Here is a 214651-nt window from a genome sequence, read left to right on the forward strand (position 1 = left end):
GAGAGGGAGTCGGTGTGTGTGTGTGAGGGAGTCGGTGTGTGTGTGTGTGAGGGAGTCGGTGTGAGGGAGTCGGGTGTGTGTGTGAGGGAGTCGGTGTGTGTGTGTGAGGGAGTCGGTGTGTGTGTGTGAGGGAGTCGGTGTGTGTGTGTGAGGGAGTCGGTGTGTGTGTGTGAGGGAGTCAGTGTGTGTGTGTGTGTGGGAGTCGGTGTGTGTGTGAGGGAGTCGGTGTGTGTGAGGGAGGCGGTGTGTGTGTGTGAGGGAGTCGGTGTGTGTGTGTGAGGGAGTCGGTGTGTGTGTGTGAGGGAGTCGGTGTGTGTGAGGGAGGCGGTGTGTGTGTGTGAGGGAGGCGGTGTGTGTGTGAGGGAGTCGGTGTGTGTGTGTGAGGGAGTCGGTGTGTGTGTGTGTGAGGGAGTCGGTGTGTGTGTGTGAGGGAGTCGGTGTGTGTGTGTGAGGGAGTCGGTGTGTGTGTGTGAGGGAGTCGGTGTGTGTGTGTGAGGGAGTCGGTGTGTGTGTGTGAGGGAGGCGGTGTGTGTGTGTGAGGGAGGCGGTGTGTGTGTGTGAGGGAGGCGGTGTGTGTGAGGGAGTCGGTGTGTGTGTGTGTGAGGGAGGCGGTGTGTGTGTGTGTGTGAGGGAGTCGGTGTGTGTGTGTGTGAGGGAGGCGGTGTGTGTGTGTGTGAGGGAGTCGGGTGTGTGTGTGTCAGGGAGTCGGTGTGTGTGTGTGTGAGGGAGGCGGTGTGTGAGGGAGGCGGTGTGTGTGTGTGTGAGGGAGTCGGTGTGTGTGTGTGTGAGGGAGTCGGTGTGTGTGAGGGAGTCGGTGTGTGTGTGTGTGAGGGAGGCGGTGTGTGTGTGTGTGAGGGAGTCGGTGTGTGTGTGTCAGGGAGTCGGTGTGTGTGTGTGTGAGGGAGGCGGTGTGTGAGGGAGTCGGTGTGTGTGTGTGTGAGGGAGGCGGTGTGTGTGTGTGTGAGGGAGTCGGGTGTGTGTGTGTCAGGGAGTCGGTGTGTGTGTGTGTGAGGGAGTCGGTGTGTGTGAGGGAGTCGGTGTGTGTGAGGGAGTCGGTGTGTGTGTGTGTGAGGGAGGCGGTGTGTGTGAGGGAGTCGGTGTGTGTGTGTGAGGGAGGCGGTGTGTGTGTGTGAGGGAGGCGGTGTGTGTGAGGGAGTCGGTGTGTGTGTGTGTGAGGGAGGCGGTGTGTGTGTGCGTGAGGGAGTCGGGTGTGTGCGTGAGGGAGTCGGTGTGTGTGTGTGAGGGAGTCGGGTGTGTGTGTGTGAGGGAGTCGGGTGTGTGTGTGTCAGGGAGTCGGTGTGTGTGTGTGTGAGGGAGTCGGTGTGAGGGAGTCGGGTGTGTGTGTGAGGGAGGCGGTGTGTGTGTGTGAGGGAGGCGGTGTGTGTGAGAGGGAGTCGGTGTGTGAGGGAGTCGGTGTGAGGGAGTCGGGTGTGTGTGTGAGGGAGGCGGTGTGTGTGTGTGAGGGAGGCGGTGTGTGTGTGTGAGGGAGACGGTGTGTGTGAGTGAGGGAGGCTGTGTGTATGTGAGGGAGGCGGTGTGTGTGTGTGTGTGAGGGAGGCGGTGTGTGTGAGGGAGTCGGTGTGTGTGAGGGAGGCGGTGTGTGTGTGTGTGAGGGAGTCGGTGTGTGTGTGTGAGGGAGTCGGTGTGTGTGTGTGTGGGAGTCGGTGTGTGAGGGAGTCGGTGTGTGAGGGAGTCGGTGTGTGTGTGAGAGGGAGTCGGTGTGTGTGTGAGGGAGTCGGTGTGTGTGCGTGAGGGAGGCGGTGTGTGTGTGTGAGGGAGGCGGTGTGTGTGTGTGAGGGAGGCGGTGTGTGTGTGTGAGGGAGGCGGTGTGTGTGTGTGAGGGAGTCGGTGTGTGTGTGTGAGGGAGTCGGTGTGTGTGTGTGTGAGGGAGTCGGTGTGTGTGTGAGAGGGAGTCGGTGTGTGTGTGTGAGGGAGTCGGTGTGTGTGTGTGAGGGAGTCGGTGTGTGTGAGGGAGTCGGTGTGTGAGGGAGTCGGTGTGTGTGTGAGGGAGTCGGGTGTGTGTGTGTCAGGGAGTCGGGTGTGTGTGTGTGAGGGAGTCGGTGTGTGTGAGGGAGTCGGTGTGTGAGGGAGTCGGTGTGTGTGTGAGGGAGGCGGTGTGTGTGTGTGAGGGAGTCGGTGTGTGTGTGTGAGTCGGGTGTGTGTGTGTCAGGGAGTCGGTGTGTGTGTGTGAGGGAGGCGGTGTGTGTGTGAGGGAGGCGGTGTGTGTGTGTGAGGGAGTCGGTGTGTGTGTGTGTGTGAGGGAGGCGGTGTGTGTGTGTGAGGGAGGCGGTGTGTGTGTGTGAGGGAGGCGGTGTGTGTGTGTGAGGGAGTCGGTGTGTGTGTGTGAGGGAGGCGGTGTGTGTGTGTGAGGGAGTCGGTGTGTGTGTGAGGGAGGCGGTGTGTGTGAGGGAGGCGGTGTGTGTGAGGGAGGCGGTGTGTGTGAGGGAGGCGGTGTGTGTGTGTGAGGGAGGCGGTGTGTGTGTGTGAGGGAGGCGGTGTGTGTGTGTGAGGGAGGCGGTGTGTGTGTGTGAGGGAGTCGGTGTGTGTGTGTGAGGGAGTCGGTGTGTGTGTGTGTGAGGGAGTCGGTGTGTGTGTGAGAGGGAGGCGGTGTGTGTGTGTGAGGGAGGCGGTGTGTGTGTGTGAGGGAGGCGGTGTGTGTGTGTGAGGGAGGCGGTGTGTGTGTGTGAGGGAGTCGGTGTGTGTGTGTGAGGGAGTCGGTGTGTGTGTGTGTGAGGGAGTCGGTGTGTGTGTGAGAGGGAGTCGGTGTGTGTGTGTGAGGGAGGCGGTGTGTGTGTGAGAGGGAGTCAGTGTGTGTGTGTGTGGGAGTCGGTGTGTGTGTGAGGAAGGCGGTGTGTGTGTGTGAGGGAGGCGGTGTGTGTGTGAGGGAGTCGGTGTGTGTGTGTGAGGGAGTCGGTGTGTGTGTGTGAGGGAGGCGGTGTGTGTGTGTGTGGGAGTCGGTGTGTGTGTGAGAGGGAGTCAGTGTGTGTGTGTGTGTGTGGGAGTCGGTGTGTGTGTGAGGAAGGCGGTGTGTGTGTGTGAGGGAGTCGGTGTGTGTGTGTGAGGGAGTCGGGTGTGTGTGTGTGTGTGAGGGAGTCGGGTGTGTGTGTGAGGGAGTCGGTGTGTGTGTGAGGGAGACGGTGTGTGTGTGAGGGAGTCGGTGTGTGTGTGTGAGGGAGTCGGTGTGTGTGTGTGAGGGAGTCGGTGTGTGTGTGTGTGAGGGAGTCGGTGTGTGTGTGAGGGAGTCGGTGTGTGTGTGTGAGGGAGGCGGTGTGTGTGGTTGGGGGGGGAAGCGGTGTGTCTCTGGGGGGGGGGGGGAGGCGGTCTGTGTCTGGGGGAGGTGTGGAGGCGGTGTGTGTGAGGGAGGCGGTGTGTGTGTGAGAGGGAGTCAGTGTGTGTGTGTGTGTGGGAGTCGGTGTGTGTGTGTGGGAGTCGGTGTGTGTGTGAGGGAGGCAGTGTGTGTGTGTGTGGGAGTCGGTGTGTGTGTGAGGAAGGCGGTGTGTGTGTGTGAGGGAGTCGGTGTGTGTGTGTGAGGGAGTCGGTGTGTGTGTGTGAGGGAGGCGGTGTGTGTGTGAGGGAGTCGGTGTGTGTGTGTGAGGGAGTCTGTGTGTGTGTGTGAGGGAGTCGGTGTGTGTGTGTGTGAGTCGGTGTGTGTGTGGGAGTCGGTGTGTGTGTGTGTGAGGGAGTCGGTGTGTGTGAGGGAGTCGGTGTGTGTGTGTGTGTGGGAGTCGGTGTGTGTGTGGGAGTCGGTGTGTGTGTGTGTGAGGGAGTCGGTGTGTGTGTGTGTGTGGGAGTCGGTGTGTGTGTGTGTGGGAGTCAGTGTGTGTGTGTGAGGGAGTCGGTGTGTGTGAGGGAGTCGGTGTGTGTGTGTGAGGGAGTCGGTGTGTGTGTGTGTGTGGGAGTCGGTGTGTGTGTGTGTGAGGGAGGCGGTGTGTGTGGTTGGGGGGGGAAGCGGTGTGTCTCTGGGGGGGGGGGGGAGGCGGTCTGTGTCTGGGGGAGGTGTGGAGGCGGTGTGTGTGAGGGAGGCGGAGTGTGTGTGAGGGAGGCGGTGTGTGTCTGGGGGAGGTGGTGAGGCGGTGTGTATGGTTGGGGTGGGTGGAAGCGGTGTGTCTCCTGGGGGGGGGAAGCGGTGTGTCTCTGGTGGGGGGGGAGGCGGTGTGTGTCTGGGGGAGGTGTGGAGGCGGTGTGTGTGAGGGAGGCGGAGTGTGTGTGAGGGAGGCGGTGTGTGTCTGGGGGAGGTGGGGAGGCGGTGTGTGTGTCTGGGGGAGGCGGTGTGTATGGTTGGGGTGGGTGGAAGCGGTGTGTCTCCTGGGGGGGGGGAGCGGTGTGTATGGTTGGGGGGGAGGCGGGGAGCGGTGTGTATGGTTGGGGGGGGGGAAGCGGTGTGTATGGTTGGGGGGGGGGGAAGCGGTGTGTATGGTTGGGGGGGTGGGGAGGCGGTGTGTATGGTTGGGGGGGGAAGCGGTGTGTCTCTGGGGGGGGCGGGGAGCGGTGTGTATGGTTGGGGGGGGAGGCGGTGTGTCTCTGGGGGGGGCGGGGAGCGGTGTGTATGGTTGGGGGAGGCGGGGAGCGGTGTGTATGGTTGGGGGGGGGGGAGAAGCGGTGTGTATGGTTGGGGGGGTGGGGAGGCGGTGTGTATGGTTGGGGGGGGGAGGCGGTGTGTTTCTGGGGGGGGGGGAGCGCTGTGTATGGTTGGGGGGGGAGGCGGTGTGTCTCTGGGGGGGGCGGGGAGCGGTGTGTATGGTTGGGGGGGGGAGCGCTGTGTATGGTTGGGGGGGGGGAAGCGGTGTGTGTGGTTGGGGGGGTGGGGAGGCGGTGTGTATGGTTGGGGGGGGAGGCGGTGTGTCTCTGGGGGGGGCGGGGAGCGGTGTGTATGGTTGGGGGGGTGGGGAGGCGGTGTGTATGGTTGGGGGGGGGAGGCGGTGTGTCTCTGGGGGGGGGGGGGAGCGGTGTGTCTCTGGGGGGGAGCGGTGTGTCTCTTGGGGGGGGGGCGGGGAGCGGTGTGTATGGTTGGGGGGGGGAGCGGTGTGTATGGTTGGGGGGGGGAGGCGGTGTGTATGGTTGGGGGGGGGAGCGGTGTGTATGGTTGGGGGGGGAGGCGGTGTGTGTGTGTGTGTGGGAGTCGGTGTGTGTGTGGGAGTCGGTGTGTGTGTGTGTGAGGGAGTCGGTGTGTGTGTGTGTGTGGGAGTCGGTGTGTGTGTGTGTGGGAGTCAGTGTGTGTGAGGGAGTCGGTGTGTGTGTGTGAGGGAGTCGGTGTGTGTGTGTGTGTGGGAGTCGGTGTGTGTGTGTGTGAGGGAGGCGGTCTGGGGGAGGTGGTGAGGCGGTGTGTATGGTTGGGGTGGGTGGAAGCGGTGTGTCTCCTGGGGGGGGGAAGCGGTGTGTCTCTGGTGGGGGGGGAGGCGGTGTGTGTCTGGGGGAGGTGTGGAGGCGGTGTGTGTGAGGGAGGCGGAGTGTGTGTGAGGGAGTCAGTGTGTGTGTGTGAGGGAGTCGGTGTGTGTGAGGGAGTCGGTGTGTGTGTGTGAGGGAGTCGGTGTGTGTGTGTGTGTGGGAGTCGGTGTGTGTGTGTGTGAGGGAGGCGGTGTGTGTGGTTGGGGGGGGAAGCGGTGTGTCTCTGGGGGGGGGGGGGAGGCGGTCTGTGTCTGGGGGAGGTGTGGAGGCGGTGTGTGTGAGGGAGGCGGAGTGTGTGTGAGGGAGGCGGTGTGTGTCTGGGGGAGGTGGTGAGGCGGTGTGTATGGTTGGGGTGGGTGGAAGCGGTGTGTCTCCTGGGGGGGGGAAGCGGTGTGTCTCTGGTGGGGGGGGAGGCGGTGTGTGTCTGGGGGAGGTGTGGAGGCGGTGTGTGTGAGGGAGGCGGAGTGTGTGTGAGGGAGGCGGTGTGTGTCTGGGGGAGGTGGGGAGGCGGTGTGTGTGTCTGGGGGAGGCGGTGTGTATGGTTGGGGTGGGTGGAAGCGGTGTGTCTCCTGGGGGGGGGGAGCGGTGTGTATGGTTGGGGGGGAGGCGGGGAGCGGTGTGTATGGTTGGGGGGGGGGAAGCGGTGTGTATGGTTGGGGGGGGGGGAAGCGGTGTGTATGGTTGGGGGGGTGGGGAGGCGGTGTGTATGGTTGGGGGGGGAGGCGGTGTGTATGGTTGGGGGGGGGAGCGGTGTGTCTCTGGGGGGGGCGGGGAGCGGTGTGTATGGTTGGGGGGGGAGGCGGTGTGTCTCTGGGGGGGGCGGGGAGCGGTGTGTATGGTTGGGGGAGGCGGGGAGCGGTGTGTATGGTTGGGGGGGGGGAGAAGCGGTGTGTATGGTTGGGGGGGTGGGGAGGCGGTGTGTATGGTTGGGGGGGGGAGGCGGTGTGTTTCTGGGGGGGGGGAGCGCTGTGTATGGTTGGGGGGGGAGGCGGTGTGTCTCTGGGGGGGGCGGGGAGCGGTGTGTATGGTTGGGGGGGGGAGGCGGTGTGTCTCTGGGGGGGGGGGAGCGCTGTGTATGGTTGGGGGGGGGGAAGCGGTGTGTGTGGTTGGGGGGGTGGGGAGGCGGTGTGTATGGTTGGGGGGGGAGGCGGTGTGTCTCTGGGGGGGGCGGGGAGCGGTGTGTATGGTTGGGGGGGTGGGGAGGCGGTGTGTATGGTTGGGGGGGGGGAGGCGGTGTGTCTCTGGGGGGGGGGGGAGCGGTGTGTCTCTGGGGGGGAGCGGTGTGTCTCTTGGGGGGGGGGGCGGGGAGCGGTGTGTATGGTTGGGGGGTGGGGAGGCGGTGTGTATGGTTGGGGGGGGGAGCGGTGTGTATGGTTGGGGGGGGAGGCGGTGTGTATGGTTGGGGGGGGGAGCGGTGTGTATGGTTGGGGGGGGAGGCGGTGTGTCTCTGGGGGGGGCGGGGAGCGGTGTGTATGGTTGGGTGGGGAGCGGTGTGTATGGTTGGGGGGGGGGGAGCGGTGTGTATGGTTGGGGGGGGAGGCGGTGTGTATGGTTGGGGGGGGGGGGAGCGGTGTGTATGGTTGGGGGGGGGGAGCGGTGTGTATGGTTGGGGGGGGGAGCGGTGTGTATGGTTGGGGGGGGTGGGGAGGCGGTGTGTATGGTTGGGGGGGGGAGCGGTGTGTATGGTTGGGGGGGGGGAGGCGGTGTGTCTCTGGGGGGGGCGGGGAGCGGTGTGTATGGTTGGGGGGGGAGGCGGTGTGTATGGTTGGGGGGGTGGGGAGGCGGTGTGTATGGTTGGGGGGGGAGGCGGTGTGTATGGTTGGGGGGGGAGGCGGTGTGTCTCTGGGGGGGTGGGGAGGCGGTGTGTATGGTTGGGGGGGGAGGCGGTGTGTCTCTGGGGGCGGGGAGCGCTGTGTATGGTTGGGGGGGGGGAGGCGGTGTGTCTCTGGGGGGGGCGGGGAGCGGTGTGTATGGTTGGGGGGGGGGGGGAGCGGTGTGTGTGGTTGGGGTGGGTGGAAGCGGTGTCTCCTGGGGGGGGGAAGCGGTGTGTATGGTTGGGGGGGGGGGAAGCGGTGTGTATGGTTGGGGGGGTGGGGAGGCGGTGTGTATGGTTGGGGGGGGAGGCGGTGTGTCTCTGGGGGGGGGGGGGAGCGGTGTGTATGGTTGGGGGGGTGGGGAGGCGGTATGTCTCTGGGGGGGGGGGGAGCGGTGTGTCTCTGGGGGGGGAGCGGTGTGTCTCTGGGGGGGGGGCGGGGAGCGGTGTGTATGGTTGGGGGGGGGGAGCGGTGTGTATGGTTGGGGGGGGTGGGGAGGCGGTGTGTATGGTTGGGGGGGGAGGCGGTGTGTCTCTGGGGGGGGCGGGGAGCGGTGTGTATGGTTGGGTGGGGAGGCGGTGTGTATGGTTGGGGGGGTGGGGAGGTGGTGTGTATGGTTGGGGGGGGAGCGGTGTGTATGGTTGGGGGGGTGGGGAGGCGGTGTGTCTCTGGGGGGGGCGGGGAGCGGTGTGTATGGTTGGGGGGGGTAGCGGTGTGTATGGTTGGGGGGGGTGGGGAGGCGGTGTGTATGGTTGGGGGGGGGAAGCGGTGTGTGTGGTTGGGGGGGGTAGCGGTGTGTATGGTTGGGGGGGGAGCGGTGTGTATGGTTGGGGGGGGTAGCGGTGTGTATGGTTGGGGGGGGTGGGGAGGCGGTGTGTATGGTTGGGGGGGGGAAGCGGTGTGTGTGGTTGGGGGGGGAAGCGGTGTGTGTCGTTGGGGGGGAAGCGGTGTGTCTCTGGGGGGGGGGGGAAGCGGTGTGTCTCTGGGGGGGAGAGAAGCGGTGTGTGTCTGGGGGGGGGGGGGGGGGGAAGCGGTGTGTCTCTGGGGGTGGGGGGAGGTTGCTGCTGCAAGTCCTTCCCCGGTCTCCCTGATGTTTTCTCTCTCTGCAGTTGCCCGGGTCTGTAACGGTTTGGCCGCTGATGAGCAAATGGACGGCTCGATGAGTCGCGAGGTGGTGGAGGAGTCTAGGATCCCAGGCTCGGCAAACGGTGTTGGTGCCAAGTATCGGCGCCCACTGGACGTCGGCGGTGGGAGCGGCTACTACCGTCCTTCGGGCCGTGCCCTTGGGGGAGAGGGCAGCTACCACCGGCCCATGGGGAGGGCCCTGGGAGGCGATGGCGGATACTATCGGCCCATGGGGCGGCTGTCGGGGGCAGACGGCAGGATCAGAAACAGCGGTCACCTGCACCGGGGCGACAGGAGGAGCTTTGGCCGTCGATTCGAGAGGAAGCCCATGGAAGGATCAGTGAATGGCTTTGCCCGTCGGTGGAAACCCAGGCCCATGGGGAGGGAGGGCCCAGGTGGACGGGTGCCCAGGGCCCGGGACGGTGATGGGGAAGAGTCACCGACCTCTCCGGATGAGGGGAGCGGCGGGGCTGGGGAAGAGGAGGAGGAGGTGGACGAACAGCAGCAGCAGCGTTGGACGCTGTTCAAACCCCCCGCCACGTTCCCCGTGGACAGCAGCAGTGCCAGAACGGTTCCGCGCATCAGCTACGCCAGCAAGGTGAAGGAGAATCTGAGCCTGGAGACAGCAGCAGCAGGGGGAGGCAGCGACGACAGCACTGGCAGCGAATCGGCCCCCAGGCTGGGCCAGGGCCTGGGGGCAATCTTTCACAACCAATGGGGCCTGTCGTTCATCACGGAGCCTGGCCCTGGCGGCGAGAGCTCCAAGGCCCAGCATCAGGCCGAACTGAACTCGGGGCAGCCACCGGATCCCGGCCGCCTGGCGGGCCCAGGTCCCGACTGCCCCCCTGTAAACAGACTGAACCCCGGCTGTGAGCGGTGGAGGGGGCCTGCCCCACTCGAGCTCCAGGACGTCGTCCTCTATTTCTCCACAGGTAGGAGTGGTGCTGGGGGTTGGGGGGGGGGTAGAGACAACCGACAAATTAGCCACTTTAACCCAGAGGCTGCAGCAGTCCAACACCACGCAGACAAGTGGCAGGAAAGGGCCAGGCTTCAACACGGGCCTGCGCTTGGGTCTGGGCTGAGGTGGGTTGGACTCCTCGAAGGGGTGGGTGGGGGGTGCAGCTAGTCAAATAAGACCAGGGTGGGGGAGGGGGGGGGGGGGGAGACGGGGGAGGGGACGTCGGGGGAGGGGAATGGGGGTGGGTGTCAGGGAGGGGGGAGTTTTGGGGGGGGTGAATGCTGTTGATCGGAGTGTGAATTGTCCCCGTTTGTTTTTCTAGAATGGGATCGGATTTGGGAGAGACACAAACGAGGTGAGGACATTTGGAGCCCCTCGTTCACTCGACATTCGGAGCCCCTCGTTCACTCGACATTCGGAGCCCCTCGTTCACTCGACATTCGATCCGATCATGGCGAACCTCCCTCGGCTCCCCCTCACCTCGGCTTCTCCGCTTCTCCTCCCCCGCGTCCCGGACACTGAGCCCCTCCCCAACACCATGTATGATTGTGGTGAGCCTTCCTCGTTGCAACACCCCGATCCCTGTGTGAAAGCGGCCAATTGTCTTCCTCATGACTCGCTGTCTGCGGATGTTAGCTTTGGGCGTTCCAATTGGGAATCCATACCATCAGCCCTTTGAGCCTGCTGCACGATTCAACATGGTCACAGATGATTGTCTGCCTTAATGTCGCACTTTCTTCGTTCCCCTTCACGCCTTGAGTCTAGAAATCTGTTTCCTCAAATTAAACCAGTGACTTGGCCTCCCTGAGGTTCGGTGATTGAGAATTCCACAGCTTTCGCACCCAGTGAAGACGTTCCTCCTCGGTCCCAAATTACCCAGCCTGTACCCTGAGACAGTCACCCCCTCATTATTGACGATTTCTTCTTCCTCCCACCCCCTCCTGGCCTTTTACTCCATTTTCTGCTCTGCAGCCAGTTCTTGATCCATGCTGATATATCTCCCCCCTCTGGGCGGGGTGGCACCCTATTTTAAAATCACCACCTGACAGTAAAGATGGATTTACAGTCACTGTTATTGTGATGGAAGTGCCCTCTTGGCCCGTCTCTGATCGATTCCAGTCCCTGTCCCCGTCCCCACTCCGGCCAGTGGCTGATGGGGGATTCTACCCTCTACGGCTGTCATGCTAATGGGTAACTCTCATTTATGGTGGGTAGTCCCAGGGATCAGGCCTGACCCCCCTCGGTCCGAAAGAGCCCAGGATACATGACCAGAGCTATGGTCATGTATCCTGGGCTTGCACTGACAAGCCCAAGCTCCTGCCCTCATTTCTCAGGGGCAGTCAGGGGGATGGTCAGTACGGTGGGGACGGGGTGAATATGCTGTTAACGCTTTGCCCTCCCCGTTCTAGAGCCCTCCGCAGTCGTGCTGTATGAAGAATCACTGGACACAGCTGGTCTGAAAGACTGACCCCAGTCTCGTGCTGAGGGAACGTGGTTTCCGAGGCTTCACTCAGTGAGGAAGAGTCCCAGCTCTGCCGTCTCCGCCCTGTGCTCCAGCGCTCCTGCTCGAGGCAGGAAAAACGGTCAAACCCCCAAGACGCAGGACATCCAATTGAGCAGCAGATTTTGAAATATTGCAGACAAATGATTAAAGCCTGTTGTTTTTTTCCAATGGTGTCTCCTCGTTAATGGGTTGGTGGGAGGGAGGTTGCAATTTCTTCAGTAATCACAACCACATGGTTCAATCGTTAACCTGGACCCAGTGAGACCCGTACCCCCAAACCTTATTCAATGGAGAGGTGGTTGTGCATGACCGAGTATTTCTGATGTTGAGTCAGCCCCCCCCCGACACGACAGAAATGTGCTGTACTCTGATCAATGGGCAAAATTACCCCGGTATAAAGAGCAGGGCAAATGCAAACAAGGCAGTGATCACCCCACCAGTCTGCTCTCGTTCACCAGAGGGAAGGTGTTGGCAATGTTGTGGAGCAGCACTCAGTGAGCAGATTGGGTCTGCCAGGGTCACTCAGCTCCTGACCTCATTACAGCCTGGGACCACACACACTGAGAAAAGAACTAGACTCCAGCGGCGGCTCTTGAACTCCTGCAGTGATGTTGCAGTAACTCAGGCTAGTACCTTCGGCCCAAAATTCTTCAACTGCTTCATCAACGCAGTGGGGATTGTGCAGTCACCCGCAAACATGTTCAGCACCATTCGTTACTCCTCAGATAATACAGCAAGACCTGGACAATATCCAGGCTTGGGCTGACTAGCACTAGTCGGCCATCTGGCCCCTCGAGCCTGCTCCACCATTCAATGAGATCATTGCTGATCTTTTGTGGACTCAGCTCCACTTTCCGGCCCGAACACCATAACCCTTAATGCCTTTATTCTCCAAAAAAACAATATCTTAAAAACATTTAATGAAGGAGCATCAACTGCTTCACTGGGCAAGGAATTCCATAGATTCACAACCCTTTGGGTGAAGGCATTGACCAAGAGAGAATCTAATGATCGCCCCTTGACATTCAATAGCATTCCCACCGCTGAATCCCCCACTATCAACATCCTGGGGGTTACCATTGATCAGAAACTGAACTAGACCCAGCCACATTAATACTGTGGCTCCCAGAGCAGGTCAGCGTCTGGGACTCCGGCCACAAGTCAGGAGTGTGGTGGAATCCTCTCCACTTCCTGGATGAGTGCGGCTCCCAACAACACAAGCAGCTGAACAGCATCCAGGACACAGCAGCCCCGGGTGGTTCACATCCCATCCACTACTTTAAATAGTCACCTCCCTCCCAGCGGCAGCCGTGTGTACCATCTACAATATTCACTGCAGTAACTTAGCAAGCCTCTTTTGACCACCTTCTAAATGCCCTCTACCACCTGGAAGACGAGGGGCAGCAGATGTCTGGGAACCGCTCCCCTGGCAGTTCCCCTCCAAGCCCCACACGTGGTTAGCACTGTTGCTTCACAGCACCAGGGTCCCAGGTTCAATTCCCAGCTGGGTCACTGTCTGTGTCGAGTGCTGGGTGTGCTCCGGTTTCCAACCGTTAGGTGAATTGGACGTTCTGAATTCTCCCTCTGTGTACCCGAACAGGTGCTGGAATGTGGCGACGAGGGGATTTTCACAGTAGCTTCATTGCAGTAATGTCAGCCTACTTGTGACAATAATAAAGATTATTATTACTCCACCATCCTGACTTGGAACAACCTCACTGTTCCCAGGTCAAATCCTGGCATTGCATTCCAGCTGTTGGTGTATCTCCTGCAGTTCAGAATAGTGGGTAGAGGGGCTGAAAATGCAGGCCTTCCTCAGAGATGGTCAGGCCCCATCACGGAGCTCAGCTAGGAGTGTATAATAATGTAACATGGATTATTTGTCCCAGTAATAGGCAGCTTGAAACAGTACTCACAAACTGCTGTAGATTGCACATTGTAGAGATGGTCTAATGTGGCCTGGACAGCTGGAGCGAGGAGTGCAAGAGCTGCAGACAGAAAGTTTGCTGCATATTTATTCTACCACACTGTACCAAAACACAGCTTTTATTAAAATACATCACACAGACAAGTGATACTTAAAACTCCGGCAGTCACATGTTACAATGTGGGCCGAGATGGGAATCCAAACAGGGCCAGCAGGATTTGTTACAACGGAAAGCTGCCTTCAAGCACAGTCGTTGAAATGGGAACAAATAAAAAGTTGGTTCTGAAACACTGATTGCAATGGGATGGTGGGAGGTTTTCAATTCCCAATCACGGTCGAATCCCAGAGCCAGTGTGTGGATAGAGCAGAGACTGAGGGAAGTCCAGACGGGACACGTCCCTCAGGAGGCCTGTCTTATTTGGAGCGATGAGTCACTGTGCTCCCCCACCCCTGACTCATGCAAATTCAGCACCCGCAGCCTCTCAGTCTGTGCCCATATCTACAATCGTCCCAGTCGGATGAAGGAGCAAGAGGAGGAAATACAGACTGACATTTCAAAGACAGTAAGGGGTCTATTTCCATATCACACTCAGCCAGGGAGAGTGCAGGGAAGAAACCTTGAGACAACTTGTTGAGAGTTTGGACACCAGCGCAGGGAGATGATTTGATCCGTCCTCACAAAAAGACTTCACTTCGCCATACAGCTCACCACGTTAGCCTAGAGAGGTTACAAACACAAGTATTGTTACTCAGCAGCGATAACCCAGACTCAAGTATTGATCAATACAGTCACTGTTTATTCAGCAGGGTGAGGCTCACTCACTGTGTAACTGTACAGAGTCACTGTTTATTCAGCAGGGTGAGGCTCACTCACTGTGTAACTGTACAGAGTCACTGTTTATTCAGGGTGAGGACCACTCACTGTGTAACTGTACAGAGTCACTGTTTATTCAGCAGGGTGAGGATCACTCACTGTGTAACTGTACAGAGTCACTGTTTATTCAGCAGGGTGAGGATCACTCACTGTGTAACTGTACAGAGTCACTGTTTATTCAGGGTGAGGATCACTCACTGTGTAACTGTACAGAGTCTCTGTTTATTCAGCAGGGTGAGGATCACTCACTGTGTAACTGTACAGAGTCACTGTTTATTCAGGGTGAGGATCACTCACTGTAACTGTACAGAGTCTCTGTTTATTCAGCAGGGTGAGGATCACTCACTGTGTAACTGTACAGAGTCACTGTTTATTCAGGGTGAGGCTCACTCACTGTGTAACTGTACAGAGTCACTGTTTATTCAGGGTGAGGATCACTCACTGTGTAACTGTACAGAGTCACTGTTTATTCAGGGTGAGGATCACTCACTGTGCAACTGTACAGAGTCACTGTTTATTCAGCAGGGTGAGGATCACTCACTGTTACTGTAACAGAGTCACTGTTTATTCAGCAGGGTGAGGATCACTCACTGTGTAACTGTACAGAGTTACTGTTTATTCAGCAGGGTGAGGATCACTCACTGTGTAACTGTACAGAGTCACTGTTTATTCAGGGTGAGGATTGCTCAATGTGTAACTGTACAGAGTCACTGTTTATTCAGGGTGAGGATCACTCACTGTGTAACTGTACAGAGTCACTGTTTATTCAGGGTGAGGATCACTCACTGTGTAACTGTACAGAGTCACTGTTTATTCAGCAGGGTGAGGATCACTCACTGTTACTGTAACAGAGTCACTGTTTATTCAGCAGGGTGAGGATCACTCACTGTGTAACTGTACAGAGTCACTGTTTATTCAGCAGGGTGAGGATCACTCACTGTGTAACTGTACAGAGTCACTGTTTATTCAGCAGGGTGAGGATCACTCACTGTGTAACTGTACAGAATCACTGTTTATTCAGGGTGAGGATCACTCACTGTGTAACTAACTGTACATAGTCACTGTTTATTCAGCAGGGTGAGGATCACTCACTAACTGTACAGTGTCACTGTTTATTCAGCAGGGTGAGGATCGCTCACTGTTACTGTAACAGAGTCACTGTTTATTCAGCAGGGTGAGGATCACTCACTGTAACTGTACAGAGTCACAGTTTATTCAGCAGGATGAGGATCACTCACTGTGTAGCTGTACAGAGTCACTGTTTATTCAGCAAGGTGAGGATCACTCACTTTGTAACTGTACAGAGTCACTGTTTATTCAGCAGGGTGAGGATCACTCACTGTGTAACTGTAGAGAGTCACTGTTTATTCAGCAGGGTGAGGATCACTCACTGTATAACAGAGACAGAAAATACAGGAGGAGGCCATTCGGCCCCTCGAGCCTGCTCCGCCATTCATTATCATCCAATTCAATAGCCTAATCCCACTATCCCCCTTCGCCCCAGGTGCGAGTGCTTCTCGAAAACACACAACATTTTGGACTCAACTACTTCCTGTGGGAATGAATTCCACAGGCCGACCACTCTCTGGGTGAAGAAATGTCTCCTTATCTTGGTCCTAAATGGTCTCCCCCATATCCTCAGACTGCGACCCCTCGTTCTGGACACACCCACCATCAGGAACATCCTTCCTGCATCGACCCTGTCCTGTCAGAATTTTAGAGGTTTCTGTGAGATCCCCCCCTCATTCTTCTGAACTCCAGCGAGAACAATCCCAACCTCGTCAATCTCTCCTCGTACGTCAGCCCCGCCATCCCTGGAATCAGTCTGGTAAACCTTCGCTGCTCTCCCTCTAGGGCAAGCATCCTTCCTCAGAGAAGGAGACCAAAACTGCCCACAATACTCCAGGTGTGGCCTCACCAAGGCCCTGTACAATTGCAGCAACACATCCCTGCTTCTATACTCGAAACCTCTCGCAATGAAGGCCAACATACCATTAGCCTTCTTTACCGCCTGCTGCACCTGCAGCTTACCTTCAGTGCCGTCAGATTTACTGGTCTATAAATCCCTGTTTTCTCTCAAACCTCTCTTCAAATATTGGAGTTACATTAGCCACCCTCCAATCTGCAGGAACTGTTCCAGAGTCTATAGAATGCCGGAAGAAGACCACCAATGTATCCACTATTTCCAGATACACCTCCTTCAATACTCTGGGATGTAGATTATCAGGCCCTGGGGATTCATCTGCCTTCAATCCCATCAATTTCCCCAACACCATTTCTCTACTGATATTGATCTCCTTCAGTTCCTCTCCTTCACTAAACCCTGCTTTCCCCAACATTTCTGGTATCGTATTTGTGTCCTCATTTGTGAAGACAGAACCAAAGTATGTGTTTAGTTGTTCAGCCAATCCTTCGTCACACATAATATATTCCCCTGTTTCTGACTGTAAGGGACCTACATTTGCCTTCACCGATCTTGTTCTCTTCATGTACCAAAAGGAACTTTTGCAGCCAGATTTTATGTTCTCCGCAAGCTTACTCTCGTACTCTATTTTCTCTTTCTTCATCAATCCTTGGTCCTTCTTTGCTGAATTCTAAACTGTTTCCAATCCTCAGACCTGTTGTTTATCTTTGACCAATTTGCATGCTACTTCCTTGACTTTTGTGCCAGACAGGAATAAAGAATTGTTCCTCCATGTGCCCTTTGGATGTTTGCCTGGCCACTGTCATCTCGAAGTAACGATCAAAGCCAACTCACGCCTCATATCATCGAGGTTTCCTTTATTAAGATTCAGAACCCTAGTCTCAGAACCAACTACTTCACTCTCCATCTTGATAAAAAAATTCTATCATGTTGTCGCTCATCCCCAAGGGGTCTCGCACAACTAGATTGTCAATGATTCCGCAGAATCCAGTCTAGGACGGCCTGTTCTTTAGTTGGTTGCTCGATGTATTGGTTCAGAAAACCATCCCGTCTACACTCCAGGAATTCCTCCTCTGCGGTATTGTGGCTAATTTGCCCAATCTATATGCAGATTTAAATCATCCATAAATAGAGATGCTCCAAGAGCAGCACAGTGGTTAGCACTGCTGTCTCATGGTGCTGAGGACCCGGGTTCGATCCCGGCCCCGGGTCACTGTCCGTGTGGAGTTTGCACATTCCCCCCAGTGTCTGCGAGGGTCTCACCCCACAACCCAAAGATGTGCAGGGTAGGTGGATTGGCCACGCTAAATTGCCCCTTAATTGGAAAAAAAAAATCATTGGGTCCTCTAAATTTATTTTTAAAAAGTAGATGTTCCTATATTGCGTGCGCCTCTAATTTCCTGTTGTATGCAATTACAGTTTGGGACAAAAACAGGAAATGCTGGATAATCCCAGCATGCCTGACAGCAGCCCGCCTAGTGCTGGATAATCCCAGCATGCCTGACAGCAGCCCGCCTAATGCTGGATAATCCCAGCCTGCCTGACAGCATCCCGCCTAGTGCTGGATAATCCCAGCATGCCTGACAGCATCCCGCCTAGTGCTGGATAATCCCAGCATGCCTGACAGCAGCCCGCCTAGTGCTGGATAATCCCAGCATGCCTGACAGCATCCCGCCTAATGCTGGATAATCCCAGCATGCCTGACAGCAGCCCGCCTAGTGCTGGATAATCCCAGCATGCCTGACAGCACCCGCCTAGTGCTGGATAATCCCAGCATGCCTGACAGCATCCCGCCTAATGCTGGATAATCCCAGCATGCCTGACAGCATCCCGCCTAATGCTGGATAATCCCAGCATGCCTGACAGCATCCCGCCTAATGCTGGATAATCCCAGCATGCCTGACAGCATCCCGCCTAATGCTGGATAATCCCAGCCTGCCTGACAGCATCCCGCCTAATGCTGGATAATCCCAGCATGCCTGACAGCATCCCGCCTAATGCTGGATAATCCCAGCATGCCTGACAGCATCCCGCCTAATGCTGGATAATCCCAGCCTGCCTGACAGCATCCCGCCTAATGCTGGATAATCCCAGCATGCCTGACAGCATCCCGCCTAATGCTGGATAATCCCAGCCTGCCTGACAGCATCCCGCCTAATGCTGGATAATCCCAGCATGCCTGACAGCATCCCGCCTAATGCTGGATAATCCCAGCATGCCTGACAGCATCCCGTCTAATGCTGGATAATCCCAGCATGCCTGACAGCATCCCGCCTAATGCTGGATAATACCAGCATGCCTGACAGCATCCCGCCTAATGCTGGATAATCCCAGCATGCCTGACAGCATCCCGCCTAATGCTGGATAATCCCAGCATGCCTGACAGCTACCGCCTAATGCTGGATAATCCCAGCATGCCTGACAGCAGCCCGCCTAGTGCTGGATAATCCCAGCATGCCTGACAGCATCCCGCCGAATGCTGGATAATCCCAGCCTGCCTGACAGCATCCCGCCTAGTGCTGGATAATCCCAGCATGCCTGACAGCATCCCGCCTAATGCTGGATAATCCCAGCATGCCTGACAGCATCCCGCCTAGTGCTGGATAATCCCAGCCTGCCTGACAGCATCCCGCCTAATGCTGGATAATCCCAGCATGCCTGACAGCATCCCGCCTAATGCTGGATAATCCCAGCATGCCTGACAGCAGCCCGACTAATGCTGGATAATCCCAGCATGCCTGACAGCATCCCGCCTAATGCTGGATAATCCCAGCATGCCTGACAGCATCCCGCATAATGCTGGATAATCCCAGCATGCCTGACAGCATCCCGCCTAATGCTGGATAATCCCAGCATGCCTGACAGCATCCCGCCTAGTTTCCTTTATTATCCGCAGTAATTTACTTTTACGACAGTTTTGATGTCCAAGTACAAGCCTCACTAATGTTTTGTGCCCCAAGTGTTTCTCAGCTCTCCCCATACAGATTGGGAGCTAATATTCTCCTTCACTATTGTGTTAATTTACCCTTTGACCAGCAATGCACTCTTTGCATCGGTTCCCATCCCCTTGCCATATTAGTTTAAATCCCCCCCAACCACTCTAGCAAATAGCCCCCCTTGGACATCAGTCCCGGTCCTGCCCAGGTATAACCCGTCCAGTTTGTACTGGTCCCACCTCCCCCCAGAACCGGTTCCAATGCCCCAGGAATCCGAAACCCTCCCCCTGACACCATCTCTTCAGCCGCATATTTATCCGATACATCCTGCTATTTCTACTCTGACTAGCACGTGGCACTGGGAGTAATCCTGCAATCACTGCCTTTGAGGTCCGACTTCTCAACATTCTTCCTAACTCCCGATATTCTGCTTTGAGGACTTCATCTCTTTTTTTAACCTATGTCGTTGGTACTAATGTGCACCATGACCACTGGCTGTTCACACTCCCCCTCCAGAATGTCCTGTAACCGCTCAGAGACATCCTTGACACTAGCACCAGGGAGGCAATACGCCATCTTGTTTGTGGCCACAGAAACATCCATCTATTCCCCCTACAATTGTATCCCCAATAGCTATTGCATTCCCACATGTTTATTCTTCTGTGCAGCAGAGCCGGACACAAGAACATAAGAACTAGGAGCAGGAGTCGGCCATCTGGCCCCTCGAGCCTGCTCCACCATTCAATGAGATCATGGCTGATCTTTTGTGGACTCAGCTCCACTCTCCGGCCTGAACACCAGAACCCTTAATCCCTTTATTCTATCTATCTATCTTTATCTTAAAAACATTTAATGAAGGAGCCTCTACTGCTTCACTGGGCAAGGAATTCCATAGATTCACAACCCTTTGGGTGAAGAAGTTCCTCCTAAACTCAGTCCTAAATCTACTTCCCCTTATTTTGAGGCTATGCCCCCTAGTTCTGCTTTCACCCGCCAGTGGAAACAACCTGCCTGCATCTATTCTATCTATTCCCTTCATAATTTTATATGTTTCTATAAGATCCCCGTATAAGATGCCCCAGTTATGTGAGTGGGTGGGGCAGCCCTTGTTAACCTACACTGCACAATTCTAGATTAATTTAAACTCCTGAAATTTAAAAGGAGCTGACTTACTGATTTGATTTGATTCAATTCCCACCTAGATTCAAATTCCCAAACTCACTCTTTGCTGTCTCACTCTGGCTGTGTCTTCTCTGGCTCACTGAACATGAAAGAAATTTGGCTGTTGCTGTTTTCCCCTGGGAGGTAATTGCCCTCAACAGTATCCAAAGTGGTATAACCAGGGGAAAGGCCACAGGAGATTCCTGCAGAGATAACTGTTGTCACTTTATTCAGCATTAACGAAAAGTCACTGTAACTGTACAGGGTCACCAACTGGCCTTGCACACGCTCTCATTCACACACTCACCTTCATGAATGTAGACAGGGTTTTTGATGACATCCCAATCTTCTCCAGATCTTCGATCTGAAAACACACACTGGACTGGTTAAACCGTCAGCCCCAGGCCATTCTCTCTCAACACCAAGTTCCCTGTCAAGTATCTTTTCTCTGCAAGGTGGATTTGCTCCACTCAGCAATCCCCTATGATCTCCTCTCTCTCTAACCCAGGGATCACTGGACAGTGATCAGGAGCAGGAACCCTGGCTGATTTCCCCTCTCTCTCTCTAACCCAGGGATCACTGGACAGTGATCAGGAGCAGGAACCCTGGCTGATTTCCCCCCTCTCTCTAACCCAGGGATCACTGGACAGTGATCAGGAGCAGGAACCCTGGCTGATTTCCCCTCTCTCTCTAACGCAGGGATCACTGGACAGTGATCAGGAGCAGGAACCCTGGCTGATTTCCCCTCTCTCTCTAACCCAGGGATCACTGGGCAGTGATCAGGAGCAGGAACCCTGGCTGATTTCCCCTCTCTCTCTGTCTAACCCAGGGATCACTGGACAGTGATCAGGAGCAGGAACCCTGGCTGATTTCCTCTCTCTCTCTAACCCAGGGATCACTGGAAGTGATCAGGAGCAGGAACCCTGGCTGATTTCCCCTCTCTCTCTCTAACCCAGGGATCACTGGACAGTGATCAGGAGCAGGAACCCTGGCTGATTTCCCCTCTCTCTCTAACCCAGGGATCACTGGACAGTGATCAGGAGCAGGAACCCTGGCTGATTTCCCCTCTCTCTCTCTGACCCAGGGATCACTGGACAGTGATCAGGAGCAGGAACCCTGGCTGATTTCCCCTCTCTCTCTAACCCAGGGATCACTGGACAGTGATCAGGAGCAGGAACCCTGGCTGATTTCCCCTCTCTCTCTCTCTAACCCAGGGATCACTGGACAGTGATCAGGAGCAGGAACCCTGGCTGATTTCCCCTCTCTCTCTCTCTAACCCAGGGATCACTGGACAGTGATCAGGAGCAGGAACCCTGGCTGATTTCCTCTCTCTCTCTAACCCAGGATCACTGGACAGTTATCGGGAGCAGGAACTCTGGCTGACGTCCGCTACCGTGAAGGCCTATCTGATGTTTGGGGAGGGTCGTGCAAGTAGAAGGAACATGTACCTGTGCGTAGGGGCCATTGTGCTCTCTCCAGCCCATGATCAGCTTGGCAGTCTTGTCTCCAATCCTCTGGAGTGTCTTTAGCTCCCTCAGGGATCCATTGTTGAGGATGTTCAGGATGTAATCCTTGTGTTTCTGTGCCAGTTCCACATCCACTGTCAGCTCAAACTGGTTCTCCACATCACTCCCATCCTGCATGTAAGGCAGGTCACACATTACAGCTCAACACCGACCATCCGCACGGATTCCCCATCTCACTGCCCCACATGGGACCCGATAGCAGCGGGGATATTACTGCATCGACAAAGCAGAGTCAAAAGCCTTGGTCGTCTCTCTTAGAAGTTCAATTCCGTTTGCATGCTCTGGCCACAGGAACGGCGACCAACAAACCTCTGGATCCTGGCAAGAAATCAGACCCGTTTCCTCACCTTGTACAAGGAAAGTACCTGATCGGGGCCTGTGCTTGACAAGTCCTCCAGTTGCGTTAAAATATTACAAGGGACCAAAGGCAGAGACAATGAAAGCAGCAGCCAGCACCTTCTCAGAGGGAGTTAGACGAGATGGGAAATGTCAGCCTTACCCATGGTGCCCAGAGCCCACACTCACCTGCTTCACTTTCCTCTTCACCACAATCACATTTCCCGCTTTAAGCAGTTCACTGTTATCCAGCCCTGCAATGAGAATGGAGGAGCAGTCAACACAGGCAGTAACTCAGCTCCGAGGGGAGGGGACGGGACGGGACGGGACGGAATGGGAGGGGAGGGGAGGGGAGGGGAGGGGACGGGACGGGACGGGACGGGACGGGACGGGAGGGGAGGAGAGGGGAGGGGAGGGGACGGGAGCGGAGGAGGGGAGGGGAGCGGAGGAGGGGAGGGGAGCGGAGGAGGGGAGGGAGCGGAGGAGGGGAGGGGAGGATGGTCACAAGCTCCCAGTAGTGGTCTTGGTTGACCAGTTACCCAGGGGGGTGGTGGGGGGGGGGGGATTGATGCACGGTGGGGGGGGGGGGGGGGGGGAGAAGAGATTGATGCACGGTGGGGGGGGGGGGGAGATGATGCATGGTGGGGGGGGGGGGGGGGGAGATTGATGCACAGTGGGGTGGGGGTGGGGAGATTGATGCACAGTGGGGGGGGGGGAATTGATGCACAGTGGGGGGGGGATTGATGCACGGTGGGGGGGGGGGGGGGAGGGATTGATGCACGGTGGGGTGGGGGTGGGGAGAGATTGATGCACGGTGGGGGGGGGGGGATTGATGCACGGTGGGGGGGGGGGATTGATGCACGGTGGGTTGGGGGATTGATGCACGGTGGGTTTGGGGGATTGATGCACGGTGGGTTGGGGGGGGGGGATTGATGCACGGTGGGTTGGGGGGGGATTGATGCACGGTGGGGGGGGGGGGGATTGATGCACGGTGGGGGGGGGGGGGATTGATGCACGGTGGGGGGGGGATTGATGCACGGTGGGGGGGGGGATTGATGCACGGTGGGGGGGGGGGGAGATTGATGCACGGTGGGGGGGGGGGGAAGATTGATGCACGGTGGGGGGATTGATGCACGGGGGGGGGGGGGGGGGGGGGGGGGGAAGATTGATGCACGGTGGGGGGGGGGATTGATGCACGGTGGGGGGGGGATTGATGCACGGTGGTGGGGGGGGGGAGAAAGATTGATGCACGGTGGGGTGGGGGTGGGGAGATTGATGCACAGTGGGGGGGGTATTGATGCACGGTGGGGGGGGGGGGGGGGGAGAGATTGATGCACGGTGGGGGGGGGGGCATTGATGCACGGTGGGGGGGGGTACCACGGGAGACTGCAGGTGAATGAGAGAGGGAGAACGAGCACTGAGTGAGTTAGAGCTGAACACAGAGGGAGGTGGTGAGTGAGTGTGACTGACATTGAAAAAAACGAGCATGTCGGGCTCTCTGTCCCCTCTCCCGGCTGTGAGACCCCAGTGACCGAGGTCTCGTGTCTGTCTGTGTCTGTCCTCCCCGTCCCCCCGTCTCCCGGTGTCTCTCTCTCTCGGTGTCTGTCTCTCTCTCACGGTCTCTCTCTCTCTCTCTGTCCCAGTCCCGGCTTTTACAGACTACTGTCTAAGATCCTCAGTGTTTCAGTCACTTTACTTACGCTGCAGTGGTGTCACAATGGCCTGTTTCCTCTGTTTGGACAAGGCCGATGACCGAGTGTTCTTCAATAGCGAGTCGCTACTCACAGACTCATCGGCTACAGTGTCCTGGGCAATGATCGCTTTCTCCAGCTCCTTCTGCCTCTGCTCCAGTTTCTAAACAAACACAGAGGTTACACTGCTGTTCAACCTACACTACACACATATGCAACTAAACAGATCAGGAGCAGGAGCCCGGTTTATCAGCACCCCCTCCCAGCTGACTACCGCACCCCCACCCCAGCACGAAGGCAGGCTGATTATGAGTGCCCGCTCCCCTAGCCCACAGGAAGCTGCAGCAGCAGCAGTCCCCCCGGGACCCAGCCCTTCTCCAGGGACCTGGTCGGAAACAGGAAGAAGGATTCACTCAGTCCGGGGGCTGTCGAGCCGAATCCGTGTTGAATAACAGCCCAGCCATGGTACCTGTATTTGCAGGCGACTTTCGTCCAGCTTTTTGAGGAGTTGCAGGCGCTCCTCCTTGGGAGTTCCCAGCACTGGGAGACCATTCTTGCCGTACGTTCTGAACAAGTTCTCCAGATGGGAAAGGCGTTCCATCACATGTGAGTCACAAACCTCTGGGTCATATTCGCCGGGTTTCAGCAGAGGGCTGGAAACAAGAGAAAACACTGAATCAGGATGCACCATCTCACCGCGCACAGAGAGAGCCAGCACCCCGGGGAACACACCAACCACAGAGCCAGCACCCCGGGGAACACACCAACCACAGAGAGAGCACCCCGGGGAACACACCAACCACAGAGCGAGCACCCCGGGGAACACACCAACCAGAGAGAGCACCCCGGGGAACACACCAACCACAGAGAGAGCACCCCGGGGAACACACCAACCAGAGAGAGCACCCCGGGGAACACACCAACCACAGAGCCAGCACCCCGGGGAACACACCAACCACAGAGCCAGCACCCCGGGGAACACACCAACCAGAGAGAGCACCCCGGGGAACACACCAACCACAGAGAGAGCACCCCGGGGAACACACCAACCACAGAGCCAGCACCCCGGGGAACACACCAACCAGAGAGAGCACCCCGGGGAACACACCAACCACAGAGAGAGCACCCCGGGGAACACACCAACCACAGAGCCAGCATCCCGGGGAACACACCAACCACAGAGCCAGCACCCCGGGGAACACACCAACCACAGAGCCAGCACCCCGGGGAACACACCAACCACAGAGAGAGCACCCCGGGGAACACACCAACCACAGAGAGAGCACCCCGGGGAACACACCAACCACAGAGCCAGCACCCCGGGGAACACACCAACCACAGAGCCAGCACCCCGGGGAACACACCACCCACAGAGCCAGCACCCCAGAGAACACACCAACCAGAGAGAGCACCCCGGGGAACACACCAACCACAGAGCCAGCATCCCGGGGAACACACCAACCACAGAGCCAGCACCCCGGGGAACACACCAACCACAGAGCCAGCACCCCGGGGAACACACCAACCACAGAGAGAGCACCCCGGGGAGCACACCAACCACAGAGCGAGCGTCCCGGGGAACACACCAACCACAGGGAGAGCACCCCGGGGAACACACCAACCACAGAGCCAGCACCCCGGGGAACACACCAACCACAGAGGGAGCACCCCGGGGAACACACCAACCACAGAGAGAGCTCCCCGGGGAACACACCAGCCACAGAGCCAGCACTCCGGGGAACACACCAACCACAGAGCCAGCACCCCGGGGAACACACCAACCACAGAGAGAGCACCCCGGGGAACACACCAACCAGAGAGAGAGCACCCCGGGGAACACACCAACCACAGAGCCAGCACCCCGGGGAACACACCAACCACAGAGAGAGCACCCCAGGGAACACACCAACCACAGAGCCAGCACCCCGGGGAACACACCAACCACAGAGAGAGCACCCCGGGAACACATCAACCACAGAGAGAACACCCCGGGGAACTCACCAACCACAGAGAGAGCATCCCGGGGAACACACCAACCACAGAGAGAGCACCCCGGGGAACACACCAACCACAGAGAGAACACCCCGGGGAACTCACCAACCACAGAGAGAACATCCCGGGGAACACACCAACCACAGAGCCAGCACCCCGGGGAACACACCAACCACAGAGCCAGCACCCCGGGGAACACACCAACCACAGAGAGAGCACCCCGGGGAACACACCAACCACAGAGCCAGCACCCCGGGGAACACACCAACCACAGAGAGAGCACCCCGGGGAACACACCAACCACAGAGAGAGCACCCCGGGGAACACACCAACCACAGAGAGAGCACCCCGGGGAACACACCAACCACAGAGCCAGCACCCCGGGGAACACACCAACCACAGAGCCAGCACCCCGGGGAACACACCAACCACAGAGCCAGCACCCCGGGGAACACACCAACCAGAGAGAGAGCATCCCGGGGAACACACCAACCACAGAGCCAGCACCCCGGGGAACACACCAACCACAGAGAGAGCACCCCGGGGAACACACCAACCACAGAGAGAGCACCCCGGGGAACACACCAACCACAGAGAGAGCACCCCGGGGAACACACCAACCACAGAGAGAGCACCCCGGGGAACACACCAACCACAGAGCCAGCACCCCGGGGAACTCACCAACCACAGAGAGCACCCCGGGGAACACACCAACCGCAGAGCCAGCGCCCCGGGGAACACACCAACCGCAGAGAGAGCACCCCTTGGGAACACACCAACCACAGAGCCAGCATCCCGGGGAACACACCAACCACAGAGCCAGCACCCCGGGGAACACACCAACTACAGAGAGAGCACCCCGGGGAACTCACAAACCACAGAGAGCACCCCGGGGAACACACCAACCACAGAGAGAGCACCCCGGGGAACACACCAACCACAGAGAGAGCACCCCGGGGAACACACCAACCACAGAGAGAGCATCCCGGGGAACACACCAACCAGAGAGAGCACCCCGGGGAACACACCAACCACAGAGCCAGCACCCCGGGGAACACACCAACCACAGAGAGAGCACCCCGGGGAACACACCAACCACAGAGCCAGCACCCCGGGGAACACACCAACCACAGAGCCAGCACCCCGGGGAACACATCAACCACAGAGCCAGCATCCCGGGGAACACACCAACCACAGAGAGAGCACCCCGGGGAACACACCAACCACAGAGCCAGCACCCCGGGGAACACACCAACCACAGAGCGAGCACCCCGGGGAACACACCAACCACAGAGCCAGCACCCCGGGGAACACACCAACCACAGAGAGAGCACCCCGGGGAACACACCAACCACAGAGCCAGCACCCCGGGGAACACACCAACCACAGAGCCAGCACCCCGGGGAACACACCAACCACAGAGAGAGCACCCCGGGGAACACACCAACCACAGAGCCAGCACCCCGGGGACCACACCAACCACAGAGAGAGCACCCCGGGGAACACACCAACCACAGAGAGAGCACCCCGGGGAACACACCAACCACAGAGCCAGCACCCCGGGGAACACACCAACCACAGAGCCAGCACCCCGGGGAACACACCAACCACAGAGAGAGCACCCCGGGGAACACACCAACCACAGAGCCAGCACCCCGGGGAACACACCAACCACAGAGCCAGCATCCCGGGGAACACACCAACCACAGAGAGAGCACCCCGGGGAACACACCAACCACAGAGAGAGCACCCCGGGGAACACACCAACCACAGAGAGAGCACCCCGGGGAACACACCAACCACAGAGAGAGCACCCCGGGGAACACACCAACCACAGAGCCAGCACCCCGGGGAACACACCAACCACAGAGCCAGCATCCCGGGGAACACACCAACCACAGAGAGAGCACCCCGGGGAACACACCAACCACAGAGCCAGCACCCCGGGGAACTCACCAACCACAGAGAGCACCCCGGGGAACACACCAACCGCAGAGCCAGCATCCCGGGGAACACACCAACCACAGAGCCAGCACCCCGGGGAACACACCAACCACAGAGAGAGCACCCCGGGGAACACACCAACCACAGAGCCAGCACCCCGGGGAACACATCAACCACAGAGAGAGCAACCCGGGGAACACACCAACCACAGAGAGAGCACCCCGGGGAACACACCAACCACAGAGCCAGCACCCCGGGGAGCACACCAACCAGAGAGAGAGCACCCCGGGGAACACACCAACCACAGAGCCAGCACCCCGGGGAACTCACCAACCACAGAGCCAGCATCCCGGGGAACACACCAACCACAGAGAGAGCACCCCGGGGAACACACCAACCACAGAGCCAGCACCCCGGGGAACACACCAACCACAGAGAGAGCAACCCGGGGAACACACCAACCACAGAGCCAGCACCCCGGGGAACACACCAACCACAGAGAGAGCACCCCGGGGAACACACCAACCACAGAGCCAGCACCCCGGGGAACACACCAACCACAGAGAGAGCAACCCGGGGAACACACCAACCACAGAGAGAGCACCCCAGGGAACACACCAACCACAGAGCCCGCACCCCGGGGAACACACCAACCACAGAGAGAGCACCCCGGGGAACACACCAACTACAGAGAGAGCACCCCGGGGAACACACCAACCACAGAGCCAGCACCCCGGGGAACACACCAACCACAGAGAGAGCAACCCGGGGAACACACCAACCACAGAGCCAGCACCCCGGGGAACACACCAACTACAGAGAGAGCACCCCGGGGAACACACCAACCACAGAGAGAGCACCCCGGGGAACTCACCAACCACTGTAAACCCAGCCCCCCCCACTGTAAACCCAGCCCCCCAACTGTAACCCCAGCCCCCCGGGGAGCCCCCCCACTGTAACCCTAGCCCCCTGGGGAGCTCCCTCCCCACTGTAACCCCAGCCCCCCCCACTGTAACCCCAGACCCCCCCGCTGTAACCCCCCCTACTGTAAACCCAGCCCCCCACTGTAACCCCCCCCTACTGTAAACCCAGCCCGCCACTGTAAACCCCCCCCACTGTAACCCCAGCCCCCCACTGTAACCCCCCCCACTGTAACCCCGCCCCCCCCACTGTAACCCCAGCCCCCCCCCACTGTAACCCCAGCCCCCCCCACTGTAACCCCAGCCCCCCCCCACTGTAACCCCAGCCCCCCCCCACTGTAACCCCAGCCCCCCCCACTGTAACCCCAGCCCCCCCCCCCACTGTAAACCCAGCCCCCCCCCCCACTGTAAACCGAGCCCCCCCCACCACTGTAAACCCAGGCCCCCCACCACTGTAACCCCAGCCCCCCCACTATAACCCCAGCCCCCCGGGGAGCCCCCCCCCACTGTAACCCCAGCCCCCGCACTATAACCCCAGCCCCCCGGGGAGCCCCTGCCCCACTGTAAACCCCCCCCCCCCCCCGTGCCTGTACCAGACCGCTCTCGCCCCGCTATTTTCTCCTTGTCCCGTCAAATATATTGGCGTTCTGGTGATTAGGAGTTGGGTGATTCAGCCCCTCAAGCCCCCACCCACCCGAAACATTCATTGCACAACTCTCCGGCAAGAATATCCGTCCTTGCGAAACCTTTCACAATCCTCCAGGTGTGGTCTCAGCAATGCTTTCGGCAATTGCAGCAAGCTATCTTTACGCAAAATTGTGGGAGATGGAATTCAATGTAAGAAAGCAAGGGCGGCACGCGGTGGCACAGTGGTTAGCACGGTTGCCTCACAGCGCCAGTGACCCAGGTTCAATTCCAGCTTCGGGTGACTGTGTGGAGTTTCTCCCCGTGTCTGCGTGGGTTTCCTCCGGGTGCTCCGGTTTCCTCCCACAGTCCAACGATGTGCAGGTTAGGTGGATTGGCCATGATAAATTGCCCTTAGTGTCCAAAGGTTAGATGGGGTTATTGGGTTACGGGGATAGGGTGGAGGCGTGGGCTTGGGTAGGGTGCTCTTTCCAAGGGCCGGTTCCGACTTGATGGGCCGCATGAACTCCTTTTGCACTGTAAATTCTATGATTCTGCGATTCTACGTGTGAGCTTGTCCATTTTGGACCAAAAAGGATCGAGCAGAGCACTTTCTAAATGGGAAGAGGTTAGGTACAGTGGGTGTCCAAAGAGACTTGTGGAGGTTCAGGCGCTGAGATCCGCAAAATGCCTGGGAAACGTGCAGAAACTAATCAAAAAGGCTAATGGAATGTTAGGCTTTCTATCTGGAGGACTGAAGTATAAAGTCAAAGGGGTTATGCTACAGCTTTGCAAAACCCCTGTGGGCAGCGTGGTAGCACAGTGGGTTAACACTGTGGCTTCACAGCGCCAGGGTCCCAGGTTCGATTCCCCGCTAGGTCACTGTCTGTGCGGAGTCTGCACGTTCTCCCCGTGTCTGCGTGGGTTTCCTCCGGGTGCTCCGGTTTCCTCCCACAAATCCCGAAAGATGTGCTGTTAGGTGAATTGGAAATTCTGAATTCTCCCTCTGTGTACCCGAACAGGCTCTGGAATGTGGCGACTAGGGGCTTTTCACAGTAACTTCATTGCAGTGATAATGTCAGCCTACTTGTGACAATAATAAAGATTATTATAATATAACCCTGGTTAGGTCCCACTTGGAGTCACTAGGAGCAATTCTGAGCACCACGTAAGTGCGACATAAAAAATGATACCTGGATTACAGAGGTTGAGTTATGAGGATTCAGCAAAACTGTGCCGCACCTGGACCGATCCAGTGACCGTTGAGGGGCGAGCCGACCGGCGCCACGTGGAACACGGCCGATTGCGATGGAAAACAGCGTCAGATTCGCCAGGGTCGGGATTGATACTCAAGAAGCTGACAAGCTGCAGCGCAGATTCGCACGGCTGCCTTGCAGGCTGCAGCCTGTCCACCCGCCACCTGCCACCACAATCCCGCCCACAACGTTTTGCCCTCCACTACTTCCTGTGGGAATGAATTCCACAGGCCGACCACTCTCTGGGTGAAGAAATTTCTCCCCATCTCTGTCCTAAATGGTCTCCCCCGTATCCTGACTGTGACCCCTGGATCGGGACACTCCCACCATCGGGAACATCCTTCCTCCAACTACCCTGTCCGGTCATCCACAAACTTGGAAACATTACACGTGGTCCTGCCATTGGGCAAGAGTTTCACCGTATTTACATTGTTTGTAAATTCTTTTTACCGATTTGCAGGAAGTGGATAAACACAGCACCATACAAGTGCCAGAAAGCAGCCCCCCCCCACCCCCAATAAACAGACACCATACCAAAAAAAACACACAAATTAACAGTCAATACGAATTCACTCTGACGAAACAAACCAATGTTCGCCATACACAAAATCAATCCCAGTTATGGCACACTTAATCTGCTCCAAATATAGAAAAGATATGAAATCTTCATATCTAACCCCACCAACCTGCACGTCTTTGGACTGTGGGAGGAAACCGGAGCACCCGCAGGAAACCCACGCACACACGGGGAGGATGTGCAGACTCCGCACAGACAGGAATTGTCACCGAGGCAGGAATTGACTCGGGTGCCTGGTGCTGTGAGGCAGCAGTGCTAACCACTGTGTCACCGTGCTGACCCGGGTCCCTGGCGCTGTGAGGCAGCAGTGCTAACTACTGTGACACCGTGCTGACCCGGGTCCCTGGCACTGTGAGGCAGCAGTGCTAACCACTGTGTCACCGTGCTGACCCGGGTCCCTGGCACTGTGAGGCAGCAGTGCTAACCACTGTGTCACCGTGCTGACCCGGGTCCCTGGCACTGTGAGGCAGCAGTGCTAACTACTGTGACACCGTGCTGACCCGGGTCCCTGGCACTGTGAGGCAGCAGTGCTAACCACTGTGTCACCGTGCTGACCCGGGTCCCTGGCGCTGTGAGGCAGCAGTGCTAACCACTGTGATACCGTGCTGACCCGGGTCCCTGGCGCTGTGAGGCAGCAGTGCTAACCACTGTGTCACCGTGCTGACCCGGGTCCCTGGCGCTGTGAGGCAGCATTGCTAACCACTGTGTCACCGTGCTGACCCGGGTCCCTGGTGCTGTGAGGCAGCAGTGCTAACCACTGTGTCACCGTGCTGACCCGGGTCCCTGGCACTGTGAGGCAGCAGTGCTAACCACTGTGTCACCGTGCTGACCCGGGTCCCTGGTGCTGTGAGGCACCAGTGCTAACCACTGTGTCACCGTGCTGACCCGGGTCCATGGCACTGTGAGGCAGCAGTGCTAACCACTGTGCCACCGTGCAGTCCCGGGTCCCTGGCGCTGTGAGGCAACAGTGCTAACCACTGTGACACCGTGCTGACCCGGGTCCCTGGCACTGTGAGGCAGCAGTGCTAACCACTGTGCCACCGTGCAGTCCCGGGTCCCTGGCGCTGTGAGGCAACAGTGCTAACCACTGTGACACCGTGCTGACCCGGGTCCCTGGCGCTGTGAGGCAGCAGTGCTAACCACTGTGTCACCGCGCTGACCCGGGTCCCTGGCGCTGTCAGGCAGCAGTGCTAACCACTGTGACACCGTGCCAACCTGGGTCCCTGGCGCTGTCAGGCAGCAGTGCTAACCACTGTGACACCGTGCCAACCTGGGTCCCTGGTGCTGTCAGGCAGCAGTGCTAACCACTGTGACACCGTGCTGATCTGGGTCCCTGGCACTGTGAGGCAGCAGTGCTAGCCACTGTGCCACCGTGCTGACCCGGGTCCCTGGCGCTGTGAGGCAGCAGTGCTAACCACTGTGACACCGTGCTGACCCGGGTCCCTGGCGCTGTGAGGCAGCAGTGCTAACCACTGTGACACCGTGCTGACCCAGGTCACTGGCGCTGTGAGGCAGCAGTGCTAACCACTGTGCCACCGTGCTGACCCGGGTCCCTGGCACTGTGAGGCAGCAGTGCTAACCACTGTGTCACCGTGCTGACCCGGGTCCCTGGCACTGTGAGGCAGCAGTGCTAACCACTGTGTCACCGTGCTGACCCGGGTCCCTGGCACTGTGAGGCAGCAGTGCTAACCACTGTGTCACCGTGCTGACCCGGGTCCCTGGCACTGTGAGGCAGCAGTGCTAACCACTGTGTCACCGTGCTGACCCGGGTCCCTGGCACTGTGAGGCAGCAGTGCTAACCACTGTGCCACCGTGCAGTCCCGGGTCCCTGGTGCTGTGAGGCAGCAGTGCTAACCACTGTGTCACCGTGCTGACCCGGGTCCCTGGCACTGTGAGGCAGCAGTGCTAACCACTGTGTCACCGTGCTGACCCGGGTCCCTGGCACTGTGAGGCAGCAGTGCTAACCACTGTGCCACCGTGCAGTCCCGGGTCCCTGGCGCTGTGAGGCAACAATGCTAACCACAGTGTCACCGTGCTGACCCGGGTCCCTGGCACTGTGAGGCAGCAGTGCTAACCACTGTGCCACCGTGCAGTCCCGGGTCCCTGGCGCTGTGAGGCAACAGTGCTAACCACTGTGACACCGTGCTGACCCGGGTCCCTGGCTCTGTGAGACAGCAGTGCTAACCACTGTGTCACCGCGCTGACCCGGGTCCCTGGCGCTGTCAGGCAGCAGTGCTAACCACTGTGACACCGTGCCAACCTTGGTCCCTGGCGCTGTCAGGCAGCAGTGCTAACCACTGTGACACCGTGCCAACCTGGGTCCCTGGCGCTGTGAGGCAGCAGTGCTAACCACTGTGACACCGTGCTGATCTGGGTCCCTGGCACTGTGAGGCAGCAGTGCTAGCCACTGTGACACCGTGCTGACCCAGGTCCCTGGCGCTGTGAGGCAGCAGAGCTAACCACTGTGACACCGTGCTGATCTGGGTCCCTGGCACTGTGAGGCAGCAGTGCTAGCCACTGTGCCACCGTGCTGACCCGGGTCCCTGGCGCTGTGAGGCAGCAGTGCTAACCACAGTGACACCGTGCTGACCCGGGTCCCTGGCGCTGTGAGGCAGCAGTGCTAACCACTGTGACACCGTGCTGACCCGGGTCCCTGGCGCTGTGAGGCAGCAGTGCTAACCACTGTGACACCGTGCTGACCCGGGTCCCTGGCGCTGTGAGGCAGCAGTGCTAACCACTGTGACACCGTGCTGCCCCGGGTCCGTGGCACTGTGAGGCAGCACTGCTAACCACTGTGTCACCGTGCTGCCCCGGGTCCCTGGTACTGTGAGGCAGCAGTGCTAACCACTGTGACACCGTGCTGACCCGGGTCCCTGGCACTGTGAGGCAGCAGTGCTAACCACTGTGACACCGTGCCGTCCCGGGTCCCTGGCGCTGTGAGGCAGCAGTGCTAACCACTGTGACACCGTGCCGTCCCTGGTCCCTGACGCTGTGAGGCAGCAGTGCTAATCACTGTGTCTCCGTGCTGACTCGGGTCCCTGGCGCTGTGAGGCAGCAGTGCTAACCACTGTGACACCGTGTCCTGGTAGGAAAAAGGTGGCGGATGCCAGGGTTGTAGGCGGGTGGTTAGTGAGGGGGGGGGGGGCGGTTTGCGCTGTGGGATGGAGGCTGGGGGTTTGTATTCCCATTGCCCTTTTGGTTTTGCTGTTGTGGTTGTAAATATTTAAAAATGCCTTCATTGAAATGTTTTTTTTAAAAAAGCATCAGGGACCAGATCCCAACATCTGTTAGGATACCGGAGCAGACCCCAACATCTGTTAGGATCAGGGATCAGACCCCAACATCTGTTAGGATCAGGGATCAGACCCCAACATCTGTTAGGATCAGGGATCAGACCCCAACATCTGTTAGGATCAGGGATCAGACCCCAACATCTGTTAGGATCAGGGATCAGACCCCAACACCTGTTAGGATCAGGGATCAGACCCCAACACCTGTTAGGATCAGGGATCAGACCTCAACATCTGTTAGGATCAGGGATCAGACCCCAACATCTGTTAGGATCAGACTCCAACACCTGTTAGGATCAGGGATCAGACCCCAACACCTGTTAGGATCAGGGATCAGACCCCAACATCTGTTAGGATCAGGGATCAGACCCCAACATCTGCTAGGATCCCGGAGCAGACCCCAACATCTGTTAGAATCCCAGCACAGACCCCAACTGGACGAGAATCCCAAACAATTTTGTTAAATGAGTGAAACTGTTGGGAAAGGAGACTTCACCCCAGGGGTGATGACTCTATCCAATGGGTATAGTTTATGTTCAAACAATCTCATTTAAACACAGAATTAACCACATTAACATCAAAGAAATGGCTTTATAATTATCAGTTAAAATGTTATTTTTTAAAAAATAAATTTATACCCAATTTGTTTTTTCCAATTAAGGGGCAATTTAGCATGGCCAATCCACCTACCCTGCACATCTTTGGGTTGTGGGGGTGAAACCCACACAGACACGGGGAGAATGTGCAAACTCCACACGGACAGTGACCCGGGGCCAGGATCGAACCCAGGTCCTTGATGCAGTGAGACTGCAGTGCTAACCACTGCGCCACCGTGCTGCCAGTTAAACAGTTCTTAAACACAAGCAAAAACTTGAATTTACTATCTACACTTGCTACTAACTCCAATTAAGCAAATCAGTACAGTTCAACTACCACTGATAAATAAAGTTAACAGATGACCTACTCAGCTGTGTAGAGATGTTTGGAGAGAGATCCTTTCAAGAACAGAACCAGTACACTTCTGACTTGTCAGACACAAATCCTATTGCAAACTGCTGTTCAAATTAAAATCTTATAACAGACTGCAAACTACACACAGACTTGGCTCCCTCCATTAATTATATAATTTGTAACCCACTAAGTTCCACGACCTGCTTCGCTCGGACTAACCACCACTCTCCCTCCCCACCCGCCCATAAATTATCTACACCCCAGGGAATCTCTAGCAATCAAAACATGATTCAATGAGCCCTTTATTGGTAACCAAGTGGTTAAAATCAATAATTACCTCACTCTTTTACGCCTCCTTAATTACAGACACACAGTCTGGGTACCTTAACCTAGGTTAATGTTACTGCAACAGATATAGAATATAACATACAATTGTTACATTCATCGCACTGTCAAAGTACAAAGCTGCAGGTCAATGTCTCGAACTTAGGAAAAGTGTGTCAAAGAAGAAGGCCCAAAAAGCAGCCAGCTTCAGGCACGGCCAGAACATGTGGGGCCTAGTCTTCAGGGCGAGTCAGTACCTGTTGCATTTAGTTGCTAGTTAGAGAAAAGGTCTGTACAGAACGTTAAACTGAACTAATCTTAACCGAGCACAGGAGGATGTGGAGTTGACCCTAAAGAGGGCCTCCTCCCACCAGAGAGGCCAATTGGGCTCGACTCTCTGTCGAGTCGAGCCCAATCATCTTATGGAGAGGGGAGGGTCCAGATGATATCATAAGATCGTAGAACCCTGAAACAGAACCACAGCTGGTTTGAGGCAATGACAAAATCCCTTCCAACAATATAATTGGAGAGAATTGTGGAAAGGATGGACAGTGCAAGCAAACAAAACCACTGGCTTGAAAATAGCAGGAAAGACTAGATTCGGGTAAATTAAATTTGGCTGCAAGCTTGCTCAAGCTGGTAAAGTTCCCATCCACAAAGAGGTCAGTGAAACATTTCAGTGCCTTCTTGCTCCACGACGTGTATTTGGAGGGGGAAAGGGTTGCGGGGCACAAACTAAGGCAGGAAGAGAGGCTGAAAAGCAGGGATGCACTTCCATCAGACACCAGTTTAAACTTGGATCGTGAGACCGTGATAAAAACTTTCGAATATTGTCCGCCCAATAATAGTACAGTAGGTCAGGAAGAGCTATCACACCAGCCTGTCTCTCTCTTTGAACTATTGCTCTACGGACTCCAGGAGTCCTGCCTGCCCAGATACACGTTCATATCAGCGTGTTAACCAGAACAAAAAATGTTTTTGGTGGAAAAATAGGGAGACATTGGAAAGAGACAAGAATCTGGGCAGAACATTGATTTTTATGGATAGTTAAGAGGTAAACTATCCCAGCGTTGCAAATCCACTCTAATTTTGCTGCCCAGCTTGGTAAGATTTGGTCTGTGAAGAGTGACAGGAGATGCATTATGTTCACAGCTAAGCAGCAAAATCCAGCACCAGAGATAGAAAATGGCAAAAGTGATATATAAACAGGTCATACACGGTCACTCCACACCAGCTCGAACGATACCCCCCTTTAGCAATGTGGGTGACTAAGGCAATTGACAGGGGTTCTATCAAGAGGGCAAAATGTAGTGGGTTCCCCTTTACAAGGGGAATACTCAGTGTCGAGAGTTAGTGTGCACACTCGTGGCAGGGGAGGTAGAAAAAAGGTAAATTTTGGACCTAACTCAAATTTACAAAGAGGTAAACGCAGTCCACCCGGTCAAAAGCCTTCTCCGCATCCAGAGGGACTTCAGGAACTGTCGAGGAAATTGGGCAAAGTATAATGTCAAGATGACAAAGTACATTTGAGGATAATTGCCGTCCCTTTAATAATAATCATCTTTATTCGTCTCACAAGTAAGCTTATATCAATAAAAGCAAATTACTGCAGATGCTGGAATTCCCGTACCAGCCTCCCCGAACAGGTGCCGGAATGTGGCGACTAGGGGCTTTTCACAGTAACTTCATTTGAAGCCTACTTGTGACAATAAGCGATTTTCATTTAATCTGAAACCAAAGAGAAAACGCTGGACAATCTCAGCAGGTCTGGCAGCGTCTGTAGGGAGAGACAAGAGCGAACGTTTCCAGTCCAGGTGACCCTTTGTCAAAGCCCCAGGCTTATATTAATCATAGAATTTACAGTGCAGGAGGCCATTCGGCCCATCGAGTCTGCACCGGCTCTTGCAAAGAGCACCCAACCCAAGGTCAACACCTCCACCCTATCCCCATAACCCAGTAACCCCACCCAACACTACGGGCAATTTTGGACACTAAGGGCAATTTATCATGGCCAATCCACCTAACCCGCACATCTTTGGACTGTGGGAGGAAACCGGAGCACCCGGAGGAAACCCACGCACACACGGGGAGGATGTGCAGACTCCACACAGACAGTGACGCAGCCGGGAATCGAACCTGGGACCCTGGAGCTGTGAAGCCACAGTGCTAACCACTGTGCTACCGTGCTGCCCGTTTGGTCACAGATGTTGTGTCAGGGAGAATGGCTCCAAGCTGCAAACAGCACCATTGATAACAGCTTTATGACCATGTTTAAGAGAGAGAGAGAGAGAGAGAGAGAAAGAGGCCAACATCAGCCACGTTCTCCAGAGTCCCGGACTTCGTGTGAGTACAAGCGAAATGGAAGCTTCAGTCAATGTAGGAGGCAGACATGAGATAATGATTCATTAAACATAGCCGGCAATAAGGCCACATAGCCGGCAATAAGGTCACACAGCCGGCAATAAGGCCACATAGCCGGCAATTAGGTCACACAACCGGCAATAAGGCCACACAGCCGGCAATAAGGCCACACAGCCGGCAATAAGGTCACACAGCCGGCAATAAGGCCACACAGCCGGCAATAAGGTCACACAGCCGGCAATAAGGCCACACAGCCGGCAATAAGGCCACACAGCCGGCAATAAGGCCACACAGCCGGCAATAAGGTCACACAGCCGGCAATAAGGCCACACAGCCGGCAATAAGGTCACACAGCCGGCAATAAGGTGCCACACAGCCGGCAATAAGGTGCCACACAGCCGGCAATAAGGTGCCACACAGCCGGCAATAAGGTGCCACACAGCCGGCAATAAGGTGCCACACAGCCGGCAATAAGGTGCCACACAGCCGGCAATAAGGTCACACAGCCGGCAATAAGGTCACACAGCCGGCAATAAGGTCACACAGCCGGCAATAAGGCCACACAGCCGGCAATAAGGCCACACAGCCGGCAATAAGGCCACACAGCCGGCAATAAGGTGCCACACAGCCGGCAATAAGGCCACACAGCCGGCAATAAGGCCACACAGCCGGCAATAAGGCCACATAGCCGGCAATAAGGTCACACAGCCGGCAATAAGGCCACACAGCCGGCAATAAGGCCACACAGCCGGCAATAAGGTCACACAGCCGGCAATAAGGCCACACAGCCGGCAATAAGGTCACACAGCCGGCAATAAGGTCACACAGCCGGCAATAAGGTCACACAGCCGGCAATAAGGTCACACAGCCGGCAATAAGGTGCCACACAGCCGGCAATAAGGCCACACAGCCGGCAATAAGGCCACACAGCCGGCAATAAGGTCACACAGCCGGCAATAAGGTCACACAGCCGGCAATAAGGTCACACAGCCGGCAATAAGGCCACACAGCCGGCAATAAGGTCACACAGCCGGCAATAAGGTGCCACACAGCCGGCAATAAGGCCACACAGCCGGCAATAAGGTGCCACACAGCCGGCAATAAGGCCACACAGCCGGCAATAAGGTGCCACACAGCCGGCAATAAGGTCACACAGCCGGCAATAAGGTCACACAGCCGGCAATAAGGTCACACAGCCGGCAATAAGGTCACACAGCCGGCAATAAGGTGCCACACAGCCGGCAATAAGGCCACACAGCCGGCAATAATGTCACACAGCCGGCAATAAGGTCACACAGCCGGCAATAAGGTGCCACACAGCCGGCAATAAGGCCACACAGCCGGCAATAAGGCCACACAGCCGGCAATAAGGCCACACAGCCGGCAATAAGGCCACACAGCCGGCAATAAGGCCACACAGCCGGCAATAAGGTCACACAACCGGCAATAAGGTCACACAGCCGGCAATAAGGTCACACAGCCGGCAATAAGGTCACACAGCCGGCAATAAGGCCACATAGCCGGCAATAAGGCCACACAGCCGGCAATAAGGCCACATAGCCGGCAATAAGGTCACACAGCCGGCAATAAGGCCACACAGCCGGCAATAAGGCCACACAGCCGGCAATAAGGCCACACAGCCGGCAATAAGGCCACACAGCCGGCAATAAGGCCACACAGCCGGCAATAAGGTCACACAGCCGGCAATAAGGTCACACAGCCGGCAATAAGGTCACACAGCCGGCAATAAGGTCACACAGCCGGCAATAAGGTCACACAGCCGGCAATAAGGCCACATAGCCGGCAATAAGGCCACACAGCCGGCAATAAGGCCACACAGCCGGCAATAAGGCCACACAGCCGGCAATAAGGCCACACAGCCGGCAATAAGGCCACACAGCCGGCAATAAGGTCACACAGCCGGCAATAAGGCCACACAGCCGGCAATAAGGTCACACAGCCGGCAATAAGGCCACACAGCCGGCAATAAGGCCACACAGCCGGCAATAAGGCCACACAGCCGGCAATAAGGTCACACAACCGGCAATAAGGCCACACAGCCGGCAATAAGGTCACACAGCCGGCAATAAGGTCACACAGCCGGCAATAAGGCCACACAGCCGGCAATAAGGTCACACAGCCGGCAATAAGGTCACACAGCCGGCAATAAGGCCACACAGCCGGCAATAAGGTCACACAGCCGGCAATAAGGTCACACAGCCGGCAATAAGGTCACACAGCCGGCAATAAGGTCACACAGCCGGCAATAAGGTGCCACACAGCCGGCAATAAGGCCACACAGCCGGCAATAAGGTCACACAGCCGGCAATAAGGTCACACAGCCGGCAATAAGGCCACACAGCCGGCAATAAGGCCACACAGCCGGCAATAAGGTCACACAGCCGGCAATAAGGCCACACAGCCGGCAATAAGGCCACACAGCCGGCAATAAGGCCACACAGCCGGCAATAAGGTCACACAGCCGGCAATAAGGCCACACAGCCGGCAATAAGGCCACACAGCCGGCAATAAGGCCACACAGCCGGCAATAAGGTCACACAGCCGGCAATAAGGTCACACAGCCGGCAATAAGGCCACACAGCCGGCAATAAGGCCACACAGCCGGCAATAAGGTCACACAGCCGGCAATAAGGTCACACAGCCGGCAATAAGGCCACACAGCCGGCAATAAGGTCACACAGCCGGCAATAAGGCCACACAGCCGGCAATAAGGCCACACAGCCGGCAATAAGGCCACACAGCCGGCAATAAGGCCACACAGCCGGCAATAAGGTCACACAGCCGGCAATAAGGCCACACAGCCGGCAATAAGGTCACACAGCCGGCAATAAGGCCACACAGCCGGCAATAAGGCCACACAGCCGGCAATAAGGTCACACAGCCGGCAATAAGGTCACACAGCCGGCAATAAGGCCACACAGCCGGCAATAAGGCCACACAGCCGGCAATAAGGTCACACAGCCGGCAATAAGGTCACACAGCCGGCAATAAGGCCACACAGCCGGCAATAAGGTCACACAGCCGGCAATAAGGTCACACAGCCGGCAATAAGGTCACACAGCCGGCAATAAGGTCACACAGCCGGCAATAAGGCCACACAGCCGGCAATAAGGCCACACAGCCGGCAATAAGGTCACACAGCCGGCAATAAGGTCACACAGCCGGCAATAAGGTCACACAGCCGGCAATAAGGTCACACAGCCGGCAATAAGGTCACACAGCCGGCAATAAGGCCACACAGCCGGCAATAAGGCCACACAGCCGGCAATAAGGTCACACAGCCGGCAATAAGGCCACACAGCCGGCAATAAGGTCACACAGCCGGCAATAAGGCCACACAGCCGGCAATAAGGCCACACAGCCGGCAATAAGGTCACACAGCCGGCAATAAGGTCACACAGCCGGCAATAAGGCCACACAGCCGGCAATAAGGCCACACAGCCGGCAATAAGGTCACACAACCGGCAATAAGGCCACACAGCCGGCAATAAGGTCACACAGCCGGCAATAAGGCCACACAGCCGGCAATAAGGCCACATAGCCGGCAATAAGGCCACACAGCCGGCAATAAGGTGCCACACAGCCGTCAATAAGGTCACACAGCCGGCAATAAGGCCACACAGCCGGCAATAAGGCCACACAGCCGTCAATAAGGTCACACAGCCGGTAATAAGGTCACACAGCCGGCAATAAGGTCACACAGCCGGCAATAAGGTCACACAGCCGGCAATAAGGTCACACAGCCGGCAATAAGGTCACACAGCCGGCAATAAGGTCACACAGCCGGCAATAAGGCCACACAGCCGGCAATAAGGCCACATAGCCGGCAATAAGGTCACACAGCCGGCAATAAGGTCACACAGCCGGCAATAAGGTCACACAGCCGGCAATAAGGCCACATAGCCGGCAATAAGGTCACACAGCCGGCAATAAGGCCACACAGCCGGCAATAAGGTCACACAGCCGGCAATAAGGTCACACAGCCGGCAATAAGGCCACACAGCCGGCAATAAGGCCACACAGCCGGCAATAAGGTCACACAGCCGGCAATAAGGCCACACAGCCGGCAATAAGGTCACACAGCCGGCAATAAGGTCACACAGCCGGCAATAAGGTCACACAGCCGGCAATAAGGCCACACAGCCGTCAATAAGGTCACACAGCCGGCAATAAGGCCACACAGCCGGCAATAAGGCCACATAGCCGGCAATAAGGTCACACAGCCGGCAATAAGGCCACACAGCCGGCAATAAGGCCACACAGCCGGCAATAAGGTCACACAGCCGGCAATAAGGCCACACAGCCGGCAATAAGGCCACAAGTTGAGTGGAGAACTTTTTATAAAAGTCCATTGGGTATCAGTCAGGGTCTGGGGCCTTACCACTTTACATCAACTTAATGCAGTTTGTTATCGCATCCAGAATCTGCTCCTGCTCACATCTACAGATGGAATGTCCAAATGATTTAGGAAGTCGGCCATTGTCACGCCGTCTGACAGGAGATCAGATTTATGGAGGTGGCAATAAAAGGAAGCGATGGTTACATTAATATCAGGTCAGCAGAGATTATGGGAGGAGACATGGATATGGCAAATAAACGGAGAAGCAGACTGCTGCCCGGTGGGCGAGTAGACAGCCCGCTTTGTCCCTGTATTCCTAAAAACGTCCCGCTTGTACGCTCAACATGTGCACAGCGTTATTTGTGGAAATTAAGTCAAATTGAGTCTGAAGCTTTAGCCTGTCTGCAAACAACGGAGGGGCCGGGTAATGCAATATTTACAGTCTATTTCTAAAATTCAATCCATCAATTCTGGTTGTTTCAATTTTCTTTGATAATACTTGCATTGTAAGAAATGACGTTTACCTGGAGAACTATGGGCTGGTGGAATCAGATTTGCTGCTTTTAATAAAAACATCTGTACTGGTGGATATAGATTGACAAAAATCCTGGTCAGATAGTCGGGTTGTGTCAAATCTCCATGAAGGCCGCAAGGGTCAGGTCGAGGGAGTGGGGCGCGAGGTCGGATATAACTCAGGCAGAATACTCGGCATGTTTAACTGTGAGGAGAGCTCTGTTCAAAAACAAACAGCCGACGTGAGTAAGCAGGGTGAACATGAGAGGTAGGAAAAGGCCACTGTCACCAAGTGGAGGAAAGGCCAAGGGTCCACACAACCCATTTGAGTCATAAAGATGAGATGAGAAGAGCCTTGGAAAGGGAGAGTGTGGTTTTGATGTTGTTGAATGCTGCCATCTCCTTGCCAGGTCTGCACTGCTGTCTGGGCAGCTGCTGATTGACTGGCCCGGCTCAGTTACAGGGCGTTGCTCCATTGCCCACCACGAAACAAGCTCCTCACCTTTCTAACTTTGGCACTGGATCACAATGGCTCCTGGGGAGTGACCGGGGCGAGGTTTTGGCTGAAGAGTACAGTCTGGAGCAATATCATGGCTGTGGTGCAATTCACCGACTGACCACTCGGAGTCTCACTAGTATATAAGTGAATGTTAGAGTCAGGCGGCCTCAGACTGTCTGGAGAAAGTATATAGTTCACCCACAGTTAATGTTAAATCATTTATAACTTTAGCTTTAAGTGTTGTTGTAATAAATCAGGACATCCGACAAGAACATTACACGGTGGACTTGGTCTACCTCCGGACGTTTAGAGAATGTATATTTGCCCACCACCTTTTTGAATAATTCCAATATAAACTGTGTTGGGGCTCAGCCCTCAGCCCGTTCTGGCGAACCAACAATTGCAGTCACCTTGACCGGTTTTCCAGGTCATGGACTTTGCCCTGTGACAACACGCCCTCCTTAATCGCCGCAGCCAGCCTGGACCTGACTCTGGTGCTGTGATCTGAAAGGGCCATCTCGATGTCGATAAGGGTGCTCGCGGGAGCGCAGCTAAACGGATGGCGTCAATGGAGGACCAAATAGGACCCAGCGATTCCTCCAATGATCTTTCAGTTCCAGAGCCAAACCTCGTTGGGATTTCGTGACCAGGATTTCGCTCAGATTCTCGGTTGCGAGGTGCGTGCGGGAGCTGGCCGCCATCTTAGCTGCAGCCTTTTCAGTACAGCCATCTTTATCAATGAATATTTTCTGACCCTGTATGGTTTAAATTCTTGAATATATTTAGTTAAAACTTGCTCCTCAAATGTTTCAATGAATTTTCACGGCTGAAAATGACAATATGCCAGCGCGTTGAGAGATCTTGTAAAATGGATGGTTTGAGAAACACCACAGGCCCTTTCCCTATATCCGCAAACAGAACTCCTCCTTACTGACTCAATCCCAACGCCTTCCTGCTTTTGAACATCTCCATGAAATCCCCACCTTAAGCGTCTCTGCTCCGAGGAGAACAATCTCACTTCCTCCACGTGGATGGAGAGCTCCCAGCCCAAGTACTATTCTGGTAGGTTCCCCCACTCCCTCCCTCCCCATCCACCACTAACTGTGCTAACGTAACACACATTTAAAACAGATTTCCGTATGTGATCGCAGGGCGGGGGAACAAGTGGGAACACTTCACCAAAAGGCGTCTCATCTGTCTGGTCTCTTCCTGTGCACACACTGGGCCATTCGCTGCTATGTTAGATCATTATACCAGGACAGAAGTCAACCTTGAAACACCTCACACACACACACACACACACACACACACACACACACACACACACACACACACACAGCGTTCCCTATAGTCACCTGATCGCCAATTCCTCAGATCCACTGTTGTTCTCCAAAATGTCTGATTTCAACATCTTGGCTGGCTGTTGTGAACAGGATGGATGGTCAGGATTGACACGTTTTGGAGGGCGCACACCTGAATCAGAAAGGGGTTCAGGTACATATTTAACATCACAGACTGCGTTTGTGTGTATAACAGTCACAATACACACAATCTCTCTCTGTCCCAGCGTTATACAGTGTGTGTAATCACAGTCACATTACACACAATCTCTCTCTCTGTCCCAGTGTTATAGTGTGTATATAATCACAGTCACATTACACACAACCTCTCTCTCTGTCCGAGTGTTATACAGTGTGTATATAATCACAGTCACAATACACACAATCTCTCTCTGTCCCAGTGTTATACAGTGTGTATATAATCACAGTCACATTACACACAACCTCTCTCTCTGTCCGAGTGTTATACAGTGTGTGTATAATCACAGTCACATTACACACAACCCCTCTCTCTGTCCGAGTGTTATACAGTGTGTATATAATCACAGTCACAATACACACAATCTCTCTCTGTCCCAGTGTTATACAGTGTGTATATAATCACAGTCACATTACACACAACCTCTCTCTCTGTCCCAGTGTTATACAGTGTGTGTATAATCACAGTCACATTACACACAATCTCTCTCTGTCCCAGTGTTATACAGTGTGTGTAATCACAGTCACATTACACACAATCTCTCTCGCTCTGTCCCAGTGTTAATCAGTGTGTGTATAATCAGTCATATTACACACAATCTCTCTCTGTCCCAGTGTTATACAGTGTGTATAATCACAGTCACATTACACACAATCTCTCGCTCTGTCCCAGTGTTATACAGTGTGTATATAATCAGTCACATGACACACAATCTCTCGCTCTGTCCCAGTGTTACACTGTGTGTGTAATCACAGTCACATTACAGATAATCTCAGTCTAGCATAGTTGATGTGCAGTTAGCTGCTGGTCTATGAGTGGGGTACAGCTAGCTGCTGGTCCGTCAGTGGGGTACAGTTAGCTGCTGGGCTGTCAGTGGGGTTACCATTAGCTGCTGGTCTATCAGTGGGGGTACAGTTAGCTGCTGGTCTGTCAGTGGGGGTACAGCTAGCTGCTGGGCTGTCAGTGGGGTACAGCTAGCTGCTGGTCTGTCAGTGGGGTACAGCTAGCTGGGCTGTCAGTGGGGTACAGCTAGCTGCTGGTCTGTCAGTGGGGTTACAGTTAGCTGCTGGTCTATCAGTGGGGTACAGCTAGCTGCTGGTCCGTCAGTGGGGTACAGCTAGCTGATGGTCTGTCAGTGGGGTTACAGTTAGCTGCTGGTCTGTCAGTGGGGATACAGTTAGCTGCTGGTCTGTCAGTGGGGGTACTGCTAGCTGCTGGTCTGTCAATGGGGTACAGTTAGCTGCTGGTCTGTCAATGGGGTACAGTTAGCTGCTGGTCTGTCAGTGGGGTACAGCTAGCTGCTGGTCTGTCAGTGGGGTACAGCTAGCTGCTGGTCTGTCAGTGGGGTACAGTTAGCTGCTGGTCTGTCAGTGGGGTACAGCTAGCTGGTCTGTCAGTGGGGTACAGTTAGCTGCTGGTCTGTCAGTGGGGTACAGTTAGCTGCTGGTCTGTCAGTGGGGTACAGCTAGCTGGTCTGTCAGTGGGGTACAGTTAGCTGCTGGTCTGTCAGTGGGGTACAGCTAGCTGGTCTGTCAGTGGGGTACAGTTAGCTGCTGGGCTGTCAGTGGGGTACAGCTAGCTGCTGGTCTGTCAGTGGGGGTACAGATAGCTGCTGGTCTGTCAGTGGGGTACAGCTAGCTGCTGGTCCGTCAGTGGGGTACAGCTAGCTGGTCTGTCAGTGGGGTACAGCTAGCTGCTGGTCTGTCAGTGGGGTACAGTTAGCTGCTGGTCTGTCAGTGGGGTACAGTTAGCTGCTGGTCTGTCAGTGGGGTACAGCTAGCTGCTGGGCTGTCAGTGGGGTACAGTTAGCTGCTGGTCTGTCAGTGGGGTACAGTTAGCTGCTGGTCTGTCAGTGGGGATACAGTTAGCTGCTGGTCTGTCAGTGGGGGTACTGCTAGCTGCTGGTCTGTCAATGGGGTACAGTTAGCTGCTGGTCTGTCAATGGGGTACAGTTAGCTGCTGGTCTGTCAGTGGGGTACAGCTAGCTGCTGGTCTGTCAGTGGGGTACAGCTAGCTGCTGGTCTGTCAGTGGGGTACAGTTAGCTGCTGGTCTGTCAGTGGGGTACAGCTAGCTGGTCTGTCAGTGGGGTACAGTTAGCTGCTGGTCTGTCAGTGGGGTACAGTTAGCTGCTGGTCTGTCAGTGGGGTACAGCTAGCTGGTCTGTCAGTGGGGTACAGTTAGCTGCTGGTCTGTCAGTGGGGTACAGCTAGCTGGTCTGTCAGTGGGGTACAGTTAGCTGCTGGGCTGTCAGTGGGGTACAGTTAGCTGCTGGGCTGTCAGTGGGGTACAGCTAGCTGCTGGTCTGTCAGTGGGGGTACAGATAGCTGCTGGTCTGTCAGTGGGGTACAGCTAGCTGCTGGTCCGTCAGTGGGGTACAGCTAGCTGGTCTGTCAGTGGGGTACAGCTAGCTGCTGGTCTGTCAGTGGGGTACAGTTAGCTGCTGGTCTGTCAGTGGGGTACAGCTAGCTGCTGGTCTGTCAGTGGGGTACAGTTAGCTGCTGGTCTGTCAGTGGGGTACAGCTAGCTGCTGGTCTGTCAGTGGGGTACAGCTAGCTGCTGGTCTGTCAGTGGGGTACAGCTAGCTGCTGGTCTGTCAGTGGGGTACAGTTAGCTGCTGGGCTGTCAGTGGGGGTACAGCTAGCTGCTGGTCTGTCAGTGGGGTACAGTTAGCTGCTGGGCTGTCAGTGGGGTACAGTTAGCTGCTGGGCTGTCAGTGGGGGTACAGCTAGCTGCTGGTCTGTCAGTGGGGTACAGCTAGCTGCTGGTCTGTCAGTGGGGCACAGCTAGCTGCTGGGCTGTCAGTGGGGCACAGCTAGCTGCTGGTCTGTCAGTGGGGTACAGTTAGCTGCTGGGCTGTCAGTGGGGCACAGCTAGCTGCTGGGCTGTCAGTGGGGCACAGCTAGCTGCTGGGCTGTCAGTGGGGCACAGCTAGCTGCTGGGCTGTCAGTGGGGCACAGCTAGCTGCTGGGCTGTCAGTGGGGTACAGCTAGCTGCTGGTCTGTCAGTGGGGTACAGCTAGCTGGTCTGTCAGTGGGGTACAGCTAGCTGGTCTGTCAGTGGGGTACAGCTAGCTGGTCTGTCAGTGGGGTACAGTTAGCTGCTGGGCTGTCAGTGGGTTACAGTTAGCTGCTGGGCTGTCAGTGGGTTACAGTTAGCTGCTGGGCTGTCAGTGGGGTACAGCTAGCTGCTGGTCTGTCAGTGGGGTACAGCTAGCTGCTGGTCTGTCAGTGGGTTACAGCTAGCTGCTGGGCTGTCAGTGGGTTACAGTTAGCTGCTGGGCTGTCAGTGGGTTACAGTTAGCTGCTGGGCTGTCAGTGGGTTACAGTTAGCTGCTGGGCTGTCAGTGGGGTACAGCTAGCTGCTGGTCTGTCAGTGGGGTACAGCTAGCTGCTGGTCTGTCAGTGGGGTACAGCTAGCTGCTGGGCTGTCAGTGGGGTACAGCTAGATGCTGGGCTGTCAGTGGGGTACAGTTAGCTGGGCTGTCAGTGGGGTACAGCTAGCTGCTGGTCTGTCAGTGGAGTACAGTTAGCTGCTGGTCTGTCAGTGGGGTACAGCTAGCTGGGCTGTCAGTGGGTTACAGTTAGCTGCTGGGCTGTCAGTGGGGTACAGCTAGCTGCTGGTCTATCAGTGGGGTACAGCTAGCTGCTGGTCTGTCAGTGGGGTACAGTTAGCTGCTGGGCTGTCAGTGGGGTTACCATTAGCTGCTGGTCTATCAGTGGGGGTACAGTTAGCTGCTGGTCTGTCAGTGGGGGTACAGCTAGCTGCTGGTCTGTCAGTGGGGTACAGCTAGCTGCTGGTCTGTCAGTGGGGTACAGCTAGCTGGGCTGTCAGTGGGGTACAGCTAGCTGCTGGTCTGTCAGTGGGGTTACAGTTAGCTGCTGGTCTGTCAGTGGGGTACAGCTAGCTGCTGGTCCGTCAGTGGGGTACAGCTAGCTGCTGGTCTGTCAGTGGGGTACAGCTAGCTGGGCTGTCAGTGGGTTACAGTTAGCTGCTGGTCTGTCAGTGGGGCACAGCTAGCTGGGCTGTCAGTGGGGTACAGCTAGCTGCTGGTCTGTCAGTGGGGTACAGCTAGCTGCTGGTCTGTCAGTGGGGTACAGCTAGCTGCTGGTCCGTCAGTGGGGTACAGCTAGCTGGGCTGTCAGTGGGGTACAGCTAGCTGCTGGTCTGTCAGTGGGGTACAGCTAGCTGGGCTGTCAGTGGGGTACAGCTAGCTGCTGGTCTGTCAGTGGGGTTACAGTTAGCTGCTGGTCTATCAGTGGGGTACAGCTAGCTGCTGGTCCGTCAGTGGGGTACAGTTAGCTGCTGGTCTATCAGTGGGGTACAGTTAGCTGCTGGTCTGTCAGTGGGGTACAGCTAGCTGCTGGTCTATCAGTGGGGTACAGTTAGCTGCTGGGCTGTCAGTGGGGTACAGCTAGCTGATGGTCTGTCAGTGGGGTTACAGTTAGCTGCTGGTCTATCAGTGGGGTACAGCTAGCTGCTGGTCCGTCAGTGGGGTACAGCTAGCTGCTGGTCTGTCAGTGGGGTACAGCTAGCTGGGCTGTCAGTGGGGTACAGCTAGCTGATGGTCTGTCAGTGGGGTTACAGCTAGCTGCTGGTCTGTCAGTGGGGTTACAGTTAGCTGCTGGTCTGTCAGTGGGGGTACTGCTAGCTGCTGGTCTGTCAATGGGGTACAGTTAGCTGCTGGTCTGTCAATGGGGTACAGTTAGCTGCTGGTCTGTCAGTGGGGATACAGTTAGCTGCTGGTCTGTCAGTGGGGTACAGCTAGCTGCTGGTCTGTCAGTGGGGTACAGCTAGCTGGTCTGTCAGTGGGGTACAGTTAGCTGCTGGTCTGTCAGTGGGGTACAGCTAGCTGCTGGTCTGTCAGTGGGGTACAGTTAGCTGCTGGTCTGTCAGTGGGGTACAGCTAGCTGGTCTGTCAGTGGGGTACAGTTAGCTGCTGGTCTGTCAGTGGGGTACAGCTAGCTGCTGGGCTGTCAGTGGGGTACAGCTAGCTGCTGGTCTGTCAGTGGGGGTACAGCTAGCTGCTGGTCCGTCAGTGGGGTACAGCTAGCTGGTCTGTCAGTGGGGTACAGCTAGCTGCTGGGCTGTCAGTGGGGTACAGTTAGCTGCTGGTCTGTCAGTGGGGTACAGCTAGCTGCTGGTCTGTCAGTGGGGTACAGCTAGCTGCTGGTCTGTCAGTGGGGTACAGCTAGCTGCTGGGCTGTCAGTGGGGTACAGTTAGCTGCTGGGCTGTCAGTGGGGGTACAGCTAGCTGCTGGTCTATCAGTGGGGTACAGCTAGCTGCTGGTCCGTCAGTGGGGTACAGTTAGCTGCTGGTCTGTCAGTGGGGTACAGCTAGCTGCTGGTCTGTCAGTGGGGTACAGTTAGCTGCTGGTCTGTCAGTGGGGTACAGCTAGCTGCTGGTCTGTCAGTGGGGTACAGCTAGCTGCTGGTCTATCAGTGGGGTACAACGAGCTGTGCTGGCAGTGGGGTACAGCTAGCTGCTGGTCTGTCAGTGGGGTACAGCTAGCTGCTGGTCTGTCAGTGGGGTACAGTTAGCTGCTGGTCTATCAGTGGGGGACAGCTAGCTGCTGGTCTGTCAGTGGGGTACAGTTAGCTGCTGGTCTATCAGTGGGGGACAGCTAGCTAGCTGGGCTGTCAGTGGGGTACAACGAGCTGCTGGTCTGTCAGTGGGGTACAGTTAGCTGCTGGTCTATCAGTGGGGGTACAGCTAGCTGGACTGTCAGTGGGGTACAGCTAGCTGGGCTGTCAGTGGGGTACAGTTAGCTGCTGGTCTATCAGTGAGGGTACAGTTAGCTGCTGGTCTATCAGTGGGGTACAGCTAGCTGCTGGTCTGTCAGTGGGGTAAAGCTAGCTGCTGGTCTGTCAGTGGGTTACAGTTAGCTGCTGGGCTGTCAGTGGGGTACAGCTAGCTGCTGGTCTGTCAGTGGGTTACAGTTAGCTGCTGGGCTGTCAGTGGGGTACAGCTAGCTGCTGGGCTGTCAGTGGGGTAAAGCTAGCTGCTGGTCTGTCAGTGGGTTACAGTTAGCTGCTGGGCTGTCAGTGGGGTACAGCTAGCTGCTGGTCTGTCAGTGGGGTACAGCTAGCTGCTGGTCTGTCAGTGGGGTACAGCTAGCTGCTGGGCTGTCAGTGGGGTACAGCTAGATGCTGGGCTGTCAGTGGGGTACAGTTAGCTGGGCTGTCAGTGGGGTACAGCTAGCTGCTGGTCTGTCAGTGGAGTACAGTTAGCTGCTGGTCTGTCAGTGGGGTACAGCTAGCTGGTCTGTCAGTGGGGTACAGCTAGCTGGGCTGTCAGTGGGTTACAGTTAGCTGCTGGGCTGTCAGTGGGGTACAGTTAGCTGCTGGGCTGTCAGTGGGGTACAGCTAGCTGGTCTGTCAGTGGGGTACAGCTAGCTGGGCTGTCAGTGGGTTACAGTTAGCTGCTGGGCTGTCAGTGGGGTACAGTTAGCTGCTGGGCTGTCAGTGGGGTACAGCTAGCTGGGCTGTCAGTGGGGTACAGCTAGCTGCTGGGCTGTCAGTGGGGTACAGCTAGCTGCTGGGCTGTCAGTGGGGTGCAGTTAGCTGGGCTGTCAGTGGGGTACAGCTAGCTGCTGGTGTGTCAGTGGGTTACAGTTAGCTGCTGGGCTGTCAGTGGGGTACAGCTAGCTGCTGGTCTGTCAGTGGGGTACAGCTAGCTGCTGGTCTGTCAGTGGGGTACAGCTAGCTGCTGGTCTGTCAGTGGGGTACAGCTAGCTGGTCTGTCAGTGGGGTACAGTTAGCTGCTGGTCTGTCAGTGGGGTACAGCTAGCTGCTGGTCTGTCAGTGGGGTACAGTTAGCTGCTGGTCTGTCAGTGGGGTACAGTTAGCTGCTGGTCTGTCAGTGGGGTACAGCTAGCTGCTGGTCTGTCAGTGAGGGTACAGCTAGCTGCTGGTCTGTCAGTGGGGGTACAGCTAGCTGCTGGTCTGTCAGTGGGGGTACAGCTAGCTGCTGGTCTGTCAGTGGGTTACAGTTAGCTGCTGGTCTGTCAGTGGGGTACAGCTAGCTGCTGGTCTGTCAGTGGGGTACAGCTAGCTGCTGGTCTGTCAGTGAGGGTACAGCTAGCTGCTGGTCTGTCAGTGGGGGTACAGTTAGCTGCTGGTCTGTCAGTGGGGTACAGTTAGCTGCTGGTCTGTCAGTGGGGTACAACTAGCTGCTGGTCTGTCAGTGGGGTACAGTTAACTGCTGGTCTGTCAGTGGGGTACAGCTAGCTGCTGGTCTGTCAGTGGGGTACAGTTAGCTGCTGGTCTGTCAGTGGGGTACAGTTAGCTGCTGGTCTGTCAGTGGGGGTACAGCTAGCTGCTGGGCTGTCAGTGGGGTACAGCTAGCTGCTGGTATGTCAATGGGGTACAGCTAGCTGCTGGTCTGTCAGTGGGGTACAGCTAGCTGCTGGGCTGTCAGTGGGGGTACAGCTAGCTGCTGGTCTGTCAGTGGGGTACAGTTAGCTGCTGGGCTGTCAGTGGGGTACAGCTAGCTGCTGGTATGTCAATGGGGTACAGCTAGCTGCTGGTCTGTCAGTGGGGTACAGCTAGCTGCTGGGCTGTCAGTGGGGGTACAGCTAGCTGCTGGTCTGTCAGTGGGGTACAGTTAGCTGCTGGGCTGTCAGTGGGGGTACAGCTAGCTGCTGGTCTGTCAGTGGGGTACAGTTAGCTGCTGGTCTGTCAGTGGGGTACAGCTAGCTGCTGGTCTGTCAGTGGGGTACAGCTAGCTGCTGGGCTGTCAGTGGGGTACAGTTAGCTGCTGGTCTGTCAGTGGGGTGCAGCTAGCTGGGCTGTCAGTGGGGTACAGTTAGCTGCTGGGCTGTCAGTGGGGCACAGCTAGCTGCTGGTCTGTCAGTGGGGTACAGCTAGCTGCTGGTCTGTCAGTGGGGCACAGCTAGCTGCTGGTCTGTCAGTGGGGTACAGTTAGCTGCTGGGCTGTCAGTGGGGTACAGTTAGCTGCTGGTCTGTCAGTGGGGTGCAGCTAGCTGGGCTGTCAGTGGGGTACAGTTAGCTGCTGGGCTGTCAGTGGGGCACAGCTAGCTGCTGGTCTGTCAGTGGGGTACAGCTAGCTGCTGGTCTGTCAGTGGGGTACAGCTAGCTGCTGGTCTGTCAGTGGGGTACAGCTAGCTGCTGGTCTGTCAGTGGGGTACAGCTAGCTGCTGGTCTGTCAGTGGGGTACAGCTAGCTGCTGGTCTGTCAGTGGGGTACAGCTAGCTGCTGGTCTGTCAGTGGGGTACAGCTAGCAGCTGGTCTGTCAGTGGGGTACAGTTAGCTGCTGGTCTGTCAGTGGGGTACAGCTAGCTGCTGGTCTGTCAGTGGGGTACAGCTAGCAGCTGGTCTGTCAGTGGGGTACAGTTAGCTGCTGGGCTGTCAGTGGGGGTACAGCTAGTTGGTCTGTCAGTGGGGGTACAGCTAGCTGCTGGGCTGTCAGTGGGGTACAGTTAGCTGCTGGGCTGTCAGTGGGGTACAGCTAGCTGGGCTGTCAGTGGGGCACAGCTAGTTGGTCTGTCAGTGGGGGTACAGCTAGCTGCTGGTCTGTCAGTGGGGTACAGTTAGCTGCTGGTCTGTCAGTGGGGTACAGCTAGCTGCTGGTCTGTCAGTGGGGTACAGTTAGCTGCTGGGCTGTCAGTGGGGTACAGTTAGCTGCTGGTCTGTCAGTGGGGTACAGTTAGCTGCTGGTCTGTCAGTGGGGTACAGCTAGCTGCTGGGCTGTCAGTGGGGTACAGTTAGCTGCTGGTCTGTCAGTGGGGTACAGTTAGCTGCTGGGCTGTCAGTGGGGTACAGTTAGCTGCTGGTCTGTCAGTGGGGTACAGTTAGCTGCTGGGCTGTCAGTGGGGTACAGTTAGCTGCTGGTCTATCAGTGGGGGTACAGTTAGCTGCTGGTCTGTCAGTGGGGTACAGTTAGCTGCTGGTCTGTCAGTGGGGTACAGCTAGCTGCTGGTCTGTCAGTGGGGTACAGCTAGCTGGTCTGTCAGTGGGGTACAGCTAGCTGCTGGTCTGTCAGTGGGGTACAGCTAGCTGCTGGTCTGTCAGTGGGGTACAGCTAGCTGCTGGTCTGTCAGTGGGGTACAGTTAGCTGCTGGGCTGTCAGTGGGGTACAGCTAGCTGGTCTGTCAGTGGGGTACAGCTAGCTGCTGGTCTGTCAGTGGGGTACAGCTAGCTGCTGGTCTGTCAGTGGGGTACAGCTAGCTGGGCTGTCAGTGGGGTACAGCTAGCTGCTGGTCTGTCAGTGGGGTACAGCTAGCTGCTGGTCTGTCAGTGGGGTACAGTTAGCTGCTGGTCTGTCAGTGGGGTACAGTTAGCTGCTGGGCTGTCAGTGGGGTACAGTTAGCTGCTTGGCTGTCAGTGGGGTACAGTTAGCTGCTGGGCTGTCAGTGGGGTACAGTTAGCTGCTTGGCTGTCAGTGGGGTACAGTTAGCTGCTGGGCTGTCAGTGGGGTACAGTTAGCTGCTTGGCTGTCAGTGGGGTACAGTTAGCTGCTGGGCTGTCAGTGGGGTACAGTTAGCTGCTTGGCTGTCAGTGGGGTACAGTTAGCTGCTGGGCTGTCAGTGGGGTACAGTTAGCTGCTTGGCTGTCAGTGGGGTACAGTTAGCTGCTTGGCTGTCAGTGGGTTACAGTTAGCTGCTTGGCTGTCAGTGGGGTACAGTTAGCTGGGCTGTCAGTGGGGTACAGCTAGCTGCTGGGCTGTCAGTGGGGTACAGCTAGCTGCTTGGCTGTCAGTGGGGTACAGCTAGCTGCTGGGCTGTCAGTGGGGTACAGCTAGCTGCTGGGCTGTCAGTGTGGGACAGTTAGCTGGGCTGTCAGTGGGGTACAGCTAGCTGCTGGGCTGTCAGTGGGGTACAGCTAGCTGCTGGTCTGTCAGTGGGGTACAGCTAGCTGCTGGGCTGTCAGTGGGGTACAGTTAGCTGCTGGTCTGTCAGTGGGGTACAGCTAGCTGCTGGTCTGTCAGTGGGGTACAGTTAGCTGCTGGGCTGTCAGTGGGGTACAGCTAGCTGCTGGTCTGTCAGTGGGGTACAGCTAGCTGGGCTGTCAGTGGGGTACAGCTAGCTGCTGGTCTGTCAGTGGGGTACAGTTAGCTGCTGGTCTGTCAGTGGGGTACAGCTAGCTGCTGGGCTGTCAGTGGGGTACAGTTAGCTGTTGGTCTGTCAGTGGGGTACAGTTAGCTGCTGGTCTGTCAGTGGGGTACAGCTAGCTGGGCTGTCAGTGGGGTACAGCTAGCTGCTGGTCTGTCAGTGGGGTACAGCTAGCTGGGCTGTCAGTGGGGAACAGTTAGCTGCTGGGCTGTCAGTGGGGTACAGCTAGCTGGGCTGTCAGTGGGGAACAGTTAGCTGCTGGGCTGTCAGTGGGGAACAGTTAGCTGCTGGGCTGTCAGTGGGGTGCAGCTAGCTGGGCTGTCAGTGGGGTGCAGCTAGCTGGGCTGTCAGTGGGGTACAGCTAGCTGGGCTGTCAGTGGGGTACAGTTAGCTGGGCTGTCAGTGGGGTACAGCTAGCTGCTGGGCTGTCAGTGGGGTACAGCTAGCTGGGCTGTCAGTGGGGGACAGTTAGCTGGGCTGTCAGTGGGGTACAGCTAGCTGGGCTGTCAGTGGGGGACAGTTAGCTGGGCTGTCAGTGGGGTACAGCTAGCTGGGCTGTCAGTGGGGTACAGCTAGCTGGGCTGTCAGTGGGGTGCAGCTAGCTGGGCTGTCAGTGGGGTGCAGCTAGCTGGGCTGTCAGTGGGGTGCAGCTAGCTGGGCTGTCAGTGGGGTGCAGCTAGCTGGGCTGTCAGTGGGGTACAGCTAGCTGGGCTGTCAGTGGGGGACAGCTAGCTGGGCTGTCAGTGGGGTGCAGCTAGCTGGGCTGTCAGTGGGGGACAGTTAGCTGGGCTGTCAGCAGGCAGAGATAGACACTTACCTATGGGCTGGATCGTCTCCTGTGTGAAAGGACGATTGACGACTAGCTTGGATTTTGCTGCAAAATTGAGAGCGGTGAGTGTATTGAAGTAGTGCTTGTATTCGGGGGCGATGTTGGTGATCATTACGCTGTGTGCCGTCCCCCCGAGAGAATCCTAGCAGTAAACAGAATGCATATCATTGGAAGCACAGGACTCCATCTCGACAGTGGAAAGAATTGATGCCTCCCCAAAGGTTGTGCTTTTGAGTGAGATGCTCTGACCTGATGCAGAGAATGCTCCCCTGTCAGGAGGGTCAATGTCTGTCAGTGGGGTACAGCTAGCTGCTGGGCTGTCAGTGGGGTACAGTTAGCTGCTGGGCTGTCAGTGAGGGTACAGCTAGCTGCTGGTCTGTCAGTGGGGTACAGTTAGCTGCTGGGCTGTCAGTGGGGTACAGTTAGCTGCTGGTCTGTCAGTGGGGTACAGTTAGCTGCTGGTCTGTCAGTGGGGTACAGCGAGCTGCTGTTCTGTCAGTGGGGTACAGTTAGCTGCTGGTCTGTCAGTGGGTTACAGTTAGCTGCTGGGCTGTCAGTGGGGGTACAGCTAGCTGCTGGGCTGTCAGTGAGGGTACAGCTAGCTGCTGGTCTGTCAGTGGGGTACAGTTAGCTGCTGGGCTGTCAGTGGGGTACAGTTAGCTGCTGGTCTGTCAGTGGGTTACAGTTAGCTGCTGGGCTGTCAGTGAGGGTACAGCTAGCTGCTGGTCTGTCAGTGGGGTACAGTTAGCTGCTGGTCTGTCAGTGGGGTACAGTTAGCTGCTGGGCTGTCAGTGGGGTACAGTTAGCTGCTGGTCTGTCAGTGAGGGTACAGTTAGCTGCTGGGCTGTCAGTGGGGTACAGTTAGCTGCTGGGCTGTCAGTGGGGTACAGTTAGCTGCTGGGCTGTCAGTGGGGTACAGTTAGCTGCTGGTCTGTCAGTGAGGGTACAGTTAGCTGCTGGACTGTCAGTGGGGTACAGTTAGCTGCTGGTCTGTCAGTGGGGTACAGTTAGCTGCTGGGCTGTCAGTGGGGTACAGTTAGCTGCTGGTCTGTCAGTGGGGTACAGTTAGCTGCTGGTCTGTCAGTGAGGGTACAGTTAGCTGCTGGGCTGTCAGTGGGGTACAGCTAGCTGGGCTGTCAGTGGGGTACAGTTAGCTGCTGGGCTGTCAGTGAGGGTACAGCTAGCTGCTGGTCTGTCAGTGGGGTACAGTTAGCTGCTGGTCTGTCATGGGGTACAGTTAGCTGCTGGTCTGTCAGTGAGGGTACAGTTAGCTGCTGGGCTGTCAGTGGGGTACAGTTAGCTGCTGGTCTGTCAGTGGGGTACAGTTAGCTGCTGGGCTGTCAGTGAGGGTACAGCTAGCTGCTGGTCTGTCAGTGGGGTACAGTTAGCTGCTGGTCTGTCATGGGGTACAGGTAGCTGCTGGTCTGTCAGTGGGGTACAGTTAGCTGCTGGGCTGTCAGTGGGGTACAGCTAGCTGGTCTGTCAGTGGGGTACAGTTAGCTGCTGGGCTGTCAGTGAGGGTACAGCTAGCTGCTGGTCTGTCAGTGGGGTACAGTTAGCTGCTGGTCTGTCATGGGGTACAGGTAGCTGCTGGTCTGTCAGTGGGGTACAGCTAGCTGCTGGTCTGTCAGTGGGGTACAGCTAGCTGGTCTGTCAGTGGGGTACAGTTAGCTGCTGGGCTGTCAGTGAGGGTACAGCTAGCTGCTGGTCTGTCAGTGGGGTACAGTTAGCTGCTGGGCTGTCAGTGGGGTACAGCTAGCTGCTGGTCTGTCAGTGGGGTACAGCTAGCTGCTGGTCTGTCAGTGGGGTACAGTTAGCTGCTGGGCTGTCAGTGGGGTACAGTTAGCTGCTGGGCTGTCAGTGGGGTGCAGTTAGCTGGTCTGTCAGTGGGGTACAGCTAGCTGCTGGTCTGTCAGTGGGGTACAGTTAGCTGGTCTGTCAGTGGGGTACAGCTAGCTGCTGGTCTGTCAGTGGGGTACAGTTAGCTGGTCTGTCAGTGGGGTACAGTTAGCTGGTCTGTCAGTGGGGTACAGCTAGCTGCTGGTCTGTCAGTGGGGTACAGTTAGCTGGTCTGTCAGTGGGGTACAGTTAGCTGGTCTGTCAGTGGGGTACAGCTAGCTGCTGGTCTGTCAGTGGGGTACAGTTAGCTGGTCTGTCAGTGGGGTACAGCTAGCTGCTGGTCTATCAGTGGGGTACAGCTAGCTGCTGGTCTGTCAGTGGGGTACAGTTAGCTGGTCTGTCAGTGGGGTACAGTTAGCTGGTCTGTCAGTGGGGTACAGCTAGCTGCTGGTCTGTCAGTGGGGTACAGTTAGCTGGTCTGTCAGTGGGGTACAGCTAGCTGCTGGTCTGTCAGTGGGGTACAGCTAGCTGCTGGGCTGTCAGTGGGGTACAGCTAGCTGCTGGGCTGTCAGTGGGGTACAGCTAGCTGCTGGTCTGTCAGTGGGGTACAGCTAGCTGCTGGTCTGTCAGTGGGGTACAGTTAGCTGCTGGTCTGTCAGTGGGGTACAGCTAGCTGCTGGTCTGTCAGTGGGGGTACAGCTAGCTGCTGGTCTGTCAGTGGGGGTACAGCTAGCTGCTGGGCTGTCAGTGGGGAACAGTTAGCTGCTGGTCTGTCAGTGGGGAACAGTTAGCTGCTGGTCTGTCAGTGGGGTACAGCTAGCTGCTGGTCTTTCAGTGGGGTACAGCTAGCTGCTGGTCTGTCAGTGGGGTACAGCTAGCTGCTGGTCTGTCAGTGGGGAACAGTTAGCTGCTGGTCTGTCAGTGGGGAACAGTTAGCTGCTGGTCTTTCAGTGGGGGTACAGCTAGCTGCTGGTCTTTCAGTGGGGTACAGCTAGCTGCTGGTCTGTCAGTGGGGGTACAGCTAGCTGCTGGTCTGTCAGTGGGGTACAGCTAGCTGCTGGTCTGTCAGTGGGGAACAGTTAGCTGCTGGTCTGTCAGTGGGGTACAGCTAGCTGCTGGTCTATCAGTGGGGAACAGTTAGCTGCTGGTCTGTCAGTGGGGTACAGCTAGCTGCTGGTCTGTCAGTGGGGAACAGTTAGCTGCTGGTCTGTCAGTGGGGTACAGCTAGCTGCTGGTCTGTCAGTGGGGTACAGCTAGCTGCTGGTCTGTCAGTGGGGTACAGTTAGCTGCTTGGCTGTCAGTGGGTTACAGTTAGCTGCTGGTCTGTCAGTGGGGTACAGCTAGCTGCTGGTCTTTCAGTGGGGGTACAGCTAGCTGCTGGTCTTTCAGTGGGGTACAGCTAGCTGCTGGTCTGTCAGTGGGGTACAGCTAGCTGCTGGTCTGTCAGTGGGGAACAGTTAGCTGCTGGTCTGTCAGTGGGGTACAGCTAGCTGCTTGGCTGTCAGTGGGTTACAGTTAGCTGCTGGTCTGTCAGTGGGGTACAGCTAGCTGCTGGTCTTTCAGTGGGGTACAGCTAGCTGCTGGTCTGTCAGTGGGGGTACAGCTAGCTGCTGGTCTGTCAGTGGGGTACAGCTAGCTGCTGGGCTGTCAGTGGGGTACAGTTAGCTGCTGGGCTGTCAGTGGGGTACAGTTAGCTGCTGGGCTGTCAGTGGGGTACAGTTAGCTGCTGGTCTGTCAGTGGGGTACAGTTAGCTGCTGGTCTGTCAGTGGGGTACAGTTAACTGCTGGTCTGTCAGTGGGGTAGAGCTAGCTGCTGGTCTGTCAGTGGGGTACAGTTAGCTGCTGGTCTGTCAGTGGGGTACAGCTAGCAGCTGGTCTGTCAGTGGGGTACAGTTAGCTGCTGGTCTGTCAGTGGGGGTACAGTTAGCTGCTGGTCTGTCAGTGGGGTACAGTTAGCTGGGCTGTCAGTGGGGTACAGCTAGCTGCTGGTCTGTCAGTGGGGTACAGCTAGCTGCTGGTCTGTCAGTGGGGTACAGCTAGCTGCTGGTCTGTCAGTGGGGTACAGCTAGCTGCTGGTCTGTCAGTGGGGTACAGCTAGCTGCTGGTCTGTCAGTGGGGGTACAGCTAGCTGCTGGTCAGTGGGGTACAGTTCGCTGCTGGTCTGTCAGTGGGATACAGCTAGCTGCTGGTCTGTCAGTGGGATACAGCTAGCTGGTCTGTCAGTGGGGTACAGTTAGCTGCTGGTCTGTCAGTGGGGTACAGTTAGCTGCTGGTCTGTCAGTGGGGTACAGCTAGCTGCTGGTCTGTCAGTGGAGTACAGCTAGCTGGTCTGTCAGTGGGGTACAGTTAGCTGCTGGTCTGTCAGTGGGGGTACAGCTAGCTGCTGGTCTGTCAGTGGGGGTACAGCTAGCTGCTGGTCTGTCAGTGGGGGTACAGCTAGCTGCTGGGCTGTCAGTGGGGTACAGCTAGCTGCTGGTCTGTCAGTGGGGTACAGCTAGCTGCTGGTCTGTCAGTGGGGTACAGTTAGCTGCTGGTCTGTCAGTGGGGTACAGCTAGCTGGTCTGTCAGTGGGGGTACAGCTAGCTGCTGGTCTGTCAGTGGGGTACAGTTAGCTGCTGGGCTGTCAGTGGGGTACAGTTAGCTGCTGGTCTGTCAGTGGGGTACAGCTAGCTGGTCTGTCAGTGGGGGTACAGCTAGCTGCTGGTCTGTCAGTGGGGCACAGCTAGCTGGGCTGTCAGTGGGGTACAGTTAGCTGCTGGTCTGTCAGTGGGGTGCAGCTAGCTGGGCTGTCAGTGGGGTACAGCTAGCTGCTGGTCTGTCAGTGGGGCACAGCTAGCTGGGCTGTCAGTGGGTTACAGTTAGCTGCTGGTCTGTCAGTGGGGTACAGCTAGCTGGTCTGTCAGTGGGGTACAGTTAGCTGCTGGGCTGTCAGTGGGGTACAGTTAGCTGCTGGTCTGTCAGTGGGGTACAGTTAACTGCTGGTCTGTCAGTGGGGGTACAGCTAGCTGCTGGTCTGTCAGTGGGGTACAGTTAGCTGCTGGTCTGTCAGTGGGGTACAGCTAGCTGCTGGGCTGTCAGTGGGGTACAGCAAGCTGCTGGTCTGTCAGTGGGGTACAGTTAGCTGCTGGTCTGTCAGTGGGGTACAGTTAGCTGCTGGGCTGTCAGTGGGGTACAGCTAGCTGCTGGTCTGTCAGTGGGGTACAGCTAGCTGCTGGTCAGTGGGGTACAGTTAGCTGCTGGTCTGTCAGTGGGGTACAGTTAGCTGCTGGTCTGTCAGTGGGGTACAGTTAGCTGCTAGGCTGTCAGTGGGGTACAGTTAACTGCTGGTCTGTCAGTGGGGTACAGCTAGCTGCTAGGCTGTCAGTGGGGTACAGCTAGCTGCTAGGCTGTCAGTGGGGTACAGTTAACTGCTGGTCTGTCAGTGGGGTACAGTTAACTGCTGGTCTGTCAGTGGGGTACAGCTAGCTGCTGGTCTGTCAGTGGGGGTACAGCTAGCTGCTGGTCTGTCAGTGGGGTACAGTTAGCTGCTGGGCTGTCAGTGGGGTACAGCTAGCTGCTGGTCTGTCAGTGGGGTACAGTTAGCTGCTGGGCTGTCAGTGGGGTACAGTTAACTGCTGGTCTGTCAGTGGGGTACAGTTCGCTGGTCTGTCAGTGGGGTACAGTTAGCTGCTGCTCTGTCAGTGGGGTACAGCTAGCTGCTGGGCGGTCAGTGGGGTACAGTTAGCTGCTGGTGTCAGTGGGGTACAGCTAGCTGCTGGGCTGTCAGTGGGGTACAGCTAGCTGCTGGGCTGTCAGTGGGGTACAGCTAGCTGGGCTGTCAGTGGGGTACAGCTAGCTGCTGGTGTCAGTGGGGTACAGCTAGCTGCTGGGCTGTCAGTGGGGTACAGTTAGCTGCTGGGCTGTCAGTGGGGTACAGCTAGCTGCTGGGCTGTCAGTGGGGGTACAGCTAGCTGCTGGTCTGTCAGTGGGGTACAGCTAGCTGCTGGTCTGTCAGTGGGGTACAGCTAGCTGCTGGGCTGTCAGTGGGGATACAGCTAGCTGCTGGTCTGTCAGTGGGGTACAGCTAGCTGCTGGTCTGTCAGTGGGGATACAGCTAGCTGCTGGTCTGTCAGTGGGGGTACAGCTAGCTGCTGGGCTGTCAGTGGGGTACAGTTAGCTGCTGGGCTGTCAGTGGGGTACAGCTAGCTGCTGGGCTGTCAGTGGGGGTACAGCTAGCTGCTGGTCTGTCAGTGGGGTACAGCTAGCTGCTGGTCTGTCAGTGGGGTACAGCTAGCTGCTGGGCTGTCAGTGGGGATACAGCTAGCTGCTGGTCTGTCAGTGGGGTACAGCTAGCTGCTGGTCTGTCAGTGGGGATACAGCTAGCTGCTGGTCTGTCAGTGGGGGTACAGCTAGCTGCTGGGCTGTCAGTGGGGTACAGCTAGCTGCTGGTCTGTCAGTGGGGTACAGCTAGCTGCTGGGCTGTCAGTGGGGATACAGCTAGCTGCTGGTCTGTCAGTGGGGATACAGCTAGCTGCTGGTCTGTCAGTGGGGGTACAGCTAGCTGCTGGGCTGTCAGTGGGGTACAGCTAGCTGCTGGTCTGTCAGTGGGGGTACAGCTAGCTGCTGGTCTGTCAGTGGGGGTACAGCTAGCTGCTGGTCTGTCAGTGGGGGTACAGTTAGCTGCTGGTCTGTCAGTGGGGTACAGCTAGCTGCTGGTCTGTCAGTGGGGTACAGCTAGCTGGGCTGTCAGTGGGGTACAGTTAGCTGCTGGTCTATCAGTGGGGTACAGCTAGCTGCTGGTCTGTCAGTGGGGTACAGTTAGCTGCTGGGCTGTCAGTGGGTTACAGTTAGCTGCTGGTCAGTGGGGTACAGTTAGCTGCTGGTCTGTCAGTGGGGGTACAGCTAGCTGCTTGGCTGTCAGTGGGTTACAGTTAGCTGCTGGTCAGTGGGGTACAGTTAGCTGCTGGTCTGTCAGTGGGGGTACAGCTAGCTGCTGGGCTGTCAGTGGGTTACAGCTAGCTGCTGGTCAGTGGGGTACAGTTAGCTGCTGGTCTGTCAGTGGGGGTACAGCTAGCTGCTGGTCTGTCAGTGGGTTACAGTTAGCTGCTGGTCTGTCAGTGGGGTACAGCTAGCTGCTGGGCTGTCAGTGGGGTACAGCTAGCTGCTTGGCTGTCAGTGGGTTACAGTTAGCTGCTGGTCTGTCAGTGGGGTACAGCTAGCTGCTGGGCTGTCAGTGGGGTACAGCTAGCTGCTGGTCTGTCAGTGGGTTACAGTTAGCTGCTGGGCTGTCAGTGGGGTACAGCTAGCTGGTGGGCTGTCAGTGGGGGTACAGCTAGCTGCTGGTCTGTCAGTGGGGTACAGTTAGCTGCTGGGCTGTCAGTGGGTTACAGTTAGCTGCTGGGCTGTCAGTGGGTTACAGTTAGCTGCTGGTCTGTCAGTGGGGTACAGTTAGCTGCTGGTCTGTCAGTGGGGTACAGTTAGCTGCTGGTCTGTCAGTGGGGTACAGTTAGCTGCTGGTCTGTCAGTGGGGTACAGTTAGCTGCTGGTCTGTCAGTGGGGTACAGTTAGCTGCTGGTCTGTCAGTGGGGTACAGCTAGCTGCTGGTCTGTCAGTGGGGTACAGCTAGCTGCTGGGCTGTCAGTGGGGTACAGCTAGCTGCTGGTCTGTCAGTGGGGTACAGTTAGCTGCTGGTCTGTCAGTGGGGTACAGTTAGCTGCTGGTCTGTCAGTGGGGTACAGTTAGCTGCTGGTCTGTCAGTGGGGTACAGTTAGCTGCTGGTCTGTCAGTGGGGTACAGTTAGCTGCTGGTCTATCAGTGGGGTACAGTTAGCTGCTGGGCTGTCAGTGAGGGTACAGCTAGCTGCTGGGCTGTCAGTGGGGTACAGCTAGCTGCTGGTCTGTCAGTGGGGTACAGCTAGCTGCTGGGCTGTCAGTGGGGTACAGCTAGCTGCTGGTCTGTCAGTGGGTTACAGCTAGCTGCTGGGCTGTCAGTGGGGTACAGCTAGCTGCTGGTCTGTCAGTGGGGTACAGCTAGCTGCTGGTCTGTCAGTGGGGTACAGCTAGCTGCTGGTCTGTCAGTGGGTTACAGCTAGCTGCTGGGCTGTCAGTGGGATACAGCTAGCTGCTGGTCTGTCAGTGGGGTACAGTTAGCTGCTGGTCTGTCAGTGGGTTACAGTTAGCTGCTGGTCTGTCAGTGGGGTACAGTTAGCTGCTGGTCTGTCAGTGGGGTACAGTTAGCTGCTGGTCTATCAGTGGGGTACAGTTAGCTGCTGGGCTGTCAGTGAGGGTACAGCTAGCTGCTGGGCTGTCAGTGGGGTACAGCTAGCTGCTGGTCTGTCAGTGGGGTACAGCTAGCTGCTGGGCTGTCAGTGGGGTACAGCTAGCTGCTGGTCTGTCAGTGGGGTACAGCTAGCTGCTGGTCTGTCAGTGGGTTACAGCTAGCTGCTGGTCTGTCAGTGGGGTACAGCTAGCTGCTGGTCTGTCAGTGGGGTACAGCTAGCTGCTGGTCTGTCAGTGGGGTACAGCTAGCTGCTGGGCTGTCAGTGGGGTACAGCTAGCTGCTGGTCTGTCAGTGGGGTACAGCTAGCTGCTGGTCTGTCAATGGGGTACAGCTAGCTGCTGGTCTGTCAGTGGGGGTACAGTTAGCTGCTGGTCTGTCAGTGGGGTACAGCTAGCTGGGCTGTCAGTGGGGTACAGTTAGCTGCTGGTCTGTCAGTGGGGTACAGCTAGCTGCTGGGCTGTCAGTGGGGTACAGCTAGCTGCTGGGCTGTCAGTGGGGGTACAGCTAGCTGCTGGTCTGTCAGTGGGGTACAGCTAGCTGCTGGGCTGTCAGTGAGGGTACAGCTAGCTGCTGGGCTGTCAGTGGGGGTACAGCTAGCTGCTGGTCTGTCAGTGGGGTACAGTTAGCTGCTGGTCTGTCAGTGGGGTACAGTTAGCTGCTGGGCTGTCAGTGGGGTACAGTTAGCTGCTGGTCTGTCAGTGGGTTACAGTTAGCTGCTGGGCTGTCAGTGAGGGTACAGCTAGCTGCTGGTCTGTCAGTGGGGTACAGTTAGCTGCTGGTCTGTCAGTGGGGTACAGTTAGCTGCTGGGCTGTCAGTGGGGTACAGTTAGCTGCTGGTCTGTCAGTGAGGGTACAGTTAGCTGCTGGTCTGTCAGTGGGTTACAGCTAGCTGCTGGGCTGTCAGTGGGATACAGCTAGCTGCTGGTCTGTCAGTGGGGTACAGTTAGCTGCTGGTCTGTCAGTGGGTTACAGTTAGCTGCTGGTCTGTCAGTGGGGTACAGTTAGCTGCTGGTCTGTCAGTGGGGTACAGTTAGCTGCTGGTCTATCAGTGGGGTACAGTTAGCTGCTGGGCTGTCAGTGAGGGTACAGCTAGCTGCTGGGCTGTCAGTGGGGTACAGCTAGCTGCTGGTCTGTCAGTGGGGTACAGCTAGCTGCTGGGCTGTCAGTGGGGTACAGCTAGCTGCTGGTCTGTCAGTGGGGTACAGCTAGCTGCTGGTCTGTCAGTGGGTTACAGCTAGCTGCTGGTCTGTCAGTGGGGTACAGCTAGCTGCTGGTCTGTCAGTGGGGTACAGCTAGCTGCTGGTCTGTCAGTGGGGTACAGCTAGCTGCTGGGCTGTCAGTGGGGTACAGCTAGCTGCTGGTCTGTCAGTGGGGTACAGCTAGCTGCTGGTCTGTCAATGGGGTACAGCTAGCTGCTGGTCTGTCAGTGGGGGTACAGTTAGCTGCTGGTCTGTCAGTGGGGTACAGCTAGCTGGGCTGTCAGTGGGGTACAGTTAGCTGCTGGTCTGTCAGTGGGGTACAGCTAGCTGCTGGGCTGTCAGTGGGGTACAGCTAGCTGCTGGGCTGTCAGTGGGGGTACAGCTAGCTGCTGGTCTGTCAGTGGGGTACAGCTAGCTGCTGGGCTGTCAGTGAGGGTACAGCTAGCTGCTGGGCTGTCAGTGGGGGTACAGCTAGCTGCTGGTCTGTCAGTGGGGTACAGTTAGCTGCTGGTCTGTCAGTGGGGTACAGTTAGCTGCTGGGCTGTCAGTGGGGTACAGTTAGCTGCTGGTCTGTCAGTGGGTTACAGTTAGCTGCTGGGCTGTCAGTGAGGGTACAGCTAGCTGCTGGTCTGTCAGTGGGGTACAGTTAGCTGCTGGTCTGTCAGTGGGGTACAGTTAGCTGCTGGGCTGTCAGTGGGGTACAGTTAGCTGCTGGTCTGTCAGTGAGGGTACAGTTAGCTGCTGGGCTGTCAGTGGGGTACAGTTAGCTGCTGGTCTGTCAGTGGGGTACAGTTAGCTGCTGGGCTGTCAGTGGGGTACAGTTAGCTGCTGGTCTGTCAGTGAGGGTACAGTTAGCTGCTGGACTGTCAGTGGGGTACAGTTAGCTGCTGGTCTGTCAGTGGGGTACAGTTAGCTGCTGGGCTGTCAGTGGGGTACAGTTAGCTGCTGGTCTGTCAGTGGGGTACAGTTAGCTGCTGGTCTGTCAGTGAGGGTACAGTTAGCTGCTGGGCTGTCAGTGGGGTACAGCTAGCTGCTGGGCTGTCAGTGAGGGTACAGCTAGCTGCTGGTCTGTCAGTGGGGTACAGTTAGCTGCTGGTCTGTCATGGGGTACAGGTAGCTGCTGGTCTGTCAGTGGGGTACAGTTAGCTGCTGGGCTGTCAGTGGGGTACAGTTAGCTGCTGGGCTGTCAGTGAGGGTACAGCTAGCTGCTGGTCTGTCAGTGGGGTACAGCTAGCTGGTCTGTCAGTGGGGTACAGTTAGCTGCTGGGCTGTCAGTGAGGGTACAGCTAGCTGCTGGTCTGTCAGTGGGGTACAGTTAGCTGCTGGGCTGTCAGTGGGGTACAGCTAGCTGCTGGTCTGTCAGTGGGGTACAGCTAGCTGCTGGTCTGTCAGTGGGGTACAGCTAGCTGCTGGGCTGTCAGTGGGGTACAGTTAGCTGCTGGGCTGTCAGTGGGGTGCAGTTAGCTGGTCTGTCAGTGGGGTACAGCTAGCTGCTGGTCTGTCAGTGGGGTACAGTTAGCTGGTCTGTCAGTGGGGTACAGCTAGCTGCTGGTCTGTCAGTGGGGTACAGTTAGCTGGTCTGTCAGTGGGGTACAGCTAGCTGCTGGTCTATCAGTGGGGTACAGTTAGCTGGTCTGTCAGTGGGGTACAGCTAGCTGCTGGTCTGTCAGTGGGGTACAGTTAGCTGGTCTGTCAGTGGGGTACAGTTAGCTGGTCTGTCAGTGGGGTACAGCTAGCTGCTGGTCTGTCAGTGGGGTACAGTTAGCTGGTCTGTCAGTGGGGTACAGCTAGCTGCTGGTCTATCAGTGGGGTACAGTTAGCTGCTGGGCTGTCAGTGGGGTACAGCTAGCTGCTGGTCTGTCAGTGGGGTACAGCTAGCTGCTGGGCTGTCAGTGGGGTACAGTTAGCTGGGCTGTCAGTGGGGTACAGCTAGCTGCTGGTCTGTCAGTGGGGTACAGCTAGCTGCTGGTCTGTCAGTGGGGTACAGTTAGCTGCTGGTCTGTCAGTGGGGTACAGCTAGCTGCTGGTCTGTCAGTGGGGGTACAGCTAGCTGCTGGTCTGTCAGTGGGGGTACAGCTAGCTGCTGGGCTGTCAGTGGGGAACAGTTAGCTGCTGGTCTGTCAGTGGGGTACAGCTAGCTGCTGGTCTATCAGTGGGGAACAGTTAGCTGCTGGTCTGTCAGTGGGGTACAGCTAGCTGCTGGTCTGTCAGTGGGGAACAGTTAGCTGCTGGTCTGTCAGTGGGGTACAACTAGCTGCTGGTCTTTCAGTGGGGGTACAGCTAGCTGCTGGTCTTTCAGTGGGGTACAGCTAGCTGCTGGTCTGTCAGTGGGGGTACAGCTAGCTGCTGGTCTGTCAGTGGGGTACAGCTAGCTGCTGGTCTGTCAGTGGGGAACAGTTAGCTGCTGGTCTGTCAGTGGGGTACAGTTAGCTGCTGGTCTGTCAGTGGGGAACAGTTAGCTGCTGGTCTGTCAGTGGGGAACAGTTAGCTGCTGGTCTGTCAGTGGGGTACAGTTAGCTGCTGGTCTGTCAGTGGGGTAAAGCTAGCTGCTGGTCTATCAGTGGGGAACAGTTAGCTGCTGGTCTGTCAGTGGGGTACAGCTAGCTGCTGGTCTGTCAGTGGGGAACAGTTAGCTGCTGGTCTGTCAGTGGGGTACAGCTAGCTGCTTGGCTGTCAGTGGGTTACAGTTAGCTGCTGGTCTGTCAGTGGGGTACAGTTAGCTGCTGGGCTGTCAGTGGGTTACAGCTAGCTGCTTGGCTGTCAGTGGGGTACAGTTAGCTGCTGGTCTGTCAGTGGGGTACAGCTAGCTGCTGGTCTTTCAGTGGGGGTACAGCTAGCTGCTGGTCTTTCAGTGGGGTACAGCTAGCTGCTGGTCTGTCAGTGGGGTACAGCTAGCTGCTGGTCTGTCAGTGGGGAACAGTTAGCTGCTGGTCTGTCAGTGGGGTACAGCTAGCTGCTTGGCTGTCAGTGGGTTACAGTTAGCTGCTGGTCTGTCAGTGGGGTACAGCTAGCTGCTGGTCTTTCAGTGGGGTACAGCTAGCTGCTGGTCTGTCAGTGGGGGTACAGCTAGCTGCTGGTCTGTCAGTGGGGGTACAGCTAGCTGCTGGGCTGTCAGTGGGTTACAGTTAGCTGCTGGTCTGTCAGTGGGGGTACAGCTAGCTGCTGGGCTGTCAGTGGGGTACAGTTAGCTGCTGGGCTGTCAGTGGGGTACAGTTAGCTGCTGGGCTGTCAGTGGGGTACAGTTAGCTGCTGGTCTGTCAGTGGGGTACAGTTAGCTGCTGGTCTGTCAGTGGGGTACAGTTAACTGCTGGTCTGTCAGTGGGGTAGAGCTAGCTGCTGGTCTGTCAGTGGGGTACAGTTAGCTGCTGGTCTGTCAGTGGGGTACAGCTAGCAGCTGGTCTGTCAGTGGGGTACAGTTAGCTGCTGGTCTGTCAGTGGGGGTACAGTTAGCTGCTGGTCTGTCAGTGGGGTACAGTTAGCTGGGCTGTCAGTGGGGTACAGCTAGCTGCTGGTCTGTCAGTGGGGTACAGCTAGCTGCTGGTCTGTCAGTGGGGTACAGCTAGCTGCTGGTCTGTCAGTGGGGTACAGCTAGCTGCTGGTCTGTCAGTGGGGTACAGCTAGCTGCTGGGCTGTCAGTGGGGGTACAGCTAGCTGCTGGTCAGTGGGGTACAGTTCGCTGCTGGTCTGTCAGTGGGATACAGCTAGCTGCTGGTCTGTCAGTGGGATACAGCTAGCTGGTCTGTCAGTGGGGTACAGTTAGCTGCTGGTCTGTCAGTGGGGTACAGTTAGCTGCTGGTCTGTCAGTGGGGTACAGCTAGCTGCTGGTCTGTCAGTGGAGTACAGCTAGCTGGTCTGTCAGTGGGGTACAGTTAGCTGCTGGTCTGTCAGTGGGGGTACAGCTAGCTGCTGGTCTGTCAGTGGGGGTACAGCTAGCTGCTGGTCTGTCAGTGGGGGTACAGCTAGCTGCTGGGCTGTCAGTGGGGTACAGCTAGCTGCTGGGCTGTCAGTGGGGATACAGCTAGCTGCTGGTCTGTCAGTGGGGTACAGCTAGCTGCTGGTCTGTCAGTGGGGGTACACCTAGCTGCTGGTCTGTCAGTGGGGTACAGCTAGCTGCTGGGCTGTCAGTGGGGATACAGCTAGCTGCTGGTCTGTCAGTGGGGGTACACCTAGCTGCTGGTCTGTCAGTGGGGTACAGCTAGCTGCTGGGCTGTCAGTGGGGATACAGCTAGCTGCTGGTCTGTCAGTGGGGTACAGCTAGCTGCTGGTCTGTCAGTGGGGCACAGTTAGCTGCTGGTCTGTCAGTGGGGTACAGCTAGCTGCTGGGCTGTCAGTGGGGATACAGCTAGCTGCTGGTCAGTGGGGTACAGTTAGCTGCTGGGCTGTCAGTGGGGTACAGTTAGCTGCTGGTCTGTCAGTGGGGTACAGCTAGCTGGTCTGTCAGTGGGGGTACAGCTAGCTGCTGGTCTGTCAGTGGGGTACAGTTAGCTGCTGGGCTGTCAGTGGGGTACAGTTAGCTGCTGGTCTGTCAGTGGGGTGCAGCTAGCTGGGCTGTCAGTGGGGTACAGCTAGCTGCTGGTCTGTCAGTGGGGCACAGCTAGCTGGGCTGTCAGTGGGTTACAGTTAGCTGCTGGTCTGTCAGTGGGGTACAGTTAGCTGCTGGGCTGTCAGTGGGGTACAGTTAGCTGCTGGTCTGTCAGTGGGGTACAGTTAACTGCTGGTCTGTCAGTGGGGGTACAGCTAGCTGCTGGTCTGTCAGTGGGGTACAGTTAGCTGCTGGTCTGTCAGTGGGGTACAGCTAGCTGCTGGGCTGTCAGTGGGGTACAGCAAGCTGCTGGTCTGTCAGTGGGGTACAGTTAGCTGCTGGTCTGTCAGTGGGGTACAGTTAGCTGCTGGGCTGTCAGTGGGGTACAGCTAGCTGCTGGTCTGTCAGTGGGGTACAGCTAGCTGCTGGGCTGTCAGTGGGGTACAGCTAGCTGCTGGTCTGTCAGTGGGGTACAGTTAGCTGCTGGTCTGTCAGTGGGGTACAGTTAGCTGCTGGGCTGTCAGTGGGGTACAGTTAGCTGCTGGGCTGTCAGTGGGGTACAGCTAGCTGCTGGTCTGTCAGTGGGGTACAGCTAGCTGCTGGTCAGTGGGGTACAGTTAGCTGCTGGTCTGTCAGTGGGGTACAGTTAGCTGCTGGTCTGTCAGTGGGGTACAGTTAGCTGCTAGGCTGTCAGTGGGGTACAGTTAACTGCTGGTCTGTCAGTGGGGTACAGTTAACTGCTGGTCTGTCAGTGGGGTACAGCTAGCTGCTGGTCTGTCAGTGGGGGTACAGCTAGCTGCTGGTCTGTCAGTGGGGTACAGCTAGCTGCTGGTGTCAGTGGGGTACAGCTAGCTGTTGGTCTGTCAGTGGGGTACAGTTAGCTGCTGGGCTGTCAGTGGGTTACAGTTCGCTGGGCTGTCAGTGGGGGTACAGCTAGCTGCTGGTCTGTCAGTGGGGTACAGTTAGCTGCTGGGCTGTCAGTGGGGTACAGCTAGCTGCTGGTCTGTCAGTGGGGTACAGTTAGCTGCTGGGCTGTCAGTGGGGTACAGTTAACTGCTGGTCTGTCAGTGGGGTACAGTTAGCTGCTGGGCTGTCAGTGGGGTACAGTTAACTGCTGGTCTGTCAGTGGGGTACAGTTAGCTGCTGGTCTGTCAGTGGGGTACAGTTAGCTGCTGCTCTGTCAGTGAGGGTACAGCTAGCTGCTGGGCTGTCAGTGGGGTACAGTTAGCTGCTGGGCTGTCAGTGGGGTACAGTTAGCTGCTGGGCTGCCAGTGGGTTACAGTTCGCTGGTCTGTCAGTGGGGTACAGTTAGCTGCTGGTCTGTCAGTGGGGTACAGTTAGCTGCTGCTCTGTCAGTGGGGTACAGCTAGCTGCTGGGCGGTCAGTGGGGTACAGTTAGCTGCTGGTGTCAGTGGGGTACAGCTAGCTGCTGGGCTGTCAGTGGGGTACAGCTAGCTGCTGGGCTGTCAGTGGGGTACAGCTAGCTGGGCTGTCAGTGGGGTACAGCTAGCTGCTGGTGTCAGTGGGGTACAGCTAGCTGCTGGGCTGTCAGTGGGGTACAGTTAGCTGCTGGGCTGTCAGTGAGGGTACAGCTAGCTGCTGGGCTGTCAGTGGGGGTACAGCTAGCTGCTGGTCTGTCAGTGGGGTACAGCTAGCTGCTGGGCTGTCAGTGGGGATACAGCTAGCTGCTGGGCTGTCAGTGGGGATACAGCTAGCTGCTGGTCTGTCAGTGGGGTACAGCTAGCTGCTGGTCTGTCAGTGGGGTACAGCTAGCTGCTGGTCTGTCAGTGGGGTACAGCTAGCTGGTCTGTCAGTGGGGTACAGTTAGCTGCTGGGCTGTCAGTGGGTTACAGTTAGCTGCTGGTCAGTGGGGTACAGTTAGCTGCTGGTCTGTCAGTGGGGGTACAGCTAGCTGCTTGGCTGTCAGTGGGTTACAGTTAGCTGCTGGTCAGTGGGGTACAGTTAGCTGCTGGGCTGTCAGTGGGGGTACAGCTAGCTGCTGGTCTGTCAGTGGGGTACAGCTAGCTGCTGGTCTGTCAGTGGGGGTACAGCTAGCTGCTGGGCTGTCAGTGGGTTACAGCTAGCTGCTGGTCAGTGGGGTACAGTTAGCTGCTGGTCTGTCAGTGGGGGTACAGCTAGCTGCTTGGCTGTCAGTGGGTTACAGTTAGCTGCTGGTCTGTCAGTGGGGTACAGCTAGCTGCTGGGCTGTCAGTGGGGTACAGCTAGCTGCTTGGCTGTCAGTGGGTTACAGTTAGCTGCTGGTCTGTCAGTGGGGTACAGCTAGCTGCTGGGCTGTCAGTGGGGGTACAGCTAGCTGCTGGTCTGTCAGTGGGGTACAGTTAGCTGCTGGGCTGTCAGTGGGGGTACAGTTAGCTGCTGGTCTGTCAGTGGGGTACAGCTAGCTGCTGGGCTGTCAGTGGGGGTACAGCTAGCTGCTGGTCTGTTAGTGGGGTACAGTTAGCTGCTGGGCTGTCAGTGGGGGTACAGTTAGCTGCTGGTCTGTCAGTGGGGGTACAGTTAGCTGCTGGTCTGTCAGTGGGGTACAGTTAGCTGCTGGGCTGTCAGTGGGTTACAGTTAGCTGCTGGTCTGTCAGTGGGGTACAGTTAGCTGCTGGTCTGTCAGTGGGGTACAGTTAGCTGCTGGTCTGTCAGTGGGGTACAGTTAGCTGCTGGTCTGTCAGTGGGGTACAGTTAGCTGCTGGTCTGTCAGTGGGGTACAGTTAGCTGCTGGTCTGTCAGTGGGGTACAGTTAGCTGCTGGTCTGTCAGTGGGGTACAGTTAGCTGCTGGTCTGTCAGTGGGGTACAGTTAGCTGCTGGTCTATCAGTGGGGTACAGTTAGCTGCTGGGCTGTCAGTGAGGGTACAGCTAGCTGCTGGGCTGTCAGTGGGGTACAGCTAGCTGCTGGTCTGTCAGTGGGGTACAGTTAGCTGCTGGGCTGTCAGTGAGGGTACAGCTAGCTGCTGGGCTGTCAGTGGGGTACAGTTAGCTGCTGGTCTGTCAGTGGGGTACAGTTAGCTGCTGGTCTGTCAGTGGGGTACAGTTAGCTGCTGGTCTGTCAGTGGGGTACAGTTAGCTGCTGGTCTATCAGTGGGGTACAGTTAGCTGCTGGGCTGTCAGTGAGGGTACAGCTAGCTGCTGGGCTGTCAGTGGGGTACAGCTAGCTGCTGGGCTGTCAGTGGGGTACAGTTAGCTGCTGGTCTGTCAGTGGGGTACAGCTAGCTGCTGGTCTGTCAGTGGGTTACAGCTAGCTGCTGGTCTGTCAGTGGGGTACAGCTAGCTGCTGGTCTGTCAGTGGGTTACAGCTAGCTGCTGGTCTGTCAGTGGGGTACAGCTAGCTGCTGGTCTGTCAGTGGGGTACAGCTAGCTGCTGGTCTGTCAATGGGGTACAGCTAGCTGCTGGTCTGTCAATGGGGTACAGCTAGCTGCTGGTCTGTCAGTGGGGTACAGTTAGCTGCTGGTCTGTCAGTGGGGTACAGCTAGCTGCTGGGCTGTCAGTGGGGTACAGCTAGCTGCTGGTCTGTCAGTGGGGTACAGCTAGCTGCTGGGCTGTCAGTGGGGGTACAGCTAGCTGCTGGTCTGTCAGTGGGGTACAGCTAGCTGCTGGGCTGTCAGTGAGGGTACAGCTAGCTGCTGGGCTGTCAGTGGGGGTACAGCTAGCTGCTGGTCTGTCAGTGGGGTACAGCTAGCTGCTGGTCTGTCAGTGGGGTACAGCTAGCTGCTGGTCTGTCAGTGGGTTACAGTTAGCTGCTGGTCTGTCAGTGGGGTACAGCTAGCTGCTGGTCTGTCAGTGGGGTACAGCTAGCTGCTGGTCTGTCAGTGGGGTACAGTTAGCTGCTGGCCTGTCAGTGGGGTACAGCTAGCTGCTGGTCTGTCAGTGGGGTACAGCTAGCTGGGCTGTCAGTGGGGTACAGTTAGCTGCTGGTCTGTCAGTGGGGTACAGTTAGCTGCTGGTCTGTCAGTGGGGTACAGTTAGCTGCTGGTCTGTCAGTGGGGTACAGCTAGCTGGTCTGTCAGTGGGGTACAGTTAGCTGCTGGTCTGTCAGTGGGGTACAGCTAGCTGGTCTGTCAGTGGGGTACAGCTAGCTGCTGGGCTGTCAGTGAGGGTACAGCTAGCTGCTGGTCTGTCAGTGGGGGTACAGCTAGCTGCTGGTCTGTCAGTGGGGTACAGCTAGCTGCTGGTCTGTCAGTGGGGTACAGCTAGCTGCTGGTCTGTCAGTGGGTTACAGTTAGCTGCTGGTCTGTCAGTGGGGTACAGCTAGCTGCTGGTCTGTCAGTGGGGTACAGCTAGCTGCTGGTCTGTCAGTGGGGTACAGTTAGCTGCTGGCCTGTCAGTGGGGTACAGCTAGCTGCTGGTCTGTCAGTGGGGTACAGCTAGCTGGGCTGTCAGTGGGGTACAGTTAGCTGCTGGTCTGTCAGTGGGGTACAGTTAGCTGCTGGTCTGTCAGTGGGGTACAGTTAGCTGCTGGTCTGTCAGTGGGGTACAGCTAGCTGGTCTGTCAGTGGAGTACAGTTAGCTGCTGGTCTGTCAGTGGGGTACAGCTAGCTGGTCTATCAGTGGGGGTACAGTTAGCTGCTGGGCTGTCAGTGGGGTACAGCTAGCTGCTGGTCTGTCAGTGGGGTACAGTTAGCTGCTGGTCTGTCAGTGGGGTACAGCTAGCTGGGCTGTCAGTGGGGTACAGTTAGCTGCTGGTCTGTCAGTGGGGTACAGCTAGCTGGTCTGTCAGTGGAGTACAGCTAGCTGCTGGTCTGTCAGTGGGGTACAGCTAGCTGGTCTGTCAGTGGGGTACAGCTAGCTGCTGGTCTGTCAGTGGGCTACAGCTAGCTGCTGGTCTGTCAGTGGGGTACAGCTAGCTGCTGGACTGTCAGTGGGGGTACAGCTAGCTGCTGGGCTGTCAGTGGGGGTATAGTTAGCTGCTGGTCTAACAGTGGGGTACAGTTAGCTGCTGGTCTGTCAGTGGGGTACAGCTAGCTGCTGGTCTGTCAGTGGGGTACAGTTAGCTGCTGATCTGTCAGTGGGGTACAGCTAGCTGGTCTGTCAGTGGGGTACAGTTAGCTGCTGGTCTGTTAGTGGGTTACAGCTAGCTGCTGGGCTGTCAGTGGGGTACAGTTAGCTGGTCTGTCAGTGCGGTACAGTTAGCTGCTGATCTGTCAGTGGGGTACAGTTAGCTGGGCTGTCAGTGGGGTACAGTTAGCTGCTGGTCTGTCAGTGGGGTACAGCTAGCTGGGCTGTCAGTGGGGTACAGTTAGCTGCTGGTCTGTCAGTGGGGTACAGCTAGCTGCTGGTCTGTTAGTGGGGTACAGCTAGCTGCTGGTCTGTCAGTGGGGTACAGTTAGCTGCTGGGCTGTCAGTGGGGTACAGTTAGCTGCTGGTCTGTCAGTGGGGTACAGATAGCTGCTGGGCTGTTAGTGGGGTACAGCTAGCTGCTGGTCTGTCAGTGGGGTACAGTTAGCTGCTGGTCTGTCAGTGGGGTACAGATAGCTGCTGGGCTGTCAGTGGGGGTACAGCTAGCTGCTGGGCTGTCAGTGGGGTACAGCTAGCTGCTGGTCTGTCAGTGGGGTACAGCTAGCTGCTGGTCTGTCAGTGGGGTACAGGTAGCTGCTGGTCTGTCAGTGGGGTACAGTTAGCTGCTGGTCTGTCAGTGGGGTACAGTTAGCTGCTGGTCTGTCAGTGGGGTACAGGTAGCTGCTGGTCTGTCAGTGGGGTACAGTTAGCTGGGCTGTCAGTGGGGTACAGTTAGCTGCTGGTCTGTCAGTGGGGTACAGATAGCTGCTGGGCTGTCAGTGGGGTACAGTTAGCTGCTGGTCTGTCAGTGGGGTACAGCTAGCTGGTCTGTCAGTGGGGTACAGCTAGCTGCTGGTCTGTCAGTGGGGTACAGTTAGCTGGGCTGTCAGTGGGGTACAGCTAGCTGCTGGTCTGTCAGTGGGGTACAGTTAGCTGCTGGGCTGTCAGTGGGGTACAGCCAGCTGCTGGTCTGTCAGTGGGGTACAGTTAGCTGCTGGTCTGTCAGTGGGGTACAGCTAGCTGGGCTGTCAGTGGGGTACAGTTAGCTGCTGGTCTGTCAGTGGGGGTACAGCTAGCTGGTCTGTCAGTGGGGTACAGCTAGCTGCTGGTCTGTCAGTGGGGTACAGCTAGCTGCTGGTCTGTCAGTGGGGTACAGTTAGCTGCTGGTCTGTCAGTGGGTTACAGCTAGCTGCTGGTCTGTCAGTGGGGTACAGTTAGCTGCTGGGCTGTCAGTGGGGTACAGCTAGCTGCTGGTCTGTCAGTGGGTTACAGTTAGCTGCTGGTCTGTCAGTGGGGTACAGCTAGCTGCTGGTCTGTCAGTGGAGTACAGCTAGCTGCTGGACTGTCAGTGGGGGTATAGTTAGCTGCTGGTCTAACAGTGGGGTACAGTTAGCTGCTGGTCTGTCAGTGGGGTACAGCTAGCTGCTGGTCTGTCAGTGGGGTACAGTTAGCTGCTGATCTGTCAGTGGGGTACAGCTAGCTGGTCTGTCAGTGGGGTACAGCTAGCTGCTGGGCTGTCAGTGGGGTACAGTTAGCTGCTGGGCTGTCAGTGGGGTACAGTTAGCTGCTGGTCTGTCAGTGGGGTACAGATAGCTGCTGGTCTGTCAGTGGGGTACAGCTAGCTGGGCTGTCAGTGGGGTCCAGTTAGCTGCTGGTCTGTTAGTGGGGTACAGCTAGTTGCTGGGCTGTCAGTGGGGTACAGTTAGCTGGTCTGTCAGTGGGGTACAGTTAGCTGCTGGTCTGTCAGTGGGGTACAGATAGCTGCTGGGCTGTCAGTGGGGGTACAGCTAGCTGCTGGTCTGTCAGTGGGGTACAGCTAGCTGGTCTGTCAGTGGGGTACAGCTAGCTGCTGGTCTGTCAGTGGGGTACAGTTAGCTGCTGGTCTGTTAGTGGGGTACAGCTAGTTGCTGGGCTGTCAGTGGGGTACAGTTAGCTGCTGGGCTGTCAGTGGGGTACAGTTAGCTGCTGGTCTGTCAGTGGAGTACAGATAGCTGCTGGGCTGTCAGTGGGGTACAGCTAGCTGCTGGTCTGTCAGTGGGGTACAGCTAGCTGGTCTGTCAGTGGGGTACAGCTAGCTGCTGGTCTGTCAGTGGGGTACAGTTAGCTGCTGGTCTGTCAGTGGGGTACAGATAGCTGCTGGGCTGTCAGTGGGGTACAGCTAGCTGCTGGTCTGTCAGTGGGGTACAGCTAGCTGGTCTGTCAGTGGGGTACAGATAGCTGCTGGGCTGTCAGTGGGGTACAGCTAGCTGCTGGTCTGTCAGTGGGGTACAGCTAGCTGGTCTGTCAGTGGGGTACAGTTAGCTGCTGGGCTGTCAGTGGGGTACAGCTAGCTGCTGGTCTGTCAGTGGGGTACAGCTAGCTGCTGGTCTGTCAGTGGGGTACAGCTAGCTGCTGGTCTGTCAGTGGGGTACAGTTAGCTGCTGGTCTGTCAGTGGGGTACAGCTAGCTGGTCTGTCAGTGGGGTACAGCTAGCTGCTGGTCTGTCAGTGGGGTACAGCTAGCTGCTGGGCTGTCAGTGGGGGTACAGCTAGCTGCTGGTCTGTCAGTGGGGTACAGCTCACTGCTGGTCTATCAGTGGGGGTACAGCTAGCTGCTGGTCTGTCAGTGGGGTACAGTTAGCTGCTGGTCTGTCAGTGGGGTACAGTTAGCTGCTGGTCTGTCAGTGGGGTACAGTTAGCTGCTGGTCTGTCAGTGGGGTACAGTTAGCTGCTGGTCTGTCATGGGGTACAGGTAGCTGCTCGTCTGTCAGTGGGGTACAGTTAGCTGGGCTGTCAGTGGGGTACAGTTAGCTGCTGGTCTGTCAGTGGGGTACAGCTAGCTGCTGGTCTGTCAGTGGGGTACAGTTAGCTGGGCTGTCAGTGGGGTACAGCTAGCTGCTGGTCTGTTAGTGGGGTACAGCTAGCTGGTCTGTCAGTGGGGTACAGCTAGCTGCTGGTCTGTTAGTGGGGTACAGCTAGCTGCTGGTCTGTCAGTGGGGTACAGTTAGCTGCTGGGCTGTCAGTGGGGTACAGTTAGCTGCTGGGCTGTCAGTGGGGTACAGTTAGCTGCTGGGCTGTCAGTGGGTTACAGTTAGCTGCTGGGCTGTCAGTGGGGTACAGCTAGCTGGGCTGTCAGTGGGGTCCAGTTAGCTGCTGGTCTGTTAGTGGGGTACAGCTAGTTGCTGGGCTGTCAGTGGGGTACAGTTAGCGGCTGGGCTGTCAGTGGGGTACAGTTAGCTGCTGGTCTGTCAGTGGGGTACAGATAGCTGCTGGGCTGTCAGTGGGGTACAGCTAGCTGGTCTGTCAGTGGGGTACAGTTAGCTGCTGGTCTGTCAGTGGGGTACAGCTAGCTGGTCTGTCAGTGGGGTACAGCTAGCTGCTGGTCTGTCAGTGGGGTACAGCTAGCTGCTGGGCTGTCAGTGGGGGGACAGCTAGCTGCTGGGCTGTCAGTGGGGTACAGTTAGCTGCTGGCCTGTCAGTGGGGGTACAGCTAGCTGCTGGTCTGTCAGTGGGGTACAGTTAGCTGCTGGTCTGTCAGTGGGGTACAGTTAGCTGCTGGGCTGTCAGTGGGGTACAGCTAGCTGCTGGTCTGTCAGTGGGGTACAGTTAGCTGCTGGGCTGTCAGTGGGGTACAGCTAGCTGCTGGGCTGTCAGTGGGGTACAGCCAGCTGCTGGTCTGTCAGTGGGGTACAGTTAGATGTGCTGTCAGTGGGGGTACAGCTAGCTGCTGGTCTGTCAGTGGGGTACAGCTAGCTGCTGGTCTGTCAGTGGGGTACAGTTAGCTGCTGGTCTGTCAGTGGGGTACAGTTAGCTGCTGGTCTGTCAGTGGGGTACAGTTAGCTGCTGGTCTGTCAGTGGGGTACAGCTAGCTGGGCTGTCAGTGGGGTACAGTTAGCTGCTGATCTGTCAGTGGGGTACAGCTAGCTGCTGGTCTGTCAGTGGGGTACAGTTAGCTGCTGGTCTGTCAGTGGGGTACAGCTAGCTGCTGGGCTGTCAGTGGGGTACAGTTAGCTGCTGATCTGTCAGTGGGGTACAGCTAGCTGCTGGTCTGTCAGTGGGGTACAGCTAGCTGCTGGTCTGTCAGTGGGGTACAGTTAGCTGCTGGTCTGTCAGTGGGGGTACAGCTAGCTGCTGGTCTGTCAGTGGGGTACAGTTAGCTGCTGGTCTGTCAGTGGGGTACAGTTAGCTGCTGGTCTGTCAGTGGGGTACAGTTAGCTGCTGGGCTGTCAGTGGGGTACAGTTAGCTGCTGGTCTGTCAGTGGGGTACAGTTAGCTGCTGGGCTGTCAGTGGGGTACAGTTAGCTGCTGGTCTGTCAGTGGGGTACAGTTAGCAGCTGGTCTGTCAGTGGGGTACAGCTAGCTGCTGGTCTGTCAGTGGGGTACAGTTAGCTGCTGGTCTGTCAGTGGGGGTACAGTTAGCTGCTGGTCTGTCAGTGGGGTACAGTTAGCTGCTGGGCTGTCAGTGGGGTACAGTTAGCTGCTGGTCTGTCAGTGGGGTACAGTTAGCTGCTGGGCTGTCAGTGGGGTACAGTTAGCTGCTGGTCTGTCAGTGGGGTACAGTTAGCTGCTGGTCTGTCAGTGGGGTACAGCTAGCTGGTCTGTCAGTGGGGTACACCTAGCTGCTGGTCTGTCAGTGGGGTACAGCTAGCTGGTCTGTCAGTGGGGTACACCTAGCTGCTGGTCTGTCAGTGGGGTACAGTTAGCTGCTGGGCTGTCAGTGGGGTACAGCTAGCTGCTGGTCTGGCAGTGGGGTACAGTTAGCTGCTGGTCTGTCAGTGGGGTACAGCTAGCTGCTGATCTGTCAGTGGGGTACAGCTAGCAGCTGGGCTGTGGCCAGCAAACAGGCCACCAGGCAGCGGATTTGTAACAGTGTCAGTAACTGACCAGAAAAAAGCTCGGTCCAGTGCAGGGTGGTGCAGTGCACATACAGACACACACGTACACTGACTCGGCAATGAAGGGCGACAAGCTGGGCCATACCGCGTTTTGACATGCTATGGGATGAGGCTGTGCAGACGACACAGGGCGAGGAGGACCTTCTCTGCTGCTGATTGGCCTGAGCAGACTGGTGCTGAATGTTTAATGAAGGAAGCGGAGTGCTGGTCACGCGTGTGTCAGTGGTTAGTCAGGGTTACCTGCAGCAGGCGGGTTAGCTTGCTGTCCCTGTAGGGTATCCTGCACAGTCCCTGGTTTAAGGCATCCACCACTTTACTGAGTACGAAGAGTGAGGTGTTAATGGCTCCGCTCTCCTTTAACCTGAGAAAGGCAAAGCAAAGCAGTGTCAAGACAGCTCCGGAGAGGGGGGACAGGCCAGCAGCCAATGACACAGTCCCCAGCCCCCCCCCCCCCCAATGACACAGTCCCCAGCCCCCCCCCAATGACCACAGTCCCCAGCCCCCCCCCAATGACCACAGTCCCCAGCCCCCCCCCCAATGACCACAGTCCAAGCCCCCCCCTCCAATGACCACAGTCCCCAGCCCCCCCCTCCAATGACAACAGTCCAAGCCCCCCCCTCCAATGACAACAGTCCCCAGCCCCCCCCCCCCAATGACAACAGTCCCCAGCCCCCCCCCAATGACAGTCCCCAGCCCCCCCCCAATGACAACACAGTCCCCAGCCCCCCACCAATTACACAGCCCCCAGCCCCCCCCCAGTAACACCGCTGAACTCACCGGATGCCCTGGTTCCCAGTCCTGCGGTTATCCTCGGAACCTGCCAGGTCAATGAGGTAGAGCTTCCCAGTCAGCTGTCGGAACGGAGAGACTGTCTCCAACTTCACCACCTGGAACGGACAGAGCGTTAGGAACACAATCACGGGGGCGTCTCACTTCACCAGCCACGGGGACGGGGGCGTCTCACTTCACCAGCCACGGGGACGGGGGCGTCTCACTTCACCAGCCACGGGGACGGGGGCGTCTCACTTCACCAGCCACGGGGACGGGGACGGGGACGGGGGCGTCTCACTTCACCAGCCACGGGGACGGGGGCGTCTCACTTCACCAGCCACGGGGACGGGGACGGGGGCGTCTCACTTCACCAGCCACGGGGACGGGGACGTCTCACTTCACCAGCCACGGGGACGTCTCACTTCACCAGCCACGGGGACGGGGACGGGGGCGTCTCACTTCACCAGCCACGGGGACAGGGGCGTCTCACTTCACCAGCCACGGGGACGGGTACGGGGACGTCTCACTTCACCAGCCACGGGGACGGGGACGTCTCACTTCACCAGCCACGGGGACGTCTCACTTCAGCAGCCACGGGGATGGGGGCGTCTCACTTCACCAGCCACGGGGACGGGGGAAGGGGGCGTCTCACTTCACCAGCCACGGGGACGGGGGCGTCTCACTTCACCAGCCACGGGGACGGGGACGGGGGCGTCTCACTTCACCAGCCACGGGGACGGGGGTAGGGGGCGTCTCACTTCACCAGCCACGGGGACGGGGGCGTCTCACTTCACCAGCCACGGGGACGGGGGCGTCTCACTTCACCAGCCACGGGGACGGGGGCGTCTCACTTCACCAGCCACGGGGACGGGGACGGGGGCGTCTCACTTCACCAGCCACGGGGAAGGGGGCGTCTCACTTCACCAGCCACGGGGACGGGGGCGTCTCACTTCACCAGCCACGGGGACGTCTCACTTCACCAGCCACGGGGACGGGGGTAGGGGGCGTCTCACTTCACCAGCCACGGGGACGGGGGCGTCTCACTTCACCAGCCACGGGGACGGGGGCGTCTCACTTCACCAGCCACGGGGACGGGGGACGGGGGCGTCTCACTTCACCAGCCACGGGGACGGGGGCGTCTCACTTCACCAGCCACGGGGACGGGGGCGTCTCACTTCACCAGCCACGGGGACGGGGGTAGGGGGCGTCTCACTTCACCAGCCACGGGGAAGGGGGAAGGGGGCGTCTCACTTCACCAGCCACGGGGAAGGGGGAAGGGGGCGTCTCACTTCACCAGCCACGGGGACGGGGGACGGGGGCGTCTCACTTCACCAGCCACGGGGACGGGGGCGTCTCACTTCACCAGCCACGGGGACGGGGGCGTCTCACTTCACCAGCCACGGGGACGGGGGCGTCTCACTTCACCAGCCACGGGGACGGGGGACGGGGGCGTCTCACTTCACCAGCCACGGGGACGGGGGCGTCTCACTTCACCAGCCACGGGGACGGGGGCGTCTCACTTCACCAGCCACGGGGACGGGGGTAGGGGGCGTCTCACTTCACCAGCCACGGGGACGGGGGTAGGGGGCGTCTCACTTCACCAGCCACGGGGAAGGGGGAAGGGGGCGTCTCACTTCACCAGCCACGGGGACGGGGGCGTCTCACTTCACCAGCCACGGGGACGGGGGAAGGGGGCGTCTCACTTCACCAGCCACGGGGACGGGGGCGTCTCACTTCACCAGCCACGGGGACGGGGGAAGGGGGCGTCTCACTTCACCAGCCACGGGGAAGGGGGCGTCTCACTTCACCAGACACGGGGACGGGGGCGTCTTACTTCACCAGCCACGGGGATGGGGGCGTCTCACTTCACCAGCCACGGGGACGGGGACGGGGGCGTCTCACTTCACCAGCCACGGGGACGGGGGCGTCTCACTTCAACAGCCACGGGGACGGGGGAAGGGGGCGTCTCACTTCACCAGCCACGGGGACGGGGACGTCTCACTTCACCAGCCACGGGGACGTCTCACTTCACCAGCCACGGGGACGGGGGCGTCTCACTTCACCAGCCACGGGGACGGGGGCGTCTCACTTCACCAGCCACAGGGACGGGGGCGTCTCACTTCACCAGCCACGGGGACGGGGGCGTCTCACTTCACCAGCCACGGGGACGGGGACGTCTCACTTCACCAGCCACGGGGACGGGGGCGTCTCACTTCACCAGCCACGGGGACGGGGACGGGGGCGTCTCACTTCACCAGCCACGGGGACGGGGACGTCTCACTTCACCAGCCACGGGGACGGGGGCGTCTCACTTCACCAGCCACGGGGACGGGGGCGTCTCACTTCACCAGCCACGGGGACGGGGGCGTCTCACTTCACCAGCCACGGGGACGGGGGCGTCTCACTTCACCAGCCACGGGGACGGGGGTAGGGGGCGTCTCACTTCACCAGCCACGGGGACGGGGGCGTCTCACTTCACCAGCCACGGGGACGGGGGCGTCTCACTTCACCAGCCACGGGGACGGGGGCGTCTCACTTCACCAGCCACGGGGACGGGGACGTCTCACTTCACCAGCCACGGGGACGGGGGCGTCTCACTTCACCAGCCACGGGGACGGGGGCGTCTCACTTCACCAGCCACGGGGACGGGGGCGTCTCACTTCACCAGCCACGGGGATGGGGGCGTCTCACTTCACCAGCCACGGGGACGGGGGCGTCTCACTTCACCAGCCACGGGGACGGGGGCGTCTCACTTCACCAGCCACAGGGACGGGGGTGTCTCACTTCACCAGCCACGGGGACGGGGGCGTCTCACTTCACCAGCCACGGGGACGGGGGCGTCTCACTTCACCAGCCACGGGGACGGGGGCGTCTCACTTCACCAGCCACGGGGACGGGGACGGGGACGTCTCACTTCACCAGCCACGGGGACGGGGACGGGGGCGTCTCACTTCACCAGCCACGGGGACGGGGGCGTCTCACTTCACCAGCCACGGGGACGGGGGCGTCTCACTTCACCAGCCACGGGGACGGGGGCGTCTCACTTCACCAGCCACGGGGACGGGGACGGGGACGTCTCACTTCACCAGCCACGGGGACGGGGACGGGGGCGTCTCACTTCACCAGCCACGGGGACGGGGGCGTCTCACTTCACCAGCCACGGGGACGGGGACGTCTCACTTCACCAGCCACGGGGACGGGGACGTCTCACTTCACCAGCCACGGGGACGGGGGCGTCTCACTTCACCAGCCACGGGGACGGGGGCGTCTCACTTCACCAGCCACGGGGACGTCTCACTTCACCAGCCACGGGGACGGGGACGGGGGCGTCTCACTTCACCAGCCACGGGGACGGGGGCGTCTCACTTCACCAGCCACGGGGACGGGGGCGTCTCACTTCACCAGCCACGGGGACGGGGGCGTCTCACTTCACCAGCCACGGGGAAGGGGGCGTCTCACTTCACCAGCCACGGGGACGGGGACGTCTCACTTCACCAGCCACGGGGACGGGGTAGGGGGCGTCTCACTTCACCAGCCACGGGGACGGGGGCGTCTCACTTCACCAGCCACGGGGACGGGGGTAGGGGGCGTCTCACTTCACCAGCCACGGGGACGGGGGTAGGGGGCGTCTCACTTCACCAGCCACGGGGACGGGGGTAGGGGGCGTCTCACTTCACCAGCCACGGGGACGGGGGTAGGGGGCGTCTCACTTCACCAGCCACGGGGACGGGGGTAGGGGGCGTCTCACTTCACCAGCCACGGGGACGGGGGTAGGGGGCGTCTCACTTCACCAGCCACGGGGACGGGGGTAGGGGGCGTCTCACTTCACCAGCCACGGGGACGGGGGTAGGGGGCGTCTCACTTCACCAGCCACGGGGACGGGGGTAGGGGGCGTCTCACTTCACCAGCCACGGGGACGGGGGTAGGGGGCGTCTCACTTCACCAGCCACGGGGATGGGGGCGTCTCACTTCACCAGCCACGGGGACGGGGGTAGGGGGCGTCTCACTTCACCAGCCACGGGGACGGGGGCGTCTCACTTCACCAGCCACGGGGACGGGGGCGTCTCACTTCACCAGCCACGGGGACGGGGGACGGGGACGTCTCACTTCACCAGCCACGGGGACGGGGGACGGGGACGTCTCACTTCACCAGCCACGGGGACGGGGGCGTCTCACTTCACCAGCCACGGGGACGGGGGCGTCTCACTTCACCAGCCACGGGGACGGGGGCGTCTCACTTCACCAGCCACGGGGACGGGGGAAGGGGGCGTCTCACTTCACCAGCCACGGGGAAGGGGGCGTCTCACTTCACCAGCCACGGGGACGGGGGCGTCTCACTTCACCAGCCACGGGGACGGGGGCGTCTCACTTCACCAGCCACGGGGATGGGGGCGTCTCACTTCACCAGCCACGGGGACGGGGGCGTCTCACTTCACCAGCCACGGGGACGGGGGCGTCTCACTTCACCAGCCACGGGGACGGGGGCGTCTCACTTCACCAGACACGGGGACGGGGGCGTCTCACTTCACCAGCCACGGGGACGGGGGCGTCTCACTTCACCAGCCACGGGGACGGGGGCGTCTCACTTCACCAGCCACGGGGACGGGGGACGGGGGCGTCTCACTTCACCAGCCACGGGGACGGGGGCGTCTCACTTCACCAGCCACGGGGACGGGGACGGGGACGTCTCACTTCACCAGCCACGGGGACGGGGGCGTCTCACTTCACCAGCCACGGGGACGGGGGCGTCTCACTTCACCAGCCACGGGGACGTCTCACTTCACCAGCCACGGGGACGGGGGACGGGGACGTCTCACTTCACCAGCCACGGGGACGGGGGCGTCTCACTTCACCAGCCACGGGGACGGGGGCGTCTCACTTCACCAGCCACGGGGACGTCTCACTTCACCAGCCACGGGGACGGGGGCGTCTCACTTCACCAGCCACGGGGACGGGGGCGTCTCACTTCACCAGCCACGGGGAAGGGGGCGTCTCACTTCACCAGCCACGGGGACGGGGACGTCTCACTTCACCAGCCACGGGGACGGGGTAGGGGGCGTCTCACTTCACCAGCCACGGGGACGGGGGCGTCTCACTTCACCAGCCACGGGGACGGGGGTAGGGGGCGTCTCACTTCACCAGCCACGGGGACGGGGGTAGGGGGCGTCTCACTTCACCAGCCATGGGGACGGGGGTAGGGGGCGTCTCACTTCACCAGCCACGGGGACGGGGGTAGGGGGCGTCTCACTTCACCAGCCACGGGGACGGGGGTAGGGGGCGTCTCACTTCACCAGCCACGGGGACGGGGGTAGGGGGCGTCTCACTTCACCAGCCACGGGGATGGGGGCGTCTCACTTCACCAGCCACGGGGACGGGGGTAGGGGGCGTCTCACTTCACCAGCCACGGGGACGGGGGCGTCTCACTTCACCAGCCACGGGGACGGGGGCGTCTCACTTCACCAGCCACGGGGACGGGGGCGTCTCACTTCACCAGCCACGGGGACGGGGGACGGGGACGTCTCACTTCACCAGCCACGGGGACGGGGGCGTCTCACTTCACCAGCCACGGGGACGGGGGCGTCTCACTTCACCAGCCACGGGGACGGGGGCGTCTCACTTCACCAGCCACGGGGACGGGGGAAGGGAGCGTCTCACTTCACCAGCCACGGTGATGGGGGCGTCTCACTTCACCAGCCATGGGGACGGGGACGTCTCACTTCACCAGCCACGGGGACGTCTCACTTCACCAGCCACGGGGACGGGGACGTCTCACTTCACCAGCCACGGGGACGGGGGCGTCTCACTTCACCAGCCACGGGGGCGGGGGCGTCTCACTTCACCAGCCACGGGGACGGGGGCGTCTCACTTCACCAGCCACGGGGACGGGGAAGGGGGCGTCTCACTTCACCAGCCACGGGGACGGGGACGTCTCACTTCACCAGCCACGGGGGCGTCTCACTTCACCAGCCACGGGGACGGGGGAAGGGGGCGTCTCACTTCACCAGCCACGGGGATGGGGGCGTCTCACTTCACCAGCCACCCTCATCCCAAACTCAGCAAGGCAGAACGTTACTCAGAGCACTGGCAGAGAGGGCAGGGAGGGGTCTCACATGGTCCAAACTCTGCCAGAAAGGGGGGGGGGGCAGCTCCCAGGGAGGGGGGAACCACATGCGTCAGCGCAAGGCGGGCCAGAGCAAGAGGGGTGCGCAGAGATTTGTCCAGTTAAAGCTGTACCTTTATCAGCAGGACGGAGTGACTGCGGCTGGAACGACAGTTCAGTTTGGTGCTGGCTGTGGTGCGTTTCTCTGTCGCTGGCAGGAAGAACTGTTCAAATTCCACAAAGCTGGTGATGGGCTGCTGCGTCAGGTTGGGGATGAAGATGTTTTTCTCTCTGTCCTCTCGGATTGGCAGGTCCTGGTGCCCGTTCTCCAGCAGATCCAGCACCTGACACAAGCCGGCTACGTTAGTACATTTCCAATTGGTGCCGGAGACGCAAAGATGATAGAATCACTACAGTGCAGGAGGCTATTCGACCTATCGAGTCTGCACCGGCACCGAGGCCCAAACGCCCACCCTATCTCCGGAATCCCATCCAAGGGCAATTTATCACGGCCAATCCACCCTAACCCGCACATCTCTAGACTGTGGGAGGAAACCGGAGCACCCAGAGGAAACCCACGCACACACGGGGAGGATGTGCAGACTCCGCAGACAGTGACCCAAGCCGGGAATCAAATCCAGATCCCTGGCGCTGTGAAGCTGTGCTAACCAATGTGCCAACCCTGGTCCGTGGCACTTTCAGGCAGCAGTGCTAACCACTGTGCCGTGCCAACCCAGGTCCCTGGCATTGAGAGACAGTCTTGCTAACCACTGTGCCAACCCAGGTCCCTGGCACTGTGAGACAGCCTTGCTAACCACTGTGCCAACCCAGGTCCCTGGCACTGAGAGACAGCCTTGCTAACCACTGTGCCAACCCAGGTCCCTGGCACTGAGAGACAGCCTTGCTAACCACTGTGCCAACCCAGGTCCCTGGCATTGAGAGACAGCCTTGCTAACCACTGTGCCAACCCAGGTCCCTGGCATTGAGAGACAGCCTTGCTAACCACTGTGCCAACCCAGGTCCCTGGCACTGTGAGACAGCCTTGCTAACCACTGTGCCAACCCAGGTCCCTGGCACTGAGAGACAGCCTTGCTAACCACTGTGCCAACCCAGGTCCCTGGCACTGAGAGACAGCCTTGCTAACCACTGTGCCAACCCAGGTCCCTGGCATTGAGAGACAGCCTTGCTAACCACTGTGCCAACCCAGGTCCCTGGCATTGAGAGACAGCCTTGCTAACCACTGTGCCAACCCAGGTCCCTGGCACTGTGAGACAGCCTTGCTAACCACTGTGCCAACCCAGGTCCCTGGCACTGTGAGACAGCCTTGCTAACCACTGTGCCAACCCAGGTCCCTGGCACTGAGAGACAGCCTTGCTAACCACTGTGCCAACCCAGGTCCCTGGCACTGAGAGACAGCCTTGCTAACCACTGTGCCAACCCAGGTCCCTGGCACTGAGAGACAGCCTTGCTAACCACTGTGCCAACCCAGGTCCCTGGCACTGAGAGACAGCCTTGCTAACCACTGTGCCAACCCAGGTCCCTGGCACTGAGAGACAGCCTTGCTAACCACTGTGCCAACCCAGGTCCCTGGCACTGAGAGACAGCCTTGCTAACCACTGTGCCAACCCAGGTCCCTGGCACTGAGAGACAGCCTTGCTAACCACTGTGCCAACCCAGGTCCCTGGCACTGAGAGACAGCCTTGCTAACCACTGTGCCAACCCAGGTCCCTGGCACTGAGAGACAGCCTTGCTAACCACTGTGCCAACCCAGGTCCCTGGCACTGAGAGACAGCCTTGCTAACCACTGTGCCAACCCAGGTCCCTGGCACTGAGAGACAGCCTTGCTAACCACTGTGCCAACCCAGGTCCCTGGCACTGAGAGACAGCCTTGCTAACCACTGTGCCAACCCAGGTCCCTGGCACTGAGAGACAGCCTTGCTAACCACTGTGCCAACCCAGGTCCCTGGCACTGAGAGACAGCCTTGCTAACCACTGTGCCAACCCAGGTCCCTGGCACTGAGAGACAGCCTTGCTAACCACTGTGCCAACCCAGGTCCCTGGCACTGAGAGACAGCCTTGCTAACCACTGTGCCAACCCAGGTCCCTGGCACTGAGAGACAGCCTTGCTAACCACTGTGCCAACCCAGGTCCCTGGCACTGAGAGACAGCCTTGCTAACCACTGTGCCAACCCAGGTCCCTGGCACTGAGAGACAGCCTTGCCACCCACTGTGACACCGTGCCAACCCAGGTCCCTGGCACTGAGAGACAGCCTTGCTAACCACTGTGCCAACCCAGGTCCCTGGCACTGAGAGACAGCCTTGCTAACCACTGTGCCAACCCAGGTCCCTGGCACTGAGAGACAGCCTTGCCACCCACTGTGACACCGTGCCAACCCTGGTCCCTGGCACTGAGAGACAGCCTTGCCACCCACTGTGCCACCGTCGCAATATTACAATAATCATGGGTGACTTCAATATGCAGGTGGACTGGGGAAAATGAGGTTGGTAGCGGGTCCCAAGACAAGAGCAACTTGTGGTAGAGCCCACGAAGGAACAAGCAATTCTGGATTTGGTGACGTGTAATGAGGCAGACTTGATTAATGTGAGCGGCACATTAGCACGGTGATTAGCACCATTGCTTCACAGTTCCAGGGTCCCAGGTTCAATTCCCGGCTTGGGTCATTGTCTGTGCGGAGTCTGCACGTTCTCCCAGTGTCTGCGTGGGTTTCCTCCAGGTGCTCCGGTTTCCTCCCGAAAGACGTGCTGTTAGGCGAATTGGACATTCTGAAATCTCCCTCTGTGTACCCGAACAGGTGCCAGAATGTGGCGACTAGGGGCTTTTCACAGTAACTTCACTGCAGTGTTAATGTAAGCCTACTCGTGACAACAAAGATTATTTTTTTAAAGTTAGGAAACTTAAAGGCAAAGGAACCTTTAGGGGAGCCTCGTTGGGAAGGTTTTTCTTTTTTTATTCAGTTACAGGATGTGGGTGTCGCTGGTTAGGCCGCGTTTATTCCCCATCCCGAGTTGCCCTTCAGAAGGTGGGGGTGAGCTGCCGTCTTGAACTGCTGCAGTTCCTGAGGTGTAGGTACACCCACTGTGCTGTTAGGGAGTCCCAGGATGTTGCCCCGGCGACAGTGAAGGAACGGCCGATATATTTCCAAGTCAGGGTAGTGAGTGGCTTGGAGGGGAACCTCCAGCTGGTGGGGTTCCCAGGTATCTGCTGCTCTTGTCCTTCTAGATGGGGGTGGTCGTGGGTTTGGAAGGTGCTGCCTGAGGAACCTTGGTGAGTTACTGCAGTGCATCTTGTAGACGGTACACACGGCTGCCACTGTGCATCGGTGGGGGAGGGAGTGAATGTTTGTGGAAGGGGGAACAATCAAGCGGGGCTGCTTTGTCCTGGGTGGTGTTGAGCTTCTGGAGTGTTGTTGGAGCTGCTCTCATCCAGGCAAGTGGAGAGTATTCCATCACACTCCTGACTTGTACCCTTATCGATGGTGGACAGGCTTTGGGGGTCAGGAGGTGACCTACTCTCCGCAGGATTCCCAGCCTCTGATCTGCCCTGGTAGCCACAGTATTAATGCAGCTGGGTCCAGTTCAGTTTCTGGTCAATGGGAACCCCCAGGATGTTGATTGTGGGGGATTCAGCGATGGTGATGCCATTGAATGTCATGGGGAGATGGTTAGATCCACTCTTGTAGGAGATGGTCATTGCCGGGCACTTGTTTGGCACAAGTGTAACTTGCCACTTGTCAGCCCCGAGCCTGGATACCATCCAGGTCTTGCTGCATTTGGACACGGACGGCTTCATTATCTGACTCGCGAATAGTGCTGAATATTGTGCAGTCATCGCAAACATCCCCACTTCTGACCTTATGATGCAAGGCAGGTCAATGATGAAGCAGCCGAGTGTGGTTGGGCCGAGGATGGTAGAAAAGTAATGGCAGGAGTTTTTGGGGGTTATTCGGGAGGCACAGCAGAAATTCATCCCAAGGAGGAGGAAACATGCTAAGGGGAAGACGAGGCATCCGTGGCTGACGAGGGAAGTCAAGGAAGCATAAAAGAAAAAGAAAAAGCATACAAAGTGGCGAGAATTAGTGGGAAGCCAGAGGATTGGGAAGCCTCTAAAAGTAAGCAGAGGACAACTAAAAAAGCAATAAGGGAGGAGAAGATGAAATAAAAATGCAAGCCAGTGAGTAACATAAAGGAAGATTTCAAGTGTTTCCCCCCCCCCTATATATAAGGTAAGAGAGACGCAAGTTCGGACATTGCATCACTGGAAAATTTGGCTGGAGAAGTAATAATAGGGAACAAATAAATGGCAGAGGAACTGAATAGTTACTTTGCATCAGTCTTCACGGGGAAAGACCCCAGTGGCACACCTGAACTTCAGGAGAATAAGGGGGCAGAGGTGAGGGTAGTGGCCATCACTAAGGAGAAGTTCTGGGGAAACTGAAAGGTCTGAAGGTGGATAAGTCACCTGGACCAGATGGACTACACCCCAGGCGTCTAAAAGAGATAGCTGAGGAAATTGTGGAGGCATTACTGATGATCTTTCAGGAATCACTGGAGGCAGGAAGGGTCCCAGAGGATTGGAAAGTGGCTAATGTAACACCCCTGTTTAAGAAGGGAGGCAGAAGTCAGGAAATTATAGGTCGGTTAGCCTGACTTGGGCCTTTGGTAAAATTTAGAGTCTGCTATTGAGGATGAGATTGCGGAGTACTTGGAAGTGCACGGTAAAATAGGACCGAGTCAGCACGGCTTCATCAAGGGGAGGTCATGCCTGACAAATCTGTTAGAGTTCTTTGAAGTAATGAGGTCAGACAGAGGAGAGCGAATGTGTGTGATCTATTTAAGATTTCCAGAAGGCCTTTGACAAGGTGCTGTACAGGAGGCTCCCAAATAAGATGGTGTTAGGGGCAAGTTACTGACATGGATAGAGGATTGTCTGACTGGCAGAGAGTGGGGATAAAGGGGTCTTTTTCAGGATGGCAGCCGAAGACCAGTGGTGTGCCTCAGGGGTCTGTGCTGGGACCACAACTTTTCACAATATACATTAATGATCTGGAAGAAGGAACTGAAGGCTCTGTTGCTAAGTTTGCAGATGATACAAAGATCTGTAGAGGGACAGGTAGTATTGAGGAAGCAAGGGGGCTGCGGAAGGACTTGGACAGGCTAGGAGAGCGGGCAATGAAGTGGCAGATGGAATACAATGTGGAAAAGTGGTTATGTATTTTGGAGGGAAGAATAGAGGACTATTTTTGAAATGGAAAAAGATTTCAGAAATCTGAAGCACAAAGGGACTTGGGAGTCCTTGTTCACGATTCTCTTTGGGTTAATGTGCAGGTTCAGTCGGCAGTTAAGAAGGCAAATGCAATGTTAGCATTCATGTCAAGAGGGCTGGAATACAAGACCAGGGATGTACTTCTGAGGCTGTATAAGGCTCTGGTCAGACCCCATTTGGAGTATTCCGAGCAGTTTTGGGCCCCGTGTCTAAGGCTGGCCTTTGAAAGGGTCCAGTCCAGAGGAGGTTTCCAAGAATGGTCCCTGGAATGAGGACTTGTCATATAAGGAGCAGTTAAGAACTCTGAGTCTGTACTTGATGGAGTTCAGGAGGATGAGGGGGGATCTTATTGAAACTTACAGGATACTGCGAGGCCTGGATAGAGTGGACGTGGAGAGGATGTTTCCACTTGTAGGAAAAACTAAAAGCAGAGAACACAATCTCAGACTAAAGGGACGATCCTTTAAAACAGAGATGAGGAGGAATTTCTTCAGCCAGAGGGTGGTGAATCTGTGGAACACTTTGGCGCGGAAGGCTGTGGGGCCAAATCACGGAGTGTCTTTAAGACAGAGACAGATATCGCAACACTGGACGAACGACAGAGAAATTCCAGCTAGCCTGGGGAAACGAGCCAAGGTACCTGCAACTCAAAAACCTCCTCCGAAAGGAGACAAGGACGTACCCACAACCGCCACGACAGACATTACTGGAAGAGTAACTGGACGCAAGCATCCTAGATAAAGGAAACTGTAGTGACATGTATGAGCGACTGGTAGAGAGGGTCGACACCGTACTGGACGCAACAAGAAAGAAATGGGAGGACCACCTGGGGATTGAAATAGGGTGGGGACTCTGGAGCGAAGCACTGCATAGGGTCAACTTCACCTCCACGTACCTAAGGCTCAGCCTGACGCAACTAAAAGTGGTACATAGAGCCCACTTAACAAGAACTCGTACGAGTAGGTTCTTCCCGGAGGTGAAGGATAGATGTAAACGGTGCCAAGGAGGCCCGGCCAACCACATGTTCTGGCCCCAGACTTGCGGGGTACTGGACAGCCTTCTTCGAGGCAATGTCCAAAGTGGTGGAGATGAGGGTGGAGCCATGCCAGAAAGTGTCAGTCTTCGGGGTATCAGACCAGCCAGATATATTCCTGGGGAGGAGGGCGGACGCCCTTGCCTTTGCCCCCCTGATCGCCCACCGTAGAATCCTGTTCAGCTGGCGGTCAGCAGCCCCCCTCCAAAGCTGCAGACTGGCTGGCGGTCAGCACCGCCCAAAGCTGCGGACTGGCTGGCGGTCAGCAGCACCGCCCAAAGCTGCAGACTGGCTGGCGGTCAGCAGCCCCCCCCCAAAAGCTGCAGACTGGCTGGCGGTCAGCAGCACCACCCAAAGCTGCAGACTGGCTGGCGGTCAGCAGCACCCAAAGCTGCAGACTGGCTGGCGGTCAGCAGCACCACCCAAAGCTGCAGACTGGCTGGCGGTCAGCACCACCCAAAGCTGCAGACTGGCTGGCGGTCAGCAGCACCACCCAAAGCTGCAGACTGGCTGGCGGTCAGCACCACCCAAAGCTGCAGACTGGCTGGCGGTCAGCAGCACCCAAAGCTGCAGACTGGCTGGCGGTCAGCAGCAGCACCCAAAGCTGCAGACTGGCTGGCGGTCAGCACCACCCAAAGCTGCAGACTGGCTGGCGGTCAGCAGCAGCACCCAAAGCTGCAGACTGGCTGGCGGTCAGCAGCAGCACCCAAAGCTGCAGACTGGCTGGCGGTCAGCACCACCCAAAGCTGCAGACTGGCTGGCGGTCAGCAGCAGCACCCAAAGCTGCAGACTGGCTGGCGGTCAGCAGCACCCAAAGATGCAGACTGGCTGGCGGTCAGCACCACCCAAAGCTGCAGACTGGCTGGCGGTCAGCAGCAGCACCCAAAGCTGCAGACTGGCTGGCGGTCAGCAGCAGCACCCAAAGCTGCAGACTGGCTGGCGGTCAGCAGCAGCACCCAAAGCTGCAGACTGGCTGGCGGTCAGCACCACCCAAAGCTGCAGACTGGCTGGCGGTCAGCAGCAGCACCCAAAGCTGCAGACTGGCTGGCGGTCAGCAGCACCCAAAGATGCAGACTGGCTGGCGGTCAGCACCACCCAAAGCTGCAGACTGGCTGGCGGTCAGCAGCAGCACCCAAAGCTGCAGACTGGCTGGCGGTCAGCAGCAGCACCCAAAGCTGCAGACTGGCTGGCGGTCAGCAGCACCACCCAAAGCTGCAGGCTGGCTGGCGGTCAGCACCACCCAAAGCTGCAGACTGGCTGGCGGTCAGCAGCACCCAAAGATGCAGACTGGCTGGCGGTCAGCACCGCCCAAAGCTGCAGACTGGCTGGCGGTCAGCAGCACCGCCCAAAGCTGCAGACTGGCTGGCGGTCAGCACCACCCAAAGCTGCAGACTGGCTGGCGGTCAGCAGCACCCAAAGCTGCAGACTGGCTGGCGGTCAGCACCACCCAAAGCTGCGGACTGGCTGGCGGTCAGCAGCACCACCCAAAGCTGCAGACTGGCTGGCGGTCAGCAGCACCCAAAGCTGCAGACTGGCTGGCGGTCAGCACCACCCAAAGCTGCAGACTGGCTGGCGGTCAGCAGCACCCAAAGCTGCAGACTGGCTGGCGGTCAGCAGCACCCAAAGCTGCGGACTGGCTGGCGGTCAGCAGCACCCCCCAAAGCTGCGGACTGGCTGGCGGTCAGCACCACCCAAAGCTGCAGACTGGCTGGCGGTCAGCACCACCCAAAGCTGCAGACTGGCTGGCGGTCAGCAGCACCCAAAGCTGCGGACTGGCTGGCGGTCAGCAGCACCCAAAGCTGCAGACTGGCTGGCGGTCAGCAGCACCCCCCAAAGCTGCAGACTGGCTGGCGGTCAGCAGCACCGCCCAAAGCTGCAGACTGGCTGGCGGTCAGCAGCACCACCCAAAGCTGCAGACTGGCTGGCGGTCAGCAGCACCCAAAGCTGCAGACTGGCTGGCGGTCAGCAGCACCACCCAAAGCTGCAGACTGGCTGGGGGTCAGCAGCACCACCCAAAGCTGCAGACTGGCTGGCGGTCAGCACCGCTCAAAGCTGCAGACTGGCTGTCCGACCTCTCGGAATCTCTCCAAATGGAGAAAATCAAATTCACCATCAGAGGGTCAGACGACGGCTTCCACAGAACGTGGGAGCCATTCACCCAATTGTTCCGGGGCCTGTTGGTGGCCAACGAACAAGCAGAAGAATAGCCAGGTAGCCAAGAATCAGGGGAAAGTAGCCGAGGCGAGGGAGGGATAGACAGACCGGGTGAGGGAGATGGGGCAGATAAACCCAAGAGGGAAAGGCGAACCTCAGGAGGGGGGGGAGGGGAGGGGACAGAAGGGGGGAGAAAAGAGTGAAGAGACAGGGAACAGTAGTGGAGAACCAGGGAGGCCAAGGAATGACAGCCAGAAGGAGGGCACAGGAAACGATAACAAACTTGGCATCTCCAGGAACAGAGAACAAGGAGAATCCGGGCGAGAGACGGGAGGAACGGCTGAAGCGGAGGTGAGCGCGAGACGACAACGGCAGCGAAATCCATCCGGGAGAAGCAAGCGACAACACCAACACCAGACTCATTCGCGTATTGCCCATTGTAATTGTTTCTTCGACACCCAAATGTATATCTACCTCCCCAATCTCCCCCCACAAACAGATGCCTACTTATGTGTTGTAAATAATATTGCAAATTGTACAGAGTTGCTGTTGTTGAGCTGGTGCACAATACCCAAACAGTTACTTTATTTTATTTTTTATTTATGTTTTATTATTACTTTTTTTTCTTGGTATGTTTGTGTGCGCCTCTCTCTATATATATCTTATTCTGTGTACATAACGGTAAATATACTTCGTTCAAAAACCCAATAAAAAACATTTATTAAAAAAAAGACCGAGAAAGATAGGTTCTTGATTAATGCGGGGATCAGGGTTATGGGGAGAAGGCAGGAGAACGGGGATGAGAAAGATATCAGCCATGGTCTCCATTGCACAGTCCCACCTTCCCTGGAACACGTCTGGTGAACCATCCTCGCATTCGCTCCATGGCAATAATTATGGGCTGGTTTAGCACAGTGGGCTTAGCAGCTGGCTTGTAATGCAGAACAATGCCAGCAGCGCGGGTTCAATTCCCGTACCGGCCTCCCCGAACAGGTGCCGGAATGTGGGGGCTAGGTGCTTTTCACAGTAACTTCATTGAAACCGACTTGTGACAATAAACGATACTGTCCTTTGGGGTAAGGGGATCCTTGAACCACTGACTTGCAAAATGTCGGCAGAATTCTTCTAGCGTATTTTATGGTATGTGTGGGAGAGAGTTCGGGTATTTTATGTTATGTGTGGGAGAGAGTTTGGGTATTTTATGGTATGTGTGGGAGAGAGTTCGGGTATTTTATGGTATGTGTGGGAGAGAGTTCGGGTATTTTATGGTATGTGTGGGAGAGAGTTCGGGTATTTTATGGTATGTGTGGGAGAGAGTTCGGGTATTTTATGGTATGTGTGGGAGAGAGTTCGGGTATTTTATGGTATGTGTGGGAGAGAGTTTGGGTATTTTATGGTATGTGTGGGAGAGAGTTCGGGTATTTTATGGTATGTGTGGGAGAGAGTTTGGGTATTTTATGGTATGTGTGGGAGAGAGTTCGGGTATTTTATGGTATGTGTGGGAGAGAGTTCGGGTATTTTATGGTATGTGTGGGAGAGAGTTCGGGTATTTTATGGTATGTGTGGGAGAGAGTTCGGGTATTTTATGGTATGTGTGGGAGAGAGTTCGGGTATTTTATGGTATGTGTGGGAGAGAGTTCGGGTATTTTATGGTATGTGTGGGAGAGAGTTCGGGTATTTTATGGTATGTGTGGGAGAGTTTGGGTATTTTAGGGTATGTGTGGGAGAGAGTTTGGGTATTTTATGGTATGTGTGGGAGAGAGTTCGGGTATTTTATGGTACGTGTGGGAGAGAGTTTGGGTATTTTATGGTATGTGTGGGAGAGAGTTTGGGTGTTTTATGGTATGTGTGGGAGAGAGTTTGGGTATTTTATGGTATGTGTGGGAGAGAGTTTGGGTATTTTATGGTATGTGTGGGAGAGAGTTCGGGTATTTTATGGTATGTGTGGGAGAGAGTTCGGGTATTTTATGGTATGTGTGGGAGAGAGTTTGGGTATTTTATGGTATGTGTGGGAGAGAGTTCGGGTATTTTATGGTATGTGTGGGAGAGAGTTCGGGTATTTTATGGTATGTGTGGGAGGGAGTTTGGGTATTTTATGGTATGTGTGGGAGAGAGTTTGGGTATTTTATGGTATGTGTGGGAGAGAGTTTGGGTGTTTTATGGTATGTGTGGGAGAGAGTTTGGGTATTTTATGGTATGTGTGGGAGAGAGTTTGGGTGTTTTATGGTATGTGTGGGAGAGAGTTCGGGTATTTTATGGTATGTGTGGGAGAGAGTTCGGGTATTTTATGGTATGTGTGGGAGAGAGTTCGGGTATTTTATGGTATGTGTGGGAGAGAGTTCGGGTATTTTATGGTATGTGTGGGAGAGAGTTCGGGTATTTTATGGTATGTGTGGGAGAGAGTTCGGGTATTTTATGGTATGTGTGGGAGAGAGTTTGGGTGTTTTATGGTATGTGTGGGAGAGAGTTTGGGTATTTTATGGTATGTGTGGGAGAGAGTTCGGGTATTTTATGGTATGTGTGGGAGAGAGTTCGGGTATTTTAGGGTATGTGTGGGAGAGAGTTCGGGTATTTTAGGGTATGTGTGGGAGGGAGTTTGGGTATTTTATGGTATGTGTGGGAGAGAGTTTGGGTATTTTATGGTATGTGTGGGAGAGAGTTTGGGTGTTTTATGGTATGTGTGGGAGAGAGTTTGGGTATTTTATGGTATGTGTGGGAGAGAGTTTGGGTGTTTTATGGTATGTGTGGGAGAGAGTTCGGGTATTTTATGGTATGTGTGGGAGAGAGTTCGGGTATTTTATGGTATGTGTGGGAGAGAGTTCGGGTATTTTATGGTATGTGTGGGAGAGAGTTCGGGTATTTTATGGTATGTGTGGGAGAGAGTTCGGGTATTTTATGGTATGTGTGGGAGAGAGTTCGGGTATTTTATGGTATGTGTGGGAGAGAGTTCGGGTATTTAGAGAGTAATGATTACACAGACAAATTTCACACATTAACAAGCTTTGTCACTTGTCAGGTCCTGTTTTACAATGAACAGTTCTGTTTGTTGTCTTGCGTGCTCGTTCGGAGATTAACAGGCAAAGTGCATGTTGGCTGGACAGCTAAATACATTGTTGTGACGGATGGTGATGTGGAACTGGAGACAGGCATCTCCGTAGTAGTGCTAGCTGCTTACTCAAGATTCAATTAATGACAGGAATTTAAATTTGCCCCCTGGCAGGTTGTGAATTTGGGTCTCTGGATTACTGCCCCAGCAGCATAGCCGCTGCACTAACATATCCAGTAATGATCTGCCAGGCACGGAGATCTCCAGAGGACAGTGTCAAACGGCTCAGAATCCTGTCTCACCTTCTCCTGGTAGATTTCCAGGTAGGACATTGTGATGGCAAATGTCCAGGGGGGGCCACTCAGCTGGTCGCTCTGCTCACGGGTCATGCGGAACACATCGAGCAGCGCACGGGGGACGACACCAGGCTGCTCGGGACCGCCCAGCATGGTGTGGGTCTTCCCTTTGAGAGAGGAATACACAAACAGTCAGCACATCGTATTCCAAAGGCAGAAGCTGGATGGAGGGCAGACACTCACTCATTCAGTAACCTACCTGCACCTGTGGGGCCATAGGCGAACACACTGGCATTTTGCCCGTTCAGGACATGAGATAGAATGGGTTTGATCGAGCCCAGGTAGATCTCCTGCTGTGACGAGTCATCACCGTAAAATGCATCAAAACTGGGAGACAGAAGAACTCGAGTTAGAAAACGAAATCCAATTAGCGGGTCAGAGAAACACACCATTCAGCCCGTCAATTCGGCTTGTTCCGTATGAACATCTCCAGCAGTCAGTCAGAGAGAACTACATCCAAACCAGTGTGCAGGAACTTCATAAAGCTCACCATACAAAACAAATGGCAGGGTTACCAGTACTGTACCCCAGTGTTATAGTGACAGTCCCGTCCGCACCAGTGCTGTACCCCAGTGTTATACAGTGACAGACCCGTCCCCACCAGTACTGTACCCCAGTGTTATAGTGACAGTCCCGTCCGCACCAGTACTGTACCCCAGTGTTACACAGCGACAGTCCCGTCCCCACCAGTACTGTACCCCAGTGTTATACAGCGACAGTCCCGTCCCCACCAGTACTGTACCCCAGTGTTACACAGCGACAGTCCCGTCCCCACCAGTACTGTACCCCAGTGTTATACAGCGACAGTCCCGTCCCCACCAGTACTGTATCCCAGTGTTATACAGCGACAGTCCCGTCCCCACCAGTACTGTCCCCCAGTGTTATACAGCGACAGTCCCGTCCCCACCAGTACTGTACCCCAGTGTTATACAGTGACAGTCCCGTCCCCACCAGTACTGTACCCCAGTGTTACACAGCGACAGTCCCGTCCCCACCAGTACTGTACCCAAGTGTTATACAGTGACAGATCTGTCCCCACCAGTACTGTACCCCAGTGTTATACAGTGACAGACCCGTCCCCACCAGTACTGTACCCCAGTGTTATAGAGTGACAGTCCCGTCCCCACCAGTACTGTACCCCAGTGTTACACAGCGACAAACCAGTCCCCACCAGTACTGTACCCCAGTGTTATACAGTGACAGACCCGTCCCCACCAGTACTGTACGCCAGTGTTATACAGTGACAGACCTGTCCCCACCAGTACTGTACCCCAGTGTTATAGTGACAGACCCATCCCCACCAGTACTGTACCCCAGTGTTATACAGCGACAGTCCCGTCCCCACCAGTACTGCACCCCAGTGTTATACAGTGACAGACCCGTCCCCACCAGTACTGTACCCCAGTGTTATACAGTGACGGACCCATCCCCACCAGTACTGTACCCGTGTTATACAGCGACAGACCCGTCCCCACCAGTACTGTACCCCAGTGTTGTACAATGACAGACCCGTCCCCATCAGTACTGTACCCCAGTGTACCATAGTGACAGACCCATCCCCACCAGTACTGTACCCCAGTGTTATACAGTGACAGACCCGTCCTCACCAGTACTGTACCCCAGTGTTATACAGTGACAGACCCATCCCCACCAGTACTGTACCCCAGTGTTATACAGTGACAGTCCCGTCCCCACCAGTACTGTACCCCAGTGTTATACAGTGACAGACCCGTCCCCACCAGTACTGTACCCAAGTGTTATACAGTGACAGACCCGTCCCCACCAGTACTGTACCCCAGTGTTATAGTGACAGACCCGTCACCAGTACTGTACCCGTGTTATACAGTGACAGACCCATCCCCACCAGTACTGTACCCCAGTGTTATACAGTGACAGACCCATCCCCACCAGTACTGTACCCCAGTGTTATACAGCGACAAACACGTCCCCACCAGTACTGTACCCCAGTGTTATACAGTGACAGACCCGTCCCCACCAGTACTGTACCCCAGTGTTATACAGCGACAGTCCCGTCCCCACCAGTACTGTATCCCAGTGTGATACAGTGACAGACCCGTCCCCACCAGTACTGTACCCCAGTGTTATACAGTGACAGACCCGTCCCCACCAGTACTGTACCCCAGTGTTATACAGTGACAGACCCGTCCCCACCAGTACTGTACCCCAGTGTTACACAGTGACAGACCCGTCCCCACCAGTACTGTACCCCAATGTTATACAGTGACAGACCCGTCCCCACCAGTACTGTACCCCAGTGTTATAGTGACAGACCCGTCCCCACCAGTACTGTACCCCAGTGTTATACAGTGACAGACCCGTCTCCACCAGTATTGTACCCCAGTGTTATACAGCGACAGTCCCGTCCCCACCAGTACTGTACCCCAGTGTTATACAGCGACAGACCCGTCCCCACCAGTACTGTACCCCAGTGTTATACAGCGACAGACCCGTCCCCACCAGTACTGTACCCCAGTGTTATACAGCGACAGACCCGTCCCCACCAGTACTGTACCCCAGTGTTACACAGTGACCGACCCGTCCCCACCAGTGCTGCACCCCAGTGTTATACAGTGACAGACCGGTCCCCACCAGTACTATACCCCAGTGATATACAGTGACAGAGCCGTCCCCACCAGTACTGTACCCCAGTGTTATACAGTGACAGACCCATCCCCACCAGTAGTGTACCCCAGTGTTATACAGCGACAGTCCCGTCCCCGCCAGTACTGTAACCCAGTGTTATACAGTGACAGACCCGGCCCCACCAGTACTGCACCCGTGTTATACAGTGACAGACCCGTCCCCACCAGTACTGTACCCCAGTGTTATACAGACACAGACCCGTCCCCACCAGTACTGTCCCCCAGTGTTATACAGCGACAGTCCCGTCCCCGCCAGTACTGTACCCCAGTGTTATAGTGACAGACCCGTCCCCACCAGTACTGTACCCCAGTGTTATACAGTGACAGACCCGTCCCCACCAGTACTGTACCCCAGTGTTATACAGTGATAGACCCGTCCCCACCAGTACTGTACCCCAGTGTTATACAGTGACAGGCCCGTCCCCACCAGTATTGTACCCCAGTGTTATACAGCGACAGGCCTGTCCCCACCAGTACTGTACCCCAGTGTTATACACTGACAGTCCCGTCCCCACCAGTACTGTACCCCAGTGTTATACAGTGACAGACCCGTCCCCACGAGTACTGTACCCCAGTGTTATACAGTGACAGACCAGTCCCCACCAGTACTGTACCCCAGTGTTATACAGTGACAGACCCGTCCCCACCAGTACTGTACCCCAGTGTTACACAGTGACAGTCCCGTCCCCACCAGTACTGTACCCCAGTGTTATACAGTGACAGACCCGTCCCCACCAGTACTGTATCCCAGTGTTATACAGTGACAGACTCGTCCCCACCAGTACTGTACCCCAGTGTTACACAGTGACAGTCCCGTCCCCACCAGTACTGTCCCCCAGTGTTATACAGCGACAGACCCGTCCCCACCAGTACTGTCCCCCAGTATTATACAGCAACAGTCCCGTCCCCACCAGTACTATACCCCAGTGTTATACAGCGACAGACCCGCCCCCACCAGTACTGTCCCCCAGTATTATACAGCGACAGTCCCGTCCCCACCAGTACTGTACCCCAGTGTTATACAGCGACAGTCCCGTCCCCACCAGTACTGTACCCCAGTGTTATACAGCGACAGTCCCGTCCCCACCAGTACTGTACCCCAGTGTTATACAGTGACAGACCCGTCCCCACCAGTACTGTACCCAAGTGTTATACAGTGACAGACCCGTCCCCACCAGTACTGTACCCCAGTGTTATAGTGACAGACCCGTCACCAGTACTGTACCCGTGTTATACAGTGACAGACCCATCCCCACCAGTACTGTACCCCAGTGTTATACAGCGACAGACCCATCCCCACCAGTACTGTACCCCAGTGTTATACAGTGACAGACCCATCCCCACCAGTACTGTACCCCAGTGTTATACAGCGACAAACACGTCCCCACCAGTACTGTACCCCAGTGTTATACAGTGACAGACCCGTCCCCACCAGTACTGTACCCCAGTGTTATACAGCGACAGTCCCGTCCCCACCAGTACTGTATCCCAGTGTTATACAGTGACAGACCCGTCCCCACCAGTACTGTACCCCAGTGTTATACAGTGACAGACCCGTCCCCACCAGTACTGTACCCCAGTGTTATACAGTGACAGACCCGTCCCCACCAGTACTGTACCCCAGTGTTACACAGTGACAGACCCGTCCCCACCAGTACTGTACCCCAATGTTATACAGTGACAGACCCGTCCCCACCAGTACTGTACCCCAGTGTTATAGTGACAGACCCGTCCCCACCAGTACTGTACCCCAGTGTTATACAGTGACAGACCCGTCTCCACCAGTATTGTACCCCAGTGTTATACAGCGACAGTCCCGTCCCCACCAGTACTGTACCCCAGTGTTATACAGCGACAGACCCGTCCCCACCAGTACTGTACCCCAGTGTTATACAGCGACAGACCCGTCCCCACCAGTACTGTACCCCAGTGTTATACAGCGACAGACCCGTCCCCACCAGTACTGTACCCCAGTGTTACACAGTGACCGACCCGTCCCCACCAGTGCTGCACCCCAGTGTTATACAGCGACAGACCGGTCCCCACCAGTACTGCACCCGTGTTATACAGTGACAGACCCGTCCCCACCAGTACTGTACCCCAGTGTTATACAGACACAGACCCGTCCCCACCAGTACTGTCCCCCAGTGTTATACAGCGACAGTCCCGTCCCCGCCAGTACTGTACCCCAGTGTTATAGTGACAGACCCGTCCCCACCAGTACTGTACCCCAGTGTTATACAGTGACAGACCCGTCCCCACCAGTACTGTACCCCAGTGTTATACAGTGATAGACCCGTCCCCACCAGTACTGTACCCCAGTGTTATACAGTGACAGGCCCGTCCCCACCAGTATTGTACCCCAGTGTTATACAGCGACAGGCCTGCCCCCACCAGTACTGTACCCCAGTGTTATACACTGACAGTCCCGTCCCCACCAGTACTGTACCCCAGTGTTATACAGTGACAGACCCGTCCCCACGAGTACTGTACCCCAGTGTTATACAGTGACAGACCAGTCCCCACCAGTACTGTACCCCAGTGTTATACAGTGACAGACCCGTCCCCACCAGTACTGTACCCCAGTGTTACACAGTGACAGTCCCGTCCCCACCAGTACTGTACCCCAGTGTTATACAGTGACAGACCCGTCCCCACCAGTACTGTATCCCAGTGTTATACAGTGACAGACCCGTCCCCACCAGTACTGTACCCCAGTGTTACACAGTGACAGTCCCGTCCCCACCAGTACTGTCCCCCAGTGTTATACAGCGACAGACCCGTCCCCACCAGTACTGTCCCCCAGTATTATACAGCAACAGTCCCGTCCCCACCAGTACTATACCCCAGTGTTATACAGCGACAGACCCGCCCCCACCAGTACTGTCCCCCAGTATTATACAGCGACAGTCCCGTCCCCACCAGTACTGTACCCCAGTGTTATACAGCGACAGTCCCGTCCCCACCAGTACTGTACCCCAGTGTTATACAGCGACAGTCCCGTCCCCACCAGTACTGTACCCCAGTGTTATACAGCGACAGTCCCGTCCCCACCAGTACTGTACCCCAGTGTTATACAGCGACAGTCCCGTCCCCACCAGTACTGTACCCCAGTGTTATACAGCGACAGACCTGTCCCCACCAGTACTGTGACCCAGTGTTATACAGCGACAGTCCCGTCCTCACCAGTACTGTCCCCCAGTGTTATACAGCGACAGTCCCGTCCTCACCAGTACTGTCCCCCAGTGTTATAGAGTGACAGCCCCATCCCCACCAGTACTGTACCCCAGTGTTATACAGTGACAGACCCATTCCCCACCAGTACTGTACCCCAGTGTTATACAGTGACAGACCCAGCCCCACCAGTACTGTATCCCAGTGTTATACAGTGACAGGCCCGTCCCCACCAGTACTGTACCCCAGTGTTATACAGCGACAGACCCGCCCCCACCAGTACTGTATCCCAGTGTAATACAGCGACAGGCCCGTCCCCACCAGTACTGTTCCCCAGTGTTATACAGTGACAGGCCCGTCCCCACCAGTACTGTACCCCAGTGTTATACAGTGACAGACCCATCCCCACCAGTACTGTACCCCAGTGTTATACAGCGACAGTCCCGTCCCCACCAGTACTATACCCCAGTGTTATACAGTGACAGGCCCGTCCCCACCAGTACAGTACCCCAGTGTTATACAGTGACAGACCAGTCCCCACTAGTACTGTACCCCAGTGTTATAGTGACACACCCGTCCCCACCAGTACTATACCCCAGTGTTATACAGCGACAGTCCCGCCCCCACCAGTACTGTACCCCAGTGTTATACAGCGACAGTCACGTCCCCACCAGTACTGTACCCCAGTGTTATACAGCGACAGTCCCGTCCCCACCAGTACTGTCCCGCAGTGCTATAGTGACAGACCCGTCCCCACCAGTACTGTACCCCAGTGTTATACAGTGACAGTCCCGTTCCCACCAGTACTGTACCCCAGTGTTATACAGCGACAGTCCCGTCCCCACCAGTACTGTCCCCCAGTGTTATACAGCGACAGTCCCGTCCCCACCAGTACTGTACCCCAGTGTTATACAGAGACAGACCCGTCCCCACCAGTACTGTACCCCAGTGTTATACAGTGACAGACCCGTCCCCACCAGTACTGTATCCCAGTGTTATACAGTGACAGACCCGTCCCCACCAGTACTGTACCCCAGTGTTATACAGTGACAGACCCGTCCCCACCAGTACGGTACCCCAGTGTTATACAGTGACGGACCCATCCCCACCAGTACTGTACCCCAGTGTTATACAGCGACAGACCCGTCCCCACCAGTACTGTACCCCAGTGTTATACAATGACAGACCCGTCCCCATCAGTACTGTACCCCAGTGTTCCATAGTGACAGACCCATCCCCACCAGTACTGTACCCCAGTGTTATACAGTGACAGACTCGTCCTCACCAGTACTGTACCCCAGTGTTATACAGTGACAGACCCATCATCACCAGTACTGTACCCCAGTGTTATACAGCGACAGTCCCGCCCCCACCAGTACTGTACCCCAGTGTTATACAGTGACAGACCCGTCCCCACCAGTACTGTACCCCAGTGTTATACAGCGACAGTCCCGTCCCCACCAGTACTGTACCCCAGTGTTATACAGTGACAGACCCGTCCCCACCAGTACTGTACCCCAGTGTTATACAGCGACAGTCCCGCCCCCACCAGTACTGTACCCCAGTGTTATACAGTGACAGACCCGTCCCCACCAGTACTGTACCCCAGTGTTATACAGCGACAGTCCCGTCCCCACCAGTACTGTACCCCAGTGTTATACAGCGACAGTCCCGTCCCCACCAGTACTGTCCCGCAGTGCTATAGTGACAGATCCGTCCCCACCAGTACTGTACCCCAGTGTTATACAGTGACAGTCCCGTTCCCACCAGTACTGTACCCCAGTGTTATACAGCGACAGTCCCGTCCCCACCAGTACTGTCCCCCAGTGTTATACAGCGACAGTCCCGTCCCCACCAGTACTGTACCCCAGTGTTATACAGAGACAGACCCGTCCCCACCAGTACTGTACCCCAGTGTTATACAGTGACAGGCCCGTCCCCACCAGTACTGTACCCCAGTGTTATACAGTGACAGACCAGTCCCCACTAGTACTGTACCCCAGTGTTATACAGCGACAGACCCGTCCCCACCAGTACTGTACCCCAGTGTTATACAGTGACAGACCCGTCCCCACCAGTACTGTACCCCAGTGTTATACAGTGACAGACCCGTCCCCACCAGTACTGTACCCCAGTGTTATACAGTGACAGATCCGTCCCCACCAGTACTGTACCCCAGTGTTATACAGTGACAGACCCGTCCCCACCAGTACTGTACCCCAGTGTTATACAGTGACAGTCTGTCCCCACCAGTACTGTACCCCAGTGTTATACAGTGACAGACCCGTCCCCACCAGTACTGTACCCCAGTGTTATACAGTGACAGTCTGTCCCCACCAGTACTGTACCCCAGTATTATACAGTGACAGACCCGTCCCCACCAGTACTGTACCCCAGTGTTATACAGTGACAGACCCGTCCCCACCAGTACTGTACCCCAGTGTTATACAGTGACAGACCCGTCCCCACCAGTACTGTACCCCAGTGTTATACAGTGACAGACCCGTCCCCACCAGTACTGTACCTCAGTGTTATACAGTGACAGACCCGTCCCCACCAGTACTATACCCCGGTGTTATACAGCGACAGTCCCGTCCCCACCAGTACTGTACCCCAGTGTTATACAGCGACAGTCCCGTCCCCACCAGTACTATACCCCAGTGTTATACAGCGACAGACCCGTCCCCACCAGTACTGTACCCCTGTATTACACAGCGACAGTCCCGTCCCCACCAGTACTGTACCCCAGTGTTATACAGCGACAGTCCCGTCCCCACCAGTACTGTACCCCAGTGTAATACAGCGACAGTCCCGTCCCCACCAGTACTGTACCCCAGTGTTATACAGCGACAGTCCCGTCCCCACCAGTACTGTCCCCCAGTGTTATACAGGGACAGTCCCGTCCTCACCAGTACTGTCCCCCAGTGTTATACAGTGACAGCCCCGTCCCCACCAGTACTGTACCCCAGTGTTATACAGTGACAGACCCATCCCCACCAGTACTGTACCCCAGTGTTATAGTGACACACCCGTCCCCACCAGTACTGTGACCCAGTGTTATACAGCGACAGTCCCGCCCCCACCAGTGCTGTACCCCAGTGTTATACAGTGACAGACTTGTCCGCACCAGGACTGTACCTCAGTGTTATACAGTGACAGACCCGTCCCCACCAGTACTGTGCCCCAGTGTTATACAGTGACAGACCCATTCCCCACCAGTACTGTACCCCAGTGTTATACAGTGACAGACCCATCCCCACCAGTACTGTACCCCAGTGTTAGACAGCGACAGACCCGTCCCCAACAGTACTGTATCCCAGTGTTATACAGTGACAGGCCCGTCCCCACCAGTACTGTACCCCAGTGTTATAAAGCGACAGACCCGCCCCCACCAGTACTGTATCCCAGTGTTATACTGTGACTGTCCCGTCCCCACCAGTACTGTACCTCAGTGTTATACAGTGACAGGCCCGTCCCCACCAGTACTATACCCCAGTGTTATACAGCGACAGACCCGCCCCCACCAGTACTGTATCCCAGTGTTATACAGTGACAGGCCCGTCCCCACCAGTACTGTACCCCAGTGTTATACAGCGACAGAACCGCCCCCACCAGTACTGTACCCCAGTGTTATACAGTGACAGGCCCGTCCCCACCAGTACTGTACCCCAGTGTTATACAGAGTCAGTCCCGTCCCCACCAGTACTATACCCCAGTGTTATACAGCGACAGTCCCGTCCCCACCAGTACTATACCCCAGTGTTATACAGTGACAGACCCGTCCCCACCAGTACTGTACCCCAGTGTTATACAGTGACAGACCCATCCCCACCAGTACGGTACACCACTGTTATACAGTGGCAGACCCGTCCCCACCAGTACTGTACCCCAGTGTTATACAGCGACAGTCCCGTCCCCACCAGTACTATACCCCAGTGTTATACAGCGACAGTCCCGCCCCCACCAGTACTGTACCCCAGTGTTATACAGCGACAGTCCCGTCCCCACCAGTACTATACCCCAGTGTTATACAGCGACAGTCCCGTCCCCACCAGTACTGTACCCCAGTGTTATACAGCGACAGTCCCGTCCCCACCAGTACTGTCCCCCAGTGTTATAGTGACAGACCCGTCCCCACCAGTACTGTACCCCAGTGTTATACAGTGACAGTCCCGTTCCCACCAGTACTGTACCCCAGTGTTATACAGCGACAGTCCCGTCCCCACCAGTACTGTCCCCCAGTGTTATACAGCGACAGTCCCGTCCCCACCAGTATTGTACCCCAGTGTTATAGTGACAGACCCATCCCCACCAGTACTGTACCCCAGTGTTATACAGTGACGGACCCATCCCCACCAGTACTGTACCCCAGTGTTATACAGTGACAGTCCCGTCCCCACCAGTACTGTACCCCAGTGTTATACAGTGACAGACCCGTCCCCACCAGCACTGTACCCCAGTGTTATACAGTGACAGACCCGTCCCCACCAGTACTGTACCCCAGTGTTATACAGTGACAGACCCGTCCCCACCAGTACTATACCCCAGTGTTATGCAGTGACAGACCCGTCCCCACCAGTACTGTACCCCAGTGTTATACAGCAACAGACCCGTCCCCACCAGTACTGTACCCCAGTGTTATACAGTGACAGTCCCGTCCCCACCTGTACTGTACCCGAGTGTTATACAGCGACAGTCCCGTCCCCACCAGTACTGTACCCCAGTGCTATACAGTGACAGACCCGTCCGCACCAGTACTGTACCCCAGCGTTATACAGTGACAGACCCGTCCCCACCAGTACTATATCCCAGTGTTATACAGTGACAGCCCCGTCCCCACCAGTACTGTACCCCAGTGTTATACAGTGACAGACCCATCCCCACCAGTACTGTACCCCAGTGTTATACAGTGACAGACCCGTCCTCACCAGTACTGTACCCCAGTGTTATACAGTGACAGTCCCGTCCCCACCAGTACTGTACCCCAGTGTTATACAGTGACAGACCCATCCCCACCAGTACTGTACCCCAGTGTTATACAGTGACAGACCCGTCCTCACCAGTACTGTACCCCAGTGTTATACAGTGACAGACCCATCCCCACCAGTACTGTACCCCAGTGTTATACAGTGACAGACCCGTCCCCACCAGTACTGTACCCCAGTGTTATACAGTGACAGTCCCGTCCCCACCAGTACTGTACCCCAGTCTTATACAGTGACAGACCCATCCCCACCAGTACTGTACCCCAGTGTTATACAGTGACAGACCGTCCCCACTAGTACTGTACTCCACTGTTATACAGTGACAGACCCGTCCACACCAGTACTGTACCCCGGTGTTATACAGTGACAGACCCGTCCCCACCAGTACTGTATCCTAGTGTTATACAGTGACAGGCCCGTCCCCACCAGTACTGTACCCCAGTGTTATACAGTGACAGACCGTCCCCACCAGTACTGTACTCCACTGTTATACAGTGACAGACCCATCCCCACCAGGACTGTACCCCAGTGTTATACAGCGACAGACCCATCCCCACCAGTACTGTACCCCAGTGTTATACAGTGACAGACCCCTCCCCACCAGTATTGTACCCCAGTGTTATACAGTGACAGACCCGTCACCACCAGTACTGTACCCCAATGTTATACAGTGACAGACCAGTCCCCACCAGTACTGTACCCCAGTGTTATACAGTGACAGACCCGTCCCCACCAGTACTGTGCCCCAGTGTTATACAGTGACAGACCCGTCCCCACCAGTACTGTGCCCCAGTGTTGTACAGTGACAGACCCGTCCCCACCAGTACTGTACCCCAGTGTTATACAGTGACAGACCAGTCCCCACGAGTACTGTTCCCCAGTGTTATAGTGACAGACCCGCCCCCACCAGTACGGTACCCCAGTGTTATAGAGTGACACACCCGTCCCCACCAGTACTGTAGCCCACTGTTATAGTGACAGACCCGGCCCCACCAGTACTGTACCGCAGTGTTATACAGTGACTGACCAGTCCCCACCAGTACTGTTCCCCAGTGTTATACAGTGACAGACCAGTCCCCACGAGTACTGTTCCCCAGTGTTATAGTGACAGACCCGCCCCCACCAGTACGGTACCCCAGTGTTATAGAGTGACACACCCGTCCCCACCAGTACTGTAGCCCACTGTTATAGTGACAGACCCGGCCCCACCAGTACTGTACCGCAGTGTTATACAGTGACTGACCAGTCCCCACCAGTACTGTTCCCCAGTGTTATAGTGACAGACCCGTCCGCACCAGTTCTGTAGCCCATTATTATATATTATAGCACAAGGAAGGGCCATGTTGGTGACAGTTAATCCATTTTCCCAGGGGCAATTTGCACCCGAGGTAAGTGCAATCACAGAGGGCGGGGCGGGGGGGGGGGGGAAGAGGAGGAGGAGGAGGAGGCTCTAACCCGTGCCAAGTCCAGGGGGCAGGCACTGCTCCTTTCATCTGTGGAGATAGCTGGGTTGGGGTGCGAGATTTGTTCAAAATTTGCGAGATTTGCTTCACTGGGCAAGGAATTCCAGAGATTCACAACCCTTTGGGTGAAGACATTCCTCCTAAACTCAGTCCTAAATCTACTTCCCCTTATTTTGAGGCTATGCCCCAGAGTTCTGCTTTCACCCACCAGTGGAAACATCCTGCCCGCATCTATCCTATCTATTCCCTTCATAATCTTCTATGTTTCTATAAGATCCCCCCTCATCCTTCTAAATTCCAATGAGTACAGTCCCAGTCTACTCAACCTCTCCTCGTAATCCAACCCCTTCAGCTCTGGGATTAACCTAGTGAATCTCCTCTGCACACCCTCCAGTGCCAGTACATCCTTTCTCAAGTAAGGAGACCAAAACTGAACACAATACTCCAGGTGTGGCCTCACTAACACCTTATACAATTGCAGCATAACCTCCCTAGTCTTAAACTCCATCCCTCTAGCAATGAAGGACAAAATTCCATTTGCCTTCTTAATCACCTGTTGCACCTGTAAAACAACATTTTACGACTCATGCACTAGCTCACCCAGGTCTCTCTGCACAGCAGCATGTTTTAATATTTTATCATTTAAATAATAATCCCTTTTGCTGTTATTCCTACCAAAATGGATAACCTCGCATTTGTCAACATTGTATTCCATCTGCCAGACCCTAGCCCATTCACTTAGCCTATCCAAATCCCTCTGCAGACTTCCAGTATCCTCTGCACTTTTTGCTTCACCACTTATCTTAGTGTCGTCTGCAAACTTGGACACATTGCCCTTGGTCCCCAACTCCAAATCATCTATGTAAATTGTGAACAGTTGTGGGCCCAACACTGATCCCTGAGGGACACCACTAGCTACTGATTGCCAACCAGAGAAACACCCATTAATCCCCACTCTTTGCTTTCTATTAATTAACCAATCCTCTATCCATATTACTACTTTCCCCTTAATGCCATGCATTTTTATCTTATGCAACAACCTTTTGTGTGGCACCTTGTCAAAGGCTTTCTGGAAATCCAGATATACCACATCCACTGGCTCCCAGTTATCTACCGCACTGTTAATGTCCTCAAAAAATTCCACTCAATTAGTTAGGCACGACCTGCCCTTTATGAACCCATGCTGCATCTGCCCAATGGGACAATTTCCATCCATATGCCTCGCTATTTCTTCCTTGATGATAGATTCCAGCATCTTCCCTACTACCGAAGTTAAGCTCACTGGCCTATAATTACCCGCTTTCTGCCTACCTCCTTTTTTAAACAGTGGTGTCACGTTTGCTAATTTCCAATCCGCCGAGACCACCCCAGAGTCTAGTGAATTTTGGTAAATTATCACTAGTGCATTTGCAATTTCCCTAGCCATCTCTTTTAGCACTCTGGGATGCATTCCATCAGGACCAGGAGACTTGTCTACCTTTAGCCCCATTAGCTTGCCCATCACTACCTCCTTGGTGATAACAATCCTCTCAAGGTCCTCACCTGTCATAGTCTCATTTCCATCAGTCACTGGCATGTTATTTGTGTCTTCCACTGTGAAGACCGACCCAAAAAATCTGTTCAGTTCCTCAGCCATTTCCTCATCTTCCATTATTAAATCTCCCCTCTCATCCTCTAAAGGACCAATATTTACCTTAGCCACTCTTTTTTGTTTTATATATTTGTAGAAACTTTTACTATCCGTTTTTATATTCTGAGCAAGTTTACTCTCATAATAATAAATCTTACTCTTCTTTATAGCTTTTTTAGTAGCTTTCTGCTGCCCCCTAAAGATTTCCCAGTCCTCTAGTCTCCCACTAACTTTTGCTACTTTGTATGTTTTTTCCTTCAATTTGATACTCTCCCTTATTTCCTCAGACATCCACGGTCGATTTTCCCTCTTTTTACCGTCCTTCCTTTTTGTTGGTATAAACCTTTGCTGAGCACTGTGAGCACTTATTCTGGTAAGTTCTGCCTGGAAGTGTAGTGGAGACAGTTTCACATGAGCCGTGCAATGGGGAGAAAGGCAGGGGAATGGCATTGAGCCATGCCGTTTTTCAGAGAGAGGGTGCGGAGACGATGGGCTGAATGGTCTCCTTTAGCCCTGTAACAATTGTGTCATGTGTTGACCAGCCTGGTGGAGGGGGTGACAGGACGACATGGGGGGAGGGGGAAAGGGGGGGGGAAACTGCATATTCAGGCAAGGAGGTGGGACGAAACGGCTGGCGGTGTGCAAGGACCCTCACTTGTAGTGCATGGACTCCCCGCGGTTCCTCCAGTTGGCGATCTCCAGCGCACGGCTGTCGACACCGCGCACGCAGGCGCCCTGCTGCTGACCGTCCTGGGTGGTCTGGTAGGGTCGGAGGCGCACGACCACCTGCACCGGGTGATGGACCGGCTTCCTGGCAGGTTGCGGCTCGCAGACGCTCGAATGTCCGGACATGGTCACCTGAAATTGAGGGGGAGAGAGAAAACAAAATAACAATTAACGGGGTCGGCGCGGAGGGGGGGTGGGCGCGGATGGGGGGTGGGCGCGGATGGGGGGTGGGCGCGGATGGGGGGTGGGCGCGGAGGGGGGGTCGGCGCGGAGGGGGGGTCGGCGCGGAGGGGGGTCGGCGCGGAGGGGGGTCGGCGCGGAGGGGGGGTCGGCGCGGAGGGGGGGTGGGCGCGGAGGGGGGGTGGGCGCGGATGGGGGGTGGGCGCGGATGGGGGGTGGGCGCGGATGGGGGGTGGGCGCGGAGGGGGGGTCGGCGCGGAGGGGGGTCGGCGCGGAGGGGGGTCGGCGCGGAGGGGGGGTCGGCGCGGAGGGGGGGTGGGCGCGGAGGGGGGGTCGGCGCGGAGGGGGGGTCGGCGCGGAGGGGGGGTCGGCGCGGAGGGGGGTCGGCGCGGAGGGGGGTCGGCGCGGAGGGGGGGTCGGCGCGGAGGGGGGGTGGGCGCGGAGGGGGGGTGGGCGCGGAGGGGGGGTCGGCGCGGAGGGGGGGTGGGCGCGGAGGGGGGGTCGGCGCGGAGGGGGGGTGGGCGCGGAGGGGGGTGGGCGCGGAGGGGGGGTCGGCGCGGAGGGGGGGTCGGCGCGGAGGGGGGGTCGGCGCGGAGGGGGGGTCGGCGCGGAGGGGGGGTCGGCGCGGAGGGGGGGTCGGCGCGGAGGGGGGGTCGGCGCGGAGGGGGGGTCGGCGCGGAGGGGGGGTCGGCGCGGAGGGGGGGTCGGCGCGGAGGGGGGGTCGGCGCGGAGGGGGGGTCGGCGCGGAGGGGGGGTCGGCGCGGAGGGGGGGTCGGCGCGGAGGGGGGGTCGGCGCGGAGGGGGGGTGGGCGCGGAGGGGGGGTGGGCGCGGAGGGGGGGTCGGCGCGGAGGGGGGGTCGGCACGGAGGGGGGGTCGGCGCGGAGGGGGGGTCGGCGCGGAGGGGGGGTCGGCGCGGAGGGGGGGTCGGCGCGGAGGGGGGGTCCGCACGAGGGAGGGTCCGCACTGTCAGAGGGTCAGTGCTGAGGGAGTGCTGCACTGTCAGAGGGTCAGTACTGAGGGAGTGCCGCACTGTCAGAGGCTCAGTACTGAGGGAGTGCTGCACTGTCAGAGGGTCAGTACTGAGGGAGTGCCGCACTGTCAGAGGGTCAGTACTGAGGGAGTGCTGCACTGTCAGAGGGTCAGTACTGAGGGAGCGCTGCACTGTCACAGGGTCAGTACTGAGGGAGTGCCGCACTGTCAGAGGGTCAGTACTGAGGGAGTACCGCACTGTCAGAGGGTCAGTACTGAGGGAGTGTCGCACTGTCAGAGGGTCAGTACTGAGGGAGCGCCGCACTGTCAGAGGGTCAGTACTGAGGGAGTGTCGCACTGTCAGAGGGTCAGTACTGAGCGAGTGTCGCACTGTCAGAGGGTCAGTACTGAGGGAGCGCCGCACTGTAAGAGGGTCAGTACTGAGGGAGTGCCGCACTGTCAGCGGGTCAGGACTGAGGGAGCGCCGCACTGTCAGAGGATCAGTACTGAGGGAGCGCCGCACTGTCAGAGGGTCAGTACTGAGGGAGTGCCGCACTGTCAGCGGGTCAGTACTGAGGGAGCGCCGCACAGTCAGAGGGTCAGTACTGAGGGAGCGCCGCATGTGGGAGGGTCAGTATTGAGGGAGTGCCGCACTGTCAGAGGGTCAGTACTGAGGGAGTGTCGCACTGTCAGAGGGTCAGTACTGAGGGAGTGTCGCACTGTCAGAGGGTCAGTACTGAGGGAGTGTCGCACTGTCAGAGGGTCAGTACTGAGGGAGTGTCGCACTGTCAGAGGGTCAGTACTGAGGGAGTGCTACACTGTCAGAGGGTCAGTACTGAGGGAGTGCCGCCCTGTCAGAGGGTCAGTACTGAGGGAGTGCCGCACTGTCAGAGGGTCAGTACTGAGGGAGTGCCACACTGTCAGAGGGTCAGTACTCAGGGAGTGCCGCACTGTCAGAGGGTCAGTGCTGAGGGAGTGCTGCACTGTCAGAGGGTCAGTACTGAGGGAGTGCCGCACTGTCAGAGGCTCAGTACTGAGGGAGTGCTGCACTGTCAGAGGGTCAGTACTGAGGGAGTGCCGCACTGTCAGAGGGTCAGTACTGAGGGAGTGCTGCACTGTCAGAGGGTCAGTACTGAGGGAGCGCTGCACTGTCACAGGGTCAGTACTGAGGGAGTGCCGCACTGTCAGAGGGTCAGTACTGAGGGAGTACCGCACTGTCAGAGGGTCAGTACTGAGGGAGTGTCGCACTGTCAGAGGGTCAGTACTGAGGGAGCGCCGCACTGTCAGAGGGTCAGTACTGAGGGAGTGTCGCACTGTCAGAGGGTCAGTACTGAGCGAGTGTCGCACTGTCAGAGGGTCAGTACTGAGGGAGCGCCGCACTGTAAGAGGGTCAGTACTGAGGGAGTGCCGCACTGTCAGCGGGTCAGGACTGAGGGAGCGCCGCACTGTCAGAGGATCAGTACTGAGGGAGCGCCGCACTGTCAGAGGGTCAGTACTGAGGGAGTGCCGCACTGTCAGCGGGTCAGTACTGAGGGAGCGCCGCACAGTCAGAGGGTCAGTACTGAGGGAGCGCCGCATGTGGGAGGGTCAGTATTGAGGGAGTGCCGCACTGTCAGAGGGTCAGTACTGAGGGAGTGTCGCACTGTCAGAGGGTCAGTACTGAGGGAGTGTCGCACTGTCAGAGGGTCAGTACTGAGGGAGTGTCGCACTGTCAGAGGGTCAGTACTGAGGGAGTGTCGCACTGTCAGAGGGTCAGTACTGAGGGAGTGCTACACTGTCAGAGGGTCAGTACTGAGGGAGTGCCGCCCTGTCAGAGGGTCAGTACTGAGGGAGTGCCGCACTGTCAGAGGGTCAGTACTGAGGGAGTGCCACACTGTCAGAGGGTCAGTACTCAGGGAGTGCCGCACTGTCAGAGGGTCAGTACTGAGGGAGTGCCGCACTGTCAGAGGGTCAGTACTGAGGGAGTGCTACACTGTCAGAGGGTCAGTACTGAGGGAGTGCCACACTGTCAGAGGGTCAGTACTGAGGGAGTGCCGCACTGTCAGAGGGTCAGTACTGAGGGAGTGCTGCACTGTCAGAGGGTCAGTACTGAGGGAGCGCCGCACTGTCAGAGGGTCAGTACTGAGGGAGTGCCGCACTGTCAGAGGGTCAGTACTGAGGGAGTGCCGCACTGTCAGAGGGTCAGTACTGAGGGAGTGCCGCACTGTCAGAGGGTCAGTACTGAGGGAGTGCCGCACTGTCAGAGGGTCAGTACTGAGGGAGTGCTGCACTGTCAGAGGGTCAGTACTGAGGGAGTGCCGCACTGTCAGAGGGTCAGTACTGAGGGAGCGCCGCACTGTCAGAGGGTCAGTCCTGAGGGAGTGCCGCCCTGTCAGAGGGGCAGTACTGAGGGAGTGCCGCACTGTCTGAGGGTCAGTACTGAGGGAGTGTCGCACTGTCAGAGGGTCAGTACTGAGGGAGTGCCGCACTGTCAGAGGGTCAGTACTGAGGGAGTGCCGCACTGTCAGAGGGTCAGTACTGAGGGAGTGCCGCACTGTCAGGGGGTCAGTGCTGAGGGAGTGCTGCACTGTCAGAGGGTCAGTCCTGAGAGAGTGACACACTGTCAGAGAATCAGTACTGAGGGAGTACTGCACTGTCTGAGGGTCAGTACTGAGGGAGTGCAGCACTGTCAGAGGGTCAGTACTGAGGGAGTGTGGCACTGTCAGAGGGTCAGTACTGAGGGAGAGCCGCACTGTCAGAGGCTCAGTACTGAGGGAGTGCTGCACTGTCAGAGGGTCAGTACTGAGGGAGTGTGGCACTGTCAGAGGGTCAGTACTGAGGGAGTGCAGCACTGTCAGAGGGTCAGTACTGAGGGAGTGTGGCACTGTCAGAGGGTCAGTACTGAGGGAGAGCCGCACTGTCAGAGGCTCAGTACTGAGGGAGTGCTGCACTGTCAGAGGGTCAGTACTGAGGGAGTGCCGCACTGTCAGAGGGTCAGTACTGAGGGAGTGCCGCACTGTCAGAGGGTCAGTACTGAGGGAGTGCCGCACTGTCAGAGGGTCAGTACTGAGGGAGTGCCTCACTGTCAGAGGGTCAGTACTGAGGGAGTGCCGCACTGTCAGAGGGTCAGTACTGAGGGAGTGCCGTACTGACAGAGGGTCAGTACTGAGGGAGTGCCGCACTGTCAGAGGGTCAGTACTGAGGGAGTGCCGCACTGTCAGAGTGTCAGTACAGAGGGAGTGCCGCACTGTCAGAGGGTCAGTACTGAGGGAGTGCTGCACTGTCGGTGGGGCAGTACTGAGGGAGTGCCGCACTGTCAGAGGGTCAGTACTGAGGGAGTGCCGCACTGTCAGAGGGTCAGTACTGAGGGAGTGCCGCACTGTCAGAGGGTCAGTACTGAGGGAGTGCAGCACTGTCGGAGGGTCAGTACTGAGGGAGTGCCGCACTGTCAGAGGGTCAGTACTGAGGGAGTGCCGCACTGTCAGAGGGTCAGTACTGAGGGAGTGCCGCACTGTCAGAGGATCAGTACTGAGGGAGCGCCGCACTGTCAGAGGGTCAGTACTGAGGGAGAGCCGCACTGTCAGAGGGTCAGTACTGAGGGAATGCCGCACTGTCAGAGGGTCAGTACTGAGGGAGCGCTGCACTGTCAGAGGGTCAGTACTGAGGGAGTGCTGCACTGTCAGAGGGCCAGTACTGAGGGAGTGTGGCACTGTCAGAGGGTCAGTACTGAGGGAGAGCCGCACTGTCAGAGGGTCAGTACTGAGGGAGTGCCGCACTGTCAGAGGGTCAGTACTGAGGGAGTGCCGCACTGTCAGAGGGTCAGTACTGAGGGAGTGCCGCACTGTCAGAGGGTCAGTACTGAGGGAGTGCCGCACTGTCAGAGGGTCAGTACTGAGGGAGCGACGCACTGTCAGAGGGTCAGTACTGAGGGAGTGCCGCACTGTCAGAGGGTCAGTACTGAGGGAGTGCCGCACTGTCAGAGGGTCAGTACTGAGGGATGGCCGCACTGTCAGAGGGTCAGTACTGAGGGAGTGCCGCACTCTCAGAGGGTCAGTACTGAGGGAGTGTCGCACTGTCAGAGGGTCAGCACTGAGGGAGTGCCGCACTGTCAGAGGGTCAGTACTGAGGGAGTGCTGCACTGTCAGAGGGTCAGTACTGAGGGAGTGCCGCACTGTCAGAGGGTCAGTACTGAGGGAGTGCCGCACTGTCAGAGGGTCAGTACTGAGGGAGTGTCGCACTGTCAGAGGGTCAGTACTGAGGGAGTGTCGCACTGTCAGAGGGTCAGCACTGAGGGAGTGCCGCACTGTCAGAGGGTCAGTACTGAGGGAGTGCTGCACTGTCAGAGGGTCAGTACTGAGGGAGTGCCGCACTGTCAGAGGGTCAGTACTGAGGGAGTGCAGCACTGTCAGAGGGTCAGTACTGGGGGAGTGCTGCACTGTCAGAGGGTCAGTACTGAGGGAGTGCCGCACTGTCACAGGGTCAGTACTGAGGGAGTGCAGCACCGTCAGAGGGTCAGTACTGAGGGAGTGCTGCACTGTCAGAGGGTCAGTACAGAGGGAGTGCTGCACTGTCAGAGGGTCAGTACAGAGGGAGTGCTGCACTGTCAGAGGGTCAGTACTGAGGGAGTGCCGCACTGTGAGGGGGTCAGTACAGAGGGAGTGCTGCACTGTCAGAGGGTCAGTACTGAGGGAGTGCTGCACTGTCAGAGGGTCAGTACTGAGGGAGTGCTGCACTGTCAGAGGGTCAGTACTGAGGGAGCGCCGCACTGTCAGAGGGTCAGTACTGAGGGAGTGCCGCACTGTCAGAGGCTCAGTACTGAGGGAGTGCCGCACTGTCAGAGGGTCAGTACTGAGGGAGTGCCGCACTGTCAGAGGGTCAGTACTGAGGGAGAGCCGCACTGTCAGAGGGTCAGTACTGAGGGAGTGCCGCACTGTCAGAGGGTCAGTACTGAGGGAGTGCCGCACTGTCGGAGGGTCAGTACTGAGGGAGTGCCGCACTGTCAGGGGGTCAGTACTGAGGGAGTGCCGCACTATCAGAGGGTCAGTACTGATGGAGTGCTGTACTGTCAGAGGGTCAGTACTGAGGGAGTGCAGCATTATCAGAGGGTCAGTACTGAGGGAGTGCCGCACTGTCAGAGGGTCAGTACTGAGGGAGTGCCGCACTGTCGGAGGGTCAGTACTGAGGGAGTGTCGCACTGTCGGAGGGTCAGTACTGAGGGAGTGCTGCACTGTCGGAGGGTCAGGGAGTGCCGCACTGTCAGAGGGTCAGTACTGAGGGAGTGCCGCACTGTCAGAGGGTCAGTACTGAGGGAGTGCCGCACTGTCGGGGGGTCAGTACTGAGGGAGTGCCGCACTGTCAGAGGGTCAGTACTGAGGGAGTGCTGCACTGTCAGAGGGTCAGTACTGAGGGAGTGCCGCACTGTCAGAGGGGCAGGACTGAGGGAGTGCTGCACTGTAAGAGGGTCAGTAATGAGGGAGTGCTGCACTGTCAGAGGGTCAGTACTGAGGGAGTGCTGCACTGTCAGAGGGTCAGTACTGAGGGAGTGCCGCACAGTCAGAGGGTCAGTACTGAGGGAGTGCCGCACTGTCAGAGGGTCAGTACTGAGGGAGTGCTGCACTGCCAGAGGGTCAGTACTGAGGGAGTGCTGCACTGTCAGAGGGTCAGTACTGAGGGAGTGCCGCACTGTCAGAGGGTCAGTGTTGAGGGAGTGCCGCACTGTCAGAGGGTCAGTACTGAGGGAGTGCCGCACTGTCAGAGGGTCAGTACTGAGGGAGTGCCGCACAGTCAGAGGGTCAGTACTGAGGGAGTGCCGCACTGTCAGAGGGTCAGTACTGAGGGAGTGCTGCACTGTCAGAGGGTCAGTACTGAGGGAGTGCCGCACTGACAGAGGGTCAGTACTGAGGGAGTGCTGCACTGTCAGAGGGTCAGTACTGAGGGAGTGCCGCACTGTCAGAGGGTCAGTACTGAGGGAGTGCTGCACTGTCAGAGGGTCAGTACTGAGGGAGTGCCGCACTGTCAGAGGGTCAGCACTGAGGAAGTGCCGCACTGTCAGAGGGTCAGTACTGAGGGAGTGCTGCACTGTCAGAGGGTCAGTACAGAGGGAGTGCTGCACTGTCAGAGGGTCAGTACTGAGGGAGTGCTGCACTGTCAGAGGGTCACTACTGAGGGAGTGCCGCACTGTCAGAGGGTCAGTACTGAGGGAGTGCTGCACTGTCAGAGGGTCAGTACTGAGGGAGTGCCGCACTGTCAGAGGGTCAGTACTGAGGGAGTGCCGCACTGTCAGAGGGTCACTACTGAGGGAGTGCTGCACTGTCAGGGGGTCAGTACTGAGGGAGTGCCGCACTGTCAGAGGGTCAGTACTGAGGGAGTGCTGCACTGTCAGAGGGTCAGTACTGAGGGAGTGCTGCACTGTCAGAGGGTCAGTACTGAGGGAGTGCTGCACTGTCAGAGGGTCAGTACTGAGGGAAAGCCGCACTGTCAGAGGGTCACGACTGAGGGAGTGCTGCACTGTCAGAGGGTCAGTACTAAGGGAGTGCTGCACTGTCAGAGGGTCAGTACTGAGGGAGTGCCGCACTGTCAGAGGGTCACTACTGAGGGAGTGCTGCACTGTCAGGGGGTCAGTACTGAGGGAGTGCCGCACTGTCAGAGGGTCACTACTGAGGGAGTGCTGCACTGTCAGGGGGTCAGTATTCAGGGAGTGCCGCACTGTCAGAGGGTCACTACTGAGGGAGTGCTGCACTGTCAGAGGGTCAGTACTGAGGGAGTGCTGCACTGTCAGAGGGTCAGTACTGAGGGAGTACTGCATTGTCAGAGGGTCAGTGCTGAGGGAGTGCTGCACTGTCAGAGGGTCAGTACTGAGGGAGTGCTGCACTGTCAGGGGGTCAGTACTGAGGGAGTGCTGCACTGTCAGAGGGACAGTACTGAGGGAGTGCCGCACTGTCAGAGGGTCAGTACTGAGAGAGCGCCGCACTGTCAGAGGGGCAGTACTGAGGGAGCGCCGCACTGTCAGAGGGTCACTACTGAGGGAGTGCTGCAGTGTCAGAGGGTCACTACTGAGGGAGTGCTGCACTGTCAGAGGGTGAGTACTGAGGGAGTACCGCACTGTCAGAGGGTCAGTACTGAGGGAGTGCTGCACTGTCAGAGGGTCAGTACTGAGGGAGTGCCGCACTGTCAGAGGGTCAGTACTGAGGGAGTGCCGCACTGTCAGAGGGTCAGTACTGAGGGAGTGCCGCACTGTCAGAGGGTCAGTACTGAGGGAGAGCCGCACTGTCAGAGGGTCAGTACTGAGGGAGTGCCGCACTGTCAGAGGGTCAGTACTGAGGGAGTGCTGCACTGTCAGAGGGTCAGTATTGAGGGAGTGCTGCACTGTCAGAGGGTCAGTACTGAGGGAGTGCCGCACTGTCAGAGGGCCAGTACTGAGGGAGTGCTGCACTGTCAGAGGGTCAGTACTGAGGGAGTGCCGCACTGTCAGAGGGTCAGCACTGAGGGAGTGCCGCACTGTCAGAGGGTCAGTACTGAGGGAGTGCTGCACTGTCAGAGGGTCAGTACTGAGGGAGTGCTGCACTGTCAGAGGGTCAGTACTGAGGGAGTGCTGCACTGTCAGAGGGTCACTACTGAGGGAGTGCCGCACTGTCAGAGGGTCAGTACTGAGGGAGTGCCGCACTGTCAGAGGGTCAGTACTGAGGGAGTGCCGCACTGTCAGAGGGTCAGTACTGAGGGAGTGCCGCACTGTCAGAGGGTCAGTACTGAGGGAGTGCCGCACTGTCAGAGGGTCACTACTGAGGGAGTGCTGCACTGTCAGGGGGTCAGTACTGAGGGAGTGCCGCACTGTCAGAGGGTCAGTACTGAGGGAGTGCTGCACTGTCAGAGGGTCAGTACTGAGGGAGTGCTGCACTGTCAGAGGGTCAGTACTGAGGGAGTGCTGCACTGTCAGAGGGTCAGTACTGAGGGAGTGCTGCACTGTCAGAGGGTCACTACTGAGGGAGTGCTGCACTGTCAGAGGGTCAGTACTGAGGGAGTGCTGCACTGTCAGTGGTCAGTACTGAGGGAGTGCCGCACTGTCAGAGGGTCACTACTGAGGGAGTGCTGCACTGTCAGGGGGTCAGTACTGAGGGAGTGCCGCACTGTCAGAGGGTCACTACTGAGGGAGTGCTGCACTGTCAGAGGGTCAGTACTGAGGGAGTGCTGCACTGTCAGAGGGTCAGTACTGAGGGAGTACTGCATTGTCAGAGGGTCAGTGCTGAGGGAGTGCTGCACTGTCAGAGTGTCAGTACTGAGGGAGTGCTGCACTGTCAGGGGGTCAGTACTGAGGGAGTGCTGCACTGTCAGAGGGACAGTACTGAGGGAGTGCCGCACTGTCAGAGGGTCAGTACTGAGAGAGCGCCGCACTGTCAGAGGGTCACTACTGAGGGAGTGCTGCACTGCCAGAGGGTCACTACTGAGGGAGTGCTGCACTGTCAGAGGGTCACTACTGAGGGAGTGCTGCACTGTCAGAGGGTCAGTACTGAGGGAGTGCTGCACTGTCAGAGGGTCAGTACTGAGGGAGTGCCGCACTGTCAGAGGGTCAGTACTGAGGGAGTGCTGCACTGTCAGAGGGTCAGTACTGAGGGAGTGCCGCACTGTCAGAGGGTCAGTACTGAGGGAGCGCCGCACTGTCAGCGGGTCAGTACTGAGGGAGTGCCGCACTGTCAGAGGGTCAGTACTGAGGGAGCGCCGCACTGTCAGCGGGTCAGTACTGAGGGAGTGCCGCACTGACAGCGGGTCAGTACTGAGGGAGTGCTGCACTGTCAGAGGGTCACTACTGAGGGAGTGCTGCACTGTCAGAGGGTCACTACTGAGGGAGTGCTGCACTGTCAGAGGGTCACTACTGAGGGAGTGCTGCACTGTCAGAGGGTCAGCACTGAGGGAGCGCCGCGCTGTCAGAGGGTCAGTACTGAGGGAGCGCCGCACTGTCAGAGGGTCACTACTGAGGGAGTGCTGCACTGTCAGAGGGTCACTACTGAGGGAGTGCTGCACTGTCAGAGGGTCAGTACTGAGGGAGCGCCGCACTGTCAGAGGGTCAGTACTGAGGGTGTGCTGCACTGTCAGAGGGTCACTACTGAGGGAGTGCTGCGCTGTCAGAGGGTCCATACTGAGGGAGTGCCGCACTGTCAGAGGGTCAGTACTGAGGGAGCGCCGCACTGTCAGAGGGTCAGTACTGAGGGAGCGCCGCACTGTCAGAGGTTCAGTACTGAGGGAGTGCCGCACTGTCAGAGGGTCAGTACTGAGCGAGTGCTGCACTGTCAGAGGGTCAGTACTGAGGGAGCGCCGCACTGTCAGAGGGTCACTACTGAGGGAGTGCTGCACTGTCAGAGGGTCACTACTGAGGGAGTGCTGCACTGTCAGAGGGTCAGTACTGAGGGAGCGCCGCACTGTCAGAGGGTCAGTACTGAGGGTGTGCTGCACTGTCAGAGGGTCACTACTGAGGGAGTGCTGCACTGTCAGAGGGTCAGTACTGAGGGAGTGCTGCACTGTCAGAGGGTCAGTACTGAGGGAGTGCCGCACTGTCAGCGGGTCAGTACTGAGGGAGTGCTGCACTGTCAGAGGGTCACTACTGAGGGAGTGCTGCACTGTCAGAGGGTCACTACTGAGGGAGTGCTGCACTGTCAGAGGGTCAGTACTGAGGGAGCGCCGCACTGTCAGAGGGTCACTACTGAGGGGGTGCTGCACTGTCAGAGGGTCACTACTGAGTGAGTGCTGCACTGTCAGAGGGTCCGTACTGAGGGAGTGCCGCACTGTCAGAGGTTCAGTACTGAGGGAGTGCCGCACTGTCAGAGGGTCACTACTGAGGGAGTGCTGCACTGTCAGAGGGTCCGTACTGAGGGAGCGCCGCACTGTCAGAGGGTCAGTACTGAGGGAGTGCCGCACTGTCAGAGGGTCAGTACTGCGGGAGTGCTGCACTGTCAGAGGGTCAGTACTGAGGGAGTGCCGCACTGTCAGAGGGTCAGTACTGAGGGAGTGCCGCACCGTCAGAGGGTCAGTACTGAGGGAGTGCTGCACTGTCAGAGGGTCAGTACAGAGGGAGTGCTGCACTGTCAGAGGGTCAGTACAGAGGGAGTGCTGCACTGTCAGAGGGTCAATACTGAGGGAGTGCCGCACTGTGAGGGGGTCAGTACAGAGGGAGTGCTGCACTGTCAGAGGGTCAGTACTGAGGGAGTGCTGCACTGTCAGAGGGTCAGTACTGAGGGAGTGCTGCACTGTCAGAGGGTCAGTACTGTGGGAGCGCCGCACTGTCAGAGGGTCAGTACTGAGGGAGTGCCGCACTGTCAGAGGCTCAGTACTGAGGGAGTGCCGCACTGTCAGAGGGTCAGTACTGAGGGAGTGCCGCACTGTCAGAGGGTCAGTACTGAGGGAGAGCCGCACTGTCAGAGGGTCAGTACTGAGGGAGTGCCGCACTGTCAGAGGGTCAGTACTGAGGGAGTGCCGCACTGTCAGAGGGTCAGTACTGAGGGAGTGCCGCACTGTCAGGGGGTCAGTACTGAGGGAGTGCCGCACTATCAGAGGGTCAGTAATGAGGGAGTGCTGTACTGTCAGAGGGTCAGTACTGAGGGAGTGCTGCATTATCAGAGGGTCAGTACTGAGGGAGTGCCGCACTGTCAGAGTGTCAGTACTGAGGGAGTGCCGCACTGTCAGAGGGTCACTACTGAGGGAGTGCTGCACTGTCAGGGGGTCAGTACTGAGGGAGTGCCGCACTGTCAGAGGGTCAGTACTGAGGGAGTGCTGCACTGTCAGAGGGTCAGTACTGAGGGAGTGCTGCACTGTCAGAGGGTCAGTACTGAGGGAGTGCTGCACTGTCAGAGGGTCACTACTGAGGGAGCGCTGCACAGTCAGAGGGTCAGTACTGAGGGAGTGCTGCACTGTCAGAGGGTCAGTACTGAGGGAGTACTGCATTGTCAGAGGGTCAGTGCTGAGGGAGTGCTGCACTGTCAGAGTGTCAGTACTGAGGGAGTGCTGCACTGTCAGGGGGTCAGTACTGAGGGAGTGCTGCACTGTCAGAGGGACAGTACTGAGGGAGTGCCGCACTGTCAGAGAGTCAGTACTGAGAGAGCGCCGCACTGTCAGAGGGTCAGTACTGAGGGAGCGCCGCACTGTCAGAGGGTCAGTACTGAGGGAGCGCTGCACTGTCAGAGGGTCACTACTGAGGGAGTGCTGCAGTGTCAGAGGGTCACTACTGAGGGAGTGCTGCACTGTCAGAGGGTCAGTACTGAGGGAGTACCGCACTGTCAGAGGGTCAGTACTGAGGGAGTGCCACACTGTCAGAGAGTCAGTACTGAGGGAGCGCCGCACTGTCAGAGGGTCACTACTGAGGGAGTGCTGCACTGTCAGAGGGTCACTACTGAGGGAGTGCCGCACTGTCAGAGGGTCAGTACTGAGGGAGTGCCGCACTGTCAGAGGGTCAGTACTGAGGGAGTGCCGCACTGTCAGAGGGTCAGTACTGAGGGAGTGCTGCACTGTCAGAGGGTCAGTACTGAGGGAGTGCCGCACTGTCAGAGGGTCAGTACTGAGGGAGTGCCGCACTGTCAGAGGGTCAGTACTGAGGGAGTGCCGCACTGTCAGAGGGTCAGTACTGAGGGAGTGCCGCACTGTCAGAGGGTCAGTACTGAGGGAGTGCTGCACTGTCAGAGGGTCAGTACTGAGGGAGTGCCGCACTGTCAGATGGTCAGTACTGAGGGAGTGCTGCACTGTCAGAGGGTCAGTACTGAGGGAGTGCCGCACTGTCAGAGGGTCAGTACTGAGGGAGTGCTGCACTGTCAGAGGGTCAGTACTGAGGGAGTGCCGCACTGTCAGAGGGTCAGCACTGAGGGAGTGCCGCACTGTCAGAGGGTCAGTACTGAGGGAGTGCTGCACTGTCAGAGGGTCAGTACAGAGGGAGTGCTGCACTGTCAGAGGGTCAGTACTGAGGGAGTGCTGCACTGTCAGAGGGTCACTACTGAGGGAGTGCCTCACTGTCAGAGGGTCAGTACTGAGGGAGTGCCGCACTGTCAGAGGGTCAGTACTGAGGGACTGCCGCACTGTCAGAGGGTCAGTACTGAGGGAGTGCCGCACTGTCAGAGGGTCAGTACTGAGGGAGTGCCGCACTGTCAGAGGGTCACTACTGAGGGAGTGCCGCACTGTCAGAGGGTCAGTACTGAGGGAGTGCCGCACTGTCAGAGGGTCACTACTGAGGGAGTGCTGCACTGTCAGGGGGTCAGTACTGAGGGAGTGCCGCACTGTCAGAGGGTCAGTACTGAGGGAGTGCTGCACTGTCAGAGGGTCAGTACTGAGGGAGTGCTGCACTGTCAGAGGGTCAGTACTGAGGGAGTGCTGCACTGTCAGAGGGTCAGTACTGAGGGAAAGCCGCACTGTCAGAGGGTCACTACTGAGGGAGTGCTGCACTGTCAGAGGGTCAGTACTGAGGGAGTGCTGCACTGTCAGAGGGTCAGTACTGAGGGAGTGCCGCACTGTCAGGGGGTCACTACTGAGGGAGTGCTGCACTGTCAGGGGTCAGTACTGAGGGAGTGCCGCACTGTCAGAGGGTCACTACTGAGGGAGTGCTGCACTGTCAGGGGGTCACTACTGAGGGAGCGCTGCACTGTCAGAGGGTCAGTACTGAGGGAGTACTGCATTGTCAGAGGGTCAGTGCTGAGGGAGTGCTGCACTGTCAGAGTGTCAGTACTGAGGGAGTGCTGCACTGTCAGAGGGTCAGTACTGAGGGAGTACTGCATTGTCAGAGGGTCAGTGCTGAGGGAGTGCTGCACTGTCAGAGTGTCAGTAATGAGGGAGTGCTGCACTGTCAGGGGGTCAGTACTGAGGGAGTGCTGCACTGTCAGAGGGACAGTACTGAGGGAGTGCCGCACTGTCAGAGAGTCAGTACTGAGAGAGCGCCGCACTGTCAGATGGTCAGTACTGAGGGAGTGCTGCACTGTCAGAGGGTCAGTACTGAGGGAGTGCTGCACTGTCAGAGGGTCACTACTGAGGGAGTGCTGCAGTGTCAGAGGGTCACTACTGAGGGAGTGCTGCACTGTCAGAGGGTCAGTACTGAGGGAGTACCGCACTGTCAGAGGGTCAGTACTGAGGGAGTGCCACACTGTCAGAGAGTCAGTACTGAGGGAGCGCCGCACTGTCAGAGGGTCACTACTGAGGGAGTGCTGCACTGTCAGAGGGTCACTACTGAGGGAGTGCCGCACTGTCAGAGGGTCAGTACTGAGGGAGTGCCGCACTGTCAGAGGGTCAGTACTGAGGGAGTGCCGCACTGTCAGAGGGTCAGTACTGAGGGAGTGCTGCACTGTCAGAGGGTCAGTACTGAGGGAGTGCCGCACTGTCAGAGGGTCAGTACTGAGGGAGTGCCGCACTGTCAGAGGGTCAGTACTGAGGGAGTGCCGCACTGTCAGAGGGTCAGTACTGAGGGAGTGCCGCACTGTCAGAGGGTCAGTACTGAGGGAGTGCTGCACTGTCAGAGGGTCAGTACTGAGGGAGTGCCGCACTGTCAGATGGTCAGTACTGAGGGAGTGCTGCACTGTCAGAGGGTCAGTACTGAGGGAGTGCCGCACTGTCAGAGGGTCAGTACTGAGGGAGTGCTGCACTGTCAGAGGGTCAGTACTGAGGGAGTGCCGCACTGTCAGAGGGTCAGCACTGAGGGAGTGCCGCACTGTCAGAGGGTCAGTACTGAGGGAGTGCTGCACTGTCAGAGGGTCAGTACAGAGGGAGTGCTGCACTGTCAGAGGGTCAGTACTGAGGGAGTGCTGCACTGTCAGAGGGTCACTACTGAGGGAGTGCCGCACTGTCAGAGGGTCAGTACTGAGGGAGTGCCGCACTGTCAGAGGGTCAGTACTGAGGGACTGCCGCACTGTCAGAGGGTCAGTACTGAGGGAGTGCCGCACTGTCAGAGGGTCAGTACTGAGGGAGTGCCGCACTGTCAGAGGGTCACTACTGAGGGAGTGCCGCACTGTCAGAGGGTCAGTACTGAGGGAGTGCCGCACTGTCAGAGGGTCACTACTGAGGGAGTGCTGCACTGTCAGGGGGTCAGTACTGAGGGAGTGCCGCACTGTCAGAGGGTCAGTACTGAGGGAGTGCTGCACTGTCAGAGGGTCAGTACTGAGGGAGTGCTGCACTGTCAGAGGGTCAGTACTGAGGGAGTGCTGCACTGTCAGAGGGTCAGTACTGAGGGAAAGCCGCACTGTCAGAGGGTCACTACTGAGGGAGTGCTGCACTGTCAGAGGGTCAGTACTGAGGGAGTGCTGCACTGTCAGAGGGTCAGTACTGAGGGAGTGCCGCACTGTCAGGGGGTCACTACTGAGGGAGTGCTGCACTGTCAGGGGTCAGTACTGAGGGAGTGCCGCACTGTCAGAGGGTCACTACTGAGGGAGTGCTGCACTGTCAGGGGGTCACTACTGAGGGAGCGCTGCACTGTCAGAGGGTCAGTACTGAGGGAGTACTGCATTGTCAGAGGGTCAGTGCTGAGGGAGTGCTGCACTGTCAGAGTGTCAGTACTGAGGGAGTGCTGCACTGTCAGAGGGTCAGTACTGAGGGAGTACTGCATTGTCAGAGGGTCAGTGCTGAGGGAGTGCTGCACTGTCAGAGTGTCAGTACTGAGGGAGTGCTGCACTGTCAGGGGGTCAGTACTGAGGGAGTGCTGCACTGTCAGAGGGACAGTACTGAGGGAGTGCCGCACTGTCAGAGAGTCAGTACTGAGAGAGCGCCGCACTGTCAGAGGGTCAGTGCTGAGGGAGCGCCGCACTGTCAGAGGGTCACTACTGAGGGAGTGCTGCACTGTCAGAGGGTCACTACTGAGGGAGTGCTGCAGTGTCAGAGGGTCACTGCTGAGGGAGTGCTGCACTGTCAGAGGGTCAGTACTGAGGGAGTACCGCACTGTCAGAGGGTCAGTACTGAGGGAGTGCCACACTGTCAGAGAGTCAGTACTGAGGGAGCGCCGCACTGTCAGAGGGTCACTACTGAGGGAGTGCTGCACTGTCAGAGGGTCACTACTGAGGGAGTGCCGCACTGTCAGAGGGTCAGTACTGAGGGAGTGCCGCACTGTCAGAGGGTCAGTACTGAGGGAGTGCCGCACTGTCAGAGGGTCAGTACTGAGGGAGTGCCGCACTGTCAGAGGGTCAGTACTGAGGGAGTGCTGCACTGTCAGAGGGTCAGTACTGAGGGAGTGCCGCACTGTCAGAGGGTCAGTACTGAGGGAGTGCCGCACTGTCAGAGGGTCAGTACTGAGGGAGTGCCGCACTGTCAGAGGGTCAGTACTGAGGGAGTGCCGGACTGTCAGAGGGTCAGTACTGAGGGAGTGCTGCACTGTCAGAGGGTCAGTACTGAGGGAGTGCCGCACTGTCAGATGGTCAGTACTGAGGGAGTGCTGCACTGTCAGAGGGTCAGTACTGAGGGAGTGCCGCACTGTCAGAGGGTCAGTACTGAGGGAGTGCCGCACTGTCAGAGGGTCAGCACTGAGGGAGTGCCGCACTGTCAGAGGGTCAGTACTGAGGGAGTGCTGCACTGTCAGAGGGTCAGTACAGAGGGAGTGCTGCACTGTCAGAGGGTCAGTACTGAGGGAGTGCTGCACTGTCAGAGGGTCACTACTGAGGGAGTGCCGCACTGTCAGAGGGTCAGTACTGAGGGAGTGCCGCACTGTCAGAGGGTCAGTACTGAGGGAGTGCCGCACTGTCAGAGGGTCAGTACTGAGGGAGTGCCGCACTGTCAGAGGGTCAGTACTGAGGGAGTGCCGCACTGTCAGAGGGTCACTACTGAGGGAGTGCTGCACTGTCAGGGGGTCAGTACTGAGGGAGTGCCGCACTGTCAGAGGGTCAGTACTGAGGGAGTGCTGCACTGTCAGAGGGTCAGTACTGAGGGAGTGCTGCACTGTCAGAGGGTCAGTACTGAGGGAGTGCTGCACTGTCAGAGGGTCAGTACTGAGGGAGTGCTGCACTGTCAGAGGGTCAGTACTGAGGGAAAGCCGCACTGTCAGAGGGTCACTACTGAGGGAGTGCGGCACTGTCAGAGGGTCAGTACTGAGGGAGTGCTGCACTGTCAGAGGGTCAGTACTGAGGGAGTGCCGCACTGTCAGAGGGTCACTACTGAGGGAGTGCTGCACTGTCAGGGGGTCAGTACTGAGGGAGTGCTGCACTGTCAGAGGGTCAGTACTGAGGGAGTACTGCATTGTCAGAGGGGCAGTGCTGAGGGAGTGCTGCACTGTCAGAGTGTCAGTACTGAGGGAGTGCTGCACTGTCAGGGGGTCAGTACTGAGAGAGCGCCGCACTGTCAGAGGGTCAGTACTGAGGGAGCGCCGCACTGTCAGAGGGTCACTACTGAGGGAGTGCTGCACTGTCAGAGGGTCACTACTGAGGGAGTGCTGCAGTGTCAGAGGGTCACTACTGAGGGAGTGCTGCACTGTCAGAGGGTCAGTACTGAGGGAGTACCGCACTGTCAGAGGGTCAGTACTGAGGGAGGGCCACACTGTCAGAGAGTCAGTACTGAGGGAGCGCCGCACTGTCAGAGGGTCACTACTGAGGGAGTGCTGCACTGTCAGAGGGTCACTACTGAGGGAGTGCTGCACTCTCAGAGGGTCACTTCTGAGGGAGTGCTGCACTGTCAGAGGGTCAGTACTGAGGGAGTGCTGCACTGTCAGAGGGTCAGTACTGAGGGAGTGCCGCACTGTCAGAGGGTCAGTACTGAGGGAGTGCTGCACTGTCAGAGGGTCAGTACTGAGGGAGCGCCGCACTGTCAGAGGGTCAGTACTGAGGTAGCGCCGCACTGTCAGCGGGTCAGTACTGAGGGAGTGCCGCACTGTCAGAGGGTCAGTACTGAGGGAGCGCCGCACTGTCAGCGGGTCAGTACTGAGGGAGTGCTGCACTGTCAGAGGGTCACTACTGAGGGAGTGCTGCACTGTCAGAGGGTCACTACTGAGGGAGTGCTGCACTGTCAGAGGGTCAGCACTGAGGGAGCGCCGCACTGTCAGAGGGTCAGTACTGAGGGAGCACCGCACTGTCAGAGGGTCACTACTAAGGGAGTGCTGCACTGTCAGAGGGTCACTACTGAGGGAGTGCTGCACTGTCAGAGGGTCAGTACTGAGGGAGCGCCGCACTGTCAGAGGGTCAGTACTGAGGGAGCGCCGCACTGTCAGCGGGTCAGTACTGAGGGAGTGCCGCACTGTCAGAGGGTCAGTGCTGAGGGAGTGCCGCACTGTCAGAGGGTCAGTACTGAGGGAGTGCCGCACTGTCAGAGGGTCAGTACTGAGGGAGTGCCGCACTGTCAGAGGGTCAGCACTGAGGGAGTGCCGCACTGTCAGAGGGTCAGTACTGAGGGAGTGCCGCACTGTCAGAGGGTCAGTACTGAGGGAGTGCCGCACTGTCAGAGGGTCAGTACTGAGGGAGTGCCGCACTGTCAGAGGGTCAGTACTGAGGGAGTGCCGCACTGTCAGAGGGTCAGTACTGAGGGAGTGCCGCACTGTCAGAGGGTGAGTACTGAGGGAGTGTCGCACTGTCAGCGGGTCAGTGCTGAGGGAGTGCCGCACTGTCAGAGGGTCAGTACTGAGGGTGAGCTGCACTGTCAGAGGGTCAGTACTGAGGGAGTGCCGCACTGTCAGAGGGTCAGTACTGAGGGAGCGCTGCACTGTCAGAGGGTCAGTACTGAGGGAGTGCCGCACTGTCAGAGGGTCAGTACTGAGGGAGTGTCGCACTGTCAGAGGGTCAGTACTGAGGGAGTGCTGCATTGTCAGAGGGTCAGTACTGAGGGAGTGCCGCAATGTCAGAGGGTCAGTACTGAGGGAGTGCTGCACTGTCAGAGGGTCAGTACTGAGGGAGTGCTGCACTGTGGGAGGGTCAGTACTGAGGGAGTGCTGCATTGTCAGAGGGTCAGTACTGAGGGAGCGCCGCACTGTCAGAGGGTCAGTACTGAGGGAGTGCCGCACTGTCAGAGGGTCAGTACTGAGGGAGTGCTGCACTGTCCGAGGGTCAGTACTGAGGGAGCGCCGCACTGTCAGAGGGTCAGTACTGAGGGAGTGCTGCACTGTCAGAGGGTCAGTACTGAGGGAGTGCCGCACTGTCAGAGGGTCAGTACTGAGGGAGTGCTGCACTGTCAGAGGGTCAGTACTGAGAGAGTGCTGCACTGTCAGAGTGTCAGTACTGAGGGAGTGCCGCACTGTCAGTGGGTCAGTACTGAGGGAGTGCCGCACTGTCAGAGGGTCAGTACTGAGGGAGTGCCGCACTGTCAGAGGGTCAGTACTGAGGGAGCGCCGCACTGTCAGAGGGTCAGTACTGAGGGAGTGCCGCACTGTCAGAGGGTCAGTACTGAGGGAGCGTCGCACTTGAAGAGGGTCAGTACTGAGGGAGTCCCACACTGTCAGAGGGTCAGTGCTGAGGGAGTGCCGCACTGTCAGGGGGTCAGTACTGAGGGAGTGCTGCACTGTCAGAGGGTCAGTACTGAGGGAGTGCTGCACTGTCAGAGGGTCAGTACTGAGGGAGTGCCGCACTGTCAGAGGGTTAGTACTGAGGGAGTGCTGCACTGTCAGAGGGTCAGTACTGAGGGAGTGCTGCACTGTCAGAGGGTTAGTACTGAGGGAGTGCTGCACTGTCAGAGGGTTAGTACTGAGGGAGCGCCGCACTGTCAGAGGGTTAGTACTGAGGGAGTGCTGCACTGTCAGAGGGCCAGTACTGAGGGAGTGCTGCACTGTCAGAGGGTCAGTACTGAGGGAGTGCCGCACTGTCAGAGGGTCAGTACTGAGGGAGTGCCGCACTGTCAGAGGGTTAGTACTGAGGGAGTGCTGCACTGTCAGAGGGTCAGTACTGAGGGAGCGCCGCACTGTCAGAGGGTTAGTACTGAGGGAGTGCTGCACTGTCAGAGGGTCAGTACTGAGGGAGTGCTGCACTGTCAGAGGGTCAGTACTGAGGGAGTGCTGCACTGTCAGAGGGTCAGTACTGAGGGAGTGCCGCACTGTCAGAGGGTCAGTACTGAGGGAGTGCCGCACTGTCAGAGGGTCAGTACTGAGGGAGTGCTGTACTGTCAGAGGGTCAGTACTGAGGGAGTGCCGCACTGTCAGAGGGTCAGTACTGAGGGAGTGCCGCACTGTCAGAGGGTCAGTACTGAGGGAGTGCCGCACTGTCAGAGGGTCAGTACTGAGGGAGTGCTGCTCTGTCAGAGGGTCAGTACTGAGGGAGTGCCGCACTGTCAGAGGGTCAGTACTGAGGGAGTGCTGCTCTGTCAGAGGGTCAGTACTGAGGGAGTGCTGCACTGTCAGAGGGTCAGTACTGAGGGAGTGCCGCACTGTCAGAGGGTCAGTACTGAGGGAGTGCCGCACTGTCAGAGGGTCAGTACTGAGGGAGTGCTGCACTGTCAGAGGTTCAGTACTGAGGGAGTGCCGCACTGTCAGAGGGTCAGTACTGAGGGAGCGCCGCACTGTCAGAGGGTCACTACTGAGGGAGTGCTGCACTGTCAGAGGGTCCGTACTGAGGGAGCGCCGCACTGTCAGAGGGTCAGTACTGAGGGAGTGCCGCACTGTCAGAGGGTCAGTACTGCGGGAGTGCTGCACTGTCAGAGGGTCAGTACTGAGGGAGTGCCGCACTGTCAGAGGGTCAGTACTGAGGGAGTGCCGCACCGTCAGAGGGTCAGTACTGAGGGAGTGCTGCACTGTCAGAGGGTCAGTACAGAGGGAGTGCTGCACTGTCAGAGGGTCAGTACAGAGGGAGTGCTGCACTGTCAGAGGGTCAATACTGAGGGAGTGCCGCACTGTGAGGGGGTCAGTACAGAGGGAGTGCTGCACTGTCAGAGGGTCAGTACTGAGGGAGTGCTGCACTGTCAGAGGGTCAGTACTGAGGGAGTGCTGCACTGTCAGAGGGTCAGTACTGTGGGAGCGCCGCACTGTCAGAGGGTCAGTACTGAGGGAGTGCCGCACTGTCAGAGGCTCAGTACTGAGGGAGTGCCGCACTGTCAGAGGGTCAGTACTGAGGGAGTGCCGCACTGTCAGAGGGTCAGTACTGAGGGAGAGCCGCACTGTCAGAGGGTCAGTACTGAGGGAGTGCCGCACTGTCAGAGGGTCAGTACTGAGGGAGTGCCGCACTGTCAGAGGGTCAGTACTGAGGGAGTGCCGCACTGTCAGGGGGTCAGTACTGAGGGAGTGCCGCACTATCAGAGGGTCAGTAATGAGGGAGTGCTGTACTGTCAGAGGGTCAGTACTGAGGGAGTGCTGCATTATCAGAGGGTCAGTACTGAGGGAGTGCCGCACTGTCAGAGTGTCAGTACTGAGGGAGTGCCGCACTGTCAGAGGGTCACTACTGAGGGAGTGCTGCACTGTCAGGGGGTCAGTACTGAGGGAGTGCCGCACTGTCAGAGGGTCAGTACTGAGGGAGTGCTGCACTGTCAGAGGGTCAGTACTGAGGGAGTGCTGCACTGTCAGAGGGTCAGTACTGAGGGAGTGCTGCACTGTCAGAGGGTCACTACTGAGGGAGCGCTGCACTGTCAGAGGGTCAGTACTGAGGGAGTGCTGCACTGTCAGAGGGTCAGTACTGAGGGAGTACTGCATTGTCAGAGGGTCAGTGCTGAGGGAGTGCTGCACTGTCAGAGTGTCAGTACTGAGGGAGTGCTGCACTGTCAGGGGGTCAGTACTGAGGGAGTGCTGCACTGTCAGAGGGACAGTACTGAGGGAGTGCCGCACTGTCAGAGAGTCAGTACTGAGAGAGCGCCGCACTGTCAGAGGGTCAGTACTGAGGGAGCGCCGCACTGTCAGAGGGTCAGTACTGAGGGAGCGCTGCACTGTCAGAGGGTCACTACTGAGGGAGTGCTGCAGTGTCAGAGGGTCACTACTGAGGGAGTGCTGCACTGTCAGAGGGTCAGTACTGAGGGAGTACCGCACTGTCAGAGGGTCAGTACTGAGGGAGTGCCACACTGTCAGAGAGTCAGTACTGAGGGAGCGCCGCACTGTCAGAGGGTCACTACTGAGGGAGTGCTGCACTGTCAGAGGGTCACTACTGAGGGAGTGCCGCACTGTCAGAGGGTCAGTACTGAGGGAGTGCCGCACTGTCAGAGGGTCAGTACTGAGGGAGTGCCGCACTGTCAGAGGGTCAGTACTGAGGGAGTGCTGCACTGTCAGAGGGTCAGTACTGAGGGAGTGCCGCACTGTCAGAGGGTCAGTACTGAGGGAGTGCCGCACTGTCAGAGGGTCAGTACTGAGGGAGTGCCGCACTGTCAGAGGGTCAGTACTGAGGGAGTGCCGCACTGTCAGAGGGTCAGTACTGAGGGAGTGCTGCACTGTCAGAGGGTCAGTACTGAGGGAGTGCCGCACTGTCAGATGGTCAGTACTGAGGGAGTGCTGCACTGTCAGAGGGTCAGTACTGAGGGAGTGCCGCACTGTCAGAGGGTCAGTACTGAGGGAGTGCTGCACTGTCAGAGGGTCAGTACTGAGGGAGTGCCGCACTGTCAGAGGGTCAGCACTGAGGGAGTGCCGCACTGTCAGAGGGTCAGTACTGAGGGAGTGCTGCACTGTCAGAGGGTCAGTACAGAGGGAGTGCTGCACTGTCAGAGGGTCAGTACTGAGGGAGTGCTGCACTGTCAGAGGGTCACTACTGAGGGAGTGCCTCACTGTCAGAGGGTCAGTACTGAGGGAGTGCCGCACTGTCAGAGGGTCAGTACTGAGGGACTGCCGCACTGTCAGAGGGTCAGTACTGAGGGAGTGCCGCACTGTCAGAGGGTCAGTACTGAGGGAGTGCCGCACTGTCAGAGGGTCACTACTGAGGGAGTGCCGCACTGTCAGAGGGTCAGTACTGAGGGAGTGCCGCACTGTCAGAGGGTCACTACTGAGGGAGTGCTGCACTGTCAGGGGGTCAGTACTGAGGGAGTGCCGCACTATCAGAGGGTCAGTACTGAGGGAGTGCTGCACTGTCAGAGGGTCAGTACTGAGGGAGTGCTGCACTGTCAGAGGGTCAGTACTGAGGGAGTGCTGCACTGTCAGAGGGTCAGTACTGAGGGAAAGCCGCACTGTCAGAGGGTCACTACTGAGGGAGTGCTGCACTGTCAGAGGGTCAGTACTGAGGGAGTGCTGCACTGTCAGAGGGTCAGTACTGAGGGAGTGCCGCACTGTCAGGGGGTCACTACTGAGGGAGTGCTGCACTGTCAGGGGTCAGTACTGAGGGAGTGCCGCACTGTCAGAGGGTCACTACTGAGGGAGTGCTGCACTGTCAGGGGGTCACTACTGAGGGAGCGCTGCACTGTCAGAGGGTCAGTACTGAGGGAGTACTGCATTGTCAGAGGGTCAGTGCTGAGGGAGTGCTGCACTGTCAGAGTGTCAGTACTGAGGGAGTGCTGCACTGTCAGAGGGTCAGTACTGAGGGAGTACTGCAATGTCAGAGGGTCAGTGCTGAGGGAGTGCTGCACTGTCAGAGTGTCAGTAATGAGGGAGTGCTGCACTGTCAGGGGGTCAGTACTGAGGGAGTGCTGCACTGTCAGAGGGACAGTACTGAGGGAGTGCCGCACTGTCAGAGAGTCAGTACTGAGAGAGCGCCGCACTGTCAGAGGGTCAGTACTGAGGGAGCGCCGCACTGTCAGAGGGTCACTACTGAGGGAGTGCTGCACTGTCAGAGGGTCACTACTGAGGGAGTGCTGCAGTGTCAGAGGGTCACTACTGAGGGAGTGCTGCACTGTCAGAGGGTCAGTACTGAGGGAGTACCGCACTGTCAGAGGGTCAGTACTGAGGGAGTGCCACACTGTCAGAGAGTCAGTACTGAGGGAGCGCCGCACTGTCAGAGGGTCACTACTGAGGGAGTGCTGCACTGTCAGAGGGTCACTACTGAGGGAGTGCCGCACTGTCAGAGGGTCAGTACTGAGGGAGTACCGCACTGTCAGAGGGTCAGTACTGAGGGAGTGCCGCACTGTCAGAGGGTCAGTACTGAGGGAGTGCTGCACTGTCAGAGGGTCAGTACTGAGGGAGTGCCGCACTGTCAGAGGGTCAGTACTGAGGGAGTGCCGCACTGTCAGAGGGTCAGTACTGAGGGAGTGCCGCACTGTCAGAGGGTCAGTACTGAGGGAGTGCCGGACTGTCAGAGGGTCAGTACTGAGGGAGTGCTGCACTGTCAGAGGGTCAGTACTGAGGGAGTGCCGCACTGTCAGATGGTCAGTACTGAGGGAGTGCTGCACTGTCAGAGGGTCAGTACTGAGGGAGTGCCGCACTGTCAGAGGGTCAGTACTGAGGGAGTGCAGCACTGTCAGAGGGTCAGTACTGAGGGAGTGCCGCACTGTCAGAGGGTCAGTACTGAGGGAGTGCTGCACTGTCAGAGGGTCAGTACTGAGGGAGTGCCGCACTGTCAGATGGTCAGTACTGAGGGAGTGCTGCACTGTCAGAGGGTCAGTACTGAGGGAGTGCTGCACTGTCAGAGGGTCACTACTGAGGGAGTGCTGCAGTGTCAGAGGGTCACTACTGAGGGAGTGCTGCACTGTCAGAGGGTCAGTACTGAGGGAGTACCGCACTGTCAGAGGGTCAGTACTGAGGGAGTGCCACACTGTCAGAGAGTCAGTACTGAGGGAGCGCCGCACTGTCAGAGGGTCACTACTGAGGGAGTGCTGCACTGTCAGAGGGTCACTACTGAGGGAGTGCCGCACTGTCAGAGGGTCAGTACTGAGGGAGTGCCGCACTGTCAGAGGGTCAGTACTGAGGGAGTGCCGCACTGTCAGAGGGTCAGTACTGAGGGAGTGCTGCACTGTCAGAGGGTCAGTACTGAGGGAGTGCCGCACTGTCAGAGGGTCAGTACTGAGGGAGTGCCGCACTGTCAGAGGGTCAGTACTGATGGAGTGCCGCACTGTCAGAGGGTCAGTACTGAGGGAGTGCCGCACTGTCAGAGGGTCAGTACTGAGGGAGTGCTGCACTGTCAGAGGGTCAGTACTGAGGGAGTGCCGCACTGTCAGATGGTCAGTACTGAGGGAGTGCTGCACTGTCAGAGGGTCAGTACTGAGGGAGTGCCGCACTGTCAGAGGGTCAGTACTGAGGGAGTGCTGCACTGTCAGAGGGTCAGTACTGAGGGAGTGCCGCACTGTCAGAGGGTCAGCACTGAGGGAGTGCCGCACTGTCAGAGGGTCAGTACTGAGGGAGTGCTGCACTGTCAGAGGGTCAGTACAGAGGGAGTGCTGCACTGTCAGAGGGTCAGTACTGAGGGAGTGCTGCACTGTCAGAGGGTCACTACTGAGGGAGTGCCGCACTGTCAGAGGGTCAGTACTGAGGGAGTGCCGCACTGTCAGAGGGTCAGTACTGAGGGACTGCCGCACTGTCAGAGGGTCAGTACTGAGGGAGCGCCGCACTGTCAGAGGGTCAGTACTGAGGGAGTGCCGCACTGTCAGAGGGTCACTACTGAGGGAGTGCCGCACTGTCAGAGGGTCAGTACTGAGGGAGTGCCGCACTGTCAGAGGGTCACTACTGAGGGAGTGCTGCACTGTCAGGGGGTCAGTACTGAGGGAGTGCCGCACTGTCAGAGGGTCAGTACTGAGGGAGTGCTGCACTGTCAGAGGGTCAGTACTGAGGGAGTGCTGCACTGTCAGAGGGTCAGTACTGAGGGAGTGCTGCACTGTCAGAGGGTCAGTACTGAGGGAAAGCCGCACTGTCAGAGGGTCACTACTGAGGCAGTGCTGCACTGTCAGAGGGTCAGTACTGAGGGAGTGCTGCACTGTCAGAGGGTCAGTACTGAGGGAGTGCCGCACTGTCAGGGGGTCACTACTGAGGGAGTGCTGCACTGTCAGGGGTCAGTACTGAGGGAGTGCCGCACTGTCAGAGGGTCACTACTGAGGGAGTGCTGCACTGTCAGGGGGTCACTACTGAGGGAGCGCTGCACTGTCAGAGGGTCAGTACTGAGGGAGTACTGCATTGTCAGAGGGTCAGTGCTGAGGGAGTGCTGCACTGTCAGAGTGTCAGTACTGAGGGAGTGCTGCACTGTCAGAGGGTCAGTACTGAGGGAGTACTGCATTGTCAGAGGGTCAGTGCTGAGGGAGTGCTGCACTGTCAGAGTGTCAGTACTGAGGGAGTGCTGCACTGTCAGGGGGTCAGTACTGAGGGAGTGCTGCACTGTCAGAGGGACAGTACTGAGGGAGTGCCGCACTGTCAGAGAGTCAGTACTGAGAGAGCGCCGCACTGTCAGAGGGTCAGTACTGAGGGAGCGCCGCACTGTCAGAGGGTCACTACTGAGGGAGTGCTGCACTGTCAGAGGGTCACTACTGAGGGAGTGCTGCAGTGTCAGAGGGTCACTACTGAGGGAGTGCTGCACTGTCAGAGGGTCAGTACTGAGGGAGTACCGCACTGTCAGAGGGTCAGTACTGAGGGAGTGCCACACTGTCAGAGAGTCAGTACTGAGGGAGCGCCGCACTGTCAGAGGGTCACTACTGAGGGAGTGCTGCACTGTCAGAGGGTCACTACTGAGGGAGTGCCGCACTGTCAGAGGGTCAGTACTGAGGGAGTGCCGCACTGTCAGAGGGTCAGTACTGAGGGAGTGCCGCACTGTCAGAGGGTCAGTACTGAGGGAGTGCCGCACTGTCAGAGGGTCAGTACTGAGGGAGTGCTGCACTGTCAGAGGGTCAGTACTGAGGGAGTGCCGCACTGTAAGAGGGTCAGTACTGAGGGAGTGCCGCACTGTCAGAGGGTCAGTACTGAGGGAGTGCCGCACTGTCAGAGGGTCAGTACTGAGGGAGTGCCGGACTGTCAGAGGGTCAGTACTGAGGGAGTGCTGCACTGTCAGAGGGTCAGTACTGAGGGAGTGCCGCACTGTCAGATGGTCAGTACTGAGGGAGTGCTGCACTGTCAGAGGGTCAGTACTGAGGGAGTGCCGCACTGTCAGAGGGTCAGTACTGAGGGAGTGCCGCACTGTCAGAGGGTCAGCACTGAGGGAGTGCCGCACTGTCAGAGGGTCAGTACTGAGGGAGTGCTGCACTGTCAGAGGGTCAGTACAGAGGGAGTGCTGCACTGTCAGAGGGTCAGTACTGAGGGAGTGCTGCACTGTCAGAGGGTCACTACTGAGGGAGTGCCGCACTGTCAGAGGGTCAGTACTGAGGGAGTGCCGCACTGTCAGAGGGTCAGTACTGAGGGAGTGCTGCTCTGTCAGAGGGTCAGTACTGAGGGAGTGCCGCACTGTCAGAGGGTCAGTACTGAGGGAGTGCTGCTCTGTCAGACGGTCAGTACTGAGGGAGTGCTGCACTGTCAGAGGGTCAGTACTGAGGGAGTGCCGCACTGTCAGAGGGTCAGTACTGAGGGAGTGCCGCACTGTCAGAGGGTCAGTACTGAGGGAGTGCTGCACTGTCAGAGGTTCAGTACTGAGGGAGTGCCGCACTGTCAGAGGGTCAGTACTGAGGGAGCGCCGCACTGTCAGAGGGTCACTACTGAGGGAGTGCTGCACTGTCAGAGGGTCCGTACTGAGGGAGCGCCGCACTGTCAGAGGGTCAGTACTGAGGGAGTGCCGCACTGTCAGAGGGTCAGTACTGCGGGAGTGCTGCACTGTCAGAGGGTCAGTACTGAGGGAGTGCCGCACTGTCAGAGGGTCAGTACTGAGGGAGTGCCGCACCGTCAGAGGGTCAGTACTGAGGGAGTGCTGCACTGTCAGAGGGTCAGTACAGAGGGAGTGCTGCACTGTCAGAGGGTCAGTACAGAGGGAGTGCTGCACTGTCAGAGGGTCAATACTGAGGGAGTGCCGCACTGTGAGGGGGTCAGTACAGAGGGAGTGCTGCACTGTCAGAGGGTCAGTACTGAGGGAGTGCTGCACTGTCAGAGGGTCAGTACTGAGGGAGTGCTGCACTGTCAGAGGGTCAGTACTGTGGGAGCGCCGCACTGTCAGAGGGTCAGTACTGAGGGAGTGCCGCACTGTCAGAGGCTCAGTACTGAGGGAGTGCCGCACTGTCAGAGGGTCAGTACTGAGGGAGTGCCGCACTGTCAGAGGGTCAGTACTGAGGGAGAGCCGCACTGTCAGAGGGTCAGTACTGAGGGAGTGCCGCACTGTCAGAGGGTCAGTACTGAGGGAGTGCCGCACTGTCAGAGGGTCAGTACTGAGGGAGTGCCGCACTGTCAGGGGGTCAGTACTGAGGGAGTGCCGCACTATCAGAGGGTCAGTAATGAGGGAGTGCTGTACTGTCAGAGGGTCAGTACTGAGGGAGTGCTGCACTGTCAGAGGGTCAGTACTGAGGGAGTGCCGCACTGTCAGATGGTCAGTACTGAGGGAGTGCTGCACTGTCAGAGGGTCAGTACTGAGGGAGTGCCGCACTGTCAGAGGGTCAGTACTGAGGGAGTGCTGCACTGTCAGAGGGTCAGTACTGAGGGAGTGCCGCACTGTCAGAGGGTCAGCACTGAGGGAGTGCCGCACTGTCAGAGGGTCAGTACTGAGGGAGTGCTGCACTGTCAGAGGGTCAGTACAGAGGGAGTGCTGCACTGTCAGAGGGTCAGTACTGAGGGAGTGCTGCACTGTCAGAGGGTCACTACTGAGGGAGTGCCGCACTGTCAGAGGGTCAGTACTGAGGGAGTGCCGCACTGTCAGAGGGTCAGTACTGAGGGACTGCCGCACTGTCAGAGGGTCAGTACTGAGGGAGCGCCGCACTGTCAGAGGGTCAGTACTGAGGGAGTGCCGCACTGTCAGAGGGTCACTACTGAGGGAGTGCCGCACTGTCAGAGGGTCAGTACTGAGGGAGTGCCGCACTGTCAGAGGGTCACTACTGAGGGAGTGCTGCACTGTCAGGGGGTCAGTACTGAGGGAGTGCCGCACTGTCAGAGGGTCAGTACTGAGGGAGTGCTGCACTGTCAGAGGGTCAGTACTGAGGGAGTGCTGCACTGTCAGAGGGTCAGTACTGAGGGAGTGCTGCACTGTCAGAGGGTCAGTACTGAGGGAAAGCCGCACTGTCAGAGGGTCACTACTGAGGCAGTGCTGCACTGTCAGAGGGTCAGTACTGAGGGAGTGCTGCACTGTCAGAGGGTCAGTACTGAGGGAGTGCCGCACTGTCAGGGGGTCACTACTGAGGGAGTGCTGCACTGTCAGGGGTCAGTACTGAGGGAGTGCCGCACTGTCAGAGGGTCACTACTGAGGGAGTGCTGCACTGTCAGGGGGTCACTACTGAGGGAGCGCTGCACTGTCAGAGGGTCAGTACTGAGGGAGTACTGCATTGTCAGAGGGTCAGTGCTGAGGGAGTGCTGCACTGTCAGAGTGTCAGTACTGAGGGAGTGCTGCACTGTCAGAGGGTCAGTACTGAGGGAGTACTGCATTGTCAGAGGGTCAGTGCTGAGGGAGTGCTGCACTGTCAGAGTGTCAGTACTGAGGGAGTGCTGCACTGTCAGGGGGTCAGTACTGAGGGAGTGCTGCACTGTCAGAGGGACAGTACTGAGGGAGTGCCGCACTGTCAGAGAGTCAGTACTGAGAGAGCGCCGCACTGTCAGAGGGTCAGTACTGAGGGAGCGCCGCACTGTCAGAGGGTCACTACTGAGGGAGTGCTGCACTGTCAGAGGGTCACTACTGAGGGAGTGCTGCAGTGTCAGAGGGTCACTACTGAGGGAGTGCTGCACTGTCAGAGGGTCAGTACTGAGGGAGTACCGCACTGTCAGAGGGTCAGTACTGAGGGAGTGCCACACTGTCAGAGAGTCAGTACTGAGGGAGCGCCGCACTGTCAGAGGGTCACTACTGAGGGAGTGCTGCACTGTCAGAGGGTCACTACTGAGGGAGTGCCGCACTGTCAGAGGGTCAGTACTGAGGGAGTGCCGCACTGTCAGAGGGTCAGTACTGAGGGAGTGCCGCACTGTCAGAGGGTCAGTACTGAGGGAGTGCCGCACTGTCAGAGGGTCAGTACTGAGGGAGTGCTGCACTGTCAGAGGGTCAGTACTGAGGGAGTGCCGCACTGTCAGAGGGTCAGTACTGAGGGAGTGCCGCACTGTCAGAGGGTCAGTACTGAGGGAGTGCCGCACTGTCAGAGGGTCAGTACTGAGGGAGTGCCGGACTGTCAGAGGGTCAGTACTGAGGGAGTGCTGCACTGTCAGAGGGTCAGTACTGAGGGAGTGCCGCACTGTCAGATGGTCAGTACTGAGGGAGTGCTGCACTGTCAGAGGGTCAGTACTGAGGGAGTGCCGCACTGTCAGAGGGTCAGTACTGAGGGAGTGCCGCACTGTCAGAGGGTCAGCACTGAGGGAGTGCCGCACTGTCAGAGGGTCAGTACTGAGGGAGTGCTGCACTGTCAGAGGGTCAGTACAGAGGGAGTGCTGCACTGTCAGAGGGTCAGTACTGAGGGAGTGCTGCACTGTCAGAGGGTCACTACTGAGGGAGTGCCGCACTGTCAGAGGGTCAGTACTGAGGGAGTGCCGCACTGTCAGAGGGTCAGTACTGAGGGAGTGCTGCTCTGTCAGAGGGTCAGTACTGAGGGAGTGCCGCACTGTCAGAGGGTCAGTACTGAGGGAGTGCTGCTCTGTCAGACGGTCAGTACTGAGGGAGTGCTGCACTGTCAGAGGGTCAGTACTGAGGGAGTGCCGCACTGTCAGAGGGTCAGTACTGAGGGAGTGCCGCACTGTCAGAGGGTCAGTACTGAGGGAGTGCTGCACTGTCAGAGGTTCAGTACTGAGGGAGTGCCGCACTGTCAGAGGGTCAGTACTGAGGGAGCGCCGCACTGTCAGAGGGTCACTACTGAGGGAGTGCTGCACTGTCAGAGGGTCCGTACTGAGGGAGCGCCGCACTGTCAGAGGGTCAGTACTGAGGGAGTGCCGCACTGTCAGAGGGTCAGTACTGCGGGAGTGCTGCACTGTCAGAGGGTCAGTACTGAGGGAGTGCCGCACTGTCAGAGGGTCAGTACTGAGGGAGTGCCGCACCGTCAGAGGGTCAGTACTGAGGGAGTGCTGCACTGTCAGAGGGTCAGTACAGAGGGAGTGCTGCACTGTCAGAGGGTCAGTACAGAGGGAGTGCTGCACTGTCAGAGGGTCAATACTGAGGGAGTGCCGCACTGTGAGGGGGTCAGTACAGAGGGAGTGCTGCACTGTCAGAGGGTCAGTACTGAGGGAGTGCTGCACTGTCAGAGGGTCAGTACTGAGGGAGTGCTGCACTGTCAGAGGGTCAGTACTGTGGGAGCGCCGCACTGTCAGAGGGTCAGTACTGAGGGAGTGCCGCACTGTCAGAGGCTCAGTACTGAGGGAGTGCCGCACTGTCAGAGGGTCAGTACTGAGGGAGTGCCGCACTGTCAGAGGGTCAGTACTGAGGGAGAGCCGCACTGTCAGAGGGTCAGTACTGAGGGAGTGCCGCACTGTCAGAGGGTCAGTACTGAGGGAGTGCCGCACTGTCAGAGGGTCAGTACTGAGGGAGTGCCGCACTGTCAGGGGGTCAGTACTGAGGGAGTGCCGCACTATCAGAGGGTCAGTAATGAGGGAGTGCTGTACTGTCAGAGGGTCAGTACTGAGGGAGTGCTGCATTATCAGAGGGTCAGTACTGAGGGAGTGCCGCACTGTCAGAGTGTCAGTACTGAGGGAGTGCCGCACTGTCAGAGGGTCACTACTGAGGGAGTGCTGCACTGTCAGGGGGTCAGTACTGAGGGAGTGCCGCACTGTCAGAGGGTCAGTACTGAGGGAGTGCTGCACTGTCAGAGGGTCAGTACTGAGGGAGTGCTGCACTGTCAGAGGGTCAGTACTGAGGGAGTGCTGCACTGTCAGAGGGTCACTACTGAGGGAGCGCTGCACTGTCAGAGGGTCAGTACTGAGGGAGTGCTGCACTGTCAGAGGGTCAGTACTGAGGGAGTACTGCATTGTCAGAGGGTCAGTGCTGAGGGAGTGCTGCACTGTCAGAGTGTCAGTACTGAGGGAGTGCTGCACTGTCAGGGGGTCAGTACTGAGGGAGTGCTGCACTGTCAGAGGGACAGTACTGAGGGAGTGCCGCACTGTCAGAGAGTCAGTACTGAGAGAGCGCCGCACTGTCAGAGGGTCAGTACTGAGGGAGCGCCGCACTGTCAGAGGGTCAGTACTGAGGGAGCGCTGCACTGTCAGAGGGTCACTACTGAGGGAGTGCTGCAGTGTCAGAGGGTCACTACTGAGGGAGTGCTGCACTGTCAGAGGGTCAGTACTGAGGGAGTACCGCACTGTCAGAGGGTCAGTACTGAGGGAGTGCCACACTGTCAGAGAGTCAGTACTGAGGGAGCGCCGCACTGTCAGAGGGTCACTACTGAGGGAGTGCTGCACTGTCAGAGGGTCACTACTGAGGGAGTGCCGCACTGTCAGAGGGTCAGTACTGAGGGAGTGCCGCACTGTCAGAGGGTCAGTACTGAGGGAGTGCCGCACTGTCAGAGGGTCAGTACTGAGGGAGTGCTGCACTGTCAGAGGGTCAGTACTGAGGGAGTGCCGCACTGTCAGAGGGTCAGTACTGAGGGAGTGCCGCACTGTCAGAGGGTCAGTACTGAGGGAGTGCCGCACTGTCAGAGGGTCAGTACTGAGGGAGTGCCGCACTGTCAGAGGGTCAGTACTGAGGGAGTGCTGCACTGTCAGAGGGTCAGTACTGAGGGAGTGCCGCACTGTCAGATGGTCAGTACTGAGGGAGTGCTGCACTGTCAGAGGGTCAGTACTGAGGGAGTGCCGCACTGTCAGAGGGTCAGTACTGAGGGAGTGCTGCACTGTCAGAGGGTCAGTACTGAGGGAGTGCCGCACTGTCAGAGGGTCAGCACTGAGGGAGTGCCGCACTGTCAGAGGGTCAGTACTGAGGGAGTGCTGCACTGTCAGAGGGTCAGTACAGAGGGAGTGCTGCACTGTCAGAGGGCCAGTACTGAGGGAGTGCTGCACTGTCAGAGGGTCACTACTGAGGGAGTGCCTCACTGTCAGAGGGTCAGTACTGAGGGAGTGCCGCACTGTCAGAGGGTCAGTACTGAGGGACTGCCGCACTGTCAGAGGGTCAGTACTGAGGGAGTGCCGCACTGTCAGAGGGTCAGTACTGAGGGAGTGCCGCACTGTCAGAGGGTCACTACTGAGGGAGTGCCGCACTGTCAGAGGGTCAGTACTGAGGGAGTGCCGCACTGTCAGAGGGTCACTACTGAGGGAGTGCTGCACTGTCAGGGGGTCAGTACTGAGGGAGTGCCGCACTATCATAGGGTCAGTACTGAGGGAGTGCTGCACTGTCAGAGGGTCAGTACTGAGGGAGTGCTGCACTGTCAGAGGGTCAGTACTGAGGGAGTGCTGCACTGTCAGAGGGTCAGTACTGAGGGAAAGCCGCACTGTCAGAGGGTCACTACTGAGGGAGTGCTGCACTGTCAGAGGGTCAGTACTGAGGGAGTGCTGCACTGTCAGAGGGTCAGTACTGAGGGAGTGCCGCACTGTCAGGGGGTCACTACTGAGGGAGTGCTGCACTGTCAGGGGTCAGTACTGAGGGAGTGCCGCACTGTCAGAGGGTCACTACTGAGGGAGTGCTGCACTGTCAGGGGGTCACTACTGAGGGAGCGCTGCACTGTCAGAGGGTCAGTACTGAGGGAGTACTGCATTGTCAGAGGGTCAGTGCTGAGGGAGTCCTGCACTGTCAGAGTGTCAGTACTGAGGGAGTGCTGCACTGTCAGAGGGTCAGTACTGAGGGAGTACTGCATTGTCAGAGGGTCAGTGCTGAGGGAGTGCTGCACTGTCAGAGTGTCAGTAATGAGGGAGTGCTGCACTGTCAGGGGGTCAGTACTGAGGGAGTGCTGCACTGTCAGAGGGACAGTACTGAGGGAGTGCCGCACTGTCAGAGAGTCAGTACTGAGAGAGCGCCGCACTGTCAGAGGGTCAGTACTGAGGGAGCGCCGCACTGTCAGAGGGTCACTACTGAGGGAGTGCTGCACTGTCAGAGGGTCACTACTGAGGGAGTGCTGCAGTGTCAGAGGGTCACTACTGAGGGAGTGCTGCACTGTCAGAGGGTCAGTACTGAGGGAGTACCGCACTGTCAGAGGGTCAGTACTGAGGGAGTGCCACACTGTCAGAGAGTCAGTACTGAGGGAGCGCCGCACTGTCAGAGGGTCACTACTGAGGGAGTGCTGCACTGTCAGAGGGTCACTACTGAGGGAGTGCCGCACTGTCAGAGGGTCAGTACTGAGGGAGTACCGCACTGTCAGAGGGTCAGTACTGAGGGAGTGCCGCACTGTCAGAGGGTCAGTACTGAGGGAGTGCTGCACTGTCAGAGGGTCAGTACTGAGGGAGTGCCGCACTGTCAGAGGGTCAGTACTGAGGGAGTGCCGCACTGTCAGAGGGTCAGTACTGAGGGAGTGCCGCACTGTCAGAGGATCAGTACTGAGGGAGTGCAGGACTGTCAGAGGGTCAGTACTGAGGGAGTGCTGCACTGTCAGAGGGTCAGTACTGAGGGAGTGCCGCACTGTCAGATGGTCAGTACTGAGGGAGTGCTGCACTGTCAGAGGGTCAGTACTGAGGGAGTGCCGCACTGTCAGAGGGTCAGTACTGAGGGAGTGCAGCACTGTCAGAGGGTCAGTACTGAGGGAGTGCCGCACTGTCAGAGGGTCAGTACTGAGGGAGTGCTGCACTGTCAGAGGGTCAGTACTGAGGGAGTGCCGCACTGTCAGATGGTCAGTACTGAGGGAGTGCTGCACTGTCAGAGGGTCAGTACTGAGGGAGTGCTGCACTGTCAGAGGGTCACTACTGAGGGAGTGCTGCAGTGTCAGAGGGTCACTACTGAGGGAGTGCTGCACTGTCAGAGGGTCAGTACTGAGGGAGTACCGCACTGTCAGAGGGTCAGTACTGAGGGAGTGCCACACTGTCAGAGAGTCAGTACTGAGGGAGCGCCGCACTGTCAGAGGGTCACTACTGAGGGAGTGCTGCACTGTCAGAGGGTCACTACTGAGGGAGTGCCGCACTGTCAGAGGGTCAGTACTGAGGGAGTGCCGCACTGTCAGAGGGTCAGTACTGAGGGAGTGCCGCACTGTCAGAGGGTCAGTACTGAGGGAGTGCTGCACTGTCAGAGGGTCAGTACTGAGGGAGTGCCGCACTGTCAGAGGGTCAGTACTGAGGGAGTGCCGCACTGTCAGAGGGTCAGTACTGATGGAGTGCCGCACTGTCAGAGGGTCAGTACTGAGGGAGTGCCGCACTGTCAGAGGGTCAGTACTGAGGGAGTGCTGCACTGTCAGAGGGTCAGTACTGAGGGAGTGCCGCACTGTCAGATGGTCAGTACTGAGGGAGTGCTGCACTGTCAGAGGGTCAGTACTGAGGGAGTGCCGCACTGTCAGAGGGTCAGTACTGAGGGAGTGCTGCACTGTCAGAGGGTCAGTACTGAGGGAGTGCCGCACTGTCAGAGGGTCAGCACTGAGGGAGTGCCGCACTGTCAGAGGGTCAGTACTGAGGGAGTGCTGCACTGTCAGAGGGTCAGTACAGAGGGAGTGCTGCACTGTCAGAGGGTCAGTACTGAGGGAGTGCTGCACTGTCAGAGGGTCACTACTGAGGGAGTGCCGCACTGTCAGAGGGTCAGTACTGAGGGAGTGCCGCACTGTCAGAGGGTCAGTACTGAGGGACTGCCGCACTGTCAGAGGGTCAGTACTGAGGGAGCGCCGCACTGTCAGAGGGTCAGTACTGAGGGAGTGCCGCACTGTCAGAGGGTCACTACTGAGGGAGTGCCGCACTGTCAGAGGGTCAGTACTGAGGGAGTGCCGCACTGTCAGAGGGTCACTACTGAGGGAGTGCTGCACTGTCAGGGGGTCAGTACTGAGGGAGTGCCGCACTGTCAGAGGGTCAGTACTGAGGGAGTGCTGCACTGTCAGAGGGTCAGTACTGAGGGAGTGCTGCACTGTCAGAGGGTCAGTACTGAGGGAGTGCTGCACTGTCAGAGGGTCAGTACTGAGGGAAAGCCGCACTGTCAGAGGGTCACTACTGAGGCAGTGCTGCACTGTCAGAGGGTCAGTACTGAGGGAGTGCTGCACTGTCAGAGGGTCAGTACTGAGGGAGTGCCGCACTGTCAGGGGGTCACTACTGAGGGAGTGCTGCACTGTCAGGGGTCAGTACTGAGGGAGTGCCGCACTGTCAGAGGGTCACTACTGAGGGAGTGCTGCACTGTCAGGGGGTCACTACTGAGGGAGCGCTGCACTGTCAGAGGGTCAGTACTGAGGGAGTACTGCATTGTCAGAGGGTCAGTGCTGAGGGAGTGCTGCACTGTCAGAGTGTCAGTACTGAGGGAGTGCTGCACTGTCAGAGGGTCAGTACTGAGGGAGTACTGCATTGTCAGAGGGTCAGTGCTGAGGGAGTGCTGCACTGTCAGAGTGTCAGTACTGAGGGAGTGCTGCACTGTCAGGGGGTCAGTACTGAGGGAGTGCTGCACTGTCAGAGGGACAGTACTGAGGGAGTGCCGCACTGTCAGAGAGTCAGTACTGAGAGAGCGCCGCACTGTCAGAGGGTCAGTACTGAGGGAGCGCCGCACTGTCAGAGGGTCACTACTGAGGGAGTGCTGCACTGTCAGAGGGTCACTACTGAGGGAGTGCTGCAGTGTCAGAGGGTCACTACTGAGGGAGTGCTGCACTGTCAGAGGGTCAGTACTGAGGGAGTACCGCACTGTCAGAGGGTCAGTACTGAGGGAGTGCCACACTGTCAGAGAGTCAGTACTGAGGGAGCGCCGCACTGTCAGAGGGTCACTACTGAGGGAGTGCTGCACTGTCAGAGGGTCACTACTGAGGGAGTGCCGCACTGTCAGAGGGTCAGTACTGAGGGAGTGCCGCACTGTCAGAGGGTCAGTACTGAGGGAGTGCCGCACTGTCAGAGGGTCAGTACTGAGGGAGTGCCGCACTGTCAGAGGGTCAGTACTGAGGGAGTGCTGCACTGTCAGAGGGTCAGTACTGAGGGAGTGCCGCACTGTCAGAGGGTCAGTACTGAGGGAGTGCCGCACTGTCAGAGGGTCAGTACTGAGGGAGTGCCGCACTGTCAGAGGGTCAGTACTGAGGGAGTGCCGGACTGTCAGAGGGTCAGTACTGAGGGAGTGCTGCACTGTCAGAGGGTCAGTACTGAGGGAGTGCCGCACTGTCAGATGGTCAGTACTGAGGGAGTGCTGCACTGTCAGAGGGTCAGTACTGAGGGAGTGCCGCACTGTCAGAGGGTCAGTACTGAGGGAGTGCCGCACTGTCAGAGGGTCAGCACTGAGGGAGTGCCGCACTGTCAGAGGGTCAGTACTGAGGGTGTGCTGCACTGTCAGAGGGTCAGTACAGAGGGAGTGCTGCACTGTCAGAGGGTCAGTACTGAGGGAGTGCTGCACTGTCAGAGGGTCACTACTGAGGGAGTGCCGCACTGTCAGAGGGTCAGTACTGAGGGAGTGCCGCACTGTCAGAGGGTCAGTACTGAGGGAGTGCTGCTCTGTCAGAGGGTCAGTACTGAGGGAGTGCCGCACTGTCAGAGGGTCAGTACTGAGGGAGTGCTGCTCTGTCAGACGGTCAGTACTGAGGGAGTGCTGCACTGTCAGAGGGTCAGTACTGAGGGAGTGCCGCACTGTCAGAGGGTCAGTACTGAGGGAGTGCCGCACTGTCAGAGGGTCAGTACTGAGGGAGTGCTGCACTGTCAGAGGTTCAGTACTGAGGGAGTGCCGCACTGTCAGAGGGTCAGTACTGAGGGAGCGCCGCACTGTCAGAGGGTCACTACTGAGGGAGTGCTGCACTGTCAGAGGGTCCGTACTGAGGGAGCGCCGCACTGTCAGAGGGTCAGTACTGAGGGAGTGCCGCACTGTCAGAGGGTCAGTACTGCGGGAGTGCTGCACTGTCAGAGGGTCAGTACTGAGGGAGTGCCGCACTGTCAGAGGGTCAGTACTGAGGGAGTGCCGCACCGTCAGAGGGTCAGTACTGAGGGAGTGCTGCACTGTCAGAGGGTCAGTACAGAGGGAGTGCTGCACTGTCAGAGGGTCAGTACAGAGGGAGTGCTGCACTGTCAGAGGGTCAATACTGAGGGAGTGCCGCACTGTGAGGGGGTCAGTACAGAGGGAGTGCTGCACTGTCAGAGGGTCAGTACTGAGGGAGTGCTGCACTGTCAGAGGGTCAGTACTGAGGGAGTGCTGCACTGTCAGAGGGTCAGTACTGTGGGAGCGCCGCACTGTCAGAGGGTCAGTACTGAGGGAGTGCCGCACTGTCAGAGGCTCAGTACTGAGGGAGTGCCGCACTGTCAGAGGGTCAGTACTGAGGGAGTGCCGCACTGTCAGAGGGTCAGTACTGAGGGAGAGCCGCACTGTCAGAGGGTCAGTACTGAGGGAGTGCCGCACTGTCAGAGGGTCAGTACTGAGGGAGTGCCGCACTGTCAGAGGGTCAGTACTGAGGGAGTGCCGCACTGTCAGGGGGTCAGTACTGAGGGAGTGCCGCACTATCAGAGGGTCAGTAATGAGGGAGTGCTGTACTGTCAGAGGGTCAGTACTGAGGGAGTGCTGCATTATCAGAGGGTCAGTACTGAGGGAGTGCCGCACTGTCAGAGTGTCAGTACTGAGGGAGTGCCGCACTGTCAGAGGGTCACTACTGAGGGAGTGCTGCACTGTCAGGGGGTCAGTACTGAGGGAGTGCCGCACTGTCAGAGGGTCAGTACTGAGGGAGTGCTGCACTGTCAGAGGGTCAGTACTGAGGGAGTGCTGCACTGTCAGAGGGTCAGTACTGAGGGAGTGCTGCACTGTCAGAGGGTCACTACTGAGGGAGCGCTGCACTGTCAGAGGGTCAGTACTGAGGGAGTGCTGCACTGTCAGAGGGTCAGTACTGAGGGAGTACTGCATTGTCAGAGGGTCAGTGCTGAGGGAGTGCTGCACTGTCAGAGTGTCAGTACTGAGGGAGTGCTGCACTGTCAGGGGGTCAGTACTGAGGGAGTGCTGCACTGTCAGAGGGACAGTACTGAGGGAGTGCCGCACTGTCAGAGAGTCAGTACTGAGAGAGCGCCGCACTGTCAGAGGGTCAGTACTGAGGGAGCGCCGCACTGTCAGAGGGTCAGTACTGAGGGAGCGCTGCACTGTCAGAGGGTCACTACTGAGGGAGTGCTGCAGTGTCAGAGGGTCACTACTGAGGGAGTGCTGCACTGTCAGAGGGTCAGTACTGAGGGAGTACCGCACTGTCAGAGGGTCAGTACTGAGGGAGTGCCACACTGTCAGAGAGTCAGTACTGAGGGAGCGCCGCACTGTCAGAGGGTCACTACTGAGGGAGTGCTGCACTGTCAGAGGGTCACTACTGAGGGAGTGCCGCACTGTCAGAGGGTCAGTACTGAGGGAGTGCCGCACTGTCAGAGGGTCAGTACTGAGGGAGTGCCGCACTGTCAGAGGGTCAGTACTGAGGGAGTGCTGCACTGTCAGAGGGTCAGTACTGAGGGAGTGCCGCACTGTCAGAGGGTCAGTACTGAGGGAGTGCCGCACTGTCAGAGGGTCAGTACTGAGGGAGTGCCGCACTGTCAGAGGGTCAGTACTGAGGGAGTGCCGCACTGTCAGAGGGTCAGTACTGAGGGAGTGCTGCACTGTCAGAGGGTCAGTACTGAGGGAGTGCCGCACTGTCAGATGGTCAGTACTGAGGGAGTGCTGCACTGTCAGAGGGTCAGTACTGAGGGAGTGCCGCACTGTCAGAGGGTCAGTACTGAGGGAGTGCTGCACTGTCAGAGGGTCAGTACTGAGGGAGTGCCGCACTGTCAGAGGGTCAGCACTGAGGGAGTGCCGCACTGTCAGAGGGTCAGTACTGAGGGAGTGCTGCACTGTCAGAGGGTCAGTACAGAGGGAGTGCTGCACTGTCAGAGGGCCAGTACTGAGGGAGTGCTGCACTGTCAGAGGGTCACTACTGAGGGAGTGCCTCACTGTCAGAGGGTCAGTACTGAGGGAGTGCCGCACTGTCAGAGGGTCAGTACTGAGGGACTGCCGCACTGTCAGAGGGTCAGTACTGAGGGAGTGCCGCACTGTCAGAGGGTCAGTACTGAGGGAGTGCCGCACTGTCAGAGGGTCACTACTGAGGGAGTGCCGCACTGTCAGAGGGTCAGTACTGAGGGAGTGCCGCACTGTCAGAGGGTCACTACTGAGGGAGTGCTGCACTGTCAGGGGGTCAGTACTGAGGGAGTGCCGCACTATCATAGGGTCAGTACTGAGGGAGTGCTGCACTGTCAGAGGGTCAGTACTGAGGGAGTGCTGCACTGTCAGAGGGTCAGTACTGAGGGAGTGCTGCACTGTCAGAGGGTCAGTACTGAGGGAAAGCCGCACTGTCAGAGGGTCACTACTGAGGGAGTGCTGCACTGTCAGAGGGTCAGTACTGAGGGAGTGCTGCACTGTCAGAGGGTCAGTACTGAGGGAGTGCCGCACTGTCAGGGGGTCACTACTGAGGGAGTGCTGCACTGTCAGGGGTCAGTACTGAGGGAGTGCCGCACTGTCAGAGGGTCACTACTGAGGGAGTGCTGCACTGTCAGGGGGTCACTACTGAGGGAGCGCTGCACTGTCAGAGGGTCAGTACTGAGGGAGTACTGCATTGTCAGAGGGTCAGTGCTGAGGGAGTCCTGCACTGTCAGAGTGTCAGTACTGAGGGAGTGCTGCACTGTCAGAGGGTCAGTACTGAGGGAGTACTGCATTGTCAGAGGGTCAGTGCTGAGGGAGTGCTGCACTGTCAGAGTGTCAGTAATGAGGGAGTGCTGCACTGTCAGGGGGTCAGTACTGAGGGAGTGCTGCACTGTCAGAGGGACAGTACTGAGGGAGTGCCGCACTGTCAGAGAGTCAGTACTGAGAGAGCGCCGCACTGTCAGAGGGTCAGTACTGAGGGAGCGCCGCACTGTCAGAGGGTCACTACTGAGGGAGTGCTGCACTGTCAGAGGGTCACTACTGAGGGAGTGCTGCAGTGTCAGAGGGTCACTACTGAGGGAGTGCTGCACTGTCAGAGGGTCAGTACTGAGGGAGTACCGCACTGTCAGAGGGTCAGTACTGAGGGAGTGCCACACTGTCAGAGAGTCAGTACTGAGGGAGCGCCGCACTGTCAGAGGGTCACTACTGAGGGAGTGCTGCACTGTCAGAGGGTCACTACTGAGGGAGTGCCGCACTGTCAGAGGGTCAGTACTGAGGGAGTACCGCACTGTCAGAGGGTCAGTACTGAGGGAGTGCCGCACTGTCAGAGGGTCAGTACTGAGGGAGTGCTGCACTGTCAGAGGGTCAGTACTGAGGGAGTGCCGCACTGTCAGAGGGTCAGTACTGAGGGAGTGCCGCACTGTCAGAGGGTCAGTACTGAGGGAGTGCCGCACTGTCAGAGGATCAGTACTGAGGGAGTGCAGGACTGTCAGAGGGTCAGTACTGAGGGAGTGCTGCACTGTCAGAGGGTCAGTACTGAGGGAGTGCCGCACTGTCAGATGGTCAGTACTGAGGGAGTGCTGCACTGTCAGAGGGTCAGTACTGAGGGAGTGCCGCACTGTCAGAGGGTCAGTACTGAGGGAGTGCAGCACTGTCAGAGGGTCAGTACTGAGGGAGTGCCGCACTGTCAGAGGGTCAGTACTGAGGGAGTGCTGCACTGTCAGAGGGTCAGTACTGAGGGAGTGCCGCACTGTCAGATGGTCAGTACTGAGGGAGTGCTGCACTGTCAGAGGGTCAGTACTGAGGGAGTGCTGCACTGTCAGAGGGTCACTACTGAGGGAGTGCTGCAGTGTCAGAGGGTCACTACTGAGGGAGTGCTGCACTGTCAGAGGGTCAGTACTGAGGGAGTACCGCACTGTCAGAGGGTCAGTACTGAGGGAGTGCCACACTGTCAGAGAGTCAGTACTGAGGGAGCGCCGCACTGTCAGAGGGTCACTACTGAGGGAGTGCTGCACTGTCAGAGGGTCACTACTGAGGGAGTGCCGCACTGTCAGAGGGTCAGTACTGAGGGAGTGCCGCACTGTCAGAGGGTCAGCACTGAGGGAGTGCCGCACTGTCAGAGGGTCAGTACTGAGGGAGTGCTGCACTGTCAGAGGGTCAGTACTGAGGGAGTGCCGCACTGTCAGAGGGTCAGTACTGAGGGAGTGCCGCACTGTCAGAGGGTCAGTACTGAGGGAGTGCCGCACTGTCAGAGGGTCAGTACTGAGGGAGTGCCGCACTGTCAGAGGGTCAGTACTGAGGGAGTGCAGCACTGTCAGAGGGTCAGTACAGAGGGAGTGCCGCACTGTCAGAGGGTCAGTACTGAGGGAGTGCTGCACTGTCAGAGGGTCAGTACTGAGGGAGTGCCGCACTGTCAGATGGTCAGTACTGAGGGAGTGCTGCACTGTCAGAGGGTCAGTACTGAGGGAGTGCTGCACTGTCAGAGGGTCACTACTGAGGGAGTGCTGCAGTGTCAGAGGGTCACTACTGAGGGAGTGCTGCACTGTCAGAGGGTCAGTACTGAGGGAGTACCGCACTGTCAGAGGGTCAGTACTGAGGGAGTGCCACACTGTCAGAGAGTCAGTACTGAGGGAGCGCCGCACTGTCAGAGGGTCACTACTGAGGGAGTGCTGCACTGTCAGAGGGTCACTACTGAGGGAGTGCCGCACTGTCAGAGGGTCAGTACTGAGGGAGTGCCGCACTGTCAGAGGGTCAGTACTGAGGGAGTGCCGCACTGTCAGAGGGTCAGTACTGAGGGAGTGCTGCACTGTCAGAGGGTCAGTACTGAGGGAGTGCCGCACTGTCAGAGGGTCAGTACTGAGGGAGTGCCGCACTGTCAGAGGGTCAGTACTGAGGGAGTGCCGCACTGTCAGAGGGTCAGTACTGAGGGAGTGCCGCACTGTCAGAGGGTCAGTACTGAGGGAGTGCTGCACTGTCAGAGGGTCAGTACTGAGGGAGTGCCGCACTGTCAGATGGTCAGTACTGAGGGAGTGCTGCACTGTCAGAGGGTCAGTACTGAGGGAGTGCCGCACTGTCAGAGGGTCAGTACTGAGGGAGTGCTGCACTGTCAGAGGGTCAGGACTGAGGGAGTGCCGCACTGTCAGAGGGTCAGCACTGAGGGAGTGCCGCACTGTCAGAGGGTCAGTACTGAGGGAGTGCTGCACTGTCAGAGGGTCAGTACAGAGGGAGTGCTGCACTGTCAGAGGGTCAGTACTGAGGGAGTGCTGCACTGTCAGAGGGTCACTACTGAGGGAGTGCCGCACTGTCAGAGGGTCAGTACTGAGGGAGTGCCGCACTGTCAGAGGGTCAGTACTGAGGGACTGCCGCACTGTCAGAGGGTCAGTACTGAGGGAGTGCCGCACTGTCAGAGGGTCAGTACTGAGGGAGTGCCGCACTGTCAGAGGGTCACTACTGAGGGAGTGCCGCACTGTCAGAGGGTCAGTACTGAGGGAGTGCCGCACTGTCAGAGGGTCACTACTGAGGGAGTGCTGCACTGTCAGGGGGTCAGTACTGAGGGAGTGCCGCACTGTCAGAGGGTCAGTACTGAGGGAGTGCTGCACTGTCAGAGGGTCAGTACTGAGGGAGTGCTGCACTGTCAGAGGGTCAGTACTGAGGGAGTGCTGCACTGTCAGAGGGTCAGTACTGAGGGAAAGCCGCACTGTCAGAGGGTCACTACTGAGGGAGTGCTGCACTGTCAGAGGGTCAGTACTGAGGGAGTGCTGCACTGTCAGAGGGTCAGTACTGAGGGAGTGCCGCACTGTCAGGGGGTCACTACTGAGGGAGTGCTGCACTGTCAGGGGTCAGTACTGAGGGAGTGCCGCACTGTCAGAGGGTCACTACTGAGGGAGTGCTGCACTGTCAGGGGGTCACTACTGAGGGAGCGCTGCACTGTCAGAGGGTCAGTACTGAGGGAGTACTGCATTGTCAGAGGGTCAGTGCTGAGGGAGTGCTGCACTGTCAGAGTGTCAGTACTGAGGGAGTGCTGCACTGTCAGAGGGTCAGTACTGAGGGAGTACTGCATTGTCAGAGGGTCAGTGCTGAGGGAGTGCTGCACTGTCAGAGTGTCAGTACTGAGGGAGTGCTGCACTGTCAGGGGGTCAGTACTGAGGGAGTGCTGCACTGTCAGAGGGACAGTACTGAGGGAGTGCCGCACTGTCAGAGAGTCAGTACTGAGAGAGCGCCGCACTGTCAGAGGGTCAGTACTGAGGGAGCGCCGCACTGTCAGAGGGTCACTACTGAGGGAGTGCTGCACTGTCAGAGGGTCACTACTGAGGGAGTGCTGCAGTGTCAGAGGGTCACTACTGAGGGAGTGCTGCACTGTCAGAGGGTCAGTACTGAGGGAGTACCGCACTGTCAGAGGGTCAGTACTGAGGGAGTGCCACACTGTCAGAGAGTCAGTACTGAGGGAGCGCCGCACTGTCAGAGGGTCACTACTGAGGGAGTGCTGCACTGTCAGAGGGTCACTACTGAGGGAGTGCCGCACTGTCAGAGGGTCAGTACTGAGGGAGTGCCGCACTGTCAGAGGGTCAGTACTGAGGGAGTGCCGCACTGTCAGAGGGTCAGTACTGAGGGAGTGCCGCACTGTCAGAGGGTCAGTACTGAGGGAGTGCTGCACTGTCAGAGGGTCAGTACTGAGGGAGTGCCGCACTGTCAGAGGGTCAGTACTGAGGGAGTGCCGCACTGTCAGAGGGTCAGTACTGAGGGAGTGCCGCACTGTCAGAGGGTCAGTACTGAGGGAGTGCCGGACTGTCAGAGGGTCAGTACTGAGGGAGTGCTGCACTGTCAGAGGGTCAGTACTGAGGGAGTGCCGCACTGTCAGATGGTCAGTACTGAGGGAGTGCTGCACTGTCAGAGGGTCAGTACTGAGGGAGTGCCGCACTGTCAGAGGGTCAGTACTGAGGGAGTGCCGCACTGTCAGAGGGTCAGCACTGAGGGAGTGCCGCACTGTCAGAGGGTCAGTACTGAGGGAGTGCTGCACTGTCAGAGGGTCAGTACAGAGGGAGTGCTGCACTGTCAGAGGGTCAGTTCTGAGGGAGTGCTGCACTGTCAGAGGGTCACTACTGAGGGAGTGCCGCACTGTCAGAGGGTCAGTACTGAGGGAGTGCCGCACTGTCAGAGGGTCAGTACTGAGGGAGTGCCGCACTGTCAGAGGGTCAGTACTGAGGGAGTGCCGCACTGTCAGAGGGTCAGTACTGAGGGAGTGCCGCACTGTCAGAGGGTCACTACTGAGGGAGTGCTGCACTGTCAGGGGGTCAGTACTGAGGGAGTGCCGCACTGTCAGAGGGTCAGTACTGAGGGAGTGCTGCACTGTCAGAGGGTCAGTACTGAGGGAGTGCTGCACTGTCAGAGGGTCAGTACTGAGGGAGTGCTGCACTGTCAGAGGGTCAGTACTGAGGGAGTGCTGCACTGTCAGAGGGTCAGTACTGAGGGAAAGCCGCACTGTCAGAGGGTCACTACTGAGGGAGTGCGGCACTGTCAGAGGGTCAGTACTGAGGGAGTGCTGCACTGTCAGAGGGTCAGTACTGAGGGAGTGCCGCACTGTCAGAGGGTCACTACTGAGGGAGTGCTGCACTGTCAGGGGGTCAGTACTGAGGGAGTGCTGCACTGTCAGAGGGTCAGTACTGAGGGAGTACTGCATTGTCAGAGGGGCAGTGCTGAGGGAGTGCTGCACTGTCAGAGTGTCAGTACTGAGGGAGTGCTGCACTGTCAGGGGGTCAGTACTGAGAGAGCGCCGCACTGTCAGAGGGTCAGTACTGAGGGAGCGCCGCACTGTCAGAGGGTCACTACTGAGGGAGTGCTGCACTGTCAGAGGGTCACTACTGAGGGAGTGCTGCAGTGTCAGAGGGTCACTACTGAGGGAGTGCTGCACTGTCAGAGGGTCAGTACTGAGGGAGTACCGCACTGTCAGAGGGTCAGTACTGAGGGAGGGCCACACTGTCAGAGAGTCAGTACTGAGGGAGCGCCGCACTGTCAGAGGGTCACTACTGAGGGAGTGCTGCACTGTCAGAGGGTCACTACTGAGGGAGTGCTGCACTCTCAGAGGGTCACTTCTGAGGGAGTGCTGCACTGTCAGAGGGTCAGTACTGAGGGAGTGCTGCACTGTCAGAGGGTCAGTACTGAGGGAGTGCCGCACTGTCAGAGGGTCAGTACTGAGGGAGTGCTGCACTGTCAGAGGGTCAGTACTGAGGGAGCGCCGCACTGTCAGAGGGTCAGTACTGAGGTAGCGCCGCACTGTCAGCGGGTCAGTACTGAGGGAGTGCCGCACTGTCAGAGGGTCAGTACTGAGGGAGCGCCGCACTGTCAGCGGGTCAGTACTGAGGGAGTGCTGCACTGTCAGAGGGTCACTACTGAGGGAGTGCTGCACTGTCAGAGGGTCACTACTGAGGGAGTGCTGCACTGTCAGAGGGTCAGCACTGAGGGAGCGCCGCACTGTCAGAGGGTCAGTACTGAGGGAGCACCGCACTGTCAGAGGGTCACTACTAAGGGAGTGCTGCACTGTCAGAGGGTCACTACTGAGGGAGTGCTGCACTGTCAGAGGGTCAGTACTGAGGGAGCGCCGCACTGTCAGAGGGTCAGTACTGAGGGAGCGCCGCACTGTCAGCGGGTCAGTACTGAGGGAGTGCCGCACTGTCAGAGGGTCAGTGCTGAGGGAGTGCCGCACTGTCAGAGGGTCAGTACTGAGGGAGTGCCGCACTGTCAGAGGGTCAGTACTGAGGGAGTGCCGCACTGTCAGAGGGTCAGTACTGAGGGAGTGCCGCACTGTCAGAGGGTCAGCACTGAGGGAGTGCCGCACTGTCAGAGGGTCAGTACTGAGGGAGTGCCGCACTGTCAGAGGGTCAGTACTGAGGGAGTGCCGCACTGTCAGAGGGTCAGTACTGAGGGAGTGCCGCACTGTCAGAGGGTCAGTACTGAGGGAGTGCCGCACTGTCAGAGGGTCAGTACTGAGGGAGTGCCGCACTGTCAGAGGGTGAGTACTGAGGGAGTGTCGCACTGTCAGCGGGTCAGTGCTGAGGGAGTGCCGCACTGTCAGAGGGTCAGTACTGAGGGTGAGCTGCACTGTCAGAGGGTCAGTACTGAGGGAGTGCCGCACTGTCAGAGGGTCAGTACTGAGGGAGCGCTGCACTGTCAGAGGGTCAGTACTGAGGGAGTGCCGCACTGTCAGAGGGTCAGTACTGAGGGAGTGTCGCACTGTCAGAGGGTCAGTACTGAGGGAGTGCTGCATTGTCAGAGGGTCAGTACTGAGGGAGTGCCGCAATGTCAGAGGGTCAGTACTGAGGGAGTGCTGCACTGTCAGAGGGTCAGTACTGAGGGAGTGCTGCACTGTGGGAGGGTCAGTACTGAGGGAGTGCTGCATTGTCAGAGGGTCAGTACTGAGGGAGCGCCGCACTGTCAGAGGGTCAGTACTGAGGGAGTGCCGCACTGTCAGAGGGTCAGTACTGAGGGAGTGCTGCACTGTCCGAGGGTCAGTACTGAGGGAGCGCCGCACTGTCAGAGGGTCAGTACTGAGGGAGTGCTGCACTGTCAGAGGGTCAGTACTGAGGGAGTGCCGCACTGTCAGAGGGTCAGTACTGAGGGAGTGCTGCACTGTCAGAGGGTCAGTACTGAGGGAGCGCCGCACTGTAAGAGGGTCAGTACTGAGGGAGTGTCGCACTGTCAGAGGGTCAGTACTGAGGGAGTGCTGCACTGTCAGAGGGTCAGTACTGAGAGAGTGCTGCACTGTCAGAGTGTCAGTACTGAGGGAGTGCCGCACTGTCAGTGGGTCAGTACTGAGGGAGTGCCGCACTGTCAGAGGGTCAGTACTGAGGGAGTGCCGCACTGTCAGAGGGTCAGTACTGAGGGAGCGCCGCACTGTCAGAGGGTCAGTACTGAGGGAATGCCGCACTGTCAGAGGGTCAGTACTGAGGGAGCGTCGCACTGTCAGAGGGTCAGTACTGAGGGAGTCCCACACTGTCAGAGGGTCAGTGCTGAGGGAGTGCCGCACTGTCAGGGGGTCAGTACTGAGGGAGTGCTGCACTGTCAGAGGGTCAGTACTGAGGGAGTGCTGCACTGTCAGAGGGTCAGTACTGAGGGAGTGCCGCACTGTCAGAGGGTTAGTAATGAGGGAGTGCTGCACTGTCAGAGGGTCAGTACTGAGGGAGTGCTGCACTGTCAGAGGGTTAGTACTGAGGGAGTGCTGCACTGTCAGAGGGTTAGTACTGAGGGAGCGCCGCACTGTCAGAGGGTTAGTACTGAGGGAGTGCTGCACTGTCAGAGGGCCAGTACTGAGGGAGTGCTGCACTGTCAGAGGGTCAGTACTGAGGGAGTGCCGCACTGTCAGAGGGTCAGTACTGAGGGAGTGCCGCACTGTCAGAGGGTTAGTACTGAGGGAGTGCTGCACTGTCAGAGGGTCAGTACTGAGGGAGCGCCGCACTGTCAGAGGGTTAGTACTGAGGGAGTGCTGCACTGTCAGAGGGTCAGTACTGAGGGAGTGCTGCACTGTCAGAGGGTCAGTACTGAGGGAGTGCTGCACTGTCAGAGGGTCAGTACTGAGGGAGTGCCGCACTGTCAGAGGGTCAGTACTGAGGGAGTGCCGCACTGTCAGAGGGTCAGTACTGAGGGAGTGCTGTACTGTCAGAGGGTCAGTACTGAGGGAGTGCCGCACTGTCAGAGGGTCAGTACTGAGGGAGTGCCGCACTGTCAGAGGGTCAGTACTGAGGGAGTGCCGCACTGTCAGAGGGTCAGTACTGAGGGAGTGCTGCTCTGTCAGAGGGTCAGTACTGAGGGAGTGCCGCACTGTCAGAGGGTCAGTACTGAGGGAGTGCTGCTCTGTCAGAGGGTCAGTACTGAGGGAGTGCTGCACTGTCAGAGGGTCAGTACTGAGGGAGTGCCGCACTGTCAGAGGGTCAGTACTGAGGGAGTGCCGCACTGTCAGAGGGTCAGTACTGAGGGAGTGCTGCACTGTCAGAGGGTCAGTACTGAGGGAGTGCTGCACTGTCAGAGGGTCAGTACTGAGGGAGTGCCGCACTGTCAGAGGGTCAGTACTGAGGGAGTGCCGCACTGTCAGAGGGTCAGTACTGAGGGAGTGCCGCACTGTCAGAGGGTCAGTACTGAGGGAGTGCTGCACTGTAAGAGGGTCAGTACTGAGGGAGTGCCGCACTGTCAGAGGGTCAGTACTGAGGGAGTGCCGCACTGTCAGAGGGTCAGTACTGAGGGAGTGCCGCACTGTCAGAGGGTCAGTACTGAGGGAGTGCCGCACTGTCAGAGGGTCAGTACTGAGGGAGTGCCGCACTGTCAGAGGGTCAGTACTGAGGGAGTGTCGCACTGTCAGAGGGTCAGTACTGAGGGAGTGCCGCACTGTGAGAGGGTCAGTACTGAGGGAGTGCCACACTGTCAGAGGATCAGTACTGAGGGAGTGTCGCACTGTCAGAGGGTCAGTACTGAGGGAGTGTCGCACTGTCAGAGGGTCAGTACTGAGGGAGTGCCGCACTGTCAGAGGGTCAGTACTGAGGGAGCGCCGCACTGTCAGAGGGTCAGTACTGAGGGAGTGCCGCACTGTCAGAGGGTCAGTACTGTGCGAGTGCCGCACTGTCAGAGGGTCAGTACTGAGGGAGTGCTGCACTGTCAGAGGGTCAGTACTGAGGGAGTGCCGCACTGTGAGAGGGTCAGTACTGAGGGAGCACCGCACTGTCAGAGGGTCAGTACTGAGGGAGTGCCGCACTGTGAGAGGGTCAGTACTGAGGGAGCGCCGCACTGTCAGAGGGTCAGTGCTGAGGGAGTGCCGCACTGTCAGAGGGTCAGTACTGAGGGAGTGCCGCACTGTGAGAGGGTCAGTACTGAGGGAGCGCCGCACTGTCAGAGGGTCAGTACTGAGGGAGTGCCGCACTGTCAGAGGGTCAGTACTGTGCGAGTGCCGCACTGTCAGAGGGTCAGTACTGAGGGAGTGCTGCACTGTCAGAGGGTCAGTACTGAGGGAGTGCCGCACTGTCAGAGGGTCAGTACTGAGGGAGTGCCGCACTGTCAGAGGGTCAGTACTGAGGGAGTGCCGCACTGTCAGAGGGTCAGTACTGAGGGAGTGCCGCACTGTCAGAGGGTCAGTACTGTGTGAGTGCCGCACTGTCAGAGGGTCAGTACTGAGGGAGTGCTGCACTGTCAGAGGGTCAGTACTGAGGGAGTGCCGCACTGTCAGAGGGTCAGTACTGAGGGAGCGCCGCACTGTCAGAGGGTCAGTACTGAGGGAGTGCTGCACTGTCAGAGGGTCAGTACTGAGGGAGTGCCGCACTGTCAGAGGGTCAGTACTGAGGGAGTGCCGCACTGTCAGAGGGTCAGTACTGTGTGAGTGCCGCACTGTCAGAGGGTCAGTACTGAGGGAGTGCTGCACTGTCAGAGGGTCAGTACTGAGGGAGTGCCGCACTGTCAGAGGGTCAGTACTGAGGGAGTGCCGCACTGTCAGAGGGTCAGTACTGAGGGAGTGCTGCACTGTCAGAGGGTCAGTACTGAGGGAGTGCCGCACTGTGAGAGGGTCAGTACTGAGGGAGTGTCGCACTGTCAGAGGGTCACTACTGAGGGAGTGCCGCACTGTCAGTGGGTCAGTACTGAGGGAGTGCCGCACTGTGAGAGGGTCAGTACTGAGGGAGTGCTGCACTGTCAGAGGGTCAGTACTGAGGGAGCACCGCACTGTCAGAGGGTCAGTACTGAGGGAGTGCCGCACTGTCAGAGGGTCAGTACTGAGGGAGCGCCGCACTGTCAGTGGGTCAGTACTGAGGGAGTGCCGCACTGTGAGAGGGTCAGTACTGAGGGAGCGCCGCACTGTCAGAGGGTCAGTGCTGAGGGAGTGCCGCACTGTCAGAGGGTCAGTACTGAGGGAGTGCCGCACTGTGAGAGGGTCAGTACTGAGGGAGCGCCGCACTGTCAGAGGGTCAGTGTTGAGGGAGTGCCACACTGTCAGAGGGTCAGTACTGAGAGAGTGCCGGACTGTCAGAGGGTCAGTACTGAGGGAGTGCCGCACTGTCAGAGGGTCAGCACTGAGGGAGTGCCGCACTGTCAGAGGGTCAGTACTGAGGGAGCTCCGCACTGTCAGAGGGTCAGTACTGAGGGAGTGCTGCACTGTCAGAGGGTCAGTACTGAGGGAGTGCTGCAATGTCAGAGGGTCAGTACTGAGGGAGTGCTGCACTGTCAGAGGGTCAGGACTGAGGAAGTGCCGCACTGTCAGAGGGTCAGTACTGTGCGAGTGCCGCACTGTCAGAGGGTCAGTACTGAGGGAGTGCCGCACTGTCAGAGGGTCAGTACTGAGGGAGTGCCGCACTGTCAGAGGGTCAGCACTGAGGGAGCGCTGCACTGTCAGAGGGTCAGTACTGAGGGAGTGCCGCACTGTCAGAGGGTCAGTACTGAGGGAGTGCCGCACTGTCAGAGGGTCAGTACTGAGGGAGTGCTGCACTGTCAGAGGGTCAGTGCTGAGGGAGTGCCGCACTGTCAGAGGGTCAGTACTGAGGGAGTGCCGCACTGTCAGAGGGTCAGTACTGAGCGAGTGCCGCACTGTCAGAGGGTCAGTACTGAGGGAGTGCCGCACTGTCAGAGGGTCAGTACTGAGGGAGTGCCGCACTGTCAGAGGGTCAGTACTGAGGGAGCGCCGTACTGTCAGAGGGTCAGTACTGAAGGAGTGCCGCACTGTCAGAGGGTCAGTACTGAGGGAGCGCTGCACTGTCAGAGGGTCAGTACTGAGGGAGTGCCGCACTGTCAGAGGGTCAGTACTGAGGGAGTGCCGCACTGTCAGAGGGTCAGTACTGAGGGAGTGCCGCACTGTCAGAGGGTCAGTGCTGAGGGAGTGCCGCACTGTCAGAGGGTCAGTACTGAGGGAGTGCCGCACTGTCAGAGGGTCAGTACTGAGCGAGTGCCGCACTGTCAGAGGTTCAGTACTGAGGGAGTGCCGCACTGTCAGAGGGTCAGTACTGAGGGAGTGCCGCACTGTCAGAGGGTCAGTACTGAGGGAGCGCCGTACTGTCAGAGGGTCAGTACTGAAGGAGTGCCGCACTGTCAGAGGGTCAGTACTGAGGGAGCGCTGCACTGTCAGAGGGTCAGTACTGAGGGAGTGCCGCACTGTCAGAGGGTCAGTACTGAGGGAGTGCCGCACTGTCAGAGGGTCAGTACTGAGGGAGTGCCGCACTGTCTGAGAGTGAGTACTGAGGGAGTGCCTCACTGTCAGAGGGTCAGTACTGAGGGAGTGCCGCACTGTCAGAGGGTCAGTACTGAGGGAGTGCCGCACTGTCAGAGGGTCAGTACTGAGGGAATGCTGCACTGTCAGAGAGTGAGTACTGAGAGAGTGCTGCACTGTCAGAGGGTCAGTACTGAGGGAGTGCTGCACTGTCAGAGGGTCAGTACTGAGGGAGTGCCGCACTGTCAGAGGGTCAGTCCTGAGAGAATGCTGCACTGTCGGAGGGTCAGTAATGAGGGAGTGCTGCACTGTCAGAGGGTCAGTACTGAGGGAGTGGGGAACTGTCAGAGGGTCAGTACTGAGGGGGCTCCGCACTGTCAGAGGGTCAGTACTGAGGGAGTGCTGCACTGTCAGAGGGTCAGTACTGAGGGAGCGCCGCACTGTCAGAGGGTCAGTACTGAGGGAGTGCTGCACTGTCTGAGGGTCAGTACTGAGAGAGTGCCGCACTGTCAGAGGGTCAGTACTGAGGGAGTGCCGCACTGTCAGAGGGTCAGCACTGAGGGAGTGCCGCACTGTCAGAGGGTCAGTACTGAGGGAGCTCCGCACTGTCAGAGGGTCAGTACTGAGGGAGTGCTGCACTGTCAGAGGGTCAGTACTGAGGGAGTGCTGCACTGTCAGAGGGTCAGGACTGAGGGAGTGCTGCACTGTCAGAGGGTCAGGACTGAGGGAGTGCCGCACTGTCAGAGGGTCAGTACTGTGCGAGTGCCGCACTGTCAGAGGGTCAGTACTGAGGGAGTGCCGCACTGTCAGAGGGTCAGTACTGAGGGAGTGCCGCACTGTCAGAGGGTCAGCACTGAGGGAGCGCTGCACTGTCAGAGGGTCAGTACTGAGGGAGTGCCGCACTGTCAGAGGGTCAGTACTGAGGGAGTGCCGCACTGTCAGAGGGTCAGTACTGAGGGAGCGCTGCACTGTCAGAGGGTCAGTACTGAGGGAGTGCCGCACTGTCAGAGGGTCAGTGCTGAGGGAGTGCTGCACTGTCAGAGGGTCAGTACTGAGGGAGTGCCGCACTGTCAGAGGGTCAGTACTGAGGGAGTGCTGCACTGTCAGAGGGTCAGTACTGAGGGAGTGCTGCACTGTCAGAGGGTCAGTACTGAGGGAGTGCTGCACTGTCGGAGGGTCAGTACTGAGGGAGTGCCGCACTGTCAGAGGGTCAGTACTGAGGGAGTGCCGCACTGTCAGAGGGTCAGTACTGAGGGAGTGCCGCACTGTCAGAGGGTCAGTACTGAGGGAGTGTCGCACTGTCAGAGGGTCAGTACTGAGGGCGTGCCGCACTGTCAGAGGGTCAGTACTGAGGGAGTGCCGCACTGTCAGAGGGTCAGTACTGAGGGAGTGCCGCACTGTCAGAGGGTCAGTACTGAGGGAGTGCCGCACTGTCAGAGGGTCAGTACTGAGGGAGTGCCGCACTGTCAGAGGGTCAGTACTGAGGGAGTGCCGCACTGTCAGAGGGTCAGTACTGAGGGAGTGCCGTACTGTCAGAGGGTCAGTACTGAGGGAGTGCCGCACTGTCAGAGGGTCAGTACTGAGGGAGTGCCGCACTGTCAGAGGGTCAGTACTGAGGGAGTGCCGCACTGTCAGAGGTCAGTACTGAGGGAGTGCCGCACTGTCAGAGGTCAGTACTGAGGGAGTGCCGCACTGTCAGAGGTCAGTACTGAGGGAGTGCTGCACTGTCAGAGGGTCAGTACTGAGGGAGTGCCGCACTGTCAGAGGGTCAGTACTGAGGGAGAGCTGCACTGTCAGAGGGTCAGTACTGAGGGAGTGCCGCACTGTCAGAGGGTCAGTACTGAGGGAGTGCCGCACTGTCAGAGGGTCAGTACTGAGGGAGTGCCGCACTGTCAGAGGGTCAGTACTGAGGGAGTGCCGCACTGTCACAGGGTCAGTACTGAGGGAGTGCCGCACTGTCAGAGGGTCAGTACTGAGGGAGTGCCGCACTGTCAGAGGGTCAGTACTGAGGGAGCGCCGCACTGTCAGAGGGTCAGTACTGAGGGAGTGCCGCACTGTCAGAGGGTCAGTACTGAGGGAGTGCCGCACTGTCAGAGGGTCAGTATTGAGAGAGTGCCGCACTGTCAGAGGGTCAGTACTGAGGGAGTGCAGCACTGTCAGAGGGTCAGTACTGAGGGAGCGCCGCACTGTCAGAGGGTCAGTACTGAGGGAGCGCCGCACTGTCAGAGGGTCAGTACTGAGGGAGTGCTGCACTGTCAGAGGGTCAGTACTGAGGGAGCGCCGCACTGTCAGAGGGTCAGTACTGAGGGAGTGCCGCACTGTCAGAGGGTCAGGACTGAGGGAGTGCCGCACTGTCAGAGGGTCAGTACTGAGGGAGTGCCGCACTGTCAGAGGGTCAGTACTGAGGGAGCGCCGCACTGTCAGAGGGTCAGTACTGAGGGACTGCTGCACTGTCAGAGGGTCAGTACTGAGGGAGTACTGCACTGTCAGAGGGTCAGTACTGAGGGAGTGCTGCACTGTCAGAGGGTCAGTACTGAGGGAGTGCTGCACTGTCAGAGGGTCAGTACTGAGGGAGTGCCGCACTGTCAGAGGGTCAGTACTGAGGGAGTGCCGCACTGTCAGAGGGTCAGTACTGAGGGAGTGCCGCACTGTCAGAGGGTCAGTACTGAGGGAGTGCTGCACTGTCAGAGGGTCAGTACCTAGGGAGCGCCGCACTGTCAGAGGGTCAGTACTGAGGGAGTGCCGCACTGTCAGAGGGTCAGTACTGAGGGAGTGTCGCACTGTCAGAGGGTCAGTACTGAGGGAGTGCCGCACTGTCAGAGGGTCAGTACTGAGGGAGTGCCGCACTGTCAGAGGGTCAGTACTGAGGGAGTGCCCCACTGTCAGAGAGTGAGTACTGAGGGAGTGCCTCACTGTCAGAGGGTCAGTACTGAGGGAGTGCCGCACTGTCAGAGGGTCAGTACTGAGGGAGTGCCGCACTGTCAGAGGGTCAGTACTGAGGGAATGCTGCACTGTCAGAGAGTGAGTACTGAGAGAGTGCTGCACTGTCAGAGGGTCAGTACTGAGGGAGTGCTGCACTGTCAGAGGGTCAGTACTGAGGGAGTGCCGCACTGTCAGAGGGTCAGTCCTGAGGGAATGCTGCACTGTCGGAGGGTCAGTAATGAGGGAGTGCTGCACTGTCAGAGGGTCAGTACTGAGGGAGTGGGGAACTGTCAGAGGGTCAGTACTGAGGGGGCTCCGCACTGTCAGAGGGTCAGTACTGAGGGAGTGCTGCACTGTCAGAGGGTCAGTACTGAGGGAGCGCCGCACTGTCAGAGGGTCAGTACTGAGGGAGTGCTGCACTGTCTGAGGGTCAGTACTGAGAGAGTGCCGCACTGTCAGAGGGTCAGTACTGAGGGAGTGCCGCACTGTCAGAGGGTCAGCACTGAGGGAGTGCCGCACTGTCAGAGGGTCAGTACTGAGGGATCTCCGCACTGTCAGAGGGTCAGTACTGAGGGAGTGCTGCACTGTCAGAGGGTCAGTACTGAGGGAGTGCTGCACTGTCAGAGGGTCAGTACTGAGGGAGTGCTGCACTGTCAGAGGGTCAGGACTGAGGGAGTGCCGCACTGTCAGAGGGTCAGTACTGTGCGAGTGCCGCACTGTCAGAGGGTCAGTACTGAGGGAGTGCCGCACTGTCAGAGGGTCAGTACTGAGGGAGTGCCGCACTGTCAGAGGGTCAGTACTGAGGGAGCGCCGTACTGTCAGAGGGTCAGTACTGAAGGAGTGCCGCACTGTCAGAGGGTCAGTACTGAGGGAGCGCTGCACTGTCAGAGGGTCAGTACTGAGGGAGTGCCGCACTGTCAGAGGGTCAGTACTGAGGGAGTGCCGCACTGTCAGAGGGTCAGTACTGAGGGAGTGCTGCACTGTCAGAGGTTCAGTGCTGAGGGAGTGCCGCACTGTCAGAGGGTCAGTACTGAGGGAGTACCGCACTGTCAGAGGGTCAGTACTGAGCGAGTGCCGCACTGTCAGAGGGTCAGTACTGAGGGAGTGCCGCACTGTCAGAGGGTCAGTACTGAGGGAGTGCCGCACTGTCAGAGGGTCAGTACTGAGGGAGCGCCGTACTGTCAGAGGGTCAGTACTGAAGGAGTGCCGCACTGTCAGAGGGTCAGTACTGAGGGAGCGCTGCACTGTCAGAGGGTCAGTACTGAGGGAGTGCCGCACTGTCAGAGGGTCAGTACTGAGGGAGTGCCGCACTGTCAGAGGGTCAGTACTGAGGGAGTGCCGCACTGTCAGAGGGTCAGTACTGAGGGAGTGCCGCACTGTCAGAGGGTCAGTACTGAGGGAGCGCCGTACTGTCAGAGGGTCAGTACTGAAGGAGTGCCGCACTGTCAGAGGGTCAGTACTGAGGGAGCGCTGCACTGTCAGAGGGTCAGTACTGAGGGAGTGCCGCACTGTCAGAGGGTCAGTGCTGAGGGAGTGCTGCACTGTCAGAGGGTCAGTACTGAGGGAGTGCCGCACTGTCAGAGGGTCAGTACTGAGGGAGTGCTGCACTGTCGGAGGGTCAGTACTGAGGGAGTGCTGCACTGTCAGAGGGTCAGTACTGAGGGAGTGCTGCACTGTCGGAGGGTCAGTACTGAGGGAGTGCCGCACTGTCAGAGGGTCAGTACTGAGGGAGTGCCGCACTGTCAGAGGGTCAGTACTGAGGGAGTGCCGCACTGTCAGAGGGTCAGTACTGAGGGAGTGTCGCACTGTCAGAGGGTCAGTACTGAGGGAGTGCCGCACTGTCAGAGGGTCAGTACTGAGGGAGTGCCGCACTGTCAGAGGGTCAGTACTGAGGGAGTGCCGCACTGTCAGAGGGTCAGTACTGAGGGAGTGCCGCACTGTCAGAGGGTCAGTACTGAGGGAGTGCCGCACTGTCAGAGGGTCAGTACTGAGGGAGTGCCGCACTGTCAGAGGGTCAGTACTGAGGGAGTGCCGCACTGTCAGAGGGTCAGTACTGAGGGAGTGCTGCACTGTCAGAGGGTCAGTACTGAGGGAGCGCCGCACTGTCAGAGGGTCAGTACTGAGGGAGTGCCGCACTGTCAGAGGGTCAGTACTGAGGGAGTGTCGCACTGTCAGAGGGTCAGTACTGAGGGAGTGCCGCACTGTCAGAGGGTCAGTACTGAGGGAGTGCCGCACTGTCAGAGGGTCAGTACTGAGGGAGTGCCCCACTGTCAGAGAGTGAGTACTGAGGGAGTGCCTCACTGTCAGAGGGTCAGTACTGAGGGAGTGCCGCACTGTCAGAGGGTCAGTACTGAGGGAGTGCCGCACTGTCAGAGGGTCTGTACTGAGGGAATGCTGCACTGTCAGAGAGTGAGTACTGAGAGAGTGCTGCACTGTCAGAGGGTCAGTACTGAGGGAGTGCTGCACTGTCAGAGGGTCAGTACTGAGGGAGTGCCGCACTGTCAGAGGGTCAGTCCTGAGGGAATGCTGCACTGTCGGAGGGTCAGTAATGAGGGAGTGCTGCACTGTCAGAGGGTCAGTACTGAGGGAGTGGGGAACTGTCAGAGGGTCAGTACTGAGGGGGCTCCGCACTGTCAGAGGGTCAGTACTGAGGGAGTGCTGCACTGTCAGAGGGTCAGTACTGAGGGAGCGCCGCACTGTCAGAGGGTCAGTACTGAGGGAGTGCTGCACTGTCTGAGGGTCAGTACTGAGAGAGTGCCGCACTGTCAGAGGGTCAGTACTGAGGGAGTGCCGCACTGTCAGAGGGTCAGCACTGAGGGAGTGCCGCACTGTCAGAGGGTCAGTACTGAGGGATCTCCGCACTGTCAGAGGGTCAGTACTGAGGGAGTGCTGCACTGTCAGAGGGTCAGTACTGAGGGAGTGCTGCACTGTCAGAGGGTCAGTACTGAGGGAGTGCTGCACTGTCAGAGGGTCAGGACTGAGGGAGTGCCGCACTGTCAGAGGGTCAGTACTGTGCGAGTGCCGCACTGTCAGAGGGTCAGTACTGAGGGAGTGCCGCACTGTCAGAGGGTCAGTACTGAGGGAGTGCCGCACTGTCAGAGGGTCAGTACTGAGGGAGCGCCGTACTGTCAGAGGGTCAGTACTGAAGGAGTGCCGCACTGTCAGAGGGTCAGTACTGAGGGAGCGCTGCACTGTCAGAGGGTCAGTACTGAGGGAGTGCCGCACTGTCAGAGGGTCAGTACTGAGGGAGTGCCGCACTGTCAGAGGGTCAGTACTGAGGGAGTGCTGCACTGTCAGAGGTTCAGTGCTGAGGGAGTGCCGCACTGTCAGAGGGTCAGTACTGAGGGAGTACCGCACTGTCAGAGGGTCAGTACTGAGCGAGTGCCGCACTGTCAGAGGGTCAGTACTGAGGGAGTGCCGCACTGTCAGAGGGTCAGTACTGAGGGAGTGCCGCACTGTCAGAGGGTCAGTACTGAGGGAGCGCCGTACTGTCAGAGGGTCAGTACTGAAGGAGTGCCGCACTGTCAGAGGGTCAGTACTGAGGGAGCGCTGCACTGTCAGAGGGTCAGTACTGAGGGAGTGCCGCACTGTCAGAGGGTCAGTACTGAGGGAGTGCCGCACTGTCAGAGGGTCAGTACTGAGGGAGTGCTGCACTGTCAGAGGGTCAGTACTGAGGGAGTGCCGCACTGTCAGAGGGTCAGTACTGAGGGAGCGCCGTACTGTCAGAGGGTCAGTACTGAAGGAGTGCCGCACTGTCAGAGGGTCAGTACTGAGGGAGCGCTGCACTGTCAGAGGGTCAGTACTGAGGGAGTGCCGCACTGTCAGAGGGTCAGTGCTGAGGGAGTGCTGCACTGTCAGAGGGTCAGTACTGAGGGAGTGCCGCACTGTCAGAGGGTCAGTACTGAGGGAGTGCTGCACTGTCAGAGGGTCAGTACTGAGGGAGTGCTGCACTGTCAGAGGGTCAGTACTGAGGGAGTGCTGCACTGTCGGAGGGTCAGTACTGAGGGAGTGCCGCACTGTCAGAGGGTCAGTACTGAGGGAGTGCCTGCACTGTCAGAGGGTCAGTACTGAGGGAGTGCCGCACTGTCAGAGGGTCAGTACTGAGGGAGTGTCGCACTGTCAGAGGGTCAGTACTGAGGGAGTGCCGCACTGTCAGAGGGTCAGTACTGAGGGAGTGCCGCACTGTCAGAGGGTCAGTACTGAGGGAGTGCCGCACTGTCAGAGAGTCAGTACTGAGGGAGTGCCGCACTGTCAGAGGGTCAGTACTGAGGGAGTGCCGCACTGTCAGAGGGTCAGTACTGAGGGAGTGCCGCACTGTCAGAGGGTCAGTACTGAGGGAGTGCCGTACTGTCAGAGGGTCAGTACTGAGGGAGTGCCGCACTGTCAGAGGGTCAGTACTGAGGGAGTGCCGCACTGTCAGAGGGTCAGTACTGAGGGAGTGCCGCACTGTCAGAGGTCAGTACTGAGGGAGTGCCGCACTGTCAGAGGTCAGTACTGAGGGAGTGCCGCACTGTCAGAGGTCAGTACTGAGGGAGTGCTGCACTGTCAGAGGGTCAGTACTGAGGGAGTGCCGCACTGTCAGAGGGTCAGTACTGAGGGAGTGCCGCACTGTCAGAGGGTCAGTACTGAGGGAGTGCCGCACTGTCAGAGAGTGAGTACTGAGGGAGTGCCTCACTGTCAGAGGGTCAGTACTGAGGGAGTGCCGCACTGTCAGAGGGTCAGTACTGAGGGAGTGCCGCACTGTCAGAGGGTCAGTACTGAGGGAATGCTGCACTGTCTGAGAGTGAGTACTGAGAGAGTGCTGCACTGTCAGAGGGTCAGTACTGAGGGAGTGCTGCACTGTCAGAGGGTCAGTACTGAGGGAGTGCCGCACTGTCAGAGGGTCAGTCCTGAGGGAATGCTGCACTGTCGGAGGGTCAGTAATGAGGGTGTGCTGCACGGTCAGAGGGTCAGTACTGAGGGAGTGGGGAACTGTCAGAGGGTCAGTACTGAGGGGGCTCCGCACTGTCAGAGGGTCAGTACTGAGGGAGTGCTGCACTGTCAGAGGGTCAGTACTGAGGGAGCGCCGCACTGTCAGAGGGTCAGTACTGAGGGAGTGCTGCACTGTCTGAGGGTCAGTACTGAGAGAGTGCCGCACTGTCAGAGGGTCAGTACTGAGGGAGTGCCGCACTGTCAGAGGGTCAGCACTGAGGGAGTGCCGCACTGTCAGAGGGTCAGTACTGAGGGAGCTCCGCACTGTCAGAGGGTCAGTACTGAGGGAGTGCTGCACTGTCAGAGGGTCAGTACTGAGGGAGTGCTGCACTGTCAGAGGGTCAGTACTGAGGGAGTGCTGCACTGTCAGAGGGTCAGGACTGAGGGAGTGCCGCACTGTCAGAGGGTCAGTACTGTGCGAGTGCCGCACTGTCAGAGGGTCAGTACTGAGGGAGTGCCGCACTGTCAGAGGGTCAGTACTGAGGGAGTGCCGCACTGTCAGAGGGTCAGCACTGAGGGAGCGCTGCACTGTCAGAGGGTCAGTGCTGAGGGAGTGCCGCACTGTCAGAGGGTCAGTACTGAGGGAGTGCCGCACTGTCAGAGGGTCAGTACTGAGGGAGTGCTGCACTGTCAGAGGGTCAGTGCTGAGGGAGTGCCGCACTGTCAGAGGGTCAGTACTGAGGGAGTGCCGCACTGTCAGAGGGTCAGTACTGAGCGAGTGCCGCACTGTCAGAGGGTCAGTACTGAGGGAGTGCCGCAATGTCAGAGGGTCAGTACTGAGGGAGTGCCGCACTGTCAGAGGGTCAGTACTGAGGGAGCGCCGTACTGTCAGAGGGTCAGTACTGAAGGAGTGCCGCACTGTCAGAGGGTCAGTACTGAGGGAGCGCTGCACTGTCAGAGGGTCAGTACTGAGGGAGTGCCGCACTGTCAGAGGGTCAGTACTGAGGGAGTGCCGCACTGTCAGAGGGTCAGTACTGAGGGAGCGCCGTACTGTCAGAGGGTCAGTACTGAAGGAGTGCCGCACTGTCAGAGGGTCAGTACTGAGGGAGCGCTGCACTGTCAGAGGGTCAGTACTGAGGGAGTGTCGCACTGTCAGAGGGTCAGTACTGAGGGAGTGCCGCACTGTCAGAGGGTCAGTACTGAGGGAGTGCTGCACTGTCAGAGGGTCAGTACTGAGGGAGTGCCGCACTGTCAGAGGGTCAGTACTGAGGGAGCGCCGTACTGTCAGAGGGTCAGTACTGAAGGAGTGCCGCACTGTCAGAGGGTCAGTACTGAGGGAGTGCCGCACTGTCAGAGGGTCAGTACTGAGGGAGTGCCGCACTGTCAGAGGGTCAGTACTGAGGGAGTGCCGCACTGTCAGAGGGTCAGTACTGAGGGAGCGCCGTACTGTCAGAGGGTCAGTACTGAAGGAGTGCCGCACTGTCAGAGGGTCAGTACTGAGGGAGCGCTGCACTGTCAGAGGGTCAGTACTGAGGGAGTGCTGCACTGTCAGAGTGTCAGTACTGAGGGAGTGCCGCACTGTCAGAGGGTCAGTACTGAGGGAGTGCTGCACTGTCAGAGGGTCAGTACTGAGAGAGTGCTGCACTGTCAGAGGGTCAGTACTGAAGGAGTGCCGCACTGTCAGAGGGTCAGTACTGAGGGAGCGCTGCACTGTCAGAGGGTCAGTACTGAGGGAGTGCCGCACTGTCAGAGGGTCAGTGCTGAGGGAGTGCTGCACTGTCAGAGGGTCAGTACTGAGGGAGTGCCGCACTGTCAGAGGGTCAGTACTGAGGGAGTGCTGCACTGTCAGAGGGTCAGTACTGAGGGAGTGCTGCACTGTCAGAGGGTCAGTACTGAGGGAGTGCTGCACTGTCGGAGGGTCAGTACTGAGGGAGTGCCGCACTGTCAGAGGGTCAGTACTGAGGGAGTGCCGCACTGTCAGAGGGTCAGCACTGAGGGAGTGCCGCACTGTCAGAGGGTCAGTACTGAGGGAGTGCTGCACTGTCAGAGGGTCAGTACTGAGGGAGTGCCGCACTGTCAGAGGGTCAGTACTGAGGGAGTGCCGCACTGTCAGAGGGTCAGCACTGAGGGAGCGCTGCACTGTCAGAGGGTCAGTGCTGAGGGAGTGCCGCACTGTCAGAGGGTCAGTACTGAGGGAGTGCCGCACTGTCAGAGGGTCAGTACTGAGGGAGTGCTGCACTGTCAGAGGGTCAGTGCTGAGGGAGTGCCGCACTGTCAGAGGGTCAGTACTGAGGGAGTGCCGCACTGTCAGAGGGTCAGTACTGAGCGAGTGCCGCACTGTCAGAGGGTCAGTACTGAGGGAGTGCCGCACTGTCAGAGGGTCAGTACTGAGGGAGTGCCGCACTGTCAGAGGGTCAGTACTGAGGGAGCGCCGTACTGTCAGAGGGTCAGTACTGAAGGAGTGCCGCACTGTCAGAGGGTCAGTACTGAGGGAGTGCCGCACTGTCAGAGGGTCAGTCCTGAGGGAATGCTGCACTGTCGGAGGGTCAGTAATGAGGGTGTGCTGCACGGTCAGAGGGTCAGTACTGAGGGAGTGGGGAACTGTCAGAGGGTCAGTACTGAGGGGGCTCCGCACTGTCAGAGGGTCAGTACTGAGGGAGTGCTGCACTGTCAGAGGGTCAGTACTGAGGGAGCGCCGCACTGTCAGAGGGTCAGTACTGAGGGAGTGCTGCACTGTCTGAGGGTCAGTACTGAGAGAGTGCCGCACTGTCAGAGGGTCAGTACTGAGGGAGTGCCGCACTGTCAGAGGGTCAGCACTGAGGGAGTGCCGCACTGTCAGAGGGTCAGTACTGAGGGAGCTCCGCACTGTCAGAGGGTCAGTACTGAGGGAGTGCTGCACTGTCAGAGGGTCAGTACTGAGGGAGTGCTGCACTGTCAGAGGGTCAGTACTGAGGGAGTGCTGCACTGTCAGAGGGTCAGGACTGAGGGAGTGCCGCACTGTCAGAGGGTCAGTACTGTGCGAGTGCCGCACTGTCAGAGGGTCAGTACTGAGGGAGTGCCGCACTGTCAGAGGGTCAGTACTGAGGGAGTGCCGCACTGTCAGAGGGTCAGCACTGAGGGAGCGCTGCACTGTCAGAGGGTCAGTGCTGAGGGAGTGCCGCACTGTCAGAGGGTCAGTACTGAGGGAGTGCCGCACTGTCAGAGGGTCAGTACTGAGGGAGTGCTGCACTGTCAGAGGGTCAGTGCTGAGGGAGTGCCGCACTGTCAGAGGGTCAGTACTGAGGGAGTGCCGCACTGTCAGAGGGTCAGTACTGAGCGAGTGCCGCACTGTCAGAGGGTCAGTACTGAGGGAGTGCCGCAATGTCAGAGGGTCAGTACTGAGGGAGTGCCGCACTGTCAGAGGGTCAGTACTGAGGGAGCGCCGTACTGTCAGAGGGTCAGTACTGAAGGAGTGCCGCACTGTCAGAGGGTCAGTACTGAGGGAGCGCTGCACTGTCAGAGGGTCAGTACTGAGGGAGTGCCGCACTGTCAGAGGGTCAGTACTGAGGGAGTGCCGCACTGTCAGAGGGTCAGTACTGAGGGAGCGCCGTACTGTCAGAGGGTCAGTACTGAAGGAGTGCCGCACTGTCAGAGGGTCAGTACTGAGGGAGCGCTGCACTGTCAGAGGGTCAGTACTGAGGGAGTGTCGCACTGTCAGAGGGTCAGTACTGAGGGAGTGCCGCACTGTCAGAGGGTCAGTACTGAGGGAGTGCCGCACTGTCAGAGGGTCAGTACTGAGGGAGTGCCGCACTGTCAGAGGGTCAGTACTGAGGGAGTGCCGTACTGTCAGAGGGTCAGTACTGAGGGAGTGCCGCACTGTCAGAGGGTCAGTACTGAGGGAGTGCCGCACTGTCAGAGGGTCAGTACTGAGGGAGTGCCGCACTGTCAGAGGTCAGTACTGAGGGAGTGCCGCACTGTCAGAGGTCAGTACTGAGGGAGTGCCGCACTGTCAGAGGTCAGTACTGAGGGAGTGCTGCACTGTCAGAGGGTCAGTACTGAGGGAGTGCCGCACTGTCAGAGGGTCAGTACTGAGGGAGAGCTGCACTGTCAGAGGGTCAGTACTGAGGGAGTGCCGCACTGTCAGAGGGTCAGTACTGAGAGAGTGCTGCACTGTCAGAGGGTCAGTACTGAAGGAGTGCCGCACTGTCAGAGGGTCAGTACTGAGGGAGTGCTGCACTGTCAGAGGGTCAGGACTGAGGGAGTGCCGCACTGTCAGAGGGTCAGTACTGTGCGACTGCCGCACTGTCAGAGGGTCAGTACTGAGGGAGTGCCGCACTGTCAGAGGGTCAGTACTGAGGGAGTGCCGCACTGTCAGAGGGTCAGCACTGAGGGAGCGCTGCACTGTCAGAGGGTCAGTGCTGAGGGAGTGCCGCACTGTCAGAGGGTCAGTACTGAGGGAGTGCCGCACTGTCAGAGAGTGAGTACTGAGGGAGTGCCTCACTGTCAGAGGGTCAGTACTGAGGGAGTGCCGCACTGTCAGAGGGTCAGTACTGAGGGAGTGCCGCACTGTCAGAGGGTCAGTACTGAGGGAATGCTGCACTGTCAGAGAGTGAGTACTGAGAGAGTGCTGCACTGTCAGAGGGTCAGTACTGAGGGAGTGCTGCACTGTCAGAGGGTCAGGACTGAGGGAGTGCCGCACTGTCAGAGGTCAGTACTGAGGGAGTGCCGCACTGTCAGAGGTCAGTACTGAGGGAGTGCCGCACTGTCAGAGGTCAGTACTGAGGGAGTGCTGCACTGTCAGAGGGTCAGTACTGAGGGAGTGCCGCACTGTCAGAGGGTCAGTACTGAGGGAGTGCCGCACTGTCAGAGGGTCAGTACTGAGGGAGTGCCGCACTGTCAGAGAGTGAGTACTGAGGGAGTGCCTCACTGTCAGAGGGTCAGTACTGAGGGAGTGCCGCACTGTCAGAGGGTCAGTACTGAGGGAGTGCCGCACTGTCAGAGGGTCAGTACTGAGGGAATGCTGCACTGTCAGAGAGTGAGTACTGAGAGAGTGCTGCACTGTCAGAGGGTCAGTACTGAGGGAGTGCTGCACTGTCAGAGGGTCAGTACTGAGGGAGTGCCGCACTGTCAGAGGGTCAGTCCTGAGGGAATGCTGCACTGTCGGAGGGTCAGTAATGAGGGTGTGCTGCACTGTCAGAGGGTCAGTACTGAGGGAGTGGGGAACTGTCAGAGGGTCAGTACTGAGGGGGCTCCGCACTGTCAGAGGGTCAGTACTGAGGGAGTGCTGCACTGTCAGAGGGTCAGTACTGAGGGAGCGCCGCACTGTCAGAGGGTCAGTACTGAGGGAGTGCTGCACTGTCTGAGGGTCAGTACTGAGAGAGTGCCGCACTGTCAGAGGGTCAGTACTGAGGGAGTGCCGCACTGTCAGAGGGTCAGCACTGAGGGAGTGCCGCACTGTCAGAGGGTCAGTACTGAGGGAGCTCCGCACTGTCAGAGGGTCAGTACTGAGGGAGTGCTGCACTGTCAGAGGGTCAGTACTGAGGGAGTGCTGCACTGTCAGAGGGTCAGTACTGAGGGAGTGCTGCACTGTCAGAGGGTCAGGACTGAGGGAGTGCCGCACTGTCAGAGGGTCAGTACTGTGCGAGTGCCGCACTGTCAGAGGGTCAGTACTGAGGGAGTGCCGCACTGTCAGAGGGTCAGTACTGAGGGAGTGCCGCACTGTCAGAGGGTCAGCACTGAGGGAGCGCTGCACTGTCAGAGGGTCAGTGCTGAGGGAGTGCCGCACTGTCAGAGGGTCAGTACTGAGGGAGTGCCGCACTGTCAGAGGGTCAGTACTGAGGGAGTGCTGCACTGTCAGAGGGTCAGTGCTGAGGGAGTGCCGCACTGTCAGAGGGTCAGTACTGAGGGAGTGCCGCACTGTCAGAGGGTCAGTACTGAGCGAGTCCCGCACTGTCAGAGGGTCAGTACTGAGGGAGTGCCGCACTGTCAGAGGGTCAGTACTGAGGGAGTGCCGCACTGTCAGAGGGTCAGTACTGAGGGAGCGCCGTACTGTCAGAGGGTCAGTACTGAAGGAGTGCCGCACTGTCAGAGGGTCAGTACTGAGGGAGCGCTGCACTGTCAGAGGGTCAGTACTGAGGGAGTGCCGCACTGTCAGAGGGTCAGTACTGAGGGAGTGCCGCACTGTCAGAGGGTCAGTACTGAGGGAGTGCTGCACTGTCAGAGGGTCAGTGCTGAGGGAGTGCCGCACTGTCAGAGGGTCAGTACTGAGGGAGTGCCGCACTGTCAGAGGGTCAGTACTGAGCGAGTGCCGCACTGTCAGAGGGTCAGTACTGAGGGAGTGCCGCACTGTCAGAGGGTCAGTACTGAGGGAGTGCCGCACTGTCAGAGGGTCAGTACTGAGGGAGCGCCGTACTGTCAGAGGGTCAGTACTGAAGGAGTGCCGCACTGTCAGAGGGTCAGTACTGAGGGAGCGCTGCACTGTCAGAGGGTCAGTACTGAGGGAGTGTCGCACTGTCAGAGGGTCAGTACTGAGGGAGTGCCGCACTGTCAGAGGGTCAGTACTGAGGGAGTGCTGCACTGTCAGAGGGTCAGTACTGAGGGAGTGCCGCACTGTCAGAGGGTCAGTACTGAGGGAGCGCCGTACTGTCAGAGGGTCAGTACTGAAGGAGTGCCGCACTGTCAGAGGGTCAGTACTGAGGGAGTGCCGCACTGTCAGAGGGTCAGTACTGAGGGAGTGCCGCTCTGTCAGAGGGTCAGTACTGAGGGAGTGCCGCACTGTCAGAGGGTCAGTACTGAGGGAGTGCCGCACTGTCAGAGGGTCAGTACTGAGGGAGCGCCGTACTGTCAGAGGGTCAGTACTGAAGGAGTGCCGCACTGTCAGAGGGTCAGTACTGAGGGAGCGCTGCACTGTCAGAGGGTCAGTACTGAGGGAGTGCTGCACTGTCAGAGGGTCAGTACTGAGGGAGTGCCGCACTGTCAGAGGGTCAGTACTGAGGGAGTGCTGCACTGTCAGAGGGTCAGTACTGAGAGAGTGCTGCACTGTCAGAGGGTCAGTACTGAAGGAGTGCCGCACTGTCAGAGGGTCAGTACTGAGGGAGCGCTGCACTGTCAGAGGGTCAGTACTGAGGGAGTGCCGCACTGTCAGAGGGTCAGTGCTGAGGGAGTGCTGCACTGTCAGAGGGTCAGTACTGAGGGAGTGCCGCACTGTCAGAGGGTCAGTACTGAGGGAGTGCTGCACTGTCAGAGGGTCAGTACTGAGGGAGTGCCGCACTGTCAGAGGGTCAGTACTGAGGGAGTGCCGCACTGTCAGAGGGTCAGTACTGAGGGAGTGCCGCACTGTCAGAGGGTCAGTACTGAGGGAGTGTCGCACTGTCAGAGGGTCAGTACTGAGGGAGTGCCGCACTGTCAGAGGGTCAGTACTGAGGGAGTGCCGCACTGTCAGAGGGTCAGTACTGAGGGAGTGCCGCACTGTCAGAGGGTCAGTACTGAGGGAGTGCCGCACTGTCAGAGGGTCAGTACTGAGGGAGTGCCGCACTGTCAGAGGGTCAGTACTGAGGGAGTGCCGCACTGTCAGAGGGTCAGTACTGAGGGAGTGCCGCACTGTCAGAGGGTCAGTACTGAGGGAGTGCCGCACTGTCAGAGGGTCAGTACTGAGGGAGTGCCGCACTGTCAGAGGGTCAGTACTGAGGGAGTGCCGCACTGTCAGAGGTCAGTACTGAGGGAGTGCCGCACTGTCAGAGGTCAGTACTGAGGGAGTGCCGCACTGTCAGAGGTCAGTACTGAGGGAGTGCTGCACTGTCAGAGGGTCAGTACTGAGGGAGTGCCGCACTGTCAGAGGGTCAGTACTGAGGGAGAGCTGAACTGTCAGAGGGTCAGTACTGAGGGAGTGCCGCACTGTCAGAGGGTCAGTACTGAGGGAGTGCCGCACTGTCAGAGGGTCAGTACTGAGGGAGTGCCGCACTGTCAGAGGGTCAGTACTGAGGGAGTGCCGCACTGTCACAGGGTCAGTACTGAGGGAGTGCCGCACTGTCAGAGGGTCAGTACTGAGGGAGTGCCGCACTGTAAGAGGGTCAGTACTGAGGGAGCGCCGCACTGTCAGAGGGTCAGTACTGAGGGAGTGCCGCACTGTCAGAGGGTCAGTACTGAGGGAGTGCCGCACTGTCAGAGGGTCAGTATTGAGAGAGTGCCGCACTGTCAGAGGGTCAGTACTGAGGGAGTGCAGCACTGTCAGAGGGTCAGTACTGAGGGAGCGCCGCACTGTCAGAGGGTCAGTACTGAGGGAGCGCCGCACTGTCAAAGGGTCAGTACTGAGGGAGTGCTGCACTGTCAGAGGGTCAGTACTGAGGGAGCGCCGCACTGTCAGAGGGTCAGTACTGAGGGAGTGCCGCACTGTCAGAGGGTCAGGACTGAGGGAGTGCCGCACTGTCAGAGGGTCAGTACTGAGGGAGTGCCGCACTGTCAGAGGGTCAGTACTGAGGGAGCGCCGCACTGTCAGAGGGTCAGTACTGAGGGACTGCTGCACTGTCAGAGGGTCAGTACTGAGGGAGTGCTGCACTGTCAGATGGTCAGTACTGAGGGAGTGCTGCACTGTCAGAGGGTCAGTACTGAGGGAGTGCTGCACTGTCAGAGGGTCAGTACTGAGGGAGTGCCGCACTGTCAGAGGGTCAGTACTGAGGGAGTGCCGCACTGTCAGAGGGTCAGTACTGAGGGAGTGCCGCACTGTCAGAGGGTCAGTACTGAGGGAGTGCTGCACTGTCAGAGGGTCAGTACTGAGGGAGCGCCGCACTGTCAGAGGGTCAGTACTGAGGGAGTGCCGCACTGTCAGAGGGTCAGTTCTGAGGGAGTGTCGCACTGTCAGAGGGTCAGTACTGAGGGAGTGCCGCACTGTCAGAGGGTCAGTACTGAGGGAGTGCCGCACTGTCAGAGGGTCAGTACTGAGGGAGCGCCGCACTGTCAGAGGGTCAGTACTGAGGGAGTGCCGCACTGTCAGAGAGTGAGTACTGAGGGAGTGCCTCACTGTCAGAGGGTCAGTACTGAGGGAGTGCCGCACTGTCAGAGGGTCAGTACTGAGGGAGTGCCGCACTGTCAGAGGGTCAGTACTGAGGGAATGCTGCACTGTCAGAGAGTGAGTACTGAGAGAGTGCTGCACTGTCAGAGGGTCAGTACTGAGGGAGTGCTGCACTGTCAGAGGGTCAGTACTGAGGGGGTGCCGCACTGTCAGAGGGTCAGTCCTGAGGGAATGCTGCACTGTCAGAGGGTCAGTACTGAGGGAGTGCCGCACTGTCAGCGGGTCAGTACTGAGGGAGTGCCGCACTGTCAGAGGGTCAGTACTGAGGGAGTGCCGCACTGTCAGAGGGTCAGTACTGAGGGAGCGCCGCACTGTCAGAGGGTCAGTACTGAGGGAGTGCCGCACTGTCAGAGGGTCAGTACTGAGGGAGTGCCGCACTGTCAGAGGGTCAGTACTGAGGGAGTGCCGCACTGTCAGAGGGTCAGTATTGAGAGAGTGCCGCACTGTCAGAGGGTCAGTACTGAGGGAGTGCAGAACTGTCAGAGGGTCAGTACTGAGGGAGTGCTGCACTGTCAGAGGGTCAGTACTGAGGGAATGCCGCACTGTCAGAGGGTCAGTACTGAGGGAGTGCCGCACTGACAGAGGGTCAGTACTGAGGGAGTGCCGCACTGTTAGAGGGTCAGTACTGAGGGAGTGCTGCACTGTCAGAGGGTCAGTACTGAGGGAGTGCCGCACTGTCAGAGGCTCAGTACTGAGGGAGTGCTGCACTGTCAGAGGGTCAGTACTGAGGGAGTGCCGCACTGTCAGAGGGTCAGTACTGAGGGAGTGCTGCACTGTCAGAGGGTCAGTACTGAGGGAGTGCCGCACTGTTAGAGGGTCAGTACTGAGGGAGTGCTGCACTGTCAGAGGGTCAGTACTGAGGGAATGCCGCACTGTCAGAGGGTCAGTACTGAGGGAGTGCTGCACTGTCAGAGGGTCAGTACTGAGGGAGTGCTGCACTGTCAGAGGGTCAGTACTGAGGGAGTGCCGCACTGTCAGAGGGTCAGTACTGAGGGAGTGCTGCACTGTCAGAGGGTCAGTACTGAGGGAGTGCCGCACTGTCAGAGGGTCAGTACTGAGGGAGTGCTGCACTGTCAGAGGGTCAGTACTGAGGGAGTGCCGCACTGTCAGAGGGTCAGTACTGAGGGAGTGCCGCACTGTCAGAGGGTCAGTACTGAGGGAGTGCCGCACTGTAAGAGGGTCAGTACTGAGGGAGCGCCGCACTGTCAGAGGGTCAGTACTGAGGGAGCGCCGCACTGTCAGAGGGTCAGTACTGAGGGAGTGCCGCACTGTAAGAGGGTCAGTACTGAGGGAGCGCCGCACTGTCAGAGGGTCAGTACTGAGGGAGCTCCGCACTGTCAGAGGGTCAGTACTGAGGGAGTGCCGCACTGTCAGAGGGTCAGTACTGAGGGAGTGCCGCACTGTCAGAGGGTCAGTACTGAGGAAGTGCAGCACTGTCGGAGCGTCAGTACTGAGGGAGTGCCGCACTGTCAGAGGGTCAGTACTGAGGGAGTGCCGCACTGTCAGAGGGTCAGTACTGAGGGAGTGCTGCACTGTCGGAGCGTCAGTACTGAGGGAGTGCTGCACTGTCAGAGGGTCAGTACTGAGGGAGTGCCGCACTGTCAGAGGGTCAGTACTGAGGGAGTGCCGCACTGTCAGAGGGTCAGTACTGAGGGAGTGCTGCACTGTCAGAGGGTCAGTACTGAGGGAGCGCCGCACTGTCCCAGGGTCAGTACTGAGGGAGTGCCGCACTGTGGAAGGGGCAGTGCTGAGGGAGTGCTGCACTGTCAGAGGGTCAGTACTGAGGGAGTGCTGCACTGTCAGAGGGTCAGTACTGAGGGAGTGCCACACTGTCAGAGGGTCAGTACTGAGGGAGTGCTGCACTGTCGGAGCGTCAGTACTGAGGGAGTGCCGCACTGTCAGAGGGTCAGTACTGAGGGAGTGCTGCACTGTGGAAGGGGCAGTGCTGAGGGAGTGCTGCACTGTCAGAGGGTCAGTACTGAGGGAGTGCCGCACTGTCAGAGGGTCAGTACTGAGGGAGTGCTGCACTGTCAGAGGGTCAGTACTGAGGGAGTGCCGCACTGTCAGAGGGTCAGTACTGAGGGAGCGCCGCACTGTCAGAGGGTCAGTACTGAGGGAGTGCTGCACTGTCAGAGGGTCAGTACTGAGGGAGTGCCGCACTGTCAGAGGGTCAGTACTGAGGGAGTGCCGCACTGTCAGAGGGTCAGTACTGAGGGAACGCCACACTGTCATAGGGTCAGTACTGAGGGAGTGCCGCACGGTCAGAGGGTCAGTACTGAGGGAGCGCCGCACTGTCAGAGGGTCAGGACTGAGGGAGCGCCGCACTGTCAGAGGGTCAGTACTGAGGGAGTGCCGCACTGTCAGAGGGTCAGTACTGAGGGAGTGCTGCACTGTCAGAGGGTCAGTACTGAGGGAGTGCCGCACTGTCAGAGGGTCAGTACTGAGGGAGTGCTGCACTGTCAGAGCGTCAGTACTGAGGGAGTGCCGCACTGTCAGAGGGTCAGTACTGAGGGAGTGCTGCACTGTGGAAGGGGCAGTGCTGAGGGAGTGCTGCACTGTCAGAGGGTCAGTACTGAGGGAGTGCTGCACTGTCAGAGAGTCAGTACTGAGGGAGCGCCGCAGTGTCAGAGGGTCAGTACTGAGGGAGTGCCGCACTGTCAGAGGGTCAGTACTGAGGGAGTGCCGCACTGTCAGAGGGTCAGTACTGAGGGAGCGCCGCACTGTCAGAGGGTCAGTACTGAGGGAGTGCCGCACTGTCAGAGGGTCAGTACTGAGGGAGTGCCGCACTGTCAGAGGGTCAGTACTGAGGGAGTGCCGCACTGTCAGAGGGTCAGTACTGAGGGAGTGCCGCACTGTCGGAGTGTCAGTACTGAGGGAGTGCCGCACTGTCAGAGGGTCAGTACTGAGGGAGTGCCGCACTGTCAGAGGGTCAGTACTGAGGGAGTGCCGCACTGTCAGAGGGTCAGTACTGAGGGAGTGCCGCACTGTAAGAGGGTCAGTACTGAGGGAGCGCCGCACTGTCAGAGGGTCAGTACTGAGGGAGCGCCGCACTGTCAGAGGGTCAGTACTGAGGGAGTGCCGCACTGTCAGAGGGTCAGTACTGAGGGAGTGCCGCACTGTCAGAGGGTCAGTACTGAGGGAGTGCCGCACTGTCAGAGGGTCAGTATTGAGAGAGTGCCGCACTGTCAGAGTGTCAGTACTGAGGGAGTGCAGCACTGTCAGAGGGTCAGTACTGAGGGAGTGCTGCACTGTCAGAGGGTCAGTACTGAGGGAATGCCGCACTGTCAGAGGGTCAGTACTGAGGGAGTGCCGCACTGACAGAGGGTCAGTACTGAGGGAGTGCCGCACTGTTAGAGGGTCAGTACTGAGGGAGTGCTGCACTGTCAGAGGGTCAGTACTGAGGGAGTGCCGCACTGTCAGAGGGTCAGTACTGAGGGAGTGCTGCACTGTCAGAGGGTCAGTACTGAGGGAGTGCCGCACTGTCAGAGGGTCAGTCCTGAGGGCGTGCTGCACTGTCAGAGGGTCAGTACTGAGGGAGTGCCGCACTGTTAGAGGGTCAGTACTGAGGGAGTGCTGCACTGTCAGAGGGTCAGTACTGAGGGAATGCCGCACTGTCAGAGGGTCAGTACTGAGGGAGTGCTGCACTGTCAGAGGGTCAGTACTGAGGGAGTGCTGCACTGTCAGAGGGTCAGTACTGAGGGAGTGCCGCACTGTCAGAGGGTCAGTACTGAGGGAGTGCTGCACTGTCAGAGGGTCAGTACTGAGGGAGTGCCGCACTGTCAGAGGGTCAGTACTGAGGGAGTGCTGCACTGTCAGAGGGTCAGTACTGAGGGAGTGCCGCACTGTCAGAGGGTCAGTACTGAGGGAGTGCCGCACTGTCAGAGGGTCAGTACTGAGGGAGTGCCGCACTGTAAGAGGGTCAGTACTGAGGGAGCGCCGCACTGTCAGAGGGTCAGTACTGAGGGAGCGCCGCACTGTCAGAGGGTCAGTACTGAGGGAGTGCCGCACTGTAAGAGGGTCAGTACTGAGGGAGCGCCGCACTGTCAGAGGGTCAGTACTGAGGGAGCTCCGCACTGTCAGAGGGTCAGTACTGAGGGAATGCCGCACTGTCAGAGGGTCAGTACTGAGGGAGTGCCGCACTGTCAGAGGGTCAGTACTGAGGAAGTGCAGCACTGTCGGAGCGTCAGTACTGAGGGAGTGCCGCACTGTCAGAGGGTCAGTACTGAGGGAGTGCCGCACTGTCAGAGGGTCAGTACTGAGGGAGCGCCGCACTGTCAGAGGGTCAGTACTGAGGGAGTGCTGCACTGTCAGAGGGTCAGTACTGAGGGAGTGCCGCACTGTCAGAGGGTCAGTACTGAGGGAGCGCCGCACTGTCAGAGGGTCAGTACTGAGGGAGTGCCGCACTGTCAGAGGGTCAGTCCTGAAGGAGTGCCGCACTGTCAGAGGGTCAGTACTGAGGGAGTGCCGCACTGTCAGAGGGTCAGTACTGAGGGAGTGCCGCACTGTCAGAGGGTCAGTACTGAGGGAGTGCCGCACTGTCAGAGGGTCAGTACTGAGGGAGCGCCGCACTGTCAGAGGGTCAGCACTGAGGGAGTGCCGCACTGTCAGAGGGTCAGTACTGAGGGTGTGCCGCACTGTCAGAGGGGCAGTGCTGAGGGAGTGCCGCACTGTCAGAGGGTCAGAACTGAGGGAGTGCCGCACTGTCAGAGGGTCAGCACTGAGGGAGTGCCGCACTGTCAGAGGGTCAGTACTGAGGGAGTGCCGCACTGTCAGAGGGTCAGTACTGAGGGAGCGCCGCACTGTCAGAGGGTCAGCACTGAGGGAGTGCCGCACTGTCAGAGGGTCAGTACTGAGGGAGCGCCGCACTGTCAGAGGGTCAGTACTGAGGGAGTGCCGCACTGTCAGAGGGTCAGTACTGAGGGAGTGCCGCACTGTCAGAGGGTCAGTACTGAGGGAGCGCTGCACTGTCAGAGGGTCAGTACTGAAGGAGTGCTGCACTGTCAGAGGGTCAGTACTGAGGGAGCGCCGCACTGTCAGAGGGTCAGTACTGAGGGAGTGCCGCACTGTCAGAGGGTCAGTACTGAGGGAACGCCACACTGTCATAGGGTCAGTACTGAGGGAGTGCCGCACGGTCAGAGGGTCAGTACTGAGGGAGCGCCGCACTGTCAGAGGGTCAGTACTGAGGGAACGCCACACTGTCATAGGGTCAGTACTGAGGGAGTGCCGCACGGTCAGAGGGTCAGTACTGAGGGAGCGCCGCACTGTCAGAGGGTCAGTACTGAGGGAGTGCCGCACTGTCAGAGGGTCAGTACTGAGGGAGCGCCGCACTGTCAGGGGGTCAGTACAGAGGGAGTGCCGCACTGTCAGAGGGTCAGTACTGAGGGAGTGCCGCACTGTCAGAGGGTCAGTACTGAGGGAGTGCCGCACTGTCAGAGAGTCAGTACTGAGGGAGTGCTGCACTGTCAGAGGGTCAGTACTGAGGGAGTGCCGCACTGTCAGAGGGTCAGTACTGACGGAGTGCCGCACTGTCAGAGGGTCAGTACTGAGGGAGTGCCGCACTGTCAGAGGGTCAGTACTGAGGGAGCGCCGCACTGTCAGAGGGTCAGTCCTGAGAGAGTGCAGCACTGTCAGAGGGTCAGTACTGAGGGAGTGCTGCACTGTCAGAGGGTCAGTACTGAGGGAGTGCTGCACTGTCAGAGGGTCAGTACTGAGGGAGTGCTGCACTGTCAGAGGGTCAGTACTGAGGGAGTGCCGCACTGTCAGAGGGTCAGTACTGAGGGAGTGCCGCACTGTCAGAGGGTCAGTACTGAGGGAGTGCCGCACTGTCAGAGGGTCAGTACTGAGGGAGTGCCGCACTGTCAGAGGGTCAGTACTGAGGGAGTGCCGCACTGTCAGAGGGTCAGTACTGAGGGAGCGCCGCACTGTCAGAGGGTCAGTACTGAGGGAGCGCCGCACTGTCAGAGGGTCAGTACTGAGGGAGTGCCGCACTGTCAGAGGGTCAGTACTGAGGGAACGCCACACTGTCATAGGGTCAGTACTGAGGGAGTGCCGCACGGTCAGAGGGTCAGTACTGAGGGAGCGCCGCACTGTCAGAGGGTCAGTACTGAGGGAGCGCCGCACTGTCAGAGGGTCAGTACTGAGGGAGTGCCGCACTGTCAGAGGGTCAGTACTGAGGGAGTACCGCACTGTCAGAGGGTCAGTACTGAGGGAGCGCCGCACTGTCAGGGGGTCAGTACTGAGGGAGCGCTGCACTGTCAGAGGGTCAGTACTGAGGGAGTGCCGCACTGTCAGAGGGTCAGTACTGAGGGAGTGCCGCACGGTCAGAGGGTCAGTACTGAGGGAGCGCCGCACTGTCAGAGGGTCAGTACTGAGGGAGCGCCGCACTGTCAGAGGGTCAGTACTGAGGGAGTGCCGCACTGTCAGAGGGTCAGTACTGAGGGAGTACCGCACTGTCAGAGGGTCAGTACTGAGGGAGCGCCGCACTGTCAGGGGGTCAGTACAGAGGGAGTGCCGCACTGTCAGAGGGTCAGTACTGAGGGAGTGCCGCACTGTCAGAGGGTCAGTACTGAGGGAGTGCCGCACTGTCAGAGGGTCAGTACTGACGGAGTGCCGCACTGTCAGAGGGTCAGTACTGAGGGAGTGCCGCACTGTCAGAGGGTCAGTACTGAGGGAGTGCCGCACTGTCAGAGGGTCAGTACTGAGGGAGTGCCGCACTGTCAGAGGGTCAGTACTGAGGGAGCGCCGCACTGTCAGAGGGTCAGTCCTGAGAGAGTGCAGCACTGTCAGAGGGTCAGTACTGAGGGAGTGCCGCACTGTCAGAGGGTCAGTACTGAGGGAGTACCGCACTGTCAGGGGGTCAGTACTGAGGGAGCGCCGCACTGTCAGAGGGTCAGTCCTGAGAGAGTGCAGCACTGTCATAGGGTCAGTACTGAGGGAGTGCCGCACTGTCAGAGGGTCAGTACTGAGGGAGTGCTGCACTGTCAGAGGGTCAGTACTGAGGGAGTGCTGCTCTGTCAGAGGGTCAGTACTGAGGGAGTGCCGCACTGTCAGAGGGTCAGTACTGAGGGAGTGCTGCACCGTCAGAGGGGCAGTGCTGAGGGAGTGCCGCACTGTCAGAGGGTCAGTACTGAGGGAGTGCCGCACTGTCAGAGGGTCAGTACTGAGGGAGCGCTGCACTGTCAGAGGGTCAGTACTGAAGGAGTGCTGCACTGTCAGAGGGTCAGTACTGAGGGAGCGCCGCACTGTCAGAGGGTCAGTACTGAGGGAGTGCCGCACTGTCAGAGGGTCAGTACTGAGGGAACGCCACACTGTCATAGGGTCAGTAGTGAGGGAGTGCCGCACGGTCAGAGGGTCAGTACTGAGGGAGCGCCGCACTGTCAGAGGGTCAGTACTGAGGGAACGCCACACTGTCATAGGGTCAGTACTGAGGGAGTGCCGCACGGTCAGAGGGTCAGTACTGAGGGAGCGCCGCACTGTCAGAGGGTCAGTGCTGAGGGAGTGCCGCACTGTCAGAGGGTCAGTACTGAGGGAGCGCCGCACTGTCAGGGGGTCAGTACAGAGGGAGTGCCGCACTGTCAGAGGGTCAGTACTGAGGGAGTGCCGCACTGTCAGAGGGTCAGTACTGAGGGAGTGCCGCACTGTCAGAGGGTCAGTACTGAGGGAGTGCTGCACTGTCAGAGGGTCAGTACTGAGGGAGTGCCGCACTGTCAGAGGGTCAGTACTGACGGAGTGCCGCACTGTCAGAGGGTCAGTACTGAGGGAGTGCCGCACTGTCAGAGGGTCAGTACTGAGGGAGCGCCGCACTGTCAGAGGGTCAGTCCTGAGAGAGTGCAGCACTGTCAGAGGGTCAGTACTGAGGGAGTGCTGCACTGTGGAAGGGGCAGTGCTGAGGGAGTGCTGCACTGTCAGAGGGTCAGTACTGAGGGAGTGCTGCACTGTCAGAGGGTCAGTACTGAGGGAGTGCCACACTGTCAGAGGGTCAGTACTGAGGGAGTGCTGCACTGTCGGAGCGTCAGTACTGAGGGAGTGCCGCACTGTCAGAGGGTCAGTACTGAGGGAGTGCTGCACTGTGGAAGGGGCAGTGCTGAGGGAGTGCTGCACTGTCAGAGGGTCAGTACTGAGGGAGTGCCGCACTGTCAGAGGGTCAGTACTGAGGGAGTGCTGCACTGTCAGAGGGTCAGTACTGAGGGAGTGCCGCACTGTCAGAGGGTCAGTACTGAGGGAGCGCCGCACTGTCAGAGGGTCAGTACTGAGGGAGTGCTGCACTGTCAGAGGGTCAGTACTGAGGGAGTGCCGCACTGTCAGAGGGTCAGTACTGAGGGAGTGCCGCACTGTCAGAGGGTCAGTACTGAGGGAACGCCACACTGTCATAGGGTCAGTACTGAGGGAGTGCCGCACGGTCAGAGGGTCAGTACTGAGGGAGCGCCGCACTGTCAGAGGGTCAGGACTGAGGGAGCGCCGCACTGTCAGAGGGTCAGTACTGAGGGAGTGCCGCACTGTCAGAGGGTCAGTACTGAGGGAGTGCTGCACTGTCAGAGGGTCAGTACTGAGGGAGTGCCGCACTGTCAGAGGGTCAGTACTGAGGGAGTGCTGCACTGTCAGAGCGTCAGTACTGAGGGAGTGCCGCACTGTCAGAGGGTCAGTACTGAGGGAGTGCTGCACTGTGGAAGGGGCAGTGCTGAGGGAGTGCTGCACTGTCAGAGGGTCAGTACTGAGGGAGTGCTGCACTGTCAGAGAGTCAGTACTGAGGGAGCGCCGCAGTGTCAGAGGGTCAGTACTGAGGGAGTGCCGCACTGTCAGAGGGTCAGTACTGAGGGAGTGCCGCACTGTCAGAGGGTCAGTACTGAGGGAGCGCCGCACTGTCAGAGGGTCAGTACTGAGGGAGTGCCGCACTGTCAGAGGGTCAGTACTGAGGGAGTGCCGCACTGTCAGAGGGTCAGTACTGAGGGAGTGCCGCACTGTCAGAGGGTCAGTACTGAGGGAGTGCCGCACTGTCGGAGTGTCAGTACTGAGGGAGTGCCGCACTGTCAGAGGGTCAGTACTGAGGGAGTGCCGCACTGTCAGAGGGTCAGTACTGAGGGAGTGCCGCACTGTCAGAGGGTCAGTACTGAGGGAGTGCCGCACTGTAAGAGGGTCAGTACTGAGGGAGCGCCGCACTGTCAGAGGGTCAGTACTGAGGGAGCGCCGCACTGTCAGAGGGTCAGTACTGAGGGAGTGCCGCACTGTCAGAGGGTCAGTACTGAGGGAGTGCCGCACTGTCAGAGGGTCAGTACTGAGGGAGTGCCGCACTGTCAGAGGGTCAGTATTGAGAGAGTGCCGCACTGTCAGAGTGTCAGTACTGAGGGAGTGCAGCACTGTCAGAGGGTCAGTACTGAGGGAGTGCTGCACTGTCAGAGGGTCAGTACTGAGGGAATGCCGCACTGTCAGAGGGTCAGTACTGAGGGAGTGCCGCACTGACAGAGGGTCAGTACTGAGGGAGTGCCGCACTGTTAGAGGGTCAGTACTGAGGGAGTGCTGCACTGTCAGAGGGTCAGTACTGAGGGAGTGCCGCACTGTCAGAGGGTCAGTACTGAGGGAGTGCTGCACTGTCAGAGGGTCAGTACTGAGGGAGTGCCGCACTGTCAGAGGGTCAGTCCTGAGGGCGTGCTGCACTGTCAGAGGGTCAGTACTGAGGGAGTGCCGCACTGTTAGAGGGTCAGTACTGAGGGAGTGCTGCACTGTCAGAGGGTCAGTACTGAGGGAATGCCGCACTGTCAGAGGGTCAGTACTGAGGGAGTGCTGCACTGTCAGAGGGTCAGTACTGAGGGAGTGCTGCACTGTCAGAGGGTCAGTACTGAGGGAGTGCCGCACTGTCAGAGGGTCAGTACTGAGGGAGTGCTGCACTGTCAGAGGGTCAGTACTGAGGGAGTGCCGCACTGTCAGAGGGTCAGTACTGAGGGAGTGCTGCACTGTCAGAGGGTCAGTACTGAGGGAGTGCCGCACTGTCAGAGGGTCAGTACTGAGGGAGTGCCGCACTGTCAGAGGGTCAGTACTGAGGGAGTGCCGCACTGTAAGAGGGTCAGTACTGAGGGAGCGCCGCACTGTCAGAGGGTCAGTACTGAGGGAGCGCCGCACTGTCAGAGGGTCAGTACTGAGGGAGTGCCGCACTGTAAGAGGGTCAGTACTGAGGGAGCGCCGCACTGTCAGAGGGTCAGTACTGAGGGAGCTCCGCACTGTCAGAGGGTCAGTACTGAGGGAATGCCGCACTGTCAGAGGGTCAGTACTGAGGGAGTGCCGCACTGTCAGAGGGTCAGTACTGAGGAAGTGCAGCACTGTCGGAGCGTCAGTACTGAGGGAGTGCCGCACTGTCAGAGGGTCAGTACTGAGGGAGTGCCGCACTGTCAGAGGGTCAGTACTGAGGGAGCGCCGCACTGTCAGAGGGTCAGTACTGAGGGAGTGCTGCACTGTCAGAGGGTCAGTACTGAGGGAGTGCCGCACTGTCAGAGGGTCAGTACTGAGGGAGCGCCGCACTGTCAGAGGGTCAGTACTGAGGGAGTGCCGCACTGTCAGAGGGTCAGTCCTGAAGGAGTGCCGCACTGTCAGAGGGTCAGTACTGAGGGAGTGCCGCACTGTCAGAGGGTCAGTACTGAGGGAGTGCCGCACTGTCAGAGGGTCAGTACTGAGGGAGTGCCGCACTGTCAGAGGGTCAGTACTGAGGGAGCGCCGCACTGTCAGAGGGTCAGCACTGAGGGAGTGCCGCACTGTCAGAGGGTCAGTACTGAGGGTGTGCCGCACTGTCAGAGGGGCAGTGCTGAGGGAGTGCCGCACTGTCAGAGGGTCAGAACTGAGGGAGTGCCGCACTGTCAGAGGGTCAGCACTGAGGGAGTGCCGCACTGTCAGAGGGTCAGTACTGAGGGAGTGCCGCACTGTCAGAGGGTCAGTACTGAGGGAGCGCCGCACTGTCAGAGGGTCAGCACTGAGGGAGTGCCGCACTGTCAGAGGGTCAGTACTGAGGGAGCGCCGCACTGTCAGAGGGTCAGTACTGAGGGAGTGCCGCACTGTCAGAGGGTCAGTACTGAGGGAGTGCCGCACTGTCAGAGGGTCAGTACTGAGGGAGCGCTGCACTGTCAGAGGGTCAGTACTGAAGGAGTGCTGCACTGTCAGAGGGTCAGTACTGAGGGAGCGCCGCACTGTCAGAGGGTCAGTACTGAGGGAGTGCCGCACTGTCAGAGGGTCAGTACTGAGGGAACGCCACACTGTCATAGGGTCAGTACTGAGGGAGTGCCGCACGGTCAGAGGGTCAGTACTGAGGGAGCGCCGCACTGTCAGAGGGTCAGTACTGAGGGAACGCCACACTGTCATAGGGTCAGTACTGAGGGAGTGCCGCACGGTCAGAGGGTCAGTACTGAGGGAGCGCCGCACTGTCAGAGGGTCAGTACTGAGGGAGTGCCGCACTGTCAGAGGGTCAGTACTGAGGGAGCGCCGCACTGTCAGGGGGTCAGTACAGAGGGAGTGCCGCACTGTCAGAGGGTCAGTACTGAGGGAGTGCCGCACTGTCAGAGGGTCAGTACTGAGGGAGTGCCGCACTGTCAGAGAGTCAGTACTGAGGGAGTGCTGCACTGTCAGAGGGTCAGTACTGAGGGAGTGCCGCACTGTCAGAGGGTCAGTACTGACGGAGTGCCGCACTGTCAGAGGGTCAGTACTGAGGGAGTGCCGCACTGTCAGAGGGTCAGTACTGAGGGAGCGCCGCACTGTCAGAGGGTCAGTCCTGAGAGAGTGCAGCACTGTCAGAGGGTCAGTACTGAGGGAGTGCTGCACTGTCAGAGGGTCAGTACTGAGGGAGTGCTGCACTGTCAGAGGGTCAGTACTGAGGGAGTGCTGCACTGTCAGAGGGTCAGTACTGAGGGAGTGCCGCACTGTCAGAGGGTCAGTACTGAGGGAGTGCCGCACTGTCAGAGGGTCAGTACTGAGGGAGTGCCGCACTGTCAGAGGGTCAGTACTGAGGGAGTGCCGCACTGTCAGAGGGTCAGTACTGAGGGAGTGCCGCACTGTCAGAGGGTCAGTACTGAGGGAGCGCCGCACTGTCAGAGGGTCAGTACTGAGGGAGCGCCGCACTGTCAGAGGGTCAGTACTGAGGGAGTGCCGCACTGTCAGAGGGTCAGTACTGAGGGAACGCCACACTGTCATAGGGTCAGTACTGAGGGAGTGCCGCACGGTCAGAGGGTCAGTACTGAGGGAGCGCCGCACTGTCAGAGGGTCAGTACTGAGGGAGCGCCGCACTGTCAGAGGGTCAGTACTGAGGGAGTGCCGCACTGTCAGAGGGTCAGTACTGAGGGAGTACCGCACTGTCAGAGGGTCAGTACTGAGGGAGCGCCGCACTGTCAGGGGGTCAGTACTGAGGGAGCGCTGCACTGTCAGAGGGTCAGTACTGAGGGAGTGCCGCACTGTCAGAGGGTCAGTACTGAGGGAGTGCCGCACGGTCAGAGGGTCAGTACTGAGGGAGCGCCGCACTGTCAGAGGGTCAGTACTGAGGGAGCGCCGCACTGTCAGAGGGTCAGTACTGAGGGAGTGCCGCACTGTCAGAGGGTCAGTACTGAGGGAGTACCGCACTGTCAGAGGGTCAGTACTGAGGGAGCGCCGCACTGTCAGGGGGTCAGTACAGAGGGAGTGCCGCACTGTCAGAGGGTCAGTACTGAGGGAGTGCCGCACTGTCAGAGGGTCAGTACTGAGGGAGTGCCGCACTGTCAGAGGGTCAGTACTGACGGAGTGCCGCACTGTCAGAGGGTCAGTACTGAGGGAGTGCCGCACTGTCAGAGGGTCAGTACTGAGGGAGTGCCGCACTGTCAGAGGGTCAGTACTGAGGGAGTGCCGCACTGTCAGAGGGTCAGTACTGAGGGAGCGCCGCACTGTCAGAGGGTCAGTCCTGAGAGAGTGCAGCACTGTCAGAGGGTCAGTACTGAGGGAGTGCCGCACTGTCAGAGGGTCAGTACTGAGGGAGTACCGCACTGTCAGGGGGTCAGTACTGAGGGAGCGCCGCACTGTCAGAGGGTCAGTCCTGAGAGAGTGCAGCACTGTCATAGGGTCAGTACTGAGGGAGTGCCGCACTGTCAGAGGGTCAGTACTGAGGGAGTGCTGCACTGTCAGAGGGTCAGTACTGAGGGAGTGCTGCTCTGTCAGAGGGTCAGTACTGAGGGAGTGCCGCACTGTCAGAGGGTCAGTACTGAGGGAGTGCTGCACCGTCAGAGGGGCAGTGCTGAGGGAGTGCCGCACTGTCAGAGGGTCAGTACTGAGGGAGTGCCGCACTGTCAGAGGGTCAGTACTGAGGGAGCGCTGCACTGTCAGAGGGTCAGTACTGAAGGAGTGCTGCACTGTCAGAGGGTCAGTACTGAGGGAGCGCCGCACTGTCAGAGGGTCAGTACTGAGGGAGTGCCGCACTGTCAGAGGGTCAGTACTGAGGGAACGCCACACTGTCATAGGGTCAGTAGTGAGGGAGTGCCGCACGGTCAGAGGGTCAGTACTGAGGGAGCGCCGCACTGTCAGAGGGTCAGTACTGAGGGAACGCCACACTGTCATAGGGTCAGTACTGAGGGAGTGCCGCACGGTCAGAGGGTCAGTACTGAGGGAGCGCCGCACTGTCAGAGGGTCAGTGCTGAGGGAGTGCCGCACTGTCAGAGGGTCAGTACTGAGGGAGCGCCGCACTGTCAGGGGGTCAGTACAGAGGGAGTGCCGCACTGTCAGAGGGTCAGTACTGAGGGAGTGCCGCACTGTCAGAGGGTCAGTACTGAGGGAGTGCCGCACTGTCAGAGGGTCAGTACTGAGGGAGTGCTGCACTGTCAGAGGGTCAGTACTGAGGGAGTGCCGCACTGTCAGAGGGTCAGTACTGACGGAGTGCCGCACTGTCAGAGGGTCAGTACTGAGGGAGTGCCGCACTGTCAGAGGGTCAGTACTGAGGGAGCGCCGCACTGTCAGAGGGTCAGTCCTGAGAGAGTGCAGCACTGTCAGAGGGTCAGTACTGAGGGAGTGCTGCACTGTCAGAGGGTCAGTACTGAGGGAGTGCTGCACTGTCAGAGGGTCAGTACTGAGGGAGTGCCGCACTGTCAGAGGGTCAGTACTGAGGGAGTGCCGCACTGTCAGAGGGTCAGTACTGAGGGAGTGCCGCACTGTCAGAGGGTCAGTACTGAGGGAGTGCCGCACTGTCAGAGGGTCAGTACTGAGGGAGTGCCGCACTGTCAGAGGGTCAGTACTGAGGGAGTGCCGCACTGTCAGAGGGTCAGTACTGAGGGAGCGCCGCACTGTCAGAGGGTCAGTACTGAGGGAGTGCCGCACTGTCAGAGGGTCAGTACTGAGGGAGTACCGCACTGTCAGAGGGTCAGTACTGAGGGAGCGCCGCACTGTCAGGGGGTCAGTACAGAGGGAGTGCCGCACTGTCAGAGGGTCAGTACTGAGGGAGTGCCGCACTGTCAGAGGGTCAGTACTGAGGGAGTGCCGCACTGTCAGAGGGTCAGTACTGAGGGAGTGCCGCACTGTCAGAGGGTCAGTACTGACGGAGTGCCGCACTGTCAGAGGGTCAGTACTGAGGGAGTGCCGCACTGTCAGAGGGTCAGTACTGAGGGAGCGCCGCACTGTCAGAGGGTCAGTCCTGAGAGAGTGCAGCACTGTCAGAGGGTCAGTACTGAGGGAGTGCCGCACTGTCAGAGGGTCAGTACTGAGGGAACGCCACACTGTCATAGGGTCAGTACTGAGGGAGTGCCACACGGTCAGAGGGTCAGTACTGAGGGAGCGCCGCACTGTCAGAGGGTCAGTACTGAGGGAGCGCCGCACTGTCAGAGGGTCAGTACTGAGGGAGTGCCGCACTGTCAGAGGGTCAGTACTGAGGGAGTACCGCACTGTCAGAGGGTCAGTACTGAGGGAGCGCCGCACTGTCAGGGGGTCAGTACTGAGGGAGCGCTGCACTGTCAGAGGGTCAGTACTGAGGGAGTGCCGCACTGTCAGAGGGTCAGTACTGAGGGAGTGCCGCACGGTCAGAGGGTCAGTACTGAGGGAGCGCCGCACTGTCAGAGGGTCAGTACTGAGGGAGCGCCGCACTGTCAGAGGGTCAGTACTGAGGGAGTGCCGCACTGTCAGATGGTCAGTACTGAGGGAGTGCCGCACTGTCAGAGGGTCAGTACTGAGGGAGTCCCGCACTGTCAGAGGGTCAGTACTGAGGGAGTGCTGCACTGTCAGAGGGTCAGTACTGAGGGAGTGCTGCACTGTCAGAGGGTCAGTACTGAGGGAGTGCCGCACTGTCAGAGGGTCAGTACTGAGGGAGTGCCGCACTGTCTGAGGGTCAGTACTGAGGGAGCGCCGCACTGTCAGAGGGTCAGTACTGAGGGAGCGCTGCACTGTCAGAGGGTCAGTACTGAGGGAGTGCCGCACTGTCATAGGGTCAGTACTGAGGGAGTGCTGCACTGTCAGAGGGTCAGTACTGAGGGAGTGCCGCACTGTCAGAGGGTCAGTACTGAGGGAGTGCCGCACTGTCAGATGGTCAGTACTGAGGGAGTCCCGCACTGTCAGAGGGTCAAAAAGAACAAAGAACAAAGAAATGTACAGCACAGGAACAGGCCCTTCGGCCCTCCAAGCCCGTGCCGACCATACTGCCCGACTAAACTACAATCTTCTACACTTCCTGGGTCCGTATCCTTCTATTCCCATCCTATTCATATATTTGTCAAGATGCCCCTTAAATGTCCCTATCGTCCCTGCCTCCACTACCTCCTCCGGTAGTGAGTTCCAGGCACCCACTACCCTCTGCGTAAAAAACTTGCCTCGTACATCTACTCTAAACTTTGCCCCTCTCACCTTAAACCTATGCCCCCTAGTAATTGACCCCTCTACCCTGGGGAAAAGCCTCTGACTATCCACTCTGTCTATGCCCCTCATAATTTTGTATACCTCTATCAGGTCGCCCCTCAACCTCCTTCGTTCCAGTGAGAACAAACCGAGTTTATTCAATCGCTCCTCATAGCTTATGCCCTCCATACCAGGCAACATTCTGGTAAATCTCTTCTGCACCCTCTCTAAAGCCTCCACATCCTTCTGGTAGTGTGGCGACCAGAATTGAACACTATACTCCAAGTGTGGCCTAACTAAGGTTCTATACAGCTGCAACATGACTTGCCAATTCTTATACTCAATGCCCCGGCCAATGAAGGCAAGCATGCCGTATGCCTTCTTGACTACCTTCTCCACCTGTGTAGCCCCTTTCAGTGATCTGTGGACCTGTACTCCTAGATCTCTTTGACTTTCAATACTCTTGAGGGTTCTACCATTCACTGTATATTCCCTACCTGCATTAGCCCTTCCAAAATGCATTACCTCACATTTGTCCAGGTTAAACTCCATCTGCCATCTCTCCGCCCAAGTCTCCAGACAATCTAAATCCTGCTGTATCCTCAGACAGTCCTCATCGCTATCCGCAATTCCACCAACCTTTGTGTCGTCTGCAAACTTACTAATCAGACCAGTTACATTTTCCTCCAAATCATTTATATATACTACAAAGAGCAAAGGTCCCAGCACTGATCCCTGTGGAACACCACTGGTCACAGCCCTCCAATTAGAAAAGCATCCCTCCATTGCTACCCTCTGCCTTCTATGGCCTAGCCAGTTCTGTATCCACCTTGCCAGTTCACCCCTGATCCCGTGTGACTTCACCTTTTGTACTAGTCTACCATGAGGGACCTTGTCAAAGGCCTTACTGAAGTCCATATAGACAACATCTACTGCCCTACCTGCATCAATCATCTTAGTGACCTCCTCGAAAAACTCTATCAAGTTAGTGAGACACGACCTCCCCTTCACAAAACCGTGCTGCCTCTCACTAATACGTCCATTTGCTTCCAAATGGGAGTAGATCCTGTCTCGAAGAATTCTCTCCAGTAATTTCCCTACCACTGAAGTAAGGCTCACCGGCCTGTAGTTCCCGGGATTATCCCTGCCACCCTTCTTAAACAGAGGAACAACATTGGCTATTCTCCAGTCCTCCGGGACATCCCCTGAAGACAGCGAGGATCCAAAGATTTCTGTCAAGGCCTCAGCAATTTCCTCTCCAGCCTCCTTCAGTATTCTGGGGTAGATCCCATCCGGCCCTGGGGACTTATCTACCTTAATATTTTTTAAGACACCCAACACCTCGTCTTTTTGGATCACAATGTGACCCAGGCTATCTACACCCCCTTCTCCAGACTCAACATCTACCAATTCCTTCTCTTTGGTGAATACTGATGCAAAGTATTCATTTAGTACCTCGCCCATTTCCTCTGGCTCCACACATAGATTCCCTTGCCTATCCTTCAGTGGGCCAACCCTTTCCCTGGCTACCCTCTTGCTTTTTATGTAAGTGTAAAAAGCCTTGGGATTTTCCTTAACCCTATTTGCCAATGACTTTTCATGACCCCTTCTAGCCCTCCTGACTCCCTGCTTAAGTTCCTTAGGGTCAGTACTGAGGGAGTGCTGCACTGTCAGAGGGTCAGTACTGAGGGAGTGCTGCACTGTCAGAGGGTCAGTACTGAGGGAGTCCCGCACTGTCATAGGGTCAGTACTGAGGGAGTGCTGCACTGTCAGAGGGTCAGTACTGAGGGAGTGCTGCACTGTCAGAGGGTCAGTACTGAGGGAGCGCCGCACTGTCAGAGGGTCAGTATTGAGGGAGTGCCGCACTGTCAGAGGGTCAGTACTGAGGGAGTGCTGCACTGTCAGAGGGTCACTACTGAGGGAGTGCCGCACTGTCAGAGGGTCAGTACTGAGGGAGTGCCGCACTGTCAGAGGGTCAGTACTGAGGGAGTGCCGCACTGTCAGAGGGTCAGTACTGAGGGAGTGCTGCACTGTCAGAGGGTCAGTACTGAGGGAGCACCGCACTGTCAGAGGGTCAGTACTGAGGGAGTGCCGCACTGTCAGAGGGTCAGTACTGATGGAGTGCCGCACTGTCAGAGGGTCAGTACTGATGGAGTGCCGCACTGTCAGAGGGTCAGTACTGAGGGAGCCGCAGTGTCAGAGGGTCAGTACTGAGGGAGTGCCGCACTGTCAGAGGGTCAGTACTGATGGAGTGCCGCACTGTCAGAGGGTCAGTACTGAGGGAGTGCTGCACTGTCAGAGGGTCACTACTGAGGGAGTGCCGCACTGTCAGAGGGTCAGTCCTGAGAGAGTGCAGCACTGTCAGAGGGTCAGTACTGAGGGAGTGCTGCACTGTCAGAGGGTCAGTACTGAGGGAGTGCTGCACTGTCAGAGGGTCAGTACTGAGGGAGTGCCGCACTGTCAGAGGGTCAGTACTGAGGGAGTGCCGCACTGTCAGAGGGTCAGTACTGAGGGAGTGCCGCACTGTCAGAGGGTCAGTACTGAGGGAGTGCCGCACTGTCAGAGGGTCAGTACTGAGGGAGTGCCGCACTGTCAGAGGGTCAGTACTGAGGGAGTGCCGCACTGTCAGAGGGTCAGTACTGAGGGAGCGCCGCACTGTCAGAGGGTCAGTACTGAGGGAGTGCCGCACTGTCAGAGGGTCAGTACTGAGGGAGTACCGCACTGTCAGAGGGTCAGTACTGAGGGAGCGCCGCACTGTCAGGGGGTCAGTACAGAGGGAGTGCCGCACTGTCAGAGGGTCAGTACTGAGGGAGTGCCGCACTGTCAGAGGGTCAGTACTGAGGGAGTGCCGCACTGTCAGAGGGTCAGTACTGAGGGAGTGCCGCACTGTCAGAGGGTCAGTACTGACGGAGTGCCGCACTGTCAGAGGGTCAGTACTGAGGGAGTGCCGCACTGTCAGAGGGTCAGTACTGAGGGAGCGCCGCACTGTCAGAGGGTCAGTCCTGAGAGAGTGCAGCACTGTCAGAGGGTCAGTACTGAGGGAGTGCCGCACTGTCAGAGGGTCAGTACTGAGGGAACGCCACACTGTCATAGGGTCAGTACTGAGGGAGTGCCACACGGTCAGAGGGTCAGTACTGAGGGAGCGCCGCACTGTCAGAGGGTCAGTACTGAGGGAGCGCCGCACTGTCAGAGGGTCAGTACTGAGGGAGTGCCGCACTGTCAGAGGGTCAGTACTGAGGGAGTACCGCACTGTCAGAGGGTCAGTACTGAGGGAGCGCCGCACTGTCAGGGGGTCAGTACTGAGGGAGCGCTGCACTGTCAGAGGGTCAGTACTGAGGGAGTGCCGCACTGTCAGAGGGTCAGTACTGAGGGAGTGCCGCACGGTCAGAGGGTCAGTACTGAGGGAGCGCCGCACTGTCAGAGGGTCAGTACTGAGGGAGCGCCGCACTGTCAGAGGGTCAGTACTGAGGGAGTGCCGCACTGTCAGATGGTCAGTACTGAGGGAGTGCCGCACTGTCAGAGGGTCAGTACTGAGGGAGTCCCGCACTGTCAGAGGGTCAGTACTGAGGGAGTGCTGCACTGTCAGAGGGTCAGTACTGAGGGAGTGCTGCACTGTCAGAGGGTCAGTACTGAGGGAGTGCCGCACTGTCAGAGGGTCAGTACTGAGGGAGTGCCGCACTGTCTGAGGGTCAGTACTGAGGGAGCGCCGCACTGTCAGAGGGTCAGTACTGAGGGAGCGCTGCACTGTCAGAGGGTCAGTACTGAGGGAGTGCCGCACTGTCATAGGGTCAGTACTGAGGGAGTGCTGCACTGTCAGAGGGTCAGTACTGAGGGAGTGCCGCACTGTCAGAGGGTCAGTACTGAGGGAGTGCCGCACTGTCAGATGGTCAGTACTGAGGGAGTCCCGCACTGTCAGAGGGTCAAAAAGAACAAAGAACAAAGAAATGTACAGCACAGGAACAGGCCCTTCGGCCCTCCAAGCCCGTGCCGACCATACTGCCCGACTAAACTACAATCTTCTACACTTCCTGGGTCCGTATCCTTCTATTCCCATCCTATTCATATATTTGTCAAGATGCCCCTTAAATGTCCCTATCGTCCCTGCCTCCACTACCTCCTCCGGTAGTGAGTTCCAGGCACCCACTACCCTCTGCGTAAAAAACTTGCCTCGTACATCTACTCTAAACTTTGCCCCTCTCACCTTAAACCTATGCCCCCTAGTAATTGACCCCTCTACCCTGGGGAAAAGCCTCTGACTATCCACTCTGTCTATGCCCCTCATAATTTTGTATACCTCTATCAGGTCGCCCCTCAACCTCCTTCGTTCCAGTGAGAACAAACCGAGTTTATTCAATCGCTCCTCATAGCTTATGCCCTCCATACCAGGCAACATTCTGGTAAATCTCTTCTGCACCCTCTCTAAAGCCTCCACATCCTTCTGGTAGTGTGGCGACCAGAATTGAACACTATACTCCAAGTGTGGCCTAACTAAGGTTCTATACAGCTGCAACATGACTTGCCAATTCTTATACTCAATGCCCCGGCCAATGAAGGCAAGCATGCCGTATGCCTTCTTGACTACCTTCTCCACCTGTGTAGCCCCTTTCAGTGATCTGTGGACCTGTACTCCTAGATCTCTTTGACTTTCAATACTCTTGAGGGTTCTACCATTCACTGTATATTCCCTACCTGCATTAGCCCTTCCAAAATGCATTACCTCACATTTGTCCAGGTTAAACTCCATCTGCCATCTCTCCGCCCAAGTCTCCAGACAATCTAAATCCTGCTGTATCCTCAGACAGTCCTCATCGCTATCCGCAATTCCACCAACCTTTGTGTCGTCTGCAAACTTACTAATCAGACCAGTTACATTTTCCTCCAAATCATTTATATATACTACAAAGAGCAAAGGTCCCAGCACTGATCCCTGTGGAACACCACTGGTCACAGCCCTCCAATTAGAAAAGCATCCCTCCATTGCTACCCTCTGCCTTCTATGGCCTAGCCAGTTCTGTATCCACCTTGCCAGTTCACCCCTGATCCCGTGTGACTTCACCTTTTGTACTAGTCTACCATGAGGGACCTTGTCAAAGGCCTTACTGAAGTCCATATAGACAACATCTACTGCCCTACCTGCATCAATCATCTTAGTGACCTCCTCGAAAAACTCTATCAAGTTAGTGAGACACGACCTCCCCTTCACAAAACCGTGCTGCCTCTCACTAATACGTCCATTTGCTTCCAAATGGGAGTAGATCCTGTCTCGAAGAATTCTCTCCAGTAATTTCCCTACCACTGAAGTAAGGCTCACCGGCCTGTAGTTCCCGGGATTATCCCTGCCACCCTTCTTAAACAGAGGAACAACATTGGCTATTCTCCAGTCCTCCGGGACATCCCCTGAAGACAGCGAGGATCCAAAGATTTCTGTCAAGGCCTCAGCAATTTCCTCTCCAGCCTCCTTCAGTATTCTGGGGTAGATCCCATCCGGCCCTGGGGACTTATCTACCTTAATATTTTTTAAGACACCCAACACCTCGTCTTTTTGGATCACAATGTGACCCAGGCTATCTACACCCCCTTCTCCAGACTCAACATCTACCAATTCCTTCTCTTTGGTGAATACTGATGCAAAGTATTCATTTAGTACCTCGCCCATTTCCTCTGGCTCCACACATAGATTCCCTTGCCTATCCTTCAGTGGGCCAACCCTTTCCCTGGCTACCCTCTTGCTTTTTATGTAAGTGTAAAAAGCCTTGGGATTTTCCTTAACCCTATTTGCCAATGACTTTTCATGACCCCTTCTAGCCCTCCTGACTCCCTGCTTAAGTTCCTTAGGGTCAGTACTGAGGGAGTGCTGCACTGTCAGAGGGTCAGTACTGAGGGAGTGCTGCACTGTCAGAGGGTCAGTACTGAGGGAGTCCCGCACTGTCATAGGGTCAGTACTGAGGGAGTGCTGCACTGTCAGAGGGTCAGTACTGAGGGAGTGCTGCACTGTCAGAGGGTCAGTACTGAGGGAGCGCCGCACTGTCAGAGGGTCAGTATTGAGGGAGTGCCGCACTGTCAGAGGGTCAGTACTGAGGGAGTGCTGCACTGTCAGAGGGTCACTACTGAGGGAGTGCCGCACTGTCAGAGGGTCAGTACTGAGGGAGTGCCGCACTGTCAGAGGGTCAGTACTGAGGGAGTGCCGCACTGTCAGAGGGTCAGTACTGAGGGAGTGCTGCACTGTCAGAGGGTCAGTACTGAGGGAGCACCGCACTGTCAGAGGGTCAGTACTGAGGGAGTGCCGCACTGTCAGAGGGTCAGTACTGATGGAGTGCCGCACTGTCAGAGGGTCAGTACTGATGGAGTGCCGCACTGTCAGAGGGTCAGTACTGAGGGAGCCGCAGTGTCAGAGGGTCAGTACTGAGGGAGTGCCGCACTGTCAGAGGGTCAGTACTGATGGAGTGCCGCACTGTCAGAGGGTCAGTACTGAGGGAGTGCTGCACTGTCAGAGGGTCACTACTGAGGGAGTGCCGCACTGTCAGAGGGTCAGTCCTGAGAGAGTGCAGCACTGTCAGAGGGTCAGTACTGAGGGAGTGCTGCACTGTCAGAGGGTCAGTACTGAGGGAGTGCTGCACTGTCAGAGGGTCAGTACTGAGGGAGTGCCGCACTGTCAGAGGGTCAGTACTGAGGGAGTGCCGCACTGTCAGAGGGTCAGTACTGAGGGAGTGCTGCACTGTCAGAGGGTCAGTACTGAGGGAGTCCCGCACTGTCATAGGGTCAGTACTGAGGGAGTGCTGCACTGTCAGAGGGTCAGTACTGAGGGAGTGCTGCACTGTCAGAGGGTCAGTACTGAGGGAGCGCCGCACTGTCAGAGGGTCAGTATTGAGGGAGTGCCGCACTGTCAGAGGGTCAGTACTGAGGGAGTGCTGCACTGTCAGAGGGTCACTACTGAGGGAGTGCCGCACTGTCAGAGGGTCAGTACTGAGGGAGTGCCGCACTGTCAGAGGGTCAGTACTGAGGGAGTGCCGCACTGTCAGAGGGTCAGTACTGAGGGAGTGCTGCACTGTCAGAGGGTCAGTACTGAGGGAGCACCGCACTGTCAGAGGGTCAGTACTGAGGGAGTGCCGCACTGTCAGAGGGTCAGTACTGATGGAGTGCCGCACTGTCAGAGGGTCAGTACTGATGGAGTGCCGCACTGTCAGAGGGTCAGTACTGAGGGAGCCGCAGTGTCAGAGGGTCAGTACTGAGGGAGTGCCGCACTGTCAGAGGGTCAGTACTGATGGAGTGCCGCACTGTCAGAGGGTCAGTACTGAGGGAGTGCTGCACTGTCAGAGGGTCACTACTGAGGGAGTGCCGCACTGTCAGAGGGTCAGTACTGAGGGAGTGCCGCACTGTCAGAGGGTCAGTACTGAGGGAGTGCTGCACTGTCAGAGGGTCAGTACTGAGGGAGTGCCGCACTGTCAGAGGGTCAGTACTGAGGGAGTGCTGCACTGTCAGAGGGTCAGTACTGAGGGAGTGCCGCATTGTCAGAGGGTCAGTACTGAGGGAGCCGCACTGTCAGAGGGTCAGTACTGAGGGAGCGCCGCACTGTCAGAGGGTCAGTACTGAGGGAGTGCAGCACTGTCAGAGGGTCAGTACTGAGGGAGTGCTGCACTGTCAGAGGGTCAGTGCTGAGGGAGTGCCGCACTGTCAGAGGGTCAGTACTGAGGGAGTGCCGCACTGTCAGAGGGTCAGTACTGAGGGAGTGCCGCACTGTCAGAGGGTCAGTACTGAGGGAGTGTCGCACTGTCAGACGGTCAGTACTGAGGGAGTGCTGCACTGTCAGAGGGTCAGTACTGAGGGAGCGCCGCACTGTCAGAGGGTCAGTACTGAGGGAGCGCCGCACTGTCAGAGGGTCAGTACTGAGGAAGTGCCGCACTGTCAGAGGGTCAGTACTGAGGGAGTGCCGCACTGTCAGAGGGTCAGTAATGAGGGAGTGCCGCACTGTCAGAGGGTCAGTACTGAGGGAGTGCTGCACTGTCAGAGGGTCAGTGCTGAGGGAGTGCCGCACTGTCAGAGGGTCAGTACTGAGGGAGTGCCGCACTGTCAGAGGGTCAGTACTGAGGGAGTGCCGCACTGTCAGAGGGTCAGTACTGAGGGGGTGCCCCACTGTCAGAGGGTCAGTACTGAGGGAGTGCCGCACTGTCAGAGGGTCACTACTGAGGGAGCCCCGCACTGTCAGAGGGTCAGTACTGAGGGAGTGCCGCACTGTCAGAGGGTCAGTACTGAGGGAGCCCCGCACTGTCAGAGGGTCAGTACTGAGGGAGTGCCGCACTGTCAGAGGGTCAGTACTGAGGGAGTGTCGCACTGTCAGACGGTCAGTACTGAGGGAGAGCCGCACTGTCAGAGGGTCAGTACTGAGGGAGCGTCGCACTGTCAGAGGGTCAGTACTGAGGGAGTGTCGCACTGTCAGAGGGTCAGTACTGAGGGAGTGCCGCACTGTCAGAGGGTCAGTACTGAGGGAGTGTCACACTGTCAGAGGGTCAGTACTGAGGGAGTGCTGCACTGTCAGAGGGTCAGTACTGAGGGAGCGCCGCACTGTCAGAGGGTCAGTACTGAGGGAGAGCCGCACTGTCAGAGGGTCAGTACTGAGGGAGTGCCGCACTGTCAGAGGGTCAGTACTGAGGGAGTGCCGCACTGTCAGCGGGTCAGTACTGAGGGAGTGCCGCACTGTCAGAGGGTCAGTACTGAGGGAGTGCCGCACTGTCAGAGGGTCAGTACTGAGGGAGTGCTGCACTGTCAGAGGGTCAGTACTGAGGGAGTGCCGCACTGTCAGAGGGTCAGTACTGAGGGAGTGCCGCACTGTCAGAGGGTCAGTACTGAGGGAGCGCCGCACTGTCAGAGGGTCAGTACTGAGGGAGTGCCGCACTGTCAGAGGGTCAGTACTGAGCGAGTGTCGCACTGTCAGACGGTCAGTACTGAGGGAGTGCTGCACTGTCAGAGGGTCAGTACTGAGGGAGCGCCGCACTGTCAGAGGGTCAGTACTGAGGGAGTGCTGCACTGTCAGAGGGTCAGTACTGAGGGAGTGCTGCACTGTCAGAGGGTCAGTACTGAGCGAGTGTCGCACTGTCAGACGGTCAGTACTGAGGGAGTGCTGCACTGTCAGAGGGTCAGTACTGAGGGAGTGCTGCACTGTCAGAGGGTCAGTACTGAGGGAGTGCTGCACTGTCAGAGGGTCAGTACTGAGGGAGTGCTGCACTGTCAGAGGGTCAGTACTGAGGGAGTGCTGCACTGTCAGAGGGTCAGTACTGAGGGAGTGCTGCACTGTCAGAGGGTCAGTACTGAGGGAGTGCTGCACTGTCAGAGGGTCAGTACTGAGGGAGAGCCGCACTGTCAGAGGGTCAGTACTGAGGGAGTGCCGCACTGTCAGAGGGTCAGTACTGAGGGAGTGCCGCACTGTCAGAGGGTCAGTACTGTGTGAGTGCCGCACTGTCAGCGGGTCAGTACTGAGGGAGTGCCGCACTGTCAGAGGGTCAGTACTGAGGGAGTGCTGCACTGTCAGAGGGTCAGTACTGAGGGAGTGCTGCACTGTCAGAGGGTCAGTACTGAGGGAGTGCTGCACTGTCAGAGGGTCAGTACTGAGGGAGTGCCGCACTGTCAGAGGGTCAGTACTGAGGGAGCGCCGCACTGTCAGAGGGTCAGTACTGAGGGAGAGCCGCACTGTCAGAGGGTCAGTACTGAGGGAGTGCCGCACTGTCAGAGGGTCAGTACTGAGGGAGTGCCGCACTGTCAGCGGGTCAGTACTGAGGGAGTGCCGCACTGTCAGAGGGTCAGTACTGAGGGAGTGCCGCACTGTCAGAGGGTCAGTACTGAGGGAGTGCTGCACTGTCAGAGGGTCAGTACTGAGGGAGTGCCGCACTGTCAGAGGGTCAGTACTGAGGGAGTGCCGCACTGTCAGAGGGTCAGTACTGAGGGAGCGCCGCACTGTCAGAGGGTCAGTACTGAGGGAGTGCCGCACTGTCAGAGGGTCAGTACTGAGCGAGTGTCGCACTGTCAGACGGTCAGTACTGAGGGAGTGCTGCACTGTCAGAGGGTCAGTACTGAGGGAGCGCCGCACTGTCAGAGGGTCAGTACTGAGGGAGTGCTGCACTGTCAGAGGGTCAGTACTGAGGGAGTGCTGCACTGTCAGAGGGTCAGTACTGAGCGAGTGTCGCACTGTCAGACGGTCAGTACTGAGGGAGTGCTGCACTGTCAGAGGGTCAGTACTGAGGGAGTGCTGCACTGTCAGAGGGTCAGTACTGAGGGAGTGCTGCACTGTCAGAGGGTCAGTACTGAGGGAGTGCTGCACTGTCAGAGGGTCAGTACTGAGGGAGTGCTGCACTGTCAGAGGGTCAGTACTGAGGGAGTGCTGCACTGTCAGAGGGTCAGTACTGAGGGAGTGCTGCACTGTCAGAGGGTCAGTACTGAGGGAGAGCCGCACTGTCAGAGGGTCAGTACTGAGGGAGTGCCGCACTGTCAGAGGGTCAGTACTGAGGGAGTGCCGCACTGTCAGAGGGTCAGTACTGAGGGAGTGCCGCACTGTCAGAGGGTCAGTACTGAGGGAGTGCTGCACTGTCAGAGGGTCAGTACTGAGGGAGTGCCGCACTGTCAGAGGGTCAGTACTGTGTGAGTGCCGCACTGTCAGCGGGTCAGTACTGAGGGAGTGCCGCACTGTCAGAGGGTCAGTACTGAGGGAGTGCCGCACTGTCAGAGGGTCAGTACTGAGGGAGTGCCGCACTGTCAGAGGGTCAGTACTGAGGGAGTGCCGCACTGTCAGAGGGTCAGTACTGAGGGAGTGCCGCACTGTCAGAGGGTCAGTACTGAGGGAGTGCTGCACTGTCAGAGGGTCAGTACTGAGGGAGTGCCGCACTGTCAGAGGGTCAGTACTGTGTGAGTGCCGCACTGTCAGCGGGTCAGTACTGAGGGAGTGCCGCACTGTCAGAGGGTCAGTACTGAGGGAGTGCCGCACTGTCAGAGGGTCAGTACTGAGGGAGTGCTGCACTGTCAGAGGGTCAGTACTGAGGGAGTGCTGCACTGTCAGAGGGTCAGTACTGAGGGAGTGCCGCACTGTCAGAGGGTCAGTACTGAGGGAGTGCCGCACTGTCAGAGGGTCAGTACTGAGGGAGTGCCGCACTGTCAGAGGGTCAGTACTGAGGGAGTGCCGCACTGTCAGAGGGTCAGTACTGAGGGAGTGCCGCACTGTCAGAGGGTCAGTACTGAGGGAGTGCCGCACTGTCAGAGGGTCAGTACTGAGGGAGTGCCGCACTGTCAGAGGGTCAGTACTGAGGGAGTGCTGCACTGTCAGAGGGTCAGTACTGAGGGAGTGCCGCACTGTCAGAGGGTCAGTACTGTGTGAGTGCCGCACTGTCAGCGGGTCAGTACTGAGGGAGTGCTGCACTGTCAGAGGGTCAGTACTGAGGGAGTGCTGCACTGTCAGAGGGTCAGTACTGAGGGAGTGGCGCACTGTCAGAGGGCCAGTACTGAGGGAGTGCCGCACTGTCAGAGGGTCAGTACTGAGGGAGCGCCGCACTGTCAGAGGGTCAGTACTGAGGGAGTGCCGCACTGTCAGAGGGTCAGTACTGAGGGAGTGCCGCACTGTCAGAGGGTCAGTACTGAGGGAGCGCCGCACTGTCAGAGGGTCAGTACTGAGGGAGCGCCGCACTGTCAGAGGGTCAGTACTGAGGGAGTGTCGCACTGTCAGAGGGTCAGTACTGAGGGAGCGCCGCACTGTCAGAGGGTCAGTACTGAGGGAGCGCCGCACTGTCAGAGGGTCAGTACTGAGGGAGTGCTGCACTGTCAGAGAGTCAGTACTGAGGGAGTGCCGCACTGTCAGAGGGTCAGTGCTGAGGGAGTGTCGCACTGTCAGAGGGTATACATTGTATTTATGGTATATATTGTACATATATATTCTATATTATTGATTATTTACCGCGTACTTTCCACAATCTTCTCCGGGCTCCGACCCAACCGCCACCAGATTCGAATCTGCCGCGCTCCCGCCCGACCACGAGCTGCGGCCAATCAGCGCCCTCCCCTCAGCCGATTGGTCACCGGCCCCCATCATTCACTCGCCTCCCGCTCCGCCAGCGGCCAATCGGACACCAGCTCCTCCAGCTCCCCTCCTGCCATTGGATTCCCACCCTATCAGTCAGCCGCATCTTCCCCCGCCCCTTTCCGCATGCTCGGCTCCGTCCGTCCACTCGATTGGAGGACGCCTCTTGTCAGTCAGGGTCGTCTTCCGCTCTCCCCCTCCCCCGCCAATCACCGTACTTCTCAATCGTGCCCAGGAGACCGGATGTGATCTCAGAGCCGCCGGGTCCGGTTGGACGCTGGCCTTGTCAATCAGGCAGGCTCCCTGTGCTCTTCCGCCCTGTCGGCGCCGGCTGCAGACCGCGGCCGCCGATTGGCCGATTTGGCCGCCAATCAATAGCCGGAAGTACCTTCTGGTCCCGCCTTCTTCTTATTGTCGTGACGGTCAATCATCGGACTGCTCTCCTTCCGATTGGATCAGAACTCTGTCAATCAGCATCTGACTGACCGGAAAGTGCTGTGAACCCGCCCCCATTACCTATCAATCATCGCCGCCATCTTGGGATATCAGCGGCTGCAACTTCCGGTGCGCTTCAAGCTAAACAGAAAATAACTTTTTGTGTTATTACCAGGAATTGCAAACCTTTAACATTTAAATAAATCTTGTAGTGTAGGCATTTAAAATTCAAATGCTGCCTACAGAAAGGAAGTGAGGAGCTAGTAAGTCTTTTTCCCGTTGAAGTAGTAAGATGTATATTAATTATGTTTGTTGACAGTAGTCAGGTGTTTTATAAGTCTTGTTTGTTAATACCAGTCAGGTGGAATAGTAAGGTTTAAGAGCGTTAATAAGGTCAGTTTGTATTGATAAGGTTTATGATTTGAGGTCATCTAAAAGATGGATGAATCTGGCATGGTGGCACAGTGGGTAGCACTGCTGCCTCAGCGCCAGGGACCCGCGACGGTTAACATGGCTGCCTCACTGGGCCAGGATCCCAGGTTCGATTCCCCGCTGGGTCACTGTCTATGCGGAGTCTGCACGTTCTCCCCGTGTCTGCGTGGGTTTCCACCGGGTGCTCCGGTTTCCTCCCACAGTCCAAAGATGTGCAGGTTAGGTGGATTGGCCATGATCAAAGCGCGGGGTTACTGGGATAAGGCAGGGGACTGGTATGTAGGGTGGTCTTTTGGAGAGTCGTGCAGACTTGATGGTCCGAATGGCCCCCTTCTGCACTGCAGGGATTCTGTGTCACCTGATAGCTAGAGGCTAGCTTCACTCACTTGAGGAAGGAGCAGCGTTCCGAAAGCTAATGATTCGAAACAAACCTGTTGGACTTTAACCAGGTGTTGGAAGATTTCTTACTGTGCTCACCCCAGCCCAACGCCGGAATCTCCACATCATAGCTAGAGGAATGGCGGGGGTGCCTGAGGATGAGGGCCTGGCTCTGTGGTTGTTTCTAAGCCAACATTTATTGTCAATCCCTCATTGCCCCTTGAGAAGGTGCTGGGTGAGCCGCTACCTCTGCCGGCTGCAGTCCTGTGTGGTGCAGGTACGCCCACCGTGCTGTTAGGGAGGGAGATTCTTGTCCAGCGACATTGGATGAACGGTCGAAGTTTTTTCTAGTCAGATTACTGTGTGGCTTGAGGGGGGGGGGGGTTTGTAGGGATCCACCCAGAGAGGGTGAGCCTGTGACTGCAGAGGAGCTGAGGCAAAATCATTGTGTACTTTTATTAATTATATGTAGCTCTTGGTGCTAAAGGGGTCAAAGAATATGGGGGGGGGGGGGGAGAAGCGGGAAGAGGTCACGGAGTTGGATAATGAACTGAGGAGCAGGCTCGTAGAACCGAGCTACCTCCTCATGCTCCTGTTTTCTATGTGTTCCTGATGCGCCTTCTGCCCCTCGTCCCTCTGGGTGGGAGAGGTGGCGGGTTTGGAAGGTGCTGTCGAAGGAGCCTCGGCGAGCGGCTGCCGTGCATCTTGTAGACGGTACACACGGCTGCCGCGGTGCGTCGGTGGGGGGGGGGGGGGGGAGCGGGTGTGGAAGGTGGGGGTTAGCGTGTCGATCGAGCGGGGCTGCTTTGTCCTGGACGGTGTCGAGCTTCCCCAGTGTTGTTGGGAGCCGCACTCATCCAGGCAAGTGGAGAGGGTCCCATCACACTCCTGACTTGTGTCCTTGTCGATGGTGGACAGGCTTTGGGGGGAGTCAGGAGATGAGTTACTCTCCGCAGGATTCCCAGCCTCTGACCTGCTCTGGGAGCCACAGTACTGATCTTAGTGGGATATTTACTGGATATCCCAATGGGGTATTTATACCCCCCCCCCCTCCCCCCCCCCGTACTGCTTCTCCCGCTCTCGGTGTATTTACAGCCCCTTGTACCTCTTGCCCCATGTTGGTCGGTTTACATTGCATTCTGTGCTCTCCCTCTTGTCTGTCTGTCTGATTGTTCCTCTCTCTCTCCAGACCCCAGCCTGCCATGCAGGCCGAGGGTCCTGACCCACCGGTGGGCCTGGCTGAGCTGACCCTGGACAGTGAGGAGACCTGGTGCGTGGCCTGCAGCGATGGGGAGGTGGAGGATGCGGAGGGCTGGTGCCCGGACCCCCAGGAGATTCGCTGCATGTACGAGATCCTGGCGGAGCAGGGAACGCTGGAGCTGAGCGTCAGACCCCTTCCCCGCCGGCCGCCCACCCCAGAGGTGGACCCACAGGAGGAAGAGGAGGAGGAGGAGGAGGAGGAGGCGGAAGCTGAGGCAGACGAGAAGTAAGGGACGGAATTACTGTGTTGGGAAGGGTTGGAGGAGTTTGGCTCCAAGTTAAAACGCAGGAACCGGGAGTGAATCATCTCTGGCTTGTTTCCCGAGCCAGGTGCAAAGAGCTGAACAAGTGGTGTGGATGTGGGGGGTGCGAGCAGTAAGCTCGCAGTTAAAACAAAAACTGGGAAACAACGAGGAGGAAAACCTGAAATTACAGGACAATACAGGGTGTCGCAGTGGTTAGCACAGCGACCTCACGGCATCGAGGACCAGGGCGGCACGGTGACACAGTGGTTAGCACGGCGACCTCACGGCATCGAGGACCAGGGTAGCACGATGACACAGTGGTTAGCACAGCGACCTCCGGGCGTCGAGGACCAAGGTGGCGCAGTGGTTAGCACAGCGACCTCACGCCGTTGAGGTCCCAGGTTTGATCCCAACCCCGGGTCACTGTCCGTGTGGAGTTTGCACATTCTCCCCGTGTCTGCATGGGTCTCACCCCCACAACCCAATGATGTGCAGGTTAGGTGGATTGGCCACGCTAAATTGCCCCTTAATTGGAAAATAGGTGTCACGACAGGTGGAGAGCAGTTAAAACACAGAGTATTCTGGGATTTATTAATAGGGGCAGAGAGTAGAAGAGTGAGGAGGTTACTGAACCTGCACAAGACACGAGTTAGACCTCGGCTGTAATATTGTGCACAGTTCCACTCTGTAGGAAGGATGTGAACGCATTGGGGAGGGAGCAGAAGAGGTTTACAGGAATGGGTCAGGGAGGAGAAACTTCAGGGAGGATCGATTGGAGAGGTCGGGAATGTTCTGCTCGGAGAGAAGAAGACAGGAGATCTGATCGAGATGTTCAAACCATGAGGGAGCGGGACAGAGTAGACCAGGAGAAACTGTTGCCGCTCGGAGTGCGATGGGGAAGGAGAGGGACACGCAGATTTACAGTGATTGGTAAAAGAAGCAAACCTGATGTGAGGTAAATTGTCTTCACACGGCGAGTGGGTGGGTCTGGATTGTCCTGTCTGGAAGTGTGGTGGAGACGGGTCCAATCGCGGAGCGCGAGAGGGTTGTGGATGTTTATCTGGCTGGAAACAGTGAGCAGGGGGACGGGGAACAGCACCGAGTCACCCGTTCGTCTGGAGAGCTGGTGGGGACCGGAGGGCAGAATGGGCTGCTGCCCGTGATGATTTGTAATTCTGCGTCGGAATTCTCCAAGCATTTGCCACAGAGTGGATTGTTGTGTCTTTACAGGAACAGGACGGAATAGATTGCATAGAACAGCCCTCCCACTTTACTGTTAAAGTCCAACATTTAGCACATAGAACGATACAGCGCAGTACAGGCCCTTCGGCCCACGATGTTGCACCGAAACAAAAGCCATCTAACCTACACTATGCCATTATCATCCATATGTTTATCCAATAAACTTTTAATTGCCCTCAATGTTGGCGAGTTCACTACTGTAGCAGGTAGGGCATTCCACGGCCTCACTACTCTTTGCGTAAAGAACCTACCTCTGACCTCTGTCCTATATCTATTACCCCTCAGTTTAAAGCTATGTCCCCTCGTGCTAGCCATTTCCATCCGCGGGAGAAGGCTCTTACTGTCCACCATATCTAACCCCCTGATCATTTTGTATGCCTCTATTAAGTCTCCTATTAACCTTCTTCTCTCCAACGAAAACAACCTCAAGTCCATCAGCCTTTCCTCATAAGATTTTCCCTCCATACCAGGCAACATCCTGGTAAATCTCCTCTGCACCCGCTCCAAAGCCTCCACGTCCTTCCTATAATGCGGTGACCAGAACTGTACGCAATACTCCAAATGCGGCCGTACCAGAGTTCTGTACAGCTGCAACATGACCTCCTGACTCCGGAACTCAATCCCTCTACCAATAAAGGCCAACACTCCATAGGCCTTCTTCACAACCCTATCAACCTGGGTGGCAACTTTCAGGGATCTATGTACATGGACACCTAGATCCCTCTGCTCATCCACACTTTCAAGAACTTTACCATTAGCCAAATATTCCGCATTCCTGTTATTCCTTCCAAAGTGAATCACCTCACACTTCTCTACATTCAACTCCATTTGCCACCTCTCAGCCCAGCTCTGCAGCTTATCTATATCCCTCTGTAACCTGCTACATCCTTCCACACTATCGACAACACCACCGACTTTAGTATCGTCTGCAAATTTACTCACCCACCCTTCTGCGCCTTCCTCTAGGTCATTGATAAAAATGACAAACAGCAACGGCCCCAGAACAGATCCTTGTGGTACTCCACTTGTAACTGAACTCCATTCTGAACATTTCCCATCAACCACCACCCTCTGTCTTCTTTCAGCTAGCCAATTTCTGATCCACATCTCTAAATCACCCTCAATCCCCAGCCTCCGTATTTTCTGCAATAGCCTACCGTGGGGAACCTTATCAAACGCTTTGCTGAAATCCATATACACCACATCAACTGCTCTACCCTCGTCTACCTGTTCAGTCACCTTCTCAAAGAACTCGATAAGGTTTGTGAGGCATGACCTACCCTTCACAAAGCCATGCTGACTATCCCTGATCATATTATTCCTATCTAGATGATTATAAATCTTGTCTCTTATAATCCCCTCCAAGACTTTACCCACTACAGACGTGAGGCTCACCGGTCTATAGTTGCCGGGGTTGTCTCTGCTCCCCTTTTTGAACAAAGGGACCACATTTGCTGTCCTCCAGTCCTCTGGCACTATTCCTGTAGCCAATGATGACATAAAAATCAAAGCCAAAGGTCCAGCAATCTCTTCCCTGGCCTCCCAGAGAATCCTAGGATAAATCCCATCAGGACCCGGGGACTTATATATTTTCAGCCTGTCCAGAATTGCCAACACCTCTTCCCTACGTACCTCAATGCCATCTATTCTATTAGCCTGGGTCT

The 214651-nt window shown here is 57.8% G+C and overlaps 2 protein-coding genes across 3 annotated transcripts; one reads left to right on the forward strand and one right to left on the reverse strand.

Moving 5' to 3' along the window:
* Positions 1 to 8313: 8313 nt before the first annotated feature.
* On the forward strand, positions 8314 to 10954 carry LOC140396003 (uncharacterized). The gene is made up of 3 exons (XM_072484040.1): positions 8314 to 9256; positions 9605 to 9637; positions 10692 to 10954. Exons 1-3 carry the CDS (start codon positions 8347 to 8349, stop codon positions 10748 to 10750), a joined length of 1002 nt encoding a protein of 333 aa, XP_072340141.1. The 5' UTR covers positions 8314 to 8346; the 3' UTR covers positions 10751 to 10954.
* Positions 10955 to 12816: 1862 nt separating this feature from the next.
* kif22 (kinesin family member 22) lies at positions 12817 to 209022 on the reverse strand. 2 transcript variants are annotated; one of them, XM_072484041.1, is made up of 15 exons: positions 208873 to 209022; positions 112220 to 112422; positions 97849 to 97976; positions 97596 to 97756; positions 85911 to 86120; positions 79683 to 79792; positions 79146 to 79266; positions 55200 to 55353; positions 44128 to 44245; positions 23631 to 23814; positions 23171 to 23324; positions 21660 to 21724; positions 21057 to 21245; positions 19916 to 19972; positions 12817 to 13431 (listed from the first exon to the last, which is right to left on the reverse strand). In XM_072484041.1, the coding sequence occupies exons 1-15, from the start codon at positions 209005 to 209007 to the stop codon at positions 13402 to 13404; spliced, it is 2019 nt and encodes a 672-aa protein (XP_072340142.1). In that variant the 5' UTR covers positions 209008 to 209022; the 3' UTR covers positions 12817 to 13401. The 2 variants fall into 2 exon arrangements, with proteins under 2 accessions (XP_072340142.1, XP_072340143.1); XM_072484042.1 differs by having other exon boundaries at positions 208880 to 209016.
* Positions 209023 to 214651: the final 5629 nt, after the last annotated feature.

This window comes from Scyliorhinus torazame, chromosome 19 (assembly GCF_047496885.1).
Source record: "Scyliorhinus torazame isolate Kashiwa2021f chromosome 19, sScyTor2.1, whole genome shotgun sequence".
In the NCBI taxonomy this organism is placed as follows: domain Eukaryota; kingdom Metazoa; phylum Chordata; class Chondrichthyes; order Carcharhiniformes; family Scyliorhinidae; genus Scyliorhinus; species Scyliorhinus torazame.

Coding starts and splice junctions, on each gene's coding strand:
- LOC140396003 (XM_072484040.1), top strand. CDS start 8,347: ATGGACGGCTCGATGAGTCGCGAGGTGGTGGAGGAGTCTAGGATCCCA. Junction 9,257..9,604: donor CGTCCTCTATTTCTCCACAG/GTAGGAGTGGTG, acceptor TTGTTTTTCTAG/AATGGGATCGGATTTGGGAG. Junction 9,638..10,691: donor TTGGGAGAGACACAAACGAG/GTGAGGACATTT, acceptor TCCCCGTTCTAG/AGCCCTCCGCAGTCGTGCTG.
- kif22 (XM_072484041.1), bottom strand. CDS start 209,007: ATGATGGGGGCCGGTGACCAATCGGCTGAGGGGAGGGCGCTGATTGGC. Junction 86,121..97,595: donor TGGAAATCTACCAGGAGAAG/GTGAGACAGGAT, acceptor GGCTTGTGTCAG/GTGCTGGATCTGCTGGAGAA. Junction 44,246..55,199: donor GGAGACGATCCAGCCCATAG/GTAAGTGTCTAT, acceptor TTTCTGATTCAG/GTGTGCGCCCTCCAAAACGT.